Below are 252,604 nucleotides of genomic sequence, written 5' to 3'. Positions count from 1 at the left end.
GTAGCGAGAGGGGAAGAGAGAGGGAGAGACAGAGAGAAACATCGATGGGAGAGAGACACTCCAATGGGTTGCCTCCTGCACACGCCCCTACAAGGGCCCCCCAGCCTGGGGAGGGAGGAGCCTGTAACCGAGGTCCATGCCCTTGACCAGAACCAAACCCGGGACCCTTTGGTCCACAGGCCGGCGCTCTATCCACTGAACCGCACCGGCCAGGGCTCCACGTGGGTCTTGATAACCAGTGACTGTAGCAAACGCCAGAAGCGGCGGAGCTGTTACCACGGTGGCAGCTGCGTCCCGGGGTCTCCAGTAGGTGGCAGCGAGGAGCTCAGACCCCGGGCGGCGGCTCAGACCCCGGGTGGCGGCTCAGCCAGCGCTAACGCGGCCCAGGCCCCGAGCCCGAGCCACGGGCCCCTCTGCAGGGAGAGCACAGCGTCACGAGGCCCTGGGCTTGTGTTCTCTGTTCCTCTCTAAAAACGTCACATTTTTTTCATTTACTTCTTTTTAAAAAAATATTTTTTTACCGAGAGGAAGGGAGAGGGACAGAGAGCTAGAAACATCAATGAGAGAGAAACATCCATCAGCCGCCTCCCGCACCACCCCCCCCCCCCCGCACTGGGGATGTGCCCGCAACCAATGTACGTGCCCTTGACCGGAATCGAACCCGGAATCCCCACCCCCACCCCCGACCACCAGTCCGCAGGCCGACGCTCTACCCACTGAGCCACACCGGTTTCGGCCATTTACTTCCTTTGAAGAGCAGTGACCTGGGTCGGCAGCGGAGACCGGCCCCGCCTGGCAGCCTGTGGCTCCGAGCGGGTGGCTCAGGGTCGTGCATGGCACCAACCCTGACTTCTTCCCCCGGTTTGCCCGGGAGCCCGCTAACCGTCCCCATGTCCTTCGGGGTCACTGTGGGCTGCCAGGAGCAGGCGGGGCAGACCTGTGCCCCCCCAGGAGCGCCCCAGGAGCTGCTGGGAGGGGCGGGGCCGGTGCCGCCTCCTGGCTGTGACATCTCCACCCAAGGCGGCCCCGGTCCTGGTTAGAATCGTTCTGCCCCGTGAAACCCGGGGCCTAAGCGAAGCCACGTGAAACCGGGGCCCCTCATTTGTAAGGAGCCTTAACCATTACTTCCGTTCCAGTCGAGGCCCGGCGGGGTGCATCGCCACATTGTAAGGTGACCAGACGTCCTGCTTTTGGCGGGACCATCCCGATTTTTAAGTGTGTCCTGTGTCCTGCGGCGTTTTGAAAAAGTCCCAAATTTAAAAAAAATATATATATATATATATTTTATTGATATTTTACAGAGAGAAGGATAGAGAGTCAGAAACATCGACGAGAGAGAAACATCGACGAGAGAGAAACATGAGAAGCTGCCTCCTGCACCCCCCCCCCCACCCCCTTACTGGGGATGTGCCCGCAACCAAGGCACATGCCCTTGATGGGAATCGAACCTGGGACCTTTCAGTCCGCAGGCCGACGCTCTATCCACTGAGCCCCACCGGTTTCGGCAAGTCCCAATTTTTTTTTTTTTTTAATATATTTTATTGATTTTTTTACAGAGAGGAAGGGAGAGAGAGAGAGAGCTAGAAACGTCGATGAGAGAGAAACATCGACCAGCTGCCTCTTGCACACCCCCTACTGGGGATGTGCCCGCAACCAAAGTACATGCCCTTGACCGGAATCGAACCCGGGACCTTTCAGTCCGCAGACCGACGCTCTACCACTGAGCCAAACTGGTTTCGGCAAGTCCCAGTTTTTTAAGCGGGACATCTGGTCACCTTAACGTTGAGTGGCGAGTGGAGATGAGCCCCCCCCCTCCCCACTTAGTGTCCAGGGATGGACACCTCCCCCCCCCCCCCGAGAGACAGGGTGGGGCAGTGGTTAGGCCTCAACGTGACAGAGAAGTGACCCTCGTGTGGCAGGTACCCCGCTGCCACGCTCACCAGCACGCTGTCCCTTCAGGCTCAGCTGGGGAGGCCGGAGCGGAGACCGGTGTCCCTGTCTCACGGATGGGAGGCCGAGCCAGAGGGCGACATGCCCAGGTGCCAGGGAGCAAGCAGCCCATGGGCTCCGCGTCCAGGACTCCTGACCTTGGCCGTGTGCCCCTCCGTGAGCCCTACGCCGCTCTCTCCCTTTGCTCATCCCAGACGCCAAGAAAAAACAATTCTCTTTCTCTTTTTCTTTAATCCTCACCCGAGGGTATTTTCCCCGTGGATTTATAGGAAGAGTGGAAGAGAGAGAGAGAGACATCGATGGGTTGCCTCCTGCATGTGCCCTGACCAGGGCCCAGGCCGGGGAGGAACCTGCAATCGAACCCGGGACCACAGGCCGATGCTCTATCCACTGAGCCACACCGGCCAGGGCAGAAACATTTCTCTTGTATTCTGGTAAGAGCACATGCTGCACATACGCTGGTTTTTTTTTTTGTTTTGTTTTTTTTGTTGTTGTTTTAATGTATTTTATTGATTTTTTTACAGAGAGGAAGGGAGAGGGATAGAGAGTTAGAAACATCGATGAGAGAGAGAGTCATCGATCAGCTGCCTCTTGCACACCCCCTCCTGGGGATGTGTCCGCAACCAAGGCACATGCCCTTGACCGGAATCGAACCCGGGACCCTTCAGTCCCCAAGCCGACGCTCTATCCACTGAGCCACACCGGTTTCGGCCAGATACGCTGTTTTAGCATCTGTCCACGGCCAATGGCAGCGTGCCCGTGAGAGGGCCGGGACGGAAGGGTTCTGGTTTTGCAGAGACCTCTCCCGGGGGGTGTTGGTAGCAGGTGCCCTGAGAGGCCAGGCCTGGGGCAGACTCCCTCTGAGCTCTTTGTCGATGGCTTTCGTGGAGGCCCCGAGACCACAGAATCCAGGCCTGGGGGGTTGCCGGGCACTGCCCCCCCCCCCCCCAGGCAGGAGCCCGCCCTGTGCAGGGAGGAGCCGCCCAGTGGGGAGACCAGGGCGAGCAGGGCGTGCCCACCCCAGGGACACCGTCCGCAGCGGGCAGCCGGCCTGCAGCCTCCTCGCAAACCACAGCATGGCCTCTAGGGGGCGGTCTGCTGAGCCCTGGCTGGTGTGCAGTCATTGGACATGAAACACCACGACGTCAGGGGTGGGACAGAGCAGTAACGTGCTGCCCACCAGCACCCCATCAGCCCATTTAGAAAGAGTGCTTTTTTTTTGCCCCTGCCAGTGTGGCTCAGTGGATAGAGCACCGGCCTACGGACCGAAGGGTCCCGGGTTCGTTTCCGGTCAAGGGCACGTACCTCGCTTGAAGGTTCCTCCCCAGCCGGGGCCCTGCTCGGGGTGCGTGCAGGAGGCAACCCATCAATGTGTTTCTCTCTCATCGGTGTTTCTCTCTGTCTCTTCCTCTCTCTTCCACGCTCCCTAAAAATCAATGGAAAAATAACCTCAGGTGAGGCATAAATAATAGATAGATGATAGATAGATAGATAGATGATAAGTAGATAAAGTAAATTTTGTAGAAAAGCCTGCCCCCTAGAGCCAGCCTGCGGCCAAGCCACGGCTCAAAGGGCGGCCTCTCAGAAGGTCACGGCCAGGTGCACGCTCAGGGGAGGGCAGCGGGGATGTGACTCCGCCCGCCCGGCGGGCTGTTTGCACCCTCCCTCCCTCCCTCCCTCCCTCCCTCCCTCCGTCCCTCCCTCCCTCCCTCCCTCCCTTTCTCTCTCCCTCCCTCCCTCCCATCCCTCTGGAAGTTACCGCCCTCTCGTTCCCACAAAACGTAGACCCTGGAGTTTGAAGTGCTGACGGTTTAAACTAGAAACTTGCGAATCCATGTCCACGTAGATTTTTACATGATAATGATATGCTCGGTGTAAACGGATCGTCATTTCTGCTCACCTGGTTTCTCCCAAAGAAATGTGATCTGTATATGTGTATTTGGGGGGGGGGGGGCGATCCTGTATAGAAATTTGTGTTTCCCTCCGGTTCTCTTCGCACATCTGGTCTCCTGGTCCCTCTTTCCGTGCAAGGAGGCGGCTTTGGCCCGGGTCAGACAGCCGGATGGAACGGGCTAGCGCAGTGGTCGGCAAACGGCCGCTCGCGAGCCACGTGCGGCTCCTGGGCCCCGTGAGTGTGGCTCTCACACAAAAGTAGGAGTGCCCTCATTGAGTTAATGACCGTGTACCTACCTATATCGTTTACGTTTAAAAAAAATGTGGCTCTCCAAAGAAACGGCTGTCGTCGTCCTGTTGATGTTTGGCTCTGTGGACTGATGGGTTTGCCGACCGCTGGGCTGGTGGCTTTAGGAGTGAGTGTGTGTGTGTGTGTGTGTGTGTGTGTGTGTGTGTGTGTGTCGGGGTGTGAAGCAGCGAGGGCAAGGAGAAGAAACACTATTTTCAATTAAAAACATGTACCGCTGAGAGGAGCCTTCACTCACCTTGGCGGTGACGGGGCCCATTGTTAAGGTGACCAGATGTCCCGCTTTTGGCGGGACAGTCCCGATTTTTTTTTTAAAAAAATTTATTTTATTGATTTTTTACAGAGAGGAAGGGAGAGAGATAGAGAACTAGAAACATCGATGAGAGAGAAACACCGATCAGCTGCCTCTTGCACACACACCCCCCGCCCCCACTGGGGATGTGCCCGCAACCAAGGTCTATGCCCTTGGCCGGAATCGAACCCGGGACCTTTCAGTCCGCAGGCCGACGCTCTATCCTAGGGGTGTCGAACTCAATCAGAGAAGGGGCCAAAATCTAAAATCCAGCCTAAATCGCGGGCCGAATGGTTTACTGAACAGTCATAAACTGACAATGTCATAAACTGACAGCGGAGTGCAGTGATGACAGCGCGGTGCGGGCCACATTGCAAGGCCTGGCGGGCTGGATTTGGCCCGCGGGCCTTGTGTTTGACGCATGTGCTCTATCCACTGAGCCACACCGGTCCCGGCCATTCCCGATTTTTAACAACTTGTCCCAGAGCGGGACATCTGGTCACCTTATCCCTCGTGGACCCCCCTGACGAGCGGCGTTTGTGGGTCTGCGTGTCCCGTGGAATCGGACAGCACCCACTCTCTCTGACGATGCAGGATCCATTGTGGTCCCCAGGCCACGCAGGCCCCCGAGCACCCACGGAAGCCACGGCCGAGTCCCACGGTGGCGGGGGGGGGGGGTGCACATGGTGGCACATGATTGACAGGCCCGGCGATCTGCAGCCGCGGGGAGTGTGTCACTGCTTTAACCGCGTGGAACCTCTTTTCATCGTAAAATCCCGACTCTAGATGGATTGTTGTAGCGACGTCTGACCACGTGGCAGGCCATCAGCCACTTCCTGCAGCAAATGTGAGAATTTAACCATTTAGTAGACTTTCCCAAGAGTACCAGGTTTCCCCCCCCCCCTTTTTTTTTTTAATGCCTTTTTGGTACATAAATAATGGATACTTCTTCTTTTTTTTTTTTTTTTTTTAAAGAAACTACAGATGAGTGAAAAGAAAAAAAAAAATCACGTTTTACACCATCGGATTATAACATAACCACTGTTAACATGTTGGTCTGTGTCTTTTCTGGCTTTTTTTTCTACGCCTTCCTATCGATATTTCTTTTATTACTTTACGTCATCAAATGCAATCCTACGCACCGCCTCATCCCTTGCTCTCTGTCCTCTTAGCGCTACCTGTGACTGTGTTTTTGCATCAGTCAGCATGTAATGCCTTCGTTTTTAACACCTACGTAGGCTGTACGTGGATCCCTATCTTCTCTCCAGTTTTTCACTGTATTTTTAAAAATATATTTTATTGATTTTTTACAGAGATGAAAGGGATAGAAAGAGTCAGAAACATCGATGAGAGAGAAACATCCATCAGCTGCCTCCTGCACCCCTCCTCCCACACACTGGGGATGTGCCCGCAACCAAGGTACATGGCCTTGACCGGAATCAAACCCGGGATCCTTCCGTCCAGAGCCGATGCTCTATCCACTGAGCCACACCGGCCAGGGCAAGTTTCTCACAGTTGTAGGCAAGGATGCGTTTATGGGGATAATTCCCTGAAGCCCGACTTGCTGCCTCAAGGTGTGGCGGGCGGTACGAGCTCTCGATGCCGCCTCCTTTCCTTCCCGGGCACACAGGGCACCCCGCTCTCCGGCCCCGCAGTCCCTCAGGGTCCCGCCACCAATTCCGGCCGAGAAACCTGGGCAGAGCGCCAGGCGGCACCCGCAGGCCCTGACAGTGGGATGCCCCGGGCACTCTCCAGTCTCTGCTCCCGGGCTGTCAGCCTGAGTCCCTCCTTCAGCCTCCAGACACCCTGCCCGCCCGCTCGCCCAGCTGCATGGACGTGCAGTGTGACTGAGTGAAAATAACCTTCAGCCCTAGCTGGTGTGGCTCAGTGGGTAGAGCACTGACCTGTGGACTGAGGGTCCCAAGTTCGATTCCGGGCAAGGGCATGTACCTTGGTTGCGGGCACATCCCCGGTGGGGGGTGTGCAGGAGGCAGCTGATCGATGTTTCTCTCTCATCGATGTTTCTAACTCTTCTCTCCCTCTCCCTTCCTCTCTGTAAAATATCAATAAAATATGTTTTTTAAAACGGAAAATAACCTTCAATGTGACACCCCTGGGATTTCGGGGTTCATTGTTCCTGCAGCATAGCATACTAATGATAGGAAGGTGTGCGCATTTTTACAATTTTAAACAATATATGTCTAATGATTTCAGAGAAGAAGGGAGAGGAAGAGAGAGAGAAACATCCATGATGAGAGAGAGGATCATGGATCGGCTGCCTCCTGCACGCCCCCCGCTGGGGATCGAGCCCACACCCCGGGCCTGTGCCCTGACCGGGAATCGAACCTGTGACCTCCTGGTTCATAGTGGACGCTCAACCCCCGAGCGACGCCGGCCGGGCCATTTTTACGGTTTTTAATTGATACTGCCTTAAACTGCCTTCCAGAAAGAGGGCACCAAATTATACTCCCGCCAGCCATGTCTGGCTCTCTCATTAACACTGGTGTTACCATAGGGCTGGGAGGCTGGTTTCATTTGCGTTTTCTTTATTAAAATGAGACTCTCACTAGCCAAAATATTTATGGGATGATATTCTTTTTATAGTTTATTCCTCTCCTCTGGCTAATTTCCTTATAAGGTTTTTAACTATCACACTGATTTCTAAGAGGATTTTCCCCCCTCCATGAATATGGTAAAAAAAAAATAAAATAAAAAATTATATGTATGGCTTTTAAAATTTTTCAGACATGGAAAACACTTTTTAGGCAAATCTGTCTTTTCCTTTATGGTTTCTACCTTTGCCATCATGCTAGGAAGAACTTTCCTAGTCTCATTCCAAGATTGTGTAAACACCAGTGTTTTATTCTTGTGCTGTTATTGTTTAAAAAAAATGTCTTTATTGCTGAAACCGGTTTGGCTCAGTGGATAGAGCGTCGGCCTGCGGACTGAAAGGTCCCGGGTTTGATTCCGGTCAAGGGCATGTACCTTGGTTGCGGGCACATCCCCAGTAGGGGGTGTGCAGGAGGCAGCTGGTCGATGTTTCTCTCTCATCGACGTTTCTAGCTCTCTATCCCTCTCAGTTCCTCTCTGTGTAAAATCAATAAAAATATATTTTTAAAAAAATGTCTTTATTGATTTCAGAGAGAGGAAGGGAGATGGAGAAGAGAGAAACATCAATGAGGAGAGAGAATCGTCGATCAGCTGCCTCCTGCACGCCCCCTCCTGGGAATGGAGCCCGAAACCCAGGCAGTGCCCTGACCGGGAATCGAACCGTGACCTCTTGGTTCATGGGTCGATGTTCAACCACTGAGCCACACCAGCTGGGCTATTTTAAAAAAAACAAACAATTAAATCTGTGAGTCTTCTGGAATTTATATTCTTAAATTGCCCCGACTTTCTCTACTGATATGAAATCCCATTTTTCTGTTGTGGCCTGTTGTGCGAATTCTGTCCCACAGTGTTTGATCTTCACGGATTTAGACTACGTGTCCCAATTAACTACCCTTTTCCAAACATTTCCCAGTAGTTTTTGTACGTCAATATTTCTGAAAGAAATTTGGGATCCTTTTATAATGTGTCGAATTGGCAATGGGATTGTATAAGATGCAGAGGTTCCTATGGAGAGAATTACTGTTTTTATAATATCTAATCTTTCGGTAAGTTGATGAAGGGTTTACGTTCCTCAGTGAATTTTTTCCTGCTGTAGGTAATTTTGGTAGTTGGAGTTACTGTTGTAAATTATCTCTCCAACTGTAAGGGCATACCGCTACTTTTTTTTTTTTTAAAGGAAAAGTAAATCCATTGATTTTTCTGATTTGCAAATGTGAACATTATAAAAAAACAGAATGTAGGAATGGAAAGTCCCTCATGATTAAAATTCCTTTTACCCTCAGATAAACCATCAACAATTGATACAGATTCCTCACTTTTTGTTTTGTTTTGTGAATTCTCACCCGAGGATATTTTTTTCCATTGGTTTTCAGAGAGTGGAAGGGAGGGAGAGAGACAGAGAGAGAGAGGAACATCGATGGGAGAGAGAGACACCGACTGGCTGCCTCCCACACGTGCCCCGACCAGGGCCGGGGATCGAACCCACCATCGTGACCGGAATTGAACCCATGACCCCTTCAGTCTGAGGGCCATTGCTCTAACCACTGAGCTACCGGCTCGGGTTCACTTTTTTTTTCTTCCCTGAAACATGTTTTGTCGTTTTGACTCTATGACACAAGTACCCTTCTGCCTCGTACGCGTTTCACTTGGCAGTGGATCGTGGGCATTTCCGTGTCGGTACAGAAGCCATCTACCTCATCCTCCCCAGCTCTGCACAGAGCGGTGGGTGGTAGCCGGCCATGTTTTTAAAATAATTTTTTATTGTTGAAAGTATTACATATGTCCTCCTTCCCCCCCCCCGCCCCCATCAAACCCCTCCAGCCCGCCCTCACCTCCCGCCCCAGGTCCCATTGTCTGTGTCCACGGTATATGTTTATTTTGTAATGAGCCAATTACTGAATTCTCTTTTGTGCTAATAGTTTTTGTTGTATTTTTGTTGTTATTCTTTTGCCTTACATGGCTAGATGGGTAGTTCTGGGCAGTGATAATGTTACTTCCATGCTTTTAATAATCTTGTTTCACTTCCTTATCTCATCGGCCAGCACTTTTAGGACATGAAATAACATATATAATTGTGCTGGTATCATTCACTCTTCTTTGTATGTGTGTGTGTGTTTTTGTTTTTGTTTTTTTTGCTTAGTGAGATTACCTCTAGTGTTTCTCCAAAAGTATAAATTTACTTAATTTTTTTTTTTCAGTATCAAGAATTTACTCATTTATTCAGTGACAATCATGTCCACATCTTTTGAACATTATCATAACGATCCAATTCCTGAATTTCCTGGTGAATTTCTTGTGACTCCATTTCTTTCAGAATCAGTGTGCTTAATTTTCTTAATATTTGAATTTATATACTTAAAAGCTATACCCTTCTTTTTTTAGTGTGCTGAAAGTAATTTTAATAAGGATGTTAGAATTTTATTAATGCCCTTCCCCTCACAATCTCTCAAGATGATCAAGTGGTTATTTATTTATTTATTTTTTACATTTATTTTTATTGGTTTCAGAGAGGAAGGGGAGAGGGAAAGAAAGAGATAGAAACATCAATGATGAGCCAGAACTGGTTTGGCTCAATGGATAGAGTGTCGGCCTGTGGACTCAAGGGTCCCGGGTTCGATTCCGGTCAAGGGCATGGACCTTGGTTGCGGGCACATCCCCAGTAGGGGGTGTGCAGGAGGCAGCTGATCGATGTTACTCTCTCATCGATATTTCTAACTTTCTATCCCTCTCCCTTCCTCTCTGTAAAAAAATCAATAAAATATATTTTTAAAAAAATAAAAGAAACATCAATGATGAGAGAGAATTATCCACCAATTGAACCAGAAACCTGGGCATGTGCCCTGACCGGGAATTCGAGCTGACCTCCTGGTTCATAGGTCGACACTCAACCACCAAGCCACACCAGCTGGGCAAGTGGTTATTCTTTGTCATGACTTAAGATGAATTATTTTAATAGATTTGCTAATGATAAACCCTCTGCATTTTTAGAAAACCTGATTCAGTCATGTTCTATCAATCATCCTTTTAATGTACTTCTCCATTCAATGTTAACAGTGGTTATTTAGGGTGGGTTGGCTTAAGATAGATTTTTGTCTTCTTATCTGTCTCTTTCGACTTTTCTACAATATTCACATATTACTTGTATAATATAAACAAGAGCTTTAAAATAAAAACATTCCCGATTTGATTTTCTTATATTATTTTTTAATTCTTTTTCATATATTCAGATGGATAATTACATAATTTTTTTCCTGCTGTTAGGTTTATGTTAACATCTTTAAAAAAAAAAAAAAAAAAAAAACTTGGAAAACTCTCTTTTTTCTATGCCCTGGAATAGATTAAATAATAAATAATATTTAGGATTTTTTGCTTCTTGGAGTTTTTGTATAAAATTGTCCAAGTCTAGTGCCTTTTTAGGAAAAAAAAAAAAAAACCTTTGACAGTGTTTTCCATGCTCACTGGTCTGTCCAAGTGTTCTTCCTATTCTGTATGTTTGGGGCCATTTTAATGTCCTAAATAACGATTCCCTTAAGGGTTCCAGATTTGCTAGCATGAGGTTGTATTTCCTGTTCTCATTTCTCATATTGGGTGTCATGCTCTCCCTTACTCCAATGCGTTTTCCCAGAATGAGTCTGTTTTATTGGTCTTTTCAAAGAACCAGCCCAGGTTTTTATACCTTACTGTACTGTCTTAGCATTTTGTGATTTTTGTTTTTGCTCTTATTTATTATTATTATTATTATTATTTTTTACCTTCTCATTTTACTTTTTTCTTGTGTAATAATAGCTACACTTATGGCTTTTATTCTTGACACATATCCCTGAAATTTATAGGTATGTGGTGTCATAAATAATTTGAGATTCTATTTTTTACTGAAGAGTTATTTGGAGTTATACTTTTTCATTTCCAGACAAGTTCGATATTTGTTGCTGTTCTTAACATTTGCTAGAGATGTCTAGTTTGACTGCCTTGCTGTCAAAGAGGGTGTGGCCTGTACAGTTTCTGCCTTTTAGAGTTTACTTATGTTTTTTCTTAGGATCTAATAAATTGTTTATTTTAATTAATGTCCCCAGGAAACTGCAAAAGAAAGTATAGTCTCTGAAGGGAACAAAATTCAAACTATATATATTAATTTGCTCTTATTATGATATCATGGACCTTTCACTTTTACTCCTTGCATCTTTGTACGTTAGTCTCCACTGCTATTGCATTTCTGTCTATTTCTCTGGTTTCTACCTGTTCACTTTCTGTGTTTCAGTATGTTGTTATTTGGCACATTCTCTTTTCATATTGAAGGGGAAAATTGTTTTTCCTTTAAAGACTTGTATACCTTTGTGAATTTCTACCTGCTTTTGTTGGAACAGTTGTTTTTGTCCAAATATGTAGTTCGGTAAAATGTTTGTGTCTCTTAAAAAGTCAACAACGATCTTTCAGAAGCCTTTGTGTCTTTTTTTTTTTTTTTTAATATGTTTTTTTGCCAAAACCGGTTTGGCTCAGTGGATACAGCATCGACCTGCGGACTGAAGGGTCCCGGGTTCGATTCTAGTCAAGGGCATGTACCTTGGTTGCGGGCACATCCCCAGTAGGGGGTGTGCAAGAGGCAGCTGATAGATGATTCTCTCTCATCGATGTTTCTAACTCTCTATCCCTCTCTCTTGCTCTCTGTAAAAATTCAATAAAATATATAATAAATAAATAAGTGAATAAATAAATTTTTGTTGATTTCAGAGAAGAAGAGAGAGAGAGAGAGAAGGAGGGAGGTAGGAAAGGGGAGGGAGAGAGAGATGGGAACATCAATGATAAGAGAGAATCATTGATCAGCTGCCTCCTGCACGCCCCCCCTCCCCCTACTGGGGATTGAGCCCACAACCCAGGCATGTGCCCTGACCGGGAATCGAACCGTGACCTCCTGGTTCCTAGGTCGATGCTCAACCACTGAGCCACACCGGCCGGGCAGAAGCCTTTGTGTCTTGAGTGGATATTTTGAAAGCTGAGTCTCCTCAGGGGCAGGGGGGTGTTCCCTGGGCCACAGAGTGGGCGGAGGCCCCTGTGCTATGGGGTTTGGAGTGTGTACCTTCTCATCCTGCACTGGGGCTGTGCATGGCTTAGGGAAGCTTAGGGGGCATCTGCCCTTCAGCTCTCTCATTCTGCCCCCTTGGGGACAACCCCAAACCTCTCCTCTCGAGAGGCCCTTCTCCTCTGCGTGTGCCTGCGTTCCTGGCTCTCCAGGGAAAAGCTAATCCCAGGAACTTGGACAGAGAGCTTTCCGGAGCCCCTCTGGACAGAGGATGCTCGTGGCCGAGGCTGCGCCAGGCAGAGGACCAGCCCCTCCCACACCCGCACCGGCCGGCGGCCGTGAGAACCCTCCCACAGCTCGGGAGTGGCCAGCGCTCTAGCCACTGAGCCACACCGGCCAGGGCTGTGAGGGTGGTCTGCAGGGCGTCTCTATTCTCCCGTCACTCGAGTTCATGTCTGTTTTGAGCCCCCATTCTACCAGGCTGATGCAAGTGGGTCTCAGCCAAGCTCTGGAACCCCCCACCTCCACCCCCCTTTTTCCCCAAAGGCGAGAGTCCTCAAAGCTTCTGGGCAGCGTATCTATTGTGTCTGCTGAGCTGGCCCTGCTACTCCCCTCCACCTGCTGCTCCGCAGTAACGGATCCCTCAGAGGCTCCTGGGCCGCAGAGTCCCTGTGCGGGGTCCCGGCCTCTCCCCAGCCATCCCTGGCGGGCAGCAGAGGTTCCAGTGGAGGGCGGTTTGACTTGCTCTGTGCACAGTGAGTCCCACAGCCTGTGCTGCTCATTCCGGGCACCACGTTCTCTTCTCTCCATCATCCCTCTCTACCTCCTCCTGGTCCCCTCACTCAGGGTCTCCTCCACCTTCCGGTCCCTCTTCCCAAAGCTTGGAACGGATCAGGTTGTAGCCCCGTGTTTCCGTAGTTCACCTCCTCCCCTCCCAGACAGCCTGGAAACTGCCGCCCTTCAGACCATCGTCACAGCCCTGGCCAGTGTGGCTCAGTGGATAGAGCGTCGACGTGAGGACCAAAGGGTCCCGGGCTCATCCCTCTTGTTAGACCCAGAGGACTTCTCTCATGCTTCTTATGTAGCTCAGTCCACACACACGGCTCTTTTTTTTAATCCTCCCCCGAGGATATTTTTCCATTGAGTTTTATTTATTTTTTTAAAAATATATTTTATTGATTTTTTTTTTTTACAGAGAGGAAGAGAGAGGGATAGAGAGCTAGAAACATCGATGGGAGAGAAACATCCATCAGCTGCCTCCTGCACACATGCCCTTGACTGGAATCGAACCTGGGACCTTTCAGTCCCCAGGCTGATGCTCTATCCCACATGTGTCAAACACAAGGCCCGCGGGCCAAATCCAGCCCGCCAGGCCTTGCAATGTGGCCCGCACCACGCTGTCATCACTGCACTCCGCTGTCAGTTTATGACATTGTCAGTTTATGACTGTTCAGTAAACCATTCGGCCCGCGATTTAGGCTGGATTTTAGATTTTGGCCCCTTCTCTGATTGAGTTCGACACCCCTACCTATCCACTGAGCCACACCGGCCTCGGCTCCATTGATTGTTAGAGAGAGTGGAAGCGGGAGGGAGAGAGAGAAACATTGATGTGAGAGAGAGAGAGATTGATTGGTTGCCTCCTGCACGCACCCCAACCAAGGCCGGGAACCTGCAACCAAGGTCCATGCCCTTGACCGGAATCGAGCCTGGGATCCTTTGGTCCGCAGGCCGACGCTCTAGCCACTGAGCAACACTGGCCAGGGCTGTGAGGATGGTCTGCAGGGCGGCGGTTTCCGGGCTGTTTCCAGCCCACCTCTGAAAAAAAGCTCCTGGATGCAGACTTTTGCAGTGTCAGAGTCTCCTCATGCTAGACAGGAGGATGGCCCCTCCAAGGTGCCCAGACCCCCCCCCCCCCCCCCCCCCGTCATCCCTGAAACCTCGGGACCCGTTGCCTCCCTCCCCTGGCAGGAGGGCCCTTGCCTGAGAGGACGGTCACGCCCCTCGGACGGGTGGGCACCCTGCCTGCGGGTGTGGGCCCGGTCTGACGGCACAAGTTCTTAAAGGCCCGGAACCTTTCCCGACGGGGGTCCCAGAGGGACACGATGGAAGGAGAGGGTCCGAGAGATGGGACGTCGACGGCTTGGAAGACAGAGGAAGGGGCCACGAGCCAAGGGAAGCAGGCGGCCTCGCAGCCCGGAAAAGGGAAGGAAGGCGAGAGAACAGCGCCCCCCCCCTGGAGCCTGTGAACGGAACGCAGCCCTGCCCACCCCTGGAGGGTAGCCCCGTGGGACCCACGTGGACCTTCGGACCTGCAGAAAGGTAGGATGCTAAAGCAGTGTGGGTTTTTTGTTTTGTTTTTTTAATTTTTTGATTAAGGTATCACATATTTGTCCTCAATCCCCCATTCCCACCCCCACTCCCCCATTCATGCCCCCACCCCCCTGTTGTCCCTGACCACTGGTTAGGCTCATATGTGTGCACACAGGTCCTTTGGCGGATCTCTCCCTTTTATTCCCACCCTCCCTCTGAGGTCCGACAGTCTGACCCACGGCTCCCTGTCTCTGGATCTGTTCTATATATATATTATATATATATATATATATATATATATATATATATATATATATTTGATTTTGTACAGAGAGGAAGGGAGAGAGATAGTTAGAAACATTGATGAGAGAGAGTCATCGATCAGCTGCCTCTTGCACACCCCCTACTGGGGATATGCCCGCAACCAAGGTACATGCCCTTGACCGGAATCGAACCCGGGACCTTTCAGTCCCCAAGCCGACGCTCTATCCACTGAGCCAAACCGGTTTCGGCCTGGGTCTGTTCTTGTCCATCCGTCTATGTTGTTCGCCATTTCCCCCAGATGCTTGAGATCATGTCCTACCGGAAATATACTTATAAGAACCGAAAATGAGACAAGCAGTAATGGTTATGCTGAGAGGCATATGAATCAGTCTGTAGTGAGTTTCTTTCTGGGCCGCCAGTTCTTTTGAGACCCCAATTTCCATGTCCAACAGTTCCTTCTGTGTACACGTCAGCCATGGTATTTCAGTTCTGGATGGTGGGCCACCGATGTGGTTTTGAGCCTGTGATTTTGTGGGGGTGGCGATAGAAAAGGAACACACACACACACACACCCCACGTGAGCTGACATGCTGGAAATGCGTTGTACACATTCCCTGAATGACACGGTGTATGCGACGGGAGGTCATTCATGAGACACGCGTGGCCCCAGCGTGTGCTGCCACCCGCTCCCCCCCCTCGTTCCCCTCTGGAGAGAGAACAAGCGAAAAAGTGACTCCAATGGCCCTGATCGATGCGATGCTGGCAGCCAGGGGCAGACCCAGGGGGTAACACTGGCTGTGCCAGCTGCCCCCGTAGCCAGGGCTGTGGGTGGGGAGGCAGCGTGACCGGAGTCCAGGACGAGGTGGTCGTGGAGGAGAACAAGGGGGCAGGGGGGACTCCGGACAGCGGGAAAGCATGGGGTTCAGACTGAAGGATGGTGTGGGGGTGCCGGGATCTGCAGGCAGGGCCTTAGGGGCAGGCAGGAGGCACCCCAAGACAGGAGGGGCGGAGTTTGATGGGCAGCATGTGGAGGGTGAGAGGAGGGGCCTAGAGCAAGGCAACAGGTGACCGGCTGTCCCCTCTTCTTGGCTCTGGTTCCCGACACATGGGGTCAGAAAGTTTAATTGGGAGAATGTTTGAAAAGGGCCCCCCCCCTTTTTTTTTTAAGATAAGATTCCCTTATTTTATATATATATATATATATATATATATATATATATATATATATATATATATATATATATATTTTATTGCTTTTTTACAGAGAGGAAGTGAGAAGGGATAGAGAGTCAGAAACATGGATGAGAGAGAATCATCGATCCGCTGCCTCTTGCACACCCCCCACTGGGGATGTGCCCACAACCAAGGTCCATGCCCTAGACTGGAATCGAACCCGGGACCTTTCAGTCCGCAGGCCGACGCTCTATCCACTGAGCCACACTGGTTAGAGCCCCTCCCCCAATTTTAACACAAAGCAGGGATAAGGATTCCAGCGTGAGTTTTGAGTTTTGAGGGAATAACACTCTCCCCCCCCCCTTAGTATTTACTGAAATCTTATTAAAAACTTTAATAGCAACACTCCACCACACTCACATGGAAGGCTGTGCTTCTCATATGTTACGATTTCCTGTTTTCATTAAAAACAAAAAAAAAAATGTGTGTGTTGATTTGAGAGAGCAAAGGAGAGGGGGAGAGAGAGAAACATCAATGATGAGAGAGAATCATAGATCGGCTGCCTCCTGCACGCCACCCCACTGGGGATCGAACCCACAACCGCGCATGCGCCCTGACCCCCTGCTTCATAGGTCGATGCTCAACCACTGGGCCATGCTAGCTGTCTTCAATCCTATGAGTCACATGATACATTATAAATAGTCCTTTATTACGAGTTTATGGAGTGCTCGATACATAAAATACATTTCATTGAGAAAATATTCCCTAAATACAAGCCATTTATTGATTATTGCTGAAATAATGCTCACATTCAACCTTGAGATCTGAGGAGAGCACTCCACTCGGTCAGTAGTCTGTTAGTGCTGCTCACCGCACGCCGCCGTCGGGTAAACGGTTCTCCAACCAGGGAACGATCGAGAACATCCATGAAGCGGTGAACCATCGTGCTCCTGTCCTACGCCAGCGGCGGCACTCACTACGGGTTCTCAGATCCCGACCCCGGTCTGGTGTGTGCGGCCTGGGTTCTAGAAGCCACAACGCGAAGCAGCAGCAGCAGCTGCCTCGTGTCCCGTGTCCCCTGTCCCTGTCCACGTGCTGGTCAGCAGCAGGCCTGGCGCCGTGGCCTCCCTCCGCCCTCGGCCAGGGGAAGAGCTAGTGGTCCCACTCTCCAGGGCTGCCCTCCTCCCTTTCGTCCTCCCCCTCCTCCTCCTCTTCCTCCTCCTCCTCCTCGGAGTCGGCAGACACTCTCTGGATCCTCTGCAGCGCGGCCTTGATGCTGTCCTCCAGGTCGCTGGCCGGCTTGCTGCCGGGGCCGGGGCCGCGGTCCGGGTGGACCTTCCTCAGCCGGACGCCCTGCCTGATGGCCGCCAGGATGTGCTCGTTGAGGGAGGTGCGGGGAGGGGCCCGGGCGGGCACTTCCGTCTTGCGGAGCGGGGTTCTGCCGCGCCTCAGGTCGGCCAGCACCTCGTCCATGGACCCTGCAACGGGGCAGACAGAGCAGGGCGGCATCAGGAGTCATTCTCTGCCGAAACCGGTGCGGCTCAGTGGATAGAGCGTCGGCCTGCGGACTGAAGGGTCTCGGGTTCGATTCCGGTCAAGGGCATGTACCTTGGTTGCAGGCACGTCCCCAGTGGGGCGTGTGCAAGAGGCAGCTGATCGATGATTCTCTCTCATCGATGTTTCTAACTCTATCCCTCTCTCTTCCTCTCTGTACAAAATCAATAAAATATATATATATTTTTAAAAAGTCATTCTCTCCCCCGAGGTGCCAAGGCGTTTCTGTGTTAGTTAAAGGTGCCAAGTCACACACAGTTAACGCCATGGCTCATACAGACGATCACCCTTCCCTTAAGCAGTGAATCCGGGATAGTTCGATCGCTGATGCTTTTTTTTTTTTAATTTAATATATATTTTATTGATTTTTTTACAGAGAGGAAGAGAGAGGGATAGAGAGTTAGAAACATCGATGAGAGAGAATCATCGATCAGCTGCCTCTTGCACACCCCCCACTGGGGACGTGCCCGCAACCAAGGTCCATGCCCCTTGACCGGAATCGAACCCGGGACCTTTCGGTCCGCAGGCCGACGCTCTATCCACTGAGCCACACCGGTTTCGGCTCGATCGCTGATGCTTTATCGTGAGCACTGCTGACGGCTCACAGCCCCGCCGCGCACGCCTTTGGTGAGAACGGAGGCTGTGACACCGGCGTGCGATCCTTAGGGGTTTCGGACGGTTGCTGGAGGAAAACCATCGGATCCCACGGGCAGTGACTTAGATACTTCTGCACCTCCACCTCCTCCCTCTCCCTTCCCACCTGGAGAGAAATCTATTTTTTTTTTAAAAAACGAGCCCTGCTGTGATTCTCTCACTTGGGTTCTGGTTGTTAGTCAGCGATGACTAAGGAGTCAGGGTGACAATGAAACGGGTAGGTTTCCACACAAGGAAAGGCTGGAAGGAAAGCTTTAATCAGCAGCTCAATGAGCCCGGCTCCCCCTGCGGCGTCTCTAACCCACCCACGCCACCCCGAGGTAGCTTATACACGCTCTGTTCTCGAGGGCGTGACATGCTGTCAAAATACAGATTAGATCAGAGTTCCAGAGCCTTGGGGAGTGGAAGCTTTTTTTTTTTTTAATTCTGGCCCCGTGGGAGCCTGGGCTGGGGAGGTCCCTGCCCTCCTGCTGGGGAGAGGGGCCGCCTGGCGCCACCCTGCAGGGCCCCTCCTGGAAGGCTTCAAGATGAAGAGTCGTTTCTAGTTCAGGACTGAGGCCAAGGGATGGCTAAAAAGAATGCTATTTCGCCCTGGCCGGGTTGCTCAGTGGGTAGCGCATCAGCCTGCGGAACGAAGGGCCCCGGGTTCGATTCCGGTCAAGGGCATGTATCTCGGTGGCAGTTCAATTCCCAGTCAGGTTCCTCCCCGGCCTGGGCCCTGGTCGGGGCTTATACAGGAGGAAAATAATCAATGTGTTTCTTTCACATCAATATCTTTTACCCTCTCTCTAAAAACCAATGGATGAGGATAGGTCTACAGCCAAGGGCATTTCCTTACTCTTTCCTGCGGAAGGAGGCCATGTGGGAGGGGCACAGGGCTTCCCACCCTGTGTGCCTTGCACCCCGGCTGGAATGAGGCGCCCACAGCCAGACTCCAGGCGAGGCGCCGGCACCTGTGCTGCCCCACCCCATTTAAACCATGTTGCTGCGCCCGGCTGGTGTGGCTCAATGGTTTGAGCGTCGCCCTAGGAACCATGAGGTCTCGGTTCCATTCCCGGGCAGGGCTCATGCCAGGGTTGCAGGCTCGATCCCCAGTGTGGGGCATGCAGGAGGCAGCCCATCCATGGTTCTCTCATGATTGATGTTTCTATCTCTCTATCCCTCTCTAAAATCAATAGATATATATTTTAACAAAGATGCCACAGTCAGTTCTGTAAAGGCTTCCGAGGGGCAACAGTAAGTGTGATTCAAAGCAACATGAATGATGGGCAAGTAGCAGAAATCACACACACACACTGAAGTTTTAAGAAACCGGAAATTGCTGAAACCGGTGTGGCTCAGTGGATAGAGCGTCGGCCTGCGGACTCAAGGGTCCCAGCTTCAATTCCGGTCAAGGGCATTTACATTGGTTACGGCACATCCCCGGTGGGGGGTGTGCAGGAGGCAGCTGATCGATGATTCTTTCTCATCGATGTTTCTAGTTCTCTATCCCTCTCCTTTCCTCTCTGCAAAAAAACAATATATATATTTTTAAAATTGCCACAGAGATCCCCAGTCATGTGGCCATTAAGTGTATGTTTGTTCCAGGTGAGGTAGCGTTTATCAAACTGATTTAGGCTATGCTAATTTCCCCCAAAACAGGTAACCTTTAAGGCAGCAAGCTCCGGCCTATTTTAAGATCTCGGAGAATTCGGGAAAGGAGTTTGACTTGAAGACGATGCCTGCGAAAGCCAGAATGCCCAGCTGCTCAGCCAGCCCCCGGGCGCGGGCGCAGAGCTCCGAAGGGTAGTTACCTGGGCCTTGGAAATGGCCTGAGGGGTCCGGCAGCCTCTCAGCAGGAGAGTCACACACCAGAGGGAGCGGCTGGTCCTCCTGCGCTGGGGCCCTGAGCTGTGAACTCCGATGATTCCCGGACGGAGGAGAAAAGGACGGAGCCGGGAGAGGAGGTGCTGGCGGAGGCGGAGGGGGCGGAGGAGGGGGAGGGGGAGGAGGGGGAGGCGGCGGGGGTGGCAGGGACGGCTCCTCGCTGGGTTTGGAGTGGGTTTGGTCACCAGCTGGGACAGCCATCTGGACGGGGACGGTCCCGGGACAGTCTCGGCAGTTGGGGGTTTTCACGTTGCTAGCTTGGCGGGAGGGAGCACTCCTGGTTTTCCTGGAGGACGGATGGACCAGCGCCTTCCCCTGGGAGGCCGGGGGGGAGGAGGAGGTCAGCGGGAGCAGGTGTGGAGCCTCGGGTTCTGGGCGAGGGGTTTTGGGTGCAGACCGACCGGGGCACCTCTGGAAGTGAAAACCGTGGTGAGAAACTTGCCACGAATGCAAACCATCAACATGCCTGGACTCTGTCTACACCAGTGGTCGGCAAACTCATGAGTCCAACAGAGCCAGATATCAGCAGTACAACGATTAAAATGTCTTTGGAGAGCCACATTTTTTAAACTTAAACTTCTTCTAACGCCACGTCTTCAACATAGACCCGCCCGGTCCGTGGTATTTTGTGGAAGAGCCACACTCAAGGGGCCGAAGAGCCGCCTGTGGCTTGAGAGCCGCAGTTTGCCGACCACAGTGAACACGAAGAGTTCCTGAGCACGGATTGTTCTAGTACACAAAGCAGCTCCTTCCCACTTGGGCGACCGCTAAGTCTATTAAAGAATAAGCATTTGCCCGGCCGGTGTGGCTCAATGGTTGGGTATCGACCTATGAACCAGGAGGTCACAGTTTAATTCCCAGTCAGGGCACAGGCCCGGGTTGTGGGCTTGATCCACAGTGTGGGGCATGCAGGAGGCAGCCGATCAGTGATTCTCTCTCATCATTGATGTTTCTCTCTCCATCTCCCTTCCTCTTTGAAATCAATTTTTTAAAAATTTTTTTTAAAAGGAATAAGCATTGATATACTTTCATATAATGCTTTCTCTGTAATAAAATAGATATGGGAGGATACGTATAAGAATATTCATCCCAATATTTTTAGCTTGAAAAATCAGAAACTAAATACGAACCATAGGAAGTTAGCTGAAAAAATTATGGTGAATTAATTTAAAATATTAGGCAGCCACACAAAAATCATAAACAGTACCAAGTCTGTGAAATAGCCTGGAAAAATACAGATGACGCACTATTAAATTTATAGCCATATAAAAAACACACCTATGAAAAATACCAGTAGAGTGGATCTCAAAATGATAGTTATAACAGGAATTATGGATGTTTCTTTTCTCTAATATTTAGGCTTAAACTTTGCAATTTAAAAATATGAATTTTAGAAATTCTGGCCCCTCAGGTGTTCATTTGATAAAGAAAAACCTAACCTTACAAAGAACTAACCTGGAGGGGTGTAGGTCCCTAATGAGGACACTGATCATCCAATAAAACATAGGATATTAGGCTGAAACCAGTTTGGCTCAGTGGATAGACTCACATGTGTCAAACACAAGGCCCGCGGGCCAAATCCAGCCCGCCAGGCCTTGCAATGTGGCCCGCACCGCGCTGTCATCACTGCACTCCGCTGTCAGTTTATGACATTGTCAGTTTATGACTGTTCAGTAAACCATTCGGCCCGCGATCTAGGCTGGATTTTAGATTTTGGCCCCTTCTCTGATTGAGTTCGACACCCCTAGGATAGAGCATCAGCCTGTAGACGGAAAGGTCCCAGGTTCGATTCCAGTCAAGGGCATGTACCTTGGTTGCAGGCCCATCCCCAGTGGGAGGTGTGCAAGAGGCAGCTGATCGATGACTTTCTCTCATTGATGTTTCTGACTCTCTGTCACTCTCTCTTCCTCTCTGTAAAAAAAAAATCAATGAAATATATTAAAAAACCAAACAAACATAGGATATTAATACTATAGGCCATTACAATGAACTAGGCTGTATACAACAGGATACTACTATTATAAACTTAAACAAAAAACAGCCTGAGCTGATTTGGCTCAGTGGATAGAGCATCGGCCTGTGGACTGAAGGGTCCTAGCTTTGATTCTGGTCAAGGGCACATGCCCAGGTTGTGGGCTCGATCCCTAGTATGGGGCAGGCAGGAGGCAGCCAATCAATGATTCTTTCTCATCATTGATGTTTCTCCCCCTTTCCCTTCCTCCCTGAAATCAATAAAAATGTATTTAAAAAAAACATACACACCAGATTGATAACAGTGACGTTTACGTGTCAACTTAAAACACACACAAAATCACAATTCATGCCGAAGCCGGTGTGGCTCAGTGGATAGACAGAGCGTCGGTCTGCGGACTGAAAGGTCCCAGGTTCGATTCCGGTCAAGGGCATGTACCTTGGTTGCGGGCACATCCCCAGTGGGGGGTGTGCAAGAGGCAGTTGGTCGATGTTTCTCTCTCATCGACATTTCTAGCTCTCTCTCTCTCTCTCCCTTCCTCTCTGTTAAAAATCAATAAAATATATTTTAAAAAAACCCAAACAGGCCGAAGCCGGTTTGGCTCAGTGGTAGAGCGTCGGCCTGCGGACTGAAGGGTCCCAGGTTCGATTCCGGTCAAGGGCATGTACCTTGGTTGCGGGCACATCCCCGGAGGGGGGTGTGCAAGAGGCAGCTGGTCGATGTTTCTCTCTCATTGACGTTTCTAGCTCTCTATCTCTCTCCCTTCCTCTCTGTAAAAAATCAATAAAATATATTAAAAAACAAACAAACAAAAAAACCCCACAAAATCACAATTCATGAGAAGCCCAGAGTATTTGTGACTCTCCCACGTTGTTCTAAAGCGTTTCAAAACAAGCAGCAAAGCAGCCAAAACCAGTTTGGCTGCACAAGCGCCACATCACATGCTTTCCCGGGTCGTCTTGTTCCCGCCTCACGCTCAGTGTGCCAGGCTCTGTTCCCTCCGCTTGTGGCACTTCTTGGTACACACAGCGTTCCGTCCACAAAGGATGCCACTGTTCTCCCTAAACTCGCGAGTTTTTCTGCAGCTTCATCCCGAGTGATTCACGTGTAAAATTGTCAATTTACAAAATTCACAATTTGTAAATTCCCCAAAGCAACTCGGTTCTCAAGGCTCTTTCCCCTCCACCGAGTCACACACACTCCTTCCCACCACACCCCAGACAAGGTTATTTTGGGGCCAAAAAAATCTAAAACTTATACCAATTTGCCGAAACTGGTGTTGCTCAGTGGATAGAGCATTGGCCTGTGGACTGAAGGGTCCCAGGTTCGATTCCGGTCAGGGGCATGGACCTTGGTTGCGGGCACATCCCCAGTGGGGGGTGTGCAGGAGGCAGCTGATCGGTGACTCTCTCTCATCGATGTTTCTAACTCTCTATCCCTCTCCTGAGGATATGTTTATTGATTTGTGAGAGATGCATCAAAATCGGTTGTCTCCCCCCACGTACCCCAGCTGGGGCCAGGGATCAAGCTTGCAACCAAGGTACGTGCCTTGACCGGAATCGAACCTGTGACCCTTCAGTTCAAAGGCTGATGCGTTAACCGCTGAGCAAACAGCTAGGGCAATAGAGCTCTTAGCTATGCTCACGTCACCAAGTTTCCTGGATTGCATTTTAGAGAATTCTCTATTGCAAACGAGGAAAGGCCAGCTAATGTTGAGGGTCATTTAACTTTTTCAGTTTTCCCTGCTGATAACAGACATCAGGAGGGGAGAGCATGTAGCAATGTCAAAACATCGCGATATTCTAATATTGTCGGCTTTTGTTTGTACACAGAAAATAATGGCCTGTGGGGAGCACTCTGTTCGTGCTTCATCCTTTTCTCCGAGGACGGGTCTGGAATTATTTCTCCAGAAGATGCAGGCAAGGCGATTGTTTCTGAAACTTACCTCTTTAATTTTTTTTTATTTTTAAAAAAATATATTCTATTGATTTTTTTACAGAGAGGAAGGGAGAGGGATAGAGAGCTAGAAACATCGATCGCTGCCTCCTGCAAACCCCCCCGCTGAGGATGTGCCCGCAACCCAGGCACATGCCCTTGACCGGAATCGAACCCGGGACCCTTCAGTCCGCAGGCCGACGCTCTACCCACTGAGCAACACCGGTTTCGGCATGAAACTTACCTCTTTAAATGCTCTCAGTCGTTGGAGAGTCTTCTGGCGTTCTTGGCTTATCCATTCTTTTTGCTTTTGCTCCTGCTCTTTCATCTTGTCTCTTTTCTGTATTTAAACAAGAATGTATTTGTAAATTCCTTAAAATAAGGGCCATAACGGGACATTATCACCTCCCCTCCACCCACCACTGGGCTATAGTCGCCCCCGGACTGAGGCAGCAGCGGCTTAGGCCCAGGTAAGCGAGTGTGTCACGCTATGCAAATCTAAAACCTTTTTCTCTCACTACTCACCACCTGAATGCTGTGGTGCTGATGGAAATATCGGATGCTCTCCTCAGCCTGTTGCAGTCGGAGCCGATGGTGCTCTTTGCACTGATCCTGGTGGGAGAATACAAATCACCTACATGGTTTTGACTATCGCCATGGGCTGGAGCATAAAGGGTTAAAAAGAAAAAAGCATTGCCAAATCGGTCTGGCTCAGTGGATAGAGCGTCGGCCTGTGGACTGAAGGGTCCCGGGTTCGATTCCGGTCAAGGGCATGTACCTTGGTTGCGGGCATATCCCCAGTAGGGGGTGTGCAGGAGGCAGCTGATCGATGTTTCTAGCTCTCTATCCCTCTCCTTTCTTCTCTGTAAAAAATCAATAAAATATTTTAATTTTTTTTAAAAGAAAAGAAAAAAGCATCGCATGTGGGCTGCCATGTAAGGCATTCATTCGTGAGTAGGAGTTTTGGGAGAGGCTCAATGATTCTGCTGCCTCCGCCGCCCTGGGACAGGAGCTGATGGGTGCTTGTAGGAATCAACTATGCCCGATCAGAAGGGCCACAGATTTAGTGCTTTAAGAGACGAAAAATGGGATTCTCCAACCCAGGGGGGTGGTCCCCATCCTTAAATGGGATGTGCCCCAAGAATCTGTTTCACTTCCGCGGTTTAAAGCACATTTCCCCATCATGTTTTACAAATAGAAATTATACTTCCAAACATACCTACTTAAGCATATGCAACCTACAAATACCTGAAAAATCATATTAAAAAGGACATTTCAGTGATGTTTAGCCATTCCTGGCGTGTTACCTTTTTACACAATCGCTAGAGGCCTGATGCATGAGATTCGTGCACTCCGGGGTGTCCCTCAGCCCAGCCTGCGCCCTCTCACGGTCTTTGGGGAGCGGGCCTAAGCCATCAGTTGGACATCTTTAGTGCTCCTGTGCGCTCGCCAGCCATGAGCCTAGCTTCTGGCTGAGCAGTGCTCCCCCTATGGGAGCGCACTGACCACCAGGGGGCAGCTCCTGCATTGAGCGTCTGCCCCCTGGTGGTCAGTGCATGTCCGAGTGACCAGTCATCCTACCCTTGGATCGATTTGCATATTAGCCTTTTATTATATAGGATGGCGTTTTTTTAAATGCAGAAAAAAAAAATCACTGAATATAAGGACTGAAATGAGCTAAATATTATCTCTGATTTTATAATCAACAATTTACACTAAATTTTATTAGGAATTTTTACTTATTGTGACAAAAAAAAAAAAAAAAAAGACCAGTGTATGTAATAGGCGCTCAAACAGCTGCTGAGTGAATTAAAAATCTAGAGATTATGATAAATGCTTACATCCCCAAAGAAACAAAAAAATCATTTTAAGAAAAACTCACCAAAAAAAAAGAAAAAAAGAAAAGAATAAAAAAAAGGAAAACTCACAAACATATTGGAATTACAGCTACTGGTATCCAGGTCAACACACACACAAATCAGGGAAAAGCCTAATTTCCCATCGCTTTATCTTTCGTGGCAGAGAAATGCCGGGAGGGAAAGGAAGCAGGCCGCCCAGCGCCCACCTTTCTTCAATATTTTTTTAAAATATATTTTACTGATTTTTTTTTTAGAGAGGAAGAGAGAGGGACAGAGAGCGAGAAACACCGATGAGAGAGAATCATCGACCAGCTGCCTCCAGCACGTCCCCTACTGGGGATGTGCCCACAACCAAGATACATGCCCTTTACCGGAATCGAACCTGGGACCTTTCAGTCCGCAGTCTGACGCTCTACCCACTGAGCCACACTGGTTTCGACACGGCGCCCACCTTTCTATTCCTGAGACGGGCCCTCCGGGCGCAGATGCGGCCCCGCTTGCACTCCAGCTGCCGGCACTGCCTGCTGAGCTCCTGCATCTCCATATTCTCATGGTCCTGCAGCCCCTTCATGGGGTCAGTGACTTTCAGTTCCTCTGGACTCTCACACGGGTCGTAATAGACAACTTCATCCTGTTTATCTAACAAAACACATTTAGTGATTTGTTAAAGACATGTTTTATTATAAAAAAAATGATGCATAAAATCTTTTACATGTAAGAAAAGTAAAGATCACGTGTAATCCCAGCACCCAGGGAGAAACACACATACACACAGACACACACACATACATACACACACATCACTTACATAGCTACACATATCAATAAACAGTTCTAAAAGAACATTTTCCACGTGATGGAAATATCATTTTAATGGCAACACAGTATTCTCTAATTGAAACAGTCTCTGTTGTTAGAATGTTCCATGGTTGGCAATTTCACTGTGATGAACATCTCTGAGTATAAATCTTTGTGTCCATTTATTAATTCCCTGGCAGATGAATATTTAAGATTCTTGATAACTATCGTCAAAGTGACCTCCAGAAAGGCAGCTTACATTCTAGCAGCAGTATATTATTATTATTTTTAAATATATATTTTATTGATTTTTTTTTTTTTTTTTACAGAGAGTAAGAGAGAGGGATAGAGAGCTAGAACATCAATGAGAGAGAAACATCCATCAGCTGCCTCTTGCACACCCCTATTGGGGATGTGCCTGCAACCAAGGTACATGCCCTTGACCGGAATCGAACCCGGGACCTTTCAGTCCGCAGGCTGACGCTCTATCCACTGAGCCAAACTGGTTTTGGCAGCAGAATATTATTGAGGAGCCTTAATGATAGACAATCTTGATTACCTGTTGATTTTTAAATAATATATGCATGCTGTTAACAAAATCAAGCCATACAGAAGTACATAAAATAAAAAGTGTAATTTTCTTCTTCCTTTCCCAACCTCCCAGAGGAAAACACTAACAATCTGGCATGCATCCTTCCAGATCAACTTTTTTTTTAAATAAAAATTTTTCCTAAATGTTTAAAATGCTTAGAACCTGAAACTATTATAAAGTGTGTTTTTTGTTTTTTTTTAAATACCTAGGGTTAAATTAAATGTTCTGGATCTATATGCAAAAAGAAATGAAAAAACTTGGAGGAACTTTAGGGAGAAAAAGACTTAAGTAAATGGAGAGACATACCATGTTCGTGGATGGGAAGATTCAAAATTGCAAAGGCGACAATTCTCCCCAATTTAATCTCTAATGTTAAGCACAATCCCAATAAAAATTCCGAGTGTTTTGCCTTTTTTTGTTTGGACCTTGTGAAAATGAGTCTAAAGTTCATCTGGAAGAATAAAGGAGAACAGTCAGAAAACGTGGGGTGCAGCAGAGGAACAAGGCAGGGATGTGCTTCACCAGGCACCGAAATGGACCTCCAAGATACAACCGGAAGTCTGGAGCCAGCACCAAAGCCACTCACAAATCAATGAAGGAAATTCATTTATAAATAGATCAATATGAAGGTAACGATTCTAGATGAGACAGGCAGCAAGTCAAAGCAGTAGGGGAAAATGTTTTCAAAATCAGTGATTGGGACTACTAACAACTTAGAAGGGGAACATTAGATTCCTACCCCACCTCAAAACTGACCCTGACCAGTTTGGCTCAGTGAATGGAGCATTGGCCTGCGGACTGAAGGGTCCCAGGTTCGATTCCGGTCAAGGGCATGTACCTTGGTTGTGGGCATATCCCCAGTAGGGGGTGTGCAGGAGGCAGCTGGTCGATGTTTCTCTCTCATCGATGTTTCTAACTCTCTATCTCTCCCTCTTCCTCTCTGTAAAAAATCAACAAAATATATATATATATATATATATATATTTTTTTAAATATATTTTATTGATTTTGTACAGAGAGGAAGGGAGAGAGATAGAGAGTTAGAAACATCGATGAGAGAGAGTCATCAATCAGCTGCCTCTTGCACACCCCCCACCGGGGATGTGCCCGCAACCAAGGTACATGCCCTTGACCGGAATCGAACCCGGGACCTTTCAGTCCCCAAGCCGACGCTCTATCCATTGAGCCAAACCGGTCTCGGCAAAATATATATATATTTTAAAATGAATTTCATCTGGATTAAAGAGCTAAATGTCCCTTTAAAATTTATAAAATCATTATAAAAAAAAAAAATAAGTAAAATGTTGACACAATTTCAAGATGAGGAAGACTTTGCCAGACATACACCAATGGCAGAAACCACAGGTTTATTTGCCAGGTGTGACTCCAAAAGCAGAAAGATAAATAGATGGGGACTTCGTAAAAATTAAATATTTCTGCAAGGCAAGAAAAAGCAAACAACAGGGAGTATTTGCAACATATGACAAATCATAAGAGGAATAGCCTTAATATGTAAAGGAAACACCAAGAAAAACTAGCAAAGACTATGAATAGGCACTTCATAAAATATATATATATATATATATATATATATATATATATATATATATATAAATAATCAGTTAACATACAAAATTGCATTGAATGACACTTGTAACTGGAATAAATGAAAATTAGAATGCTCAGCTGGCATGGCTCAGTGGTTGAGCATTGACCTATGAACCAGGAGGTCACAGCACATACCTGCGTACTGGGCATGTAGGAAGCGGCTGACCAATGATTCTCTCTCAACATTGATGTTTCTTTCTCTCTCCCCCTCTCCCTTCCTCTATGAAATCAATCAATAAATACATACTTTTTAAAAAAAATTAGAACATGCCATTTTTTTTTTCTATCCATTAGGCAAGAATTTAAACGAATTGTGAAAGTATAGGGTATTTTCATAATCTGCTGATGGGAGTGTCATTTTGTACAGCCTATCTAGAGGGCCACAACGTAGTATGAAATTTAGAAATTGGAAAATAACAGAGGTGAGGAAAAATATATATCGAATGACTGTTGTGTTGTTTTAACACATTATTTGTCAAATGGAAATTTTGCATTGTCCTTGACCCAGTGACTACATCTTTAGACATTTATTCCAAGGAAATAATATGTCCTATATACACGCACAAACAAACACATGTTTAAATAACGGTTCTTCACTACCATGCTGTTCACAACAGTGAAACATTGAACATCACAGTTGGTACATCCATGTAATGGAATACTATGCAGCCATTAAAATTTTTGAGCATTTTTATTACCTACTGAAATGGAATGACGATGATTATATGTTAAAAGAAAAAGGAGAATACTGAACAGGATATATAGTTGTTGTTTAAAAACTGATATTTATATACCCCAGGCTACCAACCCAGTCAACAAATTGTTACCATTAAGTATTTCTAGCTGATGGAACTGGGGTAATAATGGTTTTTCTTTCTTTGTTTTGCTGTATTTTTAACAATGACTATACTATTTACTATTTGAATAATAAAAATGTTGAAAGGAAACTAGGAAATTTCAGCAGATATTTTATACAATTTACAAGAACTGATAACATGGTATTTCCTTGAATGTGCAATTTAGACATTTTAATATATATTGTATATATTTTTAATATAAGTTTTACCTTTTATAAGTCTTTTAATAGAGTCCAACTGTGTAACAAGTAGTATTTCTTCATATTTTAGTATCTCAAGTTGAATCTCATATAGTTCTAATTGAACTTCATGATATCTTATTTCTAGTTCGTCTACCACATTTATATTTCTTTCTTGTTCTGGAAGGTCTTCCAGCTTGTTTACATGAAAAAAGAATAAGAACAAGATAAAGTATTTAGTATACTGAAAGCAAACTGAAAGCATTTGAGCTATTTTCTCTTCCTGGCTCAGTACCAAATAGGAAAAAGCAAATTGAAAGGAAACACTTCTCCATTCCATTTAATGGGACAAAAAAGCCCCATTAAACATTTTTACCAATTCTTCACCTCATCCTTGAAACATACGAAACATTCAGGTTTTGGGAAAAATAAATGGCAGTGAATTCTTTACAGTGTTTTCTGCTTTAACCTCCAAACATCGCAGGAAGAAACTTAAGTGACTATGATCCTGGAATGAAGCACCTCTGATTATTCTAAAGTCGCGCTGAAAAGAATGTTCATTTTAAAGTATATTGCCTGCTTCAGTACTGAGCTCAATGCTATCATCAAGCGAATCTTACAACATAGCATTTCAAAACCATCTGAGCAAAGGGAAAATCGATGGCCATCTTTCCCTGGTTCTGAAATTCTCATCAACCAAAAGATGGTGATGGAAAGGAAGCTCTTTCACACTGGCCGGAAGGAAAGGGGATATCTAAAATTAAAAGTCTCGCCCTAGCTGGTTCGGTTCTGTGGACAGAGCGTTGGCCTGTGGACTGGACGGTCCTGGGTTCAATTCTGATCAAGGGCACATGCCCTGGTTGTGGGCTCGATCCCCAGTAGGGGGCATGCAGGAGGCAGCTGACCCATGATTCTCTCTCTTTGTTGATGTTTCTATTTCTCTCTCCCTCTCCCTTCCTCTCTGGAATCAATCATTATTAACCTATACAATAAAGAGGTAATATGCAAATTGACTCTCATGCCCTTGCACAAGATGGCCACCCCCTATGTGGTCAAAGATGGCTGCCACAAGATGGCTGGCAGGGGACAGTAGTTGTGGGCGATCAGGCCAGTAGGGAGGGCAGTTAGGGGTGACCAGATTGGCAGGGGAGGGCAGTTGGGGGCAATCGGGCCAGCAGGGGAGCAGTTAGGCATTGATCAGGCTGGCAGGGAGTGGTTAGGGGGGGTGATCAGGCTGGCAGGCAGGTAATCGGTTGGAAGCCAGCGGTCCCAGATTGTGAGAGGGATGTCCGACTGCCAATTTAAACCGGCAATCGGACATGCCCCGAGGGGTCCCAGATTGGAGAGGGCGCAGGCCGAGCTGAGGAACCCCCCACTCCGCGCACAGATTTCATGCACTGGACCACTTATATATATAATAAAACCCTAATATGCAAATTGACTGATCAGCAGAACACCTGGTTGCTATGACACACACTGACCATCAGGGGGCAGACGCTCAACGCAAGAGCTGACCCCCAGCCAGAAGCTGGGCTCACAGCTGGCAAGCACAGCGGGGGCAGGAGCCTCTCCAGCCTCGGAACCGAACCAGCTAGGGCAAGACTTTAATTTTAGATACCCCCTTTCCTTCCCGCCAGTGCGAAAGAGGCAGCAAGCAGCAAGGGTTCACAGACTGCAAGAGGGCACAGGCTGGGCCGGGGGACCCCCCCACCCCTGGTGCACAAATATGGTACACCAGGCCTCTAGTAAAAAAAAAAAAATATATATATATATATATATATATATATATATATTTTTTTTTTTTTTTAAATATACTTTATTGATTTTGTACAGAGAGGAAGGGAGAGAGATAGAGAATTAGAAACATCGATGAGAGAGAGTCATCGATCAGCTGCCTCTTGCACACCCCCCACTGGGGATATGCCCGCAACCAAGGTACATGCCCTTGACCGGAATCGAACCCGGGACCTTTCAGTCCCCAAGCCGACGCTCTATCCATTGAGCCAAACCGGTTTCGGCGAAATATATATTTTAAAATAATAAAATAAGTGTCTCTTTCTAAAACAAAGCCACCTTTCTGTGTCTTACCTTCCCCTGGATCTCGGCTCTTCTGCGATCCAAACACAGCTCTCTGGCCCTCATGAGCTGCAGCGTCTCCCGAGCTAACATGAGCTTGAGCCTTTCCAGCCTGGGCGTTGCCGTGGCCCAGGCAGCCTGGCCGAACCTCTTCTCATCCTGCTCCATCTGTTTCTGCATCCCTGGCGGAGCACAACGAAGAAAAGAAAACTTAATCACGGCTCACGACAAAGTGCAAGTTTTAGCCCGAGCTAATTCTTTATTCCCTCCCATCTTACCTGCAAAACATCCTTTTTAAAAGAAAGTTTATTTTAATGACTTTTTAAAAAATATATTTTTTAATATATTTTATTGATTTTTTTTTACAGAGAGGAAGAGAGAGGGACAGAGAGTTAGAAACATCGATGAGAGAGAAACATCGACCAGCTGCCTCTTGCACATCCCCTACTGGGGATGTGCCCAAAACCAAGGTACATGCCCTTGAGCAGAATTGAACCCGGGACCCTTCAGTCCGCAGGCCGATGCTCTATCCACTGAGCCAAACCGGTTTCGGCTGAATGACTTTTTTTATCACACAGATAATACATGGTCCTTGGTATGAAATTTCAGATATCTGATCGTTTTTCAGAACAAGGCAAGTAATCATGAATCTCACCTTCTTGTAATTGCTTCTTACATTTTGGTACGTATACCTCTAGACAAGGTTATAGAGATAGTCTAAACAAGAAAACCCCACAGTGTAGGGTGGGAGAAGCTTTACAGTTGTTCATATAGAAAATAATAGCCGAAACTGGTTTGGCTCAGTGGATAGAGCGTAGGCCTGCGGACTGAAAGGTCCCAGGTTCAATTCCAGTCAAGGGCATGTACGTTGGTTGCGGGCACATCCCCAGTAGGGGGTGTGCAAGAGGCAGCTGATTGATGATTCTCTCTCATTGATGTTTCTAACTCTCTATCCCTCTCCCTTCCTCTCTGTAAAAAAGTCAATAAAACATATATTTTATTGACTTTTTACAGAGTCAATAAAATATATGTTTTATATTTTATTGACTCTGTAAAAAAATACAGTCAATATATTATATATACACACACACACACACACACACACATATATATATAAAGAAAATAATATGCAGCCTTATATAGGACCCCCAGACCTAGTGCCTGGTACTAAAGAGACACTCAGATGTTTTGTTTTTAATAAAATGAAAATTGCATAAATGTTAGTGTAGCATGTTAAATAATTACCTGCTAATGCGTTCACTGTTTCTTGAAAATAATTCACTGTGATGTCCTGAATAGAGACTATGGCTTCGTCAGCCTGGCTGGCCCACTCCTGGGCTTCCTTCTGCAGAGCCACTATCCTCTTAGGACCCAGATCGTCCTCCTCCAAGGATTTCTGTAGAAAGAACGGGAAATCGCACAAGTAAAGAAAGAATAGCCATGTACGGACTTCGGGAAAGTGAAAGGAAACTGGTCGCATGGATTATTTCAACTACATTTATTGCTGTTACTCCGTCAATAGAGTTTTATCAATTCAGCAAGTCCTTATTGAGAATGATAAGGCTTGCCGAAACCGGTTTGGCTCAGTGGATAGAGCGTCGGCCTGCAGACTGAAGGGTCTCAGGTTCGATTCCAGTCAAGGGCATGTTCCTTAGTTGCGGGCACATCCCCAGTGAGGGGTGTGCAGGAGGCAGCTGATCGATGATTCTCTCTCATCGATGTTCCTAACTCTCTATCCCTCTCTCTTCCTCTCTGTAAAAAATCAATAAAATATATATTTAAAAAAAGAGAGAGAGAATGATAAGGCTCTAAGGTGGCTGGAAGTCAAAGAGATTCTCTAGGACATAAAGGAAAAAAAAAACAAAACCCTACTTTTACTTTGCATTACCCGAATAATTTTTTCTAAAGAGAAATGCAGTCAACTTATGTTTCTCTGTTAATAATAATAATACACAGTTTAAATGAGATCTGTGTTAAGCACTCAACTTGGGCCTGGTACACAGCACTCAAGTGGTAGCTGTTGCTACGGTTTCTTTTAGGAACACGAAGCTTTTCAATAGGATGATTGTTTTCTAAAGGGAAAAAATAATACAATAACCCAACAGAGCCCGGCTGGCATGGCTCAGTGGTTGTGTCACTGACCCATGAACCAGGAAGTCAGGGCACATGCCCAGGTTGCATGCTCAATCCCCAGAGTGGAGCATGCAGAGGCAGCTAGTCAATGATTCCTTCTCATCACTGATGTTTCTCTCTCTCTCTTCCTTTCCCTTCCTCTTTGAAATCAATAAAAATATATATTTTTAAAAATAACCCAAAAGATAATAAAATCTGTACATTCATGATTATGGCATGTATTCTGTCATACATAATCCAATTCTTCTGCAAAAGTAGTAATATAAGAAATATACTCAGGTGAGCCATCAGAGAAATATTTAAGTCAAAACTACAATGACCTACCCCTTCAGATCCACTCAGACGGCTATATATAATAAACATGACATAATGCCAAGTATTGGCAATGATGTGGACAAATTGGAAACCTCATTTACTGCTGTTGGGAATGTAAAATGGGGCACTGGTTTTGGTAAACAGTCTGGCAGTTGGTTTCAAAGGTTAAGCACAGAGTTACCATATGACACCAGAATTCCTAGGCAAGAGAAATGAAAATACATATCTACATAGAAACTTGTACACAGATGTTCATAACAGCATTATTTACAAATAGCCCAAAGTGGAAACCCAAAAGTCCCTTACCTATTTATCAACTGTTAAATAGATAAGTTGTATTTCCTTATAGATAAGTTGTATTTCCTCAAACCAGCCCTAGCTGGTTTGGCTCAGTGGATAGAGCGTCGACCTGCGGACTCAAGGGTCCCAGGTTCGATTCCAGTTAAGGGCACATAACCTGCTTGTGGGCTTGATCCCAAGTGGGGTGTGTGTGTGCAGGAGGTAGCCAATCAATGATTCTCTTTCATCGCTGATGTTTCTATCTCTCTCTCCCTCTCACTTCCTCTCTGAAATCAATAAAAATATATTTAAAAAAAAATAAACAAACGTAAGGGTGAACCTAATAGGCCAACACAGATGGAATCTTAAATGTGACTAAATAAATAATATGTGACAAACAGTAAATCAGATAAAGTAAAAACATAAAGAAAACATACCAAAATATCACGCTTACATGAAGTTGCAACTTCTCGCATATCTCTGAACGGCTTCAGTAAATACTGGAAGAACATGGTTGCCACGGTAACAAGCTCCTGGTACAGCTCATCTTCTTCTCCGTAGACTTCCATTAGCGCCACCATGGTGTTGGCTCTTTCATGGCCTTGAAGAATCTGGAAGGCAGAGAGCAGGGAACGCTCAGGTGTGGGCAGGATGAGGTCAGGACAAACAAAAAATTCTAAAGACACCTCAGTGTTCTAAACCTCAACAGATCAGGGGGAAAGCAGAGTCCACAATTTTATCTTAACTGCGCACAAAATACTCAGAGAAAAGAGGACCCCAGAGACTCATCAGATATGAAGGGGTGATCGCTGGGGTGTCGATTGTGGATGATGTTTCTTCGCCGCTTTTCTGATGACAAAGGTTTTGTGAAGCTGCAATTATAGAGGTGCCTCCAGCTACCTCTCTGGTGGTGCATAGACTGTCTCAGCTCTTCCAGCCCTAGCTGGTGTGGCTCAGTGGCTACAGCGATGGCCTGCGGCCTGCAAACTATAAAGGGTCCCAGGTTCCATTCAGGTCCAGGGCACATGCCAGGGTGCCAGGCTCGATCCCCCAGTAGAGGGCGTGCAAGAGGCAACGGATTGATGTCTTTCATCATTGATGTTTCTACCTCCCTCTCCCTTCCTCTCTGAAATCAATAAAAATATATATATATATTTTTAAAATAGCCAAAACCGGTTTGGCTCAGTGGATAATCGAGCATTGCGGAATGAAAGGTCCCAGGTTCGATTCCGGTCAAGGGCATGTACCTTGGTTGCAGGCACATTCCCAGTGGGGGGTGTGCAAGAGGCAGCTGATCGATGATTCTCATCGATGTTTCTAACTTTCTAACCCTCTCCCTTTCTGTAAAAAAATCAAATAAATATATATATATATATATATATATATATATGTATTTTTTTTTTTTTAATAAAGTAGTGCCACCAAGCCCCCAGCTGAGTGTGGGCTTCTCCCCACACAGGGCAGAAAATAAACTGCGCGCCCATTTAACTTCACGTGTCCTCTCTCTGGACCTCCATCGCGCCCCGCAGACCCCCTCCCCCCCCCCTGGCTGCTCGGGGCAGGTGACCCCGCGCTCCCATTCCCCACATCGGACCATGAACTTGCTCCTCCGCAGCCCGGGTCCCTGGGAAGACACCCCCCTCTCCCCCTTGTCGCCCTCCGATGGCCCAGGGACACTAACGGGGAATGGAGGGGTTGAGGGAGGGGGGCGCGCCAGGCGTACCTGCTGCAGCCGCGCGCCCGCCTCCGCCAGCCGCGCGCGCAGGGCGCGCTCCCGGAAGGCGCGCGGGCTCTCGCAGTCGGGCGCGCCGCCGTCGGCCGGAAGTAGGGCGTCACGCACGGCCGCGCCGCCGCAGCCCTCGGCCGCCAGGCCCAGGTAGCGCTCCAGCCGCGCGCACAGCTCCTGCAGCGCCGCCTCGCCGGGGCCCGGGCGCGCCGGCCACACGAACGTCCACAGGCCCCAGGCGCCGCCGCCGCCGCCGCCGGCCGCCTCCAGCTCCGGGGGCAGCGGCGGGAAGCAGCCCTCGAGCGGCGGCCACAGCGCCGCCAGCTGCCGGTGCGCGCCGCGGAGCCCGGCGGCCGAGAGCAGGCCGGCCCAGCTGGGCGGAGACCCCTCCGGCCGAGCGCTCCCCTCGCGCCGCCGCTGCCGCTGCCGCTGCGCCGTTCGGTCGTGGCAGGTCACGGCGAACTTGCCCTCCGCGTCGTTCCAGGCCACGAGGAAGCGCAGCTGGTGGTGCCGCTCGGGCTCGGCGAACAGGTCCTCGCGGACCGGGACCCATCCCTCCAGGCTGTCGGGCTGCTCGTCGTCCATGGCGCGCGCGACGGTCAGAGGCCCGGCCGCCTGTCAGCCCCTCGACGACGGGACCGTCCGCGCAGCGACATTTTTCGCTCGGCCGTCATCGCGTCAGCGCCCTCCCTCCCCGCCCCGCCCCGCCCCGCCCCGCCTCCTGCGCTTCTTCTGAATGGCTGTGGGCCGGCTGAGAGGCTTCCAGCGGCGTCCGGGATTGGTCAGTTCCCAGTGGGCGGGTCCGCGGCAGCCAATGAGAAGGCTCTCCGAGTCCGGCTGTGACGTAACCTCGTCGGGAGCCGAGGAATTCCCTCCAGGCGGCACTTCCACACCTTGGTACACGCTGACGTCACGGGAAAGGAATCTGTCAAAGGTGAACGGAGTTACTGCGAACTTTTCAAAGTTCGGGGTTTCAAAGTTCGGGGTTTCAGTGGATTTATCGTTCCTGCTCTCAAGAAAGGTGCAGGCTTCCCTGGAGAGACCAAGCATTAAATTAAACGTGAGTTATTTATTTTTTAAAAAAATATATATTTTACTGATTTTTTACAGAGAGGAAGGGAGAGGGATAGAGAGTTAGAAACATCGATGAGAGAGATTCATCGATCAGCTGCCTCTTGCACATCCCCAGTAGGTCCATGCCCTTGACCGGAATCGAACCTGGGACCTTTCAGTCCGCAGGCTGACGCTCTATCCACTGAGCCACACCGGTTTCGGCTGTGAGTTATTTATTGAGCGCCAGCCACTGGATGCGAGCCACAGATTTATTGTTATCAATTCAAGCGGGCTATTGGGGAGGAAGGGGGTGCTGGGTTCCTAGGTGTTTTTGGGGTGCGGCACAGGGGGTATCTAAAAAGATAACCTTGCGCCCTAAGTGGTGTGGCTCAGTGGATAGAGCGTTGGCCTGTGGACTGAAAGGTCCCTGGTTCGATTCCGGTCAAGGACATGTACCTTGGTTGCGGGCACATTCCCATTAGGGGTGTGCAAGAGTCAGTTGGTCAATGTATCTCTCTCATCGATGTTTCTAACTCTCTGTTCCTCTCTCCTCCTCTCTATATAAAAAAAAAAAATCAATAAAATATATTTTAAAAAGAAAAAAGAAACATCAATGATGAGAGTGAATCATTAATCAGCTGCCTCCTGCACGCCCCCTACTGGGGAATCAAGCCCGGAATGGAACTGTGACCTCCTGGTTCCTAGGTCGCTGCTCAACCACTGAGCCACACCAGCCGGGCGGAAGTTCCAGCCTTGACCCCTAAGCTCAGTGAGGGGTCTTCAGAGAGCTCACTTGTCTTTCCCGCAGGTGGGCCAGTGGAGGCCCGAGGCTGGAGGACTGGCTGCCTCCGTGGCAGAACCAGGGGAGGTGGCTGCACCGAGACACCTGCTTCCCAGAGTTTGCCGGGACCGAGGATGGGGCTGCGTCCCGAGCTCCGGACGTGGGCAGCAGGAAGCCAGCGCCGGCACAGGACTCACCAACGTCCTGCCTAAGAGGACCGGCTGCGTGGGTGAGCAGACCTCACGAGGGCTTAGGGGGGCACCTCCAGAGACCTCCCTGGATAGAGGGTTTGTCAGCCCGGCTGTGGGAACGTCAGGGGAAAGGTGTCCACAGTGGGAAACCCCAGAGAAGTACAGCTGCTCCTCGTGAAAGGGAAAAAGTTTAAGAACTCTAGCAGGAACCGGTGTGGCTCAGTGGATAGAGCGTCGGTCTGTGGACTGAAAGGTCCCGGGTTCGATTCCGGTCAAGGGCACGTACCTTGGTTGTGAGCACATCCCCAGTGGGGGGTGTGCAGGAGGCAGCTGATGGATGTTTCTCTTACGTCGATGTTTCTAGCTCTCTATTCCTCTCCCTTCCTCTCTGTAAAAAAAAAAAAAAAAAAAAATTATTTTAAAAAATAAAAATAATATATATTTTTTATTGATTTCAGAGAGGAAGGGAGAGGGACAGAGAGAGACACATCAATGATGAGAGAGAATCATTGATTGGCTGCCTCCTGCACACTCCCTACTGGGGATGGAGCCCGTAACCCAGGCATGTGCCTTGACCGGGAATCGAACCATGACCTCCTGGTTCATGGGTCGACTTCAGTGAACCACACCGGCCGAGCTCAGTGTGACTGATCAATGTATTGAACTGTACATTTAACTACTGAGTGAAGACTAGGCCCCTCGGACAGTGTGTGCCCCAAGAGGGAGCAGAAAATCATGAATCTGTTGGATTAAAAAAAAAAAAAAAAAAAAAAAAATATATATATATATATATATATATATATATATATCTTTTTTAATATATTTTATTGATTTTTCACAGAGAGGAAGAGAGAGGGACAGATATTCAGAAACATTGATGACAGAGAAACATCAATCAGCTGCCGCCTGCCCAACCCCCACCGGGGATGTGCCCGCAATCCATGTACATGCCCTTGACCGGAATCGAACCCGGGACCTTTCAGTCCGCAGACCGACGCTCTATCCACTGAGCCACACCGGTTTTGGCTGGATTTTTTTTTTTTATCCAGAGTGGGGATCACGGTCGCACCCTCACTAAGATGTTAAAGGAATAGCGGAGGGAAAAATTAAATTGCGTTTCATTCATTGCCTTTCGAGCCGTGCTTGTTCAAAACGCTTTGGAAAAAAGACCGTCAGGCCAAGTGCACGGTGCAAAGCACGAGGGTCTCAGCAGCCGTCCGCGTGGCCGCACGTGAGCAGCCACCCGAGTCCCGTGGTGGAGCCGCGGGCCTCCGATCCCCACGGTGAGCAGCGACCCGGGCCCCACGTGACCCCTCCCGGTGACACTGGAGCAGAAGTGGCAGGACGGCCGGGGCACGGCTATATTTGGGCTCTCCCTCCCTCCCTCCCTCCCTCCCTCGCCGCGGGCCGGTTGCTATTTGCAGCCGGAGCCAGCTGGTGCTGCCGTCGCCCTCGCTGGCCCCTCGCAGAGCCCCGGCGTGACGGGCAGGGGCGGCCCGCGGGCGCGCAGAGGTCACCGGGCCGAGCCCGGGTGCCGGCACCCACCGCCTCGGCGTTACACGAACAGTTCACGGACCCTTAACGTCCCAGGCAAGTCTGGGGGTGGCGCTGTGCTAATGCTAATCGCATTATTAAAACCCCACTAATGTAAGGCCATCGTGTTCATGCAACGTATTTCCTTTTTTTGTGTGGGGAGCGATCGTGCTGGGTGGGTATTGCAGACGGGTGAGCCGCAAGAAGGGGTGAATGCTTTCTGCGCCTTCTCGTGGCAGGGATCCGCCCCCACAGCTCGGATGCTGGGGCTTCTTGCCAGGTGTCTTTGGGTATTTTTAGTGCCGGGGTCCGCGCGTGCTAGAACAGCTTGGAACCCTGCGTGGACATGCTGACAAAGCGCAGTGCCACCACTGCTCTGGCTCAACTGAGAAAAAGCACTGTCATCACACCTCACTGCCTTTGCAGTGGAAGGCACTTTGCTCGGACTCCGCCTGTCAAGCTCGATTTGAACCATTTTGTGGTCACGGTTCAGGCAACGCTCTGGAGCAGGTGTCTGTAGCTGTGGCTCGGGAATTGCTCCGGGTTATATGGCTGAGCTTCTAAAAGAGATAACAAAAACAGCCAAAACCGGCGTGGCTCAGTGGGTAGAGCGTCGGCCTGTGTACTTAAGGGTCCCAGGTTCGATTCCTGTCAAGGGCATATGCCTTGCCTTGGTTGCGGGTACATCCCCGGTGGGGGGTGTGCAGGAAGCAGCTCGTCCATGTTTCTCTCTCATCGATGTTTCTAGCTCTCTATCCCTCTCCCTTCCTCTCTGTAAAAAAAAAATCAATAAAATATATTTTAAAAAATAAATAAATAAAAAGATAGCAGAACTGTTTGTGCCCGTATGGGCTCCCTTCTGGGGAGAGAATTCACAGCTTTCAGTGGCTTCTCAGAGGCATCATGACCCATAAAAAGTAAAAACACAAAACAAAAAAAACAAAAAAACAACATTTTTTGGGGGGACTTTTCTAATTAAAGCACAGAGACCCGTCTTCCGTAGAAGACTTGCGAAAGTCTTTTTATTTTTAACTGGAGCTTATGACAGAGAGTAGAAGCTTATCTAGCCAATATATTCATTATAGACTGTGATTTATTACTTCATTTCTCTAAGCCCCAGTATCACTGTTTATAAAATGCCATTTTATTCTTAATGTTCCTTTTCCTCCCTTTTTTCCTATTTCTGAATATTTAGCTAAGAAGCTATTTGGGCATAAAAGTTATGGCTAGGAGGAGAAAGTGCTAAACTGTATCTTAGAAATTATTTTTGCTGCTGTTATTTTCCTCGGATACCTATTTCATTTATGTCATGTTGGAGTGGTTTAATAATATTAGTGTGGTTTTTTTTTTTTTAAACCTTTGGGTTTACCACAGTATTTTAAAAGGGGGACATAGGAGCTGGATTGCATAGCTTGGAGGTATTTACTAAAAGATATTGAACTTTGCACTTAAAACAGGTAAATTTTATGGCGTGTAAATTATATTTCAATAAAGTCAACTTTTAAGAAATATCAGGGAATAAGGTAAGCAGCTCACATATTTCCTAGTTTTATGTAGGAATATGTTGTTGATAAAATATTTGTGCGGGTTAGTTACCATAGTACAACAGATACGGTGGATGGAAATTTCGGCCAGTATCTGCCCATCAGCTATCCCTGTTTGTGACATTCAGTTAAATGGGGGAAAGCATGGTTCTCTAAATAAAAGGGGTCATTCTTTTTTTTAATATATTTTATTGATTTTTTACAGAGAGGAAGGAAGAGAGATAATTAGAAATATCGATGAGAGAGAAACATCGATCAGCTGCCTCCTGCACACCCCCAACTGGGGATGTGCCAGCAACCAAGGTCCGTGCCCAAACCCTGGACCTTTCAGTCTGCAGGCCGACACTCTATCCACTGAGCCACACCGGTTTCGGCAAAAGGGGTCATTCTTTCTGGGTGCATGGATCAGTGGTCTTCAAACACTTTTTGCTTGTGCACAGCCTTACAACGTGTACATTATTCAAAAGTCCTCCAGTAGAAAACAGACCCTTCTTTTTATCTTTTTAAAAATATATATTTTATTGATTTTTTTCACAGAGGGGAAGAGGGATAGAGAAAAACATCGATGAGAGAGAAACATCCATCAGCCGCCTCCTGCACACTCCCCACTTGGGGATGTGCCCGCAACCAAGGTCCATGCCCTTGACCGGAATCGAACCTGGGACCCTTCAGTCTGCAGGCCGACGCTCTATCCACTGAGCCACACCGGTTAGGGCCACAAATGGTTCTAAGTAAATCCACAACTGAGCCGCTCGGAAGGTTTTTACCGATTGTGAATGAGATGAGCCCAATCTCATGACCACCTCCTCCTGCACCGATCTTCTCAGAAACGAGTGTTCTCTCCCTCTTGTGTTCTAGGACCCCGGCTATCCACTACTCCCGGTCCGGGAAGCATCCTTGTCGCGCATCGGCGCTGCCCAGGGTTGCCCGGGCAACGGAGGAGGAAGCCGGGGAGGGTACCAGCACGGGACAGGCCACATCCCATAGGTTCGCATGACTCTGGAGACGGACCCCCAGGTCTTCCCAGAACACAGTCTGGTGAGAAGCTGTCCGAGCCGCAATGACCAGCGAGCCCAGGGGCGCAGCGAGAGGGACCTCCCAGAGAGACCTCGAGGAGGACGCGGACGAGCTGGTCCATCTGTACGGCCTCGAGGACGACGATGAGCTGGGGGACGAGTTTGCGGACGAAACCACGCCCCGGATAGAGGTTTCGGAGTACCCCGCCGCGGAGCAGAGGGGCTGGAGGCTCAGCGGGGAGGCCGCGGAGGCCGAGGACCTGGGCTTCGGGGGCTGGGGCTCCGAGGGCCAGTGCCAGGACCTGCGGGAGGCCTACCGGTACACGCACGGCCGGGCCAGCGAGGAGTACGAGTGCTACGTCATCCCCGAGGAGGAGGACGAGGAGGAGGCTCCCGACGTCTACTGCGCCACCTGCAAGATTCCACTGAGAGCGCTGGAGAAGGTTCTGGAAGAGCACAAAGGGCACGAGGTGACCCCGCTCAATAAAGCCCTGGAGAGCGCCAAGGTAAGCGGCTCTCCCTCGTTCTTCTCCCTCTCTCTCTCTCTCTCTCTCTCTCTCTCTCTCTCTCTTTTAATGTATTGATTTTTTTTTTTTTAATATTTTATTGATTTTGTACAGAGAGGAAGGGAGAGAGATAGAGTTAGAAACATCGATGAGAGAGAGTCATCGATCAGCTGCCTCTTGCACACCCCCTACTGGGGTTATGCCCGCAACCAAGGTACATGCCCTTGACCGGAATCGAACCCAGGACCCATCAGTCCCCAAGCCGACGCTCTATCCATTGAGCCAAACTGGTCTCGGCTTAATATATTGATTTTTTACAGAGAGGAAGAGAGAGGGATAGAGAGCTAGAAACATCAATGAGAGAGAATCACCCATCAGCTGCCTCTTGCACACCTCCCACTGGGGATGTGCCCGCAACCAAGGTCCATGCCCTTGACCGGAATCGAACCTGGGACCTTTCAGTCCGCAGGCCGACGCTCTACCCACTGAGCCACCCTGGTTTCGGCTCTGCTAACCTTTTTTAAAATTTTATTTTTAATTTCTTTATTGATTAAGGTATCACCTATTTGTCCTCATCCCCCCCCCCTTATTCCCATCCCCCACCCCTCCCCACGCATGCCCCCACCCCCCTATTGTCCCTGACCACTGGTTAGGCTCATATGTGTGCACGCAAGTCCTTTGGTGGGTCTCTCCCTTTTATCCCCACCCTCCCTCTGAGGTCCGGCAGTCTGACCCATGGCTCCTTGTCTCGGGGTCTGTTCTTGTCCATCCGTCTGTGTTGTTCACCGTTTCCCCCAGATGCATGCGATCATGTCCTACTGGAAATACACTTATAAGAATCGAAAATGAGACAGGCAGTAATGGTTTTGCTGAAAGGTAAATGAATCAGTCTGTAGTGAGTTTCTTTCTGGGCCACCGGTTCTTTTGAGACCCAATTTCAATGTCGAACATGGTTCTTCTTTCTTAAAAAAAAAAAAAATATATATATATATATATATAGATAGATAGATAGATAGATATAGTTTATTGAATTTTTACAGAGAGGAAGGGAGAGGGATAGAGAGCTAGAAACATCGATGAGAGAGAAACATCGACCAGCCGCCTCCTGCACACTCCCCACTGGGGATGTGCCCGCAACCAAGGTACATGCCCTTGACCGGAATTGAACCTGGGACCTTTTAGTCCGCAGGCCGACGCTCTATCCACTGAGCCACACCGATTTTGGCAAGCATGTTTCTTCTTTCTCTTGATACTGCATCTGCTCAAGTAATCAGGCAAGGAGGAAGGGAGAGGAAGGATGTATCATTAGCGGCTTGGGCTCCTCTGTTTGACAGGACGAAATTCACAAAAACATGTGCAGACTGGAGAAGCAGATCATTGAGATGGAGAACTTTGCCTGTCACCTCGAGGAGGTCTTCATCACGGTGGAGGTAAGCACACGCAGCCGAGCCCGTCGGGCACACGTCGCTGCGTCCAGCGCCGTCTGGGGCGGCGGCGGTGTCCCGGATGAGGGAGAGAGTCCGTATCCTTTTTTAAATATATTTTATTGAATTTTTATAGAGAGGAAGGGAGAGGGATAGAGAGCTGGAAACATCGATGAGAGAGAAACTTCCATCAGCTGCCTCCTGAACACCCCCTACCGGGGATGTGCCCGCAACCAAGGTACATGCCCTTGACCGGAATCGAACCTGGGACCCTTCAGTCCGCAGGCCGTGGCTCTAACCACTGAGCAAAACCAGCTGGGGCCAAGGCGGGACTCTTGCATGGGCCCTCTGTGACAAGGTTTTGCAGACCCCCCTCCTGTCATTGATGCGTGTTCCTTTTCTCAGCTGTTACCCATTTCTCATAAGATCAGTAAGTTTCCATGTCTGTCCCCAATCACTCACTCAGAGCCCTGGGTGTGCTCATAGGTATGTATTATAGGTACCAACTGGGGTGCCATCCTGATGAGTAGATCAGCACTGAGGACCCAGGGCTCCCCTTCTCCCCTCCCTTTATGCGCATGCTCTACTTCCTTCATGCACCTCAGACTGAACCCACAGGAAGACCTTGAGTGAGTTAACTAAGCCCAGGTCCATCTCTTTGAAGTTAGACCTCCTTCACCCCTAATCTTTTTTTTTTAAATATATTTTATTGATTTTTTACAGAGAGAAAGAGAAAGGGATAGAGAGCTAGAAACATCTATGAGAGAGAAACATAGACCAGCTGCCTCCTGCACACTCCCCACCAGGAATGTGCCCGCAACCAATGTACATGCCCTTGACTGGAATCAAACCTGGGACCTTTCAGTCTGCAGCCAACGCTCTGTCCACTGAGCCACACCGGTTTCGGCGAGAAAACAGAGTTTTTGTTAGGATTATCCCCGGGGTTCTAGCTGGAGACTCCTGGCCCCAGCTCCCCCTGCACCCACCCCAGAGATTAAGATGACGGGGCGGGCCTAGGACATCTCTGGGTACATACGTGTTTATGCCCCAGTTGGCTGGCTGATGCACCTCACGCACCGGAATGACGGCCGGGGTCCGCTGTGCCGCAGGAGAATTTCGGAAGACAGGAGCAGAACTTCGAGTCCCACTACAACGAGATCTTGGAGACGCTCGCTCAGAAATACGAAGAGAAAATACACGCCCTGGGGGAGAAGAAGAAGGAGAAGCTGGAAGCCCTGTACGGCCAGCTGGTCAGCTGCGGAGAGAACCTGGACACCTGCAAGGAACTGATGGAAACGGTCGAGGAGATCTGCCACAAGGAGAAGGTTGACTTCATAAAGGTCAGCCGGGGAGCGAGGTGAAATAACGCGCTGACATGACAGTGAGGGCGGGGGTAGGTTAGATGGTCCACTCCCCGCGGGAGGTGTTGGAATCTACTTTGGCTGTCAGCACCCGTTTGATTGTTCTGGCTGTTCTTTTTTTAAAAAAAAAAAATTATTTTTATTTATTATTATTTTTTTCCCATTTTTTATAAAGGTATTATCTGTGTACATATCTTACCATTGCCCCCCCCCCCCACTCCCATACATGCCCTCCCTCCCCAGAGTTTTGCGTCCGTTGGTTGTGCTCATATGCATGCACACAAGTCCTTCGGTTGATCTCTTATCTCCCCCAGATCTCCCTCCCCTCCCCGCTGTCATTGGACAGTCTGCTTGATGCTTTACTGTCTCTGTATCTATCTTTTTGTTCATCGGTTTATGATGTTCCTTATTATTATCCATAAATGAGTGAGGTCCTGTGGTGTTTCTCTTTCATCTACTGGCTTATTTCATTCAGCATGATGTTCTCCAATTCCATCCAGGTTGCTGCAAATGATAAGAATTCCTTCTTTTTTATGGCAGCATAGTATTCCATCATGTAGATGTGCCATAGCTTTCTGATCCACTCATCTGCTGACGGGCACCTAGGCTGTTTCCAAATCCTAGCGATGGTAGACTGTGCTGCTATGAACATAGGGGTGCATACGTTCTGGCTGTTCGTGGCAGGAGTTTGTCACCCGTGAGGGGCCAGGTGGGCTCACACACAGCTGTCGCTTTCCATCGCCATTGCTCAGGTGACACCAGAGCCCCTGTACCTCTGTCCTGGCCGCCTGGTGTGTGCCACCCCCTTTGCCCACCCCCTCTTCTGCCCCCCCGCCCCCCGTCCCTCACCCCTCTGTCACCCACCCCCTCTTCCTTGGGCTGAGCCAGAGCAGTGCTCCGAGTTTCCTGGCCATCCTTTGGGGTTCTGGGAAGAAGGCTCTCGGGTTCTAAACAGTCCCCTCCAGCCCTAGCCAGTGTGGCTCAGTGGGTAGAGTGTCAGCCAGCGGACCAGGTGCGATTCCAGTCAAGGGGATGTACCTTGGTTGCAGGCTCCTCACCAGCCCAGGCCCTGCAGGAGGCAACCAATCGATGTGTTTCTCTCACATCGATGTTTCTCTCTGCCTCTCCCTCTCCCTTCCACTCTCTCTAAATGATCAATGGAAAGATATCCTCGGGTGAGGATAAACAAACAAAACATGTTATGAAGCTACTAAGCCCCAGATCTATGTGAACAGTATTCATATTTGTTAATTAAAGTTTAACCCTTTGCACTCCGCTGTCCCCTCTCAGGGGACATCGGAATTCTAGCATATCACTCGGATGTCCCCTCTCAGGGGGGACATTGCAGTTTATTAGTGATTACGGGGAATTTAGTTAATTCAGCGCACGTTTCCGCCCCAAAGTAGCGTCGAGTAGCTGGTACCCAATGTCCAGAATGGTTCGGAGTGCAAAGGGTATATATATATATATATATATATATATATATATATATATATATATATATATATATAGATTTCAGAGAAGGGAGAGGGATAGAGAGTTAGAAACATCGATGAGAGAGGATCATTGATCAGCTGCCTCCTGCACACCACCTTATGCCCGCAACCAAGGTACACGGAATCGAACCTGGGACCCTTCAGTCCGCAGGCTGACGCTCTATCCATTGAGCCACACCGGCCAGGGCTAATTTCCCGGTTTTTCAATATGTTTATATTGTCTTCTTTTCTCCTCCTTTTTAGGATGCTGTGGCTATGGCTGACAGGTAATGCTTTTGTTCTCATGTGTATTTTTTTTCCCCCTTCTGTTCCTTGTTTGTGTACTCCCAGTCTCGGCTTTTGTGTGAACCACAAGGATTAAATATTGGGTCGGCAGCTAAGTAATTGCGGATTTTTTAAAGAAAATCAAAGACAATTTTTTCATGGAACTAAATAACTTTATTCTTTAATGCATTGCCCATTTTGATCAATGACCTTTTGCCATCTTTCAGGCAGCATCATAATCCCACGTTCAAAAAACTTCTGGTTTTTATTAGCAAAAAACTGAATCAGGTACGATTTGACATCATCATCATTATTGAAATTTTTACCATTCAAGGAGTTTTGTAAAGATCGAAACAAAAAGTAATCAGATGGTGCAAGGTCAGGACTATATGGTGGATGTGGCAAAACATCCCAACCAAGCTCCATTAATTTTTGCCGAGTGACCAAAGATGTGTGTGGCCTTGCATTGTCATGATGGAATACAACACCTTTTCGATTTGTCAATTCGGGCCGCTTTTCTTCAACTGCATTGTTTAATTTCGTTAGTTGTTCAATGTAGACATCAGAATTGATCGTTCGGTTGGGTGGTAAGAGTTCAAAGTAGACAATTCCTTTGTAATCCCACCAAACTGATAACAAAACCTTCTTTTGATGAATATCAGCTTTTGATGTTGTTTGAGTTGGTTCACCTGGCCTGCTCCACGATCTTTTCCGCTTGATATTGTTGTAAACAACCCATTTTTCATCGCCAGTTATCAGTCGTTTTAAAAATGGATCATTTTCATTACGTTTCTTTAGCAAATCGCAGCTGCTAATGCGTTGCGTTAACTGTGATTCTTTCAGTTCGTGAGGAACCCATGTATCGAGTTTTTGAACATAGCCAAGTTGTTTTAAGTGATTTTCAATGCATGTATGTGATACATGAAGCTTCTCTGCAATCTCACGTGTTGTACTGTGACAGTCCGAATTGATTATTGCTTTGATTAGGGCGTCATCAACTTCAACTGGACGACCAGAGCGTCTTTCATCTTTGAGTGAAAAATCACCAGAACGAAATTTGGCAAACCAATTTTGACACTGCCGTTCTTTTAAGGCTTCGTCACCATAAACAGCACATAACTTTTTATGAGCTTGTGATGCGTTTTTCCCTTGCGGAAATAAAAAAGCAAAATATGACGAAAATGTTCCTTTTGATTTTCCATTTTTCAACGAATGCCAAACAAAAACTACAAAACAGATCAAAAAACTTTTTTTACTGATTAACAGCTGAATAGCCAACTATCAAATACAAAATGTGTTTTACATTTGTACTACGTCTGCAAACCTAAAAATTCAACTGAAGCCATATATGTGTGAAACCCGCAATTACTTAGTTGCCGACCCAATAATAACGCTGGCTTCAGGGCAATGGTGTGGGGTGACAAGGACCCTCTGGCACCGAATCTCAGACTCTCAGGGCAGGAAGGGAGTGGGTGGTGAGGCCCAGCCAGCCAACCCCTGGAGGGGCCGAGGTCCAGAGAGTGTCCCCAGCATATCAGGACCCAGACACAGGCATAGAGTCAGACAGATGTGCACTCCTGCTCCCTGTGACCTGGCGTGTCTGACCAGCCTAGGACCCACCTTCCTTATACAGGTGGTTTTGTGGGAGTTCAAAGAGTCAGTGTCTTTTTTAATTTTATTTTATATTTTATTGATTTTGTACAGAGAGGAAGGGAGAGAGACCGAGAGCCAGAAACATCAATGAGAGAGAGTCATCGACCAGTTGCCTCTTGCACACCCCCTACTGGGGATATGCCCGCAACCAAGGTACATGCCCTTGACCGGAATCGAACCCGGGACCCTTCAGTCCCCAAGCCGACGCTCTATCCACTGAGCCAAACCGGTCTCGGCAAGAGTCAGTGTCTTAAAAGCCAACAGGAACGGTAAAGCTTAGTAATGTAAGAGTTAATAGCAAGAGTACAGGCAAAAAAGACAGATCTGGTTTCAGTTCTGCCCCTGGCACTCAAAAGCCTGTGGCTGCCAGGAAGCAGGAGTAAAGAAGACGCAGACCCCCCCTCCCCCCCCCGCACGGCGGGCCCGCCGAGGGCGCGAGGCCCGTGGAGAGGAACCCCCAGGCGGGTGTCCATCTCGGGCCCGGGGCGGTGTGGGCAGGGAGCGCCCCGGTCAGCCCCGGAGGGGCCTTCGGAGGGGGTGGGTCTGTCTGGGGCTCAGTGCGCGTCTCTCCTCTCCTCTGCCCTCACGCGCCCACCAGACTCGCCCATCCCCGCTGGTGACCTGCTAGGTCAGCCGCCACAGCAGCGAACCCTCATCGTGTGTCACTAGCGGCCCAGCACGCGAACGAGACACAGCGGAGGGTGCCTCTCCCGTCTTCCTAGCGTGTCTTTTTTAAAAAAAAAATAATGTATTTTATTGATTTTTTACAAAGAGACACAGATAGCTAGAAACATCGATGAGAGAGAAACATCCATCAGCTGCCTCCTGCACACACACACACCCCCCCCCCCCACCACCGGGGACGTGCCCGCAACCAAGGTACATGCCCCTGACCGGAATGGGACCCGGGACCCTTCGGTCCGCAGGCCGACGCTCTATCCACTGAGCCACACCGGCTTCGGCGACTAGCATGTCTTTTTTTTTTTTTTTTTTTTTTAATATATTTTATTGATTTTGTACAGAGAAGAAGGGGGAGAGAGAGTTAGAAACATCGATGAGAGAGAGAGTCATCGATCAGCTGCCTCTTGCACACCCCCTATTGGGGATATGCCCACAACCAAAGGTACATGCCCTTGACCGGAATCGAACCCGGGACCTTTCTGTCTCCAACCCGACGCTCTATCCACTGAGCAACACCGGCTTCGGCGACTAGCGTGTCCTTTAATGCCCACAGACTCAGGAAGTTCCTGGAGACGAAAACAGACGTGGAGATCGCCGCCCAGCCGGCCTTGGAGGACCAGACCTTGGACTTCTCCGACGTGGAGCAGCTGCTGGGCTCCATCAACACCATCCCAGGTGCCCGTCTCCCCCCGCGGGCGGGGCGTCGCGCTGTCACGGCACATCCGGGCTCCCTGAGCGTCGAGGTAGAAACGTGGATGGCTGGAAATAACACGAAGATTTAGAAAACCCGTGGCCTGCCAAAACCGGTGTGGCTCAGCGGCTAGAGCGTCGGTCTGCGGACCGAAAAGTCCCCAGTTCGATTCTGGTCAAGGGTGTGTACCTTGGTTGCGGGCACATCCCCGGTGTGGGGTGTGCAGGAGGCAGCTGGTCGATGTATCTCTCTCATCGACGTTTCTAGCTCTCTATCCCTCTCCCTTCCTCTCTGTGAAAAATCAACAAAATATATTTTTAAAAAAAGAAAGCCTGTGGCCTGCAGGCTCCTGGTTGGGAGGTTTGGCCTCCCATCCTTGTCCACCACTCTGGGTCCCTCTCCATTTCCCGAGCCCATGGGCGCACTGGGGGATCAGCGAGAGAGGCCCCCCGTCCCATCTACGTAAGCCCCCCCTCGTCACCGTTCCTCTTCCTCCCGTCTCCTTCCTTAGCTCCCTCCGCCCCGGTGATAAACCCGCAGGCCCCCAGCTCGGCCACGGGCTCCTCGGTCCGCGTGTGCTGGAGCTTGTACTCCGACGACACCGTGGAGAGCTACCAGCTGACCTACCGGCCGGTGCGGGACGGCTCGCCCGGGAAGGACCATGCAGGTGAGGCTCCGCCCCACGAGAGGCCTGGCCCCGCCCTCCTGGCAGTCAGGGGAGGGGAGGGGATGACTGCCCACCCAGGCTTCGGAGCGGTCGCCATCTGGGAACCACCCAGAGGATGTGACGCCAGCAAGTAGAGCAGGTAGAAGGGGCTCTGAAGGCAAGTTGGGCCAAAGCCGGTGTGGCTCAGTGGATAGAGCGTCGGCCTGCGGACTGAAGGGTCCCGGGTTCAATTCCGGTCAAGGGCATGTACCTTGGTTGCGGGCACATCCCCAGTGATGGGCGTGCAGGAGGCAGCTGATGGATGTTTCTCTCTCATCGATGTTTCTAACTCTCTATCCCTCTCCCTTCCTCTCTGTAAAAAATCCATAAAATATATTTTTTTTTAAAAAGAGAGACGCTGAAACTGGTTTGGTTCCATGGATAGAGCATCTGCCTGCGGACTGAAGGGTCCCGAGTTCAATTTCGGTCAAGGGCATGTGCCTTGGTTGCGGGCACATCCCCAGTGCGGGGGTGTGCAGGAGGCAGCTGGTCGATGACTCTCTCTCATTGATGTTTCTAACTCTCTATCCCTCTCCCTTCCTCTCTGTAAAAAATCAATAAAATATTATTTAAAGAGAGAGAGAGAGAGAGAGAGAGAGAGAGAGAGAGAGAGAGAGAGAGAAATGAGCTGTCCATGGAGACAGCGTGCATTACGGTGGCACCAGGATGAGAACCAGGTCCACAGGCTCCTGCCCAGAGCCCTGGCCACTGCGCCAGGGCCACGCAGGGGAGGGTCCGAGTGCTGACGGTGAGCAGGGTTCTGCCCAGCGACGGGAAAGGAGGGGCATTCTTGGGGAAAGTAAGAGTGGGTTTCAGCAGGGAGGAGGGAGGGCACAGTGAACAGGAATCGCTCGGCCTGTCTGAGGGCTGAATCCTTGTTTCTCTTCTCTCCAGAGTCTACAGTGACCGTCAAAGAAACATACTGCTCGGTGGCAAACCTTGAGCCAAACACCCAGTACGAGTTCCGTGTCACGGCTCAGAACAGGGCCGGCCTCAGCCCCGCCAGCGAGCGTGCGGTGTACATGACAGGTACCGCCCCGTTCCTTCCAGCACACGGTCCCGGCTTCCTGGGTGCGGGCGATCTCAATGGCTTTGGGATGGATGGGAGTAGCTGTGTATTTCTTTCCTTTATTATTATTTTTTTTATATATATTTTATTGATTTTTTACAGAGAGGAAGAGAGAGGGACAGAGAGCTAGAAACATCGATGGGAGAGAATCATCGATCAGCTGCCTCCTGCACACCCCCCAACGGGGATGTGCCCGAAACCAAGGTACATGCCCTTGACCAGAATCGAACCCAGGACCTTTCAGTCCGCAGGCCGACGCTCTATCCACTGAGCCACACCGGTCTCGGCGTATTTCTTTCCTTTTATCCCATACACCAAATCCGCATGCCCGACACCTTGTAGTTGGTCTCAAAAGGTCAAAAACACCGCTCCTGCTGAAACCAGTTTGGCTCAGTGGATAGAGCGTCAGCCTGCGGACTCAAGGGTCCCAGGTTCGATTCCGGTCAAGGGCACATGCCCAGGTTTCGGGCTCAATCCCCAGTAGGGGGTGTGCAGGAGGCAGCTGATCGATGTTTCTAACTCTCTATCCCTCTCCCTTCCTCTCGATAAAAAAAAAAATCAATAAAGCCAGAACCAGTTTGGCTCAGTGGATAGAGCGTCAGCCTGCGGACTCAAGGTCCCAGGTTCGATTCTGGTCAGGGGCATGTAGCTTGGTTGCTGCCACATCCCCAGTGGGGAGTGTGCAGGAGGCCGCTGGTCGATGTTTCTCTCTCATCGATGTTTCTCTCTCATCGATGTTTCTAGCTCTCTATCCCTCTACCTTCCTCTCTGTAAAAAAATCAATAAAATATATATTTTAAAAATCAATAAAATATATTTAAAAAAAAATAATCCCCTCCAACCTCATGATCACCCCTTTCCCCCAAGACTCCACATGCCCTCATGCCGGGAAGGTCTCAGCATAGGAGTTTGTGGGGGTACACACAGTCTTTTTTTATATATATATATATATATTTTATTGATTTTTCACAGAGTAGAAGAGAGAGGGATAGAGAGTTAGAAACATCGATGAGAGAGAATCATCGATCAGCTGCCTCTTGCACACCCCCTACCCGGGATGTGCCCGCAACCAAGGTACATGCCCTTGCCCGGAATCGAACCCAGGACCTTTCAGTCTGCAGGCCGACACTCTATCCACTGAGCCACACCGGTCCCGGCGGTACACACAGTCCTGCATGTCATGGTCCTGACTGTCTTGTGGAAAGTGCGGTTGCGAGGCCGGGTGTGGACAGAACGGCGGCTCACCTCCCCCTCTCCTCGCCTCTAGCCCCGTCTCCCCCCGTCATAAAGAGCAAGGAGGTGCGGAGCTGCGAGGAGGCCGCCCTGATCCGCTGGGAGTCCGGCAACCTGAACCCTGTGGACTCGTACACGGTGGAGCTGACCCAGGCGGAGGCGCCGGGAGCCGCGGGCGTGACGGAGTGAGTCCCTGGGGCGGGGGGGGCACCTCCTGGGCACGAGAGGCCTCACCCCGACTCGGTGACACGGCCCGGGAAGTGTGTGGGGGCTGCAGAGGAGGTCAGGACCGGTGCCCCTCAGGATGTGCCCAGTGAGAAGTAGCAGGAATGCGTTACTGGAGGTGAACGATGAGTGAGCGCTAAGTGAATAAGTCGTTGAGCCTCAGGTTTGCTATTGGAGCCCAAAGATTTTTCATTCATTTATTTATTCATTCATTCATTCAACAAGTACAAGGGCCCTGGTGGTGCCAGGGCCCTGCCCCCTTAAGGATCTGGCAGTCGAGGGGGGGGAAAGCAGACAAGAAATAAAACAAGCCGAAGCCGGTTTGGCTCAGTGGTAGAGCGTCGGTCTGCGGACTGAGGGGTCCCAGGTTCGATTCCGGTCAAGGGCATGTACTTTGGTTGGGGACACATCCCCGGTAGGGGGTGTGCAGGAGGCAGCTGGTCGATGTTTCTCTCTCATCGACGTTTCTAGCTCTCTATCTCTCTCCCTTTCTCTCTGTTAAAAATCAATAAAATATATTAAAAAAAAAAAAAAAGAAATAAAACAAATGCATACGTTGGTCTCTGATGAGAAAGGAATATAGTGAAACAGGAATGGGGTGAAGGTGGAAATGCCTCAGGATCCAGCAGATGATCAAGCTGAGACCTGAGGGAGGGGAGGGACGGGGGTCCGAGAGCCATGGGTGTGAGGACCGTATGGCTCAGTGTGAGGCGGAGCTAAAACCCACCCTGCTGGGCGGAAAGGGGGGAGGAGGACGGCATGAGGCAGACTCAGGCTGGCGCGCAGTGTCCAGAGCGCGTGGTGTCCGTGGCGGGGGGGGGGGGGGGGGGGGGGGGGGGGGGGGGGGGGGGGGGGGGGGGCTGTGCGGGAACCGGGGGTCCCCCGGTTTGAAAGGGGGCCTGAGCTCTGCGCAGGGGCGGTATCGTGGCCAGTGAGGTTTTCCGAGGCGCGATCGCCGCTAACAGACCTTTTCCCAATGCCCGCCGCTTGACATACAGTCGGCACCGGCAATTTTATTTATTTATTTATTTATTTATTTATTTTTATTTTATTAAATTATTTTATTCAAAATATTAAAAATTGTTTGGGGTGTGTTGCCGCTGCGTCCGCTGAGGCCCAGAGTGTCAGGGACAAAAGCCGCCACTGCGCCCCTTGCTCCCGCCGCTGGGGCTCCTCTTCAGCCTCCGATCACCTCCTCCCCCTCCTCCTCCTCCTCCGCTTCTGCTCCTCCTCCACCGCCTCTGCTCCTCCTCCTCCGCCGCTGCTCCTCCTCCTCCGCCGCTGCTCCTCCTCCACCTCCTCTGCTCCTCCTCCTCCGCCGCTGCTCCTCTGCTCCTCCTCTGCCACCACCGCTGCCCTGAGGAGAGCCTGCTCCTCCTCCGCCGCCTCAGCTCTTCCTCCTCTGCCTCTGCTCCTCCTCCGCCGCCTCTGCTCCTCCTCCTCTGCCTCTGCTCCTCCTCCTCCGCCGCTGCTCCTCTGCTCCTCCTCTGCCACCACCGCTGCCCTGAGGAGAGCCTGCTCCTCCTCCGCCGCCTCAGCTCTTCCTCCTCTGCCTCTGCTCCTCCTCCGCCGCCTCTGCTCCTCCTCCTCTGCCTCTGCTCCTCCTCCGCCGCCGCTGCTCCTCTGCTCCTCAGCCGCCACCTCTCGGCACCGGCAATTTCTGACGCCGCTCTGCTTCCCCGCCCAGGTCCGTCGTGGGCATCCCCACCTGCGAGGCCCTGGTGCAGCTGCAGCCCCGGCAGAGCTACGTCATCTACGTGCGCGCCCTCAACGTGGGCGGCCCCAGCGCCAGGAGCGAGCCCGCCGCGGTGCACACCACAGGTCCGCGCCCCGCCACGCGCCCCGGGCGCAGCCAGGGCCGCTGAGGCTTCACGGGACAATAAGCGCAGGCTCGCCCAAACCGGTGTGGCTCAGTGGACAGAGCGTCAGCCTGCGGACTGAAAGGTCCCGGGTTCGATTCCGGCCATGTACCTTGGTTGCGGGCACATCCCCAGTAGGGGGTGTGCAGGAGGCAGCTGGTCAATGTTTCTCTCTCATCCATGTTTCTAACTCTCTATCCCTCTCTCTTCCTCTCAGTAAAAAAATCAATAAAATATTTTTTTTAAAAAAAGAAAAAGAAAATAAGCACAGGCTCACAGACAGGAACACGTGGCTAGCCAGCCTGGGAGAGGCTCAGAGGGGGTCAAAGCCCCACACCTTCACTGTACAGGTGGGGAGACCTGAGCTTTGTACAGGAGGCCTGAATCACATGGCAGGTTTTGCCAGAGTGAGCATTAGAACTCCAAGTTTCCCCCACGCTCCTCTGGTGGACTAGAGCCTTGTCACTCTGGACCTGGGTGGCCCAGACACCTCCTGTCTCACAGCCTGAGCAACCCCCCCCCCCCCCCACCCCGGGGACAGGTCTGTATGACATTTCCAGGAGGAACCCTTTGCTGTGGGTCATCTCCCCACCCTCAGGCCCCCCTGAGACCTGGCCCTCCACCTCCTCCCAGGCCCTCTCTGGCCCCGGTGGGGGCCCACATCCCCACACCCGGCTCCTCCCCCTTCTCACCAGCCACCATCGTGTCGTCGGACTGTCACATCTCACGTCCAAGTCTTGAGTCAGCAGGGACGGCGTCAGAGACGCTCTGCACCCCAGCTGTCCCTCGCCGCCGCCGTGGCTCTGGTGCTGAGCTTTGCACGTCCCTCCCCGGGCAGGTCCAGCTCAGGTCACGTGCCCGTGAGAAGCAGGAGCAGGGAGCTGCCATCCCCATCAGGAGACTGGCACCTGCTGCATTAACGAGGCACCTCTGCCATTCCTATGAGCACAAGGGTGGTCACGTGAGGTCCAGAGGAGGGATCGCCCTGGGAGCTAAGTGGGGAATGAGCAGAGCTCCCCGGTCCTGGGTGGCGGTGATGCAGAGAAAGGAGTGACCAGCTGCTGACACCCCCCCCCCCCCCACCTCTGGGTTTGCTCCCCTCCAGGCAGCTACTTCCGCCTGGACGAGCAGACCTGCCACCCCTGGCTGGCCATTTCCGAAGACGGGCTGACGGCCGTCCGGAGCGAGAGGAAGGCCCCCACGAGGGAGCCGCCCCCCAGAAGCACCCGCTTTTCCAGGTGGGTCCCGTGTCCGCCGCTCACCGGAGCGCGCTGTGAGCCGCCCCGATCTGCGCTGTTCCTCAGGAAAACCGGATTGAGGCAGAGGCCGCTTTGAAGGGGGAAGGAAACCCCGGAGATAGGGGCTAAGGGGGGCTGGTGGTGAGGCGGCGAGGCGGGTGGGGGCAGCAGGGACCTGGCGTGGCCTCGGAGGTCCTGCCCTGGGCTGCGGGACCTGTGCTATGCCCGGATTTCGAGATCCTCAAAGAACACCAGGGAGCCGAGTGCGATGCAAAAGCAAAGAGCCTTTATTCAAGCCCAAGCCCAGTCTCTCTGCCTCTACGGACGCAGCGGCAGGGTGCAGAGCCCCAAGCTCTGAAGTACAGCTTCTTTTTAAAAAAAATATTTTATTGATTTTTAACAGAGAGGAAGGGAGAGAGATAGAGAGCTAGAAACGTCGATGAGAGAGAAACATCGGCCAGCTGCCTCTTGCACACCCCCTACCGGGGATGTGCCTGCAATCAATGTACACGCCCTTGACTGGAATCGAACCTGGGACCTTTCAGTCCTCAGACCGACGCTCTACCACTGAGCCAAAGTACAGCTTCTCTGTCAGGCTTAGGATTGGGTGGTGGGTGAGGGCCAGGGGCCAGTCACACAGGTGGCTGGGTGCATGCGGTTAGCTGATTCGGCCTTCTGCATTCCTATTGGCTGATTTAAGGGTGGGTTAGGCAACTGGAACTGTTTTGTAAGAAACAAACAAACTGCTGTTTAAAAAATGTTTGCTTTCTAGCCTGCGTTAGCCTGTTTGAGGATAAACTCAGCTGTATGACCTTGTAGGCCAGAGACTAGATGTGCCCATCATCTCAATGCCATGCCTGGTGCATTTTTCAATGGAATAGAACTGTGTTGTTTTCAAGGCCAGCATCAAGATAACTGCTTAAAATATATTTTTTTAAAAAAAGGCCTAAACTGGTTTGGCTCAGTGGATAGAGCGTTGGCCTGCGGACTGAAGGGTCCCGGGTTCGATTCCGGTCAAGGGCATGTACCTTGGTTGCGGGCACATCCCCTGTTGGGGGTGTGCAGGAGGCGGCTGGTCGATGACTCTCTCTCATCGACGTTTCTAACTCTCTGTCCCTCTCAATTCCTCTCTGTGTAAAATCAATAAGATATATTTAAAACAAAAAAAATGAGACAAGCAATAATGGTTATGTGGAGAGGCCTATGAATCAGTTTGCAGTGAGTTTCTTTCTGGGCCACCAGTTCTTTTGAGACCCGATTTCAGTGTCAAACAGTTCCTTCTGTGTACACGTCAGCCATGGTATTTCAGTTCTGGATGGTGGGCACATGGTGGTAAGTATCTCTGCTTGGCACTCGCAGGTGCGTGGCGGTCATGGGCAACCTGATCCCGGTCCGAGGGCGCCACTACTGGGAGGTGGAGGTGGACGAGCGGTCAGACTACACGGTGGGCGTGGCCTCCGAAGACGTCCCGAAGCAGGAGGACCTGGGAGCGAACCGCCTGTCCTGGTGCATGAGGCACACGTGGGCGGCGCCCAGGTAATTGTCATCAGTCACAGCCGGATGCCCGCGGCCGGCCGTGGCTCTGGGGCGGATAGAGGGAGAGGTGTCCGCACACGGAGTGAGGCCTGCGGCGCGTGTTATAAAACAGTCTCAGACACTGCAGGGCTCGCTTCCAGCCCGCTGACACGTGTGGGTTGTACTCTGAGCGTCCCTCCCCAGTCGCGTGGACCCGCGTGTTGGCACACAGCTCTTCAAAGGTCTGCGGGCGGCAGGGTTAGGGGGTTCCTGTGCTCGGTCTTGGTTTCAGCCGGTTTCAAAGTCCACAGGACACAGCTGGAGCTCTGTCACGCTGACCGGTGACAGGCCCCAGATGTCCTTTGTGGTTTTTTTATATATATACATATATTTTATTGATTTTTTACAGAGAGGAAGAGAGAGGGATAGAGAGTTAGAAACATCGATGAGAGAGAATCATCTATCAGCTGCCTCCTGCACGCCCCACACTGGGGATGTGCCCACAACCAAGGTCCATGCCCTTGACCAGAATCGAACCTGGGACCCTTCAGTCCGCAGGCCGACGCTCTATCCACTGAGCCACACCGGTCCTGGAGATGTCCTCTGTTTGAGTTTCAGAATTGGGTGCCTTAGAGCACTTGTGCACAGAGGGTACCAAAGGCCAGGACACTCTGTTTCTAATCTCCTTATCACAAAGGATTTTGAACCTCAAAACTCAGTATTTTATTTTATAAAATGTATTTTGATTTTTTTTACAGAGAGGAAGAGAGAGGGATAGAGAGATAGAAACATCGATGAGAGAGAAACATCGACCAGCTGCCTCCTGCACACCCCCCACTGGGGATGTGCCCACAACCAAGGCCCATGCCCTTGACCGGAATCGAACCAGGGACCTTGCCGTCCCCAAGCCGACGCTCTGTCCATTGAGCCAAACCGGTTTCGGCTATTTTATTGATTTTTTTTTTTTAACAGAGAGGAAAGGAGAGGGATAGAGAGTTAGAAACATCAATGAGAGAGAAATATCGATTCAGCTGCCTCTTACACACTCCCCACTGGAATCGAACCCGGGACCTTTCAGTCCGCAGGCCGACCCTCTATCCACTGAGCCAAACCGGTTAGGGCCATAGGAGTATTTAAATAAAGCTACATAAAATGTTCTGAAATCAGCCCACCTACAGGATTTCTGAAAATCTTGTTTGTATGCATGCATTTTAGGCACAAGTATGAATTTCTGCACAACAAGATGACCCCAGATATCAGCATCACAGTCCCCCCTAAGAAGATTGGCGTTCTGTTAGACTATGAAAACTCCACGTTATCCTTTTTCAACGTGGACATTTCTCAGCATCTCTACACCTTTAGCTGTCAGCTTCCCCAGTTCGTGCACCCCTGTCTTTCTCTGGAAAAGCCGGGGCGTCTAAAGATACACAATGGCATTCCGGTGCCAAAGCACGTGGCTCTCTACTAGGAAGCACTGGTGCCCGGCTCCCCGTCTGTCTTCTGTGCCCACCCTCCCCCAGCCTCTCCCGCCTCAGCCCTCCCGCACCGCGCACCCAGCACAGCTTAGACTCTGTTAGCTGGCAGCCCGGTGTGCTGGTACGTGCTCCCTGCCCTGGGTTTTGTCCTGTGACCTGCGTGATGCTGTTAATTATGACCAGGCCCGGCTGTGAAGCGAGGGCTCGGGCTAAATAAACTCAGCAGTTCTTTAGCTTGTCAACTCGTGTTGGTCTGTTTGCGTTCAGGCAAAGTATCTGAGTCCCCAAGGCCACCAGAGCTTGGCGGTCGGGGGGAGAGATGCAGGAGTGTCCGTGGCCAGCAGCAGCCCCTGCTCACGCGTGACATCTCATTAGCCAGCCAAGGACAGACCCGAGAAGGCCGAAACCGGTTTGGCTCAGTGGTAGAGCGTCGGTCTGCGGACTGAAGGGTCCTGGGTTCGATTCCGGTCAAGGGTATGTATCTTGGTTGCGGGAACATCCCCGGTAGGGGGTGTGCAAGAGGCAGCTGGTCAATGTTTCTCTCTCATCGACGTTTCTAGCTCTCTCTCTCCCTTCCTCTCTGTAAAAAATCAATAAAATATATTTAAATATAAAGACCTGGGAAGGCAGGCGTCCACAGAGAACCGGAAGCCGTGTGTCCTCTCTTTTTCCCAGTAGTTAGCAGCGCTGTGATTGCAGTTTCTCCAAACTACACTCTTATTTTAATTTTTAAATATATTTTTAAAATTTATTTTGAGAAGGGAGGAAGAGAAACATCGATGAGAGAAATCATTGATCAGCTGCCTCCTGCACGCCCCCTACTAGGGATCAATCCTGCAACCGAGCACGTGCCCTTGACTGGAATTGAACCAGGGACCCTTCAGGCTGCAGGACATCACTCTGTCCATTGAGCCAGACCATTCGTGTTTTCCAGCTCGCTCAAAGTCTCATCTGTCTCAACTCTGCCTTGTTATAAACAGCAGCTGATTCCTAAATGAACAACTCACCTTTACACACACACACACACACACACACACACACACTCATACACACACTCACACTCATACACACATACACACTCATACACACACTCATACACACACACACACACCACACACACACACACACTCACACACCTGTCCTGCCAGGGTGGATCACTACCTTAAAACGTGGAAGGCACCGCCCATATAAGCAGAGATGCTTCAAGCTGTCAGAAATTATAACTAGTGGCCCGGTGCACAGATTCGTGCACACGGAAAGGAAATTAATGAAGGTGGCCTGCAGGGCAGGGTGAGACAGGCCGGACACGCCCTGGAGCCAACCACCCATGGCCAGTGGTCCCTCCCTGGCCGGCCACACTTGGGGCTGTGGCACGGTTCGAAGGATGTCTGAGAAGTGTGTGTGGGGAGGGGGGAAGGGCGGGGGGAAGGGGGCCCTCCAGCAGGTGGGGTCCCTCGGCCTGACCTGTGGGGTTCGGGTGAAACCAGCCCTCCCAACAGCCTCCCAGGGGAGTGCGAGAGGGCACTCTGCAAAGTTGCTGTCACTCAGCAGCTCCTGCGTTCAGCGTCTGCCCCCTGGTGGTCAGTGTGCATCATACCTACTGGCCGGTTGGCTGGTGGCTTAGTCTCTGAAACCGTGTTTCCCCGAAAATAAGACATCCTCCGAAAATAAGACCTACTTACAGGTTTCCTTCTGAGTGAAATAGAAGGCATCCCCCCGAAAATAAGGCCCCCCCTAGGCTAAACATGAGAGATTTGGTCCACTGATTCTGAAAGAAATGGAGTCACAAAAAATTCACCAGGAAATTCAGGAATTGGATTGTTTTGATGTTCCAGAAGATGATGACATGATTGTCATTGAATAAATGAGTAAATTCTTGATACTGTAGGATTCACAGTTTGTCTGGTTTGTGTTGACAACTACCGTACTACCTTACCGTATACAGGTAATAAGTTTCCTATATTTTCATTTCACAATCAATGTGTACCGTATTCTTCTTCATGGAAAAATAAGACATCCCCTGAAAATAAGACCTAGCGCATCTTTGGGAGCAAAAATTAATATAAGACACTGTCTTATTTTCAGGGAAACAGCGTAGTATATATATAATGTGTATACTGAAAAATGTTCTCAGCTACTGCAACAGAAACTATGGAGTAAGAAGTAGGATATCACAGATAAGGTCGGTGGAATTCAGGGTTCTTGTAGGCTTTATGGTGTACTTCACAAACAATGCGAACATGGTTAAAATGGATAAAACCTTGACACCTAGAATTTCGTAAATTTTTATTTCACCAAGAATAAAACCATCTACAAGTGGCTTTGACATTTAAAATCCATTTAATTTAAGCATCATAATTATTTTACCACAAAAAATATTTGTTTAAACTGTTTCTCATCTTCTACAAGAAAGAAAATTAAGTCTAGGACAGAAGCTAAATAAAACTTTAGTTTCTTGTAAAATATTCCAATTCTGTGTTAGCCAGAAATAATCTGCTGAAACTAGACTTCAACAAGGGGCAGGGTTTACCTCAAGGCCATGTTCACCTGCAACCTGTTTAAAAAAAAAAAAAAAAAAAAAAAGATTAAAAAAAAACCAGACCACTGTAGCTACAATTCCTACAACAATTCCTGTAGCTACAACTAACTGGGTAGTTAAAATAAAAGACATCAAAATCTGTTCTTTTCTTGGCTTTCCCTTTGTCACTTTATAACTCCTGAGTAGTTTATTAACATAAGCTTTGGCTTCCATCAACAAAAGGGAAAGAATGTGGGGAAAAAGCACAGAATCTTGGTAATAAACTAATGTGGGCTTAGTGATTCAGAATACTCAGAATATAAGGCACCCTTTTTACCTGGGATTGGAAAGTTAGTTAGACTTGGCACATAAAATGACACTGGTTGCTGGTATAATTAAATTACCTTTTATTTGGAAAAGTGGATGCTTAATAGTGACTTCCTGCAGGTTCAAATGATATGTAATCACTTGTGCACATCCAATAAAATACTTCTGAAGCAGAGCAACTGCATGGGCATGTGGGTCTCTGTCCAGGGAGGTTGAGCTGCCAGAAAACTTCCTGGACCCACTCAATACTACATTACAGGAAAGGTCCTCTCCCCCTTTCTTAAATGTCTCCAATTTCCGATCACTTCCTATCAATGAGTACAGTAGATTCTCCTGGGTTCAGCCTGTCTTTACCACCCTTTCTAATCTATAAACTTACCATTGCTATCTTTTTTTAAAAAAAAACATTTATTTTTTTACAGAGAGGAAGGGAGAGGGATAGAGAGTCAGAAACATCAATGAGGGAGAAACATCTATCAGCTGCCTCTTGCACACCCCCTACTGGGGATGTGCCTGCAACCAAGGCACATACCCTTGACCTGAATCGAACCTGGGACCCTTTAGTCGTAGGCTGACTATCCACTGAGACAAACTGATTAGGGCACCATTGCTATCTTATGGTAAGACAATGGAAAGTGCATAATTGCTGTCGGTAGATCAGTAGGTCTCGAATTTACTTTGCAAACAAGACCTGTTCTATCTACCTTTCAATTTAGGAGGCTAAAAGGTGAGTCAGCTTGACTTCAAGGACTCTGTTTTCTTAGTCTCCAGAAGAACACCACCAAGTCCAGCTTTTAAAACACACTCCTGGCATGTCAAGATTTTAATGGAATGGCCGTCTGTTCTTTTCAAGCTTTTTTAAGAGGCCTGAACTCTTATATATGCCTGCTTCGCTGCAATCAGTGGTTAATGAATCTAAAGGCAAGATAAAGAATTTAGGATTTGGAAAGAAAATTCCAGCCAGGCGGCATCTTTTCTTTGTAGTATGAATTGGACTCTAATGTTGCTGTCCCTCATGCTCATTCCTAAGCCTAGATGTGAGTCTCTCCTTTGAAAGGAAATACAATGCATCCACCAAACAAATTTGAGGTTTCCCCAGTGTGCTTTAAAAAATATATACACACATATATATTTTTTAAAAAATTTTCATATATATATATGGAAAAAAAAAAAATATATATATATATATATATATATATATATATATATATATGAAAAAAAAATTTCAGAAAGGAAGGGAGAGGGAGAGAGAGCTAGAAACATCAATGATGAGAGAGAATCATTGATTGGCTGCCTCCTGCACGCCCCCTACTGGGGATCGAGCCCCAAAACCCAGGCATGTGCCCTGACTGAAATTGAACCAGGGACCCTTCAGTCCACAGGCTGACACTTTATCCATTGAGCCAAACCAGCTAGACTCCAGTGTGTGTGTGTGTGTGTGTGTGTGTGTGTGTGTGTATTTTATATTTCAGAGAGGAAAGGAGAGGGAGAGAGAGAGAGAGAGAAACATCAATGATAGAGAATCATGGATCAGCTGCCTCCTGCACACCCACAATAGGGATGGAGCCTGCAACCAGGAATCGAACCGTGACCTAGTTCATAGGTTGACAAACCATGCCAACCGGGCACCCCAGAGTGCTTTCTAACAAAACAGGAACTTAGTTTTTCGGGGAGGCAGATTTACTGAGTATATACATTACTTCTTGGTAAACCTGTCCTACCACTCTGCCACTGAGAAAGATTCCTACCCTCGCACTTCCTTTCATATCCCATCCAGTTAAGGGGGAGAGGGACGGTGAGATTTAAAACACACACACACACACACACACACACACACACACACGAGAAGCACTATCCGAAAGTAAGCTTAGAGCTAAGGAGAAAGGTGTAAGACACCGGACACCGTCTTATGTACAACTTACAGTTCAGAAACCGGCCACAGTCTCCCTAGGCACCCACATGGCCCTCCTCTTCCTTGTCCAAACGAATGCAGCAGATGCTGACGCCTCGAGAAGTCACAGATTCAAAGATCCGGGTCCCTGCGGGCCCTCCCGTTACCTCCCTTAAGCGACACAGGGAATCCCCGATACGAAGCCCATCGACTGAGTTTTTAAAATTAAACTTGGCTCTGTGTCCTTCTCCCTTCCACGTCTCTCCCCACCACCGCTACCCGCCCTTTTTTTTCAAAAGAGGGCGAGACGGCTGAGCGCCATGGAAGTTAGGATGAGTTAGGAGGCTCGCTGGTGTCGCCAACCCCTCCCCCTAAACTCGGGGTCCCCGCCGCACCCCCTGAAACCCGCTGTCACCCGCCCCGCCGAGTGGCCAGACAGCGGCCTTACTCTCCGGTACCTGACCTCCACCACGAGTCCAATTTCTTTACAACGGAAAAGAGTCCTCCCCGCTTCCGGGTCGTGGGGCGGAAGTCCCGCCCCCCACGCCACAGCGTGATGACGTAAGGACTCGACGCGGGCGCGCGGGAACTCAGATGGGATAAGCAGGCGACGCTCCTCCTGAGGCGCGCCGGTGTCACCCAGTGTCACCCCCCCCGAGGCTCGGACAGAGGGACAGCCGGACAGGAGGTCATGTCGCCGGGTGCGAGGCGTGGGGGAGAGGGCCGGAGCCATTCCGCGGGGCCCGGCGGAGCGGCTCGGAGACTCCGTCGCCTCAAAAAAAAAACGCCCTCAGTCTCTCGGGGCTATCCCCTCCCCTCGGCGGGCCCTCGCTTTTGGGTTCTCCGTGTTTGGGGTACCGTGTCGCCCCAGGTGCTGCTGGAGGAATGCCCACCGCTGGCCAGTGAGCTCAGTGGTGAGAACGCCGCCGGCCCGAGCACCTAAGGGGTCGCGCGGGTTGGGTTCCGGGTCAAAGGGCACCTACCTGCCTGGGTTGCAGGTTGCAGACCCTGGTTGGGGCGCGTGTGGCAGGCAAACCCATCTGATGTGTCTCAACGTGGATGTTTCTCTCTCTCCCCCCTCCCCTTCCCACTCTCTCAGAATTAATGGAAGGAATCAATTCGGGTGAGGATAAAAAAAAAAAAAATGTCCATCACTTACTGACCGTTGCCTGTGCATGGTGTCAGCAGGCGCCCCTAAGCACCAGGTTGTTCTGGATTCTTTAAAAAAAATAATAATAATTTATATGAATTGGACTCAATATATATATTATTGATTTTTTACAGAGAGGAAGAGAGAGGGATAGAGAGTTAGAAACATCAATGAGAGAGAATCATCGATCAGCTGCCTCTTGCACGTTCCCTACCGGGGATGTGCCCGCAACCAAGGTCCATGCCCCTGACCGGAATCAAACCTGGGACCCTTCAGTCCGCAGGCCTATGCTCTATCCACTGAGCCACACCGGTTTCGGCCCCAGCCTTTTTTCTAACTGAAGGTGGCCGGCCAGGCTGCCGGCAGGGAGCACTGACCCCAAAACCTTGCCTCTCACACAGGAGCCCTTTGTCCAGGATGAGACTGAAATGGGACGGGAGGGGCTGGGAATCCGGGTCAGAGCACAGCCACAGAGCCCAGGGCTGCCACGAAAGGCCCACAAGACATGTTAGTGACAGGACCCCACTGGGGTGAGGTCCTGCAGAGGCCTCTGGGGGAAGGACAGGGTCCTGGACCCCAAAGACTGCCTGCCATCCCCACACCCAGTCTCAGGGCCACTCCACCATTCAGGGCGAGGAGAAAGCACTCGGGCCTCTAGCAAAGGGCCCTGATAGGTGGGCAGCATTCTCAGGCGGGGCCAGAGATAGGGATGTCTGTCCCTGAGTTTTTTTTGTTTTGTTTTGTTTTGTTTTTTTTAATATATTTTATTGATTTTTTACGGAGAGGAAGGGAGAGGGATAGAGAGTTAGAAACATCGATGAGAGAGAATCATCGATCAGCTGCCTCTTGCACACCCCCTACTGGGGATGTGCCAGCAACCAAGGTACATGCCCTTGACCGGAATCGAACCCGGGACCCTTCAGTCCACAGACCGACGCTCTATCCACTGAGCCACACCGGTTTCGGCTGTCCCTGGGTTCTTGCCATAGCTCCTGGCCTTGCTCCTTTTCCTGTCGCTGAAAGCCAAGGGAAAGGTTTCCCCAGGGCAGAAAGGGCACAGGGGCCAGGCCCTCCGGCGGTGGGGTCTAGGGAAGGGCAGCACTCACTGGCTGGCAGCAGGAAAAGGCAGTACTGGGCAATGGTTAGGATAGGATCATGGGCACTGGAGCCAGGCTGCCTGGACCCGAATCCTGGTTCCTCCACTTACTAGTTTTATAACATCGGCTCCAGCCTCTGCCTGCCTCAGTTTCCCCATGTGGAAAGCGGGAATGACAACAACAGTGTCTTTCATGACGTTGTTGTTAGGGATAAATGGGTTGTAGCGCAGTATCTGGCAGTAAATATCGTTATTGCCGAAACCGGTTTGGCTCAGTGGATAGAGCCTCGGCCTGCGGACTCAAAAGGTCCCAGGTTCGATTCCGGTCAAGGGCATGGACCTTGGTTGCGGGCACATCCCCAGTAGGGGGTGTGCAAGAGGCAGCCGATGGATGATTCTCTCTCATCGATGTTTCTAACTCTCTATCCCTCTCCTTCCCTTTCTGTAAAAATCAATAAAATAGCCGAAACCGGTTTGGCTCAGTGGTAGAACGTCGGTCTGCGGACTGAAAGGTCCCAGGTTCGATTCCGGTCAAGGGCATGTACATTGGTTGCAGGCACATCCCCGGTAGGGGGTGTGCAGGAGGCAGCTGGTCGATGTTTCTCTCTCATCGACGTTTCTAGCTCTCTATCTCTCTCCCTTCCTCTCTGTAAAAAATCAATAAAATATATATAAAAAAATCAATAAAATATATTTTTTAAAAATAAAAAATAAATAAATGTCATCGTTATGAATGGAGCAACAACACACCGGACCTAGATCCACTATCTGAATGGGCCTCTTCTCACCCAGACCCTGACTGAGTCCAAGGGCCCGGCTGCTGCTGGCCTGAGTAGCTCCCCTTTTCCTCCCCCCATCCCCCAGGTCCCCCCTCTCCCACTGGGAACTAGCAGCGGGAGAGCCAGGGCCTTCCCAGCTGGGTGAGTCCCTGAGACTCTGGGGCCGGGCTCACAGGGAGGCAGCCGGCTCTGAGGGCCCATTGTTCTCTAAGCTGAGAAGATGCCTTCTCTCCCCACTTCCTCCCCTGACGCCCAACTCTGCACACTCAGGAGCAAACCACAGGCAAACCAACCTGGCCTGTTTCCCCCTGTCCGGCTCACAAAGAGGCTTATCCCCAGTGCACAGATGAGGAAGCTGAGGCCCAGAGGGAACAAGATGTCTTATATTAAAAACTAGAGACCCAGTGCACAAAATTTGTGCATGGGGACTCGGGGCGGGGGCTGTGTGTCCCTCAGCCCAGCCTGCACCCTCTCCAATCTGGGACATCCCTCTCACAATACAGGACTGCTGGCTCCCAGCTGCTCGCCTGCCTGCCTTCCTGGTTGCCCCTAATCACTTCTGCCTGCCTGATCACCCCCTAACCACTCCCCTACCAGCCTGGTTGATGTCTAACTGCTCCCCTGCCAGCCTTTTTGCCCCTAACTGCCCTCCCCTGCCGGCCTGATCAACGCCTAACTTGCTCCCCCACTGTCCTGATTGCCCTTAATTGCCCTCCCCTGCAAGCCCATTTGCCTCCAACTTTCCTCCTCTGCTGGCCTGGTCACCCCCAACTGCCCTCCTTTGCAGGCCTGGTCCCTCCCAACTGCCCCCCCCCGCCCTGTTGGCCATCTTGCGATGGCCATCTTGTGTCCACATGGGGGCAGCCATCTTGTGTGTTGGAGTAACGGTCAATTTACATATTACTCTTTTATTAGATAGGAAGTGCCTTACCAGGACGAGGTCTACCAGTATTGCGACACAGTAATATACACACACAGCCACGCAGATGTCTCAGCCTGAGGGGAGAGGCGGGCGGGGTGCGGCCTGGACCTCACTCCAGCGCAGCCAGATGTGACAGCTGTTGTTCTTCCCTCCCCAGATGAGCTTCTCCTCCCGGGAAAGTGGACCAGACGTCCTCAGCTTGTCTTCTGCCCAGGTAGGGTGCCCGCTGCCCCCACGGGTGCCAGGACAGACAGTTCACCCGCTCCCACAGCTCTGCCTGCTGCTTCACCCAGTGGGCACGGTGCAGGGGGCGGGGGGACTGGGAAGTAGGAACCGAGGCGGAGGGCAGAAGAGCATGGCCACAGGCCTGCACCGAGCAGGTCCTCCCCGTGGCCTCCTGAGGTCAAGGGCAGATGGACGCCAGGAAACCAGAGCCTTGGATGAGCTACCATCCGGGTTTTCTTGGATTCCCGGGATGTGGGACTTTCTCCTTTAAAACCTGGAAAGTCCCAGGGCCACCTGGGAGGAGTAGGTCACCTGATCTCCCACAGCGGCCATGTGCGAACATGAGACTCACCCAGTAATAGGTGGAGGATCCTGCCGAAACCAGTTTGGCTCAGTGGATAGAGCGTCGGCCTGCGGACTGAAGGGTCCCAGGTTCGATTCCAGTCAGGGGCTTGGCACATCCCCAGTGGGGGGTGTGCAGGAGGCGGCTGATGGATGTTTCTCTCTCATCGATGTTTCTAGCTCTCTATCCCTTTCCCTTCCTCCCTGTGAAAAATCAATAAAATATATTTTTTTAAAAAAGAAAAAAAGGAATGGTCATGAAACGATTCTCCAAAAGTGAAATCTGGGTTCACCACCCCTCTATTTTGCCCTCATCTCTTTCCCCTGCGTCTTTGGTCTCTGTGTGGTCAGTCTCTGGTGCCTTGGTCTACCCCACCCCCACCCCCACCCCCACCCTCACCCCCCACCCCCTCCCTCACCCCCAGCCTTCAGGTGATCCCCTAGAGGCCGGTCTCTAGGGCCAGCTGTGGGGGGGAGGGCAGGCGAAGGTGGCGGCCTGCACCCCCAGAACGCATTTTTTTTTAAAATATATTTTATTGATTTTGTACAGACAGGAAGGGAGAGAGAGAGTTAGAAACATCGATGAGAGAGAGTCATTGATCAGCTGCCTCTTGCACACCCCCCACTGGGGATATGCCCGCAACCAAGGTACATGCCCTTGACCGGAATCGAACTGGAGACCTTTCAGTCCCCAAGCCGACGCTCTTATCCATTGAGCCAGCTGATTTTTTTTTTTTTTTTTTTTTTTTTTTTTTACAGAGAGGAAAGGAGAGGGACAGAGAGTTAGAAACATCGATGAGAGAGGATCATCGGATCAGCCGCCTCCTGCACCCCCCTCCTCCCCCACTGGGGATGTGCCCGCAACCAAGGTCCATGCCCTTGACCGGAATCGAACCCGGGACCCTTGAGTCCGCAGGCAGACGCTCTATCCACTGAGCCAACCGGTTTCGGCCATAATCGCATCCTCAATTCAGCAGCCTGAACCCTCTGGCGGAACTGGAGAGCCACCCCCCACCCAGGGCGCTCACCCTCCTCCCGGGAGGGCGGGCTTTGCGGAGCGGCGGGGCGGGGCCGAGCCTCCGTGGACACGCCTCCCTCCCCGCGGCCGGGCTCCTGCGCCTTTAAGAACCTCCGCCGGGGCCCTGATTGATAAATCGCTCGCTCGCTGCGCCTCCGGGACCGGGCCTCTGCAGCAGCGCACAGCACCCCGAGCCTCAGCACCCTGCAGGGCGCGGCACCCCAAGCCGCAGCCACAGACCTCGCCCGCCCGCCCGCCGCGCCCCGTCTCTCTGCTGCGACCCCATGTCGGTGGCCCCCGCCTACAATGAGGACAAGGGTGGCTCTGCGGGCCCAGGGGAGCCCGAGTACGGCCACGACCCGGCCAGCGGCGGCATCTTCTCCTCCGATTACAAGCGGTGAGGGGACCCGCAGGAGGGTGGGCAGGGGCAGGGGCAGGGGCTGGGGCCTCCCCCGGGGTCCGCGCCTGCGCCTGCCCTCCCCGCAGACGCGCCAGCACCATGGACAGCGACCGTCCGTGCACCAGGCCCCACCCTGGCGACGGGGCTGAGACTAAGCCCGCAGGTCCTGTCTGCTGCGCCCCAGTCCCCACCCAGGGGCGGACCTGGGGCCCTGCTTTGTGGATTGCAGGTTCCCTACTTTTTTTATTTTTATTTTTTTAATATATTTTATTGGGTTTTTTTACAGAGAGGAAGAGAGAGGGACAGAGAGCCAGAAACATCGATGATAGAGAAACATCCATCAGCTGCCTCCTGCACACCCGCTCCTGGGGATGTGCCCGCAACCAAGGCACATGCCCTTGACCGGAATCGAACCTGGGACCCCCTCAGTCCACAGGCCGACGCTCTAGCCACTGAGCCAAACCGGTTTCAGCCAGGTTTCCTACCTTTTTTCCCCCCCACCACAAGTCAGGCTGGTTCCAAAAGAACTCTGGAGAGGTCCCAGGTGGCGAGGAAAGTTGATGGGGTGTAGACTCCGAGCCTTCCAGGCCTGGCTCCTGCTACAAAGCCATGTTCCCTCATTCTCAGCCTCCTCCCTTCCCCTCCCCCCCCCCCCAGGTTCTCATCCTCATCTCTTACCTGGTGCGCTGCTCCTGCAGTTCAGCCCCACCTCAACTTCCCTCTGCCCCTCCCCTCCTCATTCCTTTCTCCATTTATCTGTGAATTCTGTAACAAGCATGTATAAGGGCCCGCTGTGTGGAGTCTGGAGGGGAGCAACGAGGATGTTCAGTGTAGTGCGGGCAGAGGGAAGGCCCTGAGGAGGAGCCGGTCCCTGGCCTGGAGGGTGGAGAGTGAGGGATGCTTCAGGGCAACCAAAGAGCTTATAGAAAGGTGGGGAGGTGCCGAAACCGGTGTGGCTCAGTGGATAGAGCGTCGGCCTGTGGACTGAAGGGTCCCAGGTTCGATTCCGGTCAAGGGCATGTACCTTGGTTGCAGGCACATCCCCAGTAGGGGGTGTGCAACTGGCAGCTGATTGATGATTCTCTCTCATCGATGTTTCTGACTCTCTCTCTCTCTTCCTCTCTGTAAAAAAATCAATAAAATATATTAAAAAAAAAGAAAAAAGAAAGGCCGAAACCGGTTTGGCTCAGTGGTAGAGCGTCGGCCTGGGGACCGAAAGGTCCCGGGTTCAATTCCGGTCAAGGGCATGTACCTTGGTTGTGGGCACATCCCCAGTGGGGGGTGTGCAGGAGGCAACAGATCGATGTTTCTCTCTCATCGATGTTTCCAGCTTTCTATCCCTCTCTTTTCCTCTCTGTAAAAACTCAATAAAATATATATTTTTTAAAAGGTGGGGAAGTGAAGGAGAGTCAGGTCACAGGTTTTGTAGGTGCGGGTATAGTGGGGCCAGAATCCTCATGCAAACCACCATGAAAACCATTGTAGTTTTTACAGAGAGGAAGGGAGAAATGAGGGTGGGGAGATGCCAAGTTTTTTGGGGGGGAGAAGAAGGCACTACTGATATCAGATTTGCATTTTAGAAGGATCCCAGGCTGGACTGTGGAGACGAGATTGAAGGGTGTGCTGGGTTGGTCCAGAGATAAGTGAGTGTGTGTGTGTGTGTGTGTGTGGGGGGGGAGTTGAAGTAGGGAGGAGGATATGGGATGCCCTGGTACAGGGGAGGGACAGAGGATCTGAGGGCTCTCGAGGAGGCAGAAGCCAGGACCTGATGGTTAATTTGGAAAGAGGTGAGAGGAAGGAGCTGGGAGAAGATAAGGATGATACTCGGGATACTGGTGCCGGCAGCCAGAGAGATTGTGGCGCTATTCCGTGTGGCTGGAAGTAAAGATGTCATAAGCAGTGCTGAGCCCGGTTTGGGACATGCTGACGTTGTAAACGGAAGACATTGGAGTCGAGTTGGTAGCTGGATATTAGGATTTGCATTCCAGGAGGGGTGTGTGTGTGTGTGTGTGTGTGTGTGTGTGTGTGTGTGTTGTGGCCACAGAAGGAAGTCAAGATTAACTCAGGGAGGGTATATGAGTTCAGCTAGGGCACCGATATTGGGAGTGACCAGAGAGTAAACCAAAAAGCAGGAGGGCCCAGCCGGCGTGGCTCAGTGGTTGAGTGTCAACCTATGAACCAGGAGGTCACTGTGGGATTCCCTGTCAGGGCACATGCCCAGGTTGCAGGCTCAATCCCCAGGGTGCGATGTGCAGGAGGCAGCCGATCAATGATTCTCTCTCATCATTGATGTCTCTATCTCTCTCTCCCTTTCCCTTCCTTTCTGAAGACAATGAAAAAATATACTATATATTTTTAAAAAGGTAGGAAGGCCCTAATCAGTTTGGCTCAGTGGATAGAGCCTGGGTACTGAAAGGTCCCGGGTTCGATTCCGATCAAGGGCATGTACCTTGGTTGTGGGCACATCCCCAGTAGGAAGTATGCAGGAGGCAGCAGATCGATGTTTCTCTCTCATCGATGTTTCTAGCTCTCTATCCCTCTTCCTTCCTCTCTGTAAAAAATCAGTAAGATATATATATATATATAAATGTATATAGATATATAGATATATATGTGTGTGTGTATATATATATATATATATATATATATATATATATATTTTTTTTTTTTAAGGTGGGAGGAAAATAAAGCAAGAAGAAGGAAGTGACCAGTATGGTCAGTGCCCATTGAGGTCAAGTCAGACAAGGACAGAGATGTGTGACCCTTGGCTTGACAAAGAGCAGGTCAACCCCTCCTTGCTTCACTCCCCACCTCATGCCCTGGGAGACCAGCTCTGGCAAAGTCAGAGGAAGAGCTAGATCGTTCCTCTCTCCCCTCCCCCAACACCCTATTATGAACATTTTAAATGCCCACAACCAACCTACCGATAAGCTGAATGAGTAATGCAGGAATGTGTACACCCTTCACCTCGATTCAACCATAGTTGACATTGGGCCTTATTCACGTTGTCCAGCCACCGAGTCATACTGGTTTTTAGCTGAATCACGAAAGCTGCAGACATCATGACTTCTCAGTCCTAACTTCTTCTTCTTTTTTTTTAATAATATATTTTATTGATTTTTCACAGAGGGGAAGAGAGAGGGATAGAGAGTTAGAAACATCCATGAGAGAGAATCATTGATTAGCTGCCTCCTGCACACCTCCCACTGGGGATGTGCCCGCAACCAAGGTACATGTCCTTGACCGGAATCGAACCTGGGACCTTTCAGTCCACAGGCCCATGCTCTATCCACTAAGCCAAACCGGTTTCGGCTCAGTCCTAACTTCTAATCGGCATCTAAAGCCAGATTAAAGTGATAGATAAGTGAATAGCAGCTGAATGAATAAAACACAGTGAATGGGAACTTTGCTCTCAAGAAGTTTGAATGGTGTGGCCGGCATGGTTCTGTGGTTGAGCATCGAACTGTGAATCAGGAAGTTACGGTTTGATGCCTGGTCAGGGCACATGCCTGGTTGTGGGCTCAATCCCCAGTAGGGGGCATGCAGGAGGCAGCCGATCAGTGATTCTCATCATTGATGTTTCTCCCTTTCTCTTCGTCTCCCTTCCTCTCTGAAATCAATAAAAATGTAATTTAAAAAAAAAAAAAAAGAAGTTTGAGTGGAAAGGAGAAGGAGGAAAAGAGTTTCTGGCAGGTTCAGGGAAGTTTGTCCTTTATTTTTTAATGTATTTTTTATTGTTGATAATATTACTGATGTTTCCCATTCTTTCCCCCCCCCCCCCTGCCCCATTTTCTCCCTCCTCCCAGCCTCTACCCATTCCTTCAGGTCTTTTCTACCCTATTGCCCCTGTCCATGGCCTTGTATTTAAATATATAAGTTCTTTGGTTTGTCTCTTCTCATCCCCCCAACCCTACATTGAGATATGTCATTTTGTTCATACCTCCCTGCTTTCAGGTATACCGGTTAATAATGCAAATTTTGTAATCCAAGAAGGCATGACAATTTCAAGAGAAACATCAGAAGTGCTTTATTCAAAGTAATGTCCATCACTAGCTACACATTGCCTCCATCTGTCAGGTAATTTGTGGGTACCGTCCCAATAGAACTTTTCTTGTTTTGAGGCAGACCATTCAGAGACCCAATTTTCCACTTCTTTGTACGTTTTGAAGTGCTGCTCAGAAAGTGCGTGTGCCATCGATAGAAATAAGTGGTCATCTGAAGGAGCAAGGTCTGGTGAATACAGTGGGTGGGTTAAAACTTCCCAGGCAAGATCTTTTAACGTGTCTTTAACTGGTTTTGAAGTGTGTGATGGTGTGTTATCATGAAGCAAAATTATTTTGCCGTGTCTTCTGGCCCATTCTGGTTGTTTCACGATCAAAGCGTGATTCAAATTGATTATTTGTTGTCGGTAGCAATCAGTATTAACGGTTTCACCTGGTTTTAGAAGCTCATAATACACCACACCTTCCTGATCCCACCAAATGCAGAGCATTGTCTTCTTTCCAAAGCGATTTGGCCTTGCATTCGATATTGATGGTTGACCTGGATCAACCCATGATTTTGTGCGTTTGGGATTCTCAAAATAAATCCACTTGCAATTGCCAGTCACAGTTTCAATACAAAAAAAGACTTTCTTTCGTGCTGTTGAAGCAACATTTTACTGATGACTTTCTGGTTTTCCATTTGTCTTTGGAAATCAGTTGATGTAGCACCATTTTCCTTCCTTTAAAATCTTTCCCATGGCTTGTAAACAATGGGAAATTGTTTGCTGAGCAATGCTTAATTTTTCTGCAAGTTGCTTTTGAGTTTGACACACATCTTCCACCAATAATGCTTGTAATTGCTGGTCTTCAAACTTTTTCAGTTGACCTGGACATTCTTTGGCTTTCACATAAAAATCATCACTTTTGAAGCGTTTAAAACAGTGTTCACAAGTATCTTGAGATGGAACATGTTCACCATAAACTTCCCGAAGTATACGATAACTTTTAGCAGCACTTTTTCCCCCCCAAAATAAAGTAATTAAAGCCTCCTGCAAATGCTCTTTTTTTTGGCATGAAATTTGACTTTAAAAAAATATATATTTTTTATTGATTTTTTTAGAGAGGAAGGGAGAGGGATAGAAAGTTAGAAACATCAATAACAGAGAATCATCGACCAGCTGCCCCTGCACACACCCCCCACCCCCCCGCCACCGGAGATGTGCCCGCAACCAATGTACATGCCCTTGACCGGAATCGAACCTGGGACCCTTCAGTCCAAAGACCAACGCTCTATCCACTGAGCCAAACTGGTTTCAGCGAAATTTGACATTTTTAAGCATCAAATTATCTATGATGTTAACACCTTCAGAAAACTTGACATATGAAGTTTTGAAACTTGCTATCAATTTTGTTGTGTTGACATACATATCAAATTGAATATATATTAACATTTGTGTAACTCCATATATTGAAAAAAAAATCCTCATTATTAACCGGTACACCTTTAAGAGCTGAAGAGCTTTTGGTCAGTTCGTTTTGTCCATTAGATCCCACATATAAGTGAGGTCATGTGATATGTGGCTTTCTCAGTTGGGCTTATTTCACTTAGCGTAATGTTTTCTAGGTCCCTCCATGCTGTCCCAAAGGGTAAGAGAGTCCTCTTTTTTTTTTTTTTTAAATATATTTCATTGATTTTTTACAGAGAGGAAGAGAGAGGGATAGAGAGCTAGAAACATGGATGAGAGAGAGACATCGACCAGCTGCCTCCTGCACACGCCCCACCAGAGATGTGCCTGCAACCAAGGTACATGACCTTGACCGGATTCGAACCTGGGACCCTTCAGTCTGCAGGCCGACACTCTATCCACTGAGCCAAACCGGTTTCTGCAAGAGCCCTCTTTTTTTTACAGCTGCATAGTATTCCTCAGTGCAAATGTCCCACAGCGTTTTTATCTATTGGTCTGCTGATGGGCACTGGGCCGTTTCCAAAGCTTAGCTATCGTACATAACTCTGCTATGAGCATAGGGGTACATACATTCTTTCTGACTGGTGATTTGGGCTTTTTAGGATATATCCCAGAAGTGGGATCACTGGGTCCAACGGAAGTTCCATTCTTACTTTTTTGAGGAAATTCTATACTGTTTTCCATAGTCTGTTTTATTTTTGTTTTTTGTTTTTTTATTATTAGGATGGGAGCGCCTAGAGCAAGTTTAGCTGCAGGTGGGAAAGGGCCAGGAGAGCGGGAGAAGCTGGAGGGAATGGAAGGAGGCACAAATACCGTGTTTCCCCAAAAATAAGACATCCTCCAAAAATAAGACCTACTTACAGGTTTCCTTCTGAGTGAAATAGAAGGCATCCCCCCGAAAATAAGCCCCCCCCCCCAGGCTAAACATGAGAGATTTGGTCCACTGATTCCGAAAGAAATGGAGTCACAAGAAATTCACCAGGAAGTTCAGGAATTGGATTGTTAGGATGATGTTCCAGAAGATGATGACATGATTGTCATTGAATAAATGAGTACATTCTTGATGCTGTAGGATTCTCAGTCTGTCTGGTTTGTGTTGACAACTACCGTACTACCGTACCGTATACAGGTGATACATTTCCTTTATTTTCATTTAACAATAAATGTGTACCGTATTCTTCTTCATGGAAAAATAAGGCATCCCCTGAAAATAAGACCTAGCGCGTCTTTGGGAGCAAAAATTTATGCAAGACACTGTCTTATTTTCGGGGAAACAGGGTACTTAGGTGATGGAGGGGCGGGGGGGGGGGGTGTGTTTCTAGAGCTGAGTGGGAGGAGTGGCCTGGCTTTAAGGCAGATCAGCTCTTCCTGGCGGGGGGGGGGGGGGGGGGGCGGGAAGGAGAGCATAGATGTTGGGAGCCGCGAGGGATTTTATCAAAGGCAGAGGTGAGGGTGGGAACTTGAGGAAGGTTAAGGGCATTTGAAATTAATTAACAGGGAATAAAGCCAGGGTAGAGACAGCGAGGACCAGAGGGCGAGGGTTTGAGTGAGCAGGCGGAGGGATGACCTGGGAGGCCTCAGCCAGATAGGGCAGGAGGTGAGATAAGAAGAGGCAAGAAGCCGAAATCGACTTAGCTCAGTGGTTAGAGCATTGGCCTGCGGACTGAAAGGTCCCAGGTTCGATTCCGGTCAAGGGCTTATACCTTGGTTGCAGGCACATCCCCAGTAGGGGGTGTGCAGGAGGCAGCTGATTGATGATTTTCCTCTCTCATCGATGTTTCTCTCTATCCCTCTCTCTTCCTCTCTGTAAAAAATCAATAAAATATATTAAATAAATTTTTTTAAAAATAGAAGAGGCAAGAAGCCCTAGCCGGTTTGGCTCAGTCCATAGAGCCTTGGCCTGCAGACTGAAAGGTCCCGATTTGATTCTGGTCAAAGGCATGTACCTCGGTGGCAGGTTTGATCCCTAGCCCTCATGGGGGCGCATGCAGGAGGCAACCAGTTGTTGTGTCTCTCGCACATCGATGTTTCTCTCTAGCTCTTTCCCTCCTTTCCACTCTCTCTAAAAATCAGTGGGGAAATATCCTCGAGTGAGGATTAACAAAAAAAAAGTTGGGTCAGAGTAAGAAGGGGAGGAGAGAGAGAAGAGCAGTCCTGGGGGGGCAGAGGTCCCCCCTGGGGTGTGATGGAGCTGGGGAGGGCACCCCTCCACCTCCCTCCGCACCAGCTCCCCGGACCTCTGGCCTCCAGCTCAGAGATTGAGGCTGGCTCGGTGCCCAGTCTCCTCCCCTCCCCTCGGTCCTTGTCTCCGAGCGGCAGAGAGGAAACCAGAGCCTCTCTCCCCGCCAGTGTCCGGTTTCTGAGTTTCGGGGGCGGGCCGTCTGGTGCAGCGACAGGCGTCCCCACCTCCCCGGCCAGCTCATCCCGTCCCAGGGCAGGATCTGGTCCCGATGCAGCGGCTCCTGCAGCTCCCGGCGGCTGTGGCCAGGACAGGGGGCCGGGGGGCCGGTGGGGCCGACCAGGAGGCCGCCAGCCCCGTGCTGGCCCCGGAGGGCGGGCCCGCGCCCTGGTACCAGGCCCTGCAGCCCGAGGAGCTCCGGTGGCTGCAGGCCCCAGAGGAGGACACGACCCCAGAGGCATCCCAGGAAGGACCGTCCCCTGAGCCCGGCCAAGGCCAGAGTCCGAGCCAGCCACTACGGTACAGAGGAAGCCCGGGGACCACACCCGGGAAGGCCAGGGATGGGCAGCTGCCACTCAGGCCAGACCCCGTTGGTCCCACCTGCTCAGAGGGAGGAGGACGGGGCTGGCATTTAGGGTCCAGGTGGGGCACGGGGCCTGAATATGAGGAAGTGACCGGGAGCGTAAATCCCCAGAATTCTGAGCGGGGGAGGAGGGTAGTAAAATGATGGAGGGTTGAGGTCCCATACTGACCTTTACCCTCCCCCACGCCCTGGTTGGAACGGGCTGTAGGTGAGGTTTAGGGACAGGATAAAGCTCAGACAGAGTCTGGCCAGCCTTTCCCGGCTTGTGAATTGGAACATGTGGGTGAGCGGGGAGCATGACTGGCCTCAGATGCTTGCTTCACCCCAGAGAGTCCCTCCGGCCAGAGGAGGGGTCAGGTCAGGGAGTGATGTAAGGGGATCTGACCTCGGAGGGTAAGGTTTCAGGGCCTCGGAGCCGCTGTGCTCCTCCCGTCCCCTCCCTCTGGGGAGCAGTCGCTGGTGAGAGTGAGGACGAGGGCCTGTGTATGTTGGTGACATCTGACAGTCCTGTCTGCCTGCGCTCCTGCCTACACCCAGTGGTTCCTGCCTCCCCCCTGCCACCACCCTTTAGTTCTCCGTGGCCCAGGGCCTGGGACCTTCAGGGGCCTGGAGTGTGTGTAGCAAGCTGGGTGGGTGGGAGTGGTGTGGGTGCCCCAGCGCAGGCCTGGGGGGCGGGGGGTGCCTCTGACAAGTGCCTGTGGCATCTGTGGGTGCGGCGAGGACACCTGGGTGTGAGGAGCGCTCTGCTCTAGAGAACACCCAGTTTTAAAGAAATCTCCAACCTCCCTACTCCCAGGGGTGACAAGCAAGTGATAGATTAGATAGAGAAGGTAGCCGGAGCCCGGGATGGCAGGACACACACAGGCTTTATTGGAGGGAAGGGTACCCCTGCTGGCTGCTTCCACGGAGAGGGGCGGAAGAGAGCCAGCAACGGGACGGGCGTACAAGCACCTTTAAGGATAGGGGGCGGGGCTTAGGGCACTCAGCACACACACTGATTGGTGATTAGGGACCTAGGGACTTAGGAATGGGGTGGGGGGTGGGGCGGCTTAGGGTATTTGGCAGGTGTTGATTGGTGGTTCAGAGCTCAGGAATGCCTGGCCACAGGTGGGGTTTATGTCTGTCCATCAACTGGAGCAGAGGTTCCCAAACTTGTTTGTGCCGTAGACCCCTTGCCATGTTTTTCGGTTTTGGGTAGACCCCCTACTTACCTGATATTGATTTTTTTGTAAATTTCTAACTGTAGTGAAGTTTAGTGTTAAAATGTAATAAAAAATAATGTACCTACTTTTCTCCGGCATTCTCAAACAAAATAACACTGATTCACTATAATTTGTATGATAAACTACCAGTTTATATATTTTTTAAATATTTTCTCAGCACTTTCCTATTCAAGATTCAGGAAACGAATGAACGTATTTTTCTCACATTCATATTTATAGAGTGACGAATTGAACAAGTCGGTGCAAGTTCGCGAAGCTTTGAGACAAAAATTGGCAAGAATGTTTACTGCGCGTATGCTTGTAACAAGATGATACTGGTATATCATTATGTGCAGGTTTTTATCCTACAACTTACACAATTTTATAAACATATATAATAAATTTTTTACTTCATAGGTACTTTTATAAATAATTTATATGTTTTTATAAGATAATATGAGTAAGTAAATAGGTACTATCAGTGTATGTTGAGATCCACTATCATGGACCCCCATTTTCATTTCATGGACCCCCAAATTTTTTTTTCGCTGACGTAGACCCCTTGCAGGTTGTCATAGACCCCTGGGGGTCGATATAGACCACTTTGGGAATCACTGAACTGGAGGAAGGGAGGATCTATCAGCACGGGCACCCACCTGGCTCCCCAGGAGGGCCCAGGATCTCTTGAGGCTGATGCAGCTGAACTTAGAAGCCTAAATGCATCATCAGGAATCTCTAATAGGCCCTAGCCGGTTTTGCTCAGTGGTTAGAGAGTCGGCCTGTGGATCAGAGCCCCAGGTTTCAGTCTCTATGCTCACAGGGCAGCCTAGCAACAAAGTATTTGTTGAATGGTGAGTGAATGAATGAATGAATAAGTTCTTATTGCTTCTTTTTGAAGTTAAGAATGTTAATAAAGCCCTAGCGGGTTTGTCTCCCGGGAAATAGAGAATCAGCCTGCGGACTGAAGGGTCCTGGGTTTGATTCTGGTCAAGGGCATGTACCTCGGTTGCAGGCTCTTCCCTCACCTGGGCCATCCTAATATATAAAAGCCCTGGGCCGTTACCACCGAAACAACCAGGCGGATGACCAAACAGTAGGCTGCATGGGGTGACCAGGCTGGTGGGGGGTACGGGGGTGGGCAGAAAGGGATGACCAGGTCAGAGGGGGGGGCACTTAGGGGCAACCAGGCCAGCAGGGGAGAGCAGTTGGGGCAACCAGGCAGGCAGCGGGGGCAGTTAGGGGTGATCAGGCAGGCAGGCAGGTGACCCAGCGGTCCTAGATTGTGAGAGGGATGTCTTACTGCTGGTTTAGGCCCGATCCCGGAGGGGCCCTGGGTTGGAGAGGGTGCAGGCTGGGCTGAGGTAAATCCCCCTCCCCCCATGCACAAATTTCATGCACTGGGCCTCTAGTCTTATTATAAGAGCGCTGGTCCCACCCTACTCCGGTATGACCTCATCCTAACTACTAGTTAAAACGGCAAATAAAGTCACCTTCTGGGGCTCAGGAATTACAACTTCAGCATGTCTGTTTTTGTTTGTTGTTAATCCTCTCGCGAATATTTGACATTTAGGGAGAATGGAAGAGAGAGGGAGAGACAGAGGGAAACATCGATGTGAGAGGAACACACTGATTGGTTGCCTCCCGCATGAGCCCGACCAGGGCTCGGGGCAGGGAAGAACCTGCAGCCAAGGTACATGCCCCTGACGGAATCGAACCCGGGATCCTTTGGTCCACAGGTTGGCACTCTATCCACTGAGCGACACTGGCTAGGACTCAACATCTCTTTTTTTGGAGTGGGACACAGTCCAACCCATATCGCTGTCTGACCCACATGCATTCCCCTCCCCCTCTGACGGGGTCCTGCCTGAGCCAGCCCCACCCACACCCCTTCTTTCTGCCTGGACCCTCCGGATTAGCAGCCCCACCCCCGCCCTGTGGCCTCCGCTGACTCCCTGTGCCTCCCGCCAGGCACGATGACCTGAAGGAGATGCTGGACAGCAACAAGGACTCCCTCAAGCTGGAGGCCATGAAGAGGATCGTGGCGGTAAGGGTGGCGGGGGGTGGGGGGGGAGGGGGAGAGAACAAAAGGGGGTCTTCCTTGGGGAAGGGGCCTGGGGTCAAAGAGCATGTCCATCTCCGGACCATCTTCGTTTAAGTGCTGGCCCCCTCCCTCTTCCTCCTCCTCCTCCTCCTCCTCCTGCTGCTCCTGCTCCTCCTCCTTCTCTTTTCCACCTCTTCCTTCTCCTCTTCCTCCTCCTCCTCCTCCTCCTCCACCTCTTTCTTCTCCTCTTCCTACTCTTTCTCCTCCTCCTCCTCCTCCTCCTCCTCCACCTTCTTTTCCACCTCTTCCTTCTCCTCCTCCACCTCTTCCTTCTCCTCCTCTACCTCCTCCTCCTCCTCCTCCTCCTTCTCTCCCTTTTCCTCCTCCTCTTCCTTCTCCTCCTCCACCTCCTCCTCCTCCTCTTTCTTCTTCTCCTCCTTTTCCACCTCCTCCTCCTTCTCTCCCTTTTCCTCCTCCTCTTCCTTTTCCTCCTCCTCCTTCTCCACCTCTTCCACTCTTCCTTCTCCTCTTCCTCCTCCTCCTCTTCCTCCTCCTCCTCCTCCTCCTCCTCTTCCACCTCTTCCTTCTCCTCTTTCTCCTCCTCCTCTTCTTCCTCCTCCTTCTCCTCCTCCTCCTCCTCCTTCTCCTCCTCCTCCTCCTCCTCCTCCTCCTCCTCCTCCTCCTCCTCCATCTCCTCCTCCTCCTCCTGACCTTGACCTCCCCATCCAGATGATCGCCCGGGGGAAGAACGCCTCAGACCTGTTTCCCGCGGTGGTGAAGAACGTGGCCTGTAAGAACATCGAGGTGAGCGCTCCCCAACACGAGGGCTCCTGCTGGTCTGGGGTGAGGGAGGCGGCCCTCCAGCCCCCCGGGGGGGCCTGCCCTGCTCAGAAATGTCCCTGGTCCCGTCCACAAGCCTCTGAACTAGATGTGGGCCAGAGGGAAGGTGGGTGGGCAGCACCCCAGGGATGCTCTTCCCCACGGGGGGATCTGTCCCCGAGGACCGCAGCCCGCCGGGGTGAGGACATCCCCGGGGTAGGGGGCCAGTCCCCGCTGGAAACTCACCCCCCACCCCCCAGGTGAAGAAGCTGGTGTACGTGTACCTGGTGCGTTACGCCGAGGAGCAGCAAGATCTGGCCCTGCTGTCCATCTCCACCTTCCAGCGCGGCCTCAAGGTCAGTGCCTGGGTGTGCGTGCTTCCATGGGGCGGGGCCCCGATGGTGCTGCGTTGGAGGAGAGGTTTGTTGGGGAGAGGCATGGAAGGAACAGACTCTTAGAAGGGAGAGCAGCTTGCATTTGCTGGGAGCGGCCTCTGCATGAGCACAAGGGAACTGAGGAACAGGGGCCGTGTAGGAGGATAGGTGGCCTCTGCATAAACACAAGGGAACTTGTGTTTCAGAATCAGTGGACCAAATCTCTCATGTTTAGCAATAGCATTCTGAGACAGATCCTAGGGGGGGCCTTATTTTCGGGGGGACGCCTTACAATTCACTCAGAAGGAAATGGAGTCACAAGAAATTCACCAGGAAATTCAGGAATTGGATTGTTATGATGATGTTCCAGAAGATGATGCCATGATTGTCATAGGAACAGGGGCTGTGTAGGAACATAGGTGACCTCTGCATGAGCACAAGGGAACTGAGGAACAGGGGCCGTGTACCGTGTTTCCCCGAAAATAAGACATCCTCCGAAAATAAGACCTACTTACAGGTTTCCTTCTGAGTGAAATATAAGGCACCCCCCCCCCGAAAATAAGGCGCCCCCCCCCCCCCCAGGCTCTGTCTCAGAATGCTATTGCTAAACACGAGAGATTTGGTCCACTGATTCTGAAAGAAATAAAGTCACAAGAAATTCACCAGGAAATTCAGGAATTGGATTGTTAGGATGATGTTCCAGAAGATGATGCCATGATTGTCATTGAATCAATGAGTAAGTTCTTGATGCTGTAGGATTCACAGTGTGTCTGGTTTGTGTTGACAACTACCATACTACCGTACCGTATACAGGCAATACATTTCCTTTATTTTCATTTAACAATAAATGTGTGTACCGTATTCTTCATGGAAAAATAAGGCATCCTCTGAAAATAAGACCTAGCACATCTTTGGGAGCAAAAATTAATACAAGACACTGTCTTATTTTCGGGGAAACACAGGGTAGGAACGTTAGGTGCTCCGAGAGTTCTCCCCTCTTCCTAAAAACGAAGCAGCCCAGTGCCACCCCCGCGTAGATGTCCGATTTGTGCAGCCGGGGCCAAGAGTCCATGCCTTCAAGCAGTGCCCCCGCCCTCCCACCCGGGTACCCAACCCTGGCACACCCTCCAGGGTCAGAACGGGGCAAGGAAGCCAAAGCTGGGGGTAGCCAGGGGCAGCGCAAGGTCCTCGGGGGCGGCCTCTCACGGCGCTGCCCCGCCCCCCCCCCCCCCCCCCCCCCCGCCCTCAGGACCCCAACCAGCTGATCCGCGCCAGCGCCCTCCGCGTCCTCTCCAGCATCCGGGTGCCCATCATCGTGCCCATCATGATGCTGGCCATCAAGGAGGCCGCCTCGGACATGTCGCCCTACGTGCGGAAAACGGCCGCCCACGCCATCCCCAAGCTCTACAGGTGTGCCCCCGCCCCGCCCCCACTCCGGGGGGGGGGGGGGGGCGTCCCCAAGTCCCCAGCCCACCCCACCCCTGGCCTGTCCCAGGTCTTGCATGCTGCTTTGCTTTTATTTAAAATGTATTTTTTTAAAAAAAGAATTAGAACTTTTCTACATTTATTTATTTATTTATTTATTTTTAATATATTTTATTGATTTTGTACAGAGAGGAAGGGAGAGAGAGATAGAGTTAGAAACATCGATGGGAGAGAGTCATCGATCAGCTGCCTCTTACACACCCCCTACTGGGGATATGCCCGCAACCAAGGTATTGTACATGCCCTTGACGGGAATCGAACCCGGGACCCTTCAGTCCCCAAGCCGACGCTCTATTCACTGAGCCAAACCGGTTTCGGCTTAAATGTATTTTTTTATTTTTAAATTGATTTCAGAGATGAAGGGAGAAGGAGAAATAGAAACATCAGTGGGATAAGAGAGAATCATGGATCGGCTGCCTCCTGCACGCCCCCCACTGGGGATGCATGTGTCCCCAAGGGGATCGAACTGTGACCTCCTGGTTCATAGGTCCACGCGCAACCACTGAGCCATGCCGGTCAGACATACCCTCCTTTTTAAAAAAAAAAAATATATATATATATATATATATTTTATTGGTATTTTACAGAGAGGAAGAGAGAGGGATAGAAAGCTAGAAACATCATTGAGAGAGAAACATTGACCAGCTGCCTCCTGCACACCCCCCACTGGGGATGTGCCCGCAACCAAGGTACATGCCCTTGACCGGAATCGAACCTGGGACCCTTGAGTCCGCAGGCCGACGCTCTATCCACTGAGCCAAACCGGTCCTTTTTTTTTTTTTTTTTTTTTTTACTCTTCAGCTGGTTTAAGACAGTATGGGGCCCTAGCCCGTTTGGCTCAGTCTGCCTGTGGACTGAAGGGTCCCAGCTTCGATTCAGGTCAAGGGCAGATGCCCAGGTTGCAGGCCCTGTGTTGGGAACTGACAGAGATGGGGGACCATGGAGCACGCTCATACCAGGGTTGGGGTGAGGGAGGTGAGCACAGCCTGGGCGGACGCTGGGAAGGATGGAGAAGGGAGGGGCAGCTGGCAAGGATGGAGGAGGCAGGGGCAGCTGGGAAGGATGGAGAAGGCAGGGGCAGCTGGCAAGGATGGAGGAGGCAGGGGCAGCTGGGAAGGATGGAGAAGGGCGGGGCAGGGCCCTCTCACCACTTCCTCCCGCAGTTTGGATTCCGACCAGAAGGACCAGCTGATCGAGGTCATCGAGAAGCTCCTGGCCGACAAGACCACAGTGCGTCCAGGGGTGCACAGGCTGGCTGGGCGGCGGGAAGGAGCCTGACAGGAGGCCCTTCGGCCCTCCCTCCCTCCCCATGACCCTCTCGCTCCTCCTTGTCTGCTCCCCAGCTGGTGGCGGGCAGCGTGGTGATGGCCTTCGAGGAGGTGTGCCCGGAGCGCATCGACCTGATCCACAAGAACTACCGGAAGCTCTGCAACCTGCTCATCGACGTGGAGGAGTGGGGCCAGGTGGTCATCATCAGCATGCTCACCCGCTACGCGCGCACGCAGTTCCTGAGCCCCACGCAGAACGTGAGTGCCCGCCCCATCCCCCCAACCCCACCCACGCCCGTTGCCTGCCCCCCTTCCACTCCCCCGTCCTCCCTGCAGGAATCCCTGCTGGAGGAGAACCCCGAGAAAGCCTTCTATGGCTCTGAGGAGGACGAGGCCAAGGGCGCAGGGTCCGAGGAGGCGGCCACCGCGGCGCTGCCCGCCCGGAAGCCCTATGTCATGGACCCCGACCACCGGCTGCTGCTGCGCAACACGAAGCCGCTGCTGCAGAGCCGCAGCGCCGCCGTGGTCATGGCCGTGGCGCAGCTCTACTTCCACCTGGCGCCCAAGGCCGAGGTGGGCGTCATCGCCAAGGCGCTGGTGCGCCTGCTGCGCAGCCACAGGTGCGGCCCTGGCCCCGCCCACACCGGCCATGGCCCCTCCCACACCGGCCATGGCCAAGCCCACACCAGCCCTGGCCCCTGCCCACATTCCTCCCCCTGGCCCCGCCCATACCAACCCTGGCCACGCCCATACAGGTTCTGCCCCACCCACATTCCTCTCCCTGGCCACGCCCACCCCAGCCAAGGCCACTCCCGCCCTGGGCCCGCCCACATTCCTCTTCCTGGCCCCGCCCACACCCGCCATGGTTCCGCCCACTACCTGGCCACGCCCACACTGGCCCTGGTTCAGTCCAACTGGCCCTGGCCCCGCCCACTCTCCTGGCCACCCCTGCCCTGGACCATCTCATTTCTGGGCCATGAGCCCCATCATAACCTCCTACCTGCCCACACTGGCCCATCTCCTCTTTACTGGTGCCCTGGCCACACCGGTCCCCTCCTCCTTCCTACACAAGGTCCACTTTCCTTCCCTGCCCCTTACCCCAGCGAGGGCCCCGCTTAACCTCTGACCCTCCTCCGCAGTGAGGTGCAGTACGTGGTGCTCCAGAACGTGGCCACCATGTCCATCAAGCGCCGGGTGAGCAAGTAACCAAGGACTGCCCTCCCCGTCCCTCCCCTGTCCAGTCCAAGGGTGGCTTCCGTGGCACCATGAGCTCATGGCGCCAGGGCCTCTGGGGAAAAGCAGGCTGGGAGAGGGCTTTGGCAGTGCGGCGTGGGGGAGGGGAGACCCCAAATGCAGGATCCTGGGGGCCACTTAGGAAGGAAAGCCCATGAAGAAAGACCGGTCAGATCCAGAGGGAGGAGGGGGAAACTGAGGAGTGAGGGGCAAGGGGGACCAGAGAGAGGCTGAGGGGGACTGACTCCCTGGCTGCCTCTCCCATGCCAGGGTATGTTCGAGCCCTACCTGAAGAGCTTCTACATCCGGTCCACCGACCCCACCCAGATCAAGATCCTGAAGGTGAGTGACGTACCGAAGTGGGTGTGGCCTCTCTGGCCATGCCCCCCCCCCCCATAGACCCACTCAGGTATCCACCGTGGCCCCCTGGGCGCCTGCCTATGTCGGGGGGATGGGGAAGGGAACTGACCTTTGCCTTGACCTGTTCTATACCTGCCCGTTTTTTTTTTGTTTGTTTTCAAAATATATTTTATTGCTTTTTTACAGAGAGGAAGGGAGAGAGATAGAGAGCTAGAAACGTCGATGAGAGAGAAACATCAACCAGCTGCCTCTTGCACACCCCCTACCGGGGATGTGCCCTCAACCAAGGCACACACGCCCCTGACTGGAACTGAACACGGGACCCTTCAATCTGCTGGCCAACGCTCCATCCACTGAGCCAAAGCAGCCAGGGCTTTATGTTTTCTTTATTAATATTATTTTTTAAAAATATATTTTATTGAATTTTATACAGAGAGGAAGGGAGAGAGATAGAGAGTTAGAAACATCAATGAGAGAGAGTCATCGATTAGCTGCCTCTTGCACACCCCCTACTGGGGATGTGCCCGCAACCAAGGTACATGCCCTTGACCGGAATTGAACCCGGGGCCCTTCAGTCCCCAAGCCAACACTCTATCCATTGAGCCAAACCGGTCCCGGCTCTTTATTAATATTATTATTATTATTTCAATCCTTACCTGAGGATATTTTTTTCCATTGATTTTTAGAGAGAGTGGAAGAGAGAGGGGAAAAACAGAGAGAAACATCAACGTGAGAGAAACACATCCATTGGTTGCCTCCTGCACACACCCTGACCAGGGCCCGGGCCGGGGAGGAGCCTGCAACCAAAGTACAAGCCCTTGACCAGAATCACACCCGGGACCCTTTGGTCCCCAGGCCGACGCTCTATCCACTGAACCACACCGGCTAGGGCAGGCTTTCCGTTTTCAATGGAGGGGGCGAGGTGACATGCTCAGGCTGTCAGTGCATCTGTCAGGGACTCCGTTTAAGAGGCAAAAAAGGTTCTCATGCAGTGATGACAGGATTTTTTTAAAAAATATATTTTATTGATTTTGTACAGAGAAGAAGGGAGAGAGAGAGTTAGAAACATCGATGAGAGAGAGTCATCAATCAGCTGCCTCTTGCACACCCCCTACTGGGGATATGCCCGCAACCAAGGTACATGCCCTTGACCGGAATCGAACCCGGGACCTTTCAGTCCCCAAGCCGATGCTCTGTGTCCTTTGAGCCAAACCGGTTTCGGCGAGGACAGGCTTCTGACCCGTCAGCTCCCTGGCCAGTCTCAGGATGCCGGGGGCTGCCCGAGGAGGGTTTGCTGGTGGGTAGGAGGTGTCTGGTGTGACAGCACAGGACCTGCCCGCTCTCTGCCTTTCCTGCAGCTGGAAGTGCTGACCAACCTGGCCAACGAGACCAACATCCCCACGGTCCTGCGGGAATTCCAGGTACGGGCTGGGGCCCGTCCCATCCAGGGGCCCCCCGGTGAGCGGCCCGCAGCTCCCGTGCAGTGCGAGTCGCCCTGTGGGGCCGACCGTCTGTCTCTTAAGGGGCCCGAGTGGAGAAACGGTGGTTACGTATCTTAGGTTCTTTCCCGATGAGACCAGGGAATCCCTGGGCAGCTGGTGAGGGTGCCACTTCCCCTCCCGGAATTGAGTCTCCGGCGCGAGGAGTCACTGAACGAGGGGCGACAGGGCCCCTGAGGGGTCACCCCGTCGCCGATGTCCCGCAGACCTACATCCGCAGCATGGACAAGGACTTCGTGGCGGCCACGATCCAGGCCATCGGACGCTGCGCCACCAACATCGGCCGGGTCCGCGACACCTGCCTCAACGGCCTGGTGCAGCTGCTGTCCAACCGCGACGGTCAGTGCTCCGTCCGGGCGTCTGGCGTTTATGACCGGCGGGTGTGTCTGCCCGCAGGTCCCGCGGCCCCCCGTGGGTATCCATCCACCTGTCTGTCCAGGCACCAGGTGTGCCCGTCCGTCTGTCCGCCTCGCTCCAGGTGTCCCTGCGTCTCTCAGGGCCCCCGGAGGAGTGCAGGGGGGGAGGAGAAGAGAGCCGGGGTCTGGGGCGCTGCAGGGTCTGTCCACCTGTCCATCCGGCTCTCCCGTCCCGCAGAGCTGGTGGTGGCGGAGTCGGTGGTCGTCATTAAGAAGCTGCTGCAGATGCAGCCGGCGCAGCACGGGGAGATCATCAAGCACCTGGCGAAGCTCACGGACAACATCCAGGTGCGGGCGGCAGTGACGCCGCGTCCCCTCCGCTCCCCACCTTACCCACCCCTGCGTCCTTCCCTGATCCTAAGCCCCTAGAATTCACAAAATCAGCCTCCAGTCCTCCCACACTGGCTCTAATAGGTCTTTCTTTCTTTCTTTCTTTTTTTTAAAAATATATTTTATTGATTTTTTACAGAGAGGAAGGGAGAGAGATAGAGAGCTAGAAACGTCGATGAGAGAGAAACATCGACCAGCTGCCTCTTGCACACCCCCTACCGGGGATGTGCCCGCAACCAATGTACATGCCCTTGACCGGAATCGAACCTGGACCTTTCAGTCTGCAGACTGACGCTCTACCACTGAGCCAAACCGGCTTCGGCCTTTCTTTCTTTCTTTCTTTCTTTCTTTCTTTCTTTCTTTCTTTCTTTCTTTCTTTCTTTCTTTCTTCCTTCCTTCCTTCCTTCCTTCCTTCCTTCCTTCCTTCCTTCCTTCCTTCCTTCCTTCCTCTCTTTCTCCCCCCTCCTTTTCTTTCTTTCTTTCTTTCTTTCCTTCTTTCTTTCTCCCTCTCTCTCTCTCTCTCTCTCTCTCTCTCTCTCTCTCTCTCTCTCTCTCTCTCTCTCTCTCTCTCTCTCCCCCGCCCCCCGGAGGGGAAAGCTGGGGTCATGTGACTCTGACCTTGCTGCCCAAGATTCACCTTCCCCTTGGGGATCCCTCACTGAGCACCCCTTTCGTGTTTTCTCCAGCCCTCTCGCCAGGGGTGGCTGATTGACAGGTCCTGTGTTTTCCTGGCAAGTCGAAACTTTGAAACAAGGTGTCCTGGAGATTCAGGAAGAGTGACACAGAGCAAAAGCATTGAGGACATAACGGATCCAGGAAATCAGTCTTTAAAACCTGGACTGACATTAGGGCTTGAAGAAGCCAGTGAGCCTGACCAGTATGGTTCAGTGTATAGAGCATCATCCTGAGGACTGAAGGGTCCCAGGTTCAATTCCCAGTCAGGGCACATGCCCGGCTTTCGGGCTCGATCCCCAGTGTGGGGCGTGTAGGAGGCAGCTGATCCGTGATTCTCACTCATCATTGATGTTTCTATCTCTCTCCCTCTTTCCCTTCCTCTCTGAAATCAATAAAAATGTATTTTAAAAAGAAAAGAAGCCAGTGGAACCCCAGGGAAGAAGGGCTATGCTGCCCAGGAAACGCCCACCTTTTAAAAAATATATATAATTTTATTGATTTCAGAGAAGGGAGAGGGAGACAGAAACAACAGTGATGAGAGAGTCATTTGATTGGCTGTCTCCTGCACACCCCACCCTGGGGATCGAGCCACAACCCAGGCATGTGCCCTTGACCGGGAATTGAACCGCAACCTCCCAAGGTGTATGCTTAGCCACTGAGCTACATCAATCGGACTGCCCACCTTTTATTTTATTATTTTATTTTATTTATTTTATTTTATTTATTTTATTTTATTATTTATTTTATTTTATTATTTTATTTTATTTTATTTATTTCATTTCATTTCATTTATTTTATTTTATTTTATTTTATTTTATTTTATTTTATTTATTTTATTTTATTTTATTTATTTTATTTATATTATTATTTAATTTTATTAATTTAATTATTTTATTTTATTTATTTTATTTATTTTATTTATTTTATTATTTTATTTTATTAATTTAATTTAATTTAATTTTATTATTTTATTTTATTTTATTTATTTTATTTTATTATTTTATTTTATTATTTTATTTTATTTTATATTTTATTTTATTTTATTTTATTTTATTTTATTTTATTTTATTTTATTTTATTGATTTTCCACAGAGAGGAAAGGAGAGGGAGAGAGAGCTAGAAATGTCGATGAGAGAGAAACATCAACCAGCTGCCCCCGGCACGCCCCCTACTGGGGATGTGCTCACAACCAACGTACATGCCTTTGACGGGAATCGAACCTGAGACCTTTCAGTCCGCAGGCCAACGCTCTGAGCCAAACCGGTTTCGGCTAGGCTGCCCACCTTTTAATACCTCTCCCGCTGCCCCCACTCTCGTTTCTGGAGGAGCCCATCGCACAGCGGCCGGTGCAGATGGGAGGACCGTGTTACCCTGGCAAGGCTCTGTGCCTGCCCCCGCGCCGTGTTTCCCCGAGGGCCCGACGCGTCTCCCTCCGCCGCCGCAGGTGCCCATGGCCCGCGCCAGCATCCTGTGGCTCATCGGCGAGTACTGCGAGCACGTCCCCAAGATCGCCCCCGACGTCCTCCGGAAGATGGCCAAGTCCTTCACGGCCGAGGAGGACATCGTCAAGCTGCAGGTCATCAACCTGGCGGCCAAGCTCTACCTGACCAACTCGAAGCAGGTACAGGTCGAGGGGTGCCCCTCGGCGCTCGGTCCCCAGAACCCGCCCCGCAGTGCTCTGTGTGGCCTCCCCAGATGGGCGTGAACTCAACCCGCACCCCCTCCCCCCCTTTTTTTTTGTTAATTCTCACCCGAGGTGTACAGAGAGGAAGGGAGAGAGAGATAGAGAGTCAGAAACATCGATGAGAGAAAGTCATCGATCAGCTGCCTCCTGCACACCCCCCACTGGGGATGTGCCCCCAACCAAGGTACATGCCCTTGACCGGAATCAAACCCGGGACCTTTCAGTCCCCAAGCCGAAGCTCTATCCATTGAGCCAAACCGGTTTCGGCTCTCATCGATGTTTCTAACTCTCTATCCCTCTCCCTTCCTCGCTGTAAAAATAATAAATAAAATATATATTTAAAAAAAAAAAAAAAAAGTTGGGGTCAAGAGTCAGGGAGGTGAGGGGACACAAAGGCTGCAGGAAGGACCGGGACGGAGGGAGGGGGAGGCAGCGGCCTAAGAGGGAGGGCAGCCCCGTGCAGAGGTGTCGTTCAGAGCCTGGCCCGGGACCTCCCGTGTCCCCCCCACTCTCTGACGGGTGCCGACCCTCTCTCGCCCCCCCCAGACCAAGCTGCTGACCCAGTACGTGCTGAGCCTGGCCAAGTACGACCAGAACTACGACATCCGGGACCGCGCCCGCTTCACCCGGCAGCTCATCGTGCCCTCCGAGCAGGGCGGGGCCCTCAGCCGCCATGCCAAGAAGCTCTTCCTGGCGCCCAAGCCGGCTCCCGTCCTGGAGTCATCCTTCAAAGGTGGGAGCCGACGAGGGGACCCCCCATCTGAGGGAAGGGGCAGATGGGAAAAATCTCCTCTCACACCCCTCCGGGCCCTGACCCAGCCAGGCCAGCCTCTCGTTCCTGGTCGCTGGGCTCATCCCCTACGGTGCCTCCATGTGGAGCTTGGCAGTACTGAGCACCCAGTACTGAGTACCAAGCACCTAGCCCCTACTGCCCCCCCGGAAGAGACGAGACTCCCCATTCCCACCATCCAGGGCCAGACCCGAGCAGACAGGCCAGCAGCGCCCGGGGGCCTGCACCCTCCTCTGCCCCCGCCTGCCTCCACCCCTCAGCCAGACCACCTTCCCTCTAGCGTGTGGGCCTGATGGTCGGGGTGGAAGAGCGATTAAGGGGCATATCTATCCGAAACCGGTTTGGCTCAGTGGACAGAGTGTCGGCCTGTGAACTGAGAGGTCCCAGGTTCGATTCCGGACAAGGGCATGTACCTTGGTTGCTGGTACATCCCCAATAGGGGGTGTGCAGGAGTGCAGCTGATCGATGTTTCTAGCTCTCTCTCTCTCTCTCCCTTCCTCTCTGTAAAAAAAAATCAATAAAATATATTTAAAAAAAATGGGCCAAGACCGGTTTGGCTCAATGGATAGAGCGTCAGCTTGGGGACTCAAGGGTCCCGGGTTCGATTCCGGTCAAGGGCATGTACCTTGGTTGCGGGCATATCCCCAGTAGGGGGTGTGCAAGAGGCAGCTGATCGATGACTCTCTCTCATCGATGTTTCTAACTCTATCTCTCTCCCTTCCTCTTTGTACAAAATCAATAAAATATGTTTTTTTAAAAAAGGGGGTGGGGGCGCACATCCACCCTTTCATCTCCCCAGCTAGGGCACCTCCCCCCAATCCAGGATCCACACCAGCCCCTAGGAAAAAACTCCCAGGCTGACCTCTCACCCTGTCCCCCAGACCGCGACCACTTCCAGCTGGGCTCGCTGTCCCACCTGCTCAATGCCAAGGCCACGGGCTACCAGGAGCTCCCGGACTGGCCCGAGGAGGCCCCGGACCCCTCCGTGCGCAACGTGGAGGTGAGCAGGGGGGTGGGGGTTGGGTCGCGCAGGTGGAGGGACAGACGATGATGGCGGCAGGGAGCCTGGTGTCTCGGGTGCGGGCCACGCCCTCCTGACACCCTCCCCGCACGCATGCACGCACGCAGGAAGAAGATCTCTCCCTTATTGAGACCCACGTGGGCCTGCTGGGCGAATACACTGAGGTCCCCACGCCCGTGTGCCGTGTGCCCTCTGCTCGGCCTGCAGTGCTCTGTCCCGCCTCCCCACCTCCCTCCCCGCGTGCCTTCCCTTCCCTCCCCCCCTCTCTCTCCCCCTCAGTTTGTCAGCCCTGTTTCCCCAAACATAAGACAGTGTCTTATATTAATTTTTGCTCCCAAAGATGCGCCAGGTCTTATTTTCAGGGGATGTCTTATTTTTCCATGAAGAAGGATACGGTACACACATTTATTGTTAAATGAAAATAAAGGAAATTTATTACCTGTATACGGTACGGTAGTTGTCAACACAAACCAGACAAACTGTGAATCCTACAGCATCAAGAATGTACTCATTTATTCAATGACAATCATGGCATCATCTTCTGGAACATCATCCTAACAATCCAATTCCTGAATTTCCTGGTGAATTTCTTGTGACTCCATTTCTTTCAGAATCAGTGGACCAAATCTCTCATGGTTAGCCTAGGGGGGGCCTTATTTTTTTGGGGGGATATGCCTTCTATTTCACTCAGAAGGAAACCTGTAAGTAGGTCTTATTTTCGGAGGATGTCTTATTTTCGGGGAAACACGGTAGCTCCTCCGGGGACAGGACCAGGGCCCCGGAAGAGGTGGGGTGAAGGATCAGGAGGCTCTGTGCTTTCATGCCCACCCCCCCAGCCACAGTTTAATAACTCTCTTACCCGCCACCCCTCCCTCCGCCCCCCATCTCCAGGTACCTGAGTGGACCAAGAGCTCAAACCGGGAGAAGAGGAAGGAGAAGGAGAAACCCTTCTACTCGGACTCAGAGGGCGAGTCGGGCCCCACGGAGTCCGCAGACAGCGGTGAGGAGATGGAGAGCCGGGCCCCATGCTGCTGCCAGCACGCGTGCTGCCTGAAGCCCGTGTGTGTGTGAGTGTGTGTGTGTGTGTGTGTATGTGTGTGTGTGTGAGTGTGTGTGACCTGGTTGTGTATCCAAGGGGGTGTGCACCTACCTGATTGCACGTCCCAGGTGTGTGTGTGTGTGTGTGTGTGTGTGTGACCTGGTTGTGTATCCAAGGGGGTGTGCACCTGCCTGTGTGTTTACTCACCTGCGGGATTGCAGGTCCCAGGTGTGTGTGTGACCTGGTTGTGTATCCAAGGGGGTGTGCACCTGCCTGTGTGTTTACTCACCTGCGGGATTGCAGGTCCCAGGTGTGTGTGTGTGTGTGTGTGTGTGTGTGTGTGTGAGAGAGAGACCTGGTTGTGTATCCAAGGGGGTGTGCACCTGCCTGTGTGTTTACTCACCTGCGGGATTGCAGGTCCCAGGTGTGTGTGTGTGTGTGTGTGTGTGTGTGTGTGAGAGAGACCTGGTTGTGTATCCAAGGGGGTGTGCACCTGCCTGTGTGTTTACTCACCTGCGGGATTGCAGGTCCCAGGTGTGTGTGTGTGTGTGTGTGTGTGTGACCTGGTTGTGTATCCAAGGGGGTGTGCACCTGCCTGTGTGTTTACTCACCTGCGGGATTACAGGTCCCGGGTGTGTGTGTGTGTGTGTGTGTGTGTGTGTGACCTGGTTGTGTATCCAAGGGGGTGTGCACCTACCTGATTGCACGTCCCAGGTGTGTGTGTGTGTGTGTGTGTGTGTGACCTGGTTGTGTATCCAAGGGGGTGTGCACCTGCCTGTGTGTTTACTCACCTGCGGGATTGCAGGTCCCAGGTGTGTGTGTGTGTGTGTGTGTGTGTGTGTGACCTGGTTGTGTATCCAAGGGGGTGTGCACCTGCCTGTGTGTTTACTCACCTGCGGGATTGCAGGTCCCGGGTGTGTGTGTGTGTGTGTGTGTGACCTGGTTGTGTATCCAAGGGGGTGTGCACCTGCCTGTGTGTTTACTCACCTGCGGGATTACAGGTCCCGGGTGTGTGTGTGTGCAGGTCTCTGTCCATGCGGGTCCAGCGGTGTCCCCGTTGGTCTGGGTGGCACCAGGTCGGGGGAGGATTGCAGTGTCAGAGCTGAGTCTGAAGCCGCGAGCCAGGGCACCTGCTGGGGACTGGGAGGCCCGCACTGGGGGGGGGGGGGGGGGCGGGGGGACAGGTGGGAAGAGCCCGAGATGGTTCCTCCGCAGAGCCCGAGTCCGAGAGCGAGCCGGACAGCAAGAGCAGCAGCGAGAGCGGCTCTGGGGAGTCGAGCAGTGAGTCTGACAACGAAGACCAGGAGGAGGAGGAGGAGAAGGGGAGGAGCAGCGAGAGGTAAGAGAAAGGTGGGGCTTGGGGTCTCTTCTGGAAAAGACGGGCTCACCACACAGCCCAGGGCAGTCTCCTAAGAGCCCCTGAGCCTGGTGAGCTGGGGGCGAGGGGGCTGAAGACCACCCCCCCAGCCAGCTCCCACAGACTCCCAGCCAGCTCTCACAAACCCCCGGCCAGCTCCCACAGACCCCCAGCCCCCGGCCAGCTTCTGCAGACCCCCCGGCCGGCTCCTGCGAGGCTGCCCTCAGGAGCCGCAGGAGGTCCCAAGGATGCAGCATGGAGAAGCAGTCGGGCATGGGCTGGCCCAGGACCCCACTTGGCCCAGGCTCCCCACCTCACCCCCACTTTTCAGGGCTTCCCCAACTCTTCTGGGAGGCAAGGCGTGGGAGCCCGGGCTGGGCCTGAGTACCCTCTGCCCCCCCCCCCCATCCTGCAGTGACCAGAGTGAGGAGGAAGGTGAGAAGAGCAAGAGGAAGAAGAGGAAGAAGGCGACGGAGGGACGAGGAGACGGCTCATCCTCGGAGGAGGGCAGCGATTCCAGCAGCAGCTCCTCGGGGTCCGAGGCGTCGTCGGAGAGCGAGGAGGAGCGGGCAGAACCCGCGTCTTGGAGGAAGAAGACGGTGAGGGTCTGGGGTGGAGGGGGGCGGGCTCAGGGACAAGGCCCTCCCACCTTCCGGAACATTCAACGTGTCCTTGTACCCCGGCACTCCCTCCCGTGCCCACACCCCGTGTTCTCTCGCAGCCTCCCAGCAGCAAAAGCGCCCCCGCAGCCAAGGAGGTCTCCCTGCTGGATCTCGAGGACTGTGAGTGTTGGGGGGTGGAGGTCACGGGGAAGGAGGCCTGGGGGGTGGAACTCTGAGGGAGCTCTGGGTTAGGGTCCTCAGGGCTTGGGCGTGAGGGGGAGCAGACAGCCTGGCCAGCGTGGCTCAGTGGTTGAGCATCCACCTATGAACCAGGAGGTCACGGTTTGATACCTGCTCAGGGCACATGGTTGCAGGCTCGATCCCCAGTGGGGGGCGTGCAGGAGGCAGCCGATCAATGATTCTCTATCATCATTGATGTTTTTCTCTCTCACTCTCTTTCTCCCTTCCTCTCTGAAATCAACTATATATATATATATATATATATACACACACACACACATACATGTATATGCTTATGTATATGTATATGCTTAAAAAGAACTTATGTATATATATATACTTAAAAAAGAACACATCACCCTAGCTGGTGTGGCTCAGTGGATAGAGCTTCGGTCTGCGGTCTGAAGGGTCCCAGGTTTGATTCCGGTCAAAGGCATGTCTTGGTTGCGGGCACATCCCCAGTAGGGGTGTGCAGGAAGCAGCTGGTCAATGTTTCTCTCTCATCGATGTTTCTGACTCTCTATTCCTCTCCCTTCCTCTATGTAAAAAATCAATTATATATATATATATATATATATATATATATATATATATATATATATATATACTTTTTTTTTTTAAAGGGCACATCTTCAAGTGTGAGAGGGCACTAGGTGTGGGGCTGGGGTGGAGAGTGGTTAGAACCATCAGGCTGCCACCTGCCCCCGCTGTCCATGGTGCTGAACCGTCTGCTCCCGGAGCCCTGCTCCGTTCGGGCCAGTTCCACTTCCCCTCTCCCCTCATAGTCTTCCTCATCTATCCACAGTCACCCCTCCCAGCGCCCAGCCTGTGTCTCCCCCCACGGTCGTGTCCAGCAGTCTGGCCGCAGACCTGGAGGGCCTGACCCTCACGGACTCCCCGTTGGTACCCTCGGTGAGTGGGATGGGACACCCCAGTTCCGTGCCGGGCCCTGGGGTGTGGATCTGTGTGTGGGGGTGATGGAAGGGACAGCGCTGAGCCCCTGCGGCTGTGACCCTGGGCGGGGACACAGGGCTGGGCCAGCTGCTGCTCGCTCACCCCCACCCCACCCCCCCGTCCCCTTCTCCCCCCTCCCGTCCAGCTGCTGAGCCCGGTGCCGGGCGTGGGGCGGCAGGAGCTGCTGCACCGCGTGGCGGGCGAGGGCCTGGCCGTGGACTACGCCTTCAGCCGCCAGCCCTTCCCCGGGGACCCCCACATGGTGTCTCTGCACATCCACTTCTCCAACAGCTCCGACAACCCCATCAAGGGCCTGCGCGTGGGCACCCCCAAACTGCCCGCGGGCATCAGCATCCAGGCGTTCCCCGAAATCGGTGCGGCTCCCGGGCGGTCACTCTCTGCAGCTGCTGATGCCCTCTCCCTGGCGGGCCAGGGGGCCAGGCCCTGAGGGCACAGAGAGGGCGGGCGTGTAGCACTATCCATGCCCGGTGGTGGCGGGCAAGACAGACTAGGAAGCCAGCGGGTCCCCATCAGGGCAGGGGGCGCTTGGGCTCGGTCACTTCAAGACTAGCTTCAGCCCTAGCCCATGTGGCTCAGCGGATAGAGCCTCGGCCTGGGGACTGAAGGGTCCCGGGTTCGATTCCGGTCCAGGGCAGGTACCTCAGTTGCAGGCTCCTCCCCGAGCCTGGGCCCTGATTGGGGTGCATGCAGGAGGCAACCAATCCATGGTATTTCTCTCTGTTTTTCCCTTTCTTTTTTTACTCTCTTTAAAAATCATTGGGAAAGCCGAAACCGGTTTGGCTCAGTGGATAGAGCTTCGGCCTGTGGACTGAAGGGTCCCAGGTTCGATTCCGGTCAAGGGCATGTACCTTGGTTGCGGGCGCATCCCCAGTAGGAGGTGTGCAAGAGGCAGCTGATCAATGATTCTATCTCATCGATGTTTCTAACTCTCTATCCCTCTATCTTCCTCTCTATAAAAAACCAATAAAATATATTTTTTAAAAATCAGTGGGAAAGCATGCTCAGGTGAGGATTAACAAAACAAACGAGCCGAAACCTGTTTGGCTCAGTGGTAGAGCGTCGGCCTGTGGACTGAAGGGTCCCAGGTTCGATTCCGGTCAAGGGCATGTACCCTGGTTGCGGGCGCATCCCCAGTAGGAGGTGTGCAGGAGGCAGCTGATCGATGATTCTATCTCATCGATGTTTCTAACTCTCTCCCTCTATCTTCCTCTCTATAAAAAAAACAATAAAATATATTTTAAAAAAAATCAATGGGAAAGCATGCTCAGGTGAGGATTAACAAAACAAACAAAAAGACTGACTTCAGTGGATAAGTGTGTGTGTGGGGGGGGGAAGGGGGGTATTTAGATTTCAGGAGAAAACCAGGAACAGTCTCCCCAGGGCGGGCAGCTGGGGGTGGTCGGCTCTGGCAGAGGAGGGAGGATGGGTCTGGGATGGATGCAGACCGGTCTGGCGACGGTCTCTCTCCCTCTCCCCCTCCCGCCTCACCCCCTGCAGAGTCCCTGGCCCCCGGAGAGTCCGCCACCGCTGTCATGGGCATTAACTTCTGTGACTCCACCCAGGCAGCCAACTTCCAGCTGTGGTGCGTGCCCACCCCGTGGAGGGGGTGAGGGTGGGCGGGGAGAGGTGGTGGGGTCCCAGGGGAGTGGCGCTGGAGGTGGTGGCAGCGGGGGGTACGGGGGCACGTCCTGATGCGGAGGGTCTGGGAGCCGTCCCAGGCCCTCGGCCTCCCCTCCCTCTCCTGCTGCCCCCAAAGGGGTAGGCGAGGGGAGAGATGGGCCTCACTGTCTCCTCCTCTTTTCTCCACCCCCCCCACCCCCACCGCCAGCACCCAAGTGCGACAGTTCTACGTCTCCATTCAGCCGCCGGTCGGGGAACTGATGGCCCCGGTGTTCATGAGTGAGAATGAGTTTAAGAAGGAACAGGGTGAGTGCGGGCGTGGGGGGGGGGGGCTCAGAGCCGTCCTCCGGGGTTGCTGCTCCAGCTCACAGCCACGCAGGGGATGCTCAGCTCATGGGGGTGGGTGGGTGGGGCGCCGCGGGGGCTCCTCAGCGGTTCCGCAGGGGCCGAGACACTTCGGCGAGGCTGTGGAGAGAGCGGGCACTTGGCCAGGCCGGGAATTCTGGGCCAGCACCCCAGAGGCTGCAGAGAAGGTGGGCAGGAGGGCGGACAGGGGGCTCCTATGGCTGCCAGAGAGCGTGTGAGTGGACCTGCTGGAGAGATCAGCCACGCTGAGTGAGGCGTTCCCCCGGGGGGTGTGAGCGCCCGGCCAGGTCTGGTTCGGGTCCAGCTGTGAGGCTGCCTGGGCCCCGGCCGGCCCTGCGAGGACCAGGCCTCGGCCAGGAGGGCGGCAGCCACCAGTGAGTGCCCTCTGGGAGGACTCGGCCGCAGGAGCCGGGGAGGGATTTGAACTTGGTTGGGTGTGGGGGTCTCGGGTGCAGGAGTGGCCACCGAGTCTTCGGTCAGTAACATGGACAGAGCCTTGGGTGGCGGGTGGGGAGACCCCTGAGGTCTCCCGAGGAAGGGCAGGGCCCAAGAGGGAAGTCCCCCTCCCCAAGGACGAGAGGGATCCGGGCCTGCTCAGGCCGAGAACTTGGTCAGGCAGCTCTGGGGGGGGGGGGGGCGGGGGAGACCCCGGTGAACCCAGTGCAGCCTCTGCCCTCATCGTGACCTCTGCCCCCATCGTGACCTCTGCCCTCATCGTGACCTCTGACCTCACCGTGACCTCTGACCTCATCGTGACCTCTGCCCCCAGGAAAGCTGACGGGCATGAACGAGATCACCGAGAAGCTCGCGCTGCCGGACAGCTGCCGGGGCGACCACACCGTGGTCCAGAAGGTGACCGCCACGGCCAACCTGGGCCGTGTCCCCTGTGGGACGGCGGATGAGTACAGGTACCGGGGTCCCTTCCCCTCCAGGAAAGAGAGGGGCTGCTGGGCCTGGTGTGAAGGGGGGCCCCCCCTGCAGCAGGGGCTGAGCCCCTCCCTCCGCCCCCCTCAGGTTTGCAGGGAGGACGCTGACCGGCGGGAGCCTGGTCCTGCTGACGCTGGACGCGCGGCCCCCTGGCCCGGCCCAGCTGACGGTCAACAGCGAGAAGATGGTGATCGGCACCATGCTGGTGAAGGACGTGGTGCAGGCTCTGACCCAGTGACCCTCCCCCCGGTGCTCCGGCTGCTCTGCCACTTGTTTCTCCCTCGTGACACCTGGGCTGTTAGCACCCTCCTCTCCCTCCCTCCCTCTCTCTCTCTCTCCCTCTCTCCCTCTCTCCCTCTCTCCTCCTTTTTTCAGATAAGATTCCTTATGTCAGCACTCAGAGCTCCCCCTGACTCCCGCTTTCTGTAGTTATTTATGGAGCAAATTCTCAATAAAGCTCTTCTCCCTAGAGGCCAGCTCACCTCTCCTTTCTCCCGGGTTCTAAGGGGCTGGGGGAGAGTGGCTAAGGGTTCCGTTAGACCAGTTCTCAATTTTCCTAATGCTGCTACCCTTAAAAAAAAAAAAAAAAAAAAAAAAAATATATATATATATATATATATACACACACACACACACACACACACACACACACACCGTATTTTCCGGCGTATAAGACTACCCCCTAATTTTACAGTTAAAACATAGGTTTAGGCCTATATTCGCTGTATAAGACTACCCCCCACTTCAAAGAAAAGACTTACTTTGCCGTCAAGATCTGCAGGAAATTTTTGTGCAATTTTGGTCTTTTGCCCCCGATTTTCATTTCAAAAGTCGTTTTATAAGCCAAAAAATACAGGGGTATATATATATATATATATATATATATCTCAATATTATTGATATTTTACAGAGAGGAAGGGAGAGAGATAGAGAGCTAGAAATGTCGATGAGAGAGAAACACGACCAGCTGCCTCTTGCACACCCCCTACCGGGGATGTGCCTGCAACCAAGGTACATGCCCCTGACTGGAATCGAACCTGGGACTTTTCAGTCCGCAGACCGACACTCTATCCACTGAGCCACACCGGTTTCGGCTGCTGTGAACATTCTTGATGTTCAGTTCACAGCTGCTCTGGTGAGTAAGGTGGTGACAGCTGTCAGGTTGCAGACGTGTATCCTTCATGATCCAGCAGCAGCTCCACCCCTGGGACAACATGTTACAGACGCTTGCACACGCGTTAAAAGCGGCGAGAGGAAAAATGCCAGCAGCTATGTTATTCACAACTGCAAAAATGCAATGAACAAACCCAAAATGCCCGCCAGCAGGAGAGTGAGTCAGTAAATGGTGGTCTAGTCGCACAATGGCACACTATATATAAGTAAACGTAAATGCCATAAAGCTGATTGTATCAAGGTGGTGCCTCGGAAGTCATATTGTGTGAAGAAAGCAGGATCTAGGCGAGCAATGCCACTTCTATATGATTTTAAAACATATGGTACAGGCCCTAGCCGGTGTGGCTCCGTGGATAGAGCATCGGCCTGTGGACTGGAAGGTCCCAGGTTCGATTCTGGTCAAGGGCATGTACCTTGGTTGCGGGCACATCCCCAGTAGGGGGTGTACAGGAGGCAGCTGATCGATGATTCTCTCTTATCAATGTTTCTAACTCTCTATCCCTCTCTCTTCCTTTCTCTAAAAAAAAAAATCAATAAAATATATTTAAAAACAAACAAACATATGGTACAGGCCCTAGCCAGTGTGGTTCAGTGGATAGAGCACCGGCCTGCAGACCGAAGGGTCCCGGGTTCAAATCCGGTCCAGGGCACGTACCTCGGTGGCAGGCTCCTCTCCAGCCCAAGCTCTGTCAACATCTCCCCTGACTCCCCTGCCACATAAAAGTTGGGTACCGCCACCGATGGTGAAGAAGGGGTGAAGGCAGTGCCTCTGGCTCCGGGGACCTGCCTGCTGGGCTCTGAGTCACCAGCGAGCAGCTGGAGCCACTGCCTCTGAGAGTCTGGGGGGGCCCCAGAGTCCCTGCAGGTGGAACGGATCTACCCTCGGTGGACTCCCTGTCTCTCTCTGAGTCAGCACTGCCTTGTGCAGGAGAAAGAGAGTGGGGGCGGTTTTCTAAGAAACACAAGAGCCCCGGGAGGGCTTGGGGGGGGAGGGGACAGCAGTCACGGCCACATTGAAGGGACTGGCAGAGGCAGAAAGTGTCCCCGGCAAGGGGGAGGAGGGGGTGGAGCACTAACGTGACCTGGGAGGACTGAGCCTGACCACAGGCCTCCACAGGTCCGAGGATGGCGAGGGGCTGGGCATAGGAGCCCAGCCCAGCACGGCTTCCCGGTGGTGCCTTTGCAAACGGGTAAGAGAAGCGGCTCCAGTTTCTATAGCAACTGGCTAGCTGCCATGGTTGGGGAGCAGATCCATTAGGGACACCTAGGAAGCGAGGAGGACCCCAGGGGTGGGGTAGCTCTGCCCACAGCGGAGCCCCCATCCTGCCCTGGTGCCAGTCAGCACCTTGCACCGGGCACCTTGAGGGGCACCTCGAGGTGCCGCCTGCAGATCAGAGGGGTGGAGGTTGGGTGCAAGGAAAGGAAGACAGGAACTTTTTTTTTTTTTTTAATATATATATATTTTATTGATTTTTTTACAGAGAGGAAGGGAGAGAGTTAGAAACATCGATGAGAGAGAGTCATCGATCAGCTGCCTCCTGCACGCCCCCCACTGGGGACGCGCCTGCAACCAAGGTAGATGCCCTTGACTGGAATCGAACCCAGACCCTTCAGTCCTGCGGACGCTCTATCCACTGAGCCAAACTGGTTTCAGTGAAAACAGGAACTTTCTAACCCACCAGAGGGCCTGGCCCCTGGACAGCCAGCCAGGCTGGGCCCTCGGTGCCCATGTCTTCCCTGACCCCCCTGTGTCCTCTCGGTCACCCCTTTTCTACTGTGAAGGCAACCAAGGTACATGCCCTTGACCGGAATCGAACCCCGGACCTTTCAGTCCACAGGCCAACGCTCTATCCATTGAGCCAAATCGGTTTTGGCTTCAATGCACTTTGAATTTACATTTGTGTAGGATGAAAGGTAGGACTGATCCACTTTCTTTCATGCCACCTAAAAAAAGCACACACACACACACACACACACACACACTCACACACTACAATGAACGTGTTTTCTTCCGCACACAGCTTGGCAGAAAGTTGAGCAAACACCGTGAGCTCACCTTACCTTGTGGTCTTGAGTTCCTGAGTGAATGCCCCTTTTTCTGACCTTTTTCAACCAGGAAAATTCTTTCTCCCAGCAGCCTCTCTTCTCTCCGCTCTCTGTGGACGCCCTGAACACCTAAGCAGAGAGGAGACTCCGGGGTCCCTTCCGTCTCCCTCAGGACGTGCATGGAACACGCCAGCCAGTTAGTTGCGTTTAAAACCCGCCTTGTAGCGCTGGGCGTGACGGCAGAGACGGTGCCAGGCATGGCTGGGCTCAAGGGCTGCTTGTTGACTGGGAGAATGGATAATGCCGCCTGCTTGTTCTTGCTGCTTCTGCCAGTGGCCAGCTGTGGGGACCTGACCCCGTTATTTAACGTTTGCACCTCTGCCACTCTGCACAGCCTGCCCTTCTGGCCGGGGGTACCGTTGTTCCTGTAAACCTTGTGGGCCTGGCCAATAGGGTTGGGGATGCGGTGATTGTACGTGAACTCGGCCACAACTTTCCTTCACTGCCGAGTGAGCCTCGGGTCAGGCAGTACTATGTGTACACAAAAGGTTGCTGTGAGTTTTGTCTTTTTTTTTTTTTTTAATATACTTTATTGATTTTTTTCATAGAGAGGAAGGGAGAGGGATAGAAAGCCAGAAACATGGATGAGAGAGAAACACCGATCAGCTGCCTCCTGCACACCCCCCTACTGGGGATGTAGCCGCAACCAAAATCAAACCCGGGACCCTTCAGTCCAAAGGCCAATGCTCTAGCCACTGAGCCAAACTGGTTTTGGCCAGTTTTGTCTTTATTGTGGTTAAGACTTCAGTCTCTGAAGCCTGAAACCTCACTCTTCTACTTCCAGCCAGGAGTCTGGGCTAGTTAACTTCTCTAAGCCTTAGTTTCGTCATCTGCAAAATGGGTCAACAGAGACAAAACACGTAGAATCGTGCCAAACACATAGTAGATGCTCAGGAAAGGCCAGCTTATTATTCTATTACTAGTGGCCCTGTGCACAAAATCTATGCACATTAAAAGGGGATTCATTAGAGGAAATCATTTAATATGGCTGTTTGCCTTTTCTCTGTAATAGAAGTGTCAGAGATGAAAGAAATTTAGTAAAATGTATATGAAAACATTCCTCCTGTCAGAGTCTGGGGTGCACCACGGGACCCAGAGTCAAGTCCCCGCCCACCTGCCTCAAAATTGCGTGAGACCCAGACCGGGGCGTGCCCCCCCCCCCCACATTGGGCTAGATCCAGATACGGCCAGTCTCACCCAATGCCAAACCCCGCCAGGAAGGGGGCATAGCCTCAGGTCCCCTGGCCTGGGGCTGGGGCTGGGGCTATGGCCTGAGGTCCCCCGCCAAGCCCCACTGTGGGGGAGGGGAGAGGGGGGTGCAGTCTGAGGCCACCCAGCCTGGTGCTGGGGTTAGGGGGCGCTGCCTAAAGCACCCTATTGAGCCCCACATGTTGGGGGACATGGCATGAGGTTCCCCTGGCCTGGTGCTGGGGCAGCAGGAGCAGCCTCAGGTCCCCTAGCCCAGCACCAGGACCGGAAGCGCACCTTGAGGTCCCGCATCAAGCCCCAAAGGGTGGGGGGCGTGGCCTCAGGTGGGGGGGCGTGGTCTCAGGTCGCCCGGCACTGGGGCGGGGAGTGGGGCCTGAGGTCCCCCAGCCTGACTCCAGGGTCTGGTGAGCCCTGAGGTCCCCTGTCAAACCCCATTGAGCAGGGGAGGGCTTAACCTGAGGTCCCTGCTGACTGCTCTTAAGACTCCTGATGCGAACTTGGCCTCAACTGTTTGGGGGAGGAGGGCATCTTTGGGACAGAGTGATGGTCCATTAGCACGATCCCTCTTTATTAGGATTGTTAGGACGACGAGGAGGAGGTAACACACGCAAAACACTCAGACACGCTCAACAAATCCCTTTCCTCCTCAGTCTGGTCCCTTGTTTCTCCCCTTTGGCTGTTCAACCTTTAGCCTCCAATATCATCTCAAAAGAACGTGATGCAGCCGAAACCGGTGTGGCTCAGTGGATAGAGCGCCGCCTGCGGACTCAAGGGTCCCAGGTTCGATTCCCGTCAAGGGCATCTACCTTGGTTGAGGGCACATCCCCGGTGGGGGGGGGGGTGCAACAGGCAGCTGATGGATCATTCTCTCTCATTGATGTTTCTAACTCTCCCTTTCTCTTCCTCTCTATAAAAAAAATCAATAAAATATATTTTAAAAAATAATAATAAAAAAGAACTTGATGCAGCCATCCTCCCGTTCACAATCCTCAGCAGTTCCCTGCTGCCTGCAACCTACAGGGGTTTTCCCCCCAGCCGCATCAGCACGAGTTCTCTTCCGCGGGGGTCAGAGGGAGCCCCCTGGTCACCCCCCTTCTTCCCCTTTACCCAGGGGTCCCCGCCTGGAATGTGGGCCACCCCCTGGCAACCCGCCCCGGCCCCAGCCACCCCGCCCCGGACCCAGCCACCCCGCCCCGGACACCGTTCCCGGCTGCCGGCCCCCACGGTGGCCTCTCTCCCTCCAACGGACCCCGCCCTGTACCTCCTCCTCCTCCGGGAACCTCCAGTCTGGCAGGTCGGAAGCGGTTTCCCCACGGAAGCGCGGTCCCGATCCCCGGAGATCCCTGATCCCCGATCCCCAGAGATCCCCCGAGTCTTTGGAAGTTTCCTGAATCCCGGCCGCCGCTCCCCGCCCGGTGCCGCCAGCGCGGATCAGCCGGCCGAGTGGGCCGCGCCCGCGGGCACCGAGGCGCAGGCTCCGGCGGGGGATGCGCCGGGCGGGCCTCGCCCCAAAGCCAAAGGGGTCCCGGAAGGAGTGCAGCGTGGCCGCTGGAAAACCCCAGGCTTCGCGGGGCTCGTCCACCGCGCGCCCCCGATGCAAACGGGCCAACAAGCCGGGCGAGGTGAGCGGCCAGGGTGGCTCGCTGAACGGACCGGGCCAGGGTGGCTCAGTGAGCGGCGCCCTCGGGTCTGGGCCTGTGGCCTGGGAGGAGGGGGGGGTGGGTGTGTGGCCGTGGCCGCCCCCGCTCGGCGCCCAGAGCCCCGGAGGGGGCGGGGTCGGAGGGTCCGGGCACAGGTGTTCCGCATCCCGCGGGGGCGGGGGGTGCGGAGGCGCCGCGCGGGGCTATATAAGCGGGTGCGGGCGCGGCGCTGCTCGGGGCTTTGCTGCAAATTGTGGAGCGCACGTGCCTGCGCGTTCCTCGCCGCCCCGGCCCGTCCGCCGCCCGCCGCCGGCCCGCACCGGCTCCATGGCGTCCTCGCTGGTAAGAGCCGCCGCCCCCCGCCGTCTGTCTGTCCGCAACTGGGCCCGGGGCGGGGCCGCCGCAACGAAACGGTCCGTGCGCAGCCTCAGCCCGGCCCGCGGGGGGCCCCCTCCTCCCTGGTCCCTGTCCCGGGGCGCGGGGGGCGCGTCACGTGTCCGCGGGCGCGGAGGGCCTCTGCGTCGCGGCGTGAGTGGCGGCGGCGCAGGGGGCGGTGTGGGGGTGGGGCAGGGCGTCGCCTCGTGACTCAGGGCCTCTGGCTTTAAAGGCGCCGCGGCCCTCTGGGGGCGGCCAGCGGGGCCTCACGCCCGGCGGCCGTGCGCGTGCCTGTCCAGACGGGAGCCGAGCTCACGGAAGTTAAGTCCCATCCCCGGACACTGTTTCCTTCCCCTTAGCCGTCGCACGTGAGTCCCGCGCAGCGTTACCTCCGCCCCGCTTGGTCTCCGACGCCGTCGTCGTGCCCAGAAGGCGGGCGGGGCTGGTGGCCAGCGGCCTGGGTGGGGTGAACGCTACGACGGCAGGCAGCGGCGGCGGCGTGGCCCCTTTAAGGCGGAAGGATTGGCCCCCTCGTGCTGCGCGCGCTTCCCCTGGCCCGGGAGGTCACGTGGCTTCACACGTTTGAGTGGCGCCGGCGCCGCGCGCTCGCCAGGTGCGTCTCGCGGGGTGGGGAGGCCGGGCACGTGCGGCTCCGCGTCGCGCTGTGGAACCCGCGGCTCCAGGTGGGTCCCGGGGGCGCGGGGACACGCGTGGGGGACACCCGGGCTGAGGAGGCGGCGGCGTGGCGGGCGTGGCGCCGGCGGCGGCGGGCCGAGAGGCGTGCATATGGCGGTGGCTCCGTCAGTCCGTCCTCCTCAGCCCGGGCCCAGTTCGGGGGGCGGGTCAGTGGCGGCGGCCACGGGTTTGACAGAGACATAGGGGTGGCCCGCGTGTGACCCGCAGGCCGGTGAGGGACACAGGCTGGGGAGGGACGCAGGCTGCACACCCCCCGTGATTCCCGGGGGTGGGGGGGGGCCCGCCGGGGCCTCAGACTGAGGGAAGTTCCGAAGGTTGGGCTGTCCCTCCCGGTTGGCATCCGTCTCCGGCTTCTCTCCCCGCGCGTGGGTGTCCTCCCGGGTCAGGCTGACCCTGACCCGCTTGCCGGAGGGTTCAGGCGAGGCAGCATCCTTTTTTTTTTTTTTTTTTTTTAATATATATTAGCCAAAACCGGTGTGGCTCAGTGGATAGAGCGCCGGCCTGCGGACTGAAGGGTCCCGGGGGTTCGATTCCGGTCAAGGGCATGGACCTTGGTTGCGAGCACATCCCTAGTGGGGGGTGTGCAAAAGGCAGCTGGTTGATGTTTCTCTCTCATCGATGTTTCTAACTCTCTATTCTCCTCTCTTCCTTTCTGTAAAAAATTAATAAAATATATTTTAAAAAATAAAATAAAGAAATAAAAAATATTGTTATCGATGAGAAAGAATCATGGATCAGCTGCCACTTGCATTGCCCCCCCCCCCCCGCCCCCACTGGGGATGTGCCCGCAACCAAGGTCCATGCCCTTGACTGGAATCGAACCTGGGACCCTTCAGTCCGCAGGCCGGCGCTCTATCCACTGAGCCACACGGGTTTGGGCCAGGCCGCATCCTTGCCAGTGGCCCAGCGCCACCCGAGGGGCCGCCGGGGAAAGGCTCTTCCTGCACCGATGGATGCACCTTGCAGGCCTTGCCCCTTCGCACCGTGCCCTGTGTGTGTGTGTGTGGGGGGGGGGGCCTGCAGCACTGGGGACCCCGGAACCAGCAGCCCTGCCGCCGCTCCCCACCCCACCCCGCAGCCTGGGCTCCTGGTGGTGCCTCATGTCTTTGGCAACTGCCTCCTCCGTCTCCCTGGCTACCGAGCCAAACAGGCAGAACAAAACCGTGGAAGCGTCGGCGTCGCGGTGGTTCCTGGTCCGCTGGTGCTTATGGGGGTGGAAGGGAATTCTGTTCGCCGAGCTCTGCTCTGTGGGGAGGCATGCAGGCTCTCGAGGGGTGGCAGGCGCCCTGGTCTCTCCTGCCTCAAGTAGCTTTCTTTTTTCTTCTTTTTTTTTTTTTAAAAAAATATATATTTTGTTGATTTTGTACAGAGAGGAAGGGAGAGGGACAGAGAGCTAGAAACATCGATGAGAGAGAAACATTGATCAGCTGCCTCCTGCACACTTCCCACTGGGGATGTGCCCGCAACCAAGGCACATGCCCTTGACCAGAATCGAACCTGGGACCCCTCAGTCCGCAGGCCGACGCTCTATCCGCTGATCCACATGGGCCTCAGCTCCAGGAGCTTTCTTTGCAGCGCCCCTTGGGTTTGTTCTGGTCACGGTGACCTCCCTGGAACTCGGGCAGCCTGGCTGTGCACGCCCGCTTGCACAGAGCTAGGATTCGGGCGTTGACAGCCCCGTGTGTAAGGCCACCCTCGGACCCCCCCTCTTCTCGCTGGCATTGTCCTGTCCTGTGACCATCGCCCTGGGCCAGGCCCCCGGCTGGAAGGGCAGCGGGGCCTGCTGGTGCGGAGAACGGATGCTGGAGCACTGGACGTGGGTCGGTTCTCTGGGCCCCTTCACGGGGGACACACCCCCCCAGGGTCCCCAGGGCTGGGAGGAAGGGGATCAAGGGAGTAAGACTCCAGGCTCAGCACCAAGCTTGCAAAGGAGCTAACGCTCTCCAGCTGTTTCTTTTGCTTTGAATCCTTAAAACGGTTTGCAAACCCAATCCCTGCAGGGGCCTGAGGTAACAGCTTACAGGACCAGAGGGGGAGGAAGGAAGGAAGAGTGGCCCGCTGGAGGGAGCAGCCAGGAGCGGGTGTTGGGGTGTCGCCGTGCAGAAGTGGGGCCCAGAGTTGATGGAAATTTGGCTTTTTCCCTAGTTAAGCTCCCCCACCTTCCCCAATGAAATGATTAAAAAAAAAAAAAAAAAAGTGTAGCCCTGACGGTTTGGCTCAGTGGATGGAGCGTTAATCTGTGAACTCGAGGGTCCCAGTTCGATTCCAATCAGGGGCGTGTACCTTGGTTGCTGGTTGAAGGCACATCCCCAGTAGGGGGTGTGCAGGAGGCAGCTGATTGATGTTTCTCTCTCATCGATGTTTCTGACTATCTCTCTCCCTTCCTCTCTGTAAAAAAATCAATAAGATATGTATATTTTTAAAAAATGTAGCCCTAGCTGATTTGGCTCAGTGGATAGAGCGTCAGCCTGCGGACTGAAGGGTCCTGGGTTCGATTCCAGTCAAGGGCGTGTGCCCAAGTTGTGGGCTTGATCTCCAGTAGGGGGCATGCAGGAGGCAGGAGGCAGCCGATCAGTGATTCTCATTATTGACGTTTCTAGTAATAATGGTCTAGTAATAATTAATGTCATTTTCTAATACTTTTTTTAAATCGAATTTATTTAAACAATACAACAAAATTTAATCAACAATATAGTTGCCGTTGTTTTCTACTACTTGTGCCCAACGCTCAGGAAGCATTTTAATCCCTCTGTTGTAAAATTCTTGTGATTTTGATGCAAAAAATTCGGTCAATGCATTTTTGAGGCATTCTTCATTATTAAATTTTTTTCCAAGAAGAAAGTTTTGCGAAGAACGAAACAAATGGTAATTGGAAGGGGCAATATCAGGAGAATATGCAGGTTGAGGGAGAACTTCCCATTCCAACTGGCGCAGTTTTTCAGCAGTGATTCTTGCAGTATGCGGTCGTGCGTTATGGTGGTGAAGAATTACGCCCTTCCGATTAATCAGCGCGGGTTCTTTTTCTCTTAAAGCTTGGGCTAACCTTTCCAATTGGGCACTATACACTGCACTTGTAATGGTTTGGCTAGATGGTAAAAGTTCATAATGAAGAATTCCTTTAAAATTCCACCAAACACACAACATCACTTTTTTCGCATGCAAGTCAGGTTTTGGCGTGGGCTGCAGAGCCTCATTTTTGTCCAACCATTGAGGCCGCCTTTTCAAATTAACATACAGCACCCATTTTTCACCTCCGGTTTTTTTTGCTCTAAAAACGGCAAACGGTTTTGATGAGAGAGGAGCGAACTGCAAATTGTGACTCTTTGATTACAGTTGTTGTCGGTCAACTCATGAGGAACCCATTTTCCAAACTTTTGGACTTTGCCAAGTGCACGCAATTGATTGGAAATTGTTTTTTGTGAACAATTTAAAGTTGTCGCAAGCTCTTGTTGGGTAATTTGAGGATTTTGCACCAAAAGAGCTTGAAGAGCTTCTTGATCAAAATTGGACACACGGCCTCGACCACTCTTGTCATCTAGCGAAAAATTTCCCTCGCGAAATTTCTCAAACCAACGCTGGCATTTTCTGGCGCTAACTGCATCTTGACCAAGAGCACTACAGATGTTTTTTGCAGCCTCACTTGCTTTTCTTCCTAATTGGAACTCGTAAAGCATGCGGTGCCGAATATGCTCTTCATCCGCCATCTTCTTAGCCCTAGTTTTGCAACAAAAACCAAACCAAACACAAACTTTTTCAAGCAAAACTTGTTAATTGCACTTCACACGTTCTGTAGATACCACGTGTTTGAAGGTTATGTCAATACAAGTCAACGCCAAGCAAGATTTTAAACGAATGTTTAAAACGACATTAATTATTACTAGACCCGATATCTCCATTTCTCTCTGAAATCAATAATAATAATAATAATAAAAGTATAAGCATTGTATGGACCGGAGGTAACATGTCTCTCAAGACTGGCCACCTGAGGGGTAAACCTAGGTCTTTCTGGTGCCATGGCTCAGCCTGGGACACTATATTCTGGGAGTCAGAGGGGCCAGGGGCGGTGGGCAGTGGGCTGTGGGCTGGTCACAGGTTGGAACCCGCTGCATGGGAGGCACTGGTGGCGGGAGGCATGTGGGTCCTCTGGGCATTGGGGTGGCAGTGTTGACCGCAGGAGGAATCTGCTGTGTCCATCATTCCACAGCGTGTGTATGAGAGCCAGCGGCAGGACTCCTCCCACACTAGGGGGGTGACCCTCCCAGGCCTCTGGGCCAGAGACGTGTCTTTTTCAGGACCGTTTCAGCAACTTTTTTTCTTCTGAGACGAGGCACGTTTGAAATTACATACCAATAACTGTTTTAAGACCCATTCGGTAGAGTGGAGCTTATTAAATCTCACCTCTTCTGCCTTCTCGGAAACTCCCCTAATCCCGTTTCTTAGATTTCCAGGCAGAGTGAATAAGGGTTTTAGCAGCATCCCAATAAAGTCTGGGGTGAGCTCCCAGGGCATCCGAAAGCCTTTCGCCAGAAACGAGGATCTGGACCGTCACTCCGGGCAGAATTTAGCATCCCAGCAGTGCACACAGTCACGCTAGCACACATACAGGGACATATACCTTTACTTCTGTATCTTATTCCCAAAGGAGTTAAAGCATAGAGCAGTAAAGAGCATATTCAGAGCCTTTGCCAAAGCAATTTCTCTGACTCATTCAAAGGAGAGGGTTTTTTTGTTTGTTTGTGTTTTTTTTTTATCTTCGGTCAGGGAAGTTTTGGGAAAGATGGAACTTTAAAATGTTACCTGTCGCAGAAACCGGTTTAGCTCGGTGGATAGAGCGTCGGTCTGTGGACTGAAGGGTCCCGGGTTCGATTCCGGGCAAGGGCATGTACATTGGTTGCGGGCACATCCCCGGTAGGGGGTGTGCAAGAGGCAGCTGGTCGATGACTTTCTCATCGATATTTCTAACTCTATCTCTCTCCCTTCCTCTCTGTGAAAAATCAATAAAATATATTTAAGAAATATTAAAAAAAAGAAAAAAAAAAGAGCATGTATCTTGTTTGTGGGCACATCCCCAGTGGGGGGTGTGCAAGAGGCAGCTTGATGGGTGTTTCTCTCTCATCAATGTTTCTAGCTCTCTATCCCTCTCCCTTCCTCTCTGTGGAAAATCAATAAAATATATTTTTTTAAAAATAAAATAAAATTATGTGTTTTTACAAGGCAAATTAATTAGTGGATTTGTAGTTGCGGGTGAGAGTTTGGGACAGGAACGTGTACCAGCCCTGTAGATTAACGTTTATTTAGGCTGTTGTCTTCAGTAAGAAGCTAGTGGTGGAGGCAGTAAAAGAACCATGGGATCAAGTCACAAATTACTTTCTCTCCGTGCTAATCCCTTCCATCCTGTTCTGCACATCGTTTCCTAGCCAGACTCTAAGCCGTGCTGACTCTGGGGAGAACTTGCCGGCAAGCCCCCAAGGATGGGGGCGGGGGAGTGTGTCAGGGAGTGAGGGCTAGGAGGGGGGTTGGACCTTGAGGTTGGAGTGGAGGAGGTTACATAAAGGATTTTTGGCCAAAACCGGTGTGGCTCAGTGAATAGAGCCATCAGTCTACAGATTGAAGGGTCCCAGGTTCGATTCGGATCAAGGGCATGTACATGGGTTGCGGGCACATCCCCGGTGGGGGGTGTGCAGGAAGCAGCTGGTCGATGTTTCTAGCTCTTTATCCCTCTCTGTAAAAAAAAAAAAGAAAGAAAGAAAGAAAGAAAGAAAGATCAATAAAATATATATATATATATTTTTTTAAACAGAATTTTTGCTTCTGAGTTAAAACCAGGACGCACTGATGAACCCTGTCAGGTTTTATTAAGCCTTTTGCTGTTTCCCTCCTTTTTGCCCCTCACGTTGTGGCTTTGGAATTCTGCCATTGTTGAGTCTGTTGTTGGTTCTCACGGGGCCGTGAGAACTTGTCATCTTCTGTGAGCACGGATTCTAAAGGCGGAAAGTTTTCAGGTTCCGTAGGAGGCCCCCCCCCCCCCCCCCCCCCAGGAAGGCATTTCTCGGTTGTTACAATAAACCGGCTGAGCATACTGAACTAGAAGGTACGTGGCATCTGTGGTTCCTTCACAGGAAAATTATCCGGCTTCCCATAAAAGTCAGCATCCAAATCTCACTGTTACATTCACATCGTAGACATAATTTCCAGGGAGTTTTTCTTCTTCCTCGGGTTTTAAAAGGCTCCTAGTGGGGATTATCTTGCTTCCTTAATATATAATGTGTTTAAAATGGCAGGCCCACGCCAAAACCGGTGTGGCTCAGTGGATGGAGCGTCGGCCTGCAGACTGAAGGGTCCCGGGTTCAATTCCGATCAAGGGCATGTACCTTGGTTGCGGGCACATCCACAGTGGGGGGGGGGGGGGCGGGTGCAGGAGGCAGCTGATGGATGTTTCTCTCATCGATGTTTCTAACTCTCTATCCCTCTATCTTCCTCTCTGTAAAAAAAATCAATAAAATATACTTTTTAAAAATATAAAATAAAATAAAGTCAGGCCCAGGGTGGGGGTGGGGGGCATTCCTGACCAAATGGGCTTTGCTTTCAGTTGTACAGAGCACTTGGGCATGCATGGATAACCTCTGAATTCTACTTTGTTTTTTGTTGTTGTTGTTTGTGTGTGTGTGTGTGTGTGTGTGTGTGTTTATTCCTGTGTGGTTGGAGCACCCTCTTAGGTTATGGTGCGTTAACACCGTTTTGATGTTTCTGAGGCCCGCTTTGTGATGACTTTCCTTGAGGTAACGGGAGTCTCCCCAGAGGGCAGGTCTGCAGATTGATCTGTGTGCTCAAATGGGTCACGCTTGCTGGTAGCTGTGGATTCTGAGTAACTTGACTATCCTAGCGCTGAGGTTTCTTTGTTCTTGGGCAGCATAATACACTGGTACCGGTGCCATCCTGACAGGCTCAGCCCCTGGGCTAGAGGCCTCCCTTGGTAAAGGGGGGGTGGGGGTGGGGATGGGGTGATAGAAGGGGGGAGTAGTTCTCTGTTGGAAGAAAGTAGTTACCTGGAAGGGCAGGTTGGGGTGGTTGTTGTTGTTGTTGTTGTGTGTGTGTGTGTGTGTGTGTGTGTGTGTGTGTGTGTTTTGATAGGACACTTAATCTCTTCATAAACACCTGCGCTTTCTGCATTCTGCTTTTGTGTGCTCCCGGCTTCCGGTTCTGACACCATCTGTTTCTCGAGTTTGCCCTTTTCTCCTGAGACTTTTTTTTTGTAACCTGTAATTTTGGAAGTTGGAAAGCTGTTAGGGACCTGTCTCCCAGGTGTACCTCGGAGTTGACACCAAGCCCAGATTGTAACATCTGACTCTCTTTTCACGGGAACAGGAAAATAGGCTTAGCATGAACGTGTATGCGGTGAGTGCGTGATAGACCCAGATTTGGAACCCGGACCTCTTCGTTTCCAGAATTCCTAGAATGCATGCACCTTGACCTCCTTTAGCTTGGTCTCTCTCTCTCTCTTTTTTTCTCTCTCTCTCTTTTTTTAAATTGATTTTTTTTTACAGAGAGAAAGGGAGGGAGATAGAGAGCTAGAAACGTCGATGAGAGAGAAACAACGGCCAGCTGCCTCCTGCACACCTCCCACTGGGGATGTGCCGGCAACCAATGTACTTGCCCTTGACCGGAATCGAACCTGGGACCTTTTAGTCCTCAGGCCGACGCTCTATCCACTGAGCCAAACCAGCTTTGGCTAGCTTGGTCTCTTGATTATTTCATTTTACTTGAAATCCCCACTCGGTCATAAGACTCTGGCTTCCTTTTTCCCCCACTTCTGATAGATCTTTCCTTGCCCTGGCACTGACACACGTCCTGAATGCCGCATTCCCTGTGGCTCCTTCTGTTGGCTCCTTCTCATCCCCTCACACAGAGGGCCTGTGTGTTTCCTCAGCGCCATCTCTCTCTCTCTCTCCCCGATCAAGTGTTAGGTGGAGCTCTTTAGCTCCGATTGTTCTCCGGACCCTTGGTTCTGATGGACCTCCCCAATAATACCCTGTTTCCCCGAAAATAAGACAGTGTCTTATGTTAATTTTTGCTCCCAAAGATGCGCTAGGTCTTATTTTCAGGGGATGTCTTATTTTTCCACGAAGAAGAATACGGTGCACATTTATTGTTAAATGAAAATAAAGGACATGTATTACCTGTATGCGGTACGGTAGTACTGTACTTGTCAACACAAACCAGACAAACTGTGAATCCTACAGCATCAAGAATGTACTCATTTATTCAATGACAATCATGCCATCATCTTCTGGAACATCATCATCGCAATCCAATTCCTGAATTTCCTGGTGAATTTCTTGTGACTCCGTTTCTTTCAGAATCAGGGGACCAAATCTCTCATGTTTAGCCTGGGGGGGGGGCTTATTTTCGGGGGGATGCCTTATATTTCACTCAGAAGGAAACCCGTAAGTAGGTCTTATTTTCGGAGGATGTCTTATTTTCGGGGAAACACGGTATGTTGTATCTGAGGCATATGAAACCCACCAGGTCTGACAGCAGAACCAACGGCTTCGTCTCCTGGGGCTGATCTGATTCTGTCATCCCCTCCACCCAATTAGTCTCCTGTTTGTTTGTTTTTCCAGCGATGCTCTAGTGACCTCTTTGGGGAAAGACCTGTGTCTGAGGGGGGGTGGTGGTTGTTTTTCACACCAGAGGCCCCCCTTGAGCTTGTCTGGTCACACCCACCACTCTGGGTGGGGCTCTGCCAGGCTGCTGGTCCTCCGGCTCCCAGACCGTCCCTCTGACTGGGTCCGTGGGTCTGAATGGAGGGTTACATCTCCCAAGCTGAGTGGTACGCAGTGGAGGAGAGGGCCTTTTCCTACCTGCCTCCTCCTGCCCACCCCCCACCTCACCGGGATGACTCTGGGGGGTTGCTTGATGAAACTCAGGAATTTTAAGATGAAACACAAACGTCCCTTGGGCTCTGGACGTGGAAGAGGCTGGATTTAGCTGCTCAGGAGGTTATGCCAGCTCCACCATCCTACTGCTTTTCTTGTTTTTTAAAATATATTTTTATTTATTTATTTATTCATTCATTTATTTATTTATTTATTTATTTTACAGAGAGGAAGGAAGAGGGATAGAGTTAGAAACATCAATGAGAGAGAAACATCAATCAGCCGCCTCCTGCACACCCCCTACTGGGGATGTGCCTGCAACCAAGATACATGCCCTTGACCGGAATCGAACCTGGGACCCTTGAGTCTGCAGGCTGACGCTCTATCCACTGAGCCAAACCGGTTTCAGCAGCTTTTCTTGTTTTTTAAAATACATTTTTATTGATTTCAGAGCGGGAGAAGGGGGGAAGCGGGGGGGGGGGGGGGGGGGAGATACATCAATGATGAGAGAGAATCATGGATTGGCTGCCTCCTGCACGCCCCCTATGAAGATCTAGCCTGCAGTTGGAGCATGTGCCCTTGACTGGAATTGAAACTGGGACCCTTCAGTCTGCAGGCCAGTGCTCTGTCCGCTGAGCCAAACCAGAACTAGGGCTCCTCCTGCTTTTCTTGCCCTGGGTATAAGAAAAATCTCTTAATGCTAAGCCTTCTGAGTGTTTCACAAACGCAAAAACAAAAAACCAAGCCGTCTGTTATGTTCTGAACATGTACGTACATAAGCTTCTCGGTGAAGTTGACAACCGTGAATACCTTGAACGCATGCTTCTGAGTAACAGTGACTTAACTGTGTGGAATCAGGGAACATCTGTTCCTAATATGTTATCTCCTTAGCGCGTGCAGGTGCTGTGTATATTTCTCTAGGTGGCACTCCGTTCTATCCCTAAGGCATCCAAGGCTCAGAGAAGATGCCTACGTGGTGAACTTCGTGTACATACTTCAAAGCCTGTGTGGTTTTTTTTGTTTGTTTGTTTTCTGTTTTGGAAAAACAGTGAGTCACAGTTTTGTTTTTTAATGTTTTATTGATTTTTTTTTTTTTACAGAGAGGAAAGGAGAGGGATAGAAAGTTAGAAACACCAATGAGAGAGAAACATCGACCAGCTGCCTCCTGCACAACTCGCACCGGGGATGTGCCCGCAACCAAGGCACATGCCCTTGACCGGAATCAAACCTGGGACCTTTCAGTCCGCAGACTGACGCTCTATCCACTGAGCCACACCGGTTTCGGCGAGTCACAGTTTTGGGGAGAATTCTGTGGAAAAAAGGGGTGCTTCTTTCAGACGGTAGTCTCTCCCCTCTCTTCCCTTCTCCTTCAAGGATTATTATCAGAGGAAACCACTGTTTCATGATGGGAGGGTCATGGGAGGGTCATAATCTGCTTTAAAAGAGGAAAATTGATGCTTGCTAAATAATAGCTTGTAGTATTGCCGAAACCGGTTTGGCTCAGTGGATAGAGCGTTGGCCTGCGGACTGAAAAGTCCCAGGTTCGATTCTGGTTAAGGGCATGTACATTGTTTGCGGGCACATCCCCGGCAGGGGGTGTGCAGGAGGCAGCTTGTCGATGTTTCTCTCCCATTGACGTTTCTAGCTCTCTATCCCTCTTCCTTCCTCTCTGTGGAAAATCAATAAAATACATATTTTTTAAAAAAGTTTTAAAAAAAACTAAAACACATGCTGCAAATGGTCTCACCTTATGGCAATACTAGAGGCCCCGTGTGTGGCCAGGTGGGGTCCCTCGGGGTGGCCTGTGGAGCTCAGGCCCCAGCTCGAGCCCCCAACCTTGCAGCCCCCCTGGACAACCTACCCTCACCTGCTCCACCATCGCGCCTGTGCCACCCCCTGGTGGTCAGCGCACGTCATAGTGAGCGGTTGAACTCTTGTTGGAAAGGCTGCCCGAGGGGCAATTTGCATATTAGGCTTTTATTATGTAAGATAGGATATGCCAAAAATCCCAGAGAAAGCTATAAATCAGTATAGGATAACCTTGGGGGAAAATATGGGTATGAACTCAGACCTATAAAGTGATCAGAGTCAGACAGACTATACAAAGTAATGGGTCTGTAAGTAGAGGGGCGGATAGAGGAGTGTATTTTGAAAATGAGAACTGAATTCATTTAACTGGAGAGTTTAAAAAAGATCCCTGAAATCTGTGGTAGGTTCAGGCTTTAGGCAGTCTGATTTCTACTGTGTTTCTAGTTTTTGAGTTAAACTTTTGAAATCAATGGACCGGCAAGATTAGACATGGAAGGACTTGGGGTCTACAGAGGAATAGTTGGCCACGGTCTTCAGTGACTTTTTCTCCTTTGTGAGCCAATAGATTCTTTTTCTTCAGGGATCCTCCTGGTGGCCTCTGACCCCTTGGTGTCATAATAATGACACTCCTGATAGCCAACTTCCATTTGTTCAGCACATAATCATGTACCAGGTACTGTGCCTAGCATATTCTGTTCTGGATTCACAAAATCCCTGTGAGATGCTGTTACTACTTTTATTCCTGTGGTACACATAAGGGAGGTTGTAGGTCTGTTCCCATCGGACATTGCTGGCTTTGGTCTCCCCTCCCCCCTCACTCTCCCCTCCCAAATTGGTTACTCAGGGCAAACAGTTGGGTAGTTACTGATGTGATTATGCCATCTATCTTTATAAAAGACTAATATGCAAAGTGTCCCCTTGGGAGTTCGGCCGGGAGATGGGGAGTTTGACCGCTTGATGTGACAGGCGCTGACCACCAGGGGATGATGCTGAATGAAGGAAGGCCCTGATCAGCCCTGATCACTGGCCAGGCCTAGGGACCCTACCCGTGCACGAATTTCATGCACCGGGCCTCTAATTTGGATATAAATGGAATACTTCATTTACCTTTATTTTAATTCCAGTGTCCTCTGCCTCTCTCATTTGTGAACATGAGAGGAGGGGAGGGAGGGAGTTATTCAGATGTCATTGGGTTTGGGTTTGGAGGTTGTGGTGTATGCAGTAACAGGATTGGGAGTAGGGCACCGTTGGACAGACAGGCATACTCCTAATTAGGTTTGTAAAGACTGCTTCAGATAGAGTCTCAGACCTTCCCTTCTTCCTGGGGAAGATTTTCCCAGAGGCCTCCAGGTCTGCATCTTTCCCCAGGCAATCGGGGCACTTCCCTCCCTGGCTCTCCTGCCTCCATCTCTTATGGGGCTGCTCATTGTCCCCTTGTAACACTCACATACAGTTGTCACTGACCTTCCTGTAAGTGTGACCAGGATCTGTTGTAGCAAATAAAAATTAGGTGTGTGTGTGTGTGTGTATATATATATATGTATGTGTGTGTGTGTGTATATATATATATATATATATATATGTATGTATGTATGTATGTATGTATATATATAGCATATATATTAGGAGGGGGGGCTTTTACAGTTTGGAAACCTCTGTGGTTGAAGGTTGGTAGTACTCTTTCCATTTCACAAATGGGGAAACCGAGGCACGGGGGTTAACTGCCAGTAAATGGCCAGAACCATGCTTTTTAAACAAACGTATTGAGATAGAAGTTACATAACCATGAAGCTCACATTTCAATGTGCAATTCAATGATATTTAGTACATTTACAGAGTTTTAAAGTCGTAATCCAATGAGGTGTTTTCATCATCTCAGAAAGAAACCTCATCTCCATTAGCCACCACCTCCTAATATTTCTCCCCCCTTCCCTCGTTGAAAGCAACCAATCTGCTTTAGACTTGCTATTTTTATTCTGGACGTTTTGTATAAATGGGCGTATAGAATATATGGTCCTTTATGACTAGCTTCTTTCACTTAGCCTAATGTTTCCAAGGTTTATCAATACAATAACTTGTATCAACACTTCATTCCCTTTTATTTTTTAAAAAAATATATTTTTATTGATTTTGTACAGAGAGGAAGGGAGAGAGAGAGAGAGTTAGAAACATCGATGAGAGAGAGTCATCGATCAGCTGCCTCTTGCACATCCCCCACCGGGGATATGCCCGCAACCAAGGTACATGCCCTTGACCGGAATCGAACCCGGGACCTTTCAGTCCCCAAGCCGACGCTCTATCCATTGAGCCAAACCGGTTTCGGCTTCATTCCCTTTTATTGGGAAATAATATACTACTGCATAGACATACCCCAGGCTCTGAACCAGATCTGTCTGGTTCTTAAACTCCCCTCACTGCTACCTTGCCAAGGTAAATCCCATTACTGTAGAAGGTTCTTGAGGCAGTTTCTCAGGGCACCTTGCTCACAGTAAACACTCATTAAAGTATGGTATCTAATCAAAGAGTAATACACAAATTGACCATCACTCCAACACACAAGATGGCTGCCCCCATGTAGACACAAGATGGCCAGCAGGGAGGGTAGTTGGGAGGGACCAGGCCTGCAAGGGAGGGAGGTTGGGGTGACCAGGCCGGCAGGGGAGGGCAATTAGGGGTGACCAGGCTGGCAGGGGAGGGCAATTAGGGTCAAACAGGCTGGCAAGGGAGCAGTTATGCACTAATCACGCTGGCAGGGGAGGGCAGTTAGGAGTGACCAGGCCTGCAGGGGAGGGCAGTTAGGGGTGACCAGGCCTACAGGGGAGGGCAGTTAGGGGCAATTAGGCTGGCAGGGGAGCAGTTGGGCACCAATCAGGCTGGCAGGAAAGTGGTTGGCGGGTTATCAGGCTGGCAGGCAGAAGCAGTTAGGGGCAATCAGGAAGGCAGGCATGCAGGCAAGCAGTTGGGAGCCAGCAGTCCTGGATTGTGAGAGGGATGTCCGACTGCCCGTTTAGGCCTTATTATTTTTTCATTAATCATCGCCAGAGACTCCCCCCCCCCCCCATTGCTTTTCAGAGAGAGTGGAAGGGAGGTGGGGAGAGAGACAGACAGAAAGACAGACTTCGATGTGAGATCTCACATGGCCCAGTTGCCTCCTGCACGCTCCTGGCGAGCCATTGTGCCCTTGACCGGGAAGCAAATCTGCGATGCTCTAACCATTGGGAACACCAGCCAGGGCCCAATCCTTATTACTGTAGCTCCTGCTGTGGGGTTGAGGGAAAGGGGGTGAAAGTCTCTATCTGTCCTAAAGGAGCGTAAACCCGGACATCTCTGTTCTGTGCCTAGGAGGAGGGAGGAGGAAGTATAAAAGACGGCTGCGACCGCCAGGAAGCCCAGGCCCTCTCCACATGCAGCAATGCCAGTATCTTTCAGAAGATAAACGCCATATTGGATAACTCTCTGAATTTCAGTGGCGTCTGCACCACACCCACCAACCAAGAAGTTCATGATCATTTGCCATGTGAGTGGGGTTTGAACACCCAGGATGCCCTGGGGCCTGTGTGCGGCGCTGTTTCTAGGCAACCTCCTTGCGAAGCCTGGGAGGAGAACGGCCTTGACTCTCCACTCTCAGCACTTGCCCCTCCTTTAGTTTCCTTTTGTGGGTCCCCCTCTGAGCAAAGACTGCCTTTGATTACAATATAGAATTTTATGATGCTCAAGAAGACGGTAAGAAAGGACAGGTCAGAAGAGACAGGACCATAGAGAATTACAATGCATATCACAAGCGATTATAGATTTTTCTAGTAACCCCATTTTTAAAAAGGTGCCCAGCTGGTGTGGTTCAATGGTTATGTTTCAACCCATGAACCAAGAGGTCATTACTCACTTCCAGGTCAAGGTTGGGGGTTCAATCCCCAAGAGGGGGCATGCAGGAGGAAGCCAATCAATGATTCTCTCTCATCATTGACTAGTGATCTGGTGCACAAAATTCGTGCATATAAAAGGGATTGATTAGAGGAAATGTTTTAATACTATAATACTATTTGCCCTTTCTCTATAATAGAAGTGTCAGGGATGAAAGAAAATTAGTAAAACGTATATGAAAATATACCTGCTGTCAGAGTCTGGGGTATGCCTTGGGACCCTGAGACAAGTCTCTGTACACCCACAGCACCTCAAAATTTCATGAGACCCAGCTCCAGCCAGCCCCACCCCCACTGGGTGAGATCCAGACTCAGCTGGCCCCACCCTCGTCAATCCCCATCGGGTGGGGGCCACAGCCTCAGGTCCCCAGTCAAGCTCCATCAGTTGGAGGGCACAGCCTCAGGGTCCCTGTCAAGCCCCTCTGGGTGGGGGGCACTTCCTGAGGCCCCCCAGCCCCCCCAGTCCAGGCAGGGTGTGCGCCTTGAGGTTTCCCATCAAGCCCCTCTGGGTGGGGGGCATGGCCTGAGGTCCCTTGGCCCAGTGTCGGGGTGGGGGGTGTGGCCTGAGGTCCCCCATTAAACCCCTCTGGGTAGGGGATGCAGCCTAAGTTCCCCCTGCCTGACACCGGGGTGGGAAAGGGAAGGGTGCAGGCTCAGGTGCCATGCCCCAGCCCAGTGCCACACAGCCTCGGGTCCCTGCTGATTGCTCCTTAAGACTCATTACTGTGGATGCAGCCATCTTGTGTTACGGAAACCCTGCCTCTGCTGTGGGTACTGCCACCTTTGTGATGGCGTGATGGTCAATTTACATATCCCCACTTTATTAGATAGGATGTTTCTATCTCCCCTTCTCCCTTCCTTTCTCTTAAAATCAATAAAAAATTAAAAATCATTTTTAATTAAAAAGTTCAAAGGGTGAAATTAATAATTTTTTTGATTCAACATATACAAAAAAAATTTAAAATATTTTATTGATTTTTTTTTACAGAGAGGAAGGGAGAGGGATAGAGAGTTAGAAACATTGATGAGATTGAAACATTGATCAGCTGCCTCCTGCACACCCCCCAACTGGAGATGTGCACGCAGCCAAGGTATATGCCCTTGACCGGAATCAAACCTGGGACCCTTCAGTCTGCAGGCCAACACTCTACCCACTGAGCCAAACCGGTTAGGGCTATACAAAAAATTTGATATCATATAATCAATATAAAGCCATTAATGAAATACTGTTTCTTTTGTTAATATAAAGACTTCTAAATCCAGTGTATATTGTGCGTTTACAGCACAGCTCAGTTTGAACTGCATGCATTTGGAGTGCTCAGTAGCCAGATGTAACCGGTGGCTACTGTATTGGATGGCGCAGCTCTTGCATATTTTAGTTGCTTTTAAATATGAGTGCAAGTCAACGCAAATGGGTTCTTATGATATGAATTTAGGATGACTCCACAGAGCAGTTCTGCATCTCCTGAGGAGGACACTTCCCAGGGAGGCTTGGTGCTTCATAATATTTGTGTGTGGGAGGTGCAGCATGTTCTAAGAACACTGATGGAATGTTTTTTTGACTTATTTTATGTGAACGTGTAAATTTTTAATTTTTTAAGGTGATCTTGGGTGGGGGATGTGGCAACAACAGGGATTTTCAAGGACGAGTGATTGCTGATGTTTAGTTATAAGTGCTTTATTTTTTTAACTTGGCTTTGGAAATAATTCCCAGGAAGATGCAGGAGTATGTGGACCTAGAGCAGCTACTAGTAAATGTTTGAGGGAGACGTTTATTAAGGAGGAGACCGACTTGTGGTAATTGTAGAATTTGTTTATATTAAATTATTCTGGAGGGCAGTTGAGAGAATGTCACTGGGGACCAGAGGATTTTATCTTTTCTAACTTCCAAAGAAGTATAGATATGTTGTATTTTCTGTTCATTGGAATAAGTCATGGGCTAAACCTCATTCCACTCTAACTTAGGCTGAGTTAAAGAATTCAGAGAATCTGCTTGGTTCTATGTACATGCTCTGTTTTTCTGCTTTGAGAAAATTGTACGAATTCTATTCCAGCAAGAATGACAGTCAACAATGGCTTAATTCTCACTGGGTTACTTCACATAAGCTGGAAACTTGTAGTTTCAAGGGACCTCAAGGAATTGGAGGGAAAGCTGTGGTCAAGTAGCTGATGATCTGAGCCCTTCACACACACACACTTTGCCCCCACCTGCAGCCAGCCCTCTCCCCATCCCCACCGGAGACGTTTGCTCCGAGGCGGCCTGTCCCAGAGCAGAGGTCGGCTTTCCCAGGTCCCCCCAGCAGAGCTCCTGCCGTGGGGGGGCGGGGGCGGGCAGCCCGTGAAGACCGTTCTCTAGTCCTTCTGCCCTTTTCTCACTCCCTGAGGAGCAGGGAATGTGATGAGAGATTTCTAAACGCCCTGGACTGTGTGGTGCCATCCCCACCTGCTGGCATGTCAGGGCTCTGCCACTGAGAGCTTCAGGCTTGATGCCCCAACCCCAGGTAGGATGACTCCCGCTGGAGTGTGTGCATTCAGCGTCTGAGTGCAGGTGTCTTAGGTCTTTTGGGCTGAAGAGGAAATGAGCACACTGGCTGGGGGAGAGGGCACCATGCAGAGGTCCAACCAGGCCCAACGCTTCTGGGATCAATACCAGGAAAGCTGTTTCTGCTCTGAAACGAGGGGCCTGAGCTAAATGGACTCCCAGTTCCCTTCTATTCTGTGGTTTACTGTACTACAATAGAAGTACAGCCAAATTTTATATCGTTAGTGAACTCATGTCCAAGTTATTGTAAAATCTTGCAGTATAAAATCTTTCTTTACAAAAATTAGGAAAAAAATTTCAAATTCATTTAGGGGATGTTAAATCGTGTGTGTGTGTGTGTGTGTGTGTGTGTGTGTGTATGTGTGTGTTTTCTTGTTACAATATGTTCCTTGTAAAAAAATTTTGAAGAAAACATGTTAGAAGGGGAAAAAAATTATACATAACCCCACTACTCTGTGCTGTTTTCCACAGTGGCTGCACCAGTCTGCATTCCCAGCTGCAGTGCAGGGTTCCCTTTTCCCCACATCCTCACCAGCACTTACTGTTTGTTGATTTATCTTTAATGCTTTTCGTGCACTTGTGAGATTACCTTCCATGAATAATGTTCTAATTGACTCCCTTTCTGTAGTACTTGGGGGGAAAAAAATTGCTTTTTAAAATCCCTTAAGTTTTCTATTCTGTGACTCTACTGTGATTTGGCTCTGTCAGGGGTCTTGAATTTGCTGTCATGTCTGCACACCTGACATTTGAACACGTTAGAACCAGGTGTTTGGATTATACTAGTTTTATTTAAAAACTAGAGGCCCGATGCACAAATTCATGGGCCAGCAGGGTCCCTCAGCCTGGCCTGTGGGATTGGGCTGAAACAGGCTCTCCGACATCCCTGAGGGGTTCCAGAATGTAAGAGGGGCACAGGCAAGGCTGAAGGAACCCACCAGTGCACGATCAGGGCTGGGGAGGGACACGAGAGGTTGGCCAGCCGGGGAGGGACTGCAGGAGGACTCCAGGGCGTGTCTGACCCTCTTGCTCCGTCTGGATGGGCAGGACCCCAGCAGCAAGCTAACCTACCAGTTGACTGCCTGCCCCCTGGTGGTCAGGGCACATCATAGTGTGCAGTTGAACGGCCTTAGCATATTGTTAGCATATTACGCTTTGATTGGTTGAATAGCCGGCGGGACACTTAGCATATTTGGCTTTTATTATACATGAAAGGATTTGGACAGCATGCTCTATTCCAGGACTGGAGTCTTCAAGACATTCTGCTTCAGAAACTCCCATCCTGGGAGCCGTAGGTCAGGTGGAGCTGGAATTAGGTCTGTCTGTTCTCTGCTGCTGTACATGGTATATGCACATGGCAGTGGAATCCTGGAAGCACTGGGGTGTGAAGTGGACATTCTGCTAAGTAAGCAGGGGGTGGGGGTCGTAGGGATGGGGAGGAGCTGGCATTAAAAAATGAACCGCTGGTAGGATGGGCTGGATTCAGTACAGCGCTCCATGGGGGCCTACGTGGAGAACAGAGAAAGGATCCGTGAATAATGTTATGAAATGATTAATTTCTTAAGTCTGAGGTGTGATGGTGTAAGTGTAGATCTGGGCTGAGCAAGTGCCCCAGGACAGAAGAGAGAGGCAGGAGACCAGGGACCTGAATTACACACACAACACTCTTCCCTGCAAATGATCCAACACCTAATTAGAGCTAACTTTAGCCAAATGTGGGATGCGTCGGGAAGGCTTTTGGTATATAGGTCACAGGGTAAGGGGGAAAAAAAAAAAAAACCTTGAAAAATTAAATTGGTAGCCTCCACTTTTGTTAAGACTGCCTTTTTGCTGCCTCTCTCCGAGGGAGTTTCCTGTGCATCTTTTACACAGTTTCCTATCACCTGAGAAAGGGGCCTTGCTCACATCCCCTGGCGCCATAACGTCAGGAAGTGGATCTTCCTCCACCAGATAGAACTGGGAAAATCTCAAGGAAGGGCTCCCCATGAGCTTGGCTTGCAGTGTGCCCATAGCCAGGTGGGTCTCTGTAGCCGTAGCCACGGTTCTTATGGCCGGGGCTGGGTCAGATCTCTGGACCTTTACAGTGATCATGGGCAGAGCCCTGCAAGGACATGGCATTTGCCTTTAAGTCCACTTGGATGGCATAGGAAGAAACAGTTCCCCAAAAATTTGGTGGCAGAGGGGTGGGGAGGGTTAAAAGCATGATCTTGGAGATTCATAAAGTAGGCAGCAGCATCTTCAAACGTTTGTATGCATCTTGTTTTTTTTATAAAAAAACAATGTACCCCACAGTGAGATACCAAATTTACCCATTGGGATGGTTGTTGACCCCCAAAAACCCATCAATATGGTAAATGTTAGCGAGGGTGTGGAGAAATAGGAATATTTGGGGTTTTGTGTAATGTAAGTGGTGCAGCCACGTGGTAAACAGCATGGTGTTCCTAAAAATATATATATATTATAAAAATATATTTTATTGATTTTTTCAGAGAGGAAGGGAGAGAGATAGAGAGCTAGAAACGTCGATGAGAGAACATAGACCAGCTGCCTCTTGCACACCCCTCACTGGGGATGTGCCCGCAACCAATGTACTGTACATGCCCTTGACCGGAATTGAACCCGGGACCTTTCAGTCCGCAGCCCAACACTCTACCGCTGAGCCAAACCAGTTTCGGCTAAAAAACAAAATAAATAAATAAAAATTAAACATAGAATTAGTATTATGATCCAGCAATTCCACTTGTAGGTTTATATGAAAAGAATTGAGTGCAAGGATGGGAAGACACATTTGTACACTGATGTTCATAACGGTGCTATTCGTCATAGCCAAAAGGTGGACAGATGGGTAAACAAAAATGCGGTCCCTTCATATAGTAGAATATTATTCAGCCTCAAAAGGCAAGGGAGCCAAAACCGGTTTGGCTCAGTGGATAGAGCGTCGGCCTGCGGACTGAAAGGTCCCAGGTTTGATTCCGGTTAAGGGCATGTACCTTGGTTGCGGGCACATCCCCAGTAGCAGGTATGCAGGAGGCAGCTGATGGATGTTTCTCTCTCATCAATGTTTCTATCCCTCTCCCTTCCTCTCTGTAAAAAATCAATAAAATATATATATTTTTTAAAAGGCAAGGAAATTTTGAACCACAACTTGGATGAACCTTGAAGACATTGGTGCTAAATGAAGTAAGCCAGTCACAAAAGACAAATATTAAAAAAAAAAAAAAAAAGACAGCCGAAACTGGTGTGGCTCAGTGGATAAAGCGTCGGCCTGTGGACTGAAAGGTCCCCGGTTCGATTCCGGTCAAGGGCATGCACCTTGGTTGCGGGCACATCCCCAGTAGGGAGTGTGCAAGAGGCAACTGATCGATGATTCTTTCTCATCGATGTTTCTATCCCTCTCTCTTCCTCTCTGTAAAAAATCAATAAAATATATATTTAAAAAAATATTATATGGTTCCACTTCTGTGAGGTACCTGGCATAATTGAATTTATAGACAGAAAGGGGCTATTGGGGGCTAGTGGAAAGTTTGTGCTTCATGGGCACAGAGCTTCCACCTGAGGTGAGAAAGTTCTGGCACTCGGTCGTGGTGACAGGTGCACAGAAATGTGCGTGTAATTAACGGCTCAGAATTGTACCCTGAAAAACGGTAAAATGTTATGTATATTTTTACAAAATGTAAAGTACTCTGGCACGTTAACCCGATCATCGAATTTTCATCGTAAGTGAAAATGTATCCAGTGGAATCAGAAATTGTAGAGATTTGGTACCTATCATCTATTCTAAAATGTGTGAACTCGTTTTTTTTTTAACAGTGGGAATTTTCTCATCATTCCTTTTCTTTGTTTTACTCATCTTTCCAGTCTGCTTCTCCTGCAGAATTTTATCCTAATGTAATATTTTATGGAATCTCTGTTGATTGTGTTATTCTTTTCTGCAATAAAAATAGCACGTATGTCTGAAAAAAGTTAATATATTTTTTATTGATTTCAGAGAGAGAAAGGGAGAGAGAGAAACATCAATGATGAGAGAGAATCGTTCATCTGCTGCCTCCTGCACACCCCCTACTGGGAATTGAGCCTGCAACCCAGGCATGTGCCCTGACCAGGAATCAAACCCGGGACCCTCAGTCCTCAGGCCAATACTCTGTCCACTGAGCCAAATCAGCTAGGGCTAAATCTGAAATTTTAAATGATTTCCTGTGACTAGACTCGTAGGGGTGTCGAACTCAATCAGAGAAGGGGCCAAAATCTAAAATCCAGCCTAAATCGCGGGCCGAATGGTTTACTGAACAGTCATAAACTGACAATGTCATAAACTGACAGCGGAGTGCAGTGATGACAGCGCAGTGCGGGCCACATTGCAAGGCCTGGCGGGCTGGATTTGGCCCGCGGGCCTTGTGTTTGACACATGTGGACTAGAGGCTGTACATGATCAGGATTGTGATTGCTAGGACGATTGATGAAAACAATCTAAATACAATAGATTTTGATACAGTTTTATTCTTTAATCATTCTTTATTGGAAATGCTTCATAATGAGATAAGTGAAGCATTTAAAAAAATCGTGTAATATTCGATGACTCACTTATTGCTGGAATGACTCAGACTTTTAAGCACCAGATACATTCCTATTATTTGTTTATGGATTGGGGCTCTAAGTAAACTTGTTCACACAAATAAGCACATGGGACATTCTGGTGTTGCTAGAACAGGATCACTCCATTGGTTGAACCTGAATTCTGTGCAAAAGGAAAAAATCGGTCATCCTTATTTTTAGGCATGTATATGCTTATGGTTCCACTTTCTCATGTTTGTTGATAAGAAGGAACTAGAAACTGTCCAATCTGTGAAAAGATTTGTTACCTAAGTCAGCTGTCACGAATTTCTCAGTTGTTGTTTTTTGGGGGGGGAAGTATACCAAGAATGCTTTGTGAAAATTTCAGGTGACTACTAACCATGTCTGTTGTTCTTTCACTTTGAGACCTCGTTGAGCTCAGTTTACCTGAAGAATTGAGAATGTTGAAGTCCTGTTAAACACACACCTCTGCCAATACGAGATCTTAAAAGCGCTCTTTATCCTGTTACTTGCTTTACGTTTGTTGGGTGTCAAAACCCCGGGTCTATAGATTTTTAACTTAATCTGCTTGTGGTGATGTCAACCGTACAATCTAATTTAACGAAGTTCCTTCTTATTGTCAAACCAATTAGTTCCATCAGGCTTGCTATTTGTCAGGGGAAAGGGGGGGGGGGAAAGTGACTTCATTTTCCCCAACCTCGGTGTGAAGTCCTCTGTTCACCGCACCCTGCCGTGCTTCTAACGGGGCATCTGGCGGTTCTCATTGTGGTTTAATTTGCATCTCTTTGATGACCGATGATGACGCTGAGCACCTTTTTTCAGGGGCTTATCTGCTATTTATACATCCTGGGGAAATGCCTTTGCAAGAGGCTGTGCCCTTTCAAAACTGTTCTTTTCCTCTACTTTCATTAAGGCCTCCTATGTATTGTGGAAATTAGCCTTTAGTCAGATATGGTCACGGATACTTCCTCCCATTGGGTAGCGTGCCTCGTTATCTTCCTAATGGCATCTCGGTGAGCAGAAGTTTTTTATTTGGGCAGGTCCAGTTTATCACGGTTCCTCCTCAGGATTGCCGCTTGCCGAGTCACCGCACCCACGTCACAGAGATGCTCTGTTTTCCTAGCGAAGCTTTACAGTTTTAGCTTCTGCTCACAAATCTCTCCTATCGAGTGAAAGTACTGTTTGCATGTGGTGCCAGGTGGGGAGTCCAGGTCCGTGTTTCTCCCATAGGCTGTTTTATGTGTGTTTTTTTAAAATCATTTATTTTTTAAATATATTTTATTGATTTTTTTACAGAGAGGAAGGGAGAGGGATAGAAAGTTAGAAACATTGATGGGAGAGAAACATCGACCAGCTGTCTCCTGCGCCCTCCTCCCCTCCTTCCCCCGACTGGGGATGTGCCTGCTACCAAGGTCCATGCCCTTGACCGGAATCGAACCTGGGACCTTTCAGTCTGCAGGCCGATGCTCTATCCACTGATTCAAACTGGTTTTGGCCCATAGGCTGTTTTATGCCATCTGTTCAAGTTTCCCCCCCCCCCCCCCTGACTTGCTCGAAGACAGGTATCTTCCTAGGGCTGCATTGACTGTGTCGATCAATTTGGTGGGAATTTGCTTTTTAACAATATTGAATCTTCCAATACACGAACATGGTGTATGACATTGTCAAACCTAACTCATTTGTAATATTTATTGTAAGAAACATTATAGAAATCCCTTTGAAATAATTGACAGTACTCACTTGGAGATTATTGGAAGTGGTCGCACTAAAATAACCCAACGATCATATTTTTATGGTGGGACATACCGTACAAAGGTCACTTAATGTTCTCTCTCTCTCTTTTTAAAATATATTTTATTGATTTTTTTACAGAGAGGAAGGGAGAGGGATAGAGAGTTAGAAACATCAATGAGAGAGAAACATCCATCAGCTGCCTCCTGCACACCCCCTACTGGGGATGTGCCCGCAACCAAGGTCCATGCCCTTGACCGGAATCGAACCTGGGACCCTTGAGTCCGCAGGCCGACGCTCTATCCACTGAGCCACACTGGTTTCGGCTTAATGTTCTCTCTTATTCCTTAACCTGCCATGTGATTTTGAACATGCAGTTAAAATGGCAAGGCAGCTGTCCTTTTTGCTCCTCTGAGTCCCTGTTGCACGTGTGGGCACACAGACAAACGAGAGGTGGTTCTGGGACATGAGCTCAGGAGAACAGCCTTTCCTTCTGGTGAGTGGTGTGAGAGGCAGGTTGACAGGTGAGCCTTCACCGGAGGGACCTTGGGGAACCCCGGGAAGGGCCTTGTTGAGGAGAATGAATGCGGTGAAGAAAGAGGTTGGGTGAGAATGGGATGAATCACCTGGAAGAGAGAGCCTGGGGTAGAAAAACCGTCTCAAACTCCCGCTGCTCCAAGTGTGGTCAGCAGACCAATCGCGTCGGCGTCACGTAGGCGTTGGTTAGAAATGCAAAATCCGGGGCCTGACCGAGATCCACTGCATGAGAACCAGTGCTCTAAAGAGGCTCCCATGTCCTCCTAGTGCCCATGGTAGTCCGGGAACATGCAGCTCCCTGGCATTGGGGGCCACGCGCATGGCAGCTGGGAGACCCGGACTGGTGTCGGGCTTCCTGTGTGTCTGCTCTTTCAGTTGCCAAACGGATTTTCAAAATCATCTTTGGGTTTTCTTGATTTTGGGGGTGGGGGTGGAGGAAGGGTCTTTTAAACAGTCTTTTTAGAAATAGTCTTAGAAATGCTACTTTATGGACTTGTTAGAACTTTAATTAGTCAGCGCTGATTGTAAAGTCAGGCGTTGGAACGAATCTAACGGGGACACATGGCCCGTGTCCTCTCTCTGCCGTCCCCAGGGACTGGAATTTGGGGTGAGGTTGAGGTTTTGTAAAAGAGCTCAAGTGCGTTTGCTGTACAAACTATAACAGTGCGTGTGTTTAAAATATAAAAAGGTTTTTTTTTTAAAAAAAGGCAGAGGACATGTTTTATTTTGTATTATTATTATGTTTGTGCAGTCGCTAGAGGAAAATAAATCTGTTAGAGCCTGCTCCTCTCACACAGTAGCTGCATTTTTTCTGTTTTTTATCAACATTGCCCATCAGCACACTGAACTTTCACCCAGTGAGAACCACGGTCTAAGGGGCAGCATCCAGCTGTGCCTCTGCCTCTCCTCCCTGGCCTCCCTGCTCTGATCTCTGCTTCCCCGTGGGCCTCCACCACTGGATTTCCTGTCCGAGAGTTTACAGAGCTTCCTCGCTGCCTGCCTGGGCATCAGTTTGATATTCCGGCCTCGGCTCTTCCCGGCTTGGCTGGCCCAGACACCCCTGGCTTACCACGTCTCTCTCCTTCCCTACGACCAGCTCGGGACACATCTCCTCAGTTCTCCCGGCTCCTCCTGACTTTGTGCGGTCACCGCCTGCCTTTGAAATGGAGTCTGTCCTCACAGGCACCATTCTCTTGTCTGACTTCCCCTCTTTGTCAGAAGCTCAAGAATGATGGTTGCAGGGGACCCTGAGCCAGACATGTGCTGAGTTTGCTGGCAACGGGGATCATCCGAGGGCAGGCAGGGTCTTATGCCGAGGACGCAGACCGTCACTCTGAGCCCCGGAGCCAGAGTCCCCAGCTCACCAGATTAAGAACTTAAATCACAAACTTAGTGCAGGTGTTAATAAAAGATCCTTATAGGAGATGTCATTCAAGGTGAAACATTGTTCAGATGGATGGCCTTATTAATAAGGCAATGGATTGTTCAGATTAGACTGCTGGTTATTGAAGATAGCTTTGCATGTCTCGTTGGTACCCGGCAAAAGATGATAAAGAATATTCTCCAGCCAAAACCGGTTTGGCTCAATGGATAGAGCGTCAGCCTACAGACTCAAGGGTCCCGGGTTCGATTCCGGTCAAGGGCATGTACCTGGGTTGTGGGCACATCCCCAGTAGGAGGTGTGCAGGAGGCAGCTGATCAATGTTTCTCTTTCATCTATGTTTCTAACCTTGTATCCCTCTTCCTTCCTCTCTGTAAAAAAATCAAATATATACATATATATACATATATATATAAATATTCTCCAGGAAAAAGGGCTGAGTTCCCGCCCAGCATCAGATGGGAGTTTAAGCGGCAAAGCCAGGCTTCTGCTCAGTGAAGCCAGCCTTTCGCTCTCAGACCTTTGACCACGCTGCCTGCTAGCCCGTGCTGACAGCTCACTCCCTACACTCCGTCTCAGGGGAGCAGACCGGGCGTGTTTGGAAAGAGGATCAGTGGGGCATCAGAACGGAGGTTTTTGAGTAAAACGTTTCAGGCCGTAGATGGCTGCAGAGCGATCAAGCCTGCCTTGCACCCAGGACTGTCCTGTGTGACCTGCTGTCCTGCCGTGAGTTGGCCCCCTTCTCTCTCCGAAGTGTCTTTTGGTTCGAGGGGTGAATTATACAGTCACCATGCCGAAAGGGAGATCCTGATACAAATACCTGTGCCAGCCCCTGTACCGACTGCTCTGTGCAGTTCTCACGAAATGCCCGAAAGGTGGCTGCTTTGCAGGATGAGAAGATGCCCAGAGAGGCAGAGCAGGGCCGGTCAGACTTAGGAAGTGAGTTCATTTTCCCAGGCCCCCTTTTTAAAAAAAATATATTTTATTGATTGTTTTTTTACAGAGAGGAAGAGAGAGGGATAGAGAGTTAGAAACATGGATGAGAGAGAATCATCCATCAGCTGCCTCTTGCACACACCCTACTGGGGATGTGCCCGCAACCAAGGTCCATGCCCTTGACCGGAATCAAACCTGGGACTCTTTTGAGTCTGCAGGCTGACCCTCTATCCACTGAGCCACACCGGTTCCAGCTTCCCAGGCCTCTTGATGTTAGGACTAGGATTGTAGTGAAGGCATCCTTTGCGTGGAAGAAGCAGGGTGAGGGAGAAGGACGCGATGAGGGTGGCGTCTGCGGTGGGGGTGCCCCAGCGAAGGCCGAGGGGTGTGAACTCGGACCCACAGGCTCCTGGGTGCGTGAGCCTGGCCATAGGTCCCCAGTGTCCTCCCGCAGGCCCGCCGCTGTGGCCCGGGGCGGCTGGCGAGGGCTGCACAGGTCAGTAATGCTCCAACTTCCTTGAGGTTGGAATGGTTGGAACACGGATGGATTCCACAGGCCTCAGGTGGGGCCTGAGGTTCTGTATGCACAGCAGGCTCCAGGGACACCGGGCCGGGACTGCTGCTCCGCCGCCTGGCCTTTGGGCTGCGAGAGAATAGTCCCTGATTAGACCCTCTGCCCCCCCCCCCCCCGGGGTATGGGCTCACCCTGTGCAGAGATGCCCTGGTTTTAGGGAGAGCGGGGCCAGTGGCTTCTGGGCAAAGATGCCTTCCCATTGGGGCAGAAGGGAGAGACTGGACAGATAGCTGGCTTAGGGAGGAACGGGTCCTTCAAGGTGGACGTTTTTGAAGAAAGCATGATGTCTCATGAACACACACAGATTGTTTTAAAAGCGTGTCCTCAGCTCGGGGGAAGGGTGGCCGTGGAGAGCAGACAGGCTGGGTGGGGGCAGCAGCAGCCTCTGCAGTGCTGGACCAGGGCCTCGCAGGCACAGACAGGGAGCCAGGCAGCACCAGCGGGGCGGATGACACAGCAGCAGAGCTGTAAGAAAACCCTCCCAGGGAGGAGTCCCTCGTACAGACGGGCCATTCCCCCGGAGGCTGAGCCGGGGCCTGTGGGCTCCAGGAGGCGCTGGCCGGAATTCCTGTGGCCGACAGCATCGTGCCTGTCTCTGCCCACCTCGGACCCTGTCACAGGCAGGCGGGCGGGCGGTCCCAGGTGCCTGGCCTGCCACGTCTGGTTGGAAAAAGACCGATGCCAAGAGGATGCTGTCGAGGACGAGGTGGCGGAGGGTCTAAAAGCTCTGGGCAGAGCCAGCCTCTGTGGCTGGAGCTGTGAGTGGTCACGGGAGGAGAGCCTTGGTCCCCAGCAGCACCCTGAGGAGAGGGGACGCAGGCAGCCGGCGGCCTCAGTGATGCCCACAGCTGGCAGATGGCGCTGAGGCCCCTGGGCGGGCAGAGCGGGTGATGCGAGGTGCCGAACCGGGCGTGGTGGGGCGTGAGGCCACTTCTGAGCCTGTGTCTCGTGTTCTGGTGTGTCAGACGCGGGCGTGTTTAGCCTACCGTAGGCCTGCAGTTAGTGGGATGAGGGAGGCACTGGGCCGGATATAGGTGCTTGTGACAGTGCCCACCCTTTTGGGGTGAGGGGACCCGGGACCGGATTATCTCAGGGCAGATCTTAACTGGGCTGTGGGATAACTCCAACAGCCCGGTAACTCCCCCTCCCACTGCCCACACTGACCCTCTCCCCTGTGACCGGCCGCTGTGGCCACGCCTGGAGCACCAGGTGGTGGTGCTGGGAGCACGGTGCACGTGTGCCGTGTTTCTCTGGAGGCTCCCCTCCCTCGGTGGCAGCCCTGCTGTTTCAGGGTGCCGCCCGCCCGCCGGGGGGCCACTTGCGGCACGCCGCCGGCTTCTGCCAGCAGGATCTTTGCAGGCGCTTTGCATTCAGCTGCAAAGCCAGGGCTTGAGCAAGCAGCTGGAGGGAGTCCAGGACTAGAGTGTTTTTGGGTTTAGGGGTGGAGAGCGGAGGGAAGAAACGGGAGGGGCGGGCAGGAGGGCAGCGCCACAGGAGCCAGCAGTCGCAGCAGCTTCGGCGGCCAGGACCTCTCCGTCCTGCCCGAGGGCCACCGGCCACCATCGCCGGAGACCCCGACTTACCGGCGGCTCCGCACCACGCCCGCCCGGCTGCTGCTGCTGCTGCAAATAGCTGTTGTGCCGCCTTCTCCCTGGGAGGCAAGTCTCCTCCCTGCCGTCCCCCCTCCCGCTCCTCCCCGTTCCGTCCGTGAGGGATGGTGCGGCTCTCTCTCGATGCACGCCCCGCCGGCTGATGTCACTGGCAGCGGGAAGCATCAGCAGCCTGGTCACATGCTGCCCGTAATGCAGACGGGATAGGGGTGTGTGCGTGCGTGGGGAGGGGGCTGGATGGCCGCTGCTCTTGCTCTGACGCCCCCAAAAGTGCAGAGGCGGCTGCTGCAGCATCCAGCCGGCGTGGATGTCTGGCCCCTGAGCCTGGGGAAACTATTATTATTATTATTATTATTATTGATATTTATTGGCGATAATCCTGGGGGCCAAACAGCCCTTAACTCTGGGGTTTTGCTGTCCTCCTGTCCGAAGCAGACTTCCCGGACTCCGAAGACGCAGTCGCAAGCAGGATGCTCTTCCCCACCTCTGCGCAAGACTCTCCCCGGGGCCTCCCAGATGCAAATGACTTGTCCCTTGGCCTGCAGTCCCTCAGCCTCACGGGCTGGGACCGGATCTGGAGCACCCAGGACGCAGATTCCTCAGCCCAGAGCAGCACACACTCCGGTGAGTGGCCGGGAATGAGTCGGCAGGGCGGGGAGGGGGAGGGGGGCGCATGGGTGGCGAGCGGAGATGCCCGCAGCAACAGTTGTTCCTTCCCCTCCGCGTCCCCCACCGCCGCACACGCACAACATGGAGCTGTGCTGCGAGGGCTGGGAACGCTGGCTCTGAGCGTGCAGGACGGATGGTCGCCCGTAACAGCAGGCACGGCCCCTCACTGACCCCGCCAGGCACCCCGGAGTTGTCAGTCTGCACCGGGGTGGCCCCGAGAGAGGTCCCCGAGGTGCCAGCCTCAGGCAGAGGAGGAGACCCAGACAAACCCCCTGGTGGCCAGGCCTGTCTCAGAGATGATGAAGCAAAACATTTGGGGGCGGGGGAGGGGACCTTGGGGCTGATGGCCGGAGGTCTTGGCTCTGTGTCTCAGCGCCTTTGAGGAGCAGGGCACTCTCCGGAGGGTGGGTGGCCCTCTGAGTCACGGCAGGGGAGGCTGAGTGGTCCTGGGATATTGGCGTTGGCTTCGCATAGGTTCAGGGCATTGATCCCGGGAGGGGGTCGGCGGGGTAAGCAGGGTGGGGTAGCTGGGCTATGGAGGGAGGCCCTTTGTGTTGAGGGTAACCCAGTGGGTCAAGGAGGAGCCACTCCCCTTGAGGGCCGCCTGTCACTGTGAGGGAGTCCCCGGGGACAGGAGGAAGGGGCTTCTTGACCCCCCTTGGGACAGCTCCGGCTCAGACCCTCCCGCTGCCCGTTTATTTCCCTCCAGGGGCATCGGGGGGAGGGCTGGCCAGATGCAAGTCTTGGAGCGGTCAGGAAGAAACGTGAACTTAAAGAAATGCTGCATGCATCCTTAAATCTACGTGTTTGGCTTTCTGTGAATTACGGTATGCCTCAGCCACAAGAACACTGGCAGCAGCTACTTTGCAAGGGTGGAGGGGGGGCAGCCATTGGCTGCTGGTGCCCAGGGAGTCCCTGAGCTGCCAGCCTCCCCCGCTCCGACACCAGCCGCCATGGCAGCCAGGTGCCGTCTTGTTGATTCCTCCGGCCGCCACCCTGTTTGGTGCAGCTCTTTGCTTAGGGTACTTTGCAGGGCCTGGTGCTGCTGCATCTGCTGACGTTATAATGCCCGCTTAACTTCAGTAAAAGCCCATTGGACTGGGGGTTGGGTTTTTATTTTTTGTTTTTGATTTGGTTGTGGGTGGGGAAGAGCTTGGCCTTCAGTGGCTGCCTCTGGGTCAAGGTAGGGTTGCTTGAAGTCCTGGCCCTCAGCCGGCTCGGGTTTTCCAGAAAGGCCGGCGGAGGAAGTGTGGTGTCACCGTAGGGTTCTGTGCTTGCAGATCTTGGCTGGGAGGCCGGGGGGGTGGCTGCTTTTGTGGGGTATTCTGAAGCCGACCCGGGTGGCCCGCAAAGCTGACCTTGTGCTCTGCCCCCCCTGTGTCCGGGCAAAAGACGGAAGAGCACCCAGGAAGTAGCCACCTGTCTGTGGTGGCTGGCGGCTGACCGGGGCTCTGGCTTTCACCGAGTCGGGTTGGGGTGTGGCCCTTCCTTGGCTCCGGGTTGCCTTTGCTATGAGGGTCCCCCAGAAACGGAGCCACCGCACCCAGACCTGAAGGAGGGCCATCGTGGGCCTGGGAGACCTCAGCCTGAAAGTGACTGTGAAATTGGGCTGTAAAAAATAGCCTGGGTTATTACTCAGCAATATAAAAAAAAAAAGAGTGGAACCCTGCCATTTGCAGCCACACGGATGGACTCGGATAGAATTGTGCTCAGTGAAGTAAGTCAGACAGAGAAAGACAGATATGCCGTGAGATCCTTCTTATATGTGGATTCTAAAACACAAAACAGAACAGACTCAGAGATACAGAGAACACACTGATGATGGCAGGGGTGGGGGCTGGGACATGGGTGGAAAAGGTGATGGGGAAACAAAGGTGCAAACTTCCAGTTATGAAACGAGTAAGGCACAGGGATGTCATGTGCAGCCCAGGGGAGATAGTCAATATGATCGTAGTAACTGCGTGGAGACAGTTGGGTATGAGACTTATTAAGGTATAGAAGGTACATGCCGTAGGTTATGTGAACGTCCAATCACTACGTCGTACACCTGAAGCTGCCATAATAGCGTGTGTCAGCTACTCTCTTTTTAAAAAATTATATTTTATTGATTTTTTACAGAGAGGAAGGGAGAGGGACAGAAAGTTAGAAACATCGATGAGAGAGAGAAACATCAATCAGCTGCCTCCTGCACACCTCCTACTGGGGATGTGCCCGCAGCCCTTGACCGGAATCGAACCTGGGACCCTTCAGTCTGCAGGCCGACGCTCTATCCACTGAGCCACACCGGTTTCGGCTCAGCTATTCTTTAATGGAAAATAGCTCGGGTGCAGCCTGCACTCCCAGCTTTCCCACCCCCAGCGGGCCGTGCTGCCGCTGCCTCTGAAGTGGGAGTGCGTTCACTTCTCCTCCCACCACACGCACTCGGTGATACACAGAGTGGTTTTGTGGATCAGGGAGGGACTGCAGCGTGGCCCCTGCGTTCACAGGGACGGGGGAGGAGGGTCCCGGGGTGCGGTCTGGCTGTAGGCAGGGTTTGCATGCCCACGCCTTTCTCCCCGATGGCGGAGACACAGCCGTCCCTGGTCCCGTGCTGTCCTCGCGTGTGGAGCTGCGGGGATGGCCATGCCGTCTCTCTCTGTTCCTGGCCTCCTGGGAAGCCCACGCGGGGTGCCGCCTGCTGCCGTGGGCTGTGGCCCTCCCACCGCCAGCTGCACGGCGCCCTTGCCAGCAGCCAGCAGTGCGGGAACACGCAGCCCACTCAGTGCCCACACGCCTCCGCCTGAGGACTCTGGGCAGCCTGGGGCTGTCCCTGCAGACAGCCTGCTTTCTCCGCACAGACCTCCTCCTCGGGCTGGGCGGGTGCTGTGCGGCCCCAGGCAGCGGCAGCTTTACCCGTGAGGGCGGCAGGGTCGGAGGTGGCAGGGCGCTTCTCTGGGAAAACTTGGCTAAGTTCATGCAACCAGCATGGAGCGCTTGCTGTGTGCCAGGCGCTGTGTTAGGCACCGGAGGGAACCTCAGGGAATAAAAATCCCCGTGGCCATTAAAGGAAGACAGATGAGACAGGGTGCCACTCGCAGCTTGGTCGCTGCGCTGGGGTTTTGCATTGGGGCAGCTTCCGATGGGTCTTAGCCTGAGCCGGGCACCCGGGCCTTTCTCTTGGGTGGGGCCTTCTGCCACGTAGGTGTCCCGAGTGGAGTCTGCTTTTGAGTGTTGTTCCTTCAAGGCCACTGTTGTTTGCATGTGGCGCTTTGGCGGGGGAGAGAGGGGTCCCTTCCTTCTAGACAGGGCTGCCCTGTGAATGGTCCTGGGATGGGGATGCAGTGGCAATGACCAGCCAGCATTACCGACTGCTTCCTGCGCTGAGTGCATCACCTGACCTGAATGCCCCACAGCCCTGGGAAATGGGTTCTGGTGCCGCTCCTGCTGGGGAGACAAGGATGTAGGCCCACAGGCATCGCCAAGGGTCAAAAGCGACAGCTGCCGGAATACAGCCCGGGCTCTGCAGTGCCCTTCTAACCTGAGTTCCCACACACACAACCCTCGCGTGCTGGGCGAGAGCACTTCGGTCAGGGTGTCTCCGTGGGGAGCTCGGGGGCTCCTGAGCCAGAGGCAACGTGCGGCCTCGCCGAGGTCCCCGGAGGCCAGGGCAGGTGACAGGCAGGCCTCAGCTCACCACTGTGCTGCCCGGTGGATCGGCCCCCTACCTTCCCCAGGTGACTCCCACATGTGGCACAGCTCTGCAGGCAGTGGGTGACTCAGCGTCTACCTGGGAAACCAGGGCTCATCGCGATGCCTGTGCGGAAGCCTGGCAGACCAGGTGCCCGGGCAGCAATGCCAAGGGCCTGTCCTGTCTCTTCCCCTCCCTGTGGAGGCCCCTGGGAGACAGGCCTGTGCACACCCTGGCCTCTGCCTGGCTGTTGACCAGGGTGCTCTGCGGGGCTGCTCCCACGGGGGTGCAGGCTGATGGCTGGGGCTGGGAGGGACAGCCTCTGCGTTTTGCTTCTGTTGCTGCTGTGCTTCCAAACAGCCCCTCGGGCAGCACCCAAAGTGGGGCTGGGCTCCCGTGTGTGGCATGGACATCTGGGCCCAGGGTCTCCTGCAGTCTGCCCGGGCCACGCAGGCCTCCACAGCCGTATTCCCAGCATGGAGCATGGAGCCTGGTCATGGCTCTTTGTTAAGTGTTTCCTGAGTGATGGGTAGCAGGCCTGACGCCGCATCTCTGCACCACAAGGTCTCTCCCATCTCTTTCCGCCTCCGTGTGTGCTGATCGGCTGGACGGACAGATGGTCCGTGGGGAGGGGAGGGCTTCTGGGAAGCTGCGTGACAGTGGGGCCCTCCTGGGTGAGGTGGTGTCTGCAAGGACAGTCACTGTGAATGAAACTGCTCCAGGGGTCGAGGTCGGGGAAGGCAGTGTCAGGGACCTGGACCTGGGACCCGGAGCCAGTGGCGGGAGGTAGGCTCGGAGCTCGCCCGGAGTTGGGTGGGTGAAGAGTTGAGGACCGGGGTCCGGACGGAGTGTCGCGCTCCCAGTCCGACCTGGGCCTACGGGGTGATGTGGGACAGACAGCCGGAACCAAAGGTTGGGAGGAGGAGGGAGGGCTCACACACGGCCTCCTCTCTCAGACAGGAGTCCTAGCCCCCGCCCGCGTCTCTCCGGGACGTTTCCCGTTATGTGGCGGCACCCGGCTGGGTGTCTGGGCCTCATCTCCCAAGCTGTGCTCCCGCTCGGCATCCTCCACGCAGGCCCCCATCCGGTGCGAGGCCCTCGCCGCCACCAGGCTCGGGTGCCTTTGTCCTCTTGGGCAAGGCTTCAGAAAATTCCAGCAGTGACTCAGCGGCGAAACCCACAGGAGCTGGCATGGGAGGGTGAACGTTAACAATCGGTCTAAAAATATTACTGCTGATGTGGTCTCCTGTACCCTCGGAGGTGGCATTAATGAGCTGGGCCCTTCTGCCCGGCCCTCGCCTCCCGTGACTCCCCGTCCGTGGCTGGGGCCGCTTCCTGCCGGCGTGTGCGTGGGGATGGGCGCCCGCCCCAGAAGAGCACGCTGTGCCCTGAGTCACTGTGGGGAGATGTGGATCCCGTGTCCTTGGCCACCAGGGACAGAAGCCACGCAGAGCAGGGCTGAGGGGCTTCTCTCCCACAGCCCCCACCCCCTAAGCCATCGAGGTCCGTGCTTGGCCTCTGGCCGTGACGCAGCTCTGTGCCCTGTGCTGGGGAGTGGCCTGCAGTGTAGACGTGGCTTAATGAGAGTCCCCGTCGGATGGTCCCTCCAGCTGCATCCCTCCTCCCTTGACTCCCAGCGGGAGGAAGTGGGTGCTGCTCACTCGCAGGGAGGCAGGGTTCTTCGTGGCTGAGCTGGGATAAGGCGGATCCCTCCCTGGGACCCACAGTTCAGCTGCTCCCCCTTCCTTTGAGCGGGAGATCCTCAGAGACCCACCTGGCCAGGCCCCGGGAGGTGGTGGCCTGCAGGGGGACAGTGAGGTCACCCGGAGGCATCTGACCACGGGTGACCGTTTCCTGAAACCTGGCTGCTTCTGTGGTTGAAGGAAACATCAAACTCTCTGAGAAACTCCGGGCACCTTGATACGAGGTTTTCTTGTCTCCCCTGTGTCTTACGGTCACACTGCCGCGGCGGCCTTCGCCCGTCCCATCTAACATTTGCAGGAAACTGACCCACAAGGTGCTGACAGGAACCAGGGGCGTTCGTTCCGGGGCACGCCAGTCTTACCTGTTTGCCAAGTGGCAGTGCCCCTGTCTGGGCCATCTGCCCAGGCCCCTTCCCGTTTCCCTGAGTGTGGGGTAGAGTGTTCAGGGGGGATTGGGCCGGGAAGTGACTGCAGCCCAGATCTATCCATAGTGTTCAGTCCTCTTTGAAGTAAGCACTGTCACACATTTGGGGTGGCAAGTAATTGTACTTCTGTCGGTCTGGGTGATGGGCTGGGTAGGGATAAACTGAGGTTCTCCCCCCCCCCCCATTCTGAATTGCAGCTAAGTCAGCATTGTGTCCTTAAATTGGGTCACCCAGATTGGAAGGTGTGTCCCCGTTCAGGCATTGGGACGGTCCCTGGAGGCACACCCAGCACAGCCTGCCCTGTGTTCCACGGGCGGTGGGTTTTGGCTGCCGTCGGTGTGCTCGGTCCAGAAGGCAGAACTTCCCCCCATGTGCCTGCAGGTTTCTGTGCAAACACATTTAAGGGTTTGTTGTTGTTTTTTTTTTTTTTTTAAGATTATTTCTTTTCTCTTTTTAAAATATATTTTATTGACTTTTTACAGAGAGGAAGAGAGAGGGATAGAGAGAGAAACATCGATCAGCTGCCTCCTGCACACCCCCCACTGGGGATGTACCCACAACCAAGATACATGCCCTTCACCAGAATCGAATCCGGGACCTTTCAGTCCACAGGCCGACGCTCTATTCACTGAGCCAAACCGGTTTTGGCAAAAGGAGATTATTTCTTCTTCTAGGTTAGAGGGGGTTCTAGTCCCTCTCACTCACGCTCTGGTTAGACCAGCTGCCTCCAGAAAGGCAAAGAAAGTCGAATAGGAACCATTTAGTTTTCCTTCCTGTTATTTAAAAAAACTTTGGAAATAATTTCAGATTTATCATTTATGTTTACCTCCTTTGCTGTATCCCTCGCACATTCTCTCTGAGTGTCTATATGTGTGAGTTCTGAACCATTAAGAACATAGCAAAACAGCTATCAACTGCAGCCAATGTACCCTCATTGAACTGCTGCTCATCTCCGATTTTGTCTAGGGGCCCAGCAGTGGCCTTCACAGCACCTTTCTCTGTGCAGGGGCCTGCCCCAACCCCCTCCGTTTTTGCTCCCTTGGTTTGTTTGTTTTTTGTTGCTTTGTTTTTAAATTTTTTAAAAAATATATTTTATTGATTTTTTACGGAGAGGAAGGGAAAGAGATAGAGAGCTAGAAACGTCGATGAGAGAGAAACATCAACCAGCTGCCTCCTGCACACCCCCTACTGGGGATGTGCCCGCAACCAAGGTACATGCCCTTGACCAGAATCGAACCCGGGACCTTTCAGTCCGCAGACCGATGCTCTACCACTGAGCCACACCGGTTTCGGCTTGTTTTTAATTTTTATTGTTGAAAGTATTACAGATGTCCCCCCCCTTTTTTTCTTTGTGTGTGTGTGTGTGTGTGTATTTTCCCATTGACCTCCTCCACCTTGCCCTGGCCCCTCCCCAGCCTTCACCAGACTGTTGTCTGTGTCCTGGGCGATGCATAGCTTCCTACGTAATAAAAGCCTAATATGCAAATTGTCCCCTCGGGCGGCCATTCGCCCAGGAGTGACCGGGAGTTCGCTTGCTATGAGGCGCGCTGCCCACCATGGGCTGTTGTGGAACATGGCAGACGTTGGCGAGGTGTCGCTGGCAGCAGGCGGCAGTGGAGGCACTGCCCGCCCGCGTGGGCCCTGAGGAGAGCGGGACCACGGTGGAATGGTGGAGCAGGTGAGCGGGCGGCGCCAGGCCATAGCGGGGTGCCAGGCGGGGCTGCAGGTGCAAGCTGGGGCCCAATCCCTGCAGGCCACCCCAAGGGACTCCACCCATGCACGATTCATACACCGGGGCCTCTAGTATGTGTGTAAGTTCCATGGTTAATCTCTCCCCGTCCACTCCCCTGAGCATCCAACACACACACCCTTGCTTTCCCTCTGAAATTGGTCAGTCTGTTACATGCTTCTGTGTCTCTGGATCTATTTTAGTCATCAGTTTGTTTTGTTAACTTAGAGTCCACATATGAGTGAGATCATGTGATTCTTGTCTTTCTCTGACTGGCTTGTTTCGCTTGGCACGGTCACTCCCTGCTGCTGCAAATGGTCAGAGTTCCTTTTGTACCGCTGCGTAGTGTTCCGTTTTTTATCCACTCACCTGCTCATGGGCGCTGGGCCATTGCCAAGTCTGAGCTGTTGGACATTGCACTGTGATGAACACCGGGGTGCATATATCCATTCTGATGGGTGTTTTCAGACTTCTTAGGATATATTCTCAGAAGTGGGATCACTGAGACAAATGGGAGTTTCGTTTTTAGGTTTTTGAGGAAACTCCGTACTATCTTCCACAGCGGCTGCCCCAGTCTGCATTCCCAGCATCAGTGCACGAGGGCCCCTTTTCCTCCGCGTCCTCCCAGCACCAGGCGTTCGTTGGTTTGTTGATGGTGGCCATACTGACAGGTGCGAGGTGGCACCGCATTGTCGTTAAAATGGGCGCATCGTATGATCGGTGACTTTGTTGCTCTCTTGGTTTTTGCTCCCTGTGAGCTTACAGACATCTTTGCTTGCCTTGTGTGTATCTTACAAAGTTCAGCTTTTTCTGGCTATCGCTTTCCTAAAATCATTATTACGGCTTTCTTATATTCTTCAGTTATTCCTGGTGACTCTGTCTCTTCCTCTCTTCTCTACCCGAACCCTGCCCAGAGATCACACGCCTTGGGAAATGCCCCCACGCAGCCACATTGGTTTCTCTCCTCTCTCGGGCGTTAGCTGGCATTGGGCTGTGAGTGCCGCATCTAAATCACCCGCAGTCCTAAGTCAAGGGGAAGAACTCGGTGCTGAAGGTTTTCGGGTGTGGTGAAGGGAGCTGATGAGAACCTCAGCGTATGTCTGCATCAGCGCTGCTCAGCGTTAATGTGCGCACGCCCCCGGGGATCCTGTTAAGATGCAGGGTCTGATCCAGAAGGTCTGGCGTGGGTCCGAGAGGCTCTGTGAATAGGTTCCTGCAGTGGCCAGCCCTGGAGGAGGTTTCAGACCCGGATGACATAGGTCCCAGGGCACTGGCCTCCGGTGGGTGAGATCGCTTGTCTATAGTTGATGGTCGTCAAGGGATTTGAACAAAAGAGAGGTGTCGGGACCATGAAGACAAGATGCAAGTTCTGGGCATTTAATTTTTTTTTTTTTTTGAAGTTGCTAGTAGAGGTGCGATCCAGAAATGACAGCCTGGAGTCGGAGAGATGCCGGTCCCCGCTCCCTCGCTGGCTGTTACCGACACAAGCGCTGCCCTTTGTGTTGGCTTCCTTTTGTTAAGGCGGGGTAACAATGCCCACTTCTCAGGGCTCCGGGGAGGTTATTTACCAGCAGTGCTCCTTGCTCACGGTGTCTGGCACGTGCTGGGTGAGCAGTAGACAGTGGGCGCGTGGCTGAGCCTGGTCCGGAGAGAGCAGGGGACCGGCCAGGGATGGTGAGCACGGCAGGGGATGTTCCTAGGCTGACGAAAACCAGCCAGGGGCCTGCCCTGCCCTTTGCTGTTCAGACAGGCTTCTCAGATAAGAGGAGATGGTAGGGATCCTTCCTAGCTTTCACAGGAATCTGACAAAGCCTCAGCATTTCTTGGTGGACATTGAAAAAAAAATTTAATAATAATAATAATAAAAAAACTTGCAGGTTACATAGAATTGTGCCTGGTAGCACAGATGTACCAACACGGTAGTGACCGCAGATGGATTCATGAGCGAAGGGGTCCCTGTTGCTTTTGGATTCTTTCAAACACACTTTTTTTTTTTTAAATATGTTTGTATTGACTTTTTTTAGAGAGAGAGAGAAGGGAAAGGGATAGAGAGAAACACTTGCCTTAAAACCTTGGGTGAACACCTCGCTGTGGCCCATACTCCCTTTGTGCTGTTGCCGGGGGCTGTCATGCGGCTGCTCTGTGCTGGGCTTCCCTTGAGGACTCAGGGTGCTCCCTCCCTTTGCCGCCTCCTCTAGGGCTAACCACTGCCCTCCCCCTCCTTGGTCTCTGGCGGGTGCTCCCTTGTTTTTGCTGGGCTCTGCGCCGCTCTCTTGACGATTCACGAGTAAACATTGCCTGTGTGCTGACCGCTTTCCCGGCAGTGGCGTGAAGGGGTTGACATCCCCCCCAAGGTGCATGATGAGCGGAGACGTGCAGAGCCTCCCAGAGCACATGGCCACACGGAGGAGGGCCGACCGAAGGCTGCGCCCAGGGGTGACTCAGCCAGAGCGGGCGTGGCCAGAACGTCACTCTGCTTCCATCCCAAACGCCTGGCATTGGGGGTGCAGTGCAGAGAGCCCGCGTGTGCTGGCCCCTTGCTCAGAAGCGCTCGGAGGAGAGGCCTGCTCACACTGTCCTAGGCCTCGGGGTGTGGCCCGAGTTCTCTCTCCAGCTGTGGGGTGTCGGGGTCGGGAGGAGCATGGTGTGCGCTGAAGGGGTCTCCTGTGGCTACGTGGGCATGTGCACTAATAGCAGGTATGGCTCAGCCGGCGTGGCTTAGTGGTTGAGCATTGACCTATGAACCAGGAGGTCACAGTTCATTCCCGGTCAGGGCACATGACCAGGCTGTGAGCTCGATCCCTGGTGGGGGGCGTGCAGGTAGCAGCCAGATAATGATTCTCTGTCATCATTTATGTTTCTATTTCTCTATCCTTCTCCCTACCTCTCTAACCTTCCTCTCTGAAATCAATAAAGATATATTTTTAAAAAATAGCTATGACCAGGATCCCCAGTGTCACAGAGTTCCCCAAATGCTGGTACTGACCCCTTAAGCCTACGTAAGTGTCAGATTGCTTGAGCTTTGTTGTTATTAGTCTTTTAAAAAATATATTTTTATTACTTTCAGAGAGGAAGGGAGAGGGATACAGAAACATCAGTGATGTAAGAGAATCATCAGTCAGCTGCCTTCTTCACGCCCCCCTACTGGGGATCAAACCCGCAACCCGGCATGTGTCCTGACTGGAATCGAACAGTGACCTCCTGGTTCATAGGTTGACGCTCCACCACTGAGCCCCGCCGGTCAGGCAGGAGCTGGAGTTTTGTTGCTTTGAGGCAGCAGGACCTCCGGGCTTCACAGAGCTGCCCTGTACCTGCCTCTCCCCGGCCCTGCGTGGCCAGTGTCTCTACTGGACGTGTGTCTGCTCGGCACACGCCAGCCGTGGTTCTGTCGTGCTGTCGGTGGTTGTGCCTCAGCGTGTCCCGTTGCGAGGCTGCGGGAGGAGAAGGGAGGGAAGAAAACGAAGAAGTCACAGGACCACCTTTATTTTTCCTTCCTAGTACTGAGCATGCTCCACAACCCACTGGGCAGCGTCCTGGGGAAGCCCCCCCTGAGCTTCCTGCCGCTGGACCCCCTTGGATGCGACGTGGACAAGTTCCCGGCGCCCGCGGTCAGAGGCGCCCGCGTGGACACGAGGCCCATCTTGGACTCCCGCTCCTGCAGCCCCTCGGACTCGGACACCAGTGGCTTCAGCTCCGGATCAGATCACTTCTCAGACTTGATTGTATGTCGCTTGTCGGGGATGGGGTGGGAGGGCCAGCTTGCCTGGCAGGGGGCACGTGCCCACTAGGATGCTGGGAGCTGTGGAGGCCATTGTGGGCACACACAGAGTTTTCGTCCTTGACAAAATAGGGGGTGCCCTGTACCCCACCACTGGGCGATGCATTTCTCCTAGCTGAGTTGCGTTTCCTGGCCGACACGGGGTCTTCTTTGGCCTTCACGCAGTGTCGTGTATGAGCCTTTCTGTATGACAGCTCAGAATTCTTACGTGGTGGCTTTTAAAACGATGGGCAGGCTCTGTTTTACTGCGCTATCCAGGAGTTGCAATTATTGACAAACGAAGGCAAGACCCTTTACCAGCCACAGAGGGGATGGCTCTCTTTCTTGCAGTGTCTGTAGCCAGACCCGCCGCTCCGCCTGGGTGTGCCTGTCACTGGCAGGGCCAGGGTTTTAACCCAGACCTGACTGCCCGGCTCCTAAAGCCTTTCCTGAGCCGTGTAGGCTCTCCGTCGGAGGCCGCTGTGCACCTCAGAAGTGCTGCCCAGCGTTCATGTGGCCCCCGGCTCTCAGGGCGCCCAGGTTGTGTGGAGCTGGGGTGGGTTAAGTGAGGACCACACTGCCCTGTGGCCTCCTCATCCCGGCCTTTGCTCTGGGCCCCTCCACTGGCTGGTCGGTGAACGGAAGGCTGGCTTCCTACCTCTTCCCTTCCACCCCCGGGACTGGTCCACCCTGGTTGTGGATACAGTTTCCCACTCATAGCCCAGCCGTTAGCACCCTCCTGTCCGCTCACCTAGAGCATGAGCAGGCGCTCCTGCTCCCTTGCCCTGGCTCAGGCTGCTCCCAGAGGGGGCCCCACTGTGGGCTCTGCTCCCCCGGGCCGCAGTTTCCTCCTGTAAATGGGGTGAGATGAAGTGCTTCTAGCGATGGCCTTTAGATGGAAACTTGCCTCATCAAGCTTTAATCATTTGGGTTTTGTAGAAAGGATTTCCTCAGGCTTGGCCCGTGTGGCTCAGTGGTTGAGCATCGAGCCATGAACCAGAAGGTCACTGTTTAATTCCCGATCAGGGCACATTCCCAAGTTTTGGGCTCGATCCCCTGGTAGGGGACATGCAGGAGGCGGTCAATCAATGATGATCCTCTCTCATCAGCGTTTCTATCTCTCTTTCCCTCTCCCTTCCTCTCTCTCTAAAAGTCAATAAAAACATAAAAATAAAAATAGAACGTCCCCAGATACCTCCCTCCTCACAGTGGAGGGAAGAGAGGCAGTATTTTGAACTTTTAGAACATACTCTGTTGAGTGATTAGTTTGTTTTTATGATAATGAGATATTATTTTACCCACTGAAACCAGTAGAATTTAAAGCTTTGGCACAAGCTTAGAGTAAAACATGCATTCTTACATATTTCTGATGGAACCCCCCACCCCCCACCCCAAATAGAAAGCATGTTGATTCTAGACCTAGGAATCTGACCAAAGAAAACACAAGATATGAAGCTACATCTTAAAGTGCTTATTTATAGCCCTGAAGACGGCGGGAGTATTTGAAGGTTCATCACTGGGGCAATAGGTCAGGGAAATGTAGCTTGTTCCCTAAATAGAATAACGTCAATTAATTAAAAATGTTTACAAAGATTGGCAAAATGAAAAAAAAAATGTTGACTTGGGGACAAAAGAATTTGTTTAAATTAGGGTAGGACAACTCATCTTTAAAATGCTTAGGGCCTTAACCGGTTTGGCTCAGTGGATAAAGCGCCAGCCTGCGGACTGAAGGGTCTCAGGTTTGATTCCGATCAAGGGCATGGACCTTGGTTGCGGGCACATCCCCAGTAGGAGGCGTGCAGGAGGCGGCTGATCGATGTTTCTCTCTCATCGATGTTTCTAACTATCTCTTTCCCTTCCTCTCTGTAAAAAAAAATCAATAAAATATATTTTAAGAAAATGCTTAGGGAGAAAGTCTGGAAGAAAGCAGAGACCCAATGCTTAATGCTATTTTTCATAATTTCTGCAGTGCAGTGATTCCTCTTCAAACCAGACCGTCCTCTGAACACCTGTCTCCCTTTTCCTCCCCCAGTCAAGCCTCCGCATCTCCTCCCCTCTGCCCTTCCTGTCTCTGACAGGGGGTGGCCCCAGAGATTCCTTAAAGATGGGGGTTGGGTCCCAGATGGACGCAGAGCAAGCTGCTCTCGCTGCTGCCGCTGCCGCCGCTGCTGCCGCCATCACCCCCTCCCCAACCAGTGCGTCGAAGAGATGGCCAGGAGCTTCCATGTGGCCTTCCTGGGACCTCCTGGAGGCCCCCAAAGACCCCTTCAACATCGAGAGAGAGGCCCGGCTGCACCGGCAGGCGGCAGGTGAGTGCGGGCCTGGGCCCCGCAGGGACCTGACTGCAGGAGGACTTGGCTGCCCCGCCGTGAAGTCCCGGATCTGCAGAGCACGGTCTGTCCTCTGGAGTAGGGGCTGAGGGGACAGGCAGGGCTCTGCCACGCTGGCAGACGGGAAGGGACGGTGACCTGCGTGATCAGTGGGTCCCTCTCACCCGTGTTTCTCCCTGGAGACTGGCCGTGCACAGCCGTTCCTGTGTATCCTCTCACGGGACCCCCCGGGCGTGGTGCTCAGGGCTTCGTCTCCCTTCCCCTTCCTAACTCAGAGGCAGGGCTTTCTTCCCCGAGGCTTTCTGATGGGGAAACTGGGGGACACTGGGGTGGGCGGCCTCTAAGGTAAGGAGTGTCCCCAGGTGTCCTGGTCTCCCACAGAACTCGGCTCCATCCTTGACCTGAGCTGAAATACGCACTGCATCTGTGCATCATTTCCCGCCTGTACTCAGAGGTCACACAGTCAGTGTTTACAGAAGTCACACAGTCAGTGTTTACAGAGGTCGCACAGTCAGTGTTTACAGAAGTCACACAGTCAGCCGAGACCGGTTTGGCTCAATGGATAGAGCGTCGGCTTGGGGACTGAAGGGACCCAGGTTCGATTCCGGTCAAGGGCATGTACCTTGGTTGCGGGCACATCCCCGGTGGGGGGTGTGCAAGAGGCAGCTGATCGATGACTCTCTCTCTCATTGATGTTTCTAGCTTTCTATCTCTCTCCCTTCCTCTCTGTACAAAATCAATAAAATATATTAAAAAAAAAAAAAAAAGTCACACAGTCAGTGTTTACAGAAGTCACACAGTCAGTGTTTACGAGGCGTCAGGCACCCACCAGGTGCTGAGCTCCTGTCTGGGCTGGTGTTCAGTGTCTCCCTTCCCTGCGTCTCTGGAGGCGGCAGTGTGTCTGACTTCCTGCTCACAGAGCTGGGCCTGCTCTCCTCCTGGTAGTGGAGAGGTCTCGGCCGCCGGCCTTTGCTCTTTCTCCAGTGCCACTGTTTGCTACGCAGGGATGGTCCCATGTGTTTGACATGGCCGTTCTAGCGAGTTCCGTTACACACCATTGCTGACGGTTGCCCGTTTCTTGCTGGCATGTCGGGCCTGGGCCTTGAGGGAATGGCTTCATGTCATGTCCTCGCCCGGGTGGGCAGGAGGCTTGGTTTCCTTGGTGCTCTGGCGGGGAGTGCGGTGGGCAAGGCCTGGCCACGCCCTCGAGGTCACTCCCGGATCCAGAGCAGCACAGACCGAGCGGGGACAGCGTTAAAGACTGCTAGAAGGCCGAGTGGGTGACCAAGAACGGAGCCCCCAGGAGCTGGAGGGCAAACAGAAGAGCAGCCAAGGCGCATTGAGTCCGAGTCAGACACGTCACAGCGGGCTGGGACAGGCTTGTCGCTGGCATCCCTTGGGTGCTGAGGGGCCGGGTCCATTATCTAAGGAAGGCCCGGTGTCTGTTGGGGCGTCATTCTACTTTAATGAGCATTGTAAGCAGCTACTACACAGAACTGCTTTGTGGTTAAGTTACCCTTTACCCGTTTGAAAACAGCTTGGGCTGTGACCATTTTTACCTACACATCCCTCCGTTTTCATGGAGGCAGAGTCAGTGCCCAGAGCCGGGCTGCCATGGTGAGGGGTCAGCTTTCCCGCCCTCTCCCGGCTGTCGGGCCCGGGCCTTTTAGAGAACGGCTTCATGTCATGTCCTCGCCCGAGTGGACGTGAGGAGGCTTGGTTTCCTTGGCACAGGCCTGGCTGCACCTGGGGCCTGTCCAGTTCTTCCTGGTCCCCTTCACCCCAGGGCAGGGCAGGGATTCTCTGACCCCCGCTTCTCTCTCTCTCTTCCACCAAAGCTATGAATGAAGCTACCTGTACCTGGAGCGGTCAGCTTCCGCCACGGAACTATAAGAACCCTGTCTACTGCTGCAAAGTGTTCCTGGGAGGCGTCCCCTGGGACATTACGGAAGGTGAGCGGCCTCCAGCCGCCTGCTTCAGGGGCATGGCGCTGGGGCGACCTCTGAACTCAGGGCACTCCGAGGGAGGGGCTCCGGCTGGTATTTGCCCTGCCCCTGAGACCAGGGTCCTCTCAGGGTTGTTTGTGAGGCCGGATGAGTCTGGGAGAGCCGGGCCCCTGGGGGAGGGTGTGCCTCAGCCCACCCCTCTCTCTCCTCTCTCTCCGCTCCGCAGCTGGATTGATTAACACCTTCCGTGTGTTTGGCTCTCTGAGCGTGGAGTGGCCCGGTAAGGATGGCAAGCACCCCCGGTGTCCTCCCAAAGGTAATATGCCTAAAGGTAATAACAGACATGGTAGGAGCTTTTTCTTTCCTCCCCGGCACATACTTGCACTGAGGGATGCTGGGATGTCACTGCTGCATGCTGGGACCGCGGCGTAGGCACCGGGAGCACACAGCTTTCCGCCGTCAGCACTGCTCCCCAACTGGCACGGTCACCCCTCTGTCCTCCTGAGCTAACGGTCCGTCTGTCCGAACTGACCTGCAGCGGGAGCTGCCTCCGACACCCCCGTGTGACACTTCCCGTGCCCTCCCCCACCTGGCCCCAGCCGCTTCCCTCTCAGAGCAGGGCATTCGCAAGCCACCCTCCCCCCCCCCGCCATTGCCTGCCCTCCTCCCTGCCCCGTTACGTTGTCCCCGACCTCATTCTGAGCTCCCTTTGGGGTTGGCAGGAATGAGGCCCGCCCGAGCCTCCGGTCCCTCGCTGGTCTGAAATGAGATCCCTTCCCTGTAGAAAGGAGCAGGTGCTATTTTCACCCTCCCCGTCTCCACTGGCAACGCCCCTGGGGCCTGGACCAGTGGTAACTGGGCTTCTAGAGCAGCCCCCCGCCCGGGAGGCAGGCTGCAGCCCTGCCCTGCTCCCCCAGCTCCCCCAGCTCCCCCGGGCGGGAACACGTGCTCCGGTCGGTCGGGCTAAGGGCTGTGTTGTATGACAGGCCCCGTCCTGCCTTGCCGACCTCCCCCAGCTCAGGTAGGGAGGTCCCCGCCACCACCCCCTCTCCCCCCGGCCTGGGCTCCGGCAGAGCAGGGGCTCCCGTCAACGAGACTCCCCAGGAGCAGGACACGATTGTGCCGTACGCACGAGGCCACCTCTCCTGGGACTAAGCGCCGCAGAACCGAGGCCGAGGAGGGGCCAGGGTACCTGAACCCTTTCTCTCTCGGGAGCAGGGTACGTGTACCTGGTGTTCGAAGTGGAGAAGTCGGTCCGGGCCTTGCTGCAGGCTTGCTCGCACGACCCGCTGAGCCCGGACGGCCTGAGCGAGTACTACTACAAGATGTCCAGCCGCAGGATGCGCTGCAAGGAGGTGAGCGAGCACTGCGGCCTCCGGGCCCCCTGGGGCGGGAGGACACGGCTGAGGCAAGAAGCTTTTCCTGCCTCACAGCAGAGACAGCAAAACACTCTCCATTCCATTAAAAAAAAAAGTGACCTTTGGGTCTTCCTGGTATGTGTGTCTCCTGCCCATGGAGGTCAAACCGACTCCCAGCCCCCTTCCGACCGTGGTGGGTAAGTCTGGGGCCCACGCCCACAGGGCCCCTGCTTCTCTCCCCCCCTTTGCTAGCGTGGGGTTCCCCCCACAGGGGTCTCTCTCCTCACCCCCTTTCTGGATCAGCCTGCATCGGTATGGGGGAGCTCAGGGATCTCCTCCTCAGCCGAGCTCCCCAAGTGGCTCTAGCAGGCGGACAGTGTTTGAGAAACAGACTTTGAAAACGGCACTGGTTCCTGAACGCCCTTTAGGTCACGAGGGCCCGTCATGACCTCACATATCTCCAAGGGGGCTGTTGAGCTTAGGGACCAGTCTGCTGTTATTAAAATTCTGGTTCCAGGACATGTCCCTGCTGTGACATTGGACTAGATGTTTAGCATCTCTGAAACATTGGAAGGGACCAGGCCTGCAAGGGAGGGCAGGTAGGGATGACCAAGCCAGCCGAGGAGGGAAGTTAGGGGGGACCCAGGCCTGAGGGGAGGGCAGTTAAGGGTGACCAGGCCTGCAGGAGAGGGTAGTTAGGGGCAATCAGGAAGGCAGGCAGGCGAGTGGTTGGGAGCCAACAGTCCTGGATCGTGAGAGGGATGTCCGACTGCCCTAAATTGAGGGGTCCCAGATTGGAGAGGGTGCAGGCTGAGCTGAGGGCCACAACCCCCCTCCCCTGAGCATGAATTTTGTGCACAGGGCCTCTACTATGTGTACATTCTAAAGAAAAAAGGCATTCACGAAGCTGGCTCTTTTTTTATAGCTGTTTCCTGGTGTCCAGTCACGTTTTTGTCTTAGTCGCAGGGCAGGTTCATCCCCAGAGCACCCCCTCCTCTCTGTTCTCCCCGCTGGGGCCCATGCAGTGACCCCTGTTGTATGTAGAACGTGGGGAGCATGCTCCTCTGCCGGTCCTGTTTTCCCAGGGGCAGGCCGTGGAGCCGTGCCCAGGCCCCTCCGCCCCCTCCATGCCCTGCCGCCTCCATCCTGTCCCTCCTTCCCTCGCTGCCCTGCGGTGACGGAGCCCCTGTCTGGGTGTGCTGACCGTGGGCTGCCTGTCCTCTGCCTCTTCTACTGCCTTCAGGTCCCTTCCCGCCCCCGTGTGGTCAGCATCTGACTCCCTCCTCTCTCCTTTCCGGGTCAGATACATGACTCACCTTGGGGCTCTGCTCTTACCTTCAGACTCACTCTCCAGGCTCCTGCCTGCCTGGCCCGCCTCCCCGGGCCTTCCTTCAGGAATGTCCTGTGGTCCTCGGCATCTGTTTATGTAAGAAAAACGCTGGGCATGTGGACCAAGCTGGTGGCACCTCCCGTGGGGTGGACAAAGCAAAGTGGGCTTCTGCACCTCCAGTGGAATTGGCTCTGGGTAACTTCTCCCAGGCCCTCTCTTCCAGGCCACCCAGGCCTGGACCCTGGCCAGGCTCCTCCGGGCGGTCCCACACGCCCAGCCCCGGGCTCTGTGGCGGGTCTCCTGGGCGTGGCTGCCCGGGCCCCTGCAGGCCTGCCTCTCCGTCCTCTGAGCCTCCTTCACTTCTGCCTCTGGCTGGTTTCCGCCTCATCTCTTCCTGCTCCGAGACAGCCTTTTAGATCCTCACACATTAATCTTCCCGAACACTGGAGTCTGCACTTCACTGCGGCTCTCCGCCCGCCCTGCCAGGCTGTGTCCGAGGCAGAGGCGTGGTCAGCTCCTGCCCACGGCGCTGGCACCCGGGCCAGGAGCCATCGCATACCTAAGCGCCCAGCCTCTGCCTCCAGCTCCTGTCCTGGAGTCTCCCTGTGAGCCCTTTCTGCTCCGGGGACCACGGCCCTCTGCTGGACCACACGGGTGGCGGTTTGGTTCTGCTCCGCCTGCTCCCCAGGATGAGTGGCTGCTCTTGGGCCCCTTGCTGTCGCATTTGGACTCACGGGCTCGGTGACCGTCGGCACTGGCTGGGCTGCGAGAGGCAGGCTGGGTGCCTCCCGCCGGGTCCAGCAAGGCCAGGGGCCGTGCCCCCCACCCACTCCACCCCCCACAGGAGCCGGCGTGACACCCCTCTGCATGCTCTTCCAGGTGCAGGTGATCCCCTGGGTCCTGGCTGACAGCAACTTCCTGCGGAACCCGTCCCACAGACTGGACCCCCGCAGGACGGTGTTCGTGGGCGCCCTGCACGGGATGCTCAACGCCGAGGCCCTGGCGGCCATCCTCAACGACCTGTTCGGAGGCGTGGTGTACGCGGGGATCGACACCGATAAGCACAAGTACCCCATCGGTGAGCGCCCGCTTCCGGGCGGGGAGGCCTGCGGCCGCGGGAGGTCTCCCAGGATCCTGATCCTTCCCGTGGGGGCGAGAGCGAGGCCTGGCCCGGGGCTGCCTGCCGACGGACGCGTCCCAGCAGCAGAGCGCCTTTCTCTAGCTGAGCACCCTCTGCACCCACCCTCCCCCGCCTCCCCCACCCCTGGTGAAGGGGGAAACACAGAGACGGGGACCTCGGAGGTGAAAATGGGAGAGGAATGTGGGTGGGGCGCTCAGAGCCAAACGGTTTGGGACAGACAACAGGTCCTGTGTCACTAAGAGGCCAGCTCTTTCCTGGGCTCCCTGGCTTCCTTTATTAAGTGGTCCTGGGCAGGGGCAGGGCCCGGAGGGAGAACGGCGGGTGACCCCAGTGCAGGGCAGTCTGGCCCAGCCCCTGGGTTCCGGGTCAGCCCCTCTGAGCAGGCAGGTCACCTCCAGATGCTGCACAGGAATCTCGGGGGGGCCGGTTGGGGGTGGAGCAGAGCCTGAACTTGGTGATGGGGACGTGGCTGACCCTCTCCCCACAGCCTGGTCAGGAGGGAGCCGTGTGCATTGGGGCCACCCGTGCTGCACCCCAGACGGAGCGGCCGCCTGCGGTGCCAGCGGAGTGGGGGCCTTGGCAGGACGAGGCTCTCCCCGCTCCCTGCCTGGTCTCGGGGACCTCGGATGAGGGCATGGCCGTGGGCCCACCTTCAGGAGGGGCTCTCGCTGAATCCTGGCCTCGCCTGAGCCCTGCGGTCTTCCCTGGGCCCTGCCCACACCAGAGGGCTCTCCCTCCCGGGCCCGTGTTCCTGTGGGGCTGGTGCCTTGTGGTCTGAACTAGCCACCCACCGACTGTGGCTGCTAGTGCCACACGTTAGAACAATAAGGTTCTGTGTATATGGGGCTAAATAAAATATAATAGTTAATTCCACCCAACTCCCCCACTTCAATGTGGCTAGAAAACTTAAAATTGCGTAAGTCGCTCACAGCTCATTTCCATTGGACATCACTGGCCTAGAAACAGGGTTTCCTGAGTGTTGACAAGTGACATTTGGGAGAATTTGGCTAAGTTATCAGCTTAAAAGTTAGCCTGCTGTCATGGGTCAGACAGTTAACTCACCGGTGCCTGGGCGGGGCCAGACCCCATGGCTTCTCTGGCTGCACAGCCTGAGGGCCGGGCGTTCCCGCCCTCAGAAGGGGCATTTGTTCTGCTGTTCCCACCACAGGCTCCGGGCGCGTGACCTTCAGCAATCAGCGCAGTTACCTGAAGGCCGTCAGCGCTGCCTTTGTGGAGATCAAAACTACCAAGTTCACCAAGAAGGTGAGGGCTGACCTGTCCCTTCCTCTGGGCGGGTACCCCCCGGGCCGCTGAGACGGAGCCGTCCCTGGGCTGGGTGTGCCCGGGGACTCACGGGGTTCAGGTTTGGAGGCGGGGGAGCCTGGCCGTGGTGACCCAGGAGAGCGGGCTGTGGCTGCTGGGGGGCCTTCCCTGGCTGGGCTACTGGGCGGCATTGCTGGGCCTGACTTCCTTCTCCTGATCCGCGTCCTCCTGATCTGGGTGGGAGACGGGGGGCGCAATGTGCCGGGGGACCAGGCAGGAATGTGTGTGGTCCCCCACACTGCAGAGGCTGCAGCCCGGCCCTGCGTGGGGAGCTCACCTGCCCCCTGGGGTCTCCACACTCCGCCCCTTCCACCCAGGAAGTGCCCTGCATTCCCGCGGAGCGCCCCGTGGTGCACCCTCCCTCGCAGCTACTTCCTTCTCCCGTCTCGCCCTGTGCAGGTTCAGATCGACCCCTACCTGGAAGACGCTCTGTGCCACTTCTGCAACTCTCAGCCGGGCCCTTTCTTCTGTCGCGATCAGGTGCGTCCCCTGGGCCCCGGGGGTGTCTAGGAGGTCCCCCCTTAGTTAAAAACAGCCTCACCAGGTTCTCACACAGAGTGTTGGGGTGTCTGAGCTCAGAGGAGGCGCTGGTGGTCAGGCCAGGGGCACACTGGGATGGTTTGACCCACAACTCTTGGGCAGGCTCTCAAGTTCAGGTTCTCCTTTCCCCCGATGTCGGCTGGCATGTGGCCTGCCGCTGGTCATCGCGGGTGCTGAGGGTGACAGGAGCCTGGGGGGGCCGTCAGCGGGACCTGCGAGCCAGGCAGTGCTGCCCCAGTTCCTGGGTCACCACGGCCAGGCTGCTGTTCCCCCACTCTGGGACCCCTTTGGTGTTTATCCCGGGTCTGTACCGCCAGGTGTCAGACGCAGGCAGACGGCAGCACAGCAGCTTCTCGTTGACGGTTTCTGGGGGGCGGTGCACACATCTGGGGTGTTTTTCAGCAGAAATGCTTCTCATACTTGAATGTGTGAGCACATCATTTGAGGACCTTGTCTAAATGCAGATTGTGACTCGGCGGGTTTGGGGTGGGGCCCGAGACCCCCCCGTTTCTGCCCAGCGTCCAGGCGGTGCCCGGGCAGCTGGCCTGCGATGTGCTGGCGGGAGCTGGGGGCCTGGCCGGGCGTCCGCTCCAGCGTTTGCAGTGGCTGCTCAGGCTCGGAGCCCCTGGCGGACAGACGGAGGTTAAACCACAGCTCCTGATGAGGGTGTGCAGTGCCTTGGACTGAGGACGCGCATCTCTCTGATCAGCCTCCATCACCGGTTTTGGGGGGGAGGGGGCTCTCCATTTTTTAGGTAATTGCTCCGAGGTCAGAGGTTTGTCAGAGGTTACACAGCTCAGAGCAGGAGGTGGGACAGAGCCCAGGGTGCAGTCCCCTGCCCTCACGTGGCTGAAGAAGCATTTCCTTTACACTGGGACCTGGAGTCACTGTCTTCAGAGGTCCCTGCACACGGGCAGCCTGCAGGGGGTGAGGGATGGGGTCTGAGGGGCCGCAGAGGTGAGGGGTGAGGGGAGCCGGACACGGTGGGAGGCCTGAGTGTTGGATGGAGTCAGGAACATAGCAGGTGTCTCGGGTCGATCAGACCCGTGTTAGGGGTTCCAGGTTCCCCGAGACCCTCCCTCCCAGCACCACAGGGGCCCGGGTCTCCCCATTCCTGACACCGGAGAGCCCCGCCCCCTTTCTCCCCCACAGGTGTGCTTCAAGTACTTCTGCCGGACCTGCTGGCACTGGCGGCACAGCGCGGAGGGCCTGCGCCACCACAGCCCGCTGATGCGGAACCAGAAGAACCGCGACGCCAGCTAGAGGCGCGGCCTCGCCTGGCGGCCGGGGCGCCGGCTGCCCGCGGACCAGGGAAGACCGCAGTCACCTTTGCACTCGCTGCGTCTGTCTTTGTTTCTGCACTAATTACTGCACAATGAGTTCTGTCCAGTTTGTTCTCAGGGGCGGGGCTGGGGCAAGGACCCCCCGGCCCACCCTCCCAGTGACTGTAGTTTTCCCAGATTTTAGTTCTTCCTTTTGCCGATGAAAAAGCAAAAAAAAAAAAAAAAAGAATGAACGTGTCCGGAAGGTAGCGACACGATGCCTACATCGAGGTTTATTTATTAAAAGCGCTTTTTTGTTGTTGTTGTTTTTTTACATTCCTCGCAATACTGATGGCGGTGATGCGCAGGTCTCGTCGGTGTTTCATCCTTGCAGTTGCCATACAGTGCCTTTCCATTGATTCCCCCCCACTGAACGGCATAAACTGGGTGTTCAGCTGGCGTTTTTTACTGTAAACCACAAGGAGACTTTGCTCTTCATTTAAACCAAAATCATAATCTCCTATTTTACGCTCAAGGGTTTTTACCGGTTCGTTTTTACACTCCTTTAAGAATAGTTTTTTAAGTCATTTGGAGCCAAGAGTAGTTGTTTTTTCTTTTTTCTTTTTTAACTTTATGTTTTCTTTCCTGGCAGCTCTTAACGTGGTAGCGGATTTGTGTCTGGGGAACTGCCGGTCACTGTTTCTCACGGTTGTGAATGAAGAGGGAAAAGAAAAAAAAAAAAAAAGATGTGTTTGAATTGCAAACTGGACCGGGTGAAAAGGTGTTTGAGCAGCTGCTGTATATAGGTTATCGCACCTTCTCTGAGTTGCACTTATTGTGGGGCGGGGGGAGGGTTGATAGGAGTTTTTAATCAACAAAAGTCACAGGACTTCTTTCTTTTTTGTAACCGAGCTACAAAGGGCTGCTTTTCGGCGGGGGCAGAAGCAGGCTCACAGGAGCCCTTCCTTGTTTTCTTTGGTTTGAGAAACGGACGGAGCAGCCGTTTGCGGTGGGTGGAAATGCTACCGAGATTTGAAAACTTGACTTTTTTCTTTTTTTTTTTCTTTTTTTTTTAAAAAAAATCGACTTGCCCCTCTTTGGGAAGCTGTGTGCCAAAGAACCAGTGTCTCCCCCCCTCCCCCTTCTCCCGCTGAGCTGACCTTGACCTTGCCTTGCTGCCTATCCCAGCTACTCTGTGGGTTTCGTGAAGCTGTGTGTGGAGTCTCTACCTCATTGTAGTATATGCAGGCAAGACTGCACTCTCCTCCAGACGTGTGGAGTCAGCTGTGGTGGTGTTTTTTTTTTGTTTTGTTTTGTTTGGCACATAATAATAAACACGTTGCAGCAGACTCCGGTTCGTTCTTGTCTCTTTGTCTCGGTGACGGAGGGGCGGGGGCTGCGGGGCAGAGGGGGAGTAAGATCTCAGAGTGAAACACTCACGTTTCCGCCCTGGCCGGTGTGGCTCAGTGGATAGAGCGTTGGCCTGCGGACTCAAGGGTTCCAGGTTCGATTCCGGCCAAGGGCATGTACCTTGGTTGTGGCCACGTCCCCAGTGGGAAGTGTGCAGGAGGCGGCTGATAGATGCTTCTCTCTCATCAATGTTTCTAAGTCTCAATTCCTCTCCCCTTCTCTCTGTAAAAAAATCAATAAAAACAAAAACACAAAAAACTCATATTCCCGCCCTGGCCGATTTGGCTCAGTGGATAGAGTGTCAGCCTGAGGACTTAAGGGTCCCAGGTTCGATTCCGGCCAAGGGCACATGCCTGGGTTGTGGGCTTGATCCCCAATGGGGGGGTGTGCAGAGCAGCCAGTCATTGTTTCTCTCTCATCATTGATGTTTCTATATATATATCCTCTCTCTCCCTTTCCCTCTCCCTTCCGCTCTGAAATGAATAAAAAAAAAAAAAACAACCAAGAAAAAAGCATTTCCTCCGATTTTCGGGGATGAGTTTCCAGCCCAGGTGGATGGTGGGACCAGGTGGGGGGCCTGCCCCTTTAAGTACTCTTGGTCACTTCCGTGGTCAAGGGCACCGTGGAGGTGCCTCTCTGGCCGGTGGATACCACGGGGCCACGTGTGAAAAGCTTCTAGGGCTCCTCTCTCAGCCACACACCCAGCTGGGAGGACCTGGGGCACGGCTGCTCCGCAGCTTTTCGTCTCACTTTGCCTTGAGCCCGTGTCCTCCTGTCGGGGGGCCTGTCACCAGCCCCTGTCCTCGCAGGCTCCCGGATCTGAGAGGGTCTGCCGATTGCGTCAGGTAGACCGTGCCGGGCCCGTCTGCCGGGCTGGTCCTGGGGAAGGTTGCCTTTTAGTTTGAGGCGCAGGAACCCTCTACCCTCTGAAGAAGCGTCCCTCCCGCGGCAGGTGCAAGAGCCCACTCGAGGCCTGGATGGCAGCGGCTCGGTTTGAAGTGTGCTGGCAAAATAAGTTCCTGCAACTCTGGGAGGGAGTCTGCCTCTCCCCTGCCCATCTGTATATCGATTTCAGAGAGGGAGGGAGAGGGAGAGGGAGGTGGAAACATCAAGGAAGAGAGTGACTCACTGATCCTATGCCTGCTGCACACACACCCTCCACTGGGGGTCAAGCCCGCAACCGGGGCGTGTTCATAGGTCAGCGCTCTAGCCACTGGGCCACACCGGCCAGGCTTTATTCCCCTCCACAGAGAGGGATTCCTGACCTACAGCCTTCCATTAGCGTGACTGCACTGACCAAGGTGATGGTAGAGGAGTTGAGGCACAGCGCTGTGCCCCTTAACTTTTTTTTTTTTTTTTTTTTTTTTTTTTGGCACATAATAAACACGTTGCAGCCAAGACCAGTTTGGCTCAGTGGATAGAGCATCTGCCTGCGGACTGAAAGGTCCCAGGTTCGATTCTGGTCAAGGGCATGTACCTTGGTTGTGGGCACATCCCCAGTGGGGGGTGTGCAAGAGGCAGCTGATATGTCTCTCATCGATGTTTCTAACTATCCCTCTCTCGCTTCCTCTCTGAAAAATCAATAAAAATAAAAAAAAAGATAACCTTAAATGATTGTTAAAAAAAAAAAAAAAAAAAAGGACCTAGCGCAACTTTTGGGAGAAAAAATATAAGACACTGTCTTATTTTCGGGGAAATAGGGTATGTAAGGTGGAGGGAAAGCCCCTCCCATAAGGATGTTTGAGCAGAGAGGCTGGGGAAAATGAGATAAGCTGTCCCAGGTGTTCCGGGCCCCCGACAGGCTGGCCGGACACATCGCTGACCTGTGGACCAGGTGGGGGTCCTGGGCAGGGCGCCCTCTTTCCTTCCTCACCTTTCCAGGCCCTCGAATGGCTTCCCAAGGACTCTGCCTCCCTCCCTCCCTCCCTCCCTCCCTCCGCACCTCGCCCTGGCCTGAGGAACAGCAAATAGGCGACCTGGTCCCAGAACCTGGGGCGGGGCTGGGAAACCAGAGACCCGCCCGCCAGCCAGCGGCTGCCGCCTGCGCTCCCACCCCGCGCCGCCAGGGGGCGCCCGGCCTCTCGCGCCGGCTCCGCGTCCAGGGAGGGCGGAAGCGGCCGTCTAGCCGGCGCCTTATAGGCCTCTCTTGTGCTTCCTGTTTCCTCTTTCACCACCAGGGACCCGCCACCACCATGGTAGGTTCTGTGGGCCGAAGCTGTCATCTCCCGCAATCGACCTCCATCCGCATCTTCCCGCGGCTTCTGCACCCGTGAGGCCGGGGCCTCCGCGGGCGGGTGGCTCCCGCGTCGGTCCCCGCGCCCCCGCTGCGCCCCTGCCCCCTCCCTCCTTCCCTCCCGGGCGCGGCCCGCGGACCCCGGAGGGGCGGCCGCGCTCCTGACCCAGTCTCTTCCCCCCCAACGCAGGGCCGCGTTCGCACCAAGACCGTGAAGAAGGCGGCCCGGGTCATCATCGAGAAATACTACACGCGCCTGGGCAACGACTTCCACACCAACAAGCGCGTGTGCGAGGAGATCGCCATCATCCCCAGCAAGAAGCTCCGGAACAAGATCGCGGGGTGAGGGGGGCCGCCGGGGCCCGGCGGGAGGTTGGGGGCGTGGGGCCTGGATCTGTCCCGGGTCAGACCCCGGGAATGGGGGGGGGGGGGGGGACTGTGTCCTGGGGATTTCTCCCGCGCGAGCTGTCCCCGTCCCCGCCCCGACACCCCGGAGCAGGGCGCTCGCTGCGTGTGAGCGTTTGCAGGGAGCCCCCCCAGTTGGGACCGTGGCGTGTTTGTGTCATCCCTGGCGGTGACACCTGGCCCGGGTCAGGCCTCGGGGCGGGGGGGACGGGGACTGAGTATTCATTGCGGTGCATTGGGAGGAGAGGAAATGAGGACCTGGGAAAGGGGGTCCTGGGAGTTTGGGGGGAGGATTTGATGCAGAATCGGATAGAGGGTGTGACAGGCGAGCAGGCGGGCGCTGTGTGTTTGTCGCTTTCGGAGTCGGGGTTCCTCTCTCTTCCCCACGGAGGGAGCGGGACTCAATCTGCGGCTCGTGTGTGTGTGTGTGTGTCCGGATCGGAGTGCACGGGCGTTCTCTCAGTGTGTGTCTGGGCGCCTGTGCCGCAGCTATGTCACGCACCTGATGAAGCGGATCCAGAGGGGCCCCGTGAGAGGCATCTCCATCAAGCTGCAGGAGGAGGAGCGGGAGAGGAGAGACAACTACGTGCCCGAGGTGAGTCTTCCTCTGGGCCTGGGCTGCTGCTGAGCCGGGAAGCAGGTGCCAGGCTTCTCTGGGGACCTCAGCTGAGCTGGAGAAGGAGGTCCTTTACCCATAAACCCTCACCCCTGCTGCGGGTGCCCGCAACCTGCCTGGCCTGGGTGTTAGTCTCTGTTCTGCCCTGTTGCAGGCATTTTTTTTTGGGGGGGGGAGTGGGAGTAAATTTTAAAATTCATTCCAGAGAGGGTGAGAGAGAAGCATCAAACCCTGGATCCTTCCGTCCTCAGCCTGAAGCTCTATCCACTGAGCAACACCGGCCAGGGCTGTTGGGGGCCATTTAAGCCCATCCTGGTTTTCACCTGAGGGCCCTCCATCGTGTTTGCTTGCCTTGCCAGGGCTTGTGGTTTGGTTACTTACTTGCCTTAGCACAAATCTTCCCAAAACACGAACAGAGTCTTAAGGTTTCCCCGAATAGCAGTCAGAATAACGAAGGGCACGCACAAAGGTGGATCCAGAAGGGATCTTTGGGGTCTGTGATCCTTAAGCCGACTGCTCACCTAGTGGGGATCCTGTCTCCTTTGCAAGTTGCCCCTCTTTTTTGTTGCAAGAATTTGGGGGAAAGGGCTGGGAAGGTGAAAGAGAACTCACTGACAGGTGTTTGGCCCGGTTCCTGTTCCTCTAGGTCTCGGCCCTGGATCAGGAGATCATTGAGGTTGATCCTGACACAAAGGAAATGCTGAAGCTCTTGGTAAGCATGTGCGCAACCCCTGAAGTAGGGCTTCCAGTAGTATCCTCCTGTCTTAATTCCAGGTGTCTCTGCTTTCCATACGCCATTTTCTTCCGACCTTGGGTCTGCCCCCGGGGTTCCTTCCAGCTGGTCCTTTTTCATTATGTGGGCTTTCATTTATTTTTTTAAAAAATTATCTTTGTTGTCGAAAGTGTTACAAATGTCGCCTTTTGTCCCCCTCATTGGACTCCCCACCCCCATTTTATTCCTTCTTTGTCTGTATGCCGACCACTTGAGTGAGCTGTGGTCTCATTTCCAGATGCTTATCTTCAGTACCCGTTGATGAGTGTCTCTGCTGTGGCTGATCTTAGGACTTTTTACATAGCTGCTGATTGCTTAGGGCCTGCCATTTGTAAGGCGGCTGCCTCAGGCTGGTGGTGTGTGTGCCTAGAGAAATTATTTGAAAAGGGAGATACATATCTCCATCTCTACCCCAGGACATTTGGTAATGTCTGGACACCCTTTTTTTTTTTTTTTTTAAGTATATTTTATTGATTTTTTTTTTACGTAGAGGAAGGGTGAAGGATAGAGAGTAGAAACATCGATCAGCTGTCTCCTGCACACCCCACACTGGGAATGTGCCTGCAACCAAGGTACATGCCCTTGACTGGAATCGAACCTGGGGCTTCTTGAGTCCACAGGCCGACAATCTATCCACTAAGCCAAACAGGTTAGGGCTTTTTAAGATAGTTTTATTGAGGAAGGGAGAACGAGAGAGCAATAGAAACATCAGTGATGATAGCATCATCGATTGGCAGCCTCCTGCACGCCCCACTGCTGGGCATGTGCCCTGACCTGGTTCATGGTTCAACACTTAACCACTGAGCCACACCGGCCGGGCTGGACACATTTTTTCATTGTCTCAGCAGGGGGGTGGGGGGATCTGAGCAGACACTAGTGGATAGAGGGCAAGGATGCTGCTAAGCATCTGACAGTGTACGGGACAGCTTCTGGTTGGAGTGTAGGGTCCTTGAGGCCATTCTGGGGTGGGGAGGAGAAAGCCCTTTGCTGGGATTCTTCGAGGTCCCTCTGCCAGCTGGTAGAGGCTCGGCGGTCCTGGAGCCACGACCACGGATCTCACTCAACCCATTTTGTTGTTCCAGGACTTTGGCAGTCTCTCCAACCTGCAGGTCACCCAGCCCACGGTGGGGATGAATTTCAAAACACCGCGTGGAGCCGTTTGAATCTTTTGCTATGCTGTAATATTCTCAATAAACCTTGGACAACTTTGCCCGTGTGTGTGGGTTTGGGTGCTGGTGGAGCAAAGGGCAGGGGTTCCTTATCGAGAAAGGGGGAGCACACTGGCTGCGTCCTGGGGGTCGGGGGCTCTGACCTCTGGGCAGGTGGGTCTGCCGAGGCTGTGGGTCCCCCTGTGTGTGCGTGGGGAGAGCGCCGGGCTGGGCGTCCCTCTCGAGCAGTGGGGAAGGAGCTGTTCAGTTGTGTGTTCACGCTGAGCATGTGTGTGGTCTGCACAGAAGTGCGGGCTCAGGTGTGGCTGTCCATGGGGCCCCTGTACACCTGCTTCTGTGAGACAGGTGCAGCAGACATTCTAAAAATGCCTTGTAATTTCAAACTTGGGGGAAGAAGCTGCAAGAACAGTACGAAGGAGCTTCAAAATGTTGTACCTAGATCTTCCAGTTGTTTACATTTTGCCCCAATTGCTTTATATTCTCTGTTACATGTACTTGTTTTTTCTAGTTCTCAGGGTTCAGGAGAATGTGTATATGCATAGACAGGTGCCCCCTTTTTATTGATTTCACAGACCGAGAGCTAGAAACATCAGTGATGAGAGAGACTGATCAGCTGCCTCCTGCGCATACCTCCCCCCCCCCCCCGGGGACCAAGCCTGCAACCTGGGCATGTTCTCTTGACCAGAATCAAACTTAGGACTCTTCAATCCACAGGCGGACACTATCCACTGAGCCAAACCAGCCATGGCTACAGGTGCCCTTTGGATTTCAGAGTCGGGGAAATGATAGAAACATCAGTTGGCTGCCTCTTGAGTCTGCAGGCTGGTGCTCTATCCACGGAGCCAAACCGGTTTTGTCTGTGTTGTTGTTTTTTAAATATGTCTTTATTGATTTCAGAGAGGAAGGGAGAGGGAGAGAGAAACATGAGAGAATCATTGACCAGCTGTCTCCCACAGGCCCTCCACTGGGAACAGACCCTGCAACCCCTATGCCCTTGACCAGAATCAAACCTGGGACCCTTCAGTCCACAGGCTGCCGCTCTATCCACTGAGCCAAACCCGCCAGGGCACAAAAGGATTTTTTTTTTTTTTTTTTTAAAGCCTCCCCACTCCCCCTTAGGTTTTTGGTGTCCATGGTGAGGAAAGGGTGGCTTTTTGGTGCAGATGAGCCAGGTGAACGAGATCAACCTTGAAACTGGCGAGGCTGTTCGCCAGGCTCGCCACCAGGGGGCAGTGCGGTCACACCAGCCGCCTCACCTGCGGGGCCGACGCCTCGTGCACCGGAGATGTGGGCGGGGCGGGGCCGCTCTTTAACTTCCGATTGGACGCCGGCGCGGCCCCGCCCCCGGAGGCCGGCCTCGCGCAGGTGCGGCGGTGGGCGGGGCCGGCGCAGGTGTCCGCACGCGCGCCGCGCCGGTGGGAGAGGCCGGGGCGCTAGAGCCGCCTGAGGGCCGCTTCGCCCTCGGGGTGCCGGCCCCCAGATGGTCCCCCCAGTTTCCTCGGGCCCTGGGGACCCCCTCCCGGGACTCCCGGCACAAAACGGACCGGAGGGCTCTCCGCCGGCGCCTGGGACACCGGGACTCCGGGACTCCGCTCTGCCCAGGGGACTGCGCCTCAGGTCAGTGTTTTTGCTTTTTCCGTCTCCGGTTGTTTGTGTCACTTTTCAAAGCGGAATGACTCCGTTAGCTAGAAAATGAGCACATTAAGCATTAAAATAAAATAAAAACAACCGAGGGAGCTGAGGAAAACGGTCCGGGAAGCCGAGGGCGAGGGGGCGTGACGGGATGTGAGGGGAATGGACAAATGGACGGACACGAAGGGACTTCCGGTTGTGCTCGTCCTCGTTGGCTTTTGGGGCGGGAAGGGGGTCGGGGGGACCCCATTGGAGTGAGGAAGGCGGATGAAGCGCCCTTTCTCCCCGGCTGCCGGGCCTCCAGGGGCGGGCGGTGGGGGCGGCGGTGAAAGGCCCGGAGCCCGGCCCCGCGCGGGGCGGCGGCCCGGGGGCGCGGGCGGGGCGACGCCTGGAGCTCCGGGGCCTCCGCGCCGCTCCCGCTGCATCCCGCGGTCGCCAGGACCGAGTCTCACCGTTTCGCATTGGATGGCACTCACACCCCCGCAACTCAAGTGTGTTTCCACCTGTCCCACAGGCTCTGGAGTTTTGTGTGTTTTTTTTTAAAAAAAAAAGAAAGTGTGTGAGAGATGCCCTGGCCGGTGTCGCTCAGTGGATGGAGCCCAGGCCTGCGGACTGAAGGGTCCCGGGTTCGATTCCGGTTGAGGGCATGGACCTTGGTTGCGGGCACATCCCCAGTGGGGGGGGGGGGGGGGGTGCTGGAGGCAGCTGGTGGATGTTTCTAACTCTATTCCTCTCCCTTCCTCTCTGTAAAAAAAAAAAAAATCAATAAAATATACTTAAAAAAAAAAAAAAAAAAAGGCCGAAACCGGTTTGGCTCAGTGGATAGAGCGTCGGCCTGCAGACTGAAAGGTCCTGTATTCGATTCCAGTCAAGGGCATGGACCTGGGTTGCGGGCACATCCCCAGTAGGGGGTGTGCAGGAAGCAGCTAATCGATGTTTCTCTCTCATGGATGTTTCTAACTCTCTATCCCTCTCTCTTCCTCTCTGTAAAAAAAACAATAAAATGTATTAAAATAAAAAGTGTGTGCGGGGAGCTGGGGTGGACTAAAAGGGGTCATTGCAGGGGGAGAGGGGACATAGAGAATACGGGTAGGGGCAGAAATAGAATATTGGGGGCCAGCTATAATAGTGAGAAATATTCACCATGCTCTGTTAACAGTGATTGTTTTGTTCTGATGAAAAAAGGCACATTCCGCCCTGGCTGGTTTGGCTCAGTGGATAGAGTATCGGCCTACGGACTGAAGGGTCACGGGTTCGATTCCGGTCAAGGGCACATGCCCGGGTTGTAGGCTTGATTCTCAGTGGGGGGTGGGGGGGTGTGCAAGAGGCAGCCCATCAATGATTCTCTCTCATCATTGCTGTTTCTGTCTCTCTCCCCCTTCCTCTTTGAAATCGATAAAAAAATATTTTTAAACAAAAGAAGTTTGGAGATTTAAATAACAATATGATACATTCCCATGAATAAATCAATAATGTAAATAGGAAAAAGAAAAGTTCAATAAAAAAAGCCTAACTTTCAAAAAAGTGTTGCAAGCCCTGCTCAGTTGGTTGGAGCATTCATTGTCCCTTACACCGGAAGCTCCCAGCTTTGGTTCCTGGTCAGGGCACATACCCAGGTTTTATTTTATTTTATTCTTCTTAAAATATATTTTATTAACTTTTTTCAGAGAGGAAGGGAGAGGGAGGAAGAGTTAGACACATCAATGAGAGAGAAACATTGACCAGCTGCCTCCTGCACACCCCCCCACTGGGGATGTGCCTGCAACCAAGGCACATGCCCTTGGCCAGAATCGAACCTGGGACCCTTCAGTCCGCAGGCCGACACTCTATCCACTGAGCAACACCGGTTAGGGTACATACCCAGGTTTTAGATGCCAGTTCAGGGCACCCCCCCCCCCCGGAGGCAAACAATTTAGGATTAATTCTCTGCCTCCCTCTTTCCCTCCTCTCTTTGTCAAACAATTTTTAAAAAGTCTTGTGTGATTTTTTATTTCTTTTTTTAATTATTGGGGCAGAGCGACATAACCAAAAAAAAGTGGGCTTTGAATGTTGTAAGGTATGAGCAACTCATTCATTCCCTAACAGTGGAAAGCTGTTTACCAATGTTGAGTTAATTTCTCTGGGGAGGAAAAAAAAAAAATGCCCAGAGAAAATAAACTTATTTAAGTCAACTAGCCTTTGGATGAGAATGGTTGCTTGAAAAGTTGAGAACATTGAAAACAATACCAATAGTTAATTTAAAACAGGGCAAACCATTTTGAATAGTTTTCCTTGGCACTTGATCAATTGTTTATCCAGGGCTCAATGCGAAGTTTGAAGATTGAAGAATTGGCCTCTGAACAGTCTGCGTAGAACCACTACAGGTGAGAATATTTTTAAAGGTGCGAAATCACTAATTTAGTGTAACCTTAAGTGGGGATTGGCAGAACTAATGTTACAGGAGGCAGCCAATCGGTGGTTCTCTCTCATCATTGATGTTTCTCTCTCTTTCTCTCCCTCTCCCTTCCTCTCTCTGAAATCAATAAAAATATATTTTTTTAAAAAGAAAACACCTAACTCTGTCAGTTATTGAACAGTACTGTTAAGAATGAATTTCACTTGCTCTTACAGATTTTACCAAAATTCATAGAACTGATGTTTTGTTGTTGTAATCTGTTAGTTCTGTGTTTAATTTTTTGAATACATGCCATACCATTTTCCATTGCAGCTGTACTATTATATTTTACATTTCTGTCAGCAATGCACAAGGGTTCCAGTTTTTCCACATAATTGTCAACAGCTATTATTTTCTGTTTGTTTTTTAAATAATCACTGTCTTTATGGGTGTGAAGTGGTATCTCATGGTTTTGATTTGCTTTACCTTGGATGATTAATGATGTTGAGAAGCTTTTAGTTCATTTACTGGCCCTGTGTATATCTTCTTTGGGGACATATCTGTTCAAATCCTTTGCTCATGTTTGAATTGGGTTGTTTGTGTTTTTGCTGTAGAATTATAGGAGTTCTTTGTATATTCTGGATATCAATTCTTTATCAGCTATGATTTGCAAATATTTTCTGCCATTCTGTGTGTTGCTTTTTAAAAATATGTATTTATTGATTTCAGAGAGGGAGAGAGAGAGAAACATCAATGATGAGAGAGAATCATTGATCGGCTGCCTCCTGCGCAGCCCCCGTTGGGGATGGAGCCTGCAACCCGGGCGTGTGCCCTTGACTGGAGTCAAACTCAGGACCCTTCAGTCCGCAGCTGATGCTCTATCCACTGAGCCAAACCACCTAAGGCTGTGTTGCTCTTTTTCTCTCTGGATAGCGTCCTTTAATTCACAAAAGCTTTAGATGTTTTTTTTCAGCCAGTCTGGATTTCACTGAAATATCTTTATTTTTTGCCCGAGAAGGGCAGTGATATTCTTAAGTAAAAGAAGGTGGTAATCTCACTCTTCTTCTGCGTAGATACAGGGATACGTGCAGGGAGAGGAGCAGTGTCCCTTGATTACTTCCGGTGTTCACATTGTCTGAGGAACTAGAGGCGTGGTGCACAGAGTTCATGCCCAGGGACAGTCCCCGGGCCCGGCCTGCCATCAGACCATGTTCCTCGGCTGCCCCAACCCCCACCCCCACCGCCACCCACTCCAGTTCCCTGTTCCCCGTCGGGCGGTTGGAGCCTGGTGGCCAGGGAAAGGGACCAAGGTGGTCAGCGCCTCATAGTGCCTGGTCTAGTGATCATTCTGGTCGTTCCGCCGTTAGGGTCAATTTGCATATTACCCTTCTTTTATATAGGAGAGAGGCCCAGGGCACAGGTGGGGGCTGGCTGGCCTGCCCTGATGGGGCCCTGGCTTGGGGGCAGGGCTGGCCAGGGCGAGGGGCCGCGGGCAGTTTGCAGCCCAGCCATGCCCCTGATTGGGGTGGGGGGTCCCTGATAGGGGCCGAGGCCGGCTGGGGCGAGGGGCTGCCTCATTCTGGTCTCGTCGTTCTGGTCATTCCGCCGTTTTGGTTGCTGGGCGTTTCTTATATTCCAGGATTCTTATTAAGTATCTAATGGCTACTCCCGAGGGGCTTGAGAGACAGTAGTTAATTAAGAGCCACTGTTTGCCCTCGGGAGCCTGCACTCTGTTTGGAGTGGGGAAGGAAACGGATGTGCCAGTGGTTTATTGTTCGGTGAAGCATTTACTGGAGTTGTAGGGGAGCATCTCTTCCTCTGGACGTGAGACTTAGTACGTACTTACGTACGAGGTGTGTGCTGCCGCCCCGTTTGTAAGCTTTGGGAGGCAGGAGGAGGTCTGTGCAGTTTTCTTTGCGGTGCAATCGTTAATTCCTACGACGTCAGCAGCATTTTGGAACAATGAATAAAACAGTGTTCTCTCAAAATCTCATGTTCCATTTACACACACACACACACACACATACACACCCGCTCTGAGAGGCTGTTGTGCTGTGTGGGAAGCGAATAAACTGCTCTTTCTAGATGTCTGTGTAGAAAAAAAAATAGTGTAAATTACTCTTCCTCTTGCAAAAGTAAAGGAAATGTAATCAGTGGATTGTAACTGTGTGTGTGTGTGTGTGCGCGCTATCTCCCATCTGGCCATTTGTAACTGTGTGTGTGTGTGTGTGAGTGTGCGCTATCTCCCATCGGGCCATTTGTAAGTGTGTGTGTGTGTGTGTGTGTGTGAGTGTGTGCTATCTCCCATCGGGCCATTTGTAACTGTGTGTGTGTGTGTGTGTGAGTGTGTTATCTCCCATCAGGCCATTTGTAACTGTGCGTGTGTGTGTGTGTGTGTGTGTGAGTGTGTCATCTCCCATCGGGCCATTTGTAACTGTGTGTGTATGTGTGTGTGTGTGTGTGTGTGTGTGAGTGTGCGATCTCCCATCGGGCCATTTTAAAAATGGGCTGAGGCCTCTTCTAGTTGCTTCCACCTCCCCTGTCTCGTTGAAGCAGGCACTTCGGCGTTTCCACCACGGTGCTGGATCCTCTCCCCCCTCCTCACATTCCGTTTGCCGGTGAAGTCAGTCAGTGTTCCCATTACTTTGTGCTGGTTTCCGACACCCAGTCACACAGTCGGTCGGAGCATCAAAAGGTTGCGGGTTTGACCCCAGGTCAGGGCATGTGTGAGAGGCAACCGATCGATGTTTCTCTCTCCTCCTTCCTCGCTTTCTGAAAATCAATAAAAACAAATCTCTGGAGAAGATTAAAAAAAGAAAAGACTTCTAGACAGCTAGCTTATTTTGTTGTTATTTAACTGATCTTGTTCTGTTTTTACTTCAGCTACTCAGGAACTCTGAGTTTCTTTTATCCTTGTGTTAGCTTGCTCCTCTTCATTTGTGTGTGTGTGTTTTTGTTTTGTTTTCTCTTCATGGTTACTCTTATGTGAAGCTCTGGAAACCATCAGTTTTTGAATGGAGCACAATAAAAGTATTTTTAATTTTCAGTTTTTAAAAGTTAATTTTACAGGAGACTTGAGTCTTCACCCTTCATAAAACCATTTTGGAAGGAAAATAATTTTTTATTCTTCTGAAATGATTTCAGATATCTGCTGTTCAGTTGGTTGTCTTTTTGATTTGTTGATTTCTTATGCTGGGCAGTAGTTTGTTTTTTGTGTTTTTTTTTAGTTTGATGTAGTTTCATTTCTCGAATATCTCCTATCTCGAACAATTCAGTTCTCAACCAAGTTGTTCGCAGAAAAGATGTCTTGGAAGTTGCTGGCAAAATAGAAATAGGTGATAAGCACAATTTTAAAACATAAAGAGGTCATGCAGCATGCTAATGTTGCTAAGGGTGTGTGAAAATGCTCACAAAACAACAATCACAGGCAACTGAATAGTTAGAAAAACTTGTTGATTGGATAAATAAAGAAGCAGTTAGCTGGTGATAGCATTTCTGAGACAGTGATAGATGAAAATTTCCTTTAAGGTTAGTACAGATGGTTTAATAAATTTAAGAAAAGAAATGTTTATTTATAGACAGTACATTAGATGTGTACTATATATAAGGAAGGTTAAAACGGAATCATATGGGGGTTTGGAATGGATTAATTCAATTTACCTTATATTTAATGGGAGAAAATGCTTCAGTTTTCAAGCAGATCTCTTCTCGAACAGCCTTCCGGAATGTGTTAAGTTCGAGGAACGAGGTTCCACTGTGTAGTTTTGGGTAATATGGCCATTCTGACTCTGTTGAGTCTTCCAATCCATGAACGTGGAGTATTTTTCCATGTTGTTGTGTCTTTTTCAATCTCTTTTCATAATGATTTGTAATTTTCAGTATATAGGTATTTCATTTTCTTTTTTATTTCTAGGTATTTTATTCTTTTGGTTGCAATTGCAAAAGGAATTGTGTTGTTGTTTTTTCATATCTTTTTCTGGGGTTTCATTGTTAGTATACAGGAAGGCAATCGATTTTTGCACATTGATTTTGTATCCTGCAACTTTATTGTATTTGTTTTTAATAGTTTTTTGGTGAAGTCTTTAGGGTTTTCTGTATACATGTAATCCCCAGAAAGTGATACCTCTTCCTTCCCTATTAGGATGCCTTGTATTTCTTTCTCTTGCCTTATTGCTCTGGCAGGGACTTCAGCACTATCCTCCTTTCTAACAAAAGAGTAATATGCAAATTGGCTGTCACTCTCAGACACAAGATGGCCTGCAGGGGAGGGCAATTGTGGGCAGTTAGGGGTGACCAGGCCGGCAGAGGAAGGCAGTTGGGGGAAACCAGGCCAGCAAGGGAGGGCAGTTGGGGGGGACCCAGGGCTGCAGGGGAGAGCAGTTGGGAGTGACCAGGCCTGCAGGGGAGGACCTTTGGGAGGGAACCAGGCCTGCAGTGGAGGGCCGTTGAGGGAGATCAGGCCTTGCAGGGGAGGACAGTTGGTGGGGGGACCCAGGCCTGCTGGAGAGGGCAGTTGAAGGGGACCAGGCCAGCAGGGGAGGACAGTTAGGGGTGACCAGGCCTGCAGGAGAAGGCAGTTGGGGATGACCAGGCCTGTAGGGGAGGACAGTTAGGGGTGACCAGACTGGCAGGGGAGGGCAATTAGGGGTGACCAGGCCAGCAGGGGAGGGCAGTTAAGGGCAATTGGGCCAGCTGGGGAGCAGTTAGGTGTTGATCAGGCTGGTAGGGGGTGATTAGGGGGTGAACAGGCTAGCAGGCAGAAGTGGTTAGGGGCACTCAGGCTGAGGCAGATGAGCAGTTGGGAGCCAGCAGTTCTGGATTGTGAGAGGGATGTCCCAGATTGGAGAGGGTGCAGGCTGGGCTGAGGGACACCCCCCCTCCCCCCACCATGCATGAATTTCATGCACCGGGCCTCTAGTGTTGAGTAAGAGGGATAAGATTGGACATCCTTACCTTGTTCCTGATTTTAGAGGAAAAGCTTTCAGTATTTCACCATTGAGTATGATATTAGCTGAGGGCTTATCATATTTGGCCTTTTTTATGTTGAGGTACTTTCCTTCTATTCCTATTTCATTGAGTGTTTTAATTGTAAATAGCTGTGGTATCTTATCAGATGTTTTTCTGCATCTATTGATAAGAGTTTTAAACTTTTGTTAATGTGGTGTGTTACGTTAATTGATTTGCATACGATGAACCATCCTTGTGCCCCTGGAATGAACCCCACTTGATTGTGATGTAATTTAAAAAAAAATTTTTTTTAGGGTTTTTGCATTTGTATTCATCAGAGATATTGGTCTGTAATCTCTTTGTGATGTCTTTGTCAGGTTTTGGTATCATGGTTTTGTTGGCCTCATAGAATGTGTTAGTAAGTATTGCCTCTTCTTTATTTTTGGAAGAGTTTGAGAAGGATGGGTTTTAAATCTTCCTTGAACGTTTGGTAGAATTCACTGGTGAAGCCATCTTGTCCTGGACTTTTATTTTTCGGAAGGTTTTTGATGGTTGTTTCAATTTCCTCACTACTGATCGGTCTATTTAGATATTCCAATTCTTCATGATTTTTACCAGGAAGGTTATATAATTCTAGGAACTTACTGAATTTGGTGGCAATAGTCCTTCATAATATCCTGGTACAATCCTTTGTAGAACTGTGAAGTGGTGACTTCTCTCTCATTTCTGATTTTGTTTACATGGGTCTTTCCCCTCTTTTCCTTAGTTGAGTCAGGCCAGTCGACATCTATAGGTCTTCTTCACTCTTTTTAGCTCTGATTTGTGGTACAGGTATTAGTTATTTGTCCCTATGTAACAGATTACCCTCAGCTTACTGGCTAAAACAGTGTCTACTGCCGCTGTGTCTGTGTCTGTGGGTAGGAGCCTGCCTCCGGGTTTCTAAGGCTGGAATCCAGGTGCCTCCTGAGCTGCGGTCTCTCTGTGACCAGCACATCCGTGTGGGTGCTGGCCGTGTGGGTGCTGGCCGCAGGATTCGGCTCCCGTGGCCGCGGGCTGGGGCTGCCTCACTTCGTGCCATGTGGGCGTCCCCAGGCACAGCTTACCTATGGCAGCTTGCTCCATCCGAGCAGGCAGACAGGAACAACAGAGTGTGAGCGACATCGATACGTGATCTGTAGTGGGCTGGACAGAGCCCCCCACAGTTCAGATCCCGGGTCCCCAGCAGGTGAGCTGTGTTAACAGGGTCTTTCAGATGTAACTAGTTAGGGATTGTGAAACGAAACCACCAGATTCGGAGCAGAGCGAGCCCCCAATGACTCGTGGCCCCGAGGAGGTCAGACACAGGTGCAGCCACGGGTGAGGCGGCGTGTCACCACGGCCCCCCCGGGGGGGGAGGGAGATTGCTGGCAGTGGCCACGGGCTGAGGGAGCGGCAGGGGGTGGTCCTCCCTCAGAGCTTCAAGGAATGGCCCTGTTGACACTTTAATTTCAGTTCCTGCCCCACAGCTATGAGGAAATAGATTCATTTTCAGTGCCCAGTGTGTGGTCATTGGTCCTGGGGAATGAACCCCTGCCTTTTGTAGCCGCTTCTGGGGTGTGGCACTTCATGCTGCCATGTTCTGGGTTCAGCCACTTGTGATTCCAGGAGGCTGGGGTCACTGGCAGCACTTTGCAACTGTCTACTAGTCACCATACTCCAAGGCCACAATTTCATTGCGTTTTTTTTTCTTTTTTCTTTTTAACAACTTCACATAACATACAGTTCACTGTTTAGAATTTACAGCTCATTATTTTTCAGTATGTTCATAGGGTTGTGCATTTATCACCCATGACGTTTTAGGGCATTTTTATCCCCTCGCCCCCGAATAAAATCCTGTGTCCAGTAGCTGTCGCTCCCTATTTTGTAGTGAACCTTAGGCACCCCATCTTGTTAAAATTGCTGTTTAGAAGTTTGCCACTGAATACAGGTGGTCCCTCGTCCTGTTAATTCTGTCTCTGGCTTCTGTAAGGACTCTTGCTCGAATCTCTGCTCACGTGAGAGTCTGGCCTTGGTGCCTCCCGTGACAGGTGTCTCCCAGTCCCCTGAATGGTGGTGTGCTCAAGGCCACAGGCTTCCTGCAAGAGAGCCTCTAAGCACTGCCCTCATCCCGGCACTTGAAGGTCTGAAAACCCCATATTTGGGAGTCAAAGAACCTAGGAAAGTATAAAAAGAAAACCTCCTCCATATTGTTTTGACTCTGGAAGCAGTATTTCTGAGTCTGCTGGCATAATCAAGACTCCACATCTGGCTTAGTGAGGTGTCCCCTATTCAGCTCGCTGGTTTACAATGTAACAGTGGCCCTAGGCAATCAGGTACCATCTGTCTGGAGGAAGGGAGAAATCATATAGAACAGTGGTCTATGGTCCTCCAAAGCTTAGCCCTACATGACAAAATTAAAAATTTTTTCAATTACTGGCTGACATTAAGTGCTATTACTTTCAGAGTGATTAAATACCTCTGTACCTTTCAATGTGATCCCATCCCCTCAGAAGTCTGGTACCCACCCGACACCACCCATAGTTAGTCCAGTATTGTTATTTTTAATCCTTGTTGGAGGATATTTTTTCCATTGGCTTATAGAGTGGAAGGAAGGAGGGAGGAGGAGGGAGGAGAAAAAAACACAGTGTGAGAAACATCGACTGGCTGCTTCCCCCACGTGCCCTCACTAGGACTGGGGAACCTGCAACTGAAGTATGTGCCCTCAGCTGGGAATCCAGCCCCGCGGCCCTTCAGTCCATGGGGCGGCTACCCACTGAGCAAACTGGCCAGGGCTATTACAATATTATTGATTGTATTCCCTTCCAGTTTGTATTTTAATCCCCCTTCATTTAGTCCCCCACCCTCCTCCCATCTGGCAGCTATCAATTTGTTCTCTGCACCTGTGAGTTTATTCTTTAGATCCCACAGGTTAAGTGAAATTCTGTGATGTTTCTCTCTCTGTGTGCGATTTATTTCACCACGTGTACCCTCTAGGTCCACCCATGTTGTTGCAAATGGCAGCCTTGTTCCTTCTTATGGCCAAGCATTGTTCTCTCATGTACACACACACACACACACACACATATCATTCTTACCATCCATCCATCCGTGCTCACTGAGGTTGCATCCATGTTGTAAATGCTGCTGCAGTGAACATATAAGTACTTATGTCTTTTCAAGTTAGTGTTTTGAATTTCTTGGGATAAATCACCCAGAAATGGATGCTGGGACATAGTTATTATATTTTTAATTTCTGAAGAGCTTCCACGTTGTTTTCCTTGGTGACTGTACCCATTTACAGGTCCGCCCGGGGTGCGCGAGGATTTTTTCCCCACATCCTCTCCAGTGGCTTACATTCCATATATTTTTGGTCCTTTAACAATTTCCCTTAACTTGTAAGCCATCATATTGAAGGTCTAATCTATAATACACAAAACTTTTAGGATAAGCTGAACATTTAGCTTATCCTACTTTGAGTACCTGCTCCTCCTCCTCCCGATTCTGCGTCACTGTTATTTCCCCCACTCAGTATATACACCGAGTGGCCAGATTATTATGCGCTCAGAGATCATCATAATCTGGCCACTCAGCGTACTTTTAGCTCTGCCCATGTGCTTACCCATCTCTTCATGCTCTTCTTCCCGGATTCACTTTATACATCTTTGGGCCTTTCTCCCCCCAGGGGCTGTGTGTGATGAGCTGCGTGCGTGGCTGAAATTCTCTCTGAGTGCTGGCTGACCGTCTCCTTCAGGATTTAGAGGAGAAGTCTCCTGGCAGTCTTTGTTGGTAGAACGAACAAAGGTCTTTTCTCACAGCTTTCAGGTTATGTTCTGAGCTCAGTGTGTCAGGCGGATTTAGTTTATTGATCCTTTTAAATCTGAGGAGTTACGCCTGTCAAATCCTGAAGGACTCTTAGGTTTCCTTTGGGTGGTGCCTGTCCATACGAATTCTCCCCTTTTGGAAACATGCCTCCTGATCACTGGTTCTCTGTTTAGTAAAACCTCGTCTTCAGTTAAACCTGTAAAGGTGTGTTTGTTTTGATGATGTTCTTCGTATCTAGAATGTCTATTTGAAACCTCCCCGTTCTGTAAACTATGTGGGCTCACCTTAAAGTTTCTACTGCTCCTCCCCTCTCCTCACACATGTGGTGCAGATTCCAGCTAGTGCTGCCTGCTCTGACCTCTCTACCTCAGCCTGCAGTTACCGACAGGAAAAAGGGGTCTTTTCTTTCCAGAGAGACTCCTGGGGGGGGGGGGGGGGAGGGCTGTCATCTCTTCAGGGTGCTTGACATCCATTTGGTGAATTAAAGGTAGTTCTGGGAATTTTTCAACATATTCATCTTTTCTGTCACTAAAGGAATTTTCTTCATTCAGAGGGTGAAAAACATGAAATATTGTCAGTCTTATAAAACACCAAAGAAAAGGTGACACGTGAATTCTTAAAAATAGTTTAATTTCATTTTTATCTTGGGGAAAAAAGTGTAAGTTTAAAATGAAATAAGTACTTTGGGTATGTCATCATTTTTTTATGGTACTACATTTATTGAAAGTGTGAAGATACAGAACCTTTATAAATATATCTAGAATTTAAAATTACCATGGAAGATAAAAACAGATTGGTTTAAAAAAGTCAATTTAGTAAATATTCTGTTTACTATGTTTCTATGACAATATTTGGTATAAACTCTACAAAATAAGGCAAACTTCTGGAAAAGTCATTAATAAAATTTTATGAAAAAAGTGTTCAGTCTTAATTTCTTTTAATTTAATTTCTTTTAATTTGTTGAATCACTGGCACAGTACGTGGGGTGAGTAGAGCAGTTTAGAGGTCCGGTTTCCATCAGAAGGAGCCTTCTCCTGCAGAAACAGGGTTTCCTGATTAGCGTAAACCGGATAAGATTTCACACGCAGGGCCCTGGTGGGTGTGGCATCATCCCCACACCAAAAGGCTGCAGGTCTGATAGGTGTTGGGGTGGAAGGCAACCAGCAGATATCTCTTTCTCTCCCCCTTCCTCTAAAAATCAGTTAGCATGTGAGGATTAATTTGTTAAGAAAATAAGTATGTTATATATTTAATGGATATGAATAATGTAAATTTGATCATACCATTTAAAGTTGGCTTTGAAGTATTTTTAAACTCTTAAAAAATATTGAAGTTGTAACAAACACTTTAATAATTGATATTAGTAATCCTCCTCAAAATCTGTGGGTGAAGTGAGTGACTGTACCTTCATGATGTGGAAAAAGGTCAGGATGCCATAAGGTGTTCTCAGTGCTGAGCCCTGTGAGAAACTGTTTGCACATGCAGGATTTCACGTAAGTTTGAGAGGGTTCAGTTCCTTCACAACTTTCACCTTGACCATCTTCACCCACCTCAACCTTGAACATCACCTTTACCTGTCCGCCCCCTTCACAGCCTTCACTCTTGGCTTTGACTTTCACCTTCAATTTCGACACCTTCACCCTCACCAGGGCTATGTTCACCTTGACCTGCACCCGTCACCTCCTTCATCTCAATTTGAAATTAACTGCTTTACCTTCACTGATACAACATTCACCTGACTTTCACACCATCACCTTAACCAACTTGACCACCTACACACTCTGACTTCATCAGCTTCAACACATCTTTTACCCACGTCACCTTTACACTTTCATAACCTCCACCGTTGTCACCCTCACTTGGAACTTCAGCCACCTACTCCACCGCTGTTAACCCAAGTTTCACCTTTTACTGCCTTCATCTTTGCATATCAACTTCACCTTCTCTTTCAACCCCTCCCTGCCCCATGACCACCTTCCTTACCATTTCACCATCTTTACCCTCACTGTGAGCAGCACAACCGTCACCCATCTCCTTCCCTCATGCAATCTACCTTTGCCACCTGTGCCTTCACCCTCACTTTGAACTTCATATTCACACACTTTATCTTTTCCACCTGCTACGTGATCTTCACTCACCTCCTTCACTGCTCCGCCTTCCTCCTGACCCTGCCTTCTCCATGGCCACCTTTCCCCTCACTTTGAACTTAACCATACCACCTTCTCCTTGCCATTTTTACCACCTGCATTTTCACAGTGCCCTTCACCCACCTCCTTCACTGCTGCAAAGTTCACCTTCTCCGCCTGCGCCTTGAGATTCGCCGCCCTGACCTGCACCACTTTCCCCGCCTCTTTCACTGTTGCACCTTCAATATCACATTCACTACCTCTGCCTTCACCAACACCAGCTTCCGCTCATTTCCCACTCCTCCACCTGCATCGCAGTCACCACATGACCCTCATTTTAATTTCACCACCTTCACTCCCTCAATTTCATCTCAACTGAACTTTTCCACTTCACCTCACCACTTACCCCCTTCTCTATTGCAACCTTGACCACTTTTGACCCCTTCATCTCCATCACCTTTGCTGCTTTCGACTTGACCTTCACCATGATTTTCAGCACCTTGAGATTCACCATTTCACCTCCTCCTCCTTGACCCGAACCAACTTTACCACCTACACCCCTTTTCACCACAACCTTCAGTTCCGGGTCCACACTTTGCTGGTGAAAGTGGAGAGGATCGAGGTGGCAGAGGTGTAGGATGTGGGTGAACGTGATAGCGGTGAAGGTAGGAACCCTCTGCCCAGCAAACTCAAAACCCAGTGAGTCTGAGATCAATGTTGGCTACAGAATGTGGCTCTCACCGACTACCAACTGCCTCCTTTTCTTACTCTGTATAAAACTGTGAGGTCCAGTGGTTGAGCATCGACCTATGAACCGGAGGTCATGGGTTCGATTCCCGGTTGGGGCATCTATCTGGGTTGTGGGCTCAATCTCCAGTGTAGGGCGTGCAGGAGGCAGCTGATCAATGATATTCTCTTGTCATTGATGTTTTTATCTCTCTGAGATCAATAAAAATGTATTTTAAAAACACAAGGAAGAGGGTTCTTCACATACTATTGATAGAGCTCCGGAGGTGGTCGGAGGCCCCGCAGGTTCCTCTCGTCGAGTCCTTTCCAGTATTTAAAGTTTCTGTCCAGATGCTGCAGCAGCTCCTGTAGGTCTACAAAGTCTGAGGAGACAGAGGGGAACGTGAGGTCCTCTCACAGCCTCAGCTAGAGGTCTGGCTTTCTAAGGAGCGCGCGTTAGGAGGAAGGGGTGGGACTGGCACCTGCAGAACGCGAGGAGCCCAGGGGAACTAAAGGCAGGCCCTGCACTCAGGCAGCAGCTCCTCTAGCATCGCTCAGCTGACCACTCTGATCAGTAAAACGGGGAGCACCTCTGCTTAGTTACCCTAATCAGTACCTGGGGTGTCAGGACAAAGCATCGAGAGCGCCCCCTTGTGTGTTGCCAGGAGACAGCAGGCTGTGAGAACCTCTCCTGTTGGTGCTCCCACCCCTGGCATTGAGCCCACATCTGCCTGCCCTGCAGCCCGTCCCCGAGTGCCGGCCTGGGGCGGGCAGAGCAGCTTCCCAGGGGGTCTGAGTGGGTCCTCTTTGCTGCAAAATCTCCCCCCGACGGCCCTTTGCGGGAAAGGATGTGCCTCTGCCAGGGACCTGCGGCTGGGAGCAAACGGCGTTCGAAGTTGTGAACCCTGGTTTCTCTGCTGCTCGCTGTGTGGCCCCGGCTCAAGTCTCTGAAGCGGGTGTAGCACCCCCTTGGAGGGGGCAGTTGAGGATGTGCACAGAATGCCCGGCCCCCGGGGACCCGGGCGATAGCTTGTTCACCTCCGCCTTTCTGGAAAGTCTAAGCCCCAAGCATAGCCTGGCGTCACATACAGACACAGCCTGTTCCACACGGAGGACACGGAGGACACAGAGGACAAGGCCTCCGGAGTTCTCACCGTCCCAGGCGTCGTACATGTCTGTGACGAAGTAGTCGATGAAGGAGATCTGGGACTTGGGGATGCTGCAGGTGTTTCGGTCAAAAACTGGCATCACCACAGGCAAGTTCAGCTGCTTCTCCTCCTCAGTCTGCAGAGCAGAGAATGCCAGAAGTACAAGTCTCAGTGCCTGTCCCTCGCCCAGAGCCCAGGGAGCCAGTGCTGAGAAGCCCCTGCCCCCGGCTGCTCCCCGAGTGGGGCCTGCGCCCAGAGGGCCTCAGGACCCCACATCCTCATCCTCATCCCCTGGGAGCCTCTTGCCGAAGCTCCTCAGTTCAGATTCTGTGCAGTCGCGCGTCGTTAGAACGTCACAGCCGTGTACACGGGCCTCAGTGACACAGCTCCCGCCCTGAGCGGCGTGCCGGACTGGGAGTGTGCTGACCGCCGACGAGTGAACAGGGCGCTCGGCAGGCACGGAGCGGTGGGGGAGCGGTGGTGAGGCTACATCCCTGCACCGACTACAGACTTCATCTACCAGCCCCTCCCTGCCTCCTGCCCCGGTCAGACAGGACCGGAAGCTGCCTGTGCGGATGGGAGTGACGGGCGGATCCAGGAGACGGTGGCTACGGGGGGAGGCGAGGTCACCGCACACGGACAGGAGGGAGGGAGGGAGGCGCCTGAGGACCAGGAGGGACTGGCATGGCCTTGCGGTCTTGGCTGTTGCGTGTTGGAACAGTGGTCAGAGTAAGGAATGTTGTGTTATTCCGAATAAGGAGGGCGTTAACATGGGAGAGGGTGTAGGACTGAGGACTTAATATTTAAACTTTTTCGTTCCATTGATCCTCTCTGCTCTCTCCTGCACTGAACTGATGGGAGAAATGGAACTTATCTACGCTTTGCAGCGTTACACCCCAAGAACACTTCCCAAGGGCAGGGCCGGGGGGGTCCACCGCCCGCAGGTCTGGGAGAAGTGGCAGCGGCCCTTCCCACCGGTGAGGTGGGTCCTGGGGACCTGCGGCCTTGTCAGTCACCGCGATGCCCCTCAGGCCGCCGGCGGGAGCGGACGGGCTGTCACACGGACGGGCTCCTCGGTGCTCAGTGGCTGAGCTCTCACAGCTGAGAGGCTGTGACGTGAGCGAATGTACGGCCGCCCCACGGATACGGCTCCCCCAGGGAAGTGGAAATGGAGGCAGCGTCTGACCTGAGAGAAGTACTCCTCCGAGATGCGAGCAGCCCACTCGATGTACTGCTCCAGGGGCCGGCAGGGGTTGGACACGTCGGCGCACTTGATCATCATCCGCTTGATCAGAGTCCGGGTCTCCGGGGTCCTGAGCATCAGGTGTAAGGCATCGGGGTCTAGATCACTGTCCTAGGACATTGACATTCAGAGCGATCAGAGTGGGCCCGGGAGCCGCCTGGCCTCACTGGCCCGGCCCCACTGCGAGCACGAGGCACTGTGCGTGGTGTCTCTCTGTGGCGGGCAGGGGGCAGGAGCAGGAGCAGGAGCCACAACCAGCTCTGTCCTGGGGGCCAGGCAGGACGACTGCATCCTTGGGGCGGGCTGACAGGAGACCAGCAAGGGAAGCCAGATCCTCGACAGGACGTGAGAAGGGTAATAAGCTGGAGAGACAGGAGCGCAGAAGTAAACTGGGGTCCTAGCTCACAGGACGGGGTGCTGGCCGCGGTGGGAAAGGCTGCGAGCTGGTAGCACGGGCTTCAGTGCCCGGAGCGAGGTGGTGGCTATGGGGGCCTCGGAGGAAGAGGATCTAGGAAAGAATCGGTGCTTTCTCTAAAATCTCCCCTGGATCCGGCGTGAGGACGGACAGAGCAAACTCGAGGAGCCAACCACAGGGGGAGGAGCCCGCACAGGCTCCCTGGCAGCCGGCCCTCACCTCGCTCTCCTCCAGCTCTGCCAAGGGCTTGACGACGCCGTTGACAAACTTGTTGACGTGCTCAAAGTGCTTCGTCATCTCCGTGGCCAAGACCATGTCGATGATGGCGTGGCGCAGCGTCCGGTAGTCACTCCTGTTTCAGGGAACAAACGAGAGGCCGCTGCAGATCGCACCCCCGGACCGGACAGGCAGGGACTCCGGAGCCCCGCCTGTGAGCCGGCACGTGAGTCCCCTGGGGCTAGCGCCCTGACACCCCTGGGAGGCGCACTTCAGAAGGACGGGCAAGTTACAGGCGAGCACCCGACCTTAGCGAGGGAAACCCCACCAGACGCCGTCACCCCCGTGTCAGCACCCGGTGCTCGGAATGAAGGACGGACGGACGGACGTAGCGTGGCTAGGGGAACCAGAGCCTGTGCTTGTGAAGCACTGGCCCCACCCACGGACCCAGCGGCTTTGTGCCCAGAAACCCAGCCCTGATGGCTGAGCCTGTCCAGGGAGTGCTCTGCGCCTCCTCCCAGCACCGGCTTCCAATTACTCTCAAATTCCTATTTTCTGAGGACGCAACCATAGGATTAAAAACTCGAAAATGTGAAATGAAACCTGCATTCTGCCCGTTCTCCGTCACTCTGTTCCTTGCCCCGGACACGGTCAGTGATCAGGGCCCGTGTCCTTCCCCAGCGGTGACTGACACACACGCAGTGACTGAATAAAACCTGCTTTAAAGCCACTCGAAATGCTAGGACGTGGCAAAGGGAGTTGAGTACAATTAGGAGTCTTTTTTTATAAAATCCCGCATTAAAACTTTTCTCCAAAATCCAAATGAAGATGTACTTTAAGTACAGTTGTTCATACGGGAAATAATACAATCATTAACAAATAGACATACAAAAACACTTTTCCTTCCCTCTGATGTCCAGTCCCTGTCACTGGACACCAAGGGGCCAGTGGTGAGCACAGGCTTGGGAATCCGCTCGGCCCTGCTGGGAGCTCAGCTGGTTAGCGCGTCATCCCATAAGCCAGGCGCAGGTTTATCCTCCGTCAGGGCAGACAAAAAAATCAATGAGTGCATCAGTAAGTGGGACAACAAATCAACGTTTCTCTAAAATCCTATCCTATCTAATAAAAGGGTAATATGCAAATTGACTGAATGGCAGAATGACTAGTTGCTATGATGCGCACAGACCACCAGGGGGCAGATGCTCAACACGTGAGCTACCCCTTAGTGGTCAGTGTGTTCCCACGGGGAGCACCACTCAGCCAGAAGCCAGGCCAGTGCCTCTCCTGCCTCCGAGGCAGCGCTAAGGAGCGAGGGTTCCTGAACCGAGAGGGTGCAGGCCGGGCTGAGGGCACCCCCCAAACACTCCCCCCACAGTGCATGACTTTTCAGTCTTGTCAATCAGTGAAAAACTTAGAATCCAATCAGACATTAGACAAGTAATGAAGAATGTGGTAAGCGCTACAAAAGGGACCTGGGCCTGAGGAATGAGTTTGAGGGGCCAGGGAAGTAGCGGGTGGACCGAGCCGAGGAGACACTTGCTGGGCAGAGGGCGTGTCCCAGGCCGGGACAGGCGCTCTGAGTGTCTAAGGCTCCGACGTCAGCATCCCCGCTCCTGGCCAAGCGTCAGGACGCAGAGGAGCTGTGCTGAGTGGAAGAAGCAGTCACCACGCCCTCGCAGTGAGCACGCTTCCGTTCACTGACTGTCCGTGGAGACGGGACTGCTCAGTGGTGGCCTTGGGCCGGAGGGCTGGGTAAGGAGTGACTGCAAATGAGTTTGACATTTTCATCCTCACGCGATGTGTTTTCTTTGACTTTTGGGGTTAATAGGGGAAGAGGGAAAGACAGAGAGGGACGTTGATGTGAGAAACACATCAGTGGGTTGCCTCCTGTATGAGCCCTAATCAGGGCCTGGCCCGAGGAGGAGCCTGCATCTGAGGCCCATGCCCTTGACTGGACTCAAACCTGGAACCCTCCCGTCCACAGGCCGACGCTCTGCACCGAGCCAGACGGCCAGGCTGGGTGTGATAGTTTCAGAGGATGGAAATGTCCTAAGGGGCTGCGCTCCTCTGAACAAAGCCCCCGGGAGAGAGAGACCCACACCCTCCTCCGGCCCTCACCGCTCCAGGTTCTTGAAGATGTTGATCTTGTCGTCCCGGAGGGTCAGCTGGAAGGCGAGGGCGGCGTGGTGGCTCTCCAGCACGGCGCAGTCGTTGTACAGCACGGCCAGCTCGCTGCCCGCGTTGCACAGGAACGGGCTGGTCCTCCCCGGGTGGTCCACGTCATGGACGGCGGCAGCGATGAGGGCGGCGGCCTTGTCCACCGGGTCTAACGTGCGCTGAAAGCGAGAGCGCTCTTAGGAGCCGCGCGGCCCGAGCGGGGGCTCTGGTCCTCCTCCTGCCCTCCGGCTGCAAGCTCAGAGGAGCTCAGGTTTCTGTTGAGCAAACCCAGCTTCCCTGTCGCTACTGGGAGAGCTGTGTCTGCAGAGTTTTTAGGGAAGTTACCGGACTGTCACTCACACAGGTTAAGGACTTGCCCAAAGGCAGGCGTGTCCCCAGCAGAGGCGTGAAAGAATCAGCCCCTCCTGTTCTCGCTGCCTTTCTCCCTGGGGACCAGCCCCATGACTGCCCAGTGCCATCCCGTTCCAGGCCACAAGGGGTCCCACTGCGTGGAGCTGGGGCGGGGGGCAGACAGGCACCTTGACCCGCTCCTGGCGGAGGAAGTAGGCGGTGGCCTGGAGCACGTCGGCGGCGTGGGTGGAGTTGTGGTAGGGGTTGGAGGGGTGGTAATGGGCCTCAATGGTCTGCAGCCACAGCTGCAGCGTCGTGTCCGAGCACTTCAAGAATTCACTGACCCCGAAGCGAGCGAAGATTTTGAGACCAAGAAAAATCAAAGGTCTGTTGGGAGAAACAGTCACAGCAGGGTGGCAACAGGCTCGCCCCGAACAGCAAACCCGAGTCCGACGTCAGAGGGCGAGGCAGGGGCCGCCTCCTGGGAGACGCCCGCTGCTCTCGGCTCCTCAGAACCAGCCTGTCTGTGGCCAAGCTCTCAGGTGCCGCCTTGAACCCCACCTTCTCCTTTGTGCACTGGCTGGGTACCCCGCCTGAATATGCAACAGTTCCCAACGGCCCCACGAGAGCCAGCCAGTCACCCGCCTCGATGGTCTCGACAATCGGCAGGTGGACTGCACGTGAGGAGGTTCCCCTGAGAAGGTGACCTGGCTTTTGGTTCAAAGGGCCAGAGACGTGGCTCGGCGGAGGCAGTGCCGAGGCGATGGGCTGGCCGGACCTGAGCTGCCGTGGCCGCTTCCCGTGGAAGCCTGGCCACTGGAGCGGCAGCAGGAGCTCGAAGGCCTGTCTGCCGTGGGGTTCTTTCCCCCGGTCTGTGCCACGCCAGGGGCGTGGGAGGAGAACGTCTCTGAGCTGCTTCACAGTGAACAGGAGCCAGGGCAGGTTCCCCCAGATGGGGTGCGACCCCACGGTTGTCCCCTGGTGACCCCCAAGGAGCGCACCTCCCGACTGCCCGCCCTCCACGCGCCCGTGTGCCACGTCCGCCCGCTGGTTCCAGTCCTTCCAGCAGGTGCACAAGTAAAGGCAGGCCCGTCGCCATGCCTGTCGCCAACGCAGCAACCGAGGCCGGGCTAGCTCCTCTCCAACGTGTGCTGTGTGTTTGTCATTTTTGGTTCTAGGCTCTGAGTGGGCTCTCTGCTGCGATCCCAACACACACACCACACCTCCAGGAGGGACCAACACCCGTGTTTCCCGGAGAAACGCCTGCTCTCTGGAGAAGCCAGCCTCGCGCTCCCGAGAGTCCGCTGTGGTGACCAGGCCCTCTTCCCTGGCTTCCCGGTGACTCCTCCCGAGCCGCCCCCAGGCCCGGGCCAGCTCTGTGCAAACCCGCTCCGGGCTGCTCCGCTCCGGCCCTCGGCCCGAGCTGTTGGCGAGGACCAAGTGGGCTCACCTTTTCTGAGTGGCAGCCTCCAGGTCAAGCACACTGAAGTCCCAGTCCTCCTCGTTTTCCATGGCCTGGGCTATCCGTGAAGGGACGTGGTGGAGGAACCCGGAGGCAAAGAAGCCGCGCGGGACTTGCTGCGGGTCCGGGGGGAGGGGACTCGCTGCGGGTGGGGAGCACGGTGTCAGGCTCTACGGGCCCACTCCTGAGGGCGCGGTCGGGGTCAGGGCTGTTTCTGGGCTTTTAGGACAAACCAAGAAACACCTTCCAGAGGAGGAAAACTAATTTCACATTTAAACTGGACTGTAATGTGAACAAGGAAAACTCACCATGTGTTGAGAGAGTATACTCGTTCCCAGATAGTCTTCGAAAACCATCCTGATAAAAAGAGAGAGAGAGAGAGAGAGGTCACAGCTGTTCTTTATTTCGTGACACTCCCCACCCCAGACAGCTGTTCCCAGAGGGCAGTGGGGCAGACTCCCTCACACACCTCCAGGCCCATCCCTTCCATCGCTTGGCACTGGCAGCACTCCGGATCGTTTGGTTTCTTTTTCCCCGTCCCCATCCTCCTCACCCTAATGGACACCAGGCTCTGTGTCCTCTGGAAAAACCTATAATCTTCCTGGCCCTCTAAGCCCCCTACTCCGCCCCTCCTATCCTGCGGGCCCTCTCCCACCCCGTCCTGTGTCACTGTCCCCTCCCCACAGGCAGGGCCTCTATCAACAGGCCAGGCCCACGTTAGACCTTAGTCTCCACACATCCCCACCACCGGGAACCTCGCTCTCTCTCCGCAGTCCTGACGCCCTGACAATGGGGCTGGGGCGGTACCAGAACCTGCCTGAAGCCCAATGTTTAAGATGTCAGGTGACTTCAGAAAGCAGAAAGGCAAGGCAAGTTTTATTTCTGACCAACACAGAGGTGTCGGATGGTGACGGACGGATCTGTTTTCCTCACCGTTGTTCCTCCCGTGTGAGACCTCTCTCCGAGAAGGGCCGGAAGAGCACGTGGGACCCTCACGAGCCCACGGCCACGGCCCTTCTCCCCGTGAAGCCACCAGGCGGGCAGGAAGGCAAGGGAAACTGGGCCCTTCCCTGGGGCCTCTCTCTGCTTCTATGCAGCATCGAGCTTTTTTCTTTTTTTCTGCCCCCATTTTAAAAACCTTTAAAACAATTTTTTATTTAAGTAAATTGCTTGTAGGACCTTTAAGCAAAAATGGGGTCCTGGCTCAGCAGACTGCCCTCCTCTGCTCCACGCCAAGCCCTGGGCGGAGGCGGCAGGTGGGAGGGAGGCTGTGGCCAGGCGGGCAGCGAGCCCCGTGTAGCAGCCACGCACAGACAACGGGCTCCAGCCACAGCCCAGCCAGCACACTTACAGATATCAGACCCTCAATGAGGTCGTTGGCGTGAGGATCCTCGTCCTTCGCCTCAAACTGCGGTGAATACAGCTCAGTGGTTCTCAGGATTTCCAGGACGTGGTCTAAGGCTTCCGTCACACGCGCGGAACTCTTCTCCTGGACAGCATTGATGATGTTGATCACCTACAGCAAGGGAGAAAAGACACGAGCTCACAGCCTTCAAACCACGGGAAAGCAGCCAGAGTCAGGCCGCCTGGTGCCCAGGCCAACCCCGACCAGCCAGCAGTCCCCCACCCGGCCTGAGGAGGGCTCCACGGCCAGGGGGCGCTGTACCGCTGCGTGCAGACCCTTCCTCACCTTGGTGATGGGCGCCTCCATGACCATGGAGTGGATCCGGGCCATGGAGGAGTGTCGTCTCTGGGTGGCCACTGCGGGGAGAGCCCAAGGGCAGAGGTCAGGGCCGGCACAGCTCGGGCTCCATGTCCCCCTCCTCCCCGGCCTCCGTGTGCTCTCTGCACACGGGCTCTCTGCGCACGGTGCGGGGTAAGAGCAGAACGACCCGGCCGCTGGGCTTCCTTCCCATCCTAACGAGCCGGCTCCAGGCACCAGGATGCACTTGGCCGGACGGAACGTCTGACGTCAGAGAAAACAGGAAAGGATCCGCAGGCCAAGGCCGCAGCCTCGTCTGTGTTTATGCTCGGCTCCCTGCTCCCGGGAGACAGTGCCACACGGGCTCTCTGCGCCCCACACGCCGGAGCTAAGGCACAGCTCCCGTCAACCAAAACCCATGAGTTCCGCCTAACCCAGGCTCATGAGGGCGGCACCTCAACCCAGCGAGCGGCAGCTCTGAGGCTCCAGTTTGTTTAGTTGTTGGTCCTGCCGGATGGGGCTCCTCTGGGGCGGCTGAGCTGGGGGAGCTGGCGGAGCGCAGGCGGGAAGACGGGTATCACACGGTTCTGTGTGTCCCCTCAGAGCCCCGCTGTCGGGCCTTCAAGGGCCCAGTGTTCCAGCCCGGGGCGGCTTCCCGTGCCCCAGCGGAGGCCCAGGGGCAGCACCACCCCAGGCTCCCAAACGCTCTAAATGCTGGCGACCAACAGAACTCAGTCTAAACGTGGTGACCGGCATAGTGCTGCCTTCCCCGATGCGGCCATTAAACCAAAAGTAACAACCACTACTTCTCCACGGCGTCACAGGAGGACTTGTTCTCGTTTAAAAATGAGATGGTGACAGCGGCGGGGGCTGAGCAGGGGAAGCCCCAGGTCCGCGTGCGCAGCACCGGGGGTACCGGCTCCCCGTCTTGGGGACCTACCTTCGCTTGCTCTCGGGGTGACACTCCTGACGTCCAGGGAGCTTTTCCTCTTGTCTCTGTGTTTGCCTGACTGGCTGTCTGTGGGAGCAGGCGGTAAATGGCCTCATCAGGGGTGGAAATGACCAGTCACCGTTAAAATACATGTAAGAAACCCACACGGTGCACAGGAGGACGGGCAGGAGCCGGCAGGGCTTCCGGGAGCCCCACGTGGACGGCACAGTGCCCCGTGCCCCTCAGGAGACCTGGTGTTTGCGTAAAGGGCTTCTCCCCTTTGGGCTCAAAAACCCCTCCCGTCCCCCTCAGTCTATAGCGATCTGAGGAGTTCCGACTTCACATCCACTCGTCAGCACCCCCCACCGGCCGGGACCTCACTTTGGGACGTGCGGCCTGGGAAGCGCCCATCTGTGCCGTCCACGTGGGGCTCCCGGAGGCCCTGCCGGCTCCCTGTCCGTGCTCCTGGGCACCGTGTGGGTCAGGCCCTGCCGGCTCCCTGTCCGTGCTCCTGGGCACCGTGTGGGTCAGGCCCTGCCGGCTCCCTGTCCGTGCTCCTGTGCACCGTGTGGGTCAGGCCCTGCCGGCTCCCTGTCCGTGCTCCTGGGCACCGTGTGGGTCAGGCCCTGCCTGCTCCCTGTCCGTGCTCCTGGGCACCGTGTGGGTCAGGCCCTGCCGGCTCCCTGTCCGTGCTCCTGGGCACCGTGTGGGTCAGGCCCTGCCGGCTCCCTGTCCGTGCTCCTGTGCACCGTGTGGGTCAGGCCCTGCGGCTCCCTGTCCGTGCTCCTGTGCACCGTGTGGGTCAGGCCCTGCCGGCCTCTGGCTGCTGCGGCCGGAGGACACAAGTCCACTCTGACCCCACAGCCTGTGGTCCCAGACACCCCTTTCCGGAAGCTCCTGCTCACACAGTCCACCTCCTGGCCTGCCTCCCGTCTCCTGCTCTTCTTCCCGGTCCCTCTTCCCCAACCGGCCTGTCCCTGTGTCCCACTGCCCGGCAGCCCTCCTTCTCTTCCCGGAAAACAATCTCCTCAGGAGCCCTCCTTCCTCCTGTCACTCACTCCTCCGCTTGGGCTCACATCCTCACTCCCCCCCCAAGCCCGCCGTGGCCCAGGCCACGGAGCTCCATCTCTCCTCCTCCTCCCACGGCCGCTGCTGCTCGGGCACGTCTGGGTTCCATCTCCTAAGCACCCTGTAATCTGCCCGATCCTCCATTATAACCACAGACCCCTTCCCGGTCCCACGGCCCCTGCCTCCCCCCTCCAAAGGCAGCCCAGCGATCCTAAGTAACCCGACCAGAGCCTCTCAGTGGCTCATCGGCTCACCGTGGTGTTTAGGATAAGACTTGAGCTCCCGTGTGGCGCCCAGGGCCCTGTGATCCTTGGACCCCTCAGTTCGCCATCGGCCCCTGTGACTGCTGGTCTACTCCCCCCCCCCCCTTCCCCTACGTCTTGGCACGGACTGCATTCCCCCAGAGGAGCAAGCCTCGCAGGCCACCTTCCACCTGGTTAGCTGCCGCCTCCTCTGCAGATGCAGTCCAGTGGGACCTTCGAGAAACCTCCCCCTAATGCCCCCATCTCCCCAACACCACTGCTTCCTTACCCCCTGCCCGGCCCCGCTGGGAATGAGTAGCACACGGGTCTTCCTGTCCCCTTCCCAGGTGGCAGCACCACCCAGCACATAGCAGGTGCTCAACAGACTCACGTCTGCCGTCCCAACACCTGCTCATCCTGTGCACAGGTGAGCACCACTGGATACAGCCACTGCCGCCCAGCTCCCTCCCTCACATCCCGCAGACCTCCGGTCAGCACCGTGCATCAGCCTGCCCTCCCCTCAGCGGCCCGGACCCCGCGGGCTGGGCCAGCGGCTCCCCTCCGGCTCAGGAGCAGCCGTGACCCCTGCTGCCTCTGCCTCCGACAGAGCACTGCCTCCTCCCATCGCTCCTTCTCCCACCCCAGCCCGTGTCTCCTTCCGCAGCTCCCGGGGCTCAGGCCACACCATGTGCTCCTCCAAAGCTGAGCCGTGACTGGCTATTCCTTCATCCTCATCTGTCCGCTCAGCACACTGCCCGGGCACCGCGTCGGGCCCTGAGCCAGGCACTGGTGGGAAGTGGAACGAGGTGTGGTCTAGAGGGGTCACAGGCCGGGAAAAAGGATTCTGAAGTGCAGGAGCCCCAGGACAGTGGAGGGAGGGGGGAAGGGAGGGGGGAAGAAGAGGAGAGTCGCCGCGAGCCAAGAGGAAAAGGAACCGGCAGGTGGAGCCCCCGTGGTGGTCACAGCTACCAGCAGGAGCATGTGCACCAGGACCGGGCTGGGGGGTGATGAGGCAGGCTTCTACTTGGCGTTTTAAAGGGACTCTCCTCCACATGCTCTTCCTGTCCTCTGGCCCCTGTCTGTCCCAGCACCATCCCCACCGTCGCCATCGCGGGGAAGTGTGTGTGTGTGTGTGTGTGTGTGTCCCGTGTGGTGCACAAAGCACCACGTGCTCAGTATGCTCATCACAGAGCACTCGGCATTCAGGTCAGGCCTGGCTGGACCAGACACTCGTCACACGGAGTGTCTGGTGTGACGTTGTCGTGTGGGAACAGCACGGACAGTTAAAGGGGACACGTGCTGGGACCCGTGTGTTTCCTGGACACCCAGGATCCGAGCTCCTTTCCTGTACCTCCCACTGGAGGGGGGAGCCTTTGCCTCATTCCCCATGCGGAAGCCGCCAGTGAGCGCTTCACCCCCGAGCCACGGCAGCACAAGAGGCTGTGAAGCAGCCATTCTGTTGGGGGGCGGGAGGGGACGGACAGCGCCTGTGCCGGGGCTCCGGCAGAGCCCGAGGTGGCCCCGAATGCTGCTCCCGGGGCCACAGGCGGGCGCCCAGCTCCCCTGGGTCCCTCTCTCTCAGAACGGTGCTCCGGCTTCCGGCTTCCCTGCCCACCGTGGGCCCCCATCTCCTCCTAATAAACTTCTTTCTGCTGAAGAACTGGTGTTTGTGGTGTGGAACCAAGGACCCCGGCTGGTCCACTGCCTGTAACTCCACTGCCCCCCAAGGCCAGACAACCAGCAGGGCCTTAGGATAAAAAGTGTTAGATGCCAAGAGGAAGGCTGAACAGCCAGCCGCTCACTCGGGGCGAGATGCAGGCGCCTGAGGGTGTCACCTGGTAAAATGACAGCCCAGGGGCGGCCCGGGTCCTCCCAGCTGGACTCTGAGCTCGGCCCTGACCTGCCTGCTCAGCCCTGCTCTGCACTCCCTGGCTGCCCGCTCCCTGCTGTCATCCAACCCTCTGACACTCAGCTTCTTTGCCCACCTCCCAGGCTGTTCTACATATTTATGAACCTGCAGCCCAGTGCACGGATTTGTGCACCAATGGGATCCCTCGGCCTGGCCTGCGGGATGGGGTCAAAACCAGCTCTCCCACATCCCGAGGGGTCCCGGATTGAGAGAGGGCGGTTCTCGGGTGACGCACCCCGGAATCTGGCTTCCTCCTCTCTGGTTCAGGGTGCGTCATCTGAGAACCACAGCTGCCAAGTCACCACAGCTCAGCAGTTCCTGTGCTGAGCATCTGCACCCTAGTGGTCAGTACACATCATAGCAATCGGTCATTCGGTTGGCTGGTCTCCTAGGCTTTTATATAGATACCCAAGGAAAGGCTCCCTGACCTGCAGGGCGAGGTTATGGTCACGCTGGGCCTGCGGGCAGCTTCCACTCCCGCTCCTCCAGCCCCTCGGCCGCCTCTATCCCTCTCCTGAGCCTTTGCTTCTCTACTCATCAGTAAGCTCTCATGCGAAGGCCACCTCTGGCTCTGCACGCCTTCTTCTCTGAGCAACCCAGCCGACTCAGGTTCCCACCTTCCCCTCAAGCTCCTTCTGGGCCCCTCCATCTCCACGCCCTCCTCCATCCCTGTTCAGTCTCCTCAGTCCCACATCCCAGCTGCCTGCGGACGCTTTGTTGGCAGCAAAACTACACCCAGCCCCTCTCTCTGCAGCGCACAGAACAAGGGCCCGGTGCCCAGCAGGCACTCAGCATGGTGACACTGTCTAATGGATAAGCACGAGCTCACACAAACCCAGAGCCACGCCTTCACCCGCCTTCCCAGCCCGCCACACACCTCGCCGTCCCGGCCTCCCGCCTGGACTGCGCTGTCTTTCTTTCCTCGCTCTGGTCCCACCACCTTCCCATCCGCCTCGGGCTCCCTCCTGCCTCCGGCTCCCTCCTGCCATCGCGGGCTGCTGGGCCTCTGCTCCGCCTACAGTGATGTCCGGTCCCTCCCCCCGCCTGTCTGTCACACGCCTGCCCCCCGGCTCCCACAGGCCCAGGGGATCCTGCGTGACCCCAGTTCCTCTCCGCACACTGACCGCCACGCCAGCTCACTTGAACCCGTGCTCCTTCCAGAACACACGGACTTTCCGTCTTCTGTGCCTGTCTTATCCTGGAATACTTTTCCGTTCCACACACTCTTCTTAAAAATTTTTTTTTTAAATTGATTTTGAAAGAGGGAAGGAAGAGAGAGAGAGAGAAGAGGGAGGAAGGGAAGGAGAAAAGGAGGGAGGAAAGCAGGGAAGGAGGGAGGGAAAAAGAAAAGGAAACACCAGTTTGTTGTTGCGCTTATTGCTGACTCACTGGCTGATTCTGTGTGAGCCCCGACGGGGGATGCACCCACATCCCTGGTGCATCGGGACGATGCTCACACCCACGGAGCTCCCGGCCAGGGCTCCCCGCCTCTTCAGTCCACCGCCCTGCCTGGACGGCCCCGCCCGTCCGCCACCTGATCCGCTCACCCCTCGCTGGGCGCCCCCACCCCACGCGGCCCTGTGTGCTCCGGACACCGCTCCCACGTGCCGGCCCCCACCGCCCAGGGGTGCCGGGCGGGAGCCGGTCTTCCCGTGTCCTTCTCTGAGAAAGGGAACTCTGTCTGTAAAACGTCTCCCCATCGGGTGACACAGCTTCCCCTGGGCACTCGGCACGGTGCCCGCTCGGAGGGAATGAGCCGCTGGTGCTGGGAGCACGTCCCAGAGCTGGAGGACGGGAGACAGACGGTCTCCTCCCGGGACGGGCCCCGGGCAGTCACCAGCGGGGGGAGCGGACACGGAGGCGTGTCTGAGGGCCCGGCCCTCCTGTCGGAGACAAGCTGTCCCTGCCAGGGACCTGGTCCCAGAGCACAGGTCAGCCAACAACCCACACGCCACTCAGCAGCTTCCACACGGAACGCGTGCACTGAGGTGGCCATGCGCTCCCCGTAGGACGCCTGTGGGCACGCCCTCGGGCCAGCGCCTGGGACCGGGCCTGGGAAACGGACCCGCCGGGCAGCGGGCGTACACAGAGTGCCTTACCTGTGTGAATGTCAGCCTGAGCAGGCTCTATCATCTTCTCATCCTGGAAACGAAACAGAAGCCGTCAGTGCTGCCGCCTGCTGGAGGACACCCCGCCGGGCGGCCCGAGGCCCGCACGCACCTTACTGCTGCCGTTGTTCACTCGGATAATGGACACATAGTGTCTAATTTTTCTGCAAGCAGAGAACAAGGGTTATTGCTGTGTCTCATTGTGCAAAGAGCATCCCTCCGACATACACAGCCTGCCCGGAGATCAGAAAAGCACCCTGTGGTCCACGCCAAGCCACCACGGAGCGCGTCTCCACACGCACGCTCTGTGCCTGCAGCACGGTGGTCGACTCTTCGGTAAACACAACACAATCCTTCCAAGTTGTCGTAACAAACAGAAATGCCCGTTCTTTAAATGAGCTGCGGTCACCTCGCGTGTTTTGTGCTCACGACCCACATGCTGAAGCGCGTCCGGTTCCCTGAGCAATCGGACCTGTCACTCGTGGGAGCGAAGGCAAAGCAACCAGAGCCCCTCACGGAAGCCGCAGGCTCTCCCTCCCGCCTGTTCCTTCCCCTTTCCTGTCCCCTCGCTCATCGAGTCCGTACACACTCATCACACAGAAATGTGGAGAGAAGCCGAAACCGGTGTGGCTCAGTGGACAGAGCATCGGACTGCAGACTGAAGGGTTCTGGGTTCGATTCCAGTCAAGGGCATGTACCTTGGTTGCGGGCACATCCCCAGTGCGGGGTGTGCAGGAGGCAGCTGGTCGATGTTTCTCTCTCATCCATGTTTCTGGCTCTCTATCCCCCTCCCTTCCTCTCTGTAAAAAGTCAATAAAATATATTTAAAAATATACATATATATTTTTTAAAAATGTGGAGAGGACAAAAGGCGGCAAAGAACCGGAACGGAGGGCCCAACAGATGCGTCTCCCCGAGGCATCGCCAGCCGCAGCGAAGCCTGGGACCGCGCACAGGAGCCGGCGGTCTGTGCGGAGGTTGGCCCGGGGCCGGAAACCCCACCACGGAGCCTCAGTTTCCTCGTCTGGAAAGTGGCGACGGTCAGTGCCCACATCAGGGCGTGGCGGGGCAAGACGGAGTGTGAGGCGGGCGCAGAGGGAAGCCACACCTCCTCCTCCTCCTCCTCCTCCTCCTCTTCCTGTCACTCCGAGGTGGGAGTTTGCACTTACATAAGCATCCCCTTGTCATCACCTTGGACAGCACCACCGCTAACGGGTGCACGTTTACGGCTGGGTGTTCTAGAACGTACTCCTCCTTTCCCATCATTCCTCTTACTGACGCCAGATTCAGAGACAAACCACAGGAGACTTCCAGGCTCCGGACAGACGCTGCTTTCCGACCTGTGGTCACTCTGCTTGGTGGTTTCCATAAGGGGTGGTGTTTACATTATCCTCATGTAACCTGCAGGTCCATGCAGCGCTAACACGGCTATTAGATCAGCCACACAGCTCAGGAAACTGATCCCAAGTCTGACTTCAGTGTCCGAGGCCCGGAATCTGGCCCTGAGGAGCGCCCCCCGGAAGGCCATGGGGTGCCGCCTCACCTGTCACACGTCTGTCCCCCACATTTCTGCAGGCGGCCCTGAACTTACACACGGACTCACAGCACATGTACCGTCAGCCACATGCAGCGTGCCGACGGGAGCACGTGTCCATTCACTCACTCACCCGCCCTGTCCGATGACAGGTATGATCTTCACGTTCTGCTGCACGTTATCGCCGTTCTTGGAGCAGTAGATGCCTTGCCACTCCTGTGAATGCAACGCAGCAGCATTGGGCTGTGCACAGACACACCCGGAGCGCCCCCCACTCCGTCTCGGGTCAGCACCACGGCTGCAGCAATGAGCACAGAAACCACCCACCCCAAACACGGCTGGGACCATCCGCCAGTTCTCTCTCTGCCTCTGTCCACCTTCTCCCAGGTTGCCGACACAGGCCAGGCCGCCAGGCCACGCGGCCTGTTTTCAGTGGCTGCCTGCTGGCTCCCCAGTGGAGAGCACCCCGACCTGCCTTGAGGGAAAGGGGCAGGGGAGGGAGCCCTGGCCCTGCACTGGACGGGCATAAGGAGAGAGGAGGAACACTGGCCACTAGCATGTGGGCTGCCACCGCCCTCAGGGTTGTGGGTTTGGGAACCTCTGTATTATTTTGGGGGGGGGGGGGGCAGGGGGCGGAATGATGGGATAAACCCGCTATATGACGACTCCCAGGGTGCCCCACAGCCTCCCTGACGGCCCGGAGGCCCTAGGATTGGGAGCTGAGCGGGCGGAAGAGGACCTGCGGTGGGGTGGCCGGGGTGGCCGCGGTGGCTCAGGTCTCCTGCCCAGACCCTTGCACCTGGCCAATCCTGCACCTCCCTCCTGCCTCAGCGCCAGCACGCACCAGCTGGGCTTCTCCAACCAGACAGTCCCTCCTCAGCGCCCAGTGCAGAGGGAATTCAACCCTCGCCCAGACGCCTCAGCGAAGCCGCCGGGACCTGCCGGCCAGGCGGGAAGGCCACGCGGAGCCCGCGCAGGGCTCCTGGGCACGAGCGAGGCTCAGGACTGCTGGGCTCGGGTGTTCTGAGCACCTGCCACCTCCTTGGCCATTCTTCTCCCAGAACCACGTGCCCGTGTCCGCCATTAGGTCCGTTTCAGAAAGATCAGCTCATCATACAGATGAAAACCGTGACGGTTACGTGTCAGAGGGACTGTGATCACCAGGGAATGGCCCTCTGTGCTTCCCCGGCCTGTGTCCTCACCTGCAGCCTGGGAACCACAGACGGAGCCCCCGGCTCCCGCCTGCCGCGCCGGCTCCTCCCTCCCCGACGAGCGACAGGAAGGAGAAAAAGGTACTAACCTCGTACTTACCTTGCGCATCTTCATGCACGAGTTTATGGCAGAGAGCAAGTCCCCCTTTTTCTCATTCATAGACACTCTGGCCAACTCCTTCCCTATCAGTTCGCCCGACTCATAGCCCACTGTGTTTTCAAATGCTGGATTTACATACTGGGGGGGAAGAGACAAAAAAAAAAAAAAAAAAGCATCAAGTGAATGAAAAGAAATTCTGCAAAAAGTCAATGGAGACTATTCCGCAGGGCCTGTGGGGGCGAGAACACAACCCCCGAAGGCCCTGGAGTGCGGGGCACTGCTGCCCGCTCGCTGGTGGCTTCTCCCAGGATCTCCGGAGGCTCCAGGCCGTTAGCAGGGCCGGGGAGACAGACCAGGGGCTGCTGAAAGGGCTGCGAGGGGAGGAACTGGGATGGGAAGCAGCCGGGCCCCATTCCCAGTCCCTTGGGCTCCTCCTAGCCGCCCAGCGCACGGCTGTGTGACGGGAAGGAAGCACCTGCCCGCTCCCGGGGGAGTGAGTTATGTGCTTGGAAAGCAGGCTGTGGACTGGGGAGGGTTTGCACATATAAGGCTTCATGCTTGGATTTCCAAAGGGCCTAGAAGACGTGTATGGGGAAAGCTTACATGTGCTGATAACAGTAATAATCTACACTAATAAAAGGGTAATATGCTAATTAGACCGGGAAACCTTCTGGATGTCCTTCTGGACAAAGCCATGGTGGCGGGGCCAAGGCAGTGAGGGGTGATCAGGTCAGGAGGGGAGGGCAGTTGGGGGCGAGCAGGCTGGTGGGGGGGGAGCTTGAGGGTGAGCAGGCTGGGGGGGGGCAGTTTGGGGCTATCAGGCTAGCAGTAGGGGGGGGCAATTGGGGGTGAGAAGGCCGGGAAGCAAAGAGGTTAGGGAAGATCAGGCAGGCAAGCGAGCAGTTAGGAGCCAGCAGTCCCGGATTGTGAGAGGGATGTCCAACTACCAATGGGATCAGGCCCAGATCTGCAGTCTGACATCTCCCGAGGGGTCCCAGATTAGAAAGAGTGCAGGCCAGGCCCCCCTCTCCCCTCACCCCGCGCACGGATTTTGTGCACCAGCCACTAGTAATAATAATGTGAAGATGACGACAAAATCATCACACTGTTCAAGGCCTATTTCCAAGGCCTATGGCAAGCATTTCACACACATTAGCTCCTTTAGACTCAGCACCCTTACAAGAGGGGGGCTGCTGTCTGCATTAATACTTCTCTCATTCGTACAGATGAGCGCGCGGATTCAGACAGGGTAAGTCAGGCGCTCAGCTAGGAAGGGGTGAGGCCTGTCTGACACCAAGCCCGCGCCCTCACCCGCTGGCCCCTGTGCTGCCTCTGAGGCACTGACTCCTGGACGTTCCTGAATGTCCATCAGCAGCTCTTTAGCAGGAAAGTCACAGTTGGGTGACAGAGGCCCGGGGCGCTCAGAGCTACTCCGGAGGGGGCTGTTCTCAGACAAAAGGCACATTCTCTGGCACAACTCCCTCTCCTGTCACCTACACATGTCTCCCGTCACTGACAGCAACCCACTTCGCTAATAATGGACAGGTTGTTCAGAAATTACCCGGTTATTCTGAGTAGTTTCCCGGAAATTTCTGTAAGTGTGAACTACCATCGAAGGCCATGAGAAAGGTGAGAACTCGCAGGCCTTACGGTCAGAGCCATTTCCCTTTGCAGCGTCGCCTCCCTCCGCGCCCTCCCCCCCCAAAGGCTCTCCTTAAACACACAGCAACCAGGAGGCCTCTCCGTACCGACAGGGCCCTTGTTTTCAATTGCATCTCTTACGGGTTTTGTTCTGATCATCCTCTAGGGGAAAACTGGTCTCTTGAACTTCAAAAGGAGAAAGAAAAATCTTCCTGGAGGGTTTCGGTTCTAAGAAACGAGAGCAACCACAGCCCGAGACCCCGGACAGCCGCCCGAACGACAAACCTGGATGTAGTTGTTCTCACTTGTGATCTTAATGGCGTCCTGGCTCTTCTCCAGCGCGGTGAACACCGAGTTACACGCCCTTCGGGGAGGGAAGGCGGTTAACGCGCGCACCGCAGAACCAGCTCACTCTCGGTTGCACTTACTAACGGTGTCTGACTGAGTATAAAGGTGTCTGCACTTACTAACGGTGTCTGACTGAGTATAAAGGTAACGGATGCTAATTCAAAAAGAAAGGGAGGGTGGCCCTGCCAGTGTGTGAGGTGGTCAGAGCGTCCGGCCGTGACTGAAGGGTCCCGGGTTCGATTCCCAGTCAGGGGTACGTTATCTTAGCGGCAGGCCCACCACCGGCCCCGGGTGGGCGTGTGCGGGAGGCAACCAATCAATGTGTCTCTCTTACATGATGTTTCTCTCTCCTCCTCCTCCCTACCTTCCACTCTCTTAATAATAATAATAATAATAATAATAATAATAATAATAAAAATCCTCAGGTGAGGATTAACAACAAAAAAAAAGAGGGACGAGTTCCCACCTCTGGTTGCAACAAGTTCAGAGAAGATGGATCTGTGAGAAGCCCTATTGGTTTTATCACTCTCTTTAAATTTCTACAGATATGGTAAATAGGACGTGGTGTATGATTTTCATTTGCTTTAGTGCTAGTGAAGTTGAGCACCTTTTCCTGTTTACTGGTCATTAATGTACATCCCTTGTGAACTGCCTGACTATGTCCTTTATCTCTCTCTCTTTTTTTTTTACCCAGTATTTCCATTTTTAAAAAATACATAATTTTTTATTGATTTCAGAGAGGAAGGAAGAGGGAGGGAGGGAGAAACATCACTGATAAGAATCATCGATTGGCTGCCTCCTGCACATCCCACCCTGGGGATCAAGCCCACAACCCGGACATGTGCCCTGACCGGGAATCGAACCGTGACCTCCTGGTTCCTAGGTCGGTGCGCCACCACTAAGCCACGCCGGCTGGGCAGCAGCCCCGTCTTTACAATGAGTCTCCAGTTACCAACATGCCCACTGACTGAGACACCCAGGCCGACTCTGAACCTCTGTATGTGGAGAGCAGCTGCTCCATCACCCCAGGCCACCGTGCAGGAGGTCAGTTACCCCCAAAGGGGGCCGTCCCCGCAGGGGCTCCCTGCACCTGCCCTGTGCGGAGCGGGGACCCGGGGCAGGTACCTGAGCTTCAGCTGTGAGCGCACCTCTCCGAACTCCAGCTGCAGCAGCTCCGCGTAGCAGGCCATGAGGCTGGGGTTCTCCAAGTACCTCTGCAACGGAAGGGGTGTGGCTGAACAGTGTGGCCTAGCAGTTACCGCGTCTACCGTAAAGTGATTCCTCCCACCAAGCTTCCCGGCCCGGTCACTGAAACCAGAGGATGTGGGTCGTGTACACAGAGGCTGGAATCTGTAGAAAGAAATTCACCAAAGTCCCACATCAACTTTCAGAGCATACTCACTCACTTAAGAGCAGCATGTGGTCCTCTTTAAAATTACACACACCAAAAAAATGCACACAAAATGTGTGACTCTCTCTCTGCCCCTGGACTTCACGAGGTAACTAACCCACTCAGGCAGTATTTTCCTTCCCTGATGCTCACCGCGGCCCCGCTGAGCCAACAGACGATCGCCCTCCAGAGCAGAGGGAGCCAGAGCTGTAGCTCCCACGGGCTCACCTAACCTGGACACCCACCTCCGGGGAGAACAGCGTGGATCTTCTCACCCGTGAAGACCCCGGCTGCGAGCACAAGGTCTCCCCTCCCGGAGGCAGGCCAGCCAAGGCCGGGGGCGGGCCGGGGTCCCCAGCGCACCCAGGCCTCCCCCGCCCCGCGCCCGGGGACCTCTCCTCCCCGCGGAGAGCAGCGGGCACCTGTGCAGTCAGGGCTGCCTGAGGCGGGGCCAGCAGGCCAGCACTCTCTTCCCCTCTCAGGAGGGGCTGGCAGGCCAGTCACCTCGCTCTGATTTCCTCGGGGGAAGGGCTGTGCTGGCCTGCAGGCATGAATGAGGACCTACTGCATGTTCGAGGCCAGCAGTCCCTCAATTTCCCTCCCTGTCTTCTTTTTTAATGTATATTGTTATTGATTTCAGAGAGGAAGGGAGAGGGAGAGAGAAATATCAATGATGAGAGAGAATCACTGATTGGCTGCGTCCTGCACACCCCACACTGGGGATCAAACCCACAACCCCGGGCATGTGCCCTTGACCAGGAATCGAGCCATGGCCTTCTGCTTCCTTCTGCTCAACCACTGAGCCACACCGGCCAGGCTGGTATAACTTTTAATGAATATGCCAATAAAGATGACTTTATCAGGCATTGGTGTGTTGTTTTAGCTTTTTTAATCCTCACCTGAGGGTATTTTTTTCCATTGATTTTTAGGTAGAGAGTGGAAGGGAGGGGGTTGCAGAGGGAGGAGGAAGGGAAGGCAGAGAGAAAGACAAACATCGATGTGAGAGAGGCCCATCGACTGGCTGCCTCCCATGTGGGCCCCAGTCAGGGCCGGGGGCTGGGGTCATCGTTGAGCCTACCACCCAGGTATGTGCCCTTGACCAGGAATTGAATCCGCCATCTTTCTGTGCACAGGCCGACACGCTACACCACGGAGACACACAGCCACGGCCACAGGCATACCTCGGACAGATTAAGAAAGCTAGGTATTGTAGAATTAATCATTACCAGGTTATAAAATTAAACCCAAATGGAACAATACAAGGACAACACATTTTTCTCTTTACATTAATCCACTTGCTCGCTCTGAACTAAGATAAAACACTCCCTCGTGTCGAACCGCGCTTGGGTAATAAAGAAAGGGTACGTACCCTGGTGAAGCCGGCACTGATGAGGGGCATCACAGACTCCTCTCCGTCCCGCCTTCCAAAGGACAGAGCAAGCGGTTAGCGGCGATTCTCACCAACGACTGCTCACCTCTGTTCGCACTGATGACGTAACACGGTAACTGTGCTTTTATTTTTATTTTTTTAAATATATTTTTATTGATTTTTTTTACAGAGAGGAAGAGAGAGGGATAGAGAAATCATCAATCAGCTGCCTCTTGCACACCCCATACTGAGGATGTGCCTGCAACCAAGGTACATGCCCTTGATTGGAATCGAACCCGGGACCTTTCAGTCTGCAGGCTGATGCTCTATCTACTGAGCTAAACCAGTTTCGGCTGTAACTGTGCTTTTAGATAAATCAGAGTAATATACAAATCAAAAGTATATAATTAAAAATAGTTTTCTGTTTCAGTTTCATATGTAGCTTTTTGGCTGTGTATATTAATAACTGAAATATAGAAAGGTATACTAACAGCTAGAACACAGGAGTAGCCACATTATCTACTATTATTTGATATGTAAACATTTTAATTTAAACTAAGTTCTTTCCTATTTTATTCTGCTGCCTGATTGTTTTTCTTTTAATCCCGCAGGGAAGGTAAAACAGGTAAAGGAGTCAGTAGCATGTTGATAGAAGGAAACTAGAGTTGGCGATGAGCAAGATGTGGTACATACAAATGTCGAATTTCATAAATCTATACAATGTTATAAGCCAATAAATAAATAATCTTAAAAGCCCTTCTCTCCCCAACAAGGCTCAGAAAAAAATAGTTTAAAGGGCATAGCGACATTTCTCCTCTCTATAAAAATATGTCAGCTGAGTCACATGTATTTCAATACTGCCCTTCTCACATATTTTTATCCTTTCCTTACCTCTAACTTAAAGATGAAATGTAAGATTTCTTCCATTTATGTATAGTTCTAAATCTTTATACACATGTTTGGAGTTAGGTGCCTGGGAAACGTGGGATTCTCTAGTGCTGGGCCTGTCTCTAAAGCGAAAGGCAGTCCAAAATCACACACCCACGCACGAGAGTAGAAACTCTCACATGAAGTTAACTGGCAAAGCAAAAGAAAATAAGAAAAAAGAAAAAAGAAAGGTTCAAACTAGAAGGGCCATGCAGGACAGCCTGCCTCTGTTAAGAGCAAGCAGATGCTAGCATACAAATCTCAAAGTAAAAAAGAGGACTTACTTGCGTACTACACCAACAATAACTGTGTTTTCCGAAACTTTTGTTGATCGAATAGACCTATTAAAAAAAACAAATTTTAAATGAATTTGAAACAATTCTTTAAAAACTAAAGGCACTTAGAAGTTCTGGTGGAACAGTGGGCGTTGGGGAGAGGATGGGGAGAACAAAGGCGCCTCACTCTGGACCCACCTTCTTGGCCGCTTTGGCCCTGCCTGTCCCCCCGCTTCTGCCTGATCTGCCATCTGCACTTTGGCCCTTTAACTGCTGGCCCGTCCTGTCTCCTGGGTTTTCTGAGAGAAGCTGGGAGATGGCGCCGTAACAGGCACCGCACACGTGGCCTGTGACAGCCGCACACTGGCTGACCGGCCTCTGCCCTCCCGAGGGCGGCCAGGACCCTCCATTCTGCTCCTGCCACTCACCTGCACACACACCAGGGTCTCAGCTGCCGAGGGGTGAGGTCCAAGGCCTTGGGCTCAGCCAAAGCACACAGGACCGGGCTCATGCCTGCAGCCCCACCCTGAGCCCGTCCCATCCCTGCCTGGCCCAGCAGCCATCCAGCCCACTGGAGCAGAGGAGCCCTAGACACCCTGCCTGTCCCTAAGAACCTGCTTCCTCTTCCTGGAAGTCCCCCCCCCACACACACACACACCCTCTAATCTCCTGCTCATCCTTCAGGACTCAGCCCACATGTCCTATGTGAAGCCGCCCTGACATGGGCTCGGCAGCACTTGGTGTGTGCATCCTCTTTGGGCATATACACCGATTATTACGATCTCTGAACACATAATAATCTGACCACTCAACGTATGTATATATATTAGAGGCCCGGTACATGAATTTGTGCCTGGGTGGGGTCCGGCCAGCCTGGCCAGGGGGAGGGGATATGGGCGGTTGGCTGGCCCGCCTGCTGGTCAAACTCCTGGTTGAGGGGACAATTTGCATATTAGCCTTTTATTCTATAGGACAGACACTGAGTGGCCAGATTATCATGTGTTCAGAGATCATAATAATCTTCCCACTCAGTGTATGTCCCTATACTGACTTCACTCACTTGTCCTGCCAACTACGGCCTCCGCTCCTCAGAGACAAGTCCCACATCTTCACCTCTGTGGCTCTAACACCAAATGCAGTGCCCAGACCTGAGGAGACATGCCAGAGAGGGTTCTTCGACTGGTAGGTTTGGAAGTAAAGCAGATAGAATATTTGGCCTTCCACAGGCACCCGATAGAGTGTAAGGAGAAATAAACCAGGTAAGGGCCAGAATCAGGATAAAACTGACTTAGGAAACCACAGGGTAAGAACCCAGTTTGTATTCCATGTGCCCTTGACTGGAATTGAACTCAGGACCCTCTAGTCCGCAGAACGACGCTCTATCCACTGAGCCAAACCGGTTTCGGCTTTCTTACTGTTTTTTGTTTTTGTTTTTTTTAACAAAGCAAAGATAAAGCCTGAGGCAAAGACCAGATAGTAAAGATCGGTCTTAGCCATAATGCTATGGTAATCTAGCGTCTTATTTACATGCATGAAAGCAGCTTAACCTGTTAACCGAGGGGGACCTATAAATACGTCAAACGGGAACGGGTAGGACGTATGACTACGCCCTGGAAATATATGTTGCACCCTGAGAGGGACGGTATATATTTTTTGTAATCTTTATAATTGTTTGTAAAAATTTATAATTTTTTAATTTGATGTTTCCATTTTTTTGTTGGTATTCTTTTCTATTTGTTTGTAATTTTGTATTTTCCTTTGTGCTTTATATATAAATAAACAAATATATATATATATATATATATATATATATATATATATATATATATATAATTTTAATTAAGTATAAATTTAAAAAATAATAATATGAGATTTCGTCCTCCGGGCGTGACGTACTGACACGTCCTGGTGAAAGAGTACGTGCCCGTTACAGGTTGCGTCATTAAAAAGGGAACTGCCCGGTTAACAGGCTAAAGGACATAAGTTGAACTCGGTGTGTGTCTGGGTGGCATTGCTGTCACAGCGCCGGGGCCCCTCGGCGCAGGCCTGGGCCTCGGGCTCACCTGCACAGCGCCGGCGCGTCCAGCTGCTGGGGGTTCCTGTGGTCGATGATGATGATGTCGTGGTGTACAGCCAGGAAACAGGTCAGGACGACCTTGACCTCCTGGACCACCGTGTACGGAAACCCCGCCTTTTCACACGCCTTTCGGAAGCCTTTACACTGGCTGTCATCTTTGACAAACACTAGAAGGACCTGAATCAAAAAAGCATAAACACTTAAAAAAAAAAAAAAAAAAAGAGGCTGGAATATCATTTCTTAACAAGCCACAGGAAACCCCCATGTGTTTTGAGGCAAGCACACAGACGTGAACATAATCTGCGAATATAAACCCGTCTCCCGCGTGTCACTCAGGGGCCGGGAAACCTGGGCTGTTCTACCTGGGAGCCGCAGGGCAGGGAGCACATATTCCTCCTTTGGCTAGTAAACCTCTAGCAGAACGCAACAGAAGATTGACCGAGCCGAAACCGGTTTGGCTCAGTGGATAGAGCGTCGGCCTGCGGACTGAAAGGTCCCAGGTTCGATTCCGGTCAAGGGCATGGACCTTGGTTGCGGGCACATCCCCGGCAGGGGGTGTGCAGGAGGCAGCTGATCGATATTTCTCTCTCATCGACATTTCTAGCTCTCTCTCTCTCTTCCTCTCTGTGGAAAATCGATAAAATATATATTAAAAAAAAAAAAAAAGATTGACCAAATATTTTGTTTTAATATTAAGCCAATTAAACCACACAAATATCTGTTTTAGTTAACAGTTAAGTAGGCAGTCCTTAGGTGGGAAATGCTAATATTTCAGTCACCCTCCTAGAACACTTAATATTTTATATAACGTATTTAAATGTTCTGACTCAGTGTAATTCCTCCAAGTTGAAAAAAAATTATTTTGAGAAATTATAAGAGAGAAAACTGATAATTCAAAACCTGCCGGTGAAGTGGCACAGGAATAGCGCCAGGTCTAAGGGGCAGGCTCTGTGCCCGGGGTGCCGCTGGCTGTCCCCGGCCTGGCCTGGGTGAGTGAGGCCTGGACCTGCTGCCCCCCTCTCCAGCCAGGACGCCCCCCCACACACACACACACCCCGTAGACGTGGTTCACAGCACAAACAGCATCCCCTTTATACCCAGCCTGGCTCCTGGGAGCCGGGGTGGTTGGGGAGAGGCAGGACAGCCCGTGAGAACAAGGCTGCAGAGCGGAGAGAAACCCTGTGCCCCAAGGCTTACTGGTTCCTCTAGGGCCCCAGGGGTCTTCAAACTACGGCCCGCGGGCCACATGCGGCCCGCAGAGGAGTCTGATCCGGCCCGCCAGGTTTTTTGGGCAGTGAGCGCAGCCGAGGTGTTACAGTAGGAATTAGTAGTTCATATAGTCCGGCCCTCCAGCTCTCTGAGGGACCGTGATCTGGCCCCCACTTTAAAAAGTTTGAGGACCCCTGCTCTAGGCTGACCACGTGTACAAACACCCCGAGTGCAGAGAACTGAGAGCATATCTCCGCTAGTCTCACTGATAGAGCTTCTGCCTGCGGACTGAAAGGTCCCAGGTTCGATTCCAGTCAAGGGCATGTACCCTGTTTGCAGGCACATCCCCAGTAGGGGGTGTACAAGAGGCAGCTGACCGATGCTTCTTTCTCATCGATGTTTATAACTCTCTCCCTTCCTCTCTGTAAGAAATCAATAAAATACATTAAAAAAAAAAAAAAAACATGGAACAGTGAACATGTGTTTGTGTGCTGGAAAAACACCAACGAACTTTGGGGCTCAATTTCAACTGGTTATTCTTGTCTAATATTTTGGATTAAATAATTGACAGGTATTTTTCTCTGATGACAGCTATTCAGAAACACGGGGAAGGACATGCTTTTACATTTTTAGATTAGAAAATTTCAAACCTACAGAAGAGTTGTGAATGAAAATGGACGCTAGTATACACTTCTTCTAGTTTCATCAGTCGCTAAAATGTTGGCACCTTCTGCCCAGCCAGTGTGGCTCAGTGGCTGAGCACAGACCTATGAATCAGGAGATCACAGTTCGATTCCCAGTCAGGACACTCGTCTGGGTTCCAAACTTAATCCCCAGTCGGGGCTTGTGCAGGAGGCAGCCAATTAATGATTCTCCCCTCATCACTGATGTACTTATCTCTCTCTCCTTCCCCCTTCCTCTCTGAACTAAGAAAAAAATTAAAATTTGCCACCTTTACTCACCCCCCTCCCCCACTACACATATGCCCAATTACACACATTTTTTTATTTTACTGAACTTTTTAAAGTAGGTCATTTCTTCATCTATGAATGGTTCCACGTGCGTTTCTCTTAGATAACTCTAGTACCGACACTGTCATCTCACACAGAAGACAATTTCAATGTGTGACGTGAGGCCCTCCCCCTCCCGCCTCTTCAAAGAAGAGCAGCATGAGGAAACAGCGTGGCTTGGAATTCATTACCTGCGGTGGGTCTGCACGAAACCTCATGGGGCCAAACTGCACGTGCGACGTGGTCGCCTGTAAGAGAAAGACCTGCTTCCACGTCTGTCTCCATCAGAGCTACAGACGAGACGGACACGCCTGCTCCAGAGAGAAATTACAAAGCGTGAGTCATGATCACACAGAGGGACCCCAGGGGTCTCCTTAGAACCCAGGGAAGGTGGGGTGCGGGGGGCGAGGGGTGGAGGTTAGGGAGTGGGGTGGGGAATGAGAGGGTCTCGGCTTCTCTTTTCCTAACTGCGTGTGACTCGGTGTGAAACACGAGTTAAGAAAGTTAAGCTTTCGAGCCTCCGTTGGAGAAAGTCATCAGGACAAAATTAAGGCAAACAGGAAGGAAAAAAATAAATAAATAAAGCTAAAGGCAATAATTAATGAACCTGTCAAATGCTAATGACTAGGATGGTTTAAAAAGACACGTGTGTGTATACAGTGTTGGTCACAAGCTGAGGGCCCAGACGGAAGCGTGGCTGGCTCAGGGCCACAGCCACACCCCCCGCTCCGTACATGTAACTGTACATGTTACACAGAAAGTGAAGTAACAGCTGGCACAGCTCTGTCTCGACTTATGACAGCGACTCACACGGCATCCAGAGTAAGAAACAACAGGAGCTACAGATTAAATTTTTTTTTAATGTATTTTATTGATTTCTCACAGAGAGGAAGGGAGAGAGATAGTTAGAAACATCGATGAGTCATCCATCAGCTGCCTCTTGCACGACCCCCTACTGGGGATGTGCCTGCAACCGAGGTCCATGCCCTTGACCGGAATCGAACCTGGAACGCGGGACCCTTCAGTCCGCAGGCCGACGCTCTATCCACTGAGTCAAACTGGTTTGGGCACAAATTAATTTTTTAGGAAGGAAGAATGTTGCCTCAGTGTAAGCTTAGCGATATTTTTTGACGATTCTCGTTTGCCACTGAGTGCTTTATTTACTCAATGAGACTGCGTTCTGACCTTACATCCTGCCTGGGGGGGACATCGACTCTCAGGTCAAGTCCAGCAGCTGCTTTCCCCGGCCGCCCCCCCAAAACCACCACCACCAGGAAACGTGATGACATCACTGGGTGAGGGGACGTCAGCTGAGGGTCCTCAGGGAATAAACCGCTTCCCAGCGGCTCTGGATTGGGGATCAGGACTCCCGGGATCCTCCTCTTAGCCCTTCCTTTGTGTATGAAAACCAGTGTCACACTAGCCTAATCGGCTCTTAATAATATTTACTTTCTACACTAACATTCAGAAGGGAAAGTCATTTTCCAGTTAATCTCAGTAATGTAGCTTGGATTTAATACTTTAGCTTCAAAATCAGTACTTTTAGGTAATATAGAAACAATTAGTATGTTCACAGGCTGATGCAGGTAAATTATACAACTTGTTGCATTTAGTCTTTCGGATTTTTTGATATTTATGTATTTAAGATTCAGTTATGGAAAGGATTGTAAAATTAGGAATATAAGATAAGGATGATGTCCATTTGTATTTTTAAAATTTTAAAGGAATTTCTTTGAATGCGGCTGACAGAAACATGAACTAAATTAGAAGTTTTGATGAAACATATCAGCTTTTTGCTTTTTTTAATTTTCCCTTTTGCCTAACTGACCTATCATTTAGATGCGACTCTAGAAGACAAGGTTACTAGGTTATGAATCTTTTTTTAAAATATATTTTATTGATTTTTTTTTACAGAGAGGAAGGGAGAGGGACAGAAAGTCAGAAACATCGATCAGCTGCCTCCTGCACACCTCCTACTGGCGATGTGCCCTTGACTAGAATCAAACCTGGGGCCTTTCAGTCCACAGGCCAACGCTATATCCACTGAGCCACACCAGTTAGGGATAGGTTATGAGTCTTGATCATGGCAGGGGTGGGAGAGTCAAGAAGCTCTATCCACTGAGCAACACCAGTGGGGGCGATGCAGAGCTTTCTATACCAGGACAAGGAACTTGAGTTTCATCCCATTTTCCTGCAAAGCCACTAAAGAGTTTTATACAAGAAGCGGCATGACCTAACTTTTATTTCTTCTTAAAGATCCCTGTGGCTACGGTGGAGCACGACACTGGGAGGACGGGAACAGAGGAGAGCATGCCAGCGAGGAGGCTTCCGGAGCCCCAGGAAGGGAGGGTGGCAGCTGGGGCTGGCGTGTCCATGGGGGGAGTGATTAGGACTTGCTGGTGAAAGGACACAAGCACACCAGACCAGAGTGCTGACCTGTGACCTGCAGTTTTCTATCACTGTCGCGTAGAAATTTGGGGCTTTGCAGGGCATCTTCATAGAAGCTGGTGTGGTCTGCTTGGTCCTTCCAGATCCGGCCACTAGAGGGCACTAACGCCTACTCCGAGGCAAAGCTTCTCACCCTGCCCCTGGTCCTTGCTGCATACCCATGCCTAGTGTCCTAGTCGCTCCTCCTCTCCCCTCACCTGTTCCTGATTTTCTCTTCAATGGAAACAGCAAATATTTACAATGAGCCTTTTATATGTTACCCTAACTCAGTGGCAGGTAAACTCATTAGTCAACAGAGCCAAAAATCAACAGTACAACGATTGAAATTTCTTTTGAGAGTCAAATTTTTTAAACTTTTTCTAATGCCCACTCCCCCTAAGCCGGCAGCTGGACATCCCCCAGGGTCTCCCGGGCTGCGAGAGGGCACAGGACAGGCTAAGGAAACTCCCGAGTGAAAGAATTTCATGCACCAGGCCTCTAGTACAGAAGGAATGATTGAAGATCAATAAGAAGAAACTGACCACCCGGCTGGAGACAGCCTTACACAAGCAGACGACGCCTGTATCTAAGGACTTAGAAGGATAATAATCCTCTGCATCAAGATTCAGCCAGGAAAAGAAAGGGAACTCATTAACGATCTCTCTACATTTTAACAATTTTATAAGAAAGTGTTAAGCAGGAAATCTGAACAGATATTTTAAATCGGACAAAACGAATGTCACCAGCTGGTCTCCTCTGTTGTAAGAGTTTTGAGAAAAACAGGGAAAAAAAAGCATCTGCCTCTTCATTGCGCGTATGGGGGGAATGAGTTACTTACGCAATGACTGCACAGTGGAACGCTTTGTTTCCATAGAGATTATGACACAACTTAAATTAGAATATTCCGATTTCAATTGAGAAATGATCTTTTTGTCTAAGTGAATGGTGTATTCAGTGGGAATAAAAGCTCTGCACATCTGCTGATATCATTTCCTCTTCACTGCCCTAATAATTAATCATGAGAATACATCCACACAGTCCTAAAACGGAATTCATACCCCCCAATTTAACAAGTGCCTCAAAATATGCAGTGAATGGTGGGTTTTTCTACAGGATGTACAAAAATACTGAACACAAAATACTTAAAAAATATTTTTTGCTCATTTCACATCTATTATACTTAAGCATGCCCTGTACTCCCTGTCTGAATAAGACAAAAGTCAATTTAGTCTGCCTTCTGCCGTTACTACCTGGATTCAACAGATAAACTGTACACTGCTGCATGAAATTATTAATATGATGCACAAATATATCGGAATCATATTGTTTCCCCCACTGAAATGAGCTTCTGAGTTCTATTCACTTGCATAAAACTGGCACCCACAAAAGTCCAGTGTTTGGTAAAGGCCGAATGAACCCATTGCCAAGTAATGGACATCCAACGCTGCTTCACGTTTTGATGATATATCTTCCTAAAGGAAACAGCTAAGAAAAAGGACAATCCAAACTGTTAGAGTAGAATGAAGATGGGCTAGGTGTCCTGACTGGTTTGTATTATACATCATTCTGCTCTTTTTCTCATTTCACTGTGAAAGCTTTCCAGTGAATTGATATTCTATCTCATGCTCAAAGGTCTCCAAAGAAATGATGCAATTTTTAATTTAGTTACAGTTGAGTATATCCTCAATTAACCAAATACTAGTATTCAAACCAAACCCTGTGTGATTAGGTTCTCATCTGTTGATACTTTGGACATATTGGCTCCTCATATCGATTGCTATTTTCAGCCATGTTTTGTTTAGATATTTTAGAATGTGCCTCCTTTGAAAAATTATTTCCCACTTAAATTATAACTGATTTTAAGCAACATAACTGAATCTGATATGAAGCATGATGCACAAAACAGGAAGTAAACTTTCTACTTCAATCAAAGGTATAGTTTTCATATAAAAAAAAGTTAGGATACCATCTTGTGATTTTGTGAAAAAAAAACAAAACAAAAAAAAAACACAAAGAAAAAAAACCACAACAACAAAAGTGCAAAAACCACAACAAATAAAAGCAAAAATACGTTGTACATTAACAATAAATTTTGAATGTACATCTATATACATTTCAAATATTTTTTACCTATCAAGCAAAACGAAACTCAAATTTTTCATGCTGATTTAATAGTGTACAAAATTTTTCCTAACCAAAAGAGGACTTAGAAATAGAGAAGGTATCAAACATACATGGTGGTGATAAGGAATAAATCAAAAACACAAAGTTATAATTACCCTCAGAGGATGAAATAGAGCACATGTGTCAAACACAAGGCCCGGGGGCCAAATCCAGCCCGCCAGGCCTTGCAATGTGGCCCGCACCGCGCTGTCATCACTGCACTCCGCTGTCAGTTTATGACATTGTCAGTTTATGACTGTTCAGTAAACCATTCGGCCCGCGATTTAGGCTGGATTTTAGATTTTGGCCCCTTCTCTGATTGAGTTCGACACCCCTAAAATAGAGCAAACCACTCATGCAAGTGGCTGGTTTCGCTTACTACGTGCTGATTTTTCCGGAAGTCCTCAGTAAACAGAGAGCTGGAAGACTTGGGCAAGCACCCAGATTCCCAGCACCCCAAGGCCTTCTCCAGAGAACAACACTGTCCTGGCCGATGGCTCGGTTGGCTGGAGCATCGTCCTGTACACCAAAAGGCCACAGGGTTCGAGTCCCACTCAGGGAATCTGTTATGTACGTACCTAGGTTGTGGGCTCAATCCCTAGTTGGGGTGCGTATGGGAGACAACCGATTGATGCATCTCACATCAATACTTCTCTCGCTCCCTCTCCCTTCCTTTCTAAAAATCAATTTCAAAAATGCAACATCCCGGGTGAGGATTAAAAAAAAAAAAAAAAAAAGGGCAAGAGAACAGGTGGACAACAGTCACTGGATTTAGGATGCACTCGTATGTCATTATGTATGACCTTATCCAACTATTTACATCTGCAAAGACTCTATTTCCAAATATGGTCACAATCTGAGGGCCCAGTGGACATTAAGTATGGGAGGATACCACTAGACCCCAGTACACTAAGTCACAAGTGCAACCTCAATCCTCAATTAAGTAATTAAAAGTGATGAATCCACTTCATTTATATAAAGCTCAAATCTGCCAAAACTAATCTATAATATATGTTGTAGGGATGGAGGGACTGAGAGAAAATTCAAGGCCAAATAGGGTCCTGGAATGTCCTATTTATTATTATTTAAAATATATATATTTTTTTACTAAAGGCCTGTTGCACAAATTTGTGCACGGGTGGGGTCACTCGGCCTGGCTGGCAATCAGCCCATCTCGCCCAGTGCCCGATCAGGATCAGCCAGCCAGGGGGAGGGGCCATGGGAGGTTGGCTGTGGCTGACCACCAGGAAGACAGCTCCTGTGTTGAGAATCTGCCCCCCTGGTGGTCAGTGCACGTCATAGCTACCATCCAGTTGTCCAGTCATCACCGTCACTTAGGTTTTATATATATACTAGAGGCCCATTGCACAAAATTCATGCACGAGGGGGGGGGGGGGGGGGTCCGTTCCTCAGGCCTTTCTGCTTCCTCTCTCCAATCTGGGACCCCAATCCCACAGGCCTAAACCAGCAGTCTGACATCCCTCTCACCATCCAGAACTGCTGGCTCTTAACTGCTAGCCTGCCTGCCTGATCTTCCCCTAAGGCTCCCCTGCCTGCCTGATTGATGCCTAACTGCCCCCTCCCTGAAGGCTTGATCACCCACAACTGCCCTCCCCTGCTGGCCTGATCGCCCACAACTGCCCTCCCCAGCCAGCCTGATTGCCCACAACTGCCCTCCCCTGCCAGCCTGATTGCCCATAACTGCCCTGCCCTGCCACCACCCACCTCCTCCACCAGGACCCACCTCCTCCATGTGAGATGGCGGAGACACTGGGACCGGCCTCTTCCACGCAGCTCAGAGCTGCGGGACCCCCCAGGCCTCAGAGCACGGAGTGGCCGCCGGGCCCTGCCTCTGCTGTGCATGTGGCCATCTTGTGACGGCCATCTTGTGATGACATAAGGGTGTGATGTCACATAGGCTATTATTAGTATAGTTAGGTTGATTTCAGAGAGGAAGGGAGAGGGAGAGAGAGCTAGAAACATCAATGATGAGAGAGCCTCCTGCACGCTCCCCACTGGGGATCAAGCCCCCAACCCAGGCATGCACTGTGACCAGGAATCTAGCCATGACCCAACCACTGAGCCAGGCCAGCAGAGCTGCAATGTTCCATTTCTTAATCTGTGTGCTGGTTACATTGAGAAAAATTCATACAGTTGTACACTAATGATTTATATATTAACTGCATTAACTTTCAAAAAGAATTTGCTTTCAAAAGATACCTTATCAGCACTTCGGTTTTCGTTGGGAGAAAGGGCCAGGGGCAGGCAGGGCAGCGCCTTTGGGGAAGGGGGTGGGCGGCTTCTCTCCCCCTCCCTCCGCGCCCCCTCCGGCTCCTGTGTCTGAGGCAGGGGCAGCGGACAGGACCAGGGAGGTACCAGCTCTTCCTGTTGGGGCCTGAAGGATTTTATATATATATATATATATATATATATATATATATATATATATATATATATATATATATATATATATATATTTTATTGATTTTTTTACAGAGAGGAAGGGAGAGAGATAGAGAGCTAGAAACATCGACCAGCTGCCTCTTGCACACCCCCTATCGGGGATGTGCCCACAACCAAGGTACATGCCCTTGCCCAGAATCGAACCTGGGACCTTTCAGTCCGCAGACCGACGCTCTACCGCTGAGCCAAACCGGCTTCGGCAAAGGGCCTGAAGGATTTTTAAAGCGTTTTTGTTGTTTCTCTGGGGACGCTCCTGCTGCGTCCCTCCCACTGCAACCCCCTTCAGACGGGCAGCGCTTCTCTTCCAGCTTTTTTCCAGTCTTCCCTCACTTTCCACCCTGGGGTCCCCTCCGCCTGGCAGGCTAACATCTAGGGCAGGGACCCTTTAAGAAGGACCCCATGTCCACATTCCCTCCAGCTGTGCTCACAGCTCTGCTCCCTGGCGCCAGCGAGTGCTTAGTGGGAGGGAAGGTGGTCCATTCAGCTTCGAGCCCAACAGGCTTCAGGCAGTGGTGGCTGTGCCTCTGTCCTTTAAGGTCTGGGGTATCTTCTGTTGCACCCTGTTTTACTTATCGGGACCTCCACGAAAGGATCTCCAGCCACTGCTCAGACATATGTCAAGAGCCGCGGTCTGAATGGAGAATGAAAAGCAACGGGGAAGCTGGAGGAAGGAAAGGAATGCAATGCCTGTTACTAACAGCAGCACCCACAAAGTGCCCGGCTGGCCTGTTTTTGGTGCCTTAAATTTCCTTTTTCTTTTTCAAACATATTTGTATTGATTTCAGAGAGGGAGAGAGAGAGAGAGAGAGAGATAGAAACATCAATGATGAGAGAGAATGATTGGCTGCCTCCTGCACACTCCACGCTGGGGATTGAAGCCACAACTCGGGCTTGTGCCCTTGACAGGAATCGAACCTGGGGCCCTTCCGTCCGCAGGCCGATGCTCTATCCACTGAGCCAATCCAGCTAGGGCTGGTGCCGTAAATTTTCAACCTCAAATAATCGAGTTGAAGATCTGGAGAGCTAGTATTAGAAACTGCTATGTGTCACTTACACTGGAATCCCCGCGTGTGCTACTGTCTGTGACGTACGTACACTGCTTCCATGAAAGCAAGGATTGGATGATAAATGAGGCTTCGGAGAGTGTCTCCTTCCTGCCACCTCAGGCCAGATGCTCCCTGCGAATGTCACTGCACAAGCCCTCACTCAGTCCGGCTCCTCTGCCTCTTGGGGTCCAGCTGGACCCTAAGCAGCTCTGCCACCAGCTCATGTATACTCATGGCCACTATTTCAAATACAACGCCAGGGTGTCTCTCTCACCTTGGAAAATGTGATTCGCCTATTGTTGTTTTCTTTTCTTTTCCCAAGATCTGCAGCTGCAAGTGACTTCTATCCACTTCCTCTCATAACGCCTAGTTCAACCTGGCTTGGGTTTCAGAAATCTAATTTCTTCAAATGTAAAGTTTGCATTTCTGTTTCTTCTCCTTCTTGCATTTTCCAGGGCGGGATGGAGAAAGGCTGACATTCCCATGTTCATGTCTTAAGTTCTACTTCTTTTTCCTCCAAAAAGAAAACCACTTTATAATCTCCTTGAGTATAAAGTAATACATGATCATTCCAAAGACCAGGCAGTACAGAAAAGGTGGAAGAGAGAAAAGGAAAATGCTGTTACCTGAAATCTCATTAACTAAAGTGATCCCAGTGTAACACATGAGCACATATTCTAATGAGCCTTTTCCCATGCCCTTTTTAACTTAAAACTGAGTATTTCCTTGAGGAAGAAAAAAAAATCTAAATTATGATTTTAGTAGCTACACAATATTCATGAGAACTTCCTTCATGAGACACTAGAATGTTTAATTTTTAAAATAAACAATCCCATAAAACCAGAAGTCATGCCCTCGAAAGATCAAATTTTCCACATTTTAGTTTCCTTGTAAACCAGAGAAAAGGAGGGTTTATTCCACCAGCTTTTAGAAATACAACAAGCAGACCTGGGTCTTGAAAAGCTAGGTAACTAAGGCTTCTTTTTAAAAGTTACTGTTTCCACGACCTTTGTTCCTTGCATAATAAATACACTGTGTTTCCCTGGCTTTTCATGTACAAGACAGAGAAAATCCAAACAACCAAAGTATCCAAGCCTTACACTGAGGACAGGCAACGTTTAGGAGGATGGTCAGAAGTACAGACTGCTGCTTTTACAACTTGACGTGAGCTTGTACGACGGAGCCAAACAACGGAACATACACGATTGTCCGCAATCTGAGTTTCATTAAATTGTCTTTTCTAATGCACTTCCTTAATTAAGAGTCTTCGAGCTATGCAAGCACCGAGCCTGGCAGCTGGTTGTGGCAGTGAAGCGGAGAGAATACATTCTGTTCCTTGTCTCAGCAGACCACAGAGACAACAATTTTTTTTCCAACAAAACATCCCCCACACGAATGAGCAAAACCATAGATGGCAGAGCCGCACGTGCCCGGTGCAATGACTTTACGCAAGTGTCATCCACAAACACATCCCGACAAGTGGGTGAGGGTGAGCGAGCGGCCTCTGAGTTAGGGTGTGCTCCTTGCAAAACCGGGCAGCCTCAGGTTCAGCAACAAGCAATCAGGCACAGGAAGAACGGGAGCTGGAGAAGGCCAGCGGCCTGCCTCCAGTGATTTATTCACAGTAATCAAGCCATCGCCCGCCAACAGGCCGGCCCTTCAGTAGATTTGCATATTACACTTTTACTACAATATTATAGATATTATTGGGAGTCCTAGCCACAGCAATCAGAAACAAAAAGAAATAAAAGACATCCAAACTAGAAAGGGAGAAGTAAAACTGTCCTTATTTGCAGATGGCATATATATACTATATAGAAAGAACCCTAAATATTCCACACAAAAAACTATTATAATAAACTAGAGGCCTGGTGCACAAAATTCATGCATGGGGCGGGGGTGGGGGGGGGTGTCCCTCGGCCCAGCCTGCACACTCTCCAATCTGGGACCCTTCTCACAATCCAGGATTGCGGGCTCCCAACTGCTCGCCTGCCTGCCTTCCTGATTGCCATTACTGCTTCTGTCTGCCAGTCTGATCACTGCCTAACCACTCCCCTGCCAGCCCAATTGCCCCTAACTGCCCTCCCCTGCCGGCCTGGTCGCCCCCAACTGCCCTCTCCTGCAACCCTGGTTCCCCCCAACTGCTGGCTGGAAGCAGGTATCTGGGATCTATTTATCTTCTATAATTGAAACTTTGTAGCCTGGAAAGGAGGCCAGGGCAGGCAGGCAGGCAGGCCTCGGCTTCCTCCATCACTGGGGGCAACCCAACCCTCCTGCTCGCTCCAGCTCTGTGGAGGCTGCCATCTTAGTTGGGTTAATTTGCTTACTTGCTCTGATTGGCTGGTGGGTGTAGTGGAGTGATGGTCAATTTGCATGCTTCTCTTTTATTAGTGTAGATAATCTTTTAACATATAGATTTCTTATTGTAAGGAAAATAGCTGTTCAGTCAGCAGGTTTGGATGTGAAATTGTCATCTGTTCATTATTCAACAAATATTTGTAGAGCACTTTTAAATGCACTAAACCTATAATGAGTGCTGAAGTTATAGAAATAAAAATATGAATTCTATCCTCTGGAAACTAAATATCGAAGGATAGAGAAATATTAACAAATAATTACAACACTTTGTGAATGTTTAACAACAAATGCTTGTACAGAGCGTGACTGAGAAGTGACTGATTAACTCTGTAAGGGGGGCGGCGATGAGGGAAATCAGCAAAGTTTTCAGAAGAGTGATGCCCGCTGAGGTGAATCTGAAGGAAATGTAGGGCTCCGTCAGGTCTGAAGGGGGAAAGGAGCATTCTAGAAAGAGAAAATATCGTGTGCAAATATTATGTCCACCCAGGATGCTCAGAGACAGTGGATGGCTAAGTGGGATTGAGATGGAAAGTTCCATAGATGAGCTGGGACCGGTTTGGCTCAGTGGATAGAGCATCGGTCTGTGGACTGAAAGGTCCCGGGTTCGATTCCGGTCAAGGGCATGTACCTTGGTTGCAGCCACATCCCCACTGGGGGATGTGCAAGAGGCAGCTGGTCGATGATTCTTTCTCATGGATGTTTCTAACTCTCTATCCCTCTCTCTTTCTCTCTGTAAAAGTTCAATAAAATATATTTTAAAAAATAAAAAATAAATAAAAAATAAAAGTCACCAAGGACTCTTGTCTGCTTCAACCAATAGAGAACCTTGCTCCCCAGCTACTTCCTTTGGGACCCTCTCTCTTGGAAGCCAGGCACCACACTGTAAGGTGCCCAAGCAGAGAGAGGCACTCTGGTCAAAAACCCATCCCATCCCATCCCATCCCATCAGCCTCAAGGCACCCCAGCCCACGGACCAGACACGTGAGTGAAGGAGCCGCCCACAATTCTAAGTCACAGCCATTCAGGTCACTTCCTGCCACACGAGTGCCTGGTGTCCAGGAGCAGAGACAAGCCACGCCCCTCTGGTCCTGTCCAGATTCCTGTGCGGAATCCATGGGCATCTAAAAAGGCTGGCGCTCAGTGGACGGAGGGTGGGCACACAGCAGTAACTGGGACCACGGTGCTGGGCATTAACCTGCCAAACTGATGGAAGGACCCAGGCGTGGCGGTCTGACACCCGCTGGTTCAGGGACACGGACTCAATACCTGGAGCCTGGCATTCAACCTCCTTGAGTCTGCGCACACCCAGGCGGACATTTTTGTAACTGGCAACTGATGGGATGGGCGAAGTGGAGTAAAAGGCTTCATTTGACTCACGGGGGCCAAACTCGGAAGTGCAAAGGTGGGTCAGGCTGTTCCGGTCCGAGTCCCATGGTTTCCCAGCTTCCTAAGGACGGTCCAACATTTGCCAAAAACACATGTGTGAGCTGCCCAGGCCCCACGGGGACATTTCGGTCTGAAGGTTGCCTGTTAACTTCTATCCTTCAATGCTGTCAGCCCTGTCAACAGTTTCAAACTTTCCTGTTAATGGGTAACTTTCATCTAAATATAAAACTCAGATCAATCTGTTAAGGATTAGCAGATTCTTTAAAAAAAACAAAGGGGGGGGGGAGGGGAGTGGGAATGAAGAAGCATTTCTGGTGGATGGAGAGTTCCCTGCGGGCCTGGGGGTCAGAAACTTAACCTTCATTGGTTAATTGGGTTTTGGTTTCTTTATTTTAAAGTCACTAGTTATGCTAATGTTATAGTACTGGCCCTGAGGGGGGAAAAACAGGAAATTCATGACTAGGTTAAGACTCCCAGAAAGGACAGCCTGGAATGGGAGCACTGAGGGAAGCCCCCATAGAAAGGGAACTTTAAAAAAAAAAAAAAAGTTTTATTGTTTTAGAGACAGAAGAAGGGACAGGGCTGGTGAGAGAGAAACAACAGTAAGACAAACATCATCGATCAGCTGCCTCCTGCATAAGCCCACCAGGATGGAGCCCGCAACCTGGGCACGTGCCCTGACTGGGAATCAAACCTCTTGGTTCATGGGTTGATGCTCAACCACTGAGCAACACTGGCCAGGCAGGCAGGAAGGATCGTTAAGCTAGCACTCCTCACGAGAGCCAGTCATCTCAAGGTACGGGTTCAAGGGAAGGCCCCTCGAAAGACCAACCAGAAAGGAGAACTGGAAACCACTAAAAAAGACCTTAACTTAATTTAGTCACTTATCAATGAACATGTTCTACTATTATATCAGATAAACCTGAGGGTTTTTTTGTTTTTAATCTGGATTTAATGTTGGTCATGCATTCTTTAATTTTGCAGTGCAATCAGGTCACTGGTTTCTGCAAAACTGTGTCTGGGGCAATGGGTAAGGAGGGACAGTCCGGTGCCCACATTCCAGCTGATAAGCACACACGAGACACACTAGAAGCAGAGAAACTAGAGGGAGTCCCGATTTTTGCCAGGCATACGGGGACCATTAATAACCAATGGGAGAATGAAATGCACAAACAAACAGGCTGGAAAATTTGGGGCAATTGACAAAGACAGAATACAAACTATTTTCTTCTTACCTCTTCTGTCATGTGTACCCCCTCCCTCTTGGGATTGAACTCTCAGGATTATGAGCTCACTATTTCATAATGAAAAAGGAGACAAACAGGCCATAGAGCTCCTTAAAATTTGTACCTACTCCTAATTTACAAAAACAACAGTGTTCATTCTCATGCTCACTTCCTTCCTTCAGTCTTCCTAAAAGAATCATCCTTCTTGGCCCCAGGTAATCAGGTAATCGTACCTCCTAGGCCCTCCTCTTCAAGGATCCCGAAAATAGTTCCCTATGTCCGCCGAAACCCGCTTGGCTCAGTGAACAGAACGTCGGCCTGTGGGCTGAGGGGTCCCAGGTTCGATTCCGGTCAGGGGCATGTACCTTGGTTGCGGGCACATCCCCAGTAGGGGATATGCAAGAGGCAGCTGGTTGATGTTTCTCTCTCATCGATGTTTCTAACTCTCTATCCCTCTCTCTTCCTCTCTGTAAAAAATCAATAAAATATATATATATATATATTTTAAAATAGTTCCCTTATGTCCTCATCACTAACTCCTCCTCTCTTTCCCTTTAGCATGTCAACATGCTTATACAGGACAAGATCTTCCTCTGGCCCATTAGATACAAATCCATGACATGCTACCCCGCCATAGGCCTTTCTGGAAAAGGCAGCCTCAGCTGGTTTATACTAGTTGATGTGATACCATCTGAGCCACAGACATCACACAAAACCACTCCCAATATCCAGACACTGCTGCTGAGACCGGGGACTGGTGCTGGAGCTACAGGGCAGCAAAGAGGCAGAGCAACCTGGTGCCCAAACCAGCAGGGGTGAGAAATGGACCGAAGGAAAGTTCTCTCGAAGGAAAACTGCAAAGCACCCTGTGTCCTGACCAACGCTGAGACCTAGCTGTTCTTTTCCATGAAGCTGCTGTATGAGTAGCTGAATAACAAACTGTCAAAACATATTACCCAAGGGAGCTTTTGAGATCTTGCTTCCTGACATATGTCATCGGTTTGGCTCAAATAAATTCTTACTATTTTTTTTCTTTTAATTTAAACAAAAAACACATGCTACCTAGGATTGAAAACTCCCCATTTGGTAACCATCATGGTAATAACTGTTTCAGGCAAAAGTCATCAATGGATGATAAAACTAATTGGTGAAAGTTTAATTAGGATAGGGAGAGTTACACTGCCTCAAAGTACTACCCTGTTTCCACGAAAATAAGACAGTGTCTTATATTAATTCTTGTTCCCAAAGATGCACTAGATCTTATTTCCGGAGGATGTCTTATTTTCAGGGAAACACGGTAGTGATGCCCATCAGACAGTCAGTGATTTCAGAGGGAACCCAGCAGACACCAGCCTAATCAAGGAATCCCAGTGAACAGCACCAGAGATGGCACAGAGACACAATGGGCCCTCTGATCTGATGCACCGAGAAGAACACAACGTCGATTCTGTGGCATTCCTGCCAAAAATGCACAGCTGGGATCGAGCATAAGAAAACAGAGGTAAACCTAAAATAAGGAAAATTCTACAAAGTAACAGGCCTCTACTCTTCAAAAATGCCAAGATCCCAAAAGACAAACACCCGGGGGTTCCTCACATCGAAGACTGATGAACAGGACAACATGGGTGATCCTGGATTGAATCCTAGATGAGAAAATAACTTTTTCTTTTGTTATAAAGGAAATTAGTGGGATAGTTGCTTAGATAACAGTACTGTAGCAATGTGAATTTCATGACTTTGGTCATTGTATTGATTATAGAAATTTTCAGTTTTTAGGAAATATGCATTGCAGTATTTAAGGGTAAAGGGGCATCATGTCTGCAATTGACTTTCAAATATGGATAGAGAATAATGATAAAAGTACACAGTGAGATGTTGAGATTTTGGGCAATCTTATAAATAGTATGCATGGATTCATTGTACTATACTTTTTTCAACTTTTCTGTAAGTCTGAAATTATTTCAACGTTTAAAAAGAGTTTTTCACCCCGACCGGTTTGGCTCAGTGGGTAGAGCATCGGCCTGCAGACTGAAGGGTCTCAGGTTTGATTCCGGTCAAAGGCATGTACCCAAGTAGGGGGTGTGCAGGAGGCAGCTCATTAATGTTTCTCTCTCTTCGATGTTTAAAAAAAAAAAAAAAAAAGTATAAAGAATCTCCATATGCCCATCACACAGATTCAATAATTACTATAATTCTAACATACTTGCTACATTCATCCCTTTTTTTGCTATAGTGTTCCAAAGCAAATTGACATTTTCACCCCTAAATACTAGTGTGTGTGTGTGTGTGTGTGTGTGTGTGTGCAATTTTCTCCCCAACCACAATTCCATTATATCAACTAATAAAATTTAAAAATGATCTCTTAATATCATATCCATCACAAATTTCCCTGACATAAGAGTTCTTTTCTGTGTTTTTTTTAAATTGATTTCAGAAATGAAAGGGGGGGGGGGGAGAGAGAGAAACATCAATGATGAGAATCATTGATCAGCTGCCTCCTGCACACACCCACACTGGACAATGAGCCCACAAGAGACTGTGGATTAGAACTACCAAGCCAAGCTACTCTCTAATTCCTGATTCACAGAATTTGGGAATAATCTATTTTGCAATAAATGTGACACTGTGCTCTCTACTTTTGTACATATTATAAGTTCTCCACAATAAAACATTTCAAAACAATAAGCCAACTAACTAGAGAATCTGTTAAATAGAATTCATTTATTTCTTTTTCTTTTTTTTTTCTTTAATATATTTTATTGATTTTTCACAGAGAGGAAGGGAGAGAGATAGAGAGCCAGAAACGTCGATGAGAGAGAAACATCAACCAGTTGCCTCTTGCATACCCCCTACCGGGGATGTGCCCGCAACCAAGGTACATGCCCTTGACCGGAATCGAACCCGGGACCCTTCAGTCCGCAGACCGACGCTCCACCACTGAGCCAAACCGGTTTCGGCTAGAATTCATTTATTTCTGTCAGAACAGACAAGAGGTTAAAATGATGGAGAGGAAGGAAGAGCTAATAAAAACTCATTCTTTTATGTATATCTCACTGTCTCTTAGGAAAAAGTTATTATATGATATCTCAGCTACTCCTATTTAAAAAATCTATATGGTGGGATGTCTTTATTCCTATTTTGCAAATGAGAAAACTGGTGCTCAGAGAAATTACCAACTGGCTCAAGTGACACAGTGGTAGAGGCTGGATACAGAATCTCTTCATTCCGCCACCTCTCAAAGCCCTCTGACCTTCTCATTTCTCCATCCAGCCCTTCAGGACCAAAGTTGCTAAGGTCTAAATCTGTAAGTCTTGGGTGTCAATACCTCTTTCATCTCTTGCAAAACAATTCTCTGCTTCCCCTTTTCCCACCAACAAACGCAGCTAAGCAGCCAGAAATTGCCGAACGAAGGCAAAATGGCAGGAGCTCAAAGCTCCAGCTCACATCCCAGATTTCTGAGCAACTCTGGACAGGGCTGTTCTTCAGGAAATGGTTTCAGAGTCTCCAAAATTCTCCACCACTCTGCTGTTTGCAAGTTAGCGGGGGGGAGGTGAAGGGTTATACAAACCAATATAATGATGCTCTATTTCCTTCCTCGTTCCCATGGGTAAATTGTATGACTGAGTATTGTATAATCGTTTAAGTCACCAAAATTAACTTCCAAATATATCCTTAATAAGAAAGCCCTAAATACTTTTTAGAGTATAACGAATACTATATATTAAAGCCATTATTTTTCTCATAACAAAATTGAACCTTCCATTATAGATAATTACTATGTCTATATTCATTGAGTGTTTATAATTTTTAGGCACCGAACAGGTTGTTTATGTTCACAATTTAATCAAATTAACGACTACACCCATCATATATAATAAAAGGCTAATATGCAAATAGACCAAATAGTGGAATGGCCGGTCGCTATGACATGCACTGGCCACCAGGGGGCAGACGCTCAATGCAGGAGCTGTCCCTTGGTGGTCAGTGTGCAAGTGGCGGGAGCCTCTCCTGCCTCCACTGCAGGTGGGTGGTAAGGAGCGAGGGGTCCTGGACTACAAAAGCCCTGGACTATGAGAGGGATGTCTGGCTGCCGGTTTAGGATCGGGCAGAAGCCGGCAGGCAGACATCCCCCAAGCGGGTACCAGACTGAGAGAGGGCACAGGAGGGGCTGAGGGACCTCCCTGGGCACAAATGTTGTGCACCAGGCCTCTAGTTTTACAAATAAAAAGCTTGGGCCCACAGAGGTTATGTGACCTGTCATAGGTCAAGGGCTAGGGCTCGAACCACACTGTCTGGCTCCAAAGCCCATCTCCTGACCACTCTTTTCAAAAATATATATATATTTTATTGATTTCAGAGAGGAAGGAAGAGGTAGAGATAGAAACATCAATGATGAGAGAGAATAATTGATTCTCTGCCTCCTGCATGGCCCCCACTGGGGATCGAGTCCACAACCCCAGGCATATGCCCTGACCGGGAATCAAACCCAGGACCTTTCAGTTCACAGGCCAATGCTCTATCCACTGAGCCAAACCAACTAGGGCTCCTGACCACTTTCCACTTGATTCCGTCAGGACAGAATGGCAAATGAGAACATGCCATTTTCCCGTATCTAGGTGGAAAAGAACAACGGGAGAGCAGAGAAAGTGAATTTAGAAGATATATCCGTTACTTTCAGAGCTATTTCTGAGAAGAGTTTCGTGGGGAGGGGAGAGGGGGTTTAGCCAAGATCTGCATGCCAAGGAAAGAAAAAGGAAGTAGGGACTCGGGAGCTAACTTCCAGGGCGTGTTTCTCAGGCTTAAAATAGGCTTGACCTTAGAATTGTCATGAGAAAAGGCAGAACAAATTAAGTCACATATAAACTGTTTGTTCTCAAGCACATAACTAGTGGACACAGAACACAGTACTAGGTTAAGGGACACTGACCGATTAACTGACCCTGCCTCGCTCTTCCAGCCGGGACGTTTTCCTACAGGCCACACTTTAAGGCTATTAAAGTCACTACGTATAGCTGGGACCGGTTTGGCTCAGTGGATAGAACGTCGGGCTGCGGACTGAAAGGTCCCGGGTTCGATTCCGGGCAAGGGCATGTACCTTGGCTGCGGGCACATCCCCAGTAGGGGGTGTGCGAGAGGCAGCTGATTGATGATTCTCTCTCATCGATGTTTCCAACTCTCTATCCCTCTCTCTTCCTCTCTGTGAAAAATCAATAAAATATATAAAAATAATAATTATAATAAAGTCACTACGTATATTCTCCAAATTGTTCCATCATCTTCACGGAGGCTTCCACCTCAGGACCCCTGCTAGCTCACACTTCCCTGAACCTGAGAGGGAGAGAGAGACAGAAACATCAATGATGAGAGAGAATCATTGAGGCTGCTCCCTATGAAGTCAGCCCACCCGGTTCATTCATTCGACAAATACCTGGAGGTATAGACACGTGGCTGGCAAAGGAAGGCCCCGCCCCTCTCCTGGACCGTACACATATCAGGACAGGCCATCGTGCACACACAGACATGTAAAATCCGTGCTGGGCTCCAGGACATGGTGCTGACGGAGCACATACGAGGAAACTAGACCCAGCGTGTGTGGGGCAAGAGGGAAACAGCTTTTCAGGGGAGACCCCCAGCATGAGTGGGAACTGAGTGAGAAGCAGGTAAAGACATTTTAGATCCAGGGAAAGGCACATGCCACGTCCAGAAGCCAAGAGGAAATTCATGAAAAATCCTGGCTCCAGCATGCTACATGCTGAGGTTTCCAACACACACTTTTTATTCTTTTTTTTTTTTTTTTTTTTTTTTTTTTTTTTTTTTTTACAGAGAGGAAAGGAGAGGGATAGAGAATTAGAAACATTGATGAGAGAGAAACATCGATAATCAGCTGCCTCCTGCACACCCCCTACTGGGGATGTGCCCACAAAGTACATGCCTTTGACCGGAATCGAACCTGGGACCCTTGAGTTTGCAGGCCGACTCTCTATCCACTGAGCCAAACTGGCCAGGGCTATCACACACACATTTTAAAAAATATATATTTTATTGATTTTGTACAGAGAGGAAGGGAGAGAGATAGAGAGTCAGAAACATTGATGAGAGAGAGTCATCGATCAGCTGCCTCTTGCATACCCCCTACTGGGGATGTGCCCGCAACCAAGGTACATGCCCTTGACTGGAATCAAACCCAGGACCCTTCAGTCCCCAAGCCGACACTCTAGCCATTGAGCCAAACCGGTCTCAGCTATAACACACACTTTTATTGGAAGTTAACATACAGGGAAAAAAGTATATAAATCCTAAGTGTGTAGCTTGGCCATCCGGGTCAAGAAACAGCTTTCCCAGACTCAGAAGCCCTCGTGTTCTTTCCTAAAGACCAGGGCCATCATAGCTCCAGCACCCCACCTCGGCCTGAACTTGAACTTGGCGTAGATCAAACCATGTAGGAGTATGGGATCGTTTTTTTGTCTGGCTTCTTTCATTCATTCAACACTTCACTTGTGAAATTCACCCATGCTGCTGCCTATAACAATAGTTCTTTCATTTCCACTGCTATTTCCAGAGCATTTCACTGTATACTTTTATCACAACTTATTCTCCCTTGAGTGGACTTTGGAATTCTAGTTTTTCACTCTTGTGAATAATGCTGCTATGAACACTCCAGCATGCGACTGTGGCAAACCTATGCACACACCTCTAGTGGGTATATGTCTGAGGAGCAGAATTGGTGGGAGACAAAATATTATACGCGTGTGTTCAATGTTAGCAGATACTGCCTAACAGTTTTCCAAAATAACCTCACTAATTTACATTCCTACCAATACATGTGACATCTGGTGTTTTTTTGTTTTTGTTTTTTTGGCTCGTTTTTGCAACAACAGACACAATAACTCTCCACTGTCTGGAGAAAATCTAAACTTTTGATGATGAAAACTGGCCATGTAAAAACAATGGCTAAGGATCCTTCTCCACCCTGAAACCCCCGAAAATAGATGCATTTTATCATCTGCCACTCAAAATGCCTAAATTTGACAATGGGTAAGCTCTTAGGACAACAAATTCCATTACAAAGAGAGATCGGTAACATCCTTATTCCCAGGTCATAGAAAACAAACGTGCAGGTATATTGTAGTTTTTTGTTGGCCTGATTAAAAACATTCTATATCACCTGCAGCCAAAAATGACTTTCTAACAGTCACTTTCTTTTTTTTTCTTTTTTTAAAAAAATATATTTTATTGATTTTTCACAGAGAGGAAGAGAGGCATAGATAGTTAGAAACATCGATGAGAGAGAATCATCGATCAGCTGCCTCCTGCACACCCCCTACTGGGGATGTGCCCGCAACCAAGGTACACGCCCTTGCCCGGAATCGAACCCGGGACCTTTCAGTCCGCAGCCCGGAATCGAACCCGGGACTTTTCAGTCCGCAGGCTGACGCTCTATCCACTGAGCCAAACCGGTCCCGGCCTAACAGTCACTTTCAAAAGAAAAAAGGCCTGTCCTAGCCGGTGTGGCTCAGTGGATAGAGCATTGGCCTGCAGATTGAAGGGTCTCAGGCTCGATTCCAATCAAGGGCACATGCCCTGGTTGCAGGCTCAATGCCTAGTAGGAGGCATGCAGGAGGCAGCTGATCAATGATTCTCTCTCATCATTGATGTTTCTCTCTCTCTCCCTCTCCCTCTCCCTTCCTCTCTGAAATCAATAAAAATATATTTTAAAAAATCTATACCTCAAATTACTGCGCCATAAGGTGGGTTTATTGACTCATGTAGATGCAAAGCCCAGAGTGAGATCTTGTGAGCTTCAGGCGAGATTCAACAGGACTGGGAACTGGGAGCAGAGGAATTTCACGCCTGACTCAGGCCTGGGTTATGTGTCTGTTATGAGACACTGCCAGGGACCAACCTTCACACATGCTGTGCCAGGGAGAGGGGGAAAGGGGAAGAATCAAAATAGTTACCAAAGAGGGTGGCAGACGGGCTGGGCTGGCTGTCCCAGCCCAGTTCCTCTTCTCCCTGGGCACACACACAGCTCCCATTTCCCAGACTTCAGGGGCACTAGGCGTGGCCAAGGGTCCAACGGTACACACAGCCACGGCCACGGCCAGGGCCACGGCCAGGGCTGGCCCCTACGAACCTCTGACCCACGACCTATCCTAACGGGTGAAGAGATTAGGCCCACGGGTTGAGTGGCTCGCCCAAGATGAAAAGAAATCCCTAAACACAGGATGCGATGATCTCACCACTGGGAGGCAAAAACAGAATTGAAAACAAGTAATAACCCTGAAAGCAACAGATCAAAAGAGAAGTAATGCGCAATGCAGAGTCATTAAACATCCCTAAGCAGAACGCACAAGGGGGAGGGTCAACTGGGAAGCGTTTTCTACGTCAAAACTTGTTGAAATTCTCTTCTCTTAGCAAACAGAATAAATGGAAAGTTTCTCTGATAACGCAGAACACAAACTGTCTCACCATCAGAATTAGGAGCAACCCTCATTAACACATAAAAGTGGTATAAATTCTTAAGATGAAAAGTGTCTAGGCCAGTGGTTGGCAAACTCATTAGTCAGCAGAGCCAAACATCAACAGTACAAAGGTTGAAATTTCCTTTGAGAACCAAATGTTTTAAACTTAAACTTCTTCTAACGCCACTTCTTCAAAATAGACTCGCCCATGCCGTGGAAGAGCCACACTCAAGGGGCCAACGAGCCGCATGTGGCTCAGGAGCCGCAGTTTGCAGACCATGGCTCTAGGGGCTTAGGCTGAACCCCAGGGCAGGAGCATGGTTTGTTCTGTGACCAGCACCTTCCCTTCCTCTGAGAGCTCCTCCCCATCCAATCCCCCCATCACAGATGCCACCCTTGCCCCCCATCACAGACGCCACCATTGCCCCCCCCATCACAGACGCCACCACTGCCCCCATCACAGACGCCACCATTGCCCCCCCATCACAGACGCCCCCATTGCGCCCTCATCACAGACGCCCCCATTGCCCCCCATCACAGACGCCCCCATTGCCCGCCCCCCATCATAGACACCACCATTGCCCCATCACAGACGCCCCCATTGCCCCCATCAGACACCACCATTGCCCCCATCACAGACGCCCCCATTGCCCCCATCACAGACGCCCCCATTGCCCCCATCACAGACGCCACCATTGCCCCCATCACAGACACCACCATAGCCCGCCCCCCCCATCACAGACACCACCATTGCCCCCATCACAGACGCCCCCATTGCCCGCCCCCCCATCACAGACGCCCCCATTGCCCGCCCCCCCCATCACAGACACCACCATTGCCCCCATCTCAGACACCACCAGTGGCCGAGGGTGAGCAGGTGACCTAAGCTGGGCCGTCCTGGTCCTTCCCAGGACTTTCGCAGGGAATGAAAGGAAGAGGTTCTCCGCTGATGAAGCTGGGAAGTGGGAGCTGCTGTTGGGCAGTTTCCTGCCGAGCAGGACATGGGCGATGACAGCAAGTGAGAGAGGAAGATGGAGAAAGGGCCCTGGTCTCATCTGTCCCAGGGCTGGCGGGCCCCTGTCCTTCCCTGGGTGTGGTTACGTGAGGCAGGCTGCAGTGGCCCACAGATGTCCCTTTTGGCCTCAGCTAGATTAGGTCGCTGTCACCTGTGGTCAAAAGCATCCTGACCGATATAATCAGGAGAGCTGTCTCAAAACAAACAAACAAAACCATACATGGCATCTCATGCATCTCAAAAAGGAAAATGAAAAGGACAGAAAAAATAGCAAAATCTAGTGCGGACTCAGAAACCGGGCTGCTAGCTAGGACACCCTGGGCAAATGCACCCCCACTGGCTCCGTCTTCTCGTTGTAAAGGAGAGCCATTAAGGGAATACCAAGCCCGCTGGGTTTTCTCAGGGGTTCAGTCAGTAACACATGGCAGTAGCTTAGCACAGTGCCCGGGATGTGGTGAACACCCAACTCCTGGTCACCTGTTTGTGACAGCGATCTGAGATGTCCAGGCTGGGGACCAGTCTTTGTGGGCTTCAGTGTAACAAGCCGGATGAACATAGGTGTCCAGGTGATCATAGGGCACTGGGCGGGCACCACCAAACCCAGAAGCCCTTCCGTCCGTACTGGGTGACCTCTCCGCAGTCAGACCCCCTCCGGGCGCTCAGCGAGGAGAAGCTGTGCCAGCCACAGCGCGCTCCTCTGGTCCCTAGGATGTCCACTCTCTGCCGAAGGAAGGAAGGAAGGAAGGAAGGAAGGAAGGAAGGAAGGAAGGAAGGAAGGAAGGAAGGAAGGAAGTCCTTCACCGCCCTGGGGCTCAGGGCACTGTGAACAGCAGGGAGGGTCAGCGATGAACCAGAGCAGCCCACAGGGACCTCTCTATCCTCAGAGCAGGCATGACCTTGACAGTTTGAACCCTGCATCCAATCTTAATCTGTTTTTTAATGGAATGAATTCCACAGACACAAAGAAAACAGGGCATTTGTTCCACACGTAAAATACTTCCTCCAGCAGTTACCTACTTCCTTCTCAGACTCCACCTTCACCGGGTTCTTTTTCTAATTCTGCTGATTCCGCTGGGGAGACATTCTCAGCGGAGCGCTGGTGAGGAAATGGCCCAGTCAAAAGTCCAGAGGGCACCAAGTCCCTGACGGGCGGGTGCTGGAGGCGGTCAGTGTGTAAGGCCCGGGCGAACGCTGGGGAGGGCCAGCAGCCACATCAGCCTGGGCGCTCAAGGTCAAGGGAAGGGGTCTGGGTGTGCCGGCCGGGAGCTGCAGAGGGCTCTGAGCAGGAAATGGCACAGCTGGATTGACACCTGATCACTCTGCTCCCCTTCTTAGAAACTCCGCTTCTAGAGCAGCAAATCTGGACCTCCCGTATACGGGGTCTGATCGTCTAGGAACTAAAATATGAGGTCTGGCCTGGCTCGGTGACTGAGTATCAACCTAGGAACCAGGAGGTCATGGTCTAATTCAAGGTTGGAGCACTGCTCGGGTTGTTGGGCTCCGATCCCAATGGGGGGTATGGAGGAGGCAGCCAATAGCAGATTCTCTCTCATCATTGATGTTTCTCTCCCTCCCTCTCCCTTTCTCCCTGAAATCAATAATATCCTATCTAATAAAGCAGGGATATGCTAATTGACCATCACACTCTCACAAAGATGGCACCTGCAGCCAAATAAGGAGGGAATATGCTAATTGAATGCCACACCCTCAAAGATGGCAGCACCCACAGCCACAAGATGGCAGTCCCCTCAGCCCCACCAGAGTGGCAGGCATGCAGCACAGCCAGGCCCGCCCCCAGGTGGGACTGGCTGCTTCACGTGCCTTCCTCCGGAGTCCCCCAGTCCCCTCAGCCCCCCAGCCACCCAGGGACAGTCTGATGCACAGGCAAGTCTCAGATGGCAGCTGCCCAGATGCTCAGGGCCGGCCCCAGGCACAAACAAGCCACTGATGATGGCTGCCAAGCCGCCAAGGCTGGCCCGAGGTGAAGACAAGCCTCGGACCATGAGAGGGGGACAGGCCGGGCTGAGGGAGCCCTCCCATGCATGAATTTTCATGCATCGGGCCTCTAATAAATAAATAAATAAACAAACAAACAAATAGATTTTTAAAATTAGGTCTAAACATATGTTCTTCCAAAGGATAGCTTAGGTGGGGTAGACATTCTAAAAAGTGTCCTCACAAGGGAGAAATAACAATGAGATAGATCGCTTTAGCAATCCGGCTGTTCTCAGCAAAAGCTAAGAACCCTGAGGAGGGGGGCAAAGCCCTCATTTAGACACGGCTCACTCCAAAGCAGCCTGCTGGGAAGGAGCCCAGTGTGGGACCGCAGGCTGCTCCAGCGGGCCAGTGCCTGCATGCTGGGCGTGCGAGTTCAGTCCACAGCAGCCCTGACCAGCAGCCTGCCTCCAGCCGGCCCACACCCCTGTTCTCCGGCAGAGACAGCACGGTAACCAAACTCGCTCTGTGGCAGAGCCAGCCCTAGGAACAACGGAGCCGACACCAAACCACGCGATGACCCGGGAGTCAGTGTGGGCTCTGGGGCTGACCGACACGGCAGAAATATTCTGGGCCTCGCAAGACAAACCCGGCTTTGGCTCCGGTGACTGTTTTCTGGTTTACAGGCCAGCGAAGCAGACAACCCTGTTTATTTTTCCGTTATCAGTATATTTAGCCGCTCTGAACGGGTTACGGAACAGAGCTTCCTTCTCTAAGGACCCGGCGGCGGTGGGAAAACAATTCTGATTAATAACCACAGGAAGACAAGGGAAGTCGGACACTTCTGTGGGCTCTTCCCGCACCTCCTCGTGTACATGCTCATCTTACATCCAAGGAGCCGGGGCTGGCAGATGAGTGATTTGCCCAGATCACAGTTAAACAAGTTACCAAGGCCAGATTTCGAACCCAAGCTGTCTGACTCCACCTCCCCTGCCCTCTTTGTACCACGGTCAACGGTATGTTCAGATTTCTGAACCAGCCCCGGGCAATCGGGGGACAGGACAATTAGAGACAAGTCTTCTCTCCAATGAGTGCATCATCCAAAAGGAAGCCTAATCTTTTTGTTGTTGTTAGTCCTCACCCAAGGATATTTTTTCCACTGATTTTGAGAGAGAATGGAAGGAAAAGAGAGAGACAGAGAGAAACATCGATGTGAGAGAGACAACAACAACAAAAATCCTATATAATAATCCTATATAATAGGTGATAGCCACCCCGTTGTGGTCAAAGATGGCCACCACAAGATGGCCTGCAGGGGAGGGCAGTTGGGAGCGACCAGCCATGCAGGGGAGGGCAGTTGTGGGTGACTGGGCATGCAGGGGAGGGCAGTTAGGGGTGACTGGGCCTGCAGGGGAGGGCAGTTAGGGGTGACCGGGCCTGTAGAGGAACGGTTAGGCGGTCTATCAAGATGGCAGGGGAGCGGTTGGGGGTAATCAGGCTGGCAGGCAGAAGTGGTTAGGGGCAATCAGGCAGGCAGGCAGGCAGGCGAGCGGTTGGGAGCCAGCAGTCCTGGATTGTGAGAGGGATGTCCGACTGCCCTCGAGGGGTCCCAGATTGGAGAGGGTGTAGGCTGGGCTGAGGGACACACTCCCATGCATGAATTTTGTGCATTGGGCCTCTAGTGTAAGTTATAAAGAGAACCATAAATCTTGAACACAAAAACTGCCCAATTTTTTTTTTAAATATTTTTTTTTTATTGATTTTTTACAGAGAGGAAGGGAGAGAGATAGAGAGCTAGAAACGTCGATGAGAAAGAAACATCGACCAGTTGCCTCTTGCACACCCCCTACCAGGGATGTGCCCGCAACCAAGGTACATGCCCTTGACCGGAATCGAACCTGGGACCTTTTAGTCCGCAGACCGATGCTCTACCACTGAGCCAAACCAGTTTCGGCAAAACTGCCCAATTTTAAAACTCAGTGGGCTCGAAGGCTGTGCAGACCTTGAGGAATGAGTCAGTAGCTGGAAGAGTGAACTAAAAAATCCTCTCACATCATGGTGCAGAGACATGGAGGGCAGTCCCAGATGTGTCAAAACCCTATCGTTGGGCCCTAGCTGGTTTGGCTCAGTGGATAGAGCATTGGCCTGAGGACTGAAGGGTCCTGGGTTCGATTCTGCTCAAGGGCACATGCCTGTATTGTGGGCTTGATCCCCAGCAGGGGGTGTGCAGGAGGCATCCGATCAACAAACAAACAAAAAAACCCTATCATTTGGAGGGAGCTGCAAAAGGAAGAAAATGAGGAAAAGGAAAGGGAACATTTGAGGAAATAACAGCTAAGTGTTTCCTAGAACTAATGAACAAAACAAATTTTTAAAATCATTCTGAGTTACAGTTATTTAAAATAATCTACACGGAGGGAGGAAGCATACCACCATCGTATGGGACGCTCTCTCCCGAATACGCAGCCTAAGTCACTGTGCAATTGAAGTGATCCTTGTTCCTTTCTGTATTTTTCAAGTTCTCCACAGTGAACGTTACTGTCTTAATAAGGGGAAAAAAATTAAAAGTTTACTTTTACAAAATGATCCCAGAACCGAGAGACCAGAAAGCCTTTTTGAAGAACTCCCTAACCTCTCTGCTCTGGCTCTGCCCTCTGCTATTACAGTGAACCTGTTTCTGGAAGCGGCCACCGCAAACCGGGGCGAGTCATTTGATCTCCTTCAATTTCTGCTGCTTTAGGTCTTCCAGAGGGAAAATAAAAATCCCTCCTTCCTACGTCACCGGGGTTTGGGGAACATCAAATGAGATGCTGTATAAAAATAGCGCTTGGTAAACCATAAAGCGCTGCGCAAATTGTGGCATGCTATCTCTCTGTCCTTTTCTCTGCTGGTAAAACTCAGCCTCCCAGTTGCCCTCCGGTTACCTCATCCCTCTCTCCCCAAACCCGCTCTGCCTCAGGCCTGCCAGCTTCCCTTCCCTCGCTCCCTCCTCGCCCGAGCCTCCCCACGGCATCAGCTGTGCCTGGTCACGCCTCTGCCTACAGCAGGGCCCACCTTGAGCTCGTCCTCACGCCAAGCGCTGCCATTTCCTCTGAAACCTGATCTTCATAAAATATGTTCACGAGGCCCTAACCGGTGTGGCTCAGTGGATAGAGCATTGGCCTGCGGACTAAAAGGTCCCGGGTTCGATTCCGGTCAAGGGCATGTACCTTGGCTGCGGGCACATCCCCAATGGGGGGGTGTGCATGAGGCAGCTGATCAATGATTCTCTCTCATCGATGTTTCTAACCCTCTATCCCTCTCCCTTCCTCTGTAAAAAAAAAATCAATAAAATATGTATTTTAAAAAAATATGTTCACGAGTTCTCTAAGGTTTACAGGATGGACTTCAAACGCCTCATCAACCTGGCTTTCAGGCCCTCCATCCTGTTCCTGGTCAGCCCCTCCCAGTCTGCAAGGCAAACCACCCCTCCACCCCCACACTGGTCTACCCATCCAGGTCCCCCAGCCTTCTTACCCAGGTCACAGCCCTCCCTCCCTCCTGTCTCTGTACCTTAGGACCAATCCAGACCGAGCTCCTGGCTGCTCTCTGAGCACCCGTCCGTGCCAGCGGCACCACCATCACTGCCAGGACGGAGACCTGCCACGCCTTCCCAGAGAGGAGGATAGGCAGGGCCTGGTACAGCCCTCAGATACTCTCTGTACTAGGCACGCAAATCAACCTGCTAATCATTTTAGTCCCTGAAATAGTTTCTTTTTAAATATATATATATATATATATTTTTTTTTAATTGATTTTTACAGAGGAAAGGAGAGGGAAAGTTAGAAACATCGATGCGAGAGAGTCATCAATGAGCCGCCCCCTGCACATCCCCCACTGGGGATGTGCCAACAACCAAGGTACATCCCCTTGCTGGGAATCGAACCTGGGACCCTTCAGTCCAAAGACCGATGCTCTATCCACTGAGCCACACCGGTTAGGGCTGAAATAAAGTTTCTTTACCTAACTAAATTTCGTAGTAATTTTTTTCTTTATAGCTTTAATATCTATGTGTATATTATATGTAACCCCACATAATATAGTTTATTAAAATTTAAATAAAATAAAAAAACAATTGAAAATTAAAATTAAAAAGATTTTAAAAAGATTTTAAAAATTTAAATAAAAGGAATTATGCTTCATAAATTCTTACATAACTTCTCTCAATATTAAGTTTTTGAAATTGATGCCTGTGGCTACAATCCATTCATTTCCAAAGCTGTAAACTAGTCAGTCCACTGTTTAAGCGTATCAGAACTTATTTACGTGGTTGATGGACGTTTGGGTTTAATCGAAAAGTTTGCTTGCCCAGCCAATGTGGTTTGGGGGGTTGAGGTTCAGTTCCCAACTGGGCCTTGATCCCCAGTGGGGGAAGAGGGGAGACGGCTGATAGATGATTTTCTCTCATCATTGATGTTTCTGTCTCTCTCCCTCTCCCTTCCTCTCTGAAATCAATAAATATTTTAAATAAATAAATAAATAAATAAATAAAAGGAATGCTGCTATGAACATTCTTATACATGTTTCTAGTTCATTTGTTTTTGTTTTTGTTTTTGTTTTAAAGTTTAGCTAACTCAGGAAGCAGCTCTAATTTTTTTTTCTTTTTTTTTTATTTATTGATTTTTTACAGAGAGGAAGGGAGAGAGATAGAGAGCTAGAAACGTCGATGTAAGAGAAACATCGACCAGCTGCCTCTTTCACACCCTCTACCGGGGATGTGCCCGCAACCAAGGTCCATGCCCTTGACCGGAATCGAACCTGGGATCCTTCAGTCCACAGACCGATGCTCTACCACTGAGCCAAACCGGCTTCAGCTCTAGTTCATTTGTGTAAGTGACCTAGCAGTCCTAGGAGTGATACTGCTAGGTCATATGCTCAACTCATATACATATAATAATACATATAAGAATATCCAATATTTATGACTTGATAATGACAGTGGTTTCCCCCAGTGGGAGCACTGACTGACACTTCTACCGACAGTGCTGACGAGTTCCTCAAAACACTGTCAGGCTTTTTAATGTCTGCCAATTTGACGGGTGTGAAATGTTACATCACCGCGGTTTCCATTTGGATTTCCCCAGTGCGGATGGACATCTTTGCATACATTAGCCATCTGGCTTCCTCTTTACTGACATGCCTGTTCAATGACATGCCTGTCTTTGTCTATTTTTCAAATGGGCTGTCTTTTTCTTATTGACTTCTAGGATTTCTATGTATATTCTGGATTCTCATATTTTATTGGTATTATGTGTTGCAAATTTCTTCTTCCTGTCTATGGCTTTCCTTCATTTTCACTCTCTTTTGATGAGAATTTCTTTAGTCTAAGGTAGTTGAATTTATGAACCCTTTTATTTCTGGTAAATAGTTGATGTAACTTGTTCAGTAAGTCCTTCCGTACCCAGAGGTCATGACAATATTTATATTTCTTTTTAATTGAAAAAGTGTTAAAATTCAAAATTCAAAAGGAAGTTATATAAATGATCAATACGCACATAAAAAGTACTCAGAATTATTAGCCATTAAGGAAATGCAAATCAAAACCACGAGATACCATCACACACCCACTAGAATGGGTAAAATTAAAAGACTGATAACAACACCAAATGGGGGCAAGAATGTAGAGCAACAGAACTTTTATTATACATTGTTGGCAGGAATTGAAATTGTACAACCATCTTGGAAAAAGTTCAAGCAATTTCTTAAAACACTAAATAGATAGATATCCTATACCCAGCAATTCCACTTCTTGGTACTTACCCAAGGGAAATGAGAGCATATGTCCACAAAATAACACATGTAAGAATATTCATAGCAGCTTTATTCTTAACTAGAGGCCCAGTGCATGAAATTCGTGCACTTGGGAAGGGGGTCCCTCAGCCCGGCCTGCATCCTCTTGGAGGGGAGTCCGACTGATGGCTTAGGCCCGATACCCCCAAGGAGCAGGCCTAAGCCAGCAGCCAACAGTCAGATGTCCTTAGTGCTGGCTGCAGAGGCTGGAGAGGGAAACATCGATGTGAGAGCCCAAGATGGATCTGCTGCCTCCTGCATACCCCCTACCAGATATCAAGCCTGCAATCTAGGCATGTGCCTGGACTGGGAATTGAACCAGCTAATTTAGCCACACAACAAAAATACATTTTAAAAAGGAAGAGATCTGCTTTTAAAAAAAAATAAGCAAATATACTTTAAACAATAAAAAATTTACATTCTTTTTTTAAATAAGCAAATGTACTCGAACCAAGTTTGCCTTTGAGAAAGATACCTGAAAGAAAGGACCAATCCTTACACGTAATAAATAGTGCCTTGGGGTTTACAATAAATACACTTTCACACAGGTTATCCTAAGTGACCCTCGCCGAGACCCACCTATTCTAGTCCCATTTTAAGCTTGAGAAAACTGTCAGAACTGGGCAGACATCCCACAACCAACACCTGATGGACCTGAACTTTTGTCTCTGGCTCTTCCTTCACCTGTATCCTTACAAACACAGCTCTGTGGGGAGCTGCCATCAGCTCCAAACATTTGAAGACAAAGTGGACACTGACGTGTCCCAGGAGCAGAGTGAGAAGAACTGAAGTGGCTGCTGTACTCATTAGTGGGCCATGGAAGGGAGACACACACAGAGACACGAAGGGAGCGTGGATCTAACGCACAGAAGGTTTATTTCCAGCCCGTACAGAATGCAAGCACTGGGTTCTTCAGGGCCACCCTCAAAGTCAGGGGAAATTTATGACATCCTTCCTGTCTGTGTGGATGGGCCTGCAGCTGAGAAGCTGCCATATAAAACGTGTCAAAAGAAACAAACAAACAAAAAAAAAAACGTGTCGAAGCGGCTCTCTGACAAAACATTCAACCCCACTTCTAGGAAGAATGCTCAACCCTAATATGGCCAAAATTTTAGAGGCAAAACTTTACTATCCACCCCAGATTCATCACTGGCTTAGGGTATATTGGCTTTTTGTTAAAAAAAAAAAAAAAAAAAAAAAAAAAAACATAAGCCCAGCTGGTGTGGCTCCGAGGTTGAGTGTTGACCCTTGCACCAAGAGGTCACCAGTTCAATTCCTGGTTGGGGCACATTTCCGGGTTTCGGACTGGCTATCTGGCAGGGAGCATGCAGGAGGCACATGATCGATGTTTCTATCTTTTTCTCTCTGCTGGCACACGGCGGGATACAGCTTGGACTTCCACAAACATAGGGCTGAAACCAAGTTCCCCAGGAAGTCAAGACTTAACAAAATCCTGCCCTGGCCGGTGTGGCTCAGTGGACAGAGCGTCAGCCTGTGGACTGAAAGGTCCCAGGTTCGATTCAGCTCAAGGGCATGTAGCTTAGTTGCGGGCACATCCCCAGTAGGAGATGTGCAGGAGGCAGCTGATGGATGTTTCTCTCTCATCGATGTTTCTAACTTTCTATCCCTCTCTCTTCCTCTCCGTAAAAAATCAATAAAATATATTTTTAAAAAGAAGAGGACAGCTGCTTAAAACCCAGGTGACCTTTGACATCTGTGGCCTCACAGCCAGCCGGAGGACGGGAGATGTACTGGAGATAGGTAGTTAGATACTGCACATGTGTCAAACACAAGGCCCGCGGGCCAAATCCAGCCCACCAGGCCTTGCAATGTGGCCTGCACCACGCCGTCATCACTGCACTCCGCTGTCAGTTTATGACATTGTCAGTTTATGACTGTTCAGTAAACCATTCGGCCCGCGATTTAGGCTGGATTTTAGATTTTGGCCTCTTCTCTGATTCAGTTCGACACCCCTAATAGAGCAACAACCCAGCGGGTGAGAATGGATTTGAATCTCAGCCTAAGGCTGTGGCCTTGGATGAGTTTCCAACATCAGCTGTCTGGCCTGCAAGAGGCAAGTGGTAGCAGCCGCCTCCCAGGGCGGCAAGGATTCAATGAGGTAACATATCTGTAAGGCATCCAGCCCAGCGCCTGCAGAGAAGGCATCCAAGAAACGGTGGGTGTTATTAATACGAAGAGTCTGCACTCGAAGAACTTCGAAGTCCCATGCCTCTGGCTGCCAGTGCGTTGGGAAACCAGGCTGAAGCCACTGACCTTGGAAAAGACCGGGGGATTACTCAAGTCCTAAGCAACCTCTCTCTCTGTTCTTTGATTTACTTTTTTTTTTTTTTTAATTAAAAAAATATATATTTGGTCCTTTAAGGCATTCTAGGATATTCTGAGATGTCTGCCTCACCCTGTGGGCCTCACATCCGGAACCTTCTCTATGGAAGAACCCAAGCCAAATGGGCAAGCCACCCAAGGGAAAACCAGCGTCATAAGTACTTTATATGGAACACTTGTGCCGGAGGGGCCTGTGGTGCCCTTCAGCAAGGAGAGGGGCAAGGTCAGCCTGGCCAGGTCTGAGCTGCTAAGAGTTGTGCCCTAACCGGTGTGGCTCAGTGGATAGAGCATCGGCCTGCAGACTGAAGGGTCCCAGGTTCGATTCCGGTCAAGGGCGTGGACCTTGGTTGCGGGCACATCCCCAGTGAGAGGTTTGCAGGAGGCAGCAGATGGATGTTTGTCTCTCATCGATGTTTCTAGCTCTCTATCCCTCTCCCTTCCTCTTTGTAAAAAAAACAATAAAATATATGAAAAATTAAAAAATTAAAAAAAGAGTTGTGGCATTTGTAACATCTATCTTAAAAGCCAGAGTTAAAATTATGGTGGTAATATAATACTAAAATAATATGTAATACAAATACATTAATAGATATTGAAGAATATACGTATAAAAAGCCAAATCTCTATAACTAGGCCTGGTCTGCATACCAAAAGGTATAAGTGCACAATAATGAGAAAACTCACAGCCCATGAGCTCCAGAGATAAATTACAGAGATAAATTACTTATTTCAGGAATAGGAGGGTGTCTCCTTTTCTCAGTTATATTTTCAGAAGGAAATTTTCTATACTCCCATATAATCTACCAAGGATCCATGACCTCTTGGGGGAGGGGGGGATCAGTCAGGTCCCACAAAAAGAGACATCTGCTTTAGTTTAGGGAAATATAAAGATCTGATTAATCCACTTGGTATATTAAGAGCAGGAAAGAGATTTTTATCCCGTAGCCAAGAAACACTGAGAAACTACTCAAGGTTGGTTGACTAAGATGGTTAGTTTGGCCAGCTTTGTGGAGGCAGGTGGGGCTGGCAGGGTGGAAGATGGGGAAGCTGGTGGGGGGAAAAGAGAGAGAGAATAGGAGGCGAGGAAAAGAGAATGACAGAAGTAGATACTCAACGTGGCCCAAACAGAAATCCATCTGAGAGGATTCCACATGCTGGAGGCAGTGACCCTGGGTCCGTGTGTGGCTGTGCTATTATCTGTCACCTGTTGTATCCTGTTCAGCCAACTACACTAACCCTTAAACCTTTTAGGGAGCCGAAACCGGTGTGGCTCAGTGGATAGAGCGTCGGCCTGCGGACTGAAGGGTCCCAGGTTCGATTCCGGTCAAGGGCATGTACCTTGGTTGCAGCCACATCCCCAGTAGGGGGTGTGCAAGAGGCAGCTGATCGATGATTCTCTCTCATTGATGTTACTAACTCTCTATCCCTCTCACTTCCTTTCTGTAAAAAAATAAAATATATATATATTATTTTAAATCTTTATAGGAAAATCCACTCTGCTTGTCAAGGGGAAAACAGAGTGTTCCCTGGGTACAAGTAACCAGAGATTTCCTCAAAATCAGGTCCAAATTCTGCAGCCTCCACTCTGGTGAACGCTGGTTTCTATTTCTCCTTTTTTATGGGCTGGGCGGATTTTCCACTTCGACAGCCTGGTGCACGCAAGTCTCCACTTCAGCAAATGGTTGGGAAGACCTGTCAGAGGTTTCGGGTACAGCAGTGAATGAGACAGACGTGACTGCCACCCACACAGCTGACTAGTGACATGGGGAGGGGGGTATGTGTCTCCTCTGGCACTCCTGCCCCATACTCAGCTCCTGCCCCATACTCAGTTCCTTTAAGGGCAACTCAGGTCCTAGCTAAGGAAAGGGGAAACCGAGGAAACCCAAAGACTGACAAGAAAACATGGGAATGTTACAGTGAATGCTCACTCCAATCAAAAACAAAACAAAACCGAACACAGCGTTCAGCAACCACATAGACTGTAACTCCCGAAATGAATCAACAGTGACAGAGTATTTTTAGTTATATTTAAATAAAGTTCATAAAAATGACCCAGCCTAGTGGATTACAAGATCCTAAGGTACCTTTGAAATCATTAAGGGGCATGTTATGTTTATGGAGCTTGACTGTTAAGTATATTCCTTGTACTTTGAATACTCATGTCCCAATACGCGGCCTGCCTAAGGTGCACCTCAACAGAAGGGCGCCATAATCAAAGCAAGTTTGGGGAATGTGGCACGCTCTAAATGACTTGGGGATTCACAGTGTGTTTTTGAAAATTCAGTTTTAGGACAAATCCTGCATGAAAGAATGCTGCAGAACTTAGTCTGAGCCAGTATTTCCCAAACTTATTTGACCATGAACCATTTTTTTTTTTAATCTAATATTTATTAAGAGTACACAACTTGCTTCACGGAACACATGTGGGATACACTATAATAGGGGTGTCGAACTCAATCAGAGAAGGGGCCAAAATCTAAAATCCAGCCTAAATCGCGGGCCGAATGGTTTACTGAACAGTCATAAACTGACAATGTCATAAACTGACAGCGGAGTGCAGTGATGACAGCGCGGTGCGGGCCACATTGCAAGGCCTGGCGGGCTGGATTTGGCCCGCGGGCCGTGTGTTTGACACATGTGCACTATAATATAGGGGATACACTGCTTAATAATTAATCTGAAAATGCAATTAATTATCACTCTCCCAAGCATGCTGATGAACTGCTATAGGAATATAAAAACTTCCCCCAGCCGAAACCGGTTTGGCTCAGCGGATAGAGTGTTGGCTTAGGGACTGAAGGGTCCCGGGTTCGATTCCGGTCAAGGGCATGTACCTTGGTTGCGGGCATATCCCCAGTAGGGGTGTGCAAGAGGCAGCTGATCGATGACTCTCTCTCATCGATGTTTCTAACTCTATCTCTCTCCCTTCCTCTCTGTACAAAATCAATAAAATATATTAAAAAACAAAAAAACTTCCCCCAATGAATTTTTTTTTTTTTTAAATATATTTTATTGATTTTTTTTACAGAGAGGAAGAGAGAGGGATAGAGAGTTAGAAACGTTGATGAGAGAGAAACCTCGACCAGCTGCCTCTTGCTCGGGACCTTTCAATCCGAAGATCGATGCTCTATCCACTGAGCAAGCATGAGACTAGGATTTCTGTGGTTGTGATGCTGTTACTTATCACTTGATCCCTCCTCTGGATATAAAAGTATAATACAGTCTTAAAGCCTATGTTGGAGGGTTTTTAAAAATATATATATATTTGATTTTTTTTTTTTTTTAACAGAGGAAGGGAGAGGGATAGAGAGCTGGAAACATCAATGAGAGAGAATCATCAACCAGCTGCCTCCTGCACACTCCCCAGTGGGAATGTGCCCATAACCAAGGCACATGCCCTTGACCAGAATCGAACCCGGGACCCTTTAGTGTTGGAGGTTTTACATAGAATCGAATTCCAGTGACTGAAAATGTTTCATCATTCAGTTACCAATAAAAAAACAAACAAAAAAAACACATACAAACTTGGTCAACACTTATTTAGCACCTACTATATGCATGCCGCTGGATTAAGCACTGTCATGGTAAATGGACTTTTGCGGGACTCAAATCAAGACAATGGTCTGACAGTAGAACAGAAACTCAAGAAACATCGGGACACTGGATAACAGATGAGTAAGTTGCTGCACTGGAGAAGCTTGTAAGACAGATACCAAGCGAATTTAAAGACATCCATACCACCACAAAAAGGCCTCTTTCTAAAAAGACTACTGTAATGATCTAAACGCTTACTATTAGTTAATGCAAGATAAACCAGTATTAGACTCGGGCCAAAACACTTGAAAGCTGTTCAAAGTTTCCAGATTCAACCTCACTTGTGTAATGAATGCTTTAAAAAGAAAAGGAAAAGCTGAAACCGGTTTGGCTCAGTGGATAGGGCATCGGCCTGTGGACTGAAGGGTCCCAGGTTCGATTCCAGGGGACATATGCCTTGGTTGTGGGCACATCCCCAGTAAAGGGTGTGCAGGAGGCAGCTGGTGGATGATTCTCTCTCACTGATGTTTCTAACTATCCCTCTCTCTTCCTCTCTGTAAAAAATCAACGATATATATATATATATATATATATATATATATATATATATATATATATATATTTTTTTTTTTTTTTAAGCCAGTTAGGTAGGCTTAATATATAAGCATGATGCGGATATTCAGAGCAGCTCGGGTGGACAGCCTCAATTAAAACCACTACCCGTGTGTGCCTTTGAAGCATCTACGGAAAGAGCACGCACCTTCTGATAATGAGAAAAAGGTGAGTTGTCACGTGATGTACGGGAGGGGTTGGGGAAAATCACTTCCACCTACTTTATAGACTCTATAATATAGAGGGTAAAGAAAAGTATCACGACTCCTGATACAAACTTAAGACACAAAGCGAACTGAACTGTAGTCCTCACGCTCAGGAGGTCTGGCAGTGCTCGGTTACAAAGAAAAGCAGGTTAAGTTTGCAAACCACTCGAGCAGCGGCGGCTTGTCGGGGAGAGGGAGGGGTGCTCTCAACCACCTGCGGCCAAACGCGCCAATCGGTCTTCCCTCGTTTAGTAAAACGTCAACAACGCATGCGATCCAGCTGCAATATTGCAAGTCAGAGCCCTGGAAAACTGCTGCTGCGTGCCCTACTGAACTTTTTTTTTTTTTTTTTAATATATTTTATTGATTTTTTTACAGAGAGGAAGAGAAAGGGACAGAGAGCTAGAACCATCCATGAGAGAGAAACATCGACCAGCTGCCTTCTGCACACCCCCCACCGGGGATGTGCCCGCAACCAGAGTACATGCCCTCGACCGGAATCGAATCTGGGACCGTCAGTCGGCAGGCTGACGCTCTATCCACTGAGCCACACCGGTTTCGGCTTTTTTTCTTTTTTAAAAAAAAAAGATCATTCTTGTGGGGGAGATAAGAGATCAGCCGAAGGATTTGTATGCATGGATATAAGCAGAACCAATGGACGCAAAACACTGGGGGGTGAGGGAGTTGGGGTGGGGGGGCAATGGTAAGCTATATATGTACACATATAATACCTTAAAAATGGGGTAAAAAAAAATAAAAAAAGATCATTCTTTAAAAAAGAAACTAAGCAAAGATTAAAGCCCAGAAACTTTGACAAAACACACAGCCAAGGCCGCACACGTTGGAGAGAAGACGTGCAATTTAAAAAAAAAAAAAAAAAAAAAAAAAAAAAAAGACAAGTCACAAATGTGTTTCACCAAACCGGATCGCTTCATGAAGAAAATCAACTTTGTTCTGACGGCTTTGCACACACATGGGCGCTAAGAGACGCGAACCCCAAATATCCCAAAGTCAATGGTCCCCGCGCCGAGCCCCCAGCGGGACAGCGGGTGCCACGCGCGGGCCGCGGGGCGCCCCCTTCCTTCCCTTCGCTTCGCTTCCTTCCACCGAGAACAAACTTCACCCCGACAAGCCTGGGGGGGCGGAGGGGGGCTCCCCCGTCCCGCTCGGAAAGGAGGGAGCGAGCGGCCTCAAGCGCCTTGGAGAGAAGTTCACAGAGGACCCCTGATGTCTCCCCAAAACCTCCGCCGCGGCTCGGACGCGCCCTCACCCCCAAACACCCTCCGTTAGGGCCCGGGAACGGGTCGCCACCGGGCAAGACGGGCAGCGGGGCGCCCCGTCAGTCCCCCAGAACCGGGGACCCGGGGGGTGGGGAGCGGCCCCGCCCGGCCCGGAGGGAGCGTGCCCGCCCGCCCGCCAGCCTGGCCGGCCGGCGCCCTTACCTTCGAGTCGCGCGGCTCCGCGGGGGGGGCGCCGGCGGCGGCCGCGGCTTCGGGCTCCGGGAACCGGAGCTGGGCGCCCGGCCGGCCCGGCGTGGGGGGCAGCGGCGCGGCCGCCACGGCGGGGCCCTGCGGCGCGGCCTCGGCCTCCCGGGCGCCGGGGTACACGGTCTGGGTCTCGGAGATGTGGATGCTCGGGGCGCAGCCCATGCCGGCGGCGCGCGGCGGGCGGACACGCTGGCGGCGGCGGGGGCCGCTCTCCGGGCTCGGCAAACGGTCAGCAAACGGCCCGCCCGGCGCCTCGCGGCCGCCGCCAGCGCCGGGTCATGGGCGGACGGGCGGACGGGCGGACGGGCGGGCGGGCGCGCGGGCCGGCGGCGGCGGCGGCGGCGGCGGGAGCGCGGGAGTCCCGTCAGGAAGCGCGGCGGCGGCGGCTTTTATCGCGGGCGTCGGGGCGGGGGCGCCGCGGACGCCCCGCCGGACATGCCTTCTCCCGGGCGGGCGCCCCGCCGCCCTCACATCGCCCACTCGCCGCCGGCCGCGCTTCCGGGAGATTCCGGGCGGGAGATTCGCGTTCTCTCCCGTCACCTCGCTGCTCCGACCCCGAAAAGATGCCGCCTCCCCCCTGGCGGCGGCCTCGCCCCGCCCTGAGGGCCGCGGGGCTGAGGGGAGCCCGTCGGGCGGGCGGCCGTCTGTCCGCTGAGAGGCTGGGAGCGCCGATCTGAGGCGGCCCGGGCCGCGCCGTCGAGAACCGCAAAAACGACACGACGCGCCCTCCCGGGAGCTGCGGGCTCCGGCTCCGGCTCGGGCTCCGCGGCTGTGGAGGCGGCGCCGAGCGGCAGCCTCGGGGCGGCGGCGTCTGGGCAGCAGCACCTGGGGCGCCGCCGCCGCCGCCGCCGCCGCCTCCCGCGCGCCGCACTGCGCATGCGCGGCCCGCGGTGGGGGCAGAGGCGGTGCGGGCGCCGCGGGGAGCGGAGGGGGGAAGGGACTGGTCCAAGGACATGAGCGGCGCGCAGAGCTGTGACCTCGAGCCCCCACCGAAGCCCTGATTGCGACCGGGAGACGTAGAACGTCTTCTGCGACTCCAAGTTGTTCCTTTGAGGGTTGTTGTTTTTTTTTAATGTATTTTATTGGTTTTTTTACAGAGAGGGATAGAGAGCCAGAAATGTCGATGAGAGAGAAACATAGACCAGCTGCCTCCTGCACACCCTGTACCAGGGATGTGCCTGCAACCAATGTACATGCCCTTGACCGGAATCGAACCTGGGACCTTTCAGTCTGCAGACCAGCGCTCTACCATTGAGCCAAACCGGTTTCTTTGCGTTTTTTTACAAAACTGCCCCTCCTCTTCTTGGGATCTAAAAGAAGCCTGAGCCCTGTCTGCACTTTAATAAAAAAAAAAAAAAAAAAAAAAAAAAAATTAATATATATTTTATTGATTTTTTTACAGAGAGGAAGGGAGAGGGATAGAGAGTTAGAAACATCGATGAGAAAGAATCATCCATCAGCTGCCTCTTGCACACCCCTCACTGGGGATGTGCCCGCAACCAAGGTACATGCCCTTGATCCGAATCGAACCCCGGACCTTTCAGTCCACAGACCAACGCTCTATCCACTACCAGTGTTTCCCAAACGTTTGACACATGTGTACCCCTTCTATAATTTTCGTAACCCTGAGCACCCCTCGTACTCATGAGAACGTAGAATTTTTATTTATTTATTTATTTATTTATTTATTTTTAAATATATTTTATTGATTTTACACAGAGAGGAATTGAGAGGGACAGAGAGTTAGAAACGTCGATGAGAGAGAAACACCGACCAGCTGCCTCCTGCACACCCCCCACTGGGGATGTGCCCACAACCAAGGTACATGCCCTTGACCGGAATCGAACCTGGGACCTTTCAGTCTGCAGGCAGACGCTCTATCCACTGAGCCAAACCGGCCCCGGCAGAACGTAGAATTAGGTGCAGCTAAGCACGGTGCAATGCATACCCCCACCAAACTCTTCCCGTATCCCTGGGGGTACGCGTGCCACACTTTGGGAAACACTGCCTGAACCAAACAGGTTTCAGCCCTGTCTGCACTTTTTAAAGGTGGATTGGAGGAACTCCTAGGGGCTCCCCTATTCTTGGAGCCTTCTCCATCTGTAAACCTCCCCCCAACCCCCTCCGCGCAAAACTCAGGTGTCTGGAGTCTGGCTCCCAGACCAGCAAGGGGTTCAGATCCCAGCTCTGCATGACCTCAATCAGGCCGCTTACCTCTGAGTCAGAGAAGCCCTGGAAGGATCCCCATTTGGGGATTGGGGGAGGGGGGGGGTGATGAGAGAGCCTAAAGCAAGACCCCTAAAGCCAAGTCCTGGAGCACCTCATGCCAGGCTGCATCTGCCATGGAGATTGCAAGGGCTTCCTGCTTGTGGGGGCAGAGCAGGGAGAGACCTGCGAAGACTCCAGACAGCATCCTCATGCACCCCTTGGCCAACTTGCTGTGTGACCTTGGGCGAGTCACTGAACCTGTCTGTGCCTGGAGGGCTGTAATCCTGGGTGTCCATGGCGTGGCACCCCAGAGCGGCCCACCCACCTCAGGCGCACCCCTGCCCCTGCCCTCCCTGCGACTGTGGGTTCACAGAGACCCCTGCAGGGCTGGCCCCTGCCCCACCTCTTCCCTCCTCCCCCTACACCCTCCCCACTCCCCCACCCTCCCACCCCTGCAGTCCTCACCTTGGACCAGGAGGCTGCTCAGGGGCTGGGTCTCTGGTGGTGGCTCAGGCTCCAGGGACCCCTCAGATCCACAGCCCAGGGCCCCTCGAGCCTCAATCTTCCAGCTGAGGTGCGAGGTATGCACCAGGTGGTTCCACAACAGCAATGGTTCCCCCGACAGTGGCACAGCAGGGAGGCCCAGGATCCCAAGAGCAGCCTGTGCCATTCAAGTTCATTACTACCGTGTTTCCCCAAAAATAAGACATCCTCTGAAAATAAGACCTGCTTACAGGTTTCCTTCTGAGTGAAATATAAGGTATCCCCCCCGAAAATAAGGCCCCCCCCCCCGCCCTTAGGCTAAACATGAGAGATTAGGTCCACTGATTCTGAAAGAAATGGAGTCAAAAGAAATTCACCAGGAAATTCAGGGATTGGATGATTAGGATGATGTTCCAGAAGATGATGACATGATTGTCACTGAATAAATGAGTAAATTCTTGATACTGTAGGATTTACAGTTTGTCTGGTTTGTGTTGACAACTACCGGTACTACCGTACCGTATACAGGTAATAAATTTCCTTTATTTTCATTTAACCATAAATGTGTACCGTATTCTCCTTCATGGAAAAATAAGACATTCCCTGAAAATAAGACCTAGCGCATCTTTGGGAGCAAAAATTAATATAAGACACTGTCTTATTTTCGGGGAAACAGGGTAGCCGCCGGAACCACCACTCAGCACCACCATTATCAGGTTTCAGCACTTTGAACCACAGTCATGGTTATGCCTCTGGGCCTTATCAAAGGAGCAGCCGATGGAGGAAAAGGTCTGGAAAAATCCCGGAGGAGATTTTTACTTATCACCCCTTTTTCTACCTTTGTTTTGGGCAGGTTTTAGAAGGTAATTTTTTCCCAGGCAGAATCTGGCCTCTATAATACATAAAAGAGGAATTGCCCTAGCTGGTGTGGCTCAGTGGATAGAACCTCTCCACCTGCGAACCAAGTGGTCCCGGGTTCGATTCTGGTCAAGGGCATGTACCTTGATTGCAGGCTCCTCCCCAGCCCAGGGCCCTGGTCAGGGCTCCTGCGGGAGGTAACCAATCAACACATCGAGATATATAGCTCTGTGTTTCCCTCTCTCTCACACTCTCTCTAAAAACCAATGGAAAAATATCCTCGGGTGAGGATTAAAAAAATAAATAAATAAAAATAAAGAGGAATTCATGAAGAAAACTCTTTGAACCACCAGGACCGTTTGCCCTCTGTCCTCCCCTCCCCGCCTTCCCGACCAGTCTGGCCTTGATGATTTCCACTGACCTTGCCTCCCCTGGGGCTCCAGGCTGCTGCAACCTCTGGGCCCTCCCCTC

General features: G+C 51.7%; 6 protein-coding genes and 2 long non-coding RNA genes across 32 annotated transcripts; 5 read left to right on the top strand and 3 right to left on the bottom strand.

Annotated features, from left to right (window-relative positions):
* Window positions 1-16,504: 16,504 nt before the first annotated feature.
* On the bottom strand, window positions 16,505-36,804 carry WHAMM (WASP homolog associated with actin, golgi membranes and microtubules; the record flags this gene model as incomplete). Of its 2 annotated transcripts, XM_084869098.1 has the most annotated exons (11): window positions 16,505-17,294; window positions 19,818-20,301; window positions 21,700-21,801; window positions 24,042-24,137; window positions 24,323-24,409; window positions 26,108-26,295; window positions 29,721-29,886; window positions 31,779-31,948; window positions 33,012-33,162; window positions 34,931-35,104; window positions 36,217-36,804. In XM_084869098.1, the coding sequence occupies 11 exons, from the start codon at window positions 36,802-36,804 to the stop codon at window positions 16,969-16,971; spliced, it is 2,532 nt and encodes an 843-aa protein (XP_084725224.1). In that variant the 3' UTR covers window positions 16,505-16,968. The 2 variants fall into 2 exon arrangements, with proteins under 2 accessions (XP_084725224.1, XP_084725225.1); XM_084869099.1 differs by lacking the exon at window positions 21,700-21,801.
* A 326-nt stretch (window positions 36,805-37,130) lies between these two features.
* Window positions 37,131-59,975, top strand: FSD2 (fibronectin type III and SPRY domain containing 2). 3 transcript variants are annotated; one of them, XM_084869120.1, is made up of 14 exons: window positions 37,131-37,279; window positions 38,081-38,282; window positions 42,180-42,843; window positions 44,178-44,273; window positions 45,377-45,607; window positions 47,368-47,390; window positions 50,276-50,397; window positions 50,925-51,080; window positions 52,014-52,148; window positions 53,456-53,606; window positions 55,334-55,467; window positions 56,611-56,743; window positions 58,103-58,279; window positions 59,474-59,975. In XM_084869120.1, exons 3-14 carry the CDS (start codon window positions 42,382-42,384, stop codon window positions 59,724-59,726), a joined length of 2,073 nt encoding a protein of 690 aa, XP_084725246.1. In that variant the 5' UTR covers window positions 37,131-37,279; window positions 38,081-38,282; window positions 42,180-42,381; the 3' UTR covers window positions 59,727-59,975. The 3 variants fall into 3 exon arrangements, with proteins under 3 accessions (XP_084725246.1, XP_084725247.1, XP_084725248.1); XM_084869121.1 differs by lacking the exon at window positions 38,081-38,282 and having other exon boundaries at window positions 37,138-37,279; XM_084869122.1 differs by lacking the exons at window positions 37,131-37,279; window positions 38,081-38,282 and adding an exon at window positions 39,292-39,834.
* Window positions 59,976-62,005: 2,030 nt separating this feature from the next.
* On the bottom strand, window positions 62,006-64,999 carry LOC311614478. Of its 3 annotated transcripts, none has more exons than XR_014793659.1 (3): window positions 64,933-64,999; window positions 64,501-64,584; window positions 62,006-62,287 (listed from the first exon to the last, which is right to left on the bottom strand). It is a non-coding gene; the product is annotated as an uncharacterized lncRNA (long non-coding RNA). The 3 variants fall into 3 exon arrangements; XR_014793660.1 differs by having other exon boundaries at window positions 64,928-64,993; XR_014793661.1 differs by lacking the exon at window positions 64,933-64,999 and having other exon boundaries at window positions 64,501-64,909.
* A 151-nt stretch (window positions 65,000-65,150) lies between these two features.
* On the top strand, window positions 65,151-101,423 carry AP3B2 (adaptor related protein complex 3 subunit beta 2). 3 transcript variants are annotated; one of them, XM_084869055.1, is made up of 27 exons: window positions 65,151-65,170; window positions 68,574-68,630; window positions 81,783-81,858; window positions 82,585-82,659; window positions 82,935-83,030; window positions 84,298-84,458; window positions 85,697-85,763; window positions 85,877-86,059; window positions 86,138-86,421; window positions 86,941-86,995; window positions 87,305-87,376; window positions 88,753-88,815; window positions 89,100-89,232; window positions 89,488-89,597; window positions 91,759-91,935; window positions 92,545-92,731; window positions 93,670-93,788; window positions 94,701-94,809; window positions 96,064-96,187; window positions 96,621-96,804; window positions 96,927-96,987; window positions 97,853-97,959; window positions 98,147-98,375; window positions 99,520-99,604; window positions 99,851-99,948; window positions 100,778-100,916; window positions 101,023-101,423. In XM_084869055.1, the coding sequence occupies exons 3-27, from the start codon at window positions 81,802-81,804 to the stop codon at window positions 101,171-101,173; spliced, it is 3,126 nt and encodes a 1,041-aa protein (XP_084725181.1). In that variant the 5' UTR covers window positions 65,151-65,170; window positions 68,574-68,630; window positions 81,783-81,801; the 3' UTR covers window positions 101,174-101,423. The 3 variants fall into 3 exon arrangements, with proteins under 3 accessions (XP_084725181.1, XP_084725180.1, XP_084725179.1); XM_084869054.1 differs by lacking the exons at window positions 65,151-65,170; window positions 68,574-68,630 and adding an exon at window positions 69,906-70,398; XM_084869053.1 differs by lacking the exons at window positions 65,151-65,170; window positions 68,574-68,630 and adding an exon at window positions 77,662-78,548.
* Window positions 101,424-106,660: 5,237 nt separating this feature from the next.
* CPEB1 (cytoplasmic polyadenylation element binding protein 1) lies at window positions 106,661-161,156 on the top strand. Of its 17 annotated transcripts, none has more exons than XM_084869150.1 (12): window positions 106,661-107,045; window positions 122,162-122,336; window positions 137,055-137,243; window positions 148,311-148,534; window positions 150,602-150,878; window positions 152,738-152,851; window positions 153,072-153,176; window positions 154,064-154,200; window positions 156,413-156,611; window positions 157,843-157,937; window positions 158,397-158,477; window positions 159,690-161,156. In XM_084869150.1, the coding sequence occupies exons 1-12, from the start codon at window positions 106,911-106,913 to the stop codon at window positions 159,798-159,800; spliced, it is 1,842 nt and encodes a 613-aa protein (XP_084725276.1). In that variant the 5' UTR covers window positions 106,661-106,910; the 3' UTR covers window positions 159,801-161,156. The 17 variants fall into 17 exon arrangements, with proteins under 17 accessions (XP_084725276.1, XP_084725267.1, XP_084725278.1 ...); XM_084869141.1 differs by having other exon boundaries at window positions 137,052-137,243; XM_084869152.1 differs by having other exon boundaries at window positions 106,663-107,045; window positions 153,072-153,161.
* Window positions 161,157-163,307: 2,151 nt separating this feature from the next.
* Window positions 163,308-166,445, top strand: RPS17 (ribosomal protein S17). The gene is made up of 5 exons (XM_084869335.1): window positions 163,308-163,404; window positions 163,633-163,784; window positions 164,337-164,442; window positions 165,110-165,175; window positions 166,318-166,445. Exons 1-5 carry the CDS (start codon window positions 163,402-163,404, stop codon window positions 166,396-166,398), a joined length of 408 nt encoding a protein of 135 aa, XP_084725461.1. The 5' UTR covers window positions 163,308-163,401; the 3' UTR covers window positions 166,399-166,445.
* Window positions 166,446-167,754: 1,309 nt separating this feature from the next.
* On the top strand, window positions 167,755-213,508 carry LOC311614486. Of its 2 annotated transcripts, XR_014793673.1 has the most exons (4): window positions 167,755-168,021; window positions 201,654-201,940; window positions 210,157-210,428; window positions 212,349-213,508. It is a non-coding gene; the product is annotated as an uncharacterized lncRNA (long non-coding RNA). The 2 variants fall into 2 exon arrangements; XR_014793672.1 differs by lacking the exon at window positions 201,654-201,940.
* On the bottom strand, window positions 179,811-249,425 carry PDE8A (phosphodiesterase 8A). The gene is made up of 23 exons (XM_084869100.1): window positions 248,540-249,425; window positions 210,284-210,340; window positions 207,860-208,050; window positions 205,806-205,862; window positions 204,595-204,646; window positions 202,961-203,049; window positions 201,773-201,851; window positions 199,847-199,984; window positions 198,669-198,751; window positions 197,114-197,165; window positions 196,993-197,035; window positions 191,684-191,761; window positions 190,732-190,802; window positions 190,393-190,557; window positions 189,350-189,398; window positions 189,030-189,183; window positions 187,768-187,966; window positions 187,190-187,407; window positions 185,075-185,207; window positions 184,384-184,551; window positions 183,204-183,333; window positions 182,318-182,432; window positions 179,811-180,231 (listed from the first exon to the last, which is right to left on the bottom strand). Coding segments are annotated over exons 1-23 (2,529 nt in total). The 5' UTR covers window positions 248,747-249,425; the 3' UTR covers window positions 179,811-180,230.
* Window positions 249,426-252,604: the final 3,179 nt, after the last annotated feature.

This window comes from Pipistrellus hanaki (genome assembly GCF_964339955.1).
Source record: "Pipistrellus hanaki genome assembly, chromosome: 21".
Classification (NCBI taxonomy): Eukaryota; Metazoa; Chordata; class Mammalia; order Chiroptera; family Vespertilionidae; genus Pipistrellus; species Pipistrellus hanaki.
This window is presented reverse-complemented; position numbering and strand designations above follow the sequence as displayed.

Excerpts from the sequence above, each read along its gene's own strand:
- AP3B2 (XM_084869053.1), top strand. The coding sequence starts at position 78,301 with ATGCAGCGGCTCCTGCAGCTCCCGGCGGCTGTGGCCAGGACAGGGGGC. Across the intron at positions 84,459-85,696 it reads GCCATCCCCAAGCTCTACAG|TTTGGATTCCGACCAGAAGG; the intron begins GTGTGCCCCCGC and ends TTCCTCCCGCAG. Across the intron at positions 86,422-86,940 it reads CGCCTGCTGCGCAGCCACAG|TGAGGTGCAGTACGTGGTGC; the intron begins GTGCGGCCCTGG and ends CCTCCTCCGCAG.
- PDE8A (XM_084869100.1), bottom strand. The coding sequence starts at position 248,746 with ATGGGCTGCGCCCCGAGCATCCACATCTCCGAGACCCAGACCGTGTAC. Across the intron at positions 197,036-197,113 it reads TGAACAACGGCAGCAGTAAG|GATGAGAAGATGATAGAGCC; the intron begins GTGCGTGCGGGC and ends TTTCGTTTCCAG. Across the intron at positions 189,184-189,349 it reads GTATACTCTCTCAACACATG|CGAGTCCCCTCCCCCCGGAC; the intron begins GTGAGTTTTCCT and ends CCCCACCCGCAG.
- RPS17 (XM_084869335.1), top strand. Across the intron at positions 163,785-164,336 it reads CTCCGGAACAAGATCGCGGG|CTATGTCACGCACCTGATGA; the intron begins GTGAGGGGGGCC and ends CCTGTGCCGCAG. Across the intron at positions 164,443-165,109 it reads GAGACAACTACGTGCCCGAG|GTCTCGGCCCTGGATCAGGA; the intron begins GTGAGTCTTCCT and ends CTGTTCCTCTAG.
- FSD2 (XM_084869120.1), top strand. The coding sequence starts at position 42,382 with ATGACCAGCGAGCCCAGGGGCGCAGCGAGAGGGACCTCCCAGAGAGAC. Across the intron at positions 47,391-50,275 it reads GCTGTGGCTATGGCTGACAG|ACTCAGGAAGTTCCTGGAGA; the intron begins GTAATGCTTTTG and ends TAATGCCCACAG. Across the intron at positions 55,468-56,610 it reads CGCCGCGGTGCACACCACAG|GCAGCTACTTCCGCCTGGAC; the intron begins GTCCGCGCCCCG and ends GCTCCCCTCCAG.
- CPEB1 (XM_084869141.1), top strand. The coding sequence starts at position 106,911 with ATGCGCCGGGCGGGCCTCGCCCCAAAGCCAAAGGGGTCCCGGAAGGAG. Across the intron at positions 148,535-150,601 it reads ATCACTTCTCAGACTTGATT|TCAAGCCTCCGCATCTCCTC; the intron begins GTATGTCGCTTG and ends TTCCTCCCCCAG. Across the intron at positions 158,478-159,689 it reads CTTTCTTCTGTCGCGATCAG|GTGTGCTTCAAGTACTTCTG; the intron begins GTGCGTCCCCTG and ends TCTCCCCCACAG.